The sequence below is a fragment of the Thrips palmi genome, unplaced genomic scaffold (assembly GCF_012932325.1).
Source record: "Thrips palmi isolate BJ-2018 unplaced genomic scaffold, TpBJ-2018v1 HiC_scaffold_2, whole genome shotgun sequence".
Lineage (NCBI taxonomy): Eukaryota > Metazoa > Arthropoda > Insecta > Thysanoptera > Thripidae > Thrips > Thrips palmi.
This window is the reverse complement of record NW_023144629.1, coordinates 6,286,892-6,561,488: the sequence shown is the minus strand read 5'-3', so window position 1 is coordinate 6,561,488 and position 274,597 is coordinate 6,286,892. Positions and strand designations below refer to the sequence as shown.

Below are 274,597 nucleotides of genomic sequence, written 5' to 3'. Positions count from 1 at the left end.
AGGATGGAGGGCTTGCCCGGTGACACGGCCGCGAACACACCCGAAGCAACTGCCAACGAACACACACCCGAATGATCATCGAGGACGCGGGCTGGCAGGGCTGCCCGGCCACTCCCCCACCCCCTCCGATTTCGAACAGTGATTTCGTCGCTCTGTCTCCCTCGCACTCGTGCGGCACTCCGCAGGGGTGCGAGAGAGACAGAGCGAGGAAGCGCTGTTCGGGCAGACGACTGCCCCCGTCGGCTGCCTTCCAGGCTGCCTTGGCGCGGCAGGGCATGTCCGCGTGAAGTGAAACTTTATGCTGGCGGGGCCGGGGAGGGGCACTGGGGAGGGTGTCTTGTGGTGACCATCGGGCGTTGGCAATGCCAAGATAATGGTGGCAAGGCACTTTGGTGCTTCCTCTCCCCCTTCCCTTTCCAGTGCCCTGCCACTGCCTCGCCACTGCCTCGCCACTGCCGCCGTCCCTGTCGGCATGCGATCTGGTAGACTTCCAGGAACCCGGCGCGGCCGCAAGGGGGTGGCAGGGGGGGAGGAGGGGGTCACGTGGACGGCGGGGCGCCAAGCAAGCGGCAAGCGGGGCTCCCCGCGCCAGCGCGCCAAGTGCTGCGATTAATTCTGCGTCGTCGTGACACCGTAAAAGTGAGGTTAGTGGCTCTGTTTTCGCGCCCACTGCCGAGCCAGCAGCCGAGGGGGGCAGCAGCCCGCCCTCACGCAATGCCAAACATGGCGGGGCACGCCTCGGCTTGCAGACTGATTCCGAGAGTCGTTTTCGCCGCTCTATCTCCCTCGAACGCACGGGGCGTCCCGTAGGGGTGCGAGAGACACAGAGCGGCGAAAACGACTCTCGGAATCGGTCTGCTGGAGGAACACAGAGCCCTCCTTGCTCGCATCGCCGCTGCGCCTCACAGCGCGTACCGCGGTCGCGAAGCTGCGAAGTGGGGAAGCTCCCGAGGCTCTAGCGCTCTAGCGACGCATACTCTCCGACTGCCTGGTACTCGGCGCGCGCCATCTTCAGTGGAGTGCATGCTCCCATGCTAATCGCACACAACGGCCCGCGATGCACAAGAGAAATTTAAGGACCGGGAAACAGCTCACCGCGTCCTTTTGACGTTGTAACGGGAACCAGCAGGATGACCCTGAGGCATCACACTAATTTTGAGCGTTCCACAGCTCTTTCTCTCTCGCACTCACAGGGTGTGAGGAGGACATCGGCCAGAATGGGAGCAAAACCAACCAGCAGGTCGCGCGTGCGTGGAACGTTTGAAGAGCAGCGTGTCGATATTCGTGTATGTGTGTGTGGGGTTGGGGCAGGTGTCCCCCCCATCTCTCTCTCTCTCTCTCTCTCTCTCTCTCTCTCTCTCTCTCTCTCTCTCTCTCTCTCTCTCTCTCTCTCTCTCTCTCTCTCTCGTTGAGTGTGTGAGTAGGTGTGCGTGTGAGGGAGAGAGACTGTGTTGGTTGTTCGATGGAACAACAACAGCTCCTGCATATGCACGACACATGATTGTTCGACGTATTTGTGTCTGGCGCCTCGCCTCGCCATTCTCGGCGCGGCAAGCGGCACCTGCTGCTGTTGTCGCGATATTGTGACCCCAGCAGCCGTCCCAGCCGTGCCAGCCGTGGCACGCAGTGCCGGCACATGGCCTAGGCAGCTGCGCCGCCAGTGTGCCGCGCCGCCGCCGAACGACGGGGCGACGCGAGAAATAAGAAACGCCGTTCCTCCGTTGGATGCGGGTCTCTCCGCTCGGGGCCGCGACGACGCCGCGACGCCGCGACGAGCAGTCTTGGGTCGGAATTAACTCCGAGCTGCACGAGGCGGCCTCTCTGCCGTCGAAATGAAATGCTCGTTCGGCTCACTTTCGTGTGACCCTCTTTGTTGGGTTTGCCGTATATGTGAGAGAGCGAAAGCCCCGAGTAAGTTAATTGTGCTCCGCGGCTCCGTGGCTCCGCAGCCCCGCGCGGCCCCAGTCACTCCGCCACGCCACGCCGCGCCACGCCACGCCGCGCCACGCCACGCCACGCCACGCCGCGCCACGCCACGCCACGCGCGACACATGCTTTGTGTGTGGCGCGCCTTCGCCAAACTTCCGTCGGATTAAGCCGGGGCCGCTGCTGCGCTGCACGCTACTCCACAAAGTCTATCGGTGAGGCGCGCCAGCTGAGGTTTCCCGGGAAAAGAGCCACGGCGAAAGCCTCCGGTTCCGAGAACGAACGCCACACCGATTGGAGTCAGGCAGTGGCGTCGATTCTGTCGGGTGACCGGGTCATTGGAGTGTCTTCACTTCCAGGTACCCGCGCTCCCGCGTTCCCGGACTCTGCTACGCGACGCGGTGCGGGGCTGGGGGCACCGCCGGCATCGTCGCACGGACGGACGCAATGCGGCGTCCGCGCCGCGCTGCCTCGACTCGCTCAGCCGCTCCCTTGGAGCACAGCACCAGATTCCGCACTCCCCTGTATTCCCTAGTACACCCCCAAATCCTTCCCTTACCCCAGCCCCTCTCCGCCCCTCACTCCCCCTTCTCTCTCTCTCTCTCTCTCTCTCTCTCTCTCTCTCTCTCTCTCTCTCTCTCTCTCTCTCCCCTCCCTCTCTCTCTCTCTCTCGTTCCCGATCCTGTCCGGCCGGCGCCCCGTCTCCCCGCTTCCCACGTTGCAGGCGGCCTCACCGTGCCGCCGGCTCCCCCAATCGGATTCGAGACGAAAAATGCCGTCATCCACGCCGCGAGACACCCTTGCCGCCTTGCCGCGCCGCTTGCCGCCGCCAGCAGCGAGGCCGCGACCTCCCACCCCGCGCTGATGAGCATGGCGCTCGCTGTCTCTCTCGCACGCCGCGGGGAAGCAGGGGTGCGAGCGAGACGGGGAGAGCGGCGAATCAGCCTGCGGCTCGGAAATAAATCCAAGCAAGAGCAAAAGCGCAGAGCGCACTCACCGGATTAGTGATCGGCACAGCGGCGCGGCGGCCTTCCCTGCAGCGCCAAGGTTTCCAGGGTTTCGCGCCGCAAACTCCATCAGTGTCACTTTCCCGGCGACGGGGGGAGGGGCAGGGGAGGGAGAGCCGATACGAATTTCTCGGCAAAACAGAAATCGAAATTGGGTGCGGCGAGGGAGGCGGTGGCTGGAGGGCGGCAGACTTGTTTCGTCTCTTATTGGCGGTAATGGCCAAGGGGTCGCAGCGCAGCACGGCGCAGCACGGCGCAGCACGGCGCAGCCGAAAGGGAGAAGGGTAGCTCGGGGGCAGCGCACAGTGGGCCAGAAGACCGGTGGCGGCGGCTGGAGCTCCAGACGCGTTTCGAGCTCCAGAGTCGCTAAATGGGACTCGAATCGAACGTGTGACCCGACGGATAGCTCTCCGAACGAGGAATCCATTGGTGGGGTCACACGCTCGGTTCGAGGCCTGTTTAGCCACTCTGGAGCTCGAAACGCGTCGAGAGTTTCGGCCGCCTCCACCGGTCTTCTGACCCACTGCGCCGCAGGCCTCGGCACAGTCGGCACTCGACACCGGAATACCGGAGTAACCTTGTGAGGCGCGACGCTGTTCCTTCGCCCCGGGGCTGCCGCTGCTCTGGTCCGCGCAGGGAGGGACGGACTCCCGGACGGTGTCCTCGGAACGGTGTCCTCGGGACGGCGTTCTCGGGGCGGTGTCCTCGGGACGGCGTCCTCGGGACACCACACTGGCTCGGCCCTTCCCGCGCAATCTAATCCTAACCGAAGCGAGATGTGTCGTGCCCGAGCGAGCCGCGGGCTGCGCGCCACTGCGCCGCGGGCCGCGGGGCGTGGGGGTGTGGTGTGGGGCAGATGTAATTCCAAGTTGGGCTCCTGGCGAGCGCGGCGGCGCGGCGGCCAGAGAGACTGCGTCGTTTTCCGGGCACGTCGGTGGTGGACGCGGCGGGGCAGAGGGAGTGGAGGTTGGGGCGTCGGAGCGCGGCGCGTCCCCAAAGCGGTTTCGATACAAGTTCAAGTTCAAGTGAGCGGCGCCGCCATGCTCTCCCGGCCAAGTGCCTCCCGCTGGTCATCCCGGCCATCGCCGCTTGTGCTCTTCGAGAGGTGCACGGCTTACGAACTTCCGGCCAAAGATTTCATCCCCAACGGACGCCGCTCGCCGTTCCGCTGCCGGCGGGCTGGCCGCGCCCCCGGAAGGAAAAAAAAAACTGGCCTGGAATTGGCCGGCACGCGAGCGGGCGGGAGATTCTATTAAAAAAAGCGCCCCCCCCCCCTCCACTCGCGGAATGCCGTGTCCGTTCGGGGCGCTCATAGCGGCCCGTTGAATTCGTCCACCGCTGTTCTCAAATTCCCCCCGGCGAGTCGAGGGCCGGGCCCCGCGCCCCGCGCCGTCCGTCAGGCTGGCGGGTGGCGGGCCGTCGGGACGAAGCGGCCGGGCCATGCGGGTGCGTCGCCCGGCGCCCGGCGCCAGCGCAAAGCCTTCCTTGGCAAATTTCAAAGCCTTTAGTATTTGCCTAACCGCCGTGGCGGCCCCAGGGAGCGAGAGGAGAGGGGGAAGGGGTGGGGGAGGGGAGGGGGCCGTAGGTAAGCAGGCCCTATCCAGACGCCGCACGCCCCGAGTCCCGATTCAATCATTGCTGGGCCGCGTCCCCCCCCCCACGCCACTAGAAAAAAGAAACAGCAACCCGTCCGTCGGCCACGCGGCCGCGCGGCCCGTGGACGGTCGGCCGGACAGGGCAGGGCGGGGCAGGGCGGGGCTCTCGATGGCCTCGAGGGGGATCGCGAAATTGGAGGCCGCCCGCCTCGGCCGATAATGTCGCCATGCAAGGCGGAAGATGGACGTGAGATAAGGCGGGGGGGGGGGGGGGGGGGGTCGGCATCGGCGGCCCGAGTGATCGCCGGGGATGCCATGAAGAGACCAAGGCGCTGGACAAAGGCGGCGACGGAGGCCCGGCGGCCCACAGTGGTGTCCTGGACGGCTGGACGGTGTCCTGGACTGCGTCCTGGACCGTGTCCTGGACTGCGTACTGCGTTGTACCCTTACAAGGTGCAGTTTGTTGCTGTTTGCAATTTGGGATGTCCTTCTTTGTGGCACAGTATGCTCCCTTCCATCAGTTTCTTAGGAAGCCTTACGCGAGCGGCGGCAAGCGTTTCGTCACTAACGTATCCTTGTCGCAGAGGGTCGCTGCCCCGGCCCGCCCTGTCCCACCCCGCCAAAGGCCAAAGGGCATTACGAGCTGAATTACAATCGCTCATGTCCCCCTACCCTCAACTTAATTACGTCCACTCCGCAATGAGGTGGTGGTGGGGATGAAAGGCAGTGCCGGCCGGGGCGTGGCGGGGCGTGGCGGGGCGTGGCGGGGTGGGGCGGGGCGTGGCGGGGCGTGGCGGGGCGTGGCGGGGCGTGGCGGGGCGTGGCGGGGTGGGGCGGGGCGTGGCGGGGCGTGGCGGGGCGTGGCGGGGTGGGGCGGGGTGGGGCGGGGAGGCGGCGGCAGGGTGCTGCTCCCTCCCTCGTTCTCGGAGTCCGGACATGCATAGTCACCCCCGGGGCCCCGCCGGCCTGGACGGCCTCGCCGCTTGCAGGCCGTCGTCAACAAAACGGGCGCTACTTGGAAGCCTCACGGCGGAAGCGCACGACAACGACACGCGACCGGCACGCGCCCTGCACACTGAGAGTCGTTTTCGTCGCTCTGTCTCTCGCACTCATGGGGCGTCCCGTGTAGGCGCGAGGGAGACAGAGCGACGAAAAATATTCTCGGAATCAGTCTGCAGGGCCCAGACGTCGTGGAATGCGTCTCGCTCGCGCACGCGAGGGAACGCTGCCGCCGCGTGCGTGCACGACCGGCGCGCCCCGCGAGTTATTCAGCCACACACGTTCCACGCGCCTGCCTTCATTTAGGGGGAGCCCGTTTTGCATCGCCAAAAGAAGGACAAACAACAACGGCCACCACCACCGCCACCATCACCGCATGGCATTGTTTTTCGCAGCGAGGACGCTACCGCCTCGCACATGGCAATTAATAGACGGCGTCCTCAATTCATTAGCGATCAAAATAATGCCATGCCGCGTAGTATTCGCACCCCGACCCACCCTGCCCCGCCACCACACCACACCCCGCCCCGCCAATGTTGGCCGCGTGCCCGCGCTGTGTGGTTTGGTGCGACCGGCTCCAGGGATGGGTCGGGCGCGCAGTTAGAGGCGTTTGCTGGAAGGTCGAAAAGGCAACCGGGGGGGCCGGCCGTGGATGGCGCTAGCCACGCTGGGCGGGAGGGGGGTCATGGCGGGGCCCGGCGTGTCGGCCGGCGTGTCGGAGAGGTCCTCTGGCGCTCGTAGCGACCGGGACAGTGATTGGTCGGCGCTGGGTGGCGGTTGCCGACGATGCTTCATTGCCCGGTCCGGACGCGACCCTCCCCCTCCCCCTCCCCCCGGCAGACTGCTTGCGGCCGCCACTTCCCTTTTCCTTTTATTGATGCTCCCAAGGCCCATTTGTTTTCCCTAGGAATGGCGGGCCGGGCGGGCCGGGCGTGGCGTTGGCGGTTTAGTCCGCCAGAATGTTGTCAGCAGTCGGATTACGGGTGCTTAGCCGTGGCGAGCAGTGCGACGCAGTTGACGCAGTGCTACACCGGGAATTAGTCTATCGCCCCCGCCATCCGACTTGCCGGCCAGACAGCTGCTGACAGACTACAAACAGTCTTCGCCATGTTTTACGACGACGGCGTCGGAGAGATTGCCTCACGAAAGCGAAACCTCATTAATGAAAAAAGGTGCACACAGTAAAACTGGTACAAAATATTAACAGTTGCTTGATGCTTGCACCATGATTGCTCGATGTGGAAACATTCGAGGAAAACTCGCACTCCTCCACTGTTCAATTTTCCCCCGCCCTGACTCTACGTATTTCAAAAGCTACGGCAACTTGAAATGCATTTTAAAGTCTTATTGTGTGGGCAACGCTCACCGCCGCTCGCCGCACTTTTCACCTGCTGAAGAGCGGAGGGGCAGGGCAGGATCGAGACTCGTGAATACAAGAAATGGCAGGGGGAACAGAGGAAAAATAAATGAGGGCCAGTTCTCGGGGCTGGCGGGTTTAGAGGGCCACAAGAAAGGGATATTTAATTTCCCCGCACGCGTTTTTCTCCGTGAAAAGGTTCCGGAAGACGCGGCTCCGCTACCGGTGTGCCGGCCAAGAGAAAAGGCAGCCGAGAAAAGAAGTTCTGGCCTCTGGCCTTTGGTCGGGCGGCGGCGGTGTCGCCCGCAGTCATATGGAAATTTACAAATTCAAGAAAGGTCCAAAAGAGAAACGTGCCGCGCTGGCGGAGGGCCGCGGCTCAAAGGCACTCGCCTCTGCAGCGCGGCAGAGCCGGCCGGAGCCGGCAGGGGGTAGGGTCAGCGGCAGCGTCCAATTTCTTGGCCCTCCTCGCCTCCCTCCAAGGCGTTAAATCGCAACGCGGTGGAGGCTCGGTTAGAGTAGCACTCCTCTACCCGTGTTAATCATGTACAAATTTGTACATAAAGTAGGTACGATTTAAAAAATACTCAAGCGTATGAAAATACTGTCTCGTACATATGTATAAAATTGTCCATGGCCTACAAACGTTCTGTCAATATTTATACTGGAAACCTATATCTGTACTAAGTAAACACTTTTACCCAAAGTGTTTACTCGGCACACGTTGAAGTGCTCTGTGTGTGTATTCGGTACACACTCAAACTTTCAGTGCATAGTGTGCGACATTTTTTTTTCGGTGAGGCAATGACGACGGGCAACGTGTGGGGAGTCGCGGCGGTTTTCGGGCCGCGCGACCCAGTCCGCGAGGCCTTGCGAGGCCGCCTACGCCGTACTACAGCACATAACCCAATTTAAGTTGTAGGGACTGGACGCGACGCGGCGAATCGCAATCTGCCATTCCGCAGCGCACCGTGAAATGACGAGCCATGATGCCATCGGGCCATCGCCACTGGAAGGGGCGGCCGGGGCTTGGCTGGGCCGCGCTGGGCCGGGCTGGGCTCGGTTGGACTGGGGGACTCGTGTTGGTCCGGGGCCAAACCCCACACCCTACGGCTGCCGGGGACGCCGAGCAGGGCCACAGAGTCTAAGAAGCACGCACACACGGCACCGCCACCTCACCCTTGCCCTCGCGGCACGGTCACTGCCTGCGACCGGGGAGAGAGAGAGACAGCCGTATGCAGAGGGACGGTGGGCGACAGAGAGAAAGAGCGCCACAAACACAGATAGGTCCGGATTACAGTTCATCCCTTCCTCACTCATTCACCTCCGCAGCCCGCCCAATCCACTCGGACCCGGCGGCCGGAGGGGCCGGAGGGGAGAGGGTCTCCACGGGCCCCGTTTCTTCCCTTCGTAAAACTCGGAGTGGTTTATTTGACCGTCCACCCCGGCAACGCCAGCGGGGCGGCGCGGTGCGGCCGGGGGCGGCAGCCCCCTCCTCCAGGACCTCCAGGGGGATGATAGCACCGACAGATGATGGCGTTGATAAGGACGATGATGACCTTATCACCGTTCCACTGCATCCCTGGCCACGCGATGCCAGACGATTAGCTGCAGGGTACGAATTGAGAGGAGCAGCGCAGCCGGACTGCTGGGTGGGATAGAGCTGACGGGACGGGATAGAGATAGAACAGACGGGGTGGGATAGAAGAAGCAGGATGGAACTGATTGTATAACGGGCCTACGTCCCGGGATAGAAGTGGTGGGCTAGAAGCAGCGGTAGCGCGAACAGCGATAGAAGTGGCGGGGGATAGGGGGCCTGCGATAGGACCGCCGCCGTCGGTGGTATATAGGAGCGGAAAGAAAAAAAAAATTAAGTAAGTTGCCTGCTGAGACCTCATTTACGGACATTCGTCGTGAGGGGGTGGGGGGAAACGGCGAAGAGGGGATTAGCGGACGGAGCCCCGCAGCACAGCAGCACTGCCCCTCCCGCCTTGAAAATTACTTTGTTTAATTGGAAGTGATTTTTACGAGAACGCGCGCAACGCACCTTGTAGCGAGCCGAGCATTAGCCAGTGGGCCGGCCCTCCCTGGCCGCCTGCCGGCGTCCCCTCTGTTAAAAACCTTCGTTTAAGCCCATCGGGTGGCCGCTCCGCCCATCGCAATTCGTGCCCATAAACAAGCAAATGGATTTTTTTTGACAAACAGAATAATTCCACCCATGTCTACTCTGTTGTTTTTCTTTGAAAATAGAAAATAAATAGAAACAGGAGCAGCGCGGACGTCCTGGTAGGGTAGGGGGCATTTTCCAGGCAAGGTGTTCCTAATGTCGACATATTTAAAAAATTACAGAAGAATGAAGTTTATCGTAAGAAAACATTACAGTACTCAGTACTTTTGAAGGTAGTTTTCATAGAGTGAAATGCAGCTTGCTATAATATTTTCTGAATATGCTTGATATTTTGTAAAGAAAATTGAAAATCTAATTTCAGAGACCTGCCTTTAACATGGGCCACCAACGCAGTGAATTGATAAGACAATAAAGGAACCAATTTTTCAAAGAGCGTCAGCCACCATTCATCAATTTTAAGCTAGTCGACAGAGGCAGTAGTGCGTGGCCTTCTGAAACGCTTTGACAACGGCAGATAACTTGGTATTTTCCCGTGCGTGTCTCTGTTAAATGATCTCAGTCCCTCTGGGTGGCGTGGGTTCTGGGTCCATGGTAAGGCACACACCAATTTGGCAGCGAGGTCGGCCGACGCCACACCCAGGGCGACGAGGCCCGCTGGCGGGGGCTGGCGGGGGCTGGCGGGGGCTGGCGGGGCCGACACAGCGGATAAAGCGCTTTCATGATTGATTGGCGTCCTCATAGCTGACAAATGGCTGGCCTCCTCCTGGAGGAAGGACCGGGAAGGACGCAAGGGGGCGGAAGGGAAGGGGATCTGGGGGAATCGGGAAGGGTGGCGAATCAAGACAGTGCGGCGACCGCACCACTCACAAGTGGGGCACAGTGTGGTGAGGCACAGCGGCGGGGCACAGTGGTGGGACCAGCAAAGGAGAAAAGGACCCTGCGCACATTTGGAGCACTGCTCAAAGAACCAAAGTCAGACAAAGTGTGAGAAGGGCAAAAATGACCGTGGCCCGCCTAAACTATGGAGCCGTGCCTGCTGGGATGGCCTACCTGCCAGGTGCTTTGCAGCGTAGAGCAGACGACCAGTTCAGGCGGTAATAACGCCAGAGCCCGGAGCTGAGGTTCACAAATGGCACTCCAATGAAACACATGTTATTGCGAACGGACCTCCCATTAACAGCGGATTGGTTGAGGCGAGTCACGCGGTGTACTGCGCGGCCAACGACGGGCTGACGAGTGCTTTGCCGATACCGCCCGGCTGCGTGCCCAGCGATCCACCGATCCAGTGCCACGTCGGCAGTCAATCTAGATTAGCTCGGCAGCCCTGCCGTTGTGCAGGTCCAGCCAGCTGCAGCCTGCCCGGCCCAAACGCACCTGCCCCCCGTTTCCCTGTTTCGCTGGGCACTGCTCGCCGGCCTGCCTGCCACGGAGGGAAAGGAAAACTTTGGCCCCCGCAGCGGGCCCCAAGGAGCCCCAAGGAGCCCCAAAGAGCCACGCGGAGCGGCGGCGGCGCAGTCTGACGCAGTCCGAAAATTGGGTCGGCGGCAAACCACGCTGCCAACCCAACGCGCAGGAAAAAAGCAACAACAAAGCAAGAGTAGCGGTGGTGGCCCACGGCAGAGAAATAGTTGTTGTTGTTGTGAGAGGAAGGCGGCACTGCAGCCGAGAGTTCCCGTAGTTTTTATGTTTAGTTCGCACGCGGGGACGCTGGTATGTGAAAAGAAAGATTTTCAAGCGAAGCGCTTAGGACTCTGAGAGCGAGAGGGGTTTGCATTTGTCGGCAAAGCAGGGCAGTGGGACAAGTACCACCATTAAGTTATGTCGAAAAGTTGGAAAATCAGTGGGTAGCTGCAAAGCGACGTCAACACGAGGTCTTCTTTGAAATCCGAACAAACATATGAGAGTGTGGGATGCCACTGAACTGGCTTTCTATAACACAAAGGGTTCCTTTATGTAATCGTGTATTTGATTCGAGTACTGGAGATCAAAACGAGCTGTGACCGCGTAGACTGGTCTTGGCCCATGCGCGGCGGAACGACCCCCGGGCCAGTTCGCAAGAGGGTTGACGCATGCACGCCGCTTCGATCGACGCAGCAAGCACGGCCATGGCCCGAGCATGGCGCGAGCCAAACTCAAAGGCGTCGCGGGGGCGTCGCGCGTCGCCGCCGTCTCACTGACTTTTTCATTTACGACTTTGACTCGGAGAGAAATGGAGTGGCGCCGTCGGGAGCGGGTTGGAGGGCTAAGGCTGGAGAACTGGAGGGTTGAGGGCTGGAGGACTGGAGGGCAGTGGGCTTGAAAACTGGAGGGCTGGAGAGCTGGACGGCTGGAGAACTGGATGGCTGACGGCTGATGAACGAACGTCGAGGGCTGGAAAACTATCTAGTTAAGGGCTCAATAACTAGAATGTTGAGGGCAGAACTAGAGGGCTGAGGGCTGGAGAGAACTGAATGGTCTAGGGATGCAGCTGGAGGATTGAGGGCTGGAAAAGTAGGGGGCTGGTGGCTGCATGATGAAGGGCCGGGCGGCCAGCGGCACGAGACAAATACGTTAGGGCGGCAAGGCGTGAGGCGAGCTCGGAGCACACCGATGCAGCGCCGCGGCCCGGTGCAAATAGAGGACGAGAACGGTTCCGCGAAATAATCATCCCGGCTGCTTCTCTCTTCTCCCACTGAGGGCGCTGTGTTTCTCGCGGCCTTGGCAGAGCCAGAGGCAGAGCCAAAGGCAGAGCACAGCCGGCTGCAGAATGAAGCACGGCCGCCAAACGGCGCGCGGGAACCTCTTTCCCTTTCTCTGCAGGAAATAAAACTACTATGCTGACGCACCGCCCGTCGTGTCGCCTAGATACTCCTACGTTGCCCCACCCCTCTTCCTTCCCACCCCCACCCCCTCACTGCGCCACACACACTGTGTGAACAGGTGTCGGCGAGATCCGCGACCGGAAATGAATTTTTGCCCAATCGTGAAGGCAGCGACGAGGAGCGTCGGCAAGCGCTAACTTGTGGCGTGTGGGGGCCTGCTGTGACAGTCCTTGGAATTCTTTTAAAACGGCTCGTTCCGAGCGGGAATGTCACACACGATTAAGTTTTCCAGGGGAATGAGGTAGAAAGAAAGGTATTTGATCCAGGTTTATTAAAGGTCGACCTTGCTGCCGGTGCTCGCACTGCATGAGGAGCGAATCTCATCGATTCCTTTGTTCCTCACAAAACCTTAACACAACTTAAATCTGTATTTGACAGGCCATCTCGCATAGACAACTGTTACTTCCATCTGAGTCTGAGTCGATCTGATCACCTCTCGGCGTGTCTAGTTTTGTTTGCGTGCAACCGAAGGCCGAAGGGCCTCCCGAAGGCTTCAACGACCGGAGGGAGACCGCGACCAGGGCTTAGGGCCGTAGGGCCGCAGACAATGCTGCCCAAGTTGGCGGTGCCGTTCGCACTGGTGTAATGCTCTCACAATGGTGGAGGACCAGACGGCGGCCTGCCTTGCCGGCCCCTCGGGTACGCGCTTCTCCAGCTGGGCCTTGTCACTCCAGCCCAAACCTCAGCGGTACAGCCACCGCCCCCTCCTCCTCCCCACCCCGCCCCTGCGCAGCCTTTGGCGGCCGCCCCATTCGCAGACGTCACTTCCGCACTCTAAATGTTCTACAGTGAAGATTCTCCATATTATGGTGAAAATGTTCCATATTATGGTGGTGCAGCTGACTTCGTAACATACCATCGAGAATTCACTGTACCTTATGGAGATTTTCACGAATTTCGTTGGTATTATGGAGAAAATCTCCACCATATTATGTAGGTGCAGCCTTTCACCGTAAGACATTTACTGTGCGTAATGCAATATCGTGAGGCGCTCCAGCGAGGGACTGTTACCTGGTTCGGCCCGCGCCACCCACGCGGAAACCCCCTTCCCCCTCCACCCCCTCCCTTACTCCCCATCCCCTCCTCCTCCCCGCGTCCCCCGTCCCGGCCGCGGCGCCGCGCTCAATAAAAGCGACGAGTGTCTTTGTCCCCCGATTAGCGAAAATTAGCACGGCACGCTCGTTAGCTCGCCGGGGCAGCCTGGAGGCGGGCTAGAGGCGGGTGGGCTTGAGGTGGGCCGGGGGCGGGTGGGCTGGGGGCGGGCTGGAGGCGGGCGAGCCGGAGGCGGGCGGGCGCCCAGATTCCACCTCTTCCTTTCCAGCTGCAGGAAGACCCGGACTTGAAGACAATGCGTGCAGCTCGCTAGAATTAGCCGGGGCGGCTGGAGCGCGGAGGGGACTGATTCCGAGAGTCGCTTTCGTCGCTCTGTCTCTCTCGCACCTACGCGCGGAGTCCCTCGAGTGCGAGAGAGGCAGAGCGACGAAGGCGACCCTCGAAATCAGTCTGCTGCTGCGATTATGCAGGCGAGTGCAAGTCAGCCAGGCGTGCAGCACGAGTAGTACTTCTTGCTGGACGAGACGGAGGGCGGGGCGGACGGGGTGCGCGCGGGGGCAGAAAATGAGGCACACAACTCGCATCCTGGTCTGACCCGCAAGTGGCGGCCACGCCGAGGCGACGCGGTGCGCGGCGTGCGGGCGGGGACGAGCTTAGTGTTATGAGCGTCGTTGTCAAGTTGGAGGCTGCGGTGCCGACGGCGCCGTGGCGGGGTGGGGCGGGGCGGGGCAGGGCGGGGTTGGGCGCAGCCGCCAACCCGAGCACTGGATCATCCGGAAAACACCACCTGCAAAGTCAGACCGTTCCCCACACGTGTCGTGTCGGCGGGGCACTGAGGTGCGACCAAATCGGGATTCGAGTGGGCCGGCCCCGCGCCCCTCCGCGCCTCGCCTCGCTCCATTCCCTGCTCCCTTTGACGCGCAGGTGCGGAGGACGCGGCCGCGGGGGCGCCGGAAAGCATGCAGTGCCGCGCCACGGCCGTGGCCGTTGGGTTGCCTGCCCTCCCGGTGACAGGGGCTGTACGTGCCGCGCCAGCGAGCACGCCGCTAGGCCTGTCCTGCTGCCTGATTCCGTCGCTGTGTCTCTCTCGCACTCGCACGAGTGCGAGACAGACGGAGCGACTAAGCGAGGCTTCAGTCTGCCGGCGGCGACGCGTAGGCCGGGAGGCCGCGTACCGACGCAAGCGCGATCCCGTTCCGCGAAGTGGCGGTAAAGGGCCCGTTCGCGGAACGGAGCGCGCGCCGGCCTTGGTGGCCTTGGCGGCCTTGGTGGCCTTGGCGCAACTCGCCCCGCGCACCAACAAGTACATCGCTCAGGACACGTTCTGCAAATCCGGCCGCCCTTTCCACGAATATTTTCATTTTTCCCCCTGCAATACACGCGGCCCGTTCAATAAGTGTCGCGGCGGCGGCCTCGGTCCTGAATCATGTACCGCGCCAGCAGGAATACGCCCAGGAGACGGTGGCGCTGGTGGGGGTGGTAGTGGTGATGGTGGTGGTGGTGAACGTGGTGGTGATGGTAATACCAGCCCGGCCGGCCCTCGGCACCGGTGTCCGCTGGCACGCACACTGATAACGCGACGACGCGCCTGTCTGTTGATGTCACGGTGGCGTCGGGTGGCCGCCGTCGTCGCCGACGACGACTCCGTCGCAATCATCGGATGAGAAGGGGGTTCCCCTTTCTGAAGCGCCAATCCGCTTGAAATCATCCGAGCGTAGCTGGAACGTCTGGCAGTACAAAGCCTTCGTCTGAAAGTGCACTTGCAGCGTCAAGCCTGGCCTTCGGGCAGAGAGTCGTTTTCGTCGCTCTGTCTCTCTCGCACCTGGACGGGACGCCCCGTGAGTGCGAGCGAGTCAGAGCGACGGTAGCGGCTCTCGGAATCAGTCAGCCGCCGGGGCGCTAGCGCCGCCTGCATTCCCGGAACCGATCCGCCAATAACGCAAAGCCGACAGGCTTTGAGGAAAACAATCCAAGGCTTGACTTTGCCTCGGACCGCCGGTCTGCCCGGCCCGGCCTTGCTGCCGGACCAGGCAAGGGGGCGCCGCGCCCCGCGAGGCCGCGAGCAGCCGCCGGAGTGGAGTGCGTCCTTCAGCGGGCTCATTCACTCCGTCTCTCTCGCACCCCTGCGGACCGCGGGGGCCGCGCCACGAGTGCGAGAGAGACAGAGCACCGTTCTGAATCGGCCTTGCAGGTGCAGAGCGCCCTAGATTCGGCGCCCGGAAGTCCATTACGAAATTAATTAGTAACACGGATTTGGGGCCCTGCCGCGGGGCCCCGCCTGCCTGAGAGTCTTGCAGCGCGAGGCGCGGAGCGCGAGACGGTGTGACTGAGTGCCAAGACGGGTTCGGCGCGATTAAAACGAAACGTTGTTAAACACCGCCCCTTTTCCATAACCTCGCCTTATTTATGGCGATGCCCTGTGTCGCTGCTTGGCAAACTTCCATCGCAGATTCATCACAGCGCCGATTTTTATGGGTTACGAGGGAGGGGCAAAAAAAGAGAGGGGTCGGTTGGGAGTTCCCTGCGAAACGCCCGCGCCGCGTCGGTGTAGCTACGGTGTAGCAGCGAGGCCGCGACGAAGAGTGTCCGAGCTTTGCAGAGACGAGGGAATAAAATAAAAGTCACGAGCGACGAGCCTAAGGACGACGGAATGGACCAAATTGAAAATGAGGTGTGCTTTGCTTTGCCGTGCCAGTGGCGTGCCAGAGGCGTGCCAGTGGCGTGCCACCCAATGGCTCATGGCGCGGGCCGCGCGGCGCCCAGCGGACCGAACAGCGCTTTCGTCGCTCTGTCTCTGTCGCAGCCGTGGAGGTTCCCGTGCGGGGGCGAGAGAGACACGACGGCGAAACGGAGTTCGGAATCAGTCCAGCACTGCGGAGCGCGGAGCCCTGTGGCGCGCCATGGCGGCCGTGATGGGGAGAAATGACCCCCAGCAAGTTGGCTTGTTGCTGTGAGGAGGGTCTCGCACGCATATATATTCACCCCCGCCCTCACAACACACACGCGGGCAAACAGGCACACACGCCCAGAGCGACCGGGCCGGCCTGTCCGAGTCTCGGCACGAGGCCGCAAAGACATCCCCAGAGCGCCAACAAGGCTGTTCGCTAAATCAATTGTTGTTTCGGCGGCACGGTCCGGCCCAGTCCGGCCCAGCAGTCCGCCACCGCGGGGCGGGGCCCAGCCCAGCGCAGCAGCCCACCGTCCGCCCCGCCCGGCCATCGGGGGGTCATATTGTAGGGGCGCGGCCGGCGCGGCCCACACACACCTGCACACTGATTCCGCGAGTGGTTCCCGTCCGTTCCTGTCGCTCTGGTCTTTCTCGCACTCATGGGACATTACCACAGGTGCGAGAGAGACAGAGACGACTCTCAGGCTGCTTTGTGGAAACCGAGCGCGCGGCGGGGAGTCGAACCCACGCTCGACACCCTGACACGGCGCGCCGCGTCAGAACAAGGGAGAGCAGCGAATTTGTGAAGGAACGGTGCATGGTTCAGTTTGACGTAAATCTGTGTGTGTTTTGCGTTGTCAGTTTCGCTAGAACGACCGTCGTACACGCGGCCGGGTTCGCCCTGCACGTTTCACTGTTTTTCTTTGGAAAGAGCGGCGCGGTGCGCGGTGGATTCGCGTCCCCCCCCCCCCATCGGGGCCCCGCTGTTGCTGTGCTCCACAACACCACGCGTCTGCTCCTGTTGCCTCGCGGCCGACGCGGAGGAGGCCCCTGGCGTGCAGGTCGGTCTGCGGGGATCCGGGCGCCTCGCCTCCGCCGCCTCCGCCGCCTCCGCGCATCAGCCGCGAATAAAAGGAAAACACGGTCTGGCAGTGGAGGAGCAGGCCCGATACGGGGAAACAGACGACGAGGCCGAAAACAGCCGCGGAGCCGCGGTCTGGCGAGGAGCGTCACGCCGCGCCACTACGCCTCGCACCGAGGGGGTAACCACTCGCGTAATACCCTGTACACAAAAACCGTGTATTACGCGTAATACACGTGATCGTAATACCATTTTTGGGTCAAATGTGCCAAATTTGGGCATTTTAGGGCCGTAATACACGTGTAATACACCCGCAATACAGCGTAATACCGAGTAGTCTGTACACGATTTCTTGAAGTGTTTACCCCCTCGCCTCGCACGCTAAAACCTTTGAAACCACCAGAGGCCTTGACGGGGGGAACGCGCCTCTATCATAGAGCATTTTGAGCAAGTGCACGGTTCCAAAGAAAATACTTATACTTTCAAACATTGAACCTCACATTTCTGTCAGCCGAAAGTATTATGGTTTACGAACAACAAGGTCCGTAACTTCGTCCGTACTCAACCGCTGAAAGTCTTGTACGTACCCGGACCCGATCCGCTCTCGCGACCAGCTGGGGCAAAGTCTTTCGAGTGGCGCGCGAAGGCGGGGCGTCGCCGCCAGCAGGTTGCCCGCTACCCCAGAGGGGGCCCCTCGCGTGGGCGCTGGGTCAGTGCAGCGGGTGGCGTCGTAATTCTCGCTTCAGGGCGTAACTGAGATTTCTTTGCCGGAACGGGCAGCCCATCGACCTCGGCGTCCGTCTGTACAGTAGGCTGACTCCGAGAGTCGTTTTCGTCGCTCTGTCTCGCTCTCGCACTCACGGGGCGTCCCGTCTGGGTGCGAGAGCGACGGAAACGACTCTCGGAATCAGTCTGCCGCGCGGCTCCGGTCGCGGTGGGGTGGCGGGGCGGCACCTGTGGGGCGTGGCGGGCGTGGCGGGCGTGGCGCACCGGGCGTGGCGCACCGGGCGTGGCGCACCGCACCGGGCGTGGCGCGCGGGCCGCGGGGACAGCCTACCCCAAGGACCTCGCGCGGCCCAGGGCGGCCCAGGGCGGCCCAGGGCGGCCCGGAGCCCAGGGGCAGGAAAGGAAGCGAATGTTTCCGAGTGACTGACACGGCCCAAGGGAGCACACGCCAGTCACAAAGGTGGTTATACTTCGGCGGAGGCAGCCTAAAGGGCGCTGGGGCTGGCAGTGGAGGGGCGCTGGAAGGGGGCGTCACCTGTCAAGTCGTGGCGGCGGCGTGTTCGCCGTCAACGTGGGCGGCCCGGATTGGGTTTCCTCGCCAGGATTCGCAGTGCCCCGGCGGCCCTGGCGGCGTCCTATCCGACTCCTGGATGCCCGGCAATGCCCGGGGAATCGGCCAAGAACAACAAAGGCGTGATTGGACATGAATGGTGGAGTGGCCTTCCCTTCCCTGGGTGTTCCAGCCTTCCAGGGCCCCGGCAGGGCACCGTCAGGGCACCGTCAGGGCACCGCCAGGGCACCGGCCCCGGAGCTATTTGATCCCGCCCGGGGGTTCACGTGTGTGGGTCCTGGGGTCGGGCCTCGGCTGTGACGTCCTGTCTTGCGGAGCCGCGCCGGGCCGCGCGGAGGAGGACGCAGGGACACTTCTCTGGAAGACACACTCACAGCCCGGCGCTGGGCTTGGCCCGTCCGTCCGCAGACAGTGCCGCCACCGGCCGCCACGGAGCCACTGTTCCCGATGTTCCCGAAGTCATCGGCCAAGTTCGCTCGGCTGGCGGAAATGACGGCAGAGCCCGGCCAGGCCCGGCAGAGCCCAGTACCCGGACGGCCGGATGGCCGCGTTATCCGCGGGCCGCGTCCGAGACAGTCCGAGGGCGCCACTTACGGGCAGCACGCTGATTCCGAGAGTCGTTTTCGTCGCTCTGTCTCGCACGCGCCCCTACGGGACGCCCCGTGAGTGCGAGAGAGACGGCGCGACGAAAACGACTCCGCAGGCCGCAGCGATGTCGCAAAGTTTGGGTCGTGCCGCCGCGCCGCGGTCTGGCCTCCAGCTGCACGCCCAGGCCACCACCGCGGACGCCGACGCCGGCTAACTAGTCATATATTTCCGAGATCAGCACCCTCTGCACCCTCTGTCTCTGTCCGTCTAGAGGGGCTCCTTACAAAAGTCGCCCTTTTGCGCGAATTATGGAGTTATGCCGGGATGCAGATGGAGGGTTCAAATTAGCCCCCTAAATTAGTGACGCAATATTTGCACGACTGGGCAGGTTAGGTTAGGTCGGTCAACAAAATGAAAAACACCCAAATCGACTCACCGAACTCGGAGTCCGTCTCGTTGTGGCCGGCGACGGCCGCGCCGGGCAGCAGCAGCGCCGCGACGAGGTACACGATGGCGGCCGCCATGGCCGTGGGGGAGGCAGGGCGCGCGGCTTCACGCCCGCCGGACCATCAGGGCCCCGGCGCCAGCGTCGTCGACCTGCAACAAGGGAGGGCGTGTAGGAAGCAGAACCCAGGGAAGACGTCTCGCGAAATGGACGAGCGTGTTTCTGCGCGTCCGCAAAGGCGACCCTCGTCCTCGCCGAGCGAGTCAACTCCCTCGTTCAGATGGAGGGACGGTCGCGGACGTGCGGGCGCCACGGCCAGAGCGAGACCTCTCTCTCTCTCTCTCTCTCTCTCTGTCTGTCTGTCTCTCTCTCTCTCTCTCCCTCTCTCTCTCTCTCTCTCTCTCTCTCTCTCTCTCTCTCTCCCTCTCCTCTCTCTCTCTCCCTCTCTCTCTCTCTCTCTCTCTCTCTCTCTCTCTCTCTCTCTCTCTCTCTCTCTCTCTCTCTCTCTCTCTCTCCCCCTCTCGACTGATCGGGCATCGCAGCCAGATCCAGCCGACTGCACATCCCACTGAGGGGTGGTTAGCGATTTTAACGGCCCGCCGGCGCGACTTGCACGCACGCACACTCACTCAACTCCCACACAGACGCGGCCGTCGCGGGGAGAGAGTTCCGAAAGAGCCCGGATGAGAGGCGGCGCGTATTTCTGGGCTATAAAGTCTACGATTCGGGAGATGATGTCCCCGCGGTGCGGGGCCGCTGGAGGGGGAGGGGGTGCCGCCGGAGTGGGGGTGTATCACAGAGGAGTGGACGCACAATCACAACCCCAGCCATCAATCCCAAAGGGCGATAGCCCTGGCCCGCCCCTCCCTTCCCTGACGCGATGTGTGCCCTTTTTTTTTCTCTTTCCTCGCGAAGCCCCCAAGCGGGCCGGGCACCTCCCCGGCGCCTCGACAGCCAGGGCCCTCCCGACCCAGCCGCCAATCTTGGCAAATCAAATGCAAGCTGATTGGCACCGCTGGCATCGCATCAACCAAACAGGCGGAGACCACAGCCCACGCATTGTCCGGCCGCTTTGTCCAGCAGGCTGATGCCGAGCCGTGTTTTCGTCGCTCTGTCTCTCTCGCGCTCGCGGCCCAGCCCGTAGCGGTGCGAGAGAGACAGGAGCGCCGTTCGGAACGGACTGCAGAGCCTCTCAGTCTGGAGTGACAGGGAACAGATCTAGAGGGCTGCAGGGGCCATTCAGTGCGGCTCGGTGTTGTAGACTGAGCAGGGCTTTGAATCACTGCGATGACCTAATCCCTTTTCGGGCCAAAGCCATGCAAATACCAGCCGCCAGGTGGCGCGCAGCACAAGGCAGAAGGGTGGAGGCCGTGGAGGCCGTGGAGGGGCCGAAGCCCGCCAGGAAGCTCAAGTTTCGGTCGGGCCAACTGGGCGTGCCATGGGGCCGAAGGCCGAAACGGGGCAGAGGGGGGTCATGCCATGCCCCTTTGCCCGCCTGCAGATGCTCTCTATTTACACGGCGGCGGCGGCATCGCCAAAAAAAAAAAAATGCAGTGATAACGTTGTCAAACTTGTATGAATACAGTTCTTGTGCGTCAGTGTGTGTACGTCTACGCGCGTGTGGACACTACCATAATAGTGGACTAATGGCGATACGGAATTGCCATCATTTTTATGTGGGCCGTTCCCCAATGTCTCGCCTCGCCACTGCCCGCAACGGATGCGCACTGTGAAGATTTTGCTTGTCACTTCATGACAAACGCTAATTATTTTTCTCACAAGAATGTCATCAAACTATTCTTGATTTCATTGTTGTCACGACCATGATATATGTATAGGAGCTTCATTGAAAAGCGATAAAATGGTTAAAAGTGATATAAGACCTTACGGTTTAAAAAGAGCAAATTGTGACGGTGGACAGGCGGCCAAGCCTCGGCTCAGCCAACCACGCAGGTGTGACTGTGTAGCTGCTTGACTGGCGATTGATTCCCGAGGACCGAGCCTCTCCAACACCTGATCCAGTGGGCCCTGATTCCGATCCGCGCTTCGTCGCTCTGTCTCTCTCGCACCCCTGCGGGACGGACCACGAGTGCGAGAGAGACAGAGCGACGGGAGCTCCGGCCCGCAAGCCCACGGCCCACTTGCCCTCCACCACTCAATGAGTGCCCTGGGACCACGGAATCTATTCCGGTGCCGTGCCCGCTGCCGTGCCCGCCCGCACCGAGGCCTGCTGGCCTGGCCGGCCGGACCCCAGCCCCTGTCTGACTCGCCGCTTGACTCCACCAAGGCCGCCTCTCCTCTGGCCCACTTTCACTCGGTCCCAAAAAAAAAATTTGCGCCACGATTCTTTGACTTATTTGAAGAAATTTCGAGATTCGAGTTTTGGCCGCCTCCCCCGGTCTTCTGGCCCACTGTGCGTCGTGCCTCGCATGGGAAAGATTCACCGCCGAAAAGGGAGGGGGAGGGACCCGCGCTCCAGTGACTTATCAACACTGACATATTCCATCACCCACACAGGCGTCCTCAACCAGGGTCGGTCGGTATCACTGTGAGTGAGTGGCCGCTGGGCGGGCGTGTGGGTGCGTTTGTGTGTACTTGCGTGTGAGAGAGAGAGAGTTTTAGTTTTATAACAGGATTTATTGGGGGGTTTTTAAGTTCACAAAGCGGGCCAAAAAGGGGTGTGTGAAAATTTGTCACAAAAAAACATGCAGTTTTGATGTCTCTTGAGGTATTTATGGTGCATGATGCAGTGTTTTACAATTTGTTTTTTTTTTTTTTTTTATTTTTTATTTTTAAACAATTAACATTTTTTAAGTAAAGAAAATAAGATAATTTAATAAAGAAAAAAAAGATAAGTAAATAATATGCATTTTTAAGGATACTTCAAAAAGGTTGTCTTTATGGCGCCGTGCAGGTAGGCAACAGCGCACTGGCTCTCTTCGGTGTGACGATGGTGGCCTATGCTCAGGGTGGCAGGGGCCCGGTTTACAGCAAAATGATGACTGATTTAGACTTGCAAGAAATGGATTGTAGATATATGTTTACATTGAAATTGTTTTTCTGGAATTCTTCTTTCTTCTCCCTTCTTCATTTTCTACAAAGTGGTGATTTCCTCTTTGAAGAAAAGAGAGGAGAAATTGATTCGAGGGGTTGGTATTTCTCCTTGTTTACATTTTCTTCTTTTTCTTTTTCTTGAGTTTGAAGCTTGTTGATTTTGCTTGTGCTTTTCTAATCAGATAATTAAAAATTTCTGAGGGCATTGTTGATGTAGAAAGTCTCTTCAAACTTAATTCTGAAACCTGTTACTTCAGCGTGATGTTCTTCGAGTGCTAATCTGTACTTGAGTCTTCTTTTGAACAATTTGAGATAACAAGGGTTAGGTGGATTTTCTTCTTTGATTATATTCATGTAGCATCTATAAATGGTGCTTTTGGCAAGGACTAGAATGAAATTGGATAAATTTGCAGCTGGGTTCTTTGATGGGAAGCCAACTAGCAGCTGTTCGTAGTTTGGGAGCGCTGAGTGATTGATGGTTGCAATTTTTGATGAGATGAAATTCCAGAGAGGTTTAACATGTTGACATTGGAAAAACATATGCATTGTATTTCCTTCTTCTTCTTTGCACCATGGGCACTGTCCTGATGAGATGACTTTCCAGAGATTTAGTCTTCTAGGAGTAACAAGAGAGTTGTGAAGAAGTCTCCATGTAATATCGGAGTCTCTTCTGTCCGTTGGATATCTGTAGATAACATCCCACTTGATGGGCTTGTCAAGCCAGGTGATTTTTCCTGTAACTTCTGGATTCTTCAAATAGTGTTGCAGGGTGGTGAGGTAATGTTGTTTTCTTGTTCCAGGAAATTTTCTTTCTTCATTTGATGGTTGAGCTTTGAACTTGAATTGGATTGGCGATTCTTCTAGAGACATCTTCTTGGCAAGAAAATTTTTAATTTGAGTGAAATTATTTTTGATTCTCCTCTGGGTTGGTGCTGAGAGGTTTTGAATTTCCAAGTCCGCCCAATTTCCTTGAGAGGTTAGTAACTGTCCAAGTTTGGTAATTCCGATGGTGCGCCATTCAGGAATGATGCTGATTTCTTCTGTTTGGATTATTTTACTTCCATAAAGAGGCATTTCTTTCAGTATTGAGAAAGTAAATTGTGTTGTTATTAGGGTTGGTTGAATATCATACCATGCATTTAAGAGACTAAAATAAAAGTTGTCCAGATTTGCCATTTCAGTGATGTTCTTCTGCTGCATGAAAAAATGTTGAGGTGTTGACTTTCCATAGAGAGACATGTTGTAATGATGATATAGGAAAACTGGTTCTTGGCAATCAAAATTATTTTGAATGTCTTGCACTAATTTAAGTCTTAATGATTTGGTTTTTGCTTCCAGGTGCGTGAGTCCCACTCCACCTAATTCTGTGTTTGCAAAAACATAATTTTTATGGAGCCAGTGCTTGCCTTGCCATATGAAGTCAACCATGGATTTTTGGACTTCTTCAAAGAACTGTCTTGGTGGTTGAAGAATGTTGAGGGTGTGGATGAGTTGGGACCCTGCCAGCTGATTGCAGACAATTTTTCTCCCAATAAGAGAAGTGAGTTTCACATGTTGGGACCAGTTATTGAGAGTTCCTTTGATTTTTATGATGAGTGAAGTCCAATTTTCTTCTTCATATTGTGGAGTATTTCCTATGAATACTCCCAAAATCTTCAGTCCATCATTGTTCCAATGACAATCTAATGGTTTATCATTCCTTTTTTTCCAGGCACCACAAAAGAGGCCTTTTGACTTTGTTGTATTAAGTTGTGCTCCTGATTCTTGGCTATAATAGCTATAGGCCTGAGATATTTTTTCAAAGTCTTGATCATCAGTTATGAAAAAATGTACATCATCCGCAAAAGCTGTTGAGTGTACTTTCAAGTTGGAGCTGGGAATGGGGATCCCACTCTGGGTCATCATCTTGGCAGCGAGGCGGAGGAAGGGCTCAAATGAGATAACGTAGAGTGGCCCAGCAATGGGTCACCCTGTCGAAAGCCATTCTCAAACAGGAAAGGGGCTAGCAGTGAAGATCCAATCTTGACAAATCCTCTTGTTTCTTGAATTAGTGCAGATATTGATCTTCTTAATTTGGTCCAAAGTTATGGAGTTTGAGAAGATGTTCTAAATATTTGTGGGATATTTTGTTAAAAGCTCCAGACTGATCTAAAGCCAAGATTGCAAGGTTTGTTTGGTTCCTGTTGGAATAACGAATGACATTTCTTACTAAATGCAGATTGTTGTAAATTGTTCTGCTGGGAACACAATAGCTTTGATCAGAGCTGAGCAGTGATTGTAAGACTGAGGCTATTCTTTTACTGAAGATTCTTGATATTATTTTGTAATCACAGTTCATCAGGGCAATTGGTCTCCAACTTTTTAGAGTAGTTCTGTCCCCTGGTTTGGGGATTGGAGATATGACTATTTTCTTCATAGATTTGGGAAGTTGTCCGGTCTCTTGAAAATGTTGAACCATTTTGGTGAAAAGGTTTTTAAGATTTTCCCAGAAGAATTTATAAAATTCAATTGGCAAACCGTCCATGCCTGGAGCTCGGTTTAGTTGTGCACATTGTATGGATTCTTTTATCTCTTCTTCAGTTATTTTTTCTTCACACTTTTCTGAGTCATGCTGACTCAGAGAGGGAGTATCTTGGTAGAGAGTACTATTTGGATTAAAATTCTGGGACAAATTTTGTGAACTAAACTCACTCTGAAAATGCTTCTGGACTTCTGTAAAAATTGCAGTCTTGTCTGATGTTACTTGCCCATCAATTAAAAGTTCATTTATAACAGCTGAAGGCTTAGATTGCTTTGCAATTCTGAGGAAAAATTTTGATGAAGTATTGGCTTCTTGACGGACTTGTGACTCCAAAAAATTTAATTTGAGGGATGCGTCCTTGTTGTAAATTGATGATATTTCTTTGTGGATTTGAAGCAGAAGTTTTTGATCATTTCTTGACAGTTCTTCTTTTTTATCAATGTGACTTATTGTTGAAGTAAGTGTCTTGAGTTTTTCTTCTGAATCTTCTTTTAGTTTTTTGGAAAACCGTTGTGAAGCTAAAGATATTTCTTGTTTCAAACAGTCCCACAGTTGAACTATATTTGAATTTTCTTCTTGCTCCTTTTCTTCAAAATATTCTATGATGTTTTTTATGATTTGAATATATTCATTTGACTTGAGAAGAGTTACATCAAACTTCCAATAAGGTGTTTTATAATTCTTTTCAAAAATATTTAGAGTGATGGTTACTCCATCATGGTCAGAGAAGGATGGAATAATATTTGTGCTTTGTACTGCATGTAAGTTACGGGCTTGGATGTAAGCACGATCCAGTCTAGCCATGGGATGATTGTTTTGTAATCCTCTGTAGGTGAATTGTTGTTTGTTAGGGTTGAAGTTTCTCCAAACATCAGTCAGATTGTACTGTTGCAGAAGAACTTGGATTTGATTTACTAATTGAGTTCTTTTTTCAGAACAGTTTCTTCTATCTTCTTTGGCTAAAGTTGTATTCCAGTCTCCAGCCATTATGATGATGGCATCTTCACTTGTAATTGTTGACAAAAAATTATGAATTTTGTTTAATACCTGAGATGCAACCTGTGCATTATGAGGCATGTAAACATTTATGAAGTAAAATTTGTAGCTCTTGATTTCAAGATGCAGTGCTTGTAAGTATCCAGGGACTAGATTTGATTCTTGAATTATCTTGGTTTCTTGAAGAAGTTGATTCTTGATGGCAATGGCGACGCCTGAAGAAGGTTGTACAGGGGGGTTAAGGAAGAATGTAAAATCCATAGTTCTAGCCATCGGTGTTGATCTTGAAAGATTAGTCTCTTGCAAAAAGAGCACTGAATTGTGGTGATTATCGGCAAATTGTTGTAGGCAAAGTTGTTTTTCTTGTGTGACTAAACCTTTAACATTCAAAGTGAGAATGCTAAGCATGATTACCACCACAGATGTTAATGTGAATATCGACATTTTGGCTTTTTGTACAATTTTTTTTTGACTGATAGGCACAGTAAAAAATATAAAAAGCTGTTATCACTGTTTTTCATTGTTCACTCTGGTCTTCTGGATTTTCTTGACTTCTCAAAGCGTCTGCTGCACGCTGAAATCTCCTTTTAAGATTGAAGTCCATGCAGACGTTTTCGGCTTCTTGAAGTTGAACTATCAAGGCTCCAAAATTCTGAGTATATCTGGCTGCAATATTTTTGGAGTTGGACTTGCCTCGGGCGTCTTTCATGAAATCAATGAAGTCTTCTCTCTTCAGGAAGGATTCTTTGAAAGTCATTTGGTTGAGTACTGTCTGGAGGGCATCTTCTTTATTCTTCTTTACTTTTTGCTTCTTGTTGGGGGCAGATGATGAGATTGATGATGTTGTGCTTGAATCAGTGTTCATATCGAGATCAGTTTCTCTGTCTTTTTCAGGGGAACGCTCTTTTCTCTTGACACTTTCATTCTGAGATTGATAGTACCAACTTGACTCCAGTTGGCTGTCCATCAAATCATCAATTTGTGAAGTGTCAGTTACTTTCTCACTGAGTTTCTTGGGGTAAATAATGTGTCTCCATAAATAGTTTCCGTAATGGAAATTTCTTGAGGTTGCTCATTCCGCTGTTGGGGTACTTGACTTGTTTCGGGTGTTAGGATGGTAGGAGTGCTGAAAGTGAACTCTGAGTCTTGCAATGTGACTGTCTGAGATGACATGGAAGTAGAAGGTTGCAGCACTGTAGCAGCAACGAAATTTGGCATGGGAATGTGGGGTACTGAACTTGAACTTCCAGATGGTTGTTGTCCAGTTGTTGGGCGGGATGTTCTGTTGATCAACAAGCGTTGAGAAACTGGTGGTCTGATGGCTGGGAATTCTTGATCCTGGTTGAGTTTCTTCTTGCATTTTGCCTCGAGATGTCCTGGCACGAGACAGAAGTTGCACATAATGTCATCTCGGTCAATGTACAAGGTGACCTTGTTGTTTTCAACAGTAGTAACCAGTTTTTTTTGGGGATTTCTGGAGCTCCAGAGGGAATCATGATGAATATGGATCTCTTCCAGGACTTGACGTGTTTGAGATCATCATGAGTTGTTGATACTTTGAGTCTGGTTGGGGCAGAGACAACTCTTCCGTAGGGTGCTAGGAGGTCCTTGAGATCTTCGTCATGAATTTCAGGAGGACAATTTGAAACTATGAACTTGGTTGCTTCAGTAACATAGCGTCGACAAGGGTAGTAAAGTGGACCAATCTGTATCCCTCCTTCCTCGCAAATTTGGTTTACAAAGTTCTCATTCGTCAGGTACATACAAACTCGCCCTCCACTAAGGCGGGTACAGTAATGAATGTTTCGTCCTCCTATCACATCAGCGACAGCTCGGAGGCACTGGTCTTGACTGACTTGGTGAATGTTTTCAATGATTATGGCATTCTTCCTATTGGGAGAATAGGCAATGTTGTTGTTGTCTTGTTGGTTGGGGTTGGTTTGGGGGGATTTTGAGGTTAAGTTTTCACTAGCACTGGGTTCACTTTCAGAGTTTCTTGAGTAACGGGGTTTAAGTTGGACATGGGGGGCTCTTGAAGATGATGCTGCACTCGCGTAATCCATGTTTGCGAAAGGATGCTGGTTTCGTTGTTAAAGTTGACTTGTTGAAAAAGGCGGGAAAAGTCCACGAGTCCGGCTAGGACTGATTTCACTTTTCCGCCCGATCCGTCGGGGGAATCGTGGAAATTTTCTTCACATTATGATCACTGTCACTGACTGATTTTGTTCTCTAATGGGTTTTGGACTTCTTTCACCAGGAAACACTAGTAAAAGGGCTAAATCTGGGAGCCTCACTGGAGCACTCTGTCTACCTCAAGAGAGAGAGAGAGAGGGGAGAGGGGAGAGAGAGGAGAGAGAGAGAGAGAGAGAGGAGAGAGAGAGAGAGAGAGAGAGAGAGAGAGAGAGAGAGAGAGAGAGAGACAGCAATAAGGCAAACCACCAACACACACACAAACAAAGCCTGGACTACACAATTGCTTGAGCATGGAATTAGAGCCCCGGCTTGACACTGAGACAACAACAACAACAACAACAACAACAACAACAACAACAACAACAACAACAACAACAGGTCCTTTTGAACGGGTCGTTCCCACAGGACGTCCAGGCTGTCTAGGGCGCCAAGGACGTCCCCCGGGACTGCCCTCGCTTGCTTTCCCTGGCGTGTTATCTCCAGAGGTGCACTACCAGTGCAGGCAGGCAGGCAGGCCACTCTGCGGTGGCTCCACGATACTGGATGATACCGAGCGTGGTGAGTGAGCTTGCCCGTCTTATGTGTCCCAACTGCGTTTTATTTTTCAGTCCATCGCCGCTTTCGGGTGACGCGCGCCCGCCTCAGTGTGTGTGTGTGTGTGTGTGGAGAGAGAGAGAGAGAGAGAGAGAGAGAGAGAGAGAGAGAGAGAGAGAGAGAGAGAGAGAGAGAGAGAGAGAGAGAGAGAGAGCGTGTGCGTGCGCGCATGGCTCTCTCTGCGCATGCAGGAACGCACACACACGCGTTCGCTGTCGTCGCGCCACCAACGACGCACCGCTTCCTTCTGAATACTCATTAGCCGTACCGCCGCGTCCACGTGCACCACGCGCTTCGGACGAAAGCAATAATAATCAGGAAGAGTAGCAGTTTTTGCGTATTCAAAAAGAAATTCCGGAACAGGGCGCCGATGTGTTTTGCTGGCTAGTTTAGCTTGATTCCGGGGATAATATTTCCATATCGCTTTTCCACCGTTGATTCGTTTCAGTTTCGTTTTTTGGAATGCCTGATGAATCGAACTGTTACATCGTGCTGGGCGACTCAATAAGGTGATCTGGGCAAAAACTGTGGCTAGGCGTTTTGGAGTGTTCGAGCGGGGCAATACGGAAAAATTTAACTACTCCAGCGTTCCAGCAAGGGGGTTAAAACGGAAAAAATAACACTACACCAGCATTCCCTAAACACTCACTCACTCACTCACTCACTCACTCACTCACTCACTCACTCACTCACTCACTCACTCACTCACTCACTCACTCATTCACTCACTCACTCACTCACTCACTCACTCACTCACTCACTCACTCACTCACTCACTCACTCACTCACTCTCACACACATACACGCCGGAAGAGCCATCACACGGTATTGCGGCGCTACAGAGTTCAGTCAGAGTGGTGCAGTTTACGTGGATTGCACAGATGCATAAATGCAATAAATCCCCGCTCCGGGCCGATGGCAGGGCGCGGGGAGAGGGGGGAAGGGGGAAAGGGGAAGGGGGTAGGACCCGTTGCGCTGCATATGCACAATGCAATTCAAATTTGGAGGCGCGTTGCAACGCCGCCCACAGCGCGCGCTGCTCTGCGCCGTGAGGACTTGAACTAGTGTGGAGTGTGTTTGTGTGTGTGTGTGTGTGTGCTGGGGAGGGGGGGAGGCGAGCAACACCACCTTCACCGCCGACACGATAGAGACCGATAGAGCGATGAATAAAAACTGACGAAGGCATCGAAATCGACCGGGCGGGGAGTCGCTTGTAGACAAGAGCGGGCCGTGTCCGAGCCGTCCCAGCGAGCGAGCCCGACGTACAAAGTCATCAAAAACAGGCGCCGAAAGCGCGTCGGGGCGTCGGGGTCGACACGACGACGACGACTGTCTGTGGGCCGCATGGCGCGAGCGGCGCGCAGAGAGCGAGGCAGAGAGCAGGCCGCGTATATGGCAAGTTTACGACGTTCGAGTTTCCGGTCAGGACCCCGCTGTGCCTAGAGGGCCTGGAGGGGCACGGCACCGAGAGGCCCTCGCGGCCCTTGCGACGAGGGCGTCACGTTTTTCATACAGCGGCCCACCCCGCCCCGCCCCGCCCCGCCGCGACCACACCTCCGCAGCACGCGACTTCCGCCCGCAACAAAGTCCCCGATGCGCCGACAGGCCGCCGCCGACAGCGGCCCTGCAGCGCCGCGCACCGGCCAGCCCGCCGTCGTCACAGTGGCGTGGAATTTGGATGCAGCTGGCGCCAGCGCGTGCGCCGCGCATCCGGCCGGAGAGGGGACGGCTAGCCGGCTAGAGGATTTGGCGGCGCGGAAGAATGGACAAAGCCCGGCCGGTGGCGCGGCGGGCGCTAGAGCGTCCTGGTGCGCCTCACCGCTAGGTAGGGGCGGGGCGGGGCGGGGTGGGGTGTGGTGGGCGGGGTGGGGTGTGGCGGGGTGCCATTCATAGCGACTCTATTACCGCCACGCGCCGCGAACCCGCATTCACGGCTTGCTTATCCAACAGTGCTACACATTCGCCGCCCTGCCTCCCTCACACTTTCGGAGCCGTTCGGGGCGGTCCGTAGGGGTGCGAGAGAGACAGAGCGCTGTTTGGGGGGCGGCCCATGTGGGTGCGAGAGAGACAGAGCGCTGTTTGGATTCAGTCTGCCGTCGCCGCGAGTTGATAAATCACACGCGGTGCCTCAAGGTGCGCGGAGAGCACGGCGAGGACGATGACTGCGCGGTGCAACAACCTGATGCCGCCACAGTGGGAAACAAAACAACGCAATCAGTGTTCACGAAACTTGGGAGCCCCGGAGAAACAAACTCCGGCTGCTTGCGAAACAGCCAAAAGTTACCGGGCAGAAGATGATGTGAAAAACGAAGAGAAAATTTGCGGGTCGCGCGGAGCCACTGATGTTTTAGCGGTGCCGGGCGGGCTCTGCTGGCAGCCAGGGGCGCGGTTTTCGTCGGCAACCTCGAGAGGCAGATTTACCGCGCCACTGCTCAGGTACGTACTGTTGGCGGCAAAAGGATTCCCAGTGTACACGACGCGCGCAGGGGCGGCAGCCAAGGCGTAGCCAAGGCAAGGCGCAGTCGAGGCGCCGCGCTGCGACCGAAAAATGTAGCCGAAAGCCCCTTCGCGGGAAATGGATAACGTTCTGTCGAGCGCGCGACTTCTCCCCGTGTCCATGGCGGCCTCCATGGCGGCCTCCATGGCGGCGAGGAGGGCGAGGGAGGCGAGGCGGCGGCAGCGAGGCGCCTCGAGCTGTCTCGTCATGCTGATAGCTTCTTAGACGCGGCATCCGGCATTCGCGTTTATCACGTTGGCGACGTGCGCGGCGACGCCGCCTCAGCACGCCGCCGAGCCCTCCGTGAGGCTTTACGGGATCCCAGTGTATCGGTGACAATTCGGCTGCAGCGGCCCGATGCGAGGTAATGTAATTAGTTTGGCTCGGCGTGGTGCGGCGCGGTGCGGCGCGGTGCGGCCGCTTCGGCCAGGGAGGGAAGCTTAGTGGCAGCACTGGCCCTGGGCCCTGGGGCGGCTTGACAGGGTCAGGGTGTCTCGCCTCAATATGCGCGTCGACGAGGAGGTGCTGAGCCGCCACGAGGGCCATGGGGGCCACGCCGGGCAGGGACGGGCTGGGCCGGGCCACGAGGGTCGGCTCGGCGAGAGCCACCGGGGCCGCGGGGGTCACGTAGTGCATAAAGAGCGGGCTGCCCCCGCCCCACTCAGCGCCCGGGCGCCGCCGGGCCCCGGAGCCGGAGCAGGGAGCAGCGGCAGCGACCCCCCGGTCCCCGTCCTCGGCGTCCTCGCCCTGCCCGCTCTGCTGCGAATTACGACACGCAATTATCCCGCAAAACAGCGCGGCCGACTTTCTGAGAGGATGGGCGACCATCGCACAGTGGGTGCCGCTGTGGCACAGGCCGCCGCGCCGCGGGCCGCACAGCACCGCACCGCACGGCAACGAATATGCGCCGGTCAAAACCACGCGCACAATTTAAAAGTTTCGCAGTGCTCCCGCGGCGCGGCGGAGGGCGGCGGGGACGCAGCAGGGTCAAGGTGGCCGTCGCACAGTGGGCCAGAAGACCGGTGGAGGCGGTCAAAATCCCGGACGCATTTTGAGCTCCGTTAAATGGGACTCAATTCGAACTTGTGACCCCACCAATAGATTGCTCTCCGAATGAGTACTCCATTGGTGGGGTCACACGCTCGGTTCAAGTCCTGTAGTGACTCTGGAGCTCAAAACGCGTGTAGAGTTTTGGCTGCCTCCACCGGACTTCTGGCCCACTGTGCACCGTGGCCGCGGACGGGGCCTCGACGGCGTGGTGCTCGTCCAGGTCGCGCGGCTACGCGGCCACCCCCTCGGCCTCCCGGGCCGCTTGACGCGACCGGGGCGTGGCGCGGCGCTGCGGGCCGCGTGCGTGGAATAGCCCAACTTTGTCGCGACTTGGAAAGAATTATGGCGCGAGTGAGAGTGAGTGAGAGGGACAAAGATGATGCTGGCGGCCAGATAGCATCTCTGCGTCCAACCCTTGCTGGAACGGCCGCCCCCGACATCACGCAGCCCGCGATTAATGCCTTTGAGGCCGCGCGGCGTGGCGGCGTGGCGCGGCAGGCTCGTTCCGTCTCTCTCGCACTCGTGGGGCGTCCCGAAGGGGTGCGAGAGGGACAGCGTCGTTCGGAGTCGGCCTGCTGGCGGTGACGGCAGTGAGGCCTCGGATTGGCTGAGCCAGCGGCCAAGGCAGAGCAGCGCGGGCAGTGACGTCACTTGAGTTGTAATTGCGGACGGGTCCGGGGAGCGCGCGCCAAAAATGGCACAAAGCCGGCGAGCGCCAAAAGGCCGCCTCCCCCGGGAGACGCGATAGCACGATAGCGGCGTCCGGTCAGCGTCGTCCCCTTGTTGGGCCTGCACAGGAACATGTCCACTTGCAGCACCGAGTTGCCGGCCGCCATGGCGCGCCACCCTCTAGGGACAGCTGGCCCTATCTCCAGACTGCAGGCCTAGTGGACGTCCTGCCGGCCGGGCGGCGAGGCGGCGCGGTGCGGGGCCCGCCAGGCCGGGGTACTTATGCGGACAGTCCGGACATTGATGTCGACAACGTCATCTGCTGCAGCCGGCCCTTGTCGTCCGCTGTTCTGCAGCCGGAATTTCTGATGGGGTCGCTTAGCTGCCGCTTGGCTCGGCGGCCGCGCGGACCACCCGCAAGAAGTGACTGCATCACGGCAACGTAAACAATGCTTCCGCCCTAAACGTCCCGCCGTCGTAGAAAAACATTCTGGAGCACAAGACGGCCGCCGCGCTAGCCGCGCCCAGACCGCCACGCCCAAGGTCCTGTTTCCGGCGGGAGACTCGGGCTGCTTTTCACACCCCGTCCCGGCCAGGCGTTCCGTCCAGGCGTTCCGTCCATGCGGTCCTTCCCGGCGTCCACCTCGGCGTGCGTTGACATTCTCCCGGTGACACATCTCCCGGCCAGACACCCTGACGCGGGGCGTGTCTCGGCCACGTCCCGAGTGCAAATGTTGACGCCCAAGGGTTAAAAGGGGTGGGGCGCTGGCTGGACACTTGGGTACACTTAGTAGCAACTGGCCGCCGAGAGGGGGGGGGGGAGGTTCTCCCGGAAGGGGGAAGGGGTATAGCGCCTCCAGCAGGATCCGAAGTCCTGGGCCGCGCCGCCCCGCCCGGCCTGCCTGCCCGCCCAGCCCCGCCAGCCCGCCTCGCGGACTTCCGGGCTTAGAGTGGCAAGATGGCCGACGGGGCGGCCGAGCCGCGGCTGCCAGACGCAAAGTAATAGGCGGGAGGAGCGGGGCCGGACGGCCGGGACGGGCCGGTCTCGATGATGAATCAGATAGAGGCCGAAGGGCCGGAGGGGTGGGGCGCGGCCGCCCGCCGCACTGCGGGGACCGCGGGCCGAGCCGCGGGGACGACAAGGAGACGGCCTGCTTCGCCTGCTTCCAGAATAATTGTGGCCGCTCGGTGCAGGCGCCTTTGAACCGCCGCCACCGCGGCCGCCGCAGCGGACTGATTCCGAGAGTCGTTTTCGTCTCTCCGTCTCTCTCGCGCCATAAGAACGCTCCACGAGAGCGAGAGGGGCAGAGCGACGAAGAAGGCTTTCAGTCTGCAGGGCCATGCCGCAGCACTGCTCGAAAAGCTCCAAGTTGTGATCGGGGCGACACGCGAACGAACCAACGGGTGCGGTGCGTTTCGGCCCGCTGGACTCGATGCGACGACTAATGCCCCGCGAGGCTGGAGAGAGAGAGAGAGAGAAAGAGAAAGAGAGAAAGAGAGAGAGAGAGAGGGGGGGGGGAGAGGACACAGAGAGGAGCGCTGCAGTCGCGCTGGCCGGCCGCCACACATAAATCCCTATAAAATGCGTGTAAAGAGTCCGGTCGTTGTTTGCGCGTCGCTGTGCCTCCGGCTGCACTCACAGCAGCGCGCCACCAGCAGCGCTGTGCTCCGCCAGTGTGCCACCAGTGAGGGCGAGGGTGGCAACAGCCCGGCCCGGCCGCAGCGACCCGCGTAAGATATGGCCGCGAATTTTGTCGGCGACCGCGCGGAAACTGGCGGAAGGGAGGGAAGACCGGCCTCGTCTTGGCGGCCGCGGCCCGGCGCGCCAAGTCCTCCATCACCTGACCCCAATCCGAATAGGCAGCGCATCCATCACAGCGACGCGGCCGGCGCGACCGCGGCCGAAGACTCATTCCGAGCGTCGTCTTCGTCGCACCGCCTCCCTCGCACCGCCACAGGGCGCCCCGTGAGTGCGAGGGAGACGGAGCGACGGAAACGACTCTCGGAATCAGCCTGCTTGGCCTCGTCGCGGTCCTCGCGGTCCGGCCGGGGCGGATAGAATCCCCGGTCCGCGCGGCTCGGCGCGGCCACCTCCTCACTTCCGGTGTCAGCCTCATTCGCAGTGGGGCGCCACCTGCGCGCCGGATCAGCCAACTGTCGCTCTCGCACTGACGGCGCGTCGCGTCGCCGCGCGCGCGTGCGAGGGAGACAGAGTGACGTAATCTGCCTGCGTGACGCGCCGCACCGTCCGATGGACAGTGTCCATCGCGTAATCTGCAGCGGATGAATTATCGCCGCGCCAACGCACAGCCAACGCATACAGCCCCTTGCACTGCTTTGCAGCCCGCCGCTCTGTCTCTCTCGCACACCGACGGGACGCGCCGGCGCCCCGCGAGCGCAGCAAACGCTGAAAAGAACGGAAGGGGTAGACGGGCCCCAGGCCGGGCCCTAGGCCTGGCCGGCCGGCGCCACGCCACATCGGCTTATTCCGCCACACTCGTAAAATTTGATGACAAATCGAGCGTCCGGTAATGCCGCTGCGCTCCGCTGTGGGCCGCCGAGGCACGCCGTGCCACGCCGTGCCACGCCGTGCCGGACGGGACGACAACAGAGCGGCTCAACGCGTACATACATTGTCGGCCGATCGCTGAAAAGATTGTATCGCGAATACATAGACCACGGCCATGCAATACTGTGTGTGTGTGTGTGTGTGTGTGTGTGTGAGTGTGTGTCAGTGTGAGTGTATCGCAAAACGTGGTGCAAAGAAGGGAATGCCAGGGCAGGACTTCCGGGCCGCAATGGCGCAGTTTTCACCCCCTCCCTCGCTACTAATTTTTCACCCTCCTCCCCGCCGCGCCCTGCCACCACCACCCTCACAGTCCCCGCCGCCCCCACCCCCTTGCAAAATCATGCGGCTGCTGACGAAGCTCGTTTGGTCCGGTCCCTCCGTCTGGTGTGCGATACGTACTCGCGCCGCCACTGCAAAAGAAAGACGCGGGCGGGGCAAAGCGGCAAAGCGGCAAAGCGGGCATCAAGGCCACCGCCACACTGCGCACCACCAGTGGCGTTGCGCTTCGACGACGCTTTCGCTGCCCGGGGCCTGCAGACTGATTCCGAGAGTCGTTTTCGTCGCTCTGTCTCTCTCGCACCTCTAAGGGACGCCTCATGAGTGCGAGAGAGACAGAGCGACGAAGCGACTCTCGGGTCCAGGCGGCCGCATCCCAATGAGAAGGCAGGCGACTTGTTTCAGGGATGGACTAGACATGCATTAATCCCGGGCCATCAGGGAGGCCTCGTCGGCGAGGGTCTCATGGCCGTCGTCATCGGCCGCGTCGCTCGGGGCAGCTTGGAGGAGCGGCCCTGCGGCCGAACCCGCGCGGGGGCCGGGGGCCAGCTGAGTGATTCCGAACAGTGTTTTCGTCGCTCTGTCTCTCTCGCACCCCTACGGAGCGCCCTACGAAAGCGAGGGAGAGACCCCCCACTCGGAATCAGCGGGTGCTGGGCGGCTGGGGAGGAGCAGGGGGGTCGTGAGCTGCAGGCAACGCCACCAACCAACGCCGCAGCGTCGGCCGCGTTACACTCACACACGCACACATGGACATATTTGAGGGCGCGCACATGTACACACACAAACACACACACACACACACACACACACACACTCACACACACACACACACACACACACACACTTGCGCGCGCGCGCAAGGGTCGCACCAACCAAGCCAGGCTCAAGTGCCCCTTCTCTTTCCGAATGGCCCGTGTTCATTTATGGTGGGGTAATATGATTTGTGGTGTAGAGCTTTTCAATAATCTTTATGTGGGCCGCCACACGCGCCGTTTGCAGCGCCGTTATGATGCGGCCCTATCCGGAGCCCTTGGGGCGGGGCGGGGCGCTGGCCACCAAGCATGGCGTGACAGTGCCGACCACTGTGCTCGCGGATCGGTGACTGCAACTTGGCGATGTCAACACACACACGCACACACGCACACACACACACACACACGACGCCACTTGAAGTGCAAAGTTGAGAACTGATTGCCGCTCTCCGTAATCCTGGTCCGGTCCGACGCTGCAGGCACCCCTACCCCTTTTTTCTGGGTCGTGGGAAGCAGGAGCGGCGGCAGGGCGGCAGGGCGCAAGCAAGGGCCCCTTTAAATATTTGGGCAAACTCCAGGGCCGAGCACAGTGCCTCTCTTTACCGCTGGGACTGCGGGTAACTGGCTACCGGGGCGGCGGGGCGGGCGGAGCCAGGCGGCCTGGCTAGCGGCCTTTAGGGCGAGCTCTCTGGTGCTGGCGGCGGTGGCCGGCTGGTGTCGCACAGTGGGCCAGAAGGCCGGTGGAGGCGGCCAAAACTCTAGACGCGTTTAGAGCTACTGAGTCGCTAAATGGGAATAGAATAGAACGTGTGACCCAACCAATGGACCCTTCGTTCGGAGAGCGATCCATTGGTGGGGTCACACATTCGGCTCAAATCCGATTCAGCTGCTCTGGAGCTCAAAACGCGTCTGGAATTTCGGCCGTCTCCGTCTTCTGGCCCACTGTGTGCTGGCGGCGGTGCGGCCGGTGTAAGCGGGATATCCTACTCCCCGGATTGAGTTACTCCCCAGTACACCATCCCTAGGGACAATGTACTCCCCCCTCGCTGTTTGACGCTGGCACAGCCTCGCTGTTTGACGCTGGCACAGCCTCGCTGTGTGAGGCTGGCACAGCCTCGCTGTGTTAGGCTGGCACAGCCTCGCTGTTTGACGCTGGCACAGCCTCGCTGTGTGAGGCTGGCACAGCCTCGCTGTGTTAGGCTGGCACAGCCTAGCTGTTTGAGGCTGGCACAGCCTCGCTGTTTGACGCTGGCACAGCCTCGCTGTTTGACGCTGGCACAGCCTCGCTGTTTGACGCTGGCACAGCCTCGCTGTTTGACGCTGGCACAGCCTCGCTGTGTGAGGCTGGCACAGCCTCGCTGTGTGAGGCAGGCACAGCCTCGCTGTTTGACGCTGGCACAGCCTCGCTGTGTGACGCTGGCACAGCCTCGCTGTTTGACGCTGGCACAGCCTCGCTGTGTGAGGCTGGCACAGCCTCGCTGTTTGACGCTGGCACAGCCTCGCTGTTTGACGCTGGCACAGCCTCGCTGTTTGACGCTGGCACAGCCTCGCTGTTTGACGCTGGCACAGCCTCGCTGTTTGACGCTGGCACAGCCTCGCTGTTTTACGCTGGCACAAACCTCGCTGTTTGACGCTGGCACAGCCTCGCTGTGTTAGGCTGGCACAGCCTCGCTGTATGACCCTGGCACAGCCTCGCTGTTTGACGCTGGCGCAGCCTCGCTGTTTTACGTGGCACAGCCTCGCTGTTTGACGCTGGCGCAGCCTCGCTGTGTGAGGCTGGCACACCCCGCTGTGTTAGGCTGGCACAGCCTCGCGCGTTTGGCTGGCACAGCCTCGCTGTTTGACGCTGGCACAGCCTCGCTGTTTGACGCTGGCAAAACCCCCGCTGTTTGACGCTGGCACAGCCTCGCTGTGTTTAGGCTGGCACAGCCTCGCTGGTGAGGCTCGCACAGCCTCGCTGTTTGACGCTGGCACCGCCTCGCTGTTTGACGCTGGCACAGCCGCGCTGTTTGACGCAGGCACAGCCTCGCTGTCTGAGGCTGGCACAGCCTCGCTGTTTGACGCTGGCACAGCCTCGCTGTTTGACGCTGGCACAGCCTCGCTGTGTGAGGCTCGCACAGCCTCGCTGTTTGACGCTGGCACCGCCTCGCCCGTTTGACGCTGGCACCGCCTCGCTGTTTGACGCTGGCACAAACCGCGCTGTTTTACGCTGGCACAGCCTCGCGTGTGAGGCTGGCACAGCCTCGCTGTTTGACGCTGGCACAGCCTCGCTGTTTGACGCTGGCACAGCCGCGCTGTTTGACGCTGGCACAGCCTCGCTGTTTGACGCTGGCGCAGCCTCGCTGTGTGAGGCTGGCACAGCCTCGCTGTGTTAGGCTGGCACAGCCTCGCTGCGTTAGGCTGGCACAGCCTCGCTGTGACGCTGGCACAGCCTCGCTGTTTGACGCTGGCAAAGCCTCGCTGTTTGACGCTGGCACAGCCTCGCTGTGTGAGGCTGGCACAGCCTCGCTGTGTGAGGCTCGCACAGCCTCGCTGTTTGACGCTGGCACCGCCTCGCTGTTTGACGCTGGCACAGCCGCGCTGTTTGACGCTGGCACAGCCTCGCTTTTGTGAGGCTGGCACAGCCTCGCTGTTTGACGCTGGCACAGCCTCGCTGTTTTACGCTGGCACAGCCTCGCTGTGTGAGGGTCGCACAGCCTCGCTGTTTGACGCTGGCACCGCCCTTTCGTTTGGGCGCTGGCACCGCCCGTGTTTTACGCTGGCACAGCCCGCTGTTTGACGCTGGCACAGCCCCGCTGTGTGAGGCGGGACAGCCTCGCTTTTTGAGCTGGCACAGCCTCGCTGTGTGGGGCTGGCACACCCCGCTGTTTAAAGCTGGCACAGCCTCGCTGTGTGAGGCTGGCACAGCCTCGCTGTGTGAGGCGGGCACACCCCGGCTGTGTGAGGCTGGCACAGCCTCGCTGTTTGACGCGGGCACAGCCCGCTGTGTGGGGCGGCACAGCCCGCTGTTTGGCTGGCACAGCCGCGCTGTTTGAGGCTGGCACAGCCTCGCTGTTGAGGCTGGCACAGCCTCGCTGTGTGAGGCTGGCACAGCCTCGCTGTGGGGGTGACACAGCCAGGCTGTTTGACGCTGGCACAGCCTCGCTGTTTGGCGCTGGCACAGCCTCGCTGTGTGAGGCTGGCACAGCCTCGCTGTTTGACGCTGGCACAGCCTCGCTGTTTGACGCTGGCACAGCCTCGCTTTTTGACGCTGGCACAGCCTCGCTGTGTGAGGCTGGCACAGCCTCGCTGTGTAAAGCTGGCACAGCCTCGCTGTGTGAGGCTGGCACAGCCTCGCTGTGTGAGGCTGACACAGCCAGGCTGTGTGAGGCTGGCACAGCCTCGCTGTTTGACGCTGGCACAGCCTCGCTGTGTGAGGCTGGCACAGCCCCGCTGTGTGAGGCTGGCACAGCCTCGCTGTTTGACGCTGGCACAGCCTCGCTGTGTGAGGCTGGCACAGCCTCGCTGTTTGACGCTGGCACAGCCTCGCTGTTTGACGGTGGCACAGCCTCGCTGTGTGAGGCTGGCACAGCCTGGCTGTTTGACGCTGGCACAGCCTCGCTGTTTGACGCTGGCACAGCCTCGCTGTGGGACGCTGGCACAGCCTCGCTGTTTGACGCTGGCACAGCCTTGCTGTGTGAGGCTGGCATAGCCTCGCTGTTTGACGCTGGCGCAGCCTCGCTGTTTGACGCTGTTAGCAAGTCGAAAAAACTTTTGTGACGCCGGTATTCGAACGCCGGTCTGCGGCAACTCGATCCCACGTCTCTAACCTCTCGGCTATCACAGCATTTGTGAAACGCGATGGATCATCTGCTTTCATTAACGTTCGTTGAATGAGATTTTTTATGGATGATTGTGGTTAAAATAATCATAAACAAACATTTATGTTTTCAAACGGTTGGTTTTATTTTTGTAGATTACAATGTATTTATATGCACTATGGTAAAACAAAGGTTTAAAAATTATGCACTAGGAGAGGCTTCGAGGCAAAATTTAAATGCCCTTCCAATAGGGCGTCAAGTTATTTCACTCTAAAATGACCTGAAAATTTCTGTTGAAAAAAGGACGTAATTTTCATGCCTTTGTTTGACCAGCGCAAAACAGGAATAATTTGGCCGGCCGCGTTCTGGGAAACAACATTGTAAATGGTAAAACTTTGAAGGAACGCCACGACGTCACGGTGAGCGCGACGGCCTGACGGCCTACTGGTCCAGGTAGACGGCGGCGGCCTGGGCGCCCCACGCGAAGTCCTCCTCGCGGCCGCCGTAGGCCACCCAGTAGGCGAGGTTGAGGGCGGCGAAGGAGGCGGGGAAGAGGACGCGCGCGACGCGGTCGATCCTGGACACGCTGTTGACGTGGCGCCGCTCGCCCGCCTCCTCGCGGGCCGCGCGCTCGCGCTGCCGCCGGAAGGACTCGTTGCCCGTGAGGCAGAGCAGCGCCTGCCGCCACCGCGACCGCGGCGCCAGACGCAGCTGCGCGCGCGCGCACGCCCGCAGGTGCGGCAGGTCGGGCAGCTGCAGGTGCATGGGCCGCGCCGGGCCGGACGCGCGGGCGGAGGAGCGGCGGCGCGCAGGGGTGGAGCCTGGGCTGGACACGCCCGCCGCGCCGTCCTGGGGACAAACAGCCGTCGACGTCCTGGCCAGCTTGGCGGCGCTGCTGAACCGAACGTGTGACCCCACCAATGGATTGCTCTCCGAACGGGGAATCCATTGGTGGGGTCACACGTTCGGTTCGAGTCCTGTATAGCGACGCGTTTAGAGTTTCGACCGCCTGCGCCGCTCTTCTGGCCCACTGCGGGACGCAGCGGCCACCCAAAGCCATTCCAGCACCATGCTCACGTTGACGATGGGGCAGATGAGGGAGGACAGGCGTCGCTGCCGCGCCGTGGCCACCGCCCCCGCCGTCAGCATGGGCCCCAGGGCGGGCGCCATGCAGGGCGCCAGGGCCGAGGCCACCTTGGGCGGGCCGGCGCCGCGGGCCGCGTCCTCCAGCTCGTCCTCGTCCACGTAGATCTCGCCGCTGCCCACCTGTAGTAACAAGCACGACAGCACAGTGGAGGCGGCAAAAACTCAAGACGCGTTTTGAGCTCCAGAGTCGCCAAGCAGGACTCGAACCGAAGGTGTGACCCCACCAATGGATTCCTATCGTTGGAAGAGGAATCCATTGATGGGGTCACACGTTCGGTTCGATCCCCACCGGTCTTCTGGCCCACTGTGCTCTATTAGGCTAGTAGGATACACTGCAAGTCAGCTCACCAGCCTCGCCGTGACCCACCCTCTGCCTCACCTTGGTGAAGTAGTGCACGGCGGCGAACTGCAGCAGCGTTGCGATGCAGTACAGGAAGCTCATGAGCAGGAACCAGTCCAGGGCCGTGGCGTGCCGCACCTTGGGCAGGTCCTTGCGCGAGTCCAGGCTGATGGTGGACAGCGTGAGCACGGTGGTGATGCCTGGGGCAGGGATGGAGGACAGAGCACCAAGGTGCGCATTCAGTATACTAAAGTGCCCATTGGAGGCGGCCAAAACTCTGGATGCGTTTTGAGCCCCAGAGTCGCCAAACAGGACTCGAACCGAGCTTGTGACCCTACCAATGGATTCCTCGTTCGGAGAGCAATCCATTGGTGGGGTGACACGCTGGGTTCGAGTCCCATTGAGCGACTCTGGAGCTCAAAACGCGTCTGGGATTTTGACCGCCTCCACCAGTCTTCTGGCCCACCACTGTGCGTTGGTCTGCTCACCGAGTCCCACCCTGTCGCTGGTGGCCTCGCGGTGGATCCAGAAGGACACCCAGGAGAGCACCACGATGAGGATGCAGGGCACGTACACCTGGATCAGGAAGTAGCCCGTGTTGCGTCGCAGGTTGAAGTTGACCTGCAGCACGGAGAAGTTGCCTGCGCACAGGGACCTCGCAGTGGTAAACAATGACGGCAATTACTAAAGTCATCCAGATATTAGGGACGTTCCGTACAGGTTTTCTATATATCTGTTTAAATTAAATTCATATTGAGGTCAGGGAGACATTTTCATTTCCAGAAAGTACATTTTCCCTTCGCAAAAGTCGGTATCATTCCCGTACCACAGTACAGATTTTCTTTTTACAGTGCATGCAAGGGGCGTTCTCACCGTCGCGGCGGCTGATGGTGAAGTTGCGGTGCGGCGCCCCCATCAGGTCGAACTGGCTGAGCGCCATGCCGGGCACGAAGTCCACGCTCACGCCCGCCGGGCCGCCCAGCCACTCGTAGACCACACTGTGCAGCGGGTACGCGTCTGGGGGACAGCAACAGAGTGGGATACAAACCACCAAACCAACAACAACAACATTGCTAAAACTATAAAAATCTTACAGCTGCCGATGATGAGTGGGCAGGACTGCTTGTCCATGGGGAAGTTCCTCAGCTCCATGGGGCAGGTGGCTTTGATCGTCAGTCTGCAGGATTAACACACAAGTCTCAAACTCTGCTTTAAGATGCGAATTGTCTGTCAACTGTTGCAAAAAGAGTACATTCTTTAAAAAATTAAAGAGTGGAGAACTCCGCACTCCATGAAGTGTGGATTGCAATCTCCAGGACGTATGGAGGAGTTCTACCCTATTGGTGTTTCCCCCACCTCATGGAGTAGATGATGTCGCCGTTGCTGGACAGTCGCAGCAGCTTGTTGGGCACGGTGATGGTGTGCACGTAGGACTGCTTGCCGTTGTAGAAGTAGGTGTCGGGCCGCCAGATGCGCTCCAGCATCTTGATGGACAGCGACAGGCTGTTGATGGGGCCGGCGAAGCTGAGCCGCGCGTCGCGCCAGTACTGCCGGAAGTAGCAGTCCATGGAGTAGTCCTGCGCGCCACAGCAGTGTCGTGAGCGGGCAAACATCAGGCCTGCCAACCGCAACCTGCACTGACACCGGTGCGTTGCGGGCAGTTTCCGCAGCGATTCAGACTCACCATCCCGATCTCCGAGATGGGCCCCATGCTGCGGATCAGGATGTTGGTGCGGACCACGGCGGGCTGGCCTGCAACCGACACAGTGTTGCGATCCGAGACTTGCCCACCGTCGTTTGCCCCCACTTCAAATCTTACAGTCTACCAAACACACCTACAATCGCATACTTTGCCACACACGCACTTACAAATGCAAACGAGGCCAAGTGCAAACTTATAAGTGCATCATTGAGTCACGGGGCCAGGCATGCAGTCGCAAGCGTGTCCCTGGAGGACAGTTCCGTTACTAGTGCACACGCAACAACAACAACCACGGCCCTCTGGACATACCGGTGTCGCTGGTGGGCGGCCTGCTGTTCTCGTAGTCCTGCAGCAGGTTCTCCAGGACGAGGGTGATGTTGCGGCTGAGGCGCTGCCGCTCGCGCTTGCCGCCGCGGCCGCGTGACTTGCCGCGCCCCCGACCGCGGCCGCGGCCTCGGCCCGCCCTGGGGTAGCGCCTGCCCTGCCTGCCCAGCCTGCCGCGGACCGCTCGCCGGTGGAGCTGGTGGTCGAGCTGGCCCAGGGGAGGAAAGGTGTTAGCTTCGCCGTCTACACTGCAAAACCTAACTGTGAGTTCACTGTCCCCATTGGGTACTGGGGCTCCCTCCTCAGAATCCTGCATCCACGCCTGTCAGCGTTACCTGCCAGTCGGCGGCGCCGCGACCGGCGTGCTGCTCGGGGGCCTCGTCGGGGTCCTCGCGCGTGGCCGCCGCGGTCCCGGACGCCGCCTGGCCTCCGCCCTGGGGGGCAGCCTCCGCGCCGCCGGACACCCACGTCGTCCACGGCGTGTCCGCGGCGACGCCGGCCACCGCGCCGTCGTGCCGGGCGGCGCAGACACTGCTGTTCGCAAATCGGGAAATTTTGGCATTCCAAACAACGGTGCGCCACCGGAGGGCAAGCAAACTTGCCGGCGCAATTGCAGTTGCAGGCTGGGTCGTTCCAAATGCAGTACTCACCAGACGGCGACGAGGGCGGCTAGAGCCAGCAGCACAGCGCGCGCGCGCCCCGGCGGCCCCGGCCCCTTCATGATCGGCAACTTTGTTAGCGGTGCGTCCCGCCGCCCCGCCGCCTCGCCGCCCCGCGCAAATGCGATTTCCTCGCTCCTCCGCCACTCCGTCGCTCCGTCGCCGACGGCGGCTCGCCCCGCACTGCGCGGCGTGGCGCCCCGCGGCCGCGCAACCCTCCAGCCTCCGTCGGGCGCCCCGCCCCGCCCCGCGCCCCGCCACGCCCCGCCCCGCCCCGCCCCGCGCCGCCCCGCCCCGCCCCGCCCCGCCCCGCCCCGCCCCGCGCCCCGGCCTTCTTTCCGAGTCGCCGACGGTGTCTCCGCAAATCCCTCACTTATCCGAGCACTCACGTCCCGCCGGGGCCGCCGGGGCAGCGCGACATCCGCGACAACCCCATCGCGACCGCGAAGGTTCGCGAAGGGGCCCAAACGACAGGCCGCCCCAGACCACCAGGCCGCCGGGCCAGACCTCGCCGCGCGACGCTTCAGCGGAGAGTGGACTGGGGCGTGAAAAGGTGCGGGGAGGAGAGAGGAGGAGAGAGAGAGAGAGAGAGAGAGAGAGAGAGAAGAGAGAGAGAGAGAGAGAGAGAAAGAGAGAAAGAGAGAAAGAGAGAAGGGGGCACGAGAGGGGCTGTTCTCTACAAGGACCCTGGTCCGTGACAGACTTCACCCAGTCAGCCGTGCTCCAGGCGCTCCAGGCGCTCCAGGCGGGCGCTCCAGGGGGAAGATCGGGCGACCACTTTGGCAAAGCTGAACAAAAGGCGGCGAGGAAAACGTTGTAGTGTCGCTGCACGTCGCCCGTCGCCGGACCACTGTGGTAAGCCAATGGGCACGTTCGGCGAAGCCACGTTCATTTCTCCCGCGAAGGGGTTCGGCTGGTGGGGCAGTGGTGACAGGAGGGGGCACGCCGAGGGGGCACGCTGCCCTCGACGCGACCCTCTTCGTGGAGGGGAGGGGGGGGATGAATGGGCCATTCGTGAACTACTCGTGGAACGCCGAGCGCGACCGGAATTCGACCGCTAGACTTTTCAGCGCCACCGCCTTTGCCCTGATTGCGCCCCCGGACGCGATTTCGGAGCCGGCCAGGCCAGATCGCGGGAAGCCGACTGATTCCGAGAGTCGTTTTCGTCTCTCTGTCTCTCTCGCATCTGTACGGGGCGCCCGTGAACGAGAGAGAGAGAGGGAGGGGGCAGGGTCACTACACTAGTCACCACCACGACTAGGTCGTCGCCGTGCTCTGGGCATGCGGGGTGACGTCACACTCGCACTCCCAGGCGCCATCCAGGGCCGGGAGGAAGGACCGTCTGCAGACGGAGAAGGCCCTTGAAACGCGCGCCTGGTTCTGGAACCCAAAGTCGTGGCCATTCTAAAACGCTCCTAACGAACGGTTAAAGCGGACAGTCTTAGAGTTTCGGTCTTTTCTTGCTAAGTCTTTTCTCGTCGCGTATAGATCTAAAACCGCCAAGGTTTGCAGGTTTCGGCAGACGGTTGGCCTACCGCCCTGCGAGGCGACAGGCGCACGGTAGGCCACCGTCTCCACACCCGTGCGTCGCGTCACTGGGCGGCGGCCTGCCTCACAGGCGCTGGGGCTGAAGGCCAGCAAGCGAAGCCTTGGGCTTGGTGGAGGCCTTGGAATGCCTGATGCAGCTTCACGGATTGCGCCGCGGCGTGCCTTCCGCGGATGCGGGTGGGTGGCTGGGCGTCGCACCCGAGGGAGAGACGGAAGGCTGCTGCAGCAGCAGAGTGAAGTCGCTTTCGTCGCCTGTCTCTCTCGTCACGGGGCGTCCCGTGTGGATGCGAGAGAGACAGAGCGACAGGCCCGGTCGCTGCCCGGACGACGACGGACGCGCGGGCGACCTGCAGGTCGCAGTTCGCGGCCGGATGGATGGGTAGATGGAGGCGCGAGGACGCCTGCCGCTGCAGACTCATCCCGAGAGTCGCTTTCGTCGCCCTGTCTCTCTCGCACTCACGGGGCGCGCCGCACGGGTGGGAGAGAGACTCTCGGAATCAGTGTGCTGGCGCCGCCAAGCTGCTTCCGCCCCCCTTCCAGGAGGCTGGCGTGTGCCGCTCGCTCGGTGCTGACCTGCGAGGTCGCGCTTCGCGGCCGGATGGATGGGTAGAGGAGGGGAGGACGCGCGCGAGATCGCCCGGATCGCGTCGCCCTGTCTCTCGCGCCACGCACGGGGCGGCCGCACGGGTGGGAGAGAGACTCTCGGAATCATGTGCTGGCGCCGCCAAGCTGCCTTCCGCCCGCATCGCCAAAAGGAAGGCCTGGGCCCTGTGCCCCTCGCCTTCCCGCGGGTGCTCCGCGCTGCCCGCAGGTCTCGCTCTGTCTCTCTCGCACTCGTGGAGTGTGCCTTTGGCCTTTGGGGTGCGAGAGAGAGAGAGAGACGGAGCGAGGAGTGCGGGCGGCGGGATCGCTCGACCGGCTAACTCGCGCCGGCGGCAGGGGGCAGGCACGGGCAGGGTGTGCGGCACGGTGCGGTACGGTGCGGTACCGGCGGGCGCACGTTCAATTGTCGCAGTGTGGGCGCGCTGGCGGCATTGGGACCATCGCCATCCTGCACGATCAGCATGGGCGCCAAGAGGAACGGCTTCGTGGCCGCCGTGTGCGTCGCCTTCCTGGCCGGTAGGTGCTCCAAGCTCGACTATCCAAGCTCCAAGCTTGAGGCTCGAAGCTCCGAGCAGTGTCAGTTTCGTCTTTCGTCACGAGAATTTCTTAGAAAAATTTGTTCGCCGAAGATAGTTGCTTGGCACCCCACATCTACGATTGCCTCGCCTCCACTGACTTCCCTGTGTGGCACCACGTGACAGAGGGAGAAAAGATTTTTTTTGGTGTGTGTGTGTGTGTGTGTGTGTGTGTGTGTGTGTGTGTGTGTGTGTGGAGGGGGCTATTATCGAGTGTCGGGTCAGACACGCCCCCTACGCGAGCGGCGCTGACGCCGGCTGACGTGTTGGGACAGCAGCGCCGTCTCTCTGTCTCTCTCGCACTCATGGGCCGTCCCGTAGAGGTGCGAGAGAGGCGGGAGAGGACCGCCAGCACGGAGCTGCAGGGGAACAAGGATGTAGCCGGGCCGGGGGTCAGAGGTGCCGCCGGGAAACCCAAATAGTCGGGCGATTCGGAAGAGTCGCATCGCCGCGCCGTCTCTGTCGCACTCCTGGGGTTCTGCATGAGAGTGCGAGAGAGACTCAGCGACAGATCGCTCTGCTGAGCGCCGTTCCGTTCCGTTCCCCGCAAGGTCGAGACGGTCCTCGGTTTGAACTTGGACTCGGACTCGACCCGCGTGCGACGATGTGGTTGTCCTGCTGCAGGTGGCGTGCCTGGCGTGCGCTGCGAGGAGGAGCAGAAGGCCGAGGAGCAGCACGGCGTGCGGGGCTGCACCTTCAGGGGCAGGGCCTACGCGGTGGGGGAGCGCTGGGCCACGGGCCCGCCGGACAAGTGCGCCAAGTACCTCTGCGAGGACGACGACCAGATCGCCGCCCTCACGTGAGTAGCGTCTCTCTCTCTCCCCGCGCCACCTTCGCGCGCCCCGCGCCCCAGTCCTCCACGTGTTTCTGACTTGCGACCTCCGCGGCCGTCCTGCAGGTGCCCGTGGTTCATCCCCGCGCCCGGCTGCACCGTTAGCCCTGGGGACGAGGACGCCGTGTACCCGGGCTGCTGCCCCCTGAGGAAGTGCCACCACCCCGCCGAGGACGCCGTCAACGCCACCAAGGAGGACGCCGTCAAGGAGGACGCCGTCAAGGAGGGCGCGGGCAAGGAGGACGCCGTCAAGGGCCCCTCCAGGAACACCTTCCGCGTCAGGCTGGGCGGTGACGAGGCGCCCAGGATGGCGATGGCGACAACCGCTGCCACCACGACCGACGCCGTCACCGAGGCCACCACCATGGCGACCACCACCGAGGCCGTCACCGAGGAGGTTGAAGCCGTGACGGAGGGAGGGCCGCTGGAGGCCGCGACCGTCACGTCGACGATGGTGCCCCCGCCGTAGCGCCCGTGACACGGCCGTGACGACGGGATTCCGACTCTCGGAATCAGTCTGCAGGTGGCGATCTCCGTCCGCAGTCCGCACCGATGTGCTACTTCATTCCGCAGACCGTGGCAGGCCGAGCCTCCCAAGCCAAGCCACAGCCCCGAGCCAAAGCAGAGCAGAGACCAAAGGAATGCCCTATCGCCGACAGGCGGTGGGCTTCAACATGTTGATCGCGTTTATCTAGTTAAATAGTGTTAGTGTCTGTCGATCTTTTGTATTCCAACTTTGTTGGAGATTAAACACTTTATGTACATAGATCCTAAAAGCCACATCGTTTATCATTTCTGTGAGTTGAACCTTTTTTTCTGTGTCTGGGAGAGAAGTGATTTGGAGGGGAGACGCGAAGGAGAGGGGAAGGAGAGGGGGGCTTCCGGAGGGTGGGTCCTCGGTGGCTCCTCTCTCTGTCTCTGGGTTGACCTCCGTCTCTGTCTGTCTGTCCCTCTCTCCCTCTCTCTCCCTCTCCCGCTGCCTATTGACCGCCAGTGCCCCACCCCTATTGTCGAGCCGCCTCGGCCCTACACCAATATTCACTTTGCCCCGACTGGAAGATGAATCGCCTCCGATCGTCTCAGAGTCCACAGTGCTTCTTGTCTCCCTCGCACCGCGACCGGACGCAGACTGTCTGTCTCTCTCGCACTCATGGGCCGCCCAATAAGGGTGCGAGAGAGACAGACCGACGAGTCTGCTGGACCCGCGCTTGCCCGCAGACTGCAGTCCACGTATCGCCCGGGAGGTAGGCATCCCAGCCAGCGCGTCTCGGGCATCGCAGGCTGGTGGGATGCCTACCTCCCGGGCGGTGGGCTCGGCGTGGCGTGGCGCGGTGGGCGCGGCTGTTGTAGGGCTGTGCAGAGCCTTCGACGACTGAAGACGAATGCCGACAGGTAACAGGTGGATGGCGTCTGCAGCACTCTACCGGAGAACACGCCCCGGGAAACCCGACTGGGCTCTGCGGAGTCGCGCGGAGGCCTGCGGGGGAAGGGGGAGGGGGAGGGGGACTTCCCTGCGCGTAAAACTGCAACAAGTGGCAGCTGACGTGTCTGCGGTGGCGCTAGAGAAGCGCGACACACTGTACCACGCACAGGGGTGCGTTCGAAAAGTCAAGTCCCTGGGGGCTTATCTCTGTCCCACTGCCCCAGGGCTGCCATGATGCTGCTTCACTGTAGGAACAGAAGCCGGCTGTTTTCGGAGCCAGCCCAGGTCTCTCTCCGCCTCCGTCTTCTCACGCCGTCGGCCCGTCCTCCTCGCGCCGCCGCCTCTTTATCGGCCCGTTCCCACTGCTTCTGGGTGCGTTCGAAAAGGCCGCCTGTCTCTCTCGCACTGGCCGTGGCTGGCCCGATGGGGAGGACAGAGACAAAAGGTGCTCGAGTGGTGCTTCCGGACGCACTTTGCGGTCCAGAGCGGAGAGTGGGGCCCCTTCCCGGCCCCTTGCTTCCCCCAGCCCCGCGCCCCGCGGCTCGCTCGATTCTCGCGACAAGGATGGAAACACCGACCAAGTGATCGAGTCGGGCTTGCGCCAAGTGCGCGAGAGAGAAGGCTGCAGCTTCCGCGGCGCGCCACGAGGGGGCGCTGGCGCGCTGCCCGGCCGTCCACCGCACTGTCAGTCAGTCCCCGCCGTGGAGTGCCCCTGGAGAGCTGCAACCAACCAGCCATCTCGCCGTCGTCGTCCGCGTCCGCCCAGCTGAGCTGAAATTGAGAGCAAGTCACTGAAATCTCACTCCAGTCGCCATGTCCTTCAGCGGCCGTGTGGTCATCTACGGGGGCAAGGGCGCCCTGGGCTCGGCCTGCGTCAAGCACTTCAAGAAGATCAACTGGGTGAGCGAAAGAGAGGAGCAAGGCCTTCAACAGGTAGCCGAGCGGCCGTGCGAACGTGAACGCACCGAGCCGCCAGCCTCGGCTTTCGATCTTGTTGCCCCACTTAAATTGGGGATTGCAGACGGCCTTTTGGTAGTTGAGTCATTGTTGTGGATACTTTCATTGATAGCGGTAGGAGGTTATCTCAGAATTGTAACCCTGCTATGCAAGAAAACCTCTTGACTCGGTGGCATGGAAACTGGTTTCCCTTGCTCGAGCCGCAAGAATGTGACCTTGCTGCTGCGAGGCGTGATCAGGCACTTGCATTTTCATCACCTGCCGCAGAATGGCAAGATGACAAGTACGATGCTTGTCGTCAAGTTTTGTCACTCTGAGCCGTTACAATTACTTGTTGCATTTGTTTTAACTTATTGACTTTCTTGTTACAGTGGGTTGCTTCAATCGACATGAAGGAGATGGAAGAAGCTGACGCTAGCATTATAGTCGAGCCAAGTGAAAACTGGACTGCACAGGTAAGCGAACGCTCATCTATTTAAAATTACGATCCTGATATGTTCTTTTACCTCTGTCATTTAATTCATACTTATGACTCCCTTCTCTCTCTCCGTTTGTTTTGTAGGAAAAGCAGGTTCTCGCCAAAGTGGAAGAAGTACTAGGCAGCAACAAGGTTGAAGCTATCATCAATGTTGCTGGAGGGTGGGCTGGAGGCAATGCTGCAAGCAAAGGTACGGTAAAAAGTATAAAACCATCAATCATACTTGCCTCCTTTTTTTTGTTCCTTGTGAGTCTACAAAACTTTTCATTTGTTTACAGACTTTATTGCTAATGCTGACTTAATGTGGCGCCAGAGTGTTTGGAGTTCATGCATTACTGCTGCCATTGCTTCCAAGCATCTCAAGGAGGGAGGAATCGTCACCCTTCCTGGCGCTAAAGCAGCCACTAGTGGTACCCCAGGTAAGTAGTTAATGAATAATTTTGGTCTTTACTTTTCATGTTAGTATTCCAAATTTTTCATTTTGCCTAAATATGTTGTTGTAGGAATGATTGGATATGGCATGGCCAAGGCAGCAATTCACCAACTAACACAGTCATTGGCTGCGCCAAACAGTGGCCTTCCTGCCAATGCGTTTGTGGCATCCATTTTGCCAATCACTTTAGACACTCCCATGAACCGCAAGTGGATGCCAGATGCTGACACCACCACCTGGACGTCTCTGGAGTACATTGCTGAGTGAGTTGATCTTTCTTGTGACTGTACAACATTTCATAAATCAATTCTTGTATTTTATTCAATTAATAATACCTTTGTTGTAACTTCTCTCAATTACAGTTTGTTCGTGCGTTGGTCCAAAAATGAAGGGCGCCCGGCATCTGGTAGCCTGGTTAGCTTGGTGACAAAGGGGGGCCAAACTGAAGCTGTGGTTGTCTGATCTCAAACTCCTGGTCGTTCCATAAGTATACGGAGGAATCGACCTGCACCGTACATTGAATGATATATTGGCTATAGGCTCTTATGTACTTAAAAGACAGTTCTGAAATATCTTTCAGCAACGTTTTGATCAAGTATGGTGTTGTGATTTTTTTCTTGGGAGGTACTTGGTTACATTTCATTTGCTGATAAGCACCAGCTTTCCATGACTTATGAGAATCTCTATGTTGCATGCTGGATCATGCTGAAAGCTTTTTGTAGTTAAATTTGAAGGTGAACATTAAGAGAAGGAGGAAAGACACATAATGTTATCTACAATTTTTTTATTTTAAGTGTGAGTTTTATTCAGATGCTTCTAAATTTTTAGTATGCTTGTATTATTTTTAGTAAAAGATTAATGCAGTAGATAATTGTGTACCTGAGGGTTCAAAATGGGGAATCATATTTTCACCATCATTTGAATCCATGTTAATGTAACTTCAATTTATTTTTGTTGCATACAATTTTATGGGCTGTACTACAATACCTATGCTGTCTGTTGGTATGGTACTGTGTCAGTGTCTAGCAATACCATCCAACCCTCTCCAACAGGGTTGTGGCTGACCAATAAATGAGGTACTGGACCACTGCTTACTAAATTATTTCTGCAATACATTTACTTTTTTTCACCCACTTTATTAATTTCAAGATAACATTAATTGTAACACATACAGAACAATGAGATGATATTCAAAATGCACAAATCTGAATAGATAGTCTTTTAAAACGTTCCAAGCCAACAATTGTTGATGGAGGAAGATTACCCTACTGCATGGAACCATTGCAACCATGCTACACTGGCTGCAAATGTAGCAGAATGATGGCTTGGAGAACTGAACAGAACCACCAAGGTATAGCTGACAGACTTGAAACAATTGGGGACATCATAATCGTAACAACTACATATCACAACTGAATAGAATAAAAATAGTATCCATACGCCACCCTTGATGGTAGCCACTTTGAGACAATATTGAATAAACAGATTAACTAAAATCAAAATCACAATTATCTTTGCAACATACATAAAATTTATCAAACACTTAAATGAAAAGGCTCAGTACTTTCTTCACAATTTAATGCAGGTAACACTTATTTACATCAACAAGGGAATAATACCATATATCAGGTTACAGGTGATTAGAGACAATATATTTTGTGGCAAGTCAATTACTTAACTTGATAAAAGCCTCAAGATGGATTCATGCTCATTGGTGTGCTGATGTTTTCAAGATGCAGGCATCAACAAATAATCAGCAGAGCAATGAATGTGAATGCAGCTTAACAATTTTTCTTGCAACAAATGAGTCTCAGCCCTATGGGAGACAGGAACCAACTAAGAGATCACAAGACAAATTCTCTGACTGAATCTAACACACACATAATTTAATTCCAGACATTTGGAAATAGAATACAATCAAAATAAAAATGAAGAAGAATAAATAAGAAACAAATGGGTTATTCTGTTACAAGCACAATTATGAAATTTAAGTGCTTCTTGCAACATAAAAAATGAGAAAGAAAAAACAACAGCAACCATGACTCTGTTTTAATAAGAAATGCACATAGGTAATGAGAGGATCACAGCATTTAAAGGAAAAAAAGAGAAGGTTATAAATAAAGAAATGGAGAGCAAATATAGGAGCAATAGATTCTGTGAATCTTAAACCAATCCATAAACCACACCAAAACCATAAGAGATTTTAACATTGAAACATAATTTGCAAACTATTGGTTAAAATAAACCTCTCCTATGGCTCTCCAGAATAATCTGGTTAATTAAAAAATTGCAACAAAAAACAAGGTTAACTTCAGAAATGGCCAGGGGTACTTGTTTCCTCCTCTGGGTCACGGCATGTCATTTTAGCAACGCTTGGAATTAATTCTGCCATTATATAATCAGCCACTTTGCTCCCTCTAGGCTGCACCTGATGTTTCTTCAACTTCTCTAAAAGGTTCGGTGATCTCTGTTGTTTGTGATATCTGCGAATTCTATGTTGTTTCCATTCTTTACTAATATGGTAATGTCCCTCATCGAACCTGTGGATTCCACGATCGGGAAGAAAGAGAGAAGGCTTACATCGTGCAGCCCTTCGGTTAAGTTTGGTAATGCTTGTTTTGTGATCACATCCATTTGATGCTAGAGGGAAATCCCCACCAAATTCAGCATAATGAACTAAACTAGGAATGCTGTCTGCAGACCCGCTCTTCCGTCGAACTAGTGGTAGGGATTCTAGTGAATTACTTTTATGTAACTGAGAATTGTCCAATTCTTTACCAACTAAACTCGACTCCATGTCTAGCGATTTCCCAAGATGCCTGGGTAATTCACACTCCTCCCTCACTTCAGTGCGAAGATCCCATGCTGAAGCATCCTTATGGGGAATATTGTTCATACCAAGTATGCTATGCATGGCGCAGTTTTCAATTACAAACTTCTGATAACCTCAGACAATATAAGCAAAATTATGACCTGGGATTCCAGTTTGTACCATCATCCGGCACAAGTCCGTTGGTCACCAAGAGAATGATATCAACTATCCACCAAATACCTACACCACCAAGAGTTAAGAGTTTCCCAACGGCCGTTCCTGTCTGCCCTAGGCAGAAGCGATCCATACCTAGGAACCCCAACAATATACTATAGATTATAGTCGTGGTGAAATAGTGACCCCCATACCTGAAACAAAATCATTGCAGGCTATAGACAAATGTAACAAATCAACTGGTTAGAGAGCACCAGGTATTTGAGTAGAAAACTTACTTGATGCATGGGAAGCCATCCTTCACAAAGGACCTAGACCCGTAGCACTCTATTTCGGGGAGCACCTTGCAGTTGACCTTCGCCTTCTCTACATCTTCATAACGTGATCCACCAAACTGCAAAAAATACAACATTTGGAGAGTTCATACAGGCATCTAATGAAAAACTATCCCCTCCGACTTCAACTCACCTTAACACAACCGTGTCCAGCCTGGTCTCGAGCAGTCTTGTTTCCTCTGTGGTCAAAAGGCTCCTCGCAGTCCAAGAACTCCAGGGGCCTGGACACAAGCAGACAAAATGTTATTACTGGAACTGAAAATCCTGAAGGAGAGTGGCAGGGAAGATGATGAGGTAAACACTCAACAGCACATAACCAAACTCGAGCCACGGTACTCACAGAAAAGAGCACTTGACGTATGGCCCCTCGGGAAGGTACTGGCGTTCTTGCGATCCGTTCCCCGCCGCCCTGATTCTAGGCTCACTTGAACTGACCGAAACCAAAAGCGGGGCGATCAGCAGCAATGGGAACAAGCACTTGAGAATCACCAACATGACAGTGTAGCAGCACCATCGGACCAGCGCTCCTGGTCTCCAGGCGACCAAACGTTCCGAACAACACAGAAGCCACCACACAGTTGGGCGGACCGAAACCCCGTCACAGTCACCTGGAGAAAATTTAATTTTCCGTCCAGGCAGGAAAATTCTGGAACGAGATCAGGGAGGGCTGCAGCAGCAGGGGGTGGAGAAAGGGTGGGGGTAGTCTGGCCTGGCGTTTTGGTTGGGCTGTCAGTGGCCTACTGGCCAGCTTCTGTTCCTCCTCTTCTTCTTAAGTTTCTAGTTTGGTGTCCACTAGAAAGGTAGCAAGCCAAGAAAATAAAGGCCATGAATTCTTCGGCAAAGAAATTGATTTCGCGGTGTGCTGCGTGATGACAAATAAAATTGTTTGCGAACTTCGCACCGCACGCGACTGTGTTGTTCGATTCTCAGCTGTTTAAGGGGTCACGAGCTTCCCCCCTCCTCTCACTCACACCCCTCACCCTCCACACCCCGCCCCTTCCCCCTCCAAGGCTCCCAGGTTCGGCGCTCGCGTTATCATCGAAACGGCCGCTGGGTTGCCTACCCAGCGGGCGCTAGCCACAGTCCCGAGGCTGTTGGGTTGCCTGCCTTCCAGGCAAACCCCCGCTCTCAATTCTGCGCAACACGCGCATACATCCAGTCAATTTTTTGCAGTAGCAGACATGACACCTGAAATTATCCACAGAGGCTAGCGATCCGCAACGAGGAAATTGGCGGGAGAGTGCGTCCATCTCTCCATACATGTCACCGATACAATGAAACATTTACCAGGTTTGTTGATGCGATCGCCCACCCGTCCTCGTTTTTCTTAATGTTTTTGTCAATGTTTTTTTTTGTTATTTTTTGTCATTTTTTGTTGTTAATATTTGTCATTTTTTTCACGATTATGATTTGGCCGTCAGAGTGTACATAGACACGTTACAAGCCCGCCCGAGATAGACGATGGACGGATAGACTGGCGGTGCCGACAGTGGAGGGGACTGGGGGGACTAATATGCGACAGTTTCACTCCGAGATAAAAAGGAGTCCCCGCTCGTGCCCCCTGCTCCCTGCTCGCGGTCTCGCCGCCGCCCCGCCCCGCCCCGCCCCGCCCCGCCCCGCCCCGCCCCGCCCCCCCCCGCCCGTCGAACCGGGAGCCGCGGGAGTTCGCCGTGGATCTGAGTGAGCGTTTCGTGTCGTATCGGCGTGAGCGTTGCGGAGGCTCGGCGTTGCTTGGCGTTGGTGCTTACCTCAGGACCCAGTACAGCGTCATGGCTAGCACCAAGATGAGCGCCAGCCTGGACGGCCTGGACCCGCTGGAGCACATGTCCAAGTCCGACACCATCCGGCTGAGGAAGCGACTTGTGGGGTGAGTAGGTTGGCCAGCTGTGCGAGGAGTTCGGGGAAAGTCGTAAAATGTTTTGACTGGTGGTGTGATTGAGCTTGGCCAGCCACGCCGAAGGGGTAAACACCTCGGGAAATCCTGTACTGACTACTCGGTACGCTGTGGCTCTGTGGCATTGAACCTGTATTTGCCCCCTCGAGTCAAGCTGTTAGTCGAACAAAGTCAGCGTGTGAGCATAAGAGAGGTTTAAATTAGCAAAGATTGATTAGGCCAGTGCGATTTTGATTATCTTTCGATAAGGGTCGTGGGGGTGCAGCTGCACTCGTAACTGCAGCACCCCGCCCCACACTGACCTGCGCAAAAAAGGCCAGCGAGTGCTCTACGCTCCTGCGGTGGCCTTCCCTCCCTGTGGTGGCCCCAGCCTCCACCATTGCTTTAAATTTTAAAAAAATGGAAATTTGAAAAAAAAAAAAAAAGGTTGCAAAAAGGTAGATAAAGCAAGTATGCGCCTGCCAGTCATGGTCATTGGCTACACTCAGACATCACATCACACAAAAAAATCCCTCTGAAAATTAAGTTTAAGCGAGCTGGAAAGCATTTTGTTTTTTTAGCATTATCGATATTTGTGCGTCGGAGAGCTGGGCGGGGTACGAAAATAGACTGAGATTTAAACCAAAAAAACTCAGAGAAATAATCCTTGGAATGAATAGGTCGGTGCGGACGTCATCATCCCTTCTGTTTAATTCTATTTCTAATTTTTTACTTTTTTGTTTCGTCCGGTCCGTGACATTTGGTCACCCACCTGGTTCAGCGACCGACGGGCCTCGCGTTATCCTTGTTATGTCACGGCCTGATAACCTCGGAGTATCCCCGTCTCTGTCGCACCCAGGGGGGGGGGGGGTTCCGAAGGGGTGAGAGAGAGAGAGGGAGGGAGAGAGAGAGCTCGCCGCGATAGTGATGGGCAAGCCTCGTTAAAGTGATCCAAGTGGTAGTGATACGGCGGAATGAACACTTGGTCACACTTGACTTTCGCGCCCTGCTGAGCCCCAGAGCCCCGCTGCACTGCACAGCCTGCAGAGTGCACTGCGCGCTGTACAGAGAGTACACTCCACTGAGCGCCGCTGTGCCGCTGTGCGCGCCTCGGTAGCAGTGTCGCTAACCGGCGGCGCGCGGCGCAGAGTGTTTGGCGAAGACAGTTTGTTGCCAAGAAGGCTGGACGGCTCGGCTGTACCGCGGCGAGCAGACAGACAGACGGACGGACGGACGGACAGACAGACATACAGTGGCGCGAAAACTAAGCCAACGTGATAACGACTCTCACGGTCGAGACACTCGAGGAGGAGGCTGCCTGGACGCGCGCTCAAAGGATGGTGGAGCATTTTATTTCGCATTCATTTGCGCATTAATTAGTTCCGTCACGTAAAGGGGCTGGAGAAACCTCAAAACGCCCGCTATGGACACATCGGCAGGTCTATTTCCATCATAATGAGATGCAACTTTTTTTTCTCTAATCAAGTCGCGCGCGTTTCCGGAGGCGTTGCGTCGCCTGCACTGGGATTGACGTGTGCACTTGAGTGCAAGTGCAAGCAAGGTTGCACTAAATGGGGCAGTGGGACGGCGAAGGGCGTTCGTGTGTGTGTGTGTGTGTGTGTTAATTTGTGTCCGGATGTACAGACGAGCCGCATAGTGACTTCCTGCATCCCCCAGTCTGCTTCTCTGACTTTGAATAATTATTCATTAATGAACACCTCGACATCATCATCATCATCATCACGAAAGAATCCTGGATGCTTGGATGTGCTGACAGTGTAGGCAAGGCGCGGAAGGACGTCACTAGCAGTGCGGTGGCGCAGCGTCGCAGCTTTGGCTTGTCTCGCTGCCTCGCTGCCCCGCTGCAGGTGAGACGGGTCGTCCTAGATGGCGTCCTAGATGGCCCGGTCCGACCCGGTCGATCGCTGCCGCCGCGGGCCTCCACCTCCCCGACCGCGGCCACCGAGCGCCTGTTACACTACGAGGCGGGGCGCGGGGCGGACTGCACCGCCGCCAAACGGCGTGCCATCATTTGTGGCCCAGCCTCTCAAGTTCAAGTTCAAGAGGGCGCAGGCTGGCCTCACGTCCACCGAGCTAGCACCGGGCTTGTCGACAGGGCGCCTGGCCGGTAGGCTAGTCCCTGAGGACATGCTGCCTACTTACATTACCATTACCATTACGGGATTGCCGGGCGGTCCGGGTGGGCGGGGCTGCGTCAAGGACTGCATTGACCCCACAACCCTCACGACAGCGGGCAGTCTCGCACGCATCCCCTGCGACGTCTATCTCTTTGCACGCATGCAATGCAGTACACTGCACTCCACTGTAACAATGTGTGTGTACCAATGAATCGTGAGGGGGGTTTGGAGGGGGCAGATGATAAGCGAGCTGCGTTGCCCAACGTTGTGCAAAGCGCCAAGGCGGTGAGGGGTAGGTCGTGCGAGGCGCGAAAGCTTGTCGTTGCGAAACGAGTGTTTTTGTCGCAGTACTGTAACAGTCGCAAAAGTGATGCGCAGCAGTGGAGACGCACATGGGGCCAGCTACGCGTCTAGAACTTTGGCCGCCTCCACCGGTCTGCTGGCCCACTGTGAGCCGGGCCGGACAACTCGACTTGCAGGTCGTCGTTGGCAGTGTGGCCGCCAGCATCGCCGGCATCAGTGGCCCCGTCTTGGCCGCGTGGTGGGTCCCTAGGCTGACGGCTTGGTACGGCAGCCGCTTATCGTAGTGCACCCAAAAGTGCCGCGGCACCGCACGGCACCGCACGGCGCGCAATCTCGCGTCGGGAAGCGGCCGACTTATTTTGGCCGGCTGTTTTCACCACTGTTTTCCCGAGTACTTCGCACGGCAACCTAAATGGAAACGGGGTACCACCGATAATCCGAGCGATGACGCGATAGCGATCGCACGTTTGGCATTCTGCGCCTCGCAGACTGGGTTGCACCGGTTACACCCCGTCCAACGATTGGACAGTGTAGCGTGAAAGATGTTATTCGCGTGTTTCAAGAGAGGGCTCTGGGGAATGAAGAGTTGGTATCTTATTCGAGCCTCTTTCGTTTGGGGCACAAATGCCTAGTGTAGTCGGCGCGTCTCAAAGTCCCATGGCCCCTTATCCAGACTATTGGTGACCTAATTCGTAGCGAGACTTCCTCGCCCTCCCCTCCCGGGCCCCTCTCCCTTGTCCTGCTCTTCCTGAAAACTGGCTGTCTGTCCTAGTTACGTAACGTCTTCTGCCTCTCTCGCGCTCATTGGCAGTCCATAAGAGCAGCCAGGACAGAGCTGTGAAAAACGTTACGAAAATAAGTGAACGACTCCTATCGGGGATAGCAACGGATTTTATGAAAAGAGTGCTGGCTGATACACGAGATAATTAACCCACGCTCTGATGAACATCGTTTTCATTTTCCTGAAAAAAAAAATCATATTTGTGTTTCAGGGAGTCGTGCAAGCTCTTCTTCCGCTCCGACCCCCTCAAGATCGTGCGCGCCGAGGCCCAGTACATGTACGACGAGCAGGGGCGGGCCTACCTGGACTGCATCAACAACGTGTCACATGGTAGGGGGGACGAACGAACCCATAAATGAATGGGCAAGAAATGAGTGGCCAATAAATGAATGGATGGCCACTGCTCTGACCACCGGCTGACTGACAGGCCGACCGTGTATGAATGATGCACGTGCCCACGGTGCACGTGAGGGGCGCGCGGCAAGGCCCACCAAGTCCGGGCCGTCGCGTGGGTCGCCGCGTCGGCCGTCTTTGCGAGACGAGATGAATCAGTTCGATAGGCGTCTATTTGCGGTGCGGGTGGCGGTGCGGGACGACGGCACTGAGCCAGTCTGACGGTCTGACCCGGCAAGGTCACGGGTCACTGACAATATCGTCGCCTCACCACTTCGCAACCCGCAGCGCGGGCCTCGCCCCGCCCCGCCCCGCCCCGCCCGCCCGCGAGACGCCCGCAAACACTTTCATCGAGAGCGGAAGGAGCGTCAACAGGACCTCGCCGCTCCTTTCGCGGCGCGTGACAAGTCACTGACAACCCTTGCTGCAAACAGACAGAGCCCAAGTCGAGCGGTCTCATCTTTCCCTTTTCATCACAGTGGCGGCGCAGTGCAAGGCGCATGCACGGGGATGTAGGTCAGTGGGCGACCCGCCGGCCCAAGAGAAAGAGAGACCCCTCGTGCCGCCAGCCACCGTCCGTAGGGCCTGCACTGCAGGCGGTGGCTGGAGGGTGGGACTTGGGGCACAGGGAAACAAAGGGGAGGGGGGGCAACGGGTTGGCGGCGAGGGCGGGGGCGGGGCGGGGCTGGTCTCGTGACTGATAAAGGGGAAGTCAACGGCCACTTGACTGCGTGCACGGCGTGCACGGCGTGTGCGGCGTGGACTGCACCTAGCGGCCACTGTGCCGCGGCGACCGCGAGGCCGCCAGCCACAGGACGGCGGATGCACTTGCAGATCTGCCCAGGCTCGGACTGGCCAGGGCAGACAGGCAGAAAAATCTGCCGGGGCCTTCGGATTTGTGACCAGTAACGTCACAAAGTTGGTCAAAAAGTAATTGAATGTCCGAAAGTAGCCGTTTTTGCTGAATTTGAGCGGCCACTGTGTCCAATCTAGTTGCCGTAAAAGGCCTCCCTCGACGTCCTAGTATTCTTAAGACCCTACTCTTTCATGCCCTGTGTCGGGAAGACGTTGACCACAACGATTTGTGCCTTTGACCGCAACGATTTGGGACCAAAGTTGGTCAAAAAGTGGTCGAATCTCGGAAATTTGCTGATTTTGCTGACTTTGGGCGGCCACTGTGTCCAACTAGCTGCCGTAAAAGCCTCCCTCGACGTCTTAGTATTCTCAAGACCCTACTCTTTCATGCCCTGTGTCGGGAAGACGTTGACCACAACGATTTTGCCTTTGACCGCAACGATTTTGGGACCAAAGTTGGTCAAAAAGTGGTCGAATCTCGGAAATTTGCTGATTTTGCTGACTTTGGGCGGCCACTGTGTCCAATCTAGCTGCCGTAAAAGGCCTCCCTCGACGTCTTAGTATTCTCAAGACCCTACTCTTTCATGCCCTGTGTCGGGAAGACGTTGACCACAACGATTTTGCCTTTGACCGCAACGATTTTGGGACCAAAGTTGGTCGAAAAGTGGTCGAATCTCGGAAATTTGCTGATTTTGCTGACTTTGGGCGGCCACTGTGTCCAATCTAGTTGCCGTAAAAGGCCTCCCTCGACGCCCTAGAATTCTTAAGACCCTACTCTTTCATGTCCTGTACGGGAAGGCTATTGACCGCAACTAGTTTGGGAGCGGTAGCCTTACAAAGTTGGTCATGAAGGGTAAAAACAATGATGATCGGGGGCCTTTTGCGGTCTTATCTGCCGGGGCCTTTTGGGGGCCAGTCCGAGCCTGGATCTGCCGGCCGGGGACAGGAGGGGCCGCCACGCCGCGAGGCTGGGGGCAAGATCGATAGATAGATCGGCAATAATTGATGTCAGTGGGCATCGCCGCACCTCGCCGCTGTAGGTCCGAGTTGGAGAACACCCGGCCACGTTTCTATTATGACTGACAACACACTGAAAACCCGAAGTGTGTACTTAATAATCCTTTGGCACTGGAAGCTTTTCTGCCCGAATGAGTAAAACCGAAACGTGTTCCCCCAGTGGGCCACTGCCAGCCCGACGTGGTGGCTGCCGCCTCGCGCCAGCTGTCCGTGCTCAACACCAACAACCGCTTCCTGCACGACAACCTGGTGCTGTGCGCGCAGCGCCTCACGGACCTCATGCCGGAGCCGCTGTCCGTGTGCTTCTTCGTCAACTCGGGGTCCGAGGCCAACGACTTGGCGCTGCGCCTGGCGCGCGCGCACACCGGCCACCAGGACGTCATCACCCTGGACCAGTACGTCTCTCTCGCTCACGCGGCGTGTCTCTCTGTCCCGCACTAACCCGCCCCCGCTCTGTTCCGCAGTGCGTACCACGGCCACCTGTCCTCGCTCATCGAGATCTCGCCCTACAAGTTCAACATGATCCCCGGGCACCAGCAGGCCGACTGGGTGCACGTGGTACGTAGTGGCGAGGCCCTCGGCGAGGCCCGGCCTGCGCCGGTGGGTGCGAGAGAGACGACATGGGATCCCCCTCTCGCGGGCGCGTTGATTGCCCTCATCCGTGGCGGGGAGGAATCTTTAAATCAGCAAGGGTCCCTTTAAGTGTCGCTGCCTTCCCCGTTCGTTAAACTGGCAGATTAGAACTGAATAGTGACGCTGTGGCATTCGGCCTTGAATGACGTCTGCTGTGCCATTGTGCCTTGATTTCCTCTCTCTCCCTCGCAGGCGCCGTGCCCCGACGTGTACCGCGGCAAGTTCCGGGACTGCGACCACCCCGGCGAGGACATGGGCGCCCTGTACGCCGAGGAGGTGCGCGCGCTGTGCGACAAGGCGTCCGCGCGCCCGGGCGGCGGCGTGGCCTGCTACATCGCCGAGAGCCTGCAGAGCTGCGGCGGCCAGGTCATCCCGCCCGACAACTACCTGCGCGAGGTGTTCAGGTGAGTGCCGCGCGTGCGTGCACTGGGAAACCAAAGGACCACAGCGCTATCGGCCGAGCTGAAACTTTGACCAATGGATTGTGGTATTTCATCCCCTCCGGACGGTGTGGTATTTGAACCCGGGGCATTGACTTGGCCGTCTGGTTGCAGGCACGTCCGCGCCGCCGGGGGCGTCTGCATCGCCGACGAGGTGCAGGTGGGCTTCGGCCGGGTGGGCAGCCACTACTGGGCCTTCCAGCTGCAGGGCGAGGACGTGGTGCCCGACATCGTGACCATGGGTAAGTCCATCCCTCTCGCATGTACACTTTGTACATGTGTACACCATTTGTACACAGCATGCCTGTCTAGTCTAGTTGAAAATAATCAGCAGTAACCTTCCGGTTGACTCACACAAGAGTCAACAGTGTACACCCATCCGCCGTTTCCAGAGTACCGCATTGGCACAGTCTGTTGGCATTGAATTCTGTCCTGGCTGTGCAGGCAAGCCCATGGGCAACGGCTACCCCGTGGCCGCCGTCATCACCACCAGGGCCGTGGCTGACAGCTTCCGAGACACCGGGGTGGAGTACTTTAACACGGTGAGGAGACATTCACAACATGTAAACAGGGGCGGATCCAGAAGGGGGAGGGCATTCGGGACCGAAAGGCAGGCGGTAATGTGTGGTCCAGCCGTCGATAGCGATGGCTGGGAAGGTAGCCAACTAGCGCCGCTTTACCCCTCGATGCCTTATCCTGGATCCGCGCCTGCTGCGGTAACCCTGCGTTAACAGTGGTACTGTCCCGCAGTACGGCGGCAACCCCGTGTCGTGCGCGGTGGCCAACGCCGTGATGCAGGTGATCGAGGACCAGGGCCTGCGCGGCCACGCCAAGGAGGTGGGCGACCACCTGCTGGAGCGGTGCCGCGCGCTGCAGCAGCGCCACGCCCTCATCGGCGACGTCCGCGGCGTGGGGCTGTTCGTGGGCATCGAGCTGGTGACGGACCGCGCGGCGCGCACGCCCGCCACCGCCGAGGCGCAGCACGTGCTGTCCAGGATGAAGGACGAGAGCATCCTGCTCAGCTCGGACGGGCCCGACCGCAACGTCCTCAAGCTCAAGCCGCCCATGGTGTTCAGCATGCAGAACGTGGACACCTTCGTGGACGTGCTCGACGAGGTGCTGGCCGAGCTGGAGGACCTCGACGGCGACCTGGCCGAGCCCGTCAACGGCCACCACGTCAAGACCAACGGCACCAACGGCACCAACGGAGTCAACGTGAGTTTTGGCAGACGTGCACAGTGGGCCAGAAGACCGACGGAGGCGGCCAAAATTCTAGACGCGTTTTGAGCTCCAGAGTCGCTAAATGGGACTCGAACAGAACGTGTGACCCCGCCAATGGGTCACGCGCTCTGTATTTCGGAGAGGGGGCCAAGTCACACTTTTCGCCTACCTCTCGGCAGAAAAAAAGGGGGCATGCAAGCCCCCCTCTTCTTTTTCCCTGGAGCTGCCACTGCCTGCTTTATTTTGTACGATTGCAATTTGGAAACCGCGTTTAATTTGTTTGTTGCAGGGTCACAGGGGAAAGGCCACCGCTTGATTATGTCAACGGACACTCACCCAGGGGTCCCAACTTGCGTTGGCGAGCCCTACCACAACACACGCCCCATCATCTCTAAACTACGACATTACTACCAGCAACGACATCCTTATCATCCCAAATCACTAACAAATGTTTAAGTATAATAATAAAGTTATATTTTTTGTAGACTTGGTGCCCTTTCCATAGCGCCGATTTGTTTTTTTTTCATCGCTCTGTCTCTCTCGCACTCACGGGACGTGCCGTGTAGGTGCGAGAGAGACAGAGCGAAGACAGCACTCCCTCGCAACCAGGAGGCTGTGCCGTTCCACATTCTGTTTTGAACTTCGCGCTCCGCCCCTGGGGCGCCCAGAGCGGCTGCCGAGGTCCAGCCGAATGCTGCGCTCAGTGGCGCTGCGAGCGCTGCGCGGAGGCTGGCTGCAGCTTCCCTGCCAGGCCCGGCGGCGCTCGGCCGGGCGTCGTCGCCTCCCTCGCGGTGGCGACTCAGGTTGGCCGACGCAAGTACATATACGTTGCGTCCGGCCTCGTCTTCCAACGAGGGTCCGCCGCCTCCGCGGCTGGGCATCTTTCAGGCCGCAGCGACGACCGTGGGCTTCGGCCCCTTAGGAAGTCGTGCCCTGGAAGGGCGGCTGCCTGGAGCACTGCTGGAACCTAAAATTCCGGAAAATCCGGGGGATGTGCGGCCGGATAAGCCGGCGGAGACGCATAGCGCGCGGAGGCCCCTTGACCATGACCCTCTCTCTTTTGCACTATTTTGCTCCAAAGAGTGGAAATCAGATGCCATCCAAAGACTTCCTTCGTCGAAGTGACAGCATCGCTCCGTGGCCTTCCCTTCCGACCAAGGAACACGTAGTTCGCAAGACGGCCACTAGAGCGCCAGCGGTTTCAGTTTCCGTGCGGAAACGCGAGTGCTCTCTCTGCTCTCTCCTTGCTCCCTTTCATCTTTCGTTGCTGCTGGTTGTTGTCTGTTGTTAATCCGTACGGGACAACATTTATGCTTTGCTGCAAAGACATTCAAAGCTTCATTGAATTTGAATTTTATTCATTTCATAAATTTCTCATACTACGTGGGACTGCCGGGGCAGGTGGAGGGGAGACTAAACTGCAACTCCAAGTTGAAAGCTCTATCCGAGTTGCGTTGAAGACTTCATCTCAAAGGTATATATTATTGAAATGTTGTTTTTGGTGTCGTTACAGTCCATTGGACCGGATTCCGTCTATTGATTGGTGGTTGCGGGTTTCGGGTAGATTCCGTCTTTCGTTTGGGTTTCCGACGGGGTACTGTTTGCTGTTTGTTTAGGTTATGCCACCGGTCTCATTGTTGGCGGGCGTGCTTGTCGTCAAACCTAGAGCCAAACCTAAACCTTGCTTAAAGGTGGATCACTAATCTTTATATTTCAATTTTTGACGCAGCCATGGAGCCAGTTTTGAAAGCTGCACGAGCCACTCCGAGGATCGGAACACACGACGGTGTGTTCCACTGTGATGAAGTGTTGGCATGTTTTATGTTAAAACTCCTTCCACAGTACAAAACTGCTGAAATTGTGAGGTATTTAAAGCTTTCCTTCTTATTTCATGCCTCTTTTCAGTCACAGATTTTCATTTTGTCCATGGTTTTGACCTTGTAACCTGTTATTTTCAGAACAAGAGACGACGCTGTATTAGACAAGTGCGACGTCGTTGTTGATGTGGGAGGAAAATATGATCCCAGTAATCATCGATATGATCATCATCAAAGGTAGGGAATTTTTAAAAATGTGTGTGAAGCTGTTATATTTTGGGAACCACCCTTTTTATACATAGATTCAAAATTATGTTTGCAGAGAATTTCAAGAAACTGCATCGTCTCTCATGCCTGGGAAACCATGGAATATAAGGCTTAGCAGTGCTGGTCTTGTTTACTGCCACTTTGGACGTGAGGTTATAAAACAATTGGTTCCTGATCTGAAGACTGACAAGGATGTGGAACCTATCTTTAACTATGTTTATGAGAGGTTTGTCCAGGAGATTGATGCCATTGACAATGGAGTGCCAATGTTTGAAGGAGAACCAAGGTATGCTTCATTTAATTTATTTTTTCAACCATATTTGCGAGTTTTCCACGCACAATGTGCACTGAAAATACTCTGTTACAGGTATAGGATATCATCCAATTTGAGTTCTCGAGTTGGATACCTGAATCCTCCATGGAATGCACCACCAGAAGATCCCAAAAGTATGGACAGATTCGAAAAGGCTACAAAATTGGTAGGCAGTGAATTTGTAGACCGTGTTACTTATGCAAGTGGAGCGTGGTGGCCAGCTAGGAAGTATGTTCTTGATGCCATCAATTCTAGATTCCAGGTAAGGTAAAAAAGCAATTGCTGTGGAGTACCTATGAGGTGTCAAGCTTATTTTCATAGCTTCACATTCTCGCTTTTCTAGATTCATCCATCTGGTCAAATTATGGAACTAGAACAATTTTGTCCATGGAAAGAGCACTACTTTGATCTAATGAAGGAGCTGCAGTTGGACCCCAGCAGCATTAACTTCATGATTTTCAATGGAGGAGGAGACACTTGGCGTGTTCAAGGTGTTCCAGAGAGTGCCACAAGCTTTGTGGGAAAGTATGTTTCTCCAGGCTTCTAACATTTTTTTCTGTCTTCATCGTACTGTGTTGTTAAGTATATCATCTGCTTTTTTTTTCAGATTATTTTTACATCCAGAGTGGAGAGGGCTGAGGGATGCTGAGCTCAGCAAGTTGTCCGGCATTGATGGATGTGTGTTTGCCCATGCCTCTGGATTCATTGGTGGCAATAAGACAAGAGACGGCGCCCTGCAAATGGCTATTAAGAGTTTAGACCAACCTCTGCCAAGTAATGAATAGAAAAAGTCATGTTAAAATGAAAGACCACTCAGCACTTCTGTTTTTTAAATGCACCAAGTGAATAAGGATTACATTGTTAAATTGTTTTAAACACTAATAAGTTCATAAATTCAAAATTTTTAATAAATGATAAGATTAATTCTGGAATAATGTAAAATTATTGAGGTTTGAGAAAACTGTCCACATCGTAGTTTGAGAAGCATCCAAATTCATTCCCCAGATTATTTTTGTGGTGTGGCACAAAACAACACTTCTTCAGACTCAGTAGGCTCTCAGCTAACTGTTGCATGACAACACCTGGAAAGAATTTTGGGGTAAAAAAAGCAAATCTCAACACTGAGAAAAAAATATGTACACCATTATCCACACACCTGTGCATAGGATGATTTTGTCCTTGGATAGGTGTTTAATGGTGGTGGAAACTTTTGACAGGCATTCTTCTGACAAAAATGGGGGATCAGCAATAACTAAATCAAAGGATCCTTTAAGATTAACAGGTAGTTCCAAAGGCGAGTTGTAATCATAATATATGAAGTTGTCGCCATACACAGCAAATCGCCTGTCATACTCAAGGAGATTGACTGAAACACAAACAGTAGAGAAAAATATTACATGTCCCAAACAATGAGACATGACAATTATCTTTGTTTGAACAGACCTGTGCACCGAGGACCTTTAAGCTGTGCAAGTGGTCGGTAAAGAGTTGGGCAGGAAATTAAGGCGATTCTCCCTTCCTCTCCGACACATCGTAGAGCCTCTTTGGCTAACGCATTGGCAGTGTGGTCATCATACCAAAACTGACTTAATTGCTGGGGAAAAAATTGCCAGAGGGTTGTTAGCCGATTTCAAATGAAATTGATAACATCCTTCGAATAACTATTTTGTGACAAGTGCACTCGATCATGTAAAACTCCCCTCATGGCCTGAAACCCTGGGCGACATAACCAAGATGAACATAAACAAACATACCCAGTCTTCGTCAATTTCTATGTCATTCGCTTCGGTGTCCGGATTCGGTCCAGCATTTTCAAGCTTCTTCAGCCTTTCGATCTGTTCCTGTTGAAATTGTTGCAAGATTGCGAGAGTATCAGCCGGCAGCGTCGGCACATCATCTGTATCAGAATCAGCCATTTCTGCGTGCTGTCTGTGTGTGTTTGTGTGTGTGAGTGCTTAGCGCCTTGTCCACAGATGGCGTTGCTGTCGCTGTCGGCGCCTGGTCGGCGCTGAACTTATTTGAATGTGCTGCCTACAGTTCTAGCTTTTACAGAAATTGAAATGTCTCGTCCGTTGTCATTTTCGAAAGATCTGTTCATCGCTCAAGATGGGACTCCGATGACCTTCAACTTGACGCGATGCAAAAATGTTGAAGAGTTGCAAGATTTTATCGAGGTTCGTAGCTGAAAGGACATGAGACTGGGTGCTTGTGTGGGGTTGGTTTTGCTCTCCAGGGTTTTGCTTGTATGTTTGTTACTTCTCACCCTCTCACTTCTCTCACACTCTACATGACATGTTTATCTGAATTATAATAAGCTGCAGGCCTTGGTGCTCTGTTTGAGTTGACTGCGCTGGAACCGGCTCGAAACGCCCTCTTTATTTAGAAGTCATTACAATCGTAATGATTGAGGGCGAAACCTCCTTCTTGACTTTTTCTTTTCTTTTCCTGACAGCACGGTGGGGGATTGGTGCAGCAGAGTCTGGGTCCATATACTGTGATACTCGAAGATGATGCTCAAGACTCCTCAACATTAAAACAGGAATCGTTCCAATCTGATTTTATTATTCATTGCTGTAGTCAAAACAAAATTTTGCCTCTTGCACAGTTTAGGTATTCTGAAATCTCTGTTATATGGCCCATTTAAACATGAGAGGAGTAATTAACTTCACCTTATTTGATTCACATCTTTTTTCAGATGCAACTCTATTAGTTGTTTTTCAGCTGGTTTCAATCCGAATGATATTCTCCAACACAAAATTAGCTGGGAAAGTGCTGAACATCAATAGTAAGTGCGCAAACTGGGGTTAGAATTTATTCTTGTTTGTTCAGGTTCTAATTTGTTTTTGTCCCTTTTTAAAGCGAAAAGACATCAGAAGAATCTGAATCTGAACAAAGTGTAAGTGTGGAGGAAACAAAACATCGCCTCACACAGGCCAATGGTCCCAAGAAGAGGTGCAAGAAGAGGTGAGTTAGTTCTTTACAGTATTCCTTCTAATTACTTATTCAAACTGAGATGGAGCGGTGGCTGAGAATTGAGTCTTATTGTTCTTATTCGAAATTGTTCCTACATTAGGGTCGAGTACACACAGCATGACCGAAAGAAAATTGTTGACTTCATCGTTCAGACACAATCTTTTGATCAAGTATTGGGAAAAACTCTATGGAAAAGAATGGAACTGGTATTATCTGTATTACTTCTGTCTCATTCATTTACATATCTCATTATTCATTGTTGAATGTTATGTTTTCATTGAATTTGTGTTCACTGTGTAGAAAATAAAAAATCATTCCTGGCAAAGTCTCAAAGAACATTTCTTGAAGCGGGTAATGCCATTTATTGGTACATTCAATTTATCAAAGGACGAAATTAACAAATTTAGGTAAGATTGTGTTTGAGTAATGTATTTTTCTCACATGTAGCTGGTCCTCCATTATTTCGTGTTTGTTTTTTTTCAGAAGTGGAATGAAAGCTGGATCCCACTCACCAAATTCGAATAAAAGTAAATCAGCTTATTCGAGTCATGAGGATGATCTCATTCTGAATTATGTTTCTTGTCATGCAAATTCTAAGACTTCGCTTGGTGGCAACGTGTTTTGGATAAAAATGCAGCGTAAAAATTACATCAATGGTTTGTATTTATCACATCTCTGTTTCTAACTGCTCCTAATTAAGAGGAAAGAAGTTATTGACTGTGATTGTCATTCCTCTTGTCATAGACCGCACATGGCAATCTGTGAGGGAAAGGTACCTGAAGCATCTCAGATACCAGAATCCATCAGATGAAACAATTAGTGAGAGTAAGTGCACTTTCTCTTTGTAAAAGGTGGATCAAGCAAACAGGTCTTCAAAACTTCCAAAAGCAAATGATTTGACCCTTGGCTTTGAAACATTGTGAATAGTGGAAATGAAGTACTAATTTATTTACTGACTGCAAATAATCAGTTCATTTTCATTTTCACTCAACCTTTTTGCAGGTGGGGAAGAGACTGCTGCCAAATGTGCTACTGTGGAGACTGTGCCAGCTGCTTCTCAGGGCCCGTCTAAAAGTCTCTTGATGAAACCACCTTGCAGGCAGAAACGGAAATTATTTAGTGCTGTTTCTAAAAGTTCAGCTGAATTTTCTCCAATACCTGTTAAAAAAACAAAATCTCATCTGGTAGAGAAGAAATTCAATAATACTACACTTAAGAGATTTAGAGAAATTATTGTTCTTAGTGATGACGAAGATGATGAAGGGATGAATAATAATGTCAACCCAAGTGGTCCCAGCCTTCAAGACAGTGTGAGGCAACATGAGTCCAATGAAATATCTAGAGATGAGCACACCACTCCTCCACTGAATGTCGGCATGCTAGAAGATGAAGGTGTCAATGGAGGAGTTGATCTTTCTACTACCCCTGTTAGCCATCAGTTTGTACCATCAAACCTATCTGAAAAAGCGGATGAAGAAAATTGTTCTGCAAAATCTAGATTTTCTCATGAAGAATCAGACTTGGAGTGGCCAAGTAATTTTCCTCCAGAAGAAGTCGAAATGGTCGAAGTGCCTCTTTCTGACAATGATATTTCTGAAGACGAAGCACATGATCTCGAGGATTCTGATTGGAGTGGCCCTGGACTACTTTATGGAGGAGGTGACGCGTTTCCTGATGGAATGAGTGTTAAAATACAGCCAGAAGCTAATCTGTCTGTAGTGAAGTGCAATAATGGCCATGGCCACCGAGGGAGCGAGAGTGCGGCTCTGGAAGAGAGGCCTGAGCGGCAGTGTGAAACTAACAACAGGGACCAATGTGAAGCAACAGTGCAAGATTATCTTGAAGCAGAGAAGAGGGACTGTCCTGAGGTCACTTCCACTCATTATGAATCCCTACAAAGTGGGACAAACAGAGAAGCTTCTTTCAAGTTTGCCTCTCAATTTAGTAATTTATATGATCAGTCTGTACATACACAAGTCTCATTTACTGGTTGCAATGAAAATGGGCAGTTGTTTTCCCAGTCCAATTTCTCTGAGCCAGTTGACACAGAAGGTCAAGATGACAGTCAGCAAATCAGCCATCCAGGTTTGCAAGATACACACCTTGAGGAGCTACATGTGTTAAATACCCGTGAGGTAACAGTGAATGAGGACTTAAAGAGTGTAGGAGTGCAAGTTTCTCCAGATAACAAAAATCATGTTGCTGTACAAACCGATCCAATTTTAGTGTTACCTCTGGGATGGATGTCATTGATGTCCAGTGGAGGACTACCATCTTTGCCATCAAATGTACCAACGACGATGCATGATGGTTGTGTATCCCCTGTACCTGCTAATATCATGTAGTTATTTCATTGTGCTTGAGTTTTCTTGAAATTATACTACAGGCTCCAATCCATATAGCTTCAAATTCTTCAAACAATTTTTTTTTTAGTTCTCAGCTGTAATTTTGATTATTATTATTATTTTGTTTTCAACTCACAAGACTTTCAGTTCTCTCTCAATAGTAATAAATATTGTCTTTGTGAAACTTTGTAAGCTCTTTTTGTGCAGTCTTCACTAGAGCTGATGACTAAGGTACAGGCTCACGGCACGAGACGACAAAGTCCCTAAATTTGGTGCTTTGTCAACTCAGTGTGCGTATCTTTTCCTCATTTTCTCACTGAGCTCATTTTCTTACTGAGCTAAAATAAAGTAGTTTCAGTCTCTTGTTTCCAATACGTCTTTGATGCCCTTCAAAGCCTTGTGTGTTCTTCGAAGTTTTTGTGTGAAATTTGAATGGGTGCGTTATTCCGCGCCGTTTCGTAGCCCGCCTCTGATTGGTCTTCGCGCGGGACTTCTATCGGCGCTACTTTTAAGGGACGCCTGCATTTTCTATGACATAGAATCGATCAAGATCAGTTCTGAATTGCTGTAAATCATGATTGAAGTGTGCCCGTGCGACTTGGAGAAAGGAATATCTAACTTGGCTTTCCAGGGGAATTCCTTAGGCGGTGCTGCGGTCAGTGCCATCTAGCGGCGCATGCGGTAAGCTTGCATCGACATCGTGCGGGGCGATTTCTCATGGCGGACCGCGCCCGCGCCGCGCGAGGAGAGGGAGAGGGAGGCGGAGCAGGGGGAGCGGGAGCGGAGGCGGAGAATTTTTTTGTCAGTACTGCTCTAGCCGGAGCAACGGACGCACGGGAGGGAGGATTCGACGTCGTCGTCAGCAGCGTTCAGGACGGCAGGGGCGCAACCATGGTTTCCAAGGTCGAGAAGAAGTCGGAGAGTGCGTCGTCGGACAGCAAAACGCTGGACGGCGAGGACGGCGACTCTCTGGACGAGCAGCCGCTGGACATCGGGGAGCACTACTTGGTGCGGCGGGGCGACGACACATGGCGTGAGTACGGCGGGGCGGCTTGGCTGGCCTTGCCCGTCCCGTCCCGGCCCGCGGCGCTTGGCGTCGGCGTCGCCGCTCGTCTGTCGGCCCGGTTCGGCGTCGCGACGCCCCGTCCCGCGCCGCGGCGAGGCGAGCCACAACCTCGCCACACAAAGGGCCATATTGCGTCACTTCGGCGGCACTGGCCCTTGATCATGTTACCGGAGCCCCTATCCGCTGCCGCCGGCGCCGCGATTTTCCGCGGTCCGGCCCCTGCAGCCACTCTGGAGAAAACATGACTGGCGCGAACAATTTTTGGTGTGGGCCACGACAGGGGCGAGGGGCTGGCCTCCGGATTACGAACCAGTTTCGATAGGCATATCGAAATCACCGACGCGGTGCCCTGCAACTGTCAGGTCGCTAGTTCCCTATTTTCGTGCAGTCATGCTGGTGGCAGTTGTGTCTTCTGGCTGATTGTTTGTGTTTCCTTTGAGGTTAGGTTTTCGGGATGTCTTTGTTTACTCATTTCGAGTTATTGCGTCAGACAGTAAATTTTGACCTGATTTACCTATTTACCTGTACTAAACATTTAACTCATTCCTATTTTATTTTGTTGTGTTGTTTCATTGTGTAAATGCTTTGGTTTTGTGCCCATCAGACCCTGCTGAAATCATACAAGCTCGATTCAACGAACAAGAAAACCAGTATGACTACTACGTTCATTATGAAGGGTACAATCGGAGGCTCGACGAATGGATCCCTCGGGATAGGTGAGTTTCTTCAACTTTGGCTTGATAGGAGTTCATCTTAATGCCACAGTTTTATTTGTGCGATGTATGTTTCAGGATTATGCTGTCCAGATTTAATATGTCTGATCACCAATGGAAAAATGACCAACGAACAGGGGATCTATTGTCAGATCAGTCTGACAGAAAAATAACAAGAAACCAGAAAAGAAGACACGATGAAATCAATCATATCCAGAAGGTCTGACAGTCTAGATTGAGACTGACAATCTCTCTGTTTGTTTCTTGAGATTCAACTTCATCTTCAAAATTAAAATTTTTATTTGCAGACCTATGCTGAAATGGATCCTACTACTGCTGCATTAGAGAAGGAACATGAAGCAATCACCAAAGTAAAGTACATTGACCGTATCCAAATTGGTCGGTACGAAATTGACACATGGTACTTCAGCCCATACCCGGATGAGTATGGGAAACAGCCCAAACTGTGGATTTGTGAATACTGTCTGAAGTATATGAGGTTAGAGAAAACTTACAGATATCACATGGTAAGAAATCTTAACTTGTTTCAAATTGTGGTATTACAGTAGCACCTTCGATTTTTCAAAGTGTCCTAAACCTTCTCTTCCAAAGCAGAGTGAATGCACTGCAAGGCAACCTCCAGGAAAGGAGATTTATCGCAAGGGAACGTTGTCCATTTGGGAAACTGATGGAAGTCATCACAAAGTGTATTGCCAAAGCCTCTGTCTTTTAGCTAAACTCTTTTTGGATCACAAAACCCTATATTTTGATGTGGAGCCATTCCTCTTCTATGTGCTTTGTGACATTGATAAGCATGGTTCACATCTTGTAGGATACTTCTCTAAGGTTTGTGTGGATTTGACTGATGACTATGTTGCTGTTGTGACTGAAAATGATCTATCTGACACTTAAAATCTCTTTTCTAGGAGAAAGAGTCTCCGGATGGCAACAATGTTGCCTGTATTTTGACACTCCCTCCATACCAGCGTCAAGGTTATGGAAAACTGCTCATAGCTTTTAGTTATGAGTTAAGTAAACACGAAGGTGTTGTTGGTAGTCCTGAAAAGCCTCTTTCTGACTTAGGAAAGCTTAGTTACCGAAGTTATTGGTCTTGGGTTTTACTGGAAATCCTGCGTGATTTCAGGGGTACTTTATCTATAAAAGATCTCAGGTATGGTGTCTGGAATTATATTTTGGCTTTAAAATAGGAATGATTCTGGATTGATAAAAAATGCTTTTTTGTGCATTCCAGTGAAATGACAAGTATAGCCCAGACAGACATTATTTCTACATTGCAGTCCATGAACATGGTAAAATATTGGAAAGGTCAACATGTCATCTGTGTTACTCCAAAGTTAGTTGAAGAACACATCAAATCGTCGCACTTCAAGAGACCTCGGCTTACAGTGGACTCAACTTCTTTACAATGGTGTCCACCAAGAAGAACAAATAATGTGAGATATGGGAAGAAGTAATAGCCTGTAAAGGAAGTAATTTTTTTCTGACAGAGTGTATTATTATCCAACCATTTCTTATTAACTTCTGGTTGCTCTGTACAGTTTTCTTTTTCAAACAGTAGTGCCTTGCTTCATAGGTTTCTCAGAGTGTATCTTTATTAGAAAAATTCTTAGTTTTTCTGTGGTGTGTGCGTTTGGTAGAGAGTGAGAAAGTTAATGAGTCAGTGAGTGTAGAGTGTGGGCCCCTATCTTGTTTTTCCCCTAGCGAAGCTTCTGCACTTGTCTCAGTCTATTTGTGATGAAGTGATAATGTCATCTCTAAACTCTGTAATTATTTCCTTTTACTGGATTATTCTTGCGAGAATATTGTTAGTTGTGTTTTATGGTTCCCAAGCCACTCCCCTTTTGTATGAATGTGTGTGTGTGTTTGCTCTTATATGCATTTTGAATCTTTTTGTCTCATTTGGTGTAAAAGGGTGGGTTGCAATGATGTTTGAAGATGGTTTGCTCATATCCCATTTGTATTAAGTGCATCTACTCTAGCTTCAGGATAACTGACCATTGGCGCTTTTGAAGTGTTGGTCTTTGAGCATTACTGTTGTGTAGAAGCTAGTTAAAAGAAACTCGTTTTGCTTGTTATGAATTATTTATTGCTGCCAGCTAATGAATTTCTGATGAAAAGAAAACAGATTAAAAATGTCATCTGATGTTAGTTTTTAGTTGATGGCACATAGTGCAACCCAACTGAAAGACTAGTTAGTATCATGTCGGTTGGTACTTGTACATCTTCCATGCTGAATTTAATTCAAGGAAGCGGAACATTTTTGGTCAGTTCCATAAATTTTTCTTTGTATGAAGTACTTCTTTGAAGAGTTCACTTCTGACTCATTTTCATCCAATCAAGTCCTCAACAGAAATATTGGTTTTGTTTTGATTTGATTACAATTATGTGTACAATGTAATAAATCCTAGTGCTCAGTTACTCTCATTGATGCCCTAGGTATACCTTATTAAAGCATTTTCTTAGCATTGCAATTTAAATATTTCAGCACATCAAATCTGATAATGTACCTGAATTATAAAATTAAAATATCACTATGTGCAGCAGCACTGTGAGAATTTAGAATGGTAAGTTAGCGTAAGTTATTATGTGATTTGTTCCCTGTGTCCACTTGAGTAACTTTGTCAAATTTGGAAGCACTTTGACTTTTTGGTGTGTTTTCTGATCTAAAAGCACATAGTTAAAAAAGTTTTCTTTCTTTCTTTTTTTCCTCCTCGTATTGTTGTAGTTGGCGTCATGTAACAAATATGTAGTTTGCCCTATTTTGATAATTAATATTTGTAACTGTTCAGTGGATAGTGAGGCTGCGTTTGCAGCTGTAGTAGTCATAGTAGTGGGTGATTAGGTTTCGTGGTTACCTCATATTGGTGTAGTTAAACTTTGAGCCAGCCATAATTTTCTTTCAACAGCTTGTACGTATAATAAGCTGTTGCTCATGTCACATTAACTGGACTTTATAACATATATTTTTTGTTAGGTTTTAATGATGGTTTTAAGATTTTTGTAACTTCACTGTTCAATTTGTCACACAAACGCTTCTAAGAGACTGATTGTATTTCCATTTCATCATTATTGAGTATTTCACTGCTTATAGGCACTTTCTGTATCCAATTCACATTATCTCTTTTGTTTCTTCATCATTGTGAGAGTCTGTTAATTTACTCTATGTTGACTTCATCAAACCTATTTACATTATATGTACTATCCTTATGCTTTCATTTTTTTTCTTTCCTTAATTTTTATGTATGAAAGCAGATATCGTGCCTTACAGTCAAGTGACATCTAAATTCCGTAGGAGACACTTTTTCAGGAACATGCACCTGGTAGTTCTCCCTAGCTTTTTCATTTTGTGGGTTAGAGGAATGTGTTGTGGAGAACTGTAACATCATTTTAAAACATTGACAATAAATGCTCTGCATTTTCTCAGATATTCCTTTATTTTGTTGTTTCCTTTCCACATGCAATGTTTTCCACCTCACCCTGTATGGATGAGGTGCTACTTATTGGACAGCTATGTTTACTCATGTATGCAACATTTTACTTTGTTGAACAAAAAACTAGAACACGATCATCAGTGTTTCGGTTTTAATTTGAATGATTATGGCAAATGGGAGAGCTACAAATATAAATACAACCTAATTTCATAAACTGGAAAAATAGATGAGATCAGGGCCGATCACTTATTTTCTTACAAGTACAATCTAAATAAATATAGGATCATATCTAAGGAGCTACTTATCAGTAGGAACTTCACAAAGCTGGAGCCCAAATTTTTTTTTGCAAATTGCACCTTTAACTCAAATCTTTGCAATTAAAACAAAACATGATACAACACAAATTTTTCTGGAGTTGTGCTGCCTCAGTGTAAGAACCTGAGATCAGACCAAAATTGAAACGCTTCACAGAAGTTATTACAATGATATTAAAAAATGAAACTAGACAAATGTTCCAACATCTCCTGCTAAGACTTATTTAATTACCACTCTAAATTTGGCTCATTGCAAATACTCTTCCAAAAATTTCACTGAATTATGGGCATGTATATTGAGAACACAACACTACTCAAGGCAGCAGACCTGGTGTCAGCCTTACTGGCTCAGCCCACAGAAATGCTAGACACAGGCTGGGCTGGGCGCCTAGAGGGTAGGCATCCACCCCGACGGGCGCACCGAGCGGGACTGCATTCCCAGTGTGGCAGGCGTTCCAACACTTGATGCCGCTGTCTACGCTGTCTTGTCGCATCGACGTCGACGCCTCCATCGAGACGCCCGGCCCCCTTGTCTTTCGCGCTCTCCGTCTCACTCTGTCCTGTCGCACTCCCTCGCGGGGCTCCTCCCTCTCCCTCCCTCTAGCTGCGCTAGCTGCGCTAGCTGCTGGTCGTGTCGGCGTTGGGCTTCGTCGAGGTGGTCGCCCCCGTGCTCTCGGCCGCGTCCACCGGTGGCGTGGACTCCGCCTCGCTAGGGACGCCGTTGGTGGTGGTGGCCGCCGAGGTGCCGTCCTTGTCCTTGTTCCGGTCGTACAGGTACGACTTGGTGGTGCCCTGGGAACACGCAACACGCAACAAGCGCACCAGTGGCGTGGTCAGATCCAGAAAGCAAGCGGGCGGACTTTCGTTTGGCAGTGCACCTGCGTTGCGGGCCACCTCGCTGCCTCTCCGCCTCGTCGCCAGACCGCCAGCGCCAAAGGAAGTGCCAGTGTGGGCACTCTGCCTCACGCGCACGCCGCGGCTCGCCAGAGAGCACGGAGACAGAGACCATGCCGAGACCAAGCTATGCCTGATAGGTCCGGTTTATGCCCAAGAGTTTGAATATTTACATCGCTTGAAGTTTTGAGACATGCTTACCATAGAGTCCTAAGCTTAACAGTTCTAATTCCAAACAGTCAGTCTTAAGTGCTAGCTGCTCCTTGTCAAGCAGTGGCGTTGACAGAGGTGGACCCATCTACTATTGAGCTTCAATAATTCTAAGGCGCTACTTTACAGTACATCAGTTCTTAACAGCTAGTTTTGGTATTAGACAAAAAGGAAGTGCCCTGGGCGCCACCAAAGGAACCAATTGTTTTCAGTCACTCAAACACAAACAAATCAGGGCAGAAACGGCAGGGACCTTCAGTTTATCCGACCCAGTACACCGGCGCCGAGGGAGAAGGTCATGGGGGTCATGGATTTCCCTGTTCTGCCCTTAATAAAACGCCTTAAGGTAGGCAATGTTCAGGACTCACTGATGGCGTACACTAGTGGCGGACTGCGCCCCGACACTAACCTTGCCTCGCTCCTGCGGTCTCGCCAAGCCTCCCTTTGGGGGGCCTAGTCCTCTCCTAGACCGCCTAGACCACGGTGAGGCGGTCAGAACGCACCTGGAAGAAGTTGCTGCTGCTGGGCGGCGTGGAGCTGGAGGCCGAGGTGCTGCCGGTGCCGCCGCCACTGCTGCCACTGCCGCCACCTGCACCGTGGTGGTTCAGGAGAGTTTCGTAAGGAGCGGGGTAGATGCCTGTGGAGCCGAGGCCGGCCATATGATCCATCGTTTAGTTTGGCTCTCTCCATTCGACCGCGCAACGCGTAAATCCGATTCTTTTTTCCTTTTTGTACTAGGCTAGTTGAGGCTGTCTGGACGGGTGAAGAGCGCACCGTGGGTCATCTGATACTCAGCTGAGTCAAATGGGGCAGGGTGAAGAATGCACCGTGGGTCTCTGAGCGAAGTCAAATAGAGTGGGAGAGGGGGGGGTCGAAAATTTTAATTTCGTTCAGTATAGCACCGTATTCAGCTGCTCCAATTTTTCATAATTTTTATCAAGCAATAATACTGTTATGATCTATCCAAGGGGAGGGGGTTCGAAACTGGCTGCGAAATCGAAGAGACGTCGCCCTGCAATCACTCCCAATGGACTGTTCTTGGAACAGGAGCGCTTTTTTTGCCCACTGGCCACAGTTATCTGCACTCGTGCACAAAAAATAATAATATTGGCTGCGTGGAGGACGGGGTGGGGGAGTAATGAGGTAGTGAGCATGACGAGTCACGGGCCGTGTCCTGCGCGCGGCAGCCACGATGACATGCATGGTGTCTTCTCATGACTGTTATCTCGCGGAGTGAACGAGTGGATGGAGTGGAGGGCACCTAGCTGCCTTTCAGAGCCAGAGAGCCAGAGAGCCTCGGCTGTTTTTAGCAAAGGGTTTATTTTGTTCTTGGGGGGGACCCCAAAACGCAAACTCGGCAGGAACTACATTACCACATCGCGGCGGCGCTGGCTGCAGAGCAGCGCTCGCTCATTTTCCTCACAAAATGCTCATGCACCAGACATGCATGCATATGCGTATGCATAATGCACAAGCCTCATGCATCCGCAGCACGCACACACACACGCACGCACGCTCCGTGCCGCTCAGCCAAGTAAACGTGTAGATCAATGGCCCAGCGTTGTCAAGGCTCCGCAGTGCAACATCACAAAAGCAACAGACAAAGCCACTCATTACGTTAAAGCGAAACACACTCATCGGCGGAGGAGATCAGAGTACCTCACTGCGAGTAAAAGGATAACGTCTGTCCGACGAAGGGTTTTTCGGTCAGTCCAATTTTCAACACATGCTACAAAATGACAATGTTGTATGATTCGAGTTCAAAACATCGACCAATACACGGATGAAGTTTCCTTTGACTTGCATTGCCGGCCGGCCGTCGAGACAGTGTTGTGGCGACAGCCATGGACTCACATGCCGGCCAAAGCGGGGCTCTGAATTCTCCCCGCCACGGATTTAAACCACATAAAGCAAAAATTTAACGAAAAGTCATAATTTGTAGAACGTCATGGAACTGGCATAGGCAGCACGGGTCGCGCGGGGGCAGGTTGGGTTGCCTACCTCCCAGGCGCCCCGCCCCGCCGCTCAGTTCCCCGACGCTCTACTCGGTGAACGGCGTACCTGTGCCCCCGGTCTGCTGGTGGTAGTGGGGGTTGTCTCGGTCCAGGTAGTACACACCACTGCCGCCGCCGCCGCCGTAGCCGCCTCCACTACTGCTGCCGCCCCCGCTGCTGCCTCCGTAGCCGCCGCCGTTGCTGCCCCCGCTGCCGCCTCCGTAGCCGCCTCCGCTGCTGCTGCCGCTGCCGCCTCCGTAGCCGTTGCCGCCGCCAGCGTGGCTACCGTAGCCGTGGCCGTCGGCGGGAGGGTATCCCGTCTCCTGGTAGTTGCCCTGCACATGGAGACCGCCGCCGCCGCCGTACCTGTCGCCACTGCCTGGTGCTGGCGGGTAGCCTCCTCGGTCCGGGTAGCCGCCTCTATCGGGGTAGCCGCCCCTGTCCGGGTAGCCGCCCTGCGGGGGTGCGCCGCCCTGGTCGGGGTAGCGGCCTGCGTCGCCAGGGTACCAGTTGCCACCGGGAGGCGGGCCAACTGGAGGCCAGTTGCCACCAGGAGGTCCTGGCGGCATAGGGTGTCCTGGGGGAGGGCCTGGTTGCCCGGGGTAGCCGCCGTCCTGCCTGCCGCCCTGGTCGGGGTAGTAACCTCCGGAGCCGGCCACCAGGATCCAGGTACCCGCCGTGGCCTGGCCGCTGCCGGGGTAGCGGTTCGGAGGCCCGGGAGGACCAGGCGGTCCAGGCGGTCCAGGCGGCAGCGCGGGGCCCGCCCCGACAGGCCCCCTGGAGTACGCGTCTTCGTAGTGACGCCTGTCGGAGTAGCCGGACACGCCCCCCGGAGGGTTGTACGGGCTGCCGCCGGGCGGCGGGTAGCCGCCTTGCTGAGGGTAGCCGCCTCCTGATTGGTAGCCGCCGCCTGGGTGGTAGCCGCCGCTGGGTTGGTAGCCACCACTAGGCTGGTATCCGCCGCTTGGTTGGTAGCCGCCGCCGGGTTGGTAGCTTGGCGGTGGTGCTGCCCCTCCGGACGGGTAGCCCCCACCAGAGGAGGGGAAGCGAGGGATGACGGGGGGTTGGTACCCAGGAGGCGGCGGACGAGACGAACTACCGCCCGAAGACCACCCCGCCGAGCCACCCTTGGGCGGGTAGTAGCCGCCGCTCGCTCCGCCAGCCGGGTAACTGCTGCCGCTGCTGCCGCCCTGAGGGTAACTGGGTCCAGCAGGGTAAGAGCTACCTCCTGAAGGATAGCTGTTACCTCCAGCACCATAACTGTTGCCCCCTGGTGATGGCCAGCCCGGGCTTGCCGGGTAACTACTGCCTCCTCCTGAATGATGGCTGCCGCTTCCAGGGTAACCACTGCTTCCTCCAGATGGGTAACTACTGCTGCCACCGGCCGGGTAACTGCTGCCGCTCCCTCCAGCGGGGTAACTGCTGCCGCTTCCTCCACTTGGATAGCCGCTGCTTCCACCGGCGGGGTAACTGCTGCTTCCTCCTGAAGGGTAACCACTGCTTCCACCGGCAGGGTAGCTGCTGCTGCCCCCAGCGGGATAGCTGCTGCTGCCCCCAGACGGGTACTTGGTGCCACTGCTGGGGTAACTGCTTCCTCCAGACGGATAACTGCTCCCACCTGACGGATACTTGTTCCCGGTCGACGGGTAACTGCTGCTTCCTCCTGCCGGGTAACTGCTGCCTCCCGAGGGGTAGCTGGAGCCGCCGGAAGGGTAGCTGCTGGGAGGGGGGCTAGTTCCACTGTTGGGGTAGCTGCTGCTGGGCGGGCGGCTGGTCCCACTGGACGGGTAGCTGCTACCCCCAGACGGGTAGCTGGATCCACTCGAAGGGTAACTGCTTCCTCCAGAGGGGTAACCGCCTCCACCGGAAGGGTAGCTACTCCCTCCCGAAGGGTAACTGCTTCCACCAGGCCGGTACTGGCTGCCACCGGAGCTCCACGACCCACTGCCGCCACTGCCGCCACTGCCGCCCCCCACCGGGTAGGAAGGATGGCCGCCCGACGACGGGTACCCGCTGCTCCTGCAAACGAAAGGACTCGATTACATCATCGAACATCCTCGCGCCTTCCCGCCGTGCGCGACGGCGTCGACGGCGTCCACTCACCCAGATCCCGGCCTGGGCGGGTCGCGCCTGTCCCAGGCGGTGCCGTGGGTGCCGTAGTTGTTCCAGCCGGAGGCGTAGCTGCCGCCCCAGCCGCCGCCGCCGCCGCTGCCTCCACCGTTGTACCCGCCCCCAGAGGCCGGCTTGTTGTCCACGTAGTAGTAGTAGTAGCCCTGGTTGCCCGACTGCGGCGGCGGCGCCCAAGGCGTGTACCCGCCGGCCTGGGGCGCGCTGCCGCCCTGGTGCCCCAGCGGCGACCCGTGGCTGTTGTACCCCGACGGCGGCCTGTTCCAGTCCGTCGAGGACCCCATGGTCCAGTAGCTGCCGCCCTGGCCGCCCTGGCCACCCTGCCAGTGCTCGCCCTGGCCGGACACCAAGGGAGGGCCCTTCCAGACGTCGCCGACGAACTGGCCGCGCTCGGCGTCCCAGGTCCCGGTGCCCGACCACGCGCCCACGGGGGGCCCGCCGTTGCCGTAGTCCCAGACGCCGGTGCCGCGCCACGTGCCGAGGCGGGGCCCGCCTGGTGAAGGGAAGCAGACGGTGAAAAACCAACCGAAACGCTTAATGCTGGTTGAGAGATTTTTCCGGTGCGTACCTGGTGGCTGCTGGCCACCCTGCTCGGGCCAGCCCCCTCCCGGCGCCGCGCCGCCCAGGTTGTCATATCCGTTGCCGCGGTAGCCTGCGTCGCGCGCCTGCGGGCCGCCGACGGGGACCAGGGCGCCGGGGGCGGGTCCGACGGGGGCGGGTCCACCGGGGGCGGGTCCACCGGGGCGGTCCCAGGTCGGGGGCGGCGCGCCGCCGCCGATGCCCGCGTCCGGCCACCCGGACGCCGCGGTGTAGCCGCCGCCGTAGCGGTTGTAGTAGTAGTGGTCCGTGCGCGTGGCGCGGTACAGCGCGGCGTGCGCGGCCGGCAGCGCCGCCAGCAGCACCAGCAGCGCCTGCAGCACGCCAACAAGAACAAGGCCTCGCTCAACAAGTTATTCGCCTCCGGGGCCTCCGGGGCCGTCGCCCTGGCCTGGCCTGGCCTGCCCTGCCCTGCCCTGCCACCGGGTTGATATGGGCCTGCTGGGTCACGGTTCGATGCGCCCTGTTCTGCCGACATAAAATAAATACGCACTCACACACACACACGCACACGCACACACGGACAATGACGGTACACTGACCACTGACTCGAGAATAGAGAATAGAGATGGATGGGTGGTACTTTAACAGAGGAGGCCACTCCGCTCCGCGCACACAGTCATTTTTTAGCGGACGTGAGGAGGCAGGGGCGGCAGTGGGGAGGAGGGGGGGGGGGGCGGATACGGCGGCAGAAGAGGTCGCCGCGAGTAGACGAAGACGACGAAGAGGACGAAGACGCGGTCGAAGCGAGCCATGCGTTTCCCAACCCGCGCGGCCTGGCTGCCTTGCCTGTCCGCTGGGCTTTGGCTCGCCGCTCGGCTCGGCCTATCGGTCAGCATCAGGACGGCGTCGTTTTACGGTCGAGACACTTTTCAAGGACGCCCTTCGGGCCCTTTTCCGTTTTCCAACAATAAGACGCTCCGACCAAGGCCGCGCGCTGCGCCGCCGATAAGGCATCGCCAATTTTCGGCCCACTCCGGAAAAACTGGCCGCTGGGTTCCCCGCAGTGCCGCCGTGCCCTGCCGCTGCGTGGGCGGGATCCAACAATGGCGAAGCGGACTCCCACAGTGGGCCAGCAGAAGACCGGTGCAGGCAGCCAAAACTCTGGACGTGTTTTTAGCTTCAGAGTCGCTCAACAGGACTCGAATCGAACGTGTGACCCCACCAATGGCTTCCTCGTTCGGAGAGCAATCCATTAGTGGGGTCACACGTTCGGTTCGTTCGAGTCCCAGGCCGAGAAAATAGCAAACTAAATTTCCGTTCAGGTTCCGTCGTGAGCTCCACGCACAAGATTGTTTTCCTTGGGAAACTGGACACTGGACGGACCGGGCCGGGTTCTACTCCCGCTATCCCGACACTCGGCTTCTAAATCACACCCGCGCCTCGAAAGTCCGCAAAGAACGCCCACTAGGATTCTACCGATTCTACTCGGCATTTTCTCAAAATCGTTTGGCCGTCCGGAGCGCGTTCGCGTTATTCGGCGCCCACCGCAACGGGCCTCGCCACGCCACGCCACGCCACGCCGGAGGGAGTTCTCACATTACGGTGATTATACTTATGCCGGGCGGACTCCGCGAAAACATCTGCCGCTGCCGTGGCCAGCGCTGCGGAGTTACGGAGATTCGACTATGTTGCCGCCGCACGTCTCATCACTCGTCTCTCTCCCCCGCAAACTGGGTGGAACAGGGGCGGGGCGGCAGTAGTTGGTATTACCGTGGTCACATATTGACATAAGGACGAGGACAGGTGACCTGGGGGAACCAATACGGCGGTGGGTGAGTCGGGGTGATGCTTACTACTGACAGCTCGGCCGGTGGCTGCCCCTCGCCCTCTCCCCCTTCTCTCTCTCTCTCTCTCTCTCTCTCTCTCTCTCTCTCTCTCTCTCTCTCTCTCTCTCTCTCTCTCTCTCTCGCTCTCTCTCCCCCCAGGCGCCCGCAGTGCAGCGGGTAGGCAGCCCCGCGACACAGCCGAGCGTCCAACGCAGTGGGTTGCCTATGCCGACTTCCGCGGGCGCTAGCGCGCTGGCGCGGCCGGCCGGGCCTCCTCCTCCCAGCGACAGCGGACTCATTCCGAGAGTCGTTTCCATCGCTCTGTCTCCGTCGCGTACAAGGAACGACCCGCATGAGTGCGAGAGAGACGGAGCGACGAAAACGACTCTCAGTCTGCAGGCGGTTAACGCTACATCGCCCGGCACAAGCACTAGCCCCCTCCTCGCGACCCCGACATACTTAACAAAGTCGCACAGCGCCCAGCGACTTCCTCGTATAACTTAATGCCCTGGTCCAGGTGCTCCAGGTGCTCCAGGTGCTCCAGGCGCCCCTCCACTGTACACTCGTCCGCCGCTGTCGATTGCACCTCATTTTGGCAATTTGGGTCCCGCCGTGTAGCGGCCGACTGAGCCTCTCCTTCCCTCTCCCACTCGCGAAATAATTCGCGAAAGAAAGACTCGTCCGCGTTTCTGGTGCCGCGGTCCGTCATAGAGTGAGCGGAGAAAGTGCGATTTGAGTCATTAAGGCGGTGCCAGCCGCGCTGCCCTTGGTCCACTTGGAGAAGCAGTCGCATGAAAACGACTCCGCATCCCGCTTCCTCCTCCCGCCGGCACCGGCCGGCACTCATCACGAGAACGACCAGGCGCCGGGTATTCGGCACATCCGCCACCTCCACCCACTTATCCGGGCCTTAACCAGCTTGCGGTACCCCCTCCCCCTCCCCTCGTCCGCGACCACGGCAACCATGACCATGATTCGGCGGCCCCGTGGCCCTGACCTGCCAGTGGCAGACTGATCTCTCTCTCTCTCTCTCCCTCGCGAGCGGTCCGGCAGTTGGGCCGTGAGGTTGGCAGTAACGGATCCTTCGCGGATCCACACTTCGCACACAGCAGCGCAGACTGATTCCGAGAGAGACAGAGCGAGACTCTCGGACTACAAACAGCCCGGCAGTCCCGATCCGCGCCGCGCGCGTGGACGGATGGACATCCAAGTAGCAATCCCAAGTACGCGGTCCCAAGCAAATGGCCGGGGGGGGGGCACCGCTACTCATTGTAGTGTAGCGGCCAGCCGGCCGTTCCCACACCGCGACAGGGAGCAGCGAAGGCGCCGCGGGCCTTGGCGGAGGCAGTGTGTAAGTTACGATGTCCGCGACGATGTCCGAGCATCCTAGCGGCTTGCTTCGCTTGCTGCAGCAACAGCCGAACGGCGCCGCTGTCTCTCTCGCACTCACGGGGCGCCCCGTCGCGAGAGAGACGGCGCTGCAGTGTGCCCCCGTGACGGCCCTTCGGCCCCTGTCCCGAGAGTCCCTCGGAGAGTCCCGGCCGGATGAGTCGGGGATTCCAAAGGGCCGAACCGAAGGGAAGCGTTAGCACACTCTGGGCGGTCCAGTGGACACGCGCCTTTGCTTGCCGAGCCGGTCCGAAAGGGCATCGCTCTGTCTCTCTCGCACCGCTGCGGCGCATGCGGGACGCCCCGTGAGTGCGAGAGAGAGGTCGGGATCGCTCGGCTGCCGGTCAACACAATGCCCGTCCCACCCGTCTCCCCCTTTCGGCGGCCAGCACAGCCCTGTCTCTGTCACTCCTGTAAGAGCTCTACACGGCTCTGCGGGTTAAAGAGAGACAGAGCTATAGCCGATTCGGACGCCGCCAGCGTGTGTAACGTACTAAATGGACGTCCCCCAAGTGGCTCGTGTGCCCCACACTACTGTGTTGCCTGCTCGTCTGAAACTTTAAGCGCCAGAGCCGCCCATTCACCACTACACTGCTACACCGCTCGCGTGCCGACGCCGACAGGACCGAGAGTCCTCTTCGTCGCTCTGTCTCCCTCGCACTCATGGCGCGTCCCGTCCAGGTGCGAGAGAGACAGAGCGACGAAGAAGACTCTCGGGATGAGTCTGCTGGCCGCCTTCCGCCGACTCGGCCCGCTCTACACGGCCGCAAACTACAGTGGCGTGCCGCGCCGCGGTTCCTCGCCGGCGTCTCTGTCTCTCTCTGTCTCGCGCTCCGCTACGCCATGGCTACGCATCCTCGCGTCCGTTGGGTTCTAATCAGCGCGACAGCTGTCTCCTCCGGGATCCAGCCGAAAAACAACAGCAACAAAAACGTAACAAAAATCCCGGTGGTCAGAAAGAAACTTGAAGTAAATCCCTCGCACGAGATAAGGCGGAGTATGAAAAAAAGGAAGTAACGCTAATGGAAGTTTTTTAAGCCCAAGTGCTCCGGAACTTTGCCAGCCTCAAACTCGGATGGTCGCCGGATAGAATCCAACCCCTAGATCCTTGTGAGTCATACAAAAGTCAGAGATGCGCTCCTCCCTCGAGGAATTATTTGTATGAGTGCCTGCTTGGGAACCAGATTCGCAGTGCAGGAGCACCTTAAGACCCTTCATAAAAACATTAATTGAAGCCTGCGCACTTTACGCCCAGGGCGATAGACCTATAAAACTTGAAAGGAATGCCTCTCGGAATTCCTGCGTGTGCTAAGATACCCACCTACGCTGCCTCCTTTCTGTCAATTCAGACCTACAGACGTACACAGACCGACAGACAAAGACAGACAGACAGTACAGACAGAAACGCACGGGCGAACGCATGCCTAGTCGCCAAATTATACAGTGGTAGTTGCAAGCCTGCTTCGCCTGCCTCGCCTGCTCATCCCGACTCGTTTCCGGCGCCGTGCCGAGGCTTGACTGCCGAGGCGCCGAGGCTCGCGCGCTGAGGACATAAACGGGCACGGCCGCACAGTCCGCACTCCGGCGAGATTAACGCAAATAATTCCAGGCGCGCCATTCCCTTCGTTTTCCGCGTCAGGGGCCGTCCTGGAGTCCTGGAAGTCCTGGAGTACTGGAGTCCTCCATCCTGGAAGTCCTGAAGTTCGAGAGTCCTGGAGGGCCGCGGACGGCGTGGGGGTGTGTGGGGGTGTGTGGGAGTGTGTGGCCCCTGCTGCAGGTCCTGACTGGAGTCCTGGCTGCAGGACGGGCCCTCCAGTGACTTGGCCGCGCCGTCCAGGCCGTCGTCGCGCATGAGAAACCGACTCAACCATTCAAATAGAGCCGCACAGACAACCAGACAGGCAAACAGACAGACGGACGGACGGACAGGCAGGCAGGACTTCCAAGGCTTCGCCCCCTAGCTTCGCGATGCCGGCGCTACCGCCTTGATGACGGCGTGACGTCATCGCGCGATTGGGGGCCCTCATTATGGCCGCGGTGGTCGTCGTGGTGGTCGTCGTGGTGGTGGTCATAGTGGTCGTCGTGGTGGTCGTTGTCGTGCTTGTCGTCCTGGTGGTCGTGTGAGGCACGCGGCACGCGCCGCCACGCTCGCTCCTTGAAATCGCCAAATCGCTCACCGCCTAACCGCTCTCCTAAACGACGCGGTGGCCGCCGGAGGCATGCGCGCTCGTTGGCGACAGATTGCCCACCGAGCAAAGTGTTGCAGTGTGCTCGCTGTTCTCGCCTTTGCTTCCGCATTGTCCCGAACGGAGGCCTCAAAAACGCCACCGTAAAACAGAGTCACACCGGCTCAAGATTTTTGACTTGAGTTTTGGCCGCCTCCACCGGTCTTCTGGCCCACTGTGGGACGTATTTCCAGTCCGCGGTTGCTTTGTCACCGGCGCCTGTTCGGCCCTCGCGCCGCGTGCGCGTTGCGTAATGAAAGTGGCCAAATGTTTCTCACGGCGGAACCCTTCGGTAATGAGACATAGGGGGCGGGGGCGGCGGGGGGCGGCGGGGGCCCGGCACTTGCTGGCTAGAACAATAGGTGTCATCTCCGGGCGCAGGCAGGCAGGCAGCCAGCCAGGCGGTCCGAGTGAGGGTCGAGGGGGCGCTGCCTGGCTGCCTGCCTGCCCGGTCGGCGACAACCCCAGCGTCCTTGAGCGGGGCGGGCGTGTGCATTCCGGCGTGCACACCCATGCACAAGACCCCCTCCAGTTCGGCGCCCCGGCAGCACTGGCAGGACGCCCCGCGCCGGAAGCCCGTCCTTCGCCGCGTCACGACACCTTCCCGCCAAACAGTTTACACGGCAGGCGTTCGCTCGCCCAGGCTAGTCCAGGCTCGCCCGTTCCCGCGCCCCGGGAGGCCCGGCAGGCAGTGTCACTGCCGTCGTGGACGTCGCGGCGTCGCGGCGTCGCGGTGGGGTGGACGCGGCAGTGGCGAGTCCAGAGGCGTAAACACATACAGTCAATAATAATAAAAAATAATTTTGTACGCGGCCTCACAATTTTTCCTGTATGAATTTTTCCATACAAATGAGTGTCCAAAATTACATCCAAGAGTTAAGCATTGCGACACAACGAATTTCTGAGTTCCACTTTTAAATAAGCATTTTTTTAAACACGCGAAAAAATTTTACACGAGAATTTACTCCAATTTACACAAATCTGTTCAAATTCGAAATTTCGATATCGCGGGTACAATTCCACACAATTCCAGATTTTTGTACGCAAAAATCGTGCAGAGGCTCCACACACACCGACACACTCTAAAAAAGCACGCACTTTACACACACGCACACATAAGCACACACACACACACACAAGTGAACTCACGGTTGTGCAGAGCGAGGCGGTGCTTGGTGGCGGTCGCGGCCGCAGGGGTTGCTCCGGGTGGTGGGACCGCGCCCTGGCGGCCCCCGCTCCGTGCGAGGGCCCGCGCCCCTCGGCCGCTCTGGACGCCGTGGCCGTGGTCATCGCGAAGCGCCGCACCCTGGTCGGGGTGGCCGGGGTGCGCGGTGCCTCCCTGGAGGCCCTGGAGGCCCTGGAGGCCCTGTCCGTCAGCAGGTCTGCCACACGCGGTCGCGGCGTCCGGCCGGTCGTGGCGGAGGAGCGTGGCTTCGCGCTTCGCCTGCCGCGGTCCGCACTTGGCGGCGCCGAATGGAGAATGAAGGGATTCAGCGGGCCGGCCAGCGCGCCGCCACTTCTCCAGCCGCTCCAGCCAGCCGCTCGGGGCATCCGGAGTCTTCCAGCGTGCCAGCGCCGCGCCTCCAGGCCACTCCAGGCAAGCCTCCAGCCGCCCGTCCAGACGGCGGCGGCCCCGGCGCCTCCCCCACCGCCTCGCCGTCGTCGCCGTCGTCGACGTCGTCCTGGATCGCCGGCGTTATCCCCCCCCCCCCCTTCCAGGCGGGACTATAACACGCGTGGTATCGGTCGTCGGCAAGGGTCTAACAGCCAAGCACCTCGGCTGCAAAACTATCGCGGGGAGACCTTAACCCTGCCCCTGTTCCGCCCTGTGTCCCCCGCCCCGCCCGCCCGCCCGCCCGCACCGCCGCGCGTAGCCGCGGCGCGTCCGTCTTAATGAATGCCTGCCGCGCCCGAGCCGCACAACCAGACCATCAGACTCGAGACCGGGCAGACTATATGCACGGAGGTGAACGATGTGTCGTTGACCCGCCCCGCCCCGCCCCGCCCCGCCCCGCCCCCCCCGCCCCGCCCCGCCCGCCCCGCCTCGGAGCTCTGCGTTGCGGCGCTGGCGCAGAATGGACGGAATGCTCCTCCCCGAATCGCAGGCGAAAACGAGAAGTCACGGCGTTGCTATTGAGAAGAGGGTTGCATCTCTGCAGTTCAACAATGGACTGTACACCCAGAAAAAAAGAAACAAGAAACGTGAAACAAGAAAAGTTGACTGGGAACAAGTGAAATTTATTTCATGGTGAAGTAAATTATTCTCGGGGCAAGTAAATTTGCCTTTTTCCTCGCAAATTTTCGTGTTTCAAGAAATGTATTTTCTGGGCGTGGGTTTGCTCGCTTCTCGAACCCTCCGACTCTCTTTCAATGAGAGAGGGCTGATTAAACGACCCCCAAATTACTCTCTGACCGAAATCAACTCGGGGCTGCCGAGCTCTTGCATGGCAGGCCGTTGTTCCGACCGACCGCAGCAAACCGTTGCAGGTGGAAAACCGTGAAAAACAAAACAAAAGCCGACAAAAAAAAGAGGCTGCTTTTTTGTTTGTTTTCACGCGGAGTTGTCCACGCACCTGCCATCCGCTCACTCACACCTGAGTCCGGCGAGCTGACTCCGTCTGACTCCGACTCCCGGACGATGACCTTCGCGAAATGCCCCGCGGTTCCGCAATCCTGCACTGGCCATCTTGCATGTTAACAAAGGAAGGAAGGAAGGAACAGCAGAAGGGAGGGGGGGGGGCTCCTGTAGACGGTACGAGGTGCCGAGAGGCGCCGCGCCGCGTTCGCTCTTGCGTCGGGCGCGAAATATTTCCTCGAAACGGGAGCGGATCATAATGGTCATAATCGGAAGGGAGTCCGGCGGGAAAGGGGGAGGGGCACTTCCAAGCTCAATTTGTCTGTTGATGACGTTGCGCAGGTGCACTCTGTCCACCGAACGCATGACGCGCCAGCGCCTTGCTGCTTGTCCGGAAGGGACAGACAGGTGTGCCACACAGTTGTGGTCAGAAAGTTGTAGTCACAAAGTTGATCACGAAGTTGAATTGACATTGTGGTCGCCGTTTTGAGCGCACTTCAACGCCTGCGAGGTAGGCCACAGGCCCGGCCCGCAACACACGGATGTGGAGACGGCGGCCTACATCGCGCCTGTCGTCCTCACGGGGGCGAGGTGGGCCACCGTCTCCACAGGGCTGTGTTGCGGGCCGGGCCTGTGGCCTACCTCGCAGGCGCCAAGCCGCACGCCCTAGGACTCTGGCGCACGCAAACGGCGTTCGAGGAAATTGCCCCCACTGCGGCTAGCCGTCGAAAACACCCCCTGTACGGTCAGCCCCGGGTGGGGCGTGCCTCGCCCGGGCGGCCAGCCTGACGCGCTCCTTGACCTGCCCCGGCGGAGGCCGCCGGACCTCGTTGACCCCGTCGTCGTCCCGGACGACTACTCGTCCGTCGCCGGGGTCCTTGTGGCCACCACACCTGAAATGTTGTGGCGGGGCACACGGCTCCGCGCGGCACCGCGCAGCGCATGGAGGATGACAACGAGTACAATAGGCTGTGCGTCTCTAGAGCGGCCACGGAGGGCGGGCGCGCTGATAAGGATCGGCGGGGCGGGGTGGGGCGGGGTCGGCAAGAGAGGGGGCAGTTTGCACGAAGGCCTAGAGAGAGACAGAGAGCGACGGACTCCTCAGAGATCGCAGCCAGGAAAGGAACCCCTGCAGAGAATCCCCAGAAGCAGCTGGCATGCTTCAGGACCTCCAGGACCTGCCGCGGACACGCAGCGCTTGCTTTATGCAGAAGCACCAAAAAGAGTAGCGGCTAGCACTCAAATCTCGACGAGCTGCACACGAGTCGATCGAGTTTTAGCTTCGGTTTTAGCACACTGCAAGAGGGGTTTCGATACCGCCGCGGTAAAGTTACGGGAGGCTCTCCAAAGGACCTTCCTCTTATCGCTGCGATGTGGCCCCTCCCTTGCCCGCCTGATGCATGCCCCCCCCCCTCCCATTACCGTGGGAGCGCCCCTCCTTCGTTAGCCCGTGCCTTCTGCCTTCTGCGGGCCGAGAGTCGCTCTCGTCGCTCCGTCTCTCTCGCACTCGTGGGGCGTCCGGCGTGAGTGCGAGCGAGACGGAGCGACGAGAACGACTCTCGGAATCAGTGTGCTGCCGGCCATCCGACTGGTGCACAAAGGAAGGCCGAGATGTGCCTGAGCTGCGCCTTGACCGTGACGGCCGGGCCCAGGCAGCACCGGCGGCACCAGCCAGGCCAAGCCAGCCCAAGCCGGGCCGGCACGGGACGAGCAGGGACGAGACGCCACCGGAATCAGCGTGGCGTGGCGTGGCGTGGCGTGGCCAGTGAGTCACTCAGGTGGGGTGTGTGTGGTGTTCATACAGTACAGCCGCGCCGCGCTCGTGAACCGAAACCCCGCGCGCCACCTACCGGAGTCGCGCAGAAACACAAACCGCACAACAAAAACAAATCAAACAACAGCACGAAACACCTGCACAGTGTGGGCGGCACCGCCACATGACACGACGACGCCACGCCGCAATTAAAAAGGGCTTCAAAATAAAGCAGAAATAAAGCAAAAACGTGGCTTTTTACTTCTTTCCACTGTTTTCCTTTTTTTTTCTTTTTTACGGGGCGGCCCGGTGTGCAGCGCGATGCGGTGGCGTCGGTTTGGGCCGATATAAAACGCCACCAGGTTCATCCACTGCAAGCGACTGCAAGCAGGCAGCTGCCACTCACCCCGGGGCCGCGTGAGAACGCGCGCCGGTCTTCCGTCTCTGTCCCTCCGCCCGGCCCGCCCCGCCCGCGCCTGGGGTGCGACAGAGACAGACAGAGAGCGCTTCTTCCAGCCGCGGCAACGCCTGGCAACGCGGCGCGGATCGCACTCGATAATTAGCGTAATTGCGCGACACCTCCGAACGCGAGTGCGATGCAATGCGACGCCGGCCGCCGCAGGGACTAGCTCTGTCTCGCTCGCACTCACGCGGTGCACCACGCAGTCGGTGCGGGTGCGACAGAGACAGAGCGACGCGGCCCTGGAGTGTCCTGGAGGCCAAGGCTCCGTATTTGCATCTAGTTGCCGATCCCCCGATTCCCATTTCGGCTCGCAGTGCCGTGGCAGTGCCGCCACTGTAATTAGTATCGCTCTCGTGATGGCAATTCTCCTTCGGCCCGTCGGACACCACGGTCTGTCCGTCGTCGCGCTCTGACCAGTCCGCTGTCTCCCCACAGCCCTCTTCGCAGCCAGCACTACAGCCGGGAGGGACTTTGACAGTGGAGGAGAGGGGGCAGAGAAGCTTGATTCGATGCCAATTCGAAAATAAACGGACTTTCGCCCGGCCCGCATGGTGGTATAGTCCTCCTCCCTAGAGTTCAGGGCACCGAATGACAAGGAGGGATAGGATTTCCCGTGAATGCGAGAGAGAGGAATAGCCTATTCTCTCGGCAGTTCGGCCATATCACTCGACCTTGCCTGCAGTCCGCCCCGCCCGCCTCTGCCAGTGTGGCGACCGGTGCCGGTCCAGCGAGGTGCTCGGCGACGGCAGCGTCCGCCCGGAGGGTAGGCAGCCCAACGCGCACGCTCAGAGCGCGCCGCGACGCGACGCGCGACGCGAGCAGCGACTAACAAACGCTGAGGAACACGCGGACCGGACCAACGGACCCTCTGGTTCAGACCGTCGCCTGATTATCGCCGAATCCAAGTGGGACGTCTGCCGCGACTGTCGATCGACACTGATTGCCGATTAGGGACGATTCCAAGTTCGTCTCGAGTGACAGCGCGTGCGTCGAGCGCCTTCGACGAGGAGGGACGGGCGGACAGCCATGCTGCTTCTGGGCGTCTGCGTGCTGCTCGCGCGCGGCGCGCCCGGTCCGTGAGTACTGCGGAGCGGAGTGTTGTTTTCGTCGCTCTGTCTCTCTCGCAAGTGTACGAGATGGTGGAGGCGGACAAAACTTCGGACGTGTTTAGAGCTCCAGAGTCGCTAAATGGGATTCGAACCGAGCGTGTGACCCCACCAATGGATTGCTCTCCGAACGAGGAATCCATTGGTGGGGTCACACGTTCGGTTCGAGTCCTGTGTAGCGACTCTGGGGCTCAAAACGCGTCTAGGGTTTTGGCCGCCGGCGCCGGTCTTCTAGCACACTGTGTGACGTGCCCCTTCCACAGACGCCGCGCCCGCCGGCTCCGTCTTCGCCAAGGTGGAGCCGGCCAAGGTGACGGTGTACCTGAAGAACGTGGTGGAGCTGCGGCTGCAGGCCGCGGTGGCGGCGTCCACCGCCTCGACGCAGTGCCTGGTGCGCGGCCCCGACGGCCCCGGCCAGGACGCCCAGTTCGTGGAGCTGAAGAAGGACGGACAGGCCGTGCCGCAGGGCCGCCTCAGCCTGCTCGGCGACTGCGGCGTGCGGGTGCGGAACGTCAACTGGACGGACGACGGCACCTGGACGCTGAGCGCCAAGTACGACGACGTCGGCACCGCCACGGCCGAGGCCCGCGTCACCGTCAAGGGTGAGTTGCTCTGCGGACTGCCCTGGCAAGGCACGCTGAAAACCGCAGTGTACGTCGAGGACACACTCTGAGACTCGTCGGTTGCAGACTTCCAGGGCGGCGTCCTCCCCGAGCTCCCCTCCGTCGACGAGGGCGCCCCGCTGCGACTGCACCTCACCGGCGGCAGCGTCGAGCTGCAGCCGCTCAAGTCATGCGCCGTGGTGACGCCGAGGGGTGAGGCGGTGCCGCTCGCCCCCGACGCCAAGGAGGGCCGCGTGCAGTACGACGCCGAGGGCGGCAGCCTGGCCGACGGCTGGTGCGGCCTCAAGGTGGGCGAGGCGCAGGCCCGCGACGACGGCCCCTGGGTGCTGGAGGCCGTGGAGTCGGCCAACGGCACCGTGTACCGCGGCAAGACCAGCGTCACCGTCTTCCGTGAGTAGAGGTGTGCGAACCGGTAGGAACCGCATCGAATCGAATCGAATTGAATCTGGGCTGCTTCGATTATTTGATTAGAGAACAAATCAAACATGTCAAATTTGTGAATCAAAGTGGCTCATTGGTCCAAAGCAGCAGGAAAAAATTGCCAATATCACCCGTTTCGGGCTTGAAGTATGTCACATTCGATTCGCTTTAGAACAGAATCGAAACGAATTTACAGAGATTCGAATCTACTCGATTCGAGATTGGAAATGCCGCTTCGCACACCGCGATCCGAGAACAGGGCCATCGAAGGCACGAGGGGCCTCCTTCGGCGTGCTGCAAGTCCTTCCCTGTGTCCGCAGTGCCCAAGATGACGGTGCAGCCCAAGGGGCCCGTGTACGTGGAGGTGGGCGACGAGGCGACGCTCGCCCTGCAGTTCGCCCAGGCCCCCGCCAAGGACCCCGACTGGAAGGTGTGCTCGGTGAAGAGCCCCGCCGGCGTCGTGGTGCAGGTGGCGGGGGAGGGCGCCGCCGACCAGGCCCAGGACGCCGGCGTCGCGTTGGTGGGGCTGGCCGAGGGGAGGTGCGCCGTGAGGGTCACTCTGTCGGACGCCAAGGCCGACACGGGCTACTGGACCATCTCGGCAGGCCCCGACAAGGACTCCCTGCGCGCCGCCGACGTCCGCATATTTGTCAAAGGTGAGGGGCGCTGTTGGTAAACCTATGCCGCAGCCCTCACACAACGAAGCGTAGAACTACTGCTTGGTGTTTTGATTGTAACTTGCGGTCGTTCCGGGTTTTCCAGAGCCCTACGTCCCCGTGGGCGGCAAGGTGAAGGTGGCGGTGGGCGCCGTGCAGGCCCTGCTGACGTGCGGCGTGCAGACTGACGAGGTCCTGACCTGCGAGCTCAAGGACCCCGCGGGCCGCCTGGCCGCCACACTGGCGGGGCCCTGCTTCCACAAGCTGGACAGGGTGCGCGTCGACCACCGCGGCAAGTGGACCTGCACCCTGGTGCTCAACGGCTACACGCAGGCCGCCAGCGACTACGTGCAGGTGGACCTGGACGGTGAGAATGACCGCCAAGCTACACTGCAAATCCTCCTAGTGCACCGTCTAACCCAGTGGTTCTCAACCTTAGGGTCGCGACCCCAAGTGGGGTCGCGAAAAAATTTTAAGGGGTCGCGGCGAGGTAGCTGGGGTCGTGTTTTGGGCCGATTTTAAGCAGCCACTGCGTCTGATCCGAGGCGGGCATTTTGCTCCCTCAACGGGCAATTGGTCTTTGAACCTTCCTTTAGCATGCCTTTGTTACGGAGTGTGATTATCAGTCTTAGTTTGGGAGCAGTATTGTCTCAAAGTTTACCAAAACGGTCAGAAATGTCTTTGAAAAATCGTGTTTTGGGCCGATTTTAAGCAGCCACTGCGTCTGACCCGAGGCGGTATTTCGTCCTCCTTCAACGGGCAATTGGTCTTTGGACCTTCCTTTAGCATGCCTTTGTTACGGAGTGTGATTATCGGTCTTAGTTTGGGAGCAGTATTGTCTCAAAGTTGGCCGAAACGCTCAGAAATGTCTTTGAAAGACCGTTGTGACTGCGTTTTGGCCAACTTTGAGACAATACTGCTCCCAAACTAAGACTGATAATCGCATTCCGTAACAGAGGCGTGCTAAAGGAAGGTCCAAAGAACAATTGCCCGTTGAGGGAGCAAAATGCCCGGCTCGGATCAGACGCAGTGGCTGCTTAAAATCGACCCAAAACATGATTTTTCAAAGACATTTCTGAGCGTTTTGGCCAACTTTGAGACAATACTGCTCCCAAACTAAGACTGATAATTGCACTCCGTAACAAAGGCATGCTAAAGGAAGGTCCAAAGACCAACTGCCCGTTGAGGGAGCAAAATGCCCGCCTCGGATCAGACGCAGTGGCTGCTTAAAATCGGCCCAAAACACGATTTTTCAAAGACACTGCTGACCGTTTCGGCCAACTTTGAGACAATACTGCTCCCAAACTAAGACTGATAATCGCACTCCGTAACAGAGGCATGCTAAAGGAAGGTCCAAAGACCAACTGCCCGTTGAGGGAGCAAAATGCCCGCCTCGGATCAGACGCTGTGGCTGCTTAAAATCAGCCCAAAACACGATTTTTCATAGACATTTCTGAGCGTTTTGGCCAACTTTGAGACAATACTGCTCCCAAACTAAGACTGATAATTGCACTCCGTAACAAAGGCATGCTAAAGGAAGGTCCAAAGACCAGTTTCCCGTTGAGGGAGCAAAATGCCCGCCTCGGATCAGACGCCGTGGCATGTTAAAGGAGGGGTCCCGTGGAGTCACGAAATTTTTCCTGGGGGTCGCGGAAATTTTTGGCTTCAAATTTGGGGTCGCGAGACGAGAAAGGTTGAGAACCGCTGGTCAAACCCCTTGCTTGGCGCGCAGAGCCGGCGCGCGCCGACTTGGCCGTGGCCTGGGACGGCGGCGGCGCGGTGACGCTCAAGTGCGTGGTCTCGGGCTGCGCCCTCGGCGCCCGCTACTGCCGCATGGTGGCCCCGGACGGCGCGTCCGTCATGCTCAAGGAGGCCGTGTCGCGGCAGGGCAGCCAGGGCGAGTACGCGTACGCCGGCGCGGGCTTCGCCAAGTGCGACTGCTCCATGCGGATCGCGGCGCCGCGCGACCGCCACTTCGGCGTCTGGCGCTGCTACGTGGGCGGCAAGGACTCGCGCGTCCTCGGCGGCCTCATCCACCTCAACAAGCAGAACACGCAGGGTGGGTGGCGTCGAAAAGTACGATTTTCCGGAATTTCGACCTCCTCTTCTTCTGGCCCACTGTGCGCTTGCCCGGTCTGACCTCTCTTCGGCTTGCGTTCTACAGACACCCGGCCGGCGCGGTCGCACGTGTCCCACGACCTGGAAGTGGTGCCGTTCACCGTGCCGGCGACGGGCTTGGTGCGGCCCGGCACCGTCATGACGGTGGGCTGCCGGGCGCAGCGCGCGCTGTCCTACTGCTACCTGCGCACGCCGCTCGGCCAGCAGCTCCTGCTCAGCGAGAAGACCCCCGTGTACGGCCTGTACGGCGGCGACGGCCTCGCCTTCGGGGACTGCGCCGTCAGGATGGCCATGACCGCCAACCACTCCGGCACCTGGCGCTGCGGCGTCGGCATCGTGCACACCGACGACAGCCTCCCCGCCATGGACGAGGAGGTCGACGTGCAGGTGACGGTGTCTGGTGAGTGGCGGCAAATCAAAGGCGGTGGACTATTGCCCCCCTCGACCCCTAGATAGCCACCTGAAAGGCAAGCGTGCTGTACCAACCCCTGACGGCCTGCTGCAGAGTCCCTCGCCGTGCCGGTGGAGGCCAACGTGACGGCGTTCGCGGGCAGCACGGCGACGCTGGCCTGCCGCACCGTGCTGGGCGAGGCCATCCAGTACTGCCGCTTCCACATGCCCGACGGCTCCAGCATCCACCTCGCCGACGCGCAGTCTACAGGTAGGCGAAGGCGCAGCCATGGCGCTGCACAGTGGGTGAGAAGACCGGCGCCGGTGTTCGGGGTTCGAATACCGGCCTTTCTTATTTTTTTTTCTTCTTGTCACACACAGCGGAAGAGCTGGTGTTCCCCTACCAGTACGCGGGGGCTGGGGGCGCGGCCGCGGCGCTGAGGGGCGGCTACTGCGGCGTCAACATCAGCCTCGTCCGCGACATGGACTTCGGGCCGTGGACGTGCGTCGTGGCGCTGGTCGGCGACGCGTACGGCACTGAGTACACCGCCGACCTCACGCTGCAGCTCCGCGAATCAGGTAAAGGCGGCGTCAAAATATGACGTCACCCGGCCTCTGTGGGTCCCATCGTCGGTTTGACCTAAACTTCCCATGTATTTGAGGTAGGACCGCCATAAGAGGCAAGGCATGGTGTGTTTGCAGACGCGGTGGTGAGCGTGGACGCGGCGCTGACGGGCATGGCGGTGGCCTTGGCGACGGTGGTGCTGGGCGGGGCGGCTTTCCTGGTGTACCAGCGCTACTACCGGCGGCCCCGCCCCGCCTCGGCGGAGTCCATCCCCCTAGACGACGCGCAGTCCGTGTCCAGCAGCCCCGGCCTCGCCCGGACGAGCAGCAGGGCCAGGGCGACCCGGACGGCGGCCACCAGGACGATGACGACCAGGGCCTTGGGGGCCACGATGCAGACGTCGCACTTGCCCGCCAGGACCGCGAGGACCAGGACGCGCTCCGGCAGGAGGGGCAGTCAGGCCGAGACGGCGGCGGCCGACTTCAGCGACTCGTCGCAGGACGTGGAGTACGAACAGTCACCGCGCACGGCCAGGAAGTCTCAGTGAACCACCTGCGGAGTGGAGTGCACGAGTGGGACTTCCCCCTGCCGCGACCGGACTTGCAGCCAAGCAGTGTTACACTACACAAAGATCGGTGTTCTCAATAAAAGGAAACTCATTTGATGACCTAGACACCCCACTTCCTTTGGTCCTAAACCGCCTCCGACGCCGAATAAGAATAAATGGTTGCACTTGGTGGTCTCGTTACCCGCCGCCGCTCCGAACTGCAATGTGGTGCAATGTGCGCTCCGGGTGGGCTAACCGGCTAACCCCAACACAATATTCCCTCACGAATATTGCTTTGTCACTTTGAAATCACTATCCAGTGCAAGCATATGAGCCACAAGTATTGTGAAAATACCTTTCACCTCTCCCGCTTTTGCTCTTTTAGCGTTTTCTGACGCTTTCAACGCCGAGGGGTGCCGGTGACGTCACAGCCGAAGCGAAGTGAGCAGACAACAAACAGCAGCGACAACCTAAAAAAGAGAAAAACAACGGATTTTAAGGAAAAAGGGTCAGCCAAAGTTGTCATTAGTCGTTAAATATTTCTTAGTAGTATTCTAGCTGGCTTTTGTGAAGTAGTTGAGTATGGTTTAGGGGATTTATTGAAATCTGAATGTACAAAGTAAAGGTTTTGTGGTTTGTTGTGAGTGTTTTTGTTGTTTTTGTTTGACAGATCAGTTTGAGGTTGGAACTTTCTTGGGCGAATGGAGAACATCCAACGGGATCTCCATGGAGTTCTCTTTAAAGCACTGATCTAGCGCAGGCTTTGGCAGGCATTGTTCTGCTTCCCATTCGTTAAATTAAGCAACGAAAGGGTTGCACAGGGATGCCGGTAGTGTCACCAGTCATACTTCATCAGTAAACCAACTGATAATCATGGGAGTACATGGACTGTGGAAATTACTGGAGGCAGCCGGGAAGCCGGTCCCCTTGGAAACGTTAGAGAACAAAGTTTTAGCTGTCGGTATCCTTTTGTGCATGTGTGCAATGCAGAGTAAAGTTGCACAATATTGTCGTTTGGTTTCAGCTTTATTTTTGCATTTGATGTTGATCGTGTTCAGTTGTGTTTCCATGAATAAAGGTTTCACTTACCTTAACTGTGATCAGATGTTTCTATTTGGCTGCATCAAATGATGAAGGGGTATCAAGATTCCCGTGGCGCACCTCTGCCAAATGCACACCTTCTTGGCTTATTCCATCGTGTCTGCAAATTACTGTTTTACCGAATAAAGCCTGTCTTTGTTTTTGATGGTGGTGTGCCCCTTCTGAAAAAACAAACCATTGTCAGTGTCCTCTGATGTTCCTTATGCCTTATGCTTTTCTCATTCGAATGCTTCCTGATCTAACCAAAATGGTAAACTTGTTCATTTTCAGGCTGCCCGAAAGAAATTGAAGAGTCAAGCCACCAATAATGCAGCTGAAGCCAAAGAGAGATTGCTCAAAATCCTTGTGAAACGAAAAGCTATACGTCATATTCTTGGCGATCCAAGTGCCCCTACTGAAGCAACAGCTGATGATGGATCGAAAGATGATATGTTTCATCTCCCTCCTCTCCCGAGTGAAGAAATGGGCAGTTCAGATGATGAAACGAACAACAAACTACAGTCATTTATGGAGAGCAGCATGTCAGATGATGACAGCGAATCTGAAACGAAACCTACTTCACAGCAGATACATGGCATTAAATTTGATTTGCATTCTCTGGACGTTAACAGTGAGGAGTTCCTCTCACTTCCCCCAGATGTTCGACATGATATTCTCAGTGATCTGAAAGAAACTCGCAAACAGAACTCATGGGGGCGGCTCCATGAAATGCCAGAGGTACTTCGCTAAATCTCAAAATTATATTGCTGAATTAGTTTTAACAGAATTTCTTACAGCAAATAACTTTTTCAGGAATCTGGAGATTTTTCAAATTATCAGCTAGGCCGCCTCTTGAAACGACGTAATGTACAAGTGTCTTTGGAGCAAGCTGAAAAGGAAATGGGAGGAAAAGTCATGAGGATGAGTGAACTTCAAGAGTTGATGGCTGCCCAAGGTGTTGATATCATAGAAGATAATCCCATGCTAGATAATGCTTCTCACAGGATCGCATCAGATTCCACAACACGATTTGTTCTTTGTAAAGGTTTGTTGAAGACATTTAGTTTGGATTCCTATTCTTTCAAACCTGAATTTGATATACTTTGTTATTTTCAGAGCCTGGTCCTGCACCACAAAGCTCGCTGAGTGCTGAAAACTCTATTTCTGCAGATATTGTTTCTGCGGATATCGCAAATGCCAAAACAGAAGATAACCCATTGTACAATGAGCAAGTCGAATTCATTGCTCAGATGGCTGAAAATATGATTCAGAAACTGACCAAAAATAAAGAAAAGCCAAAGTTAGATCCTGAGGTTGCTGCAAAAGATATTGTAGGCAAGATGCTGACCAGTGATGAGTCAGCACCAGGTCCCAGCCAGAGCAAGGGCACTGCTGACATTAAAATTTTGGCAGATAGTTGGTCCTCTGATGATGAGTCTGTAGCTTCTGATAAACTGGGAAAGGGATCATCTATAATAAAAACTGAATTGCCTGAAGAGGATGTCAATGAAATTAAGGACTCTGCTTCCCCCTCCAGTACCATGGATGAGGCAATGGAGTCTGACTCCAATGATTCGGACGATAGAGAGTCAAAGTTTGAAGTAATTGATTTTGAGGCAGAAACAAAGGAAATGACAAATCCAAGTGTTGCAAGTGCAAAAGATGTACAAATCTTGAATGGAAACAAGGAGACGCTGGAAATAGTCATACGTCCTGATGAAAGTCCAGATGATGATGATATTTTTGCAGATGTATTTCAAAGTAATCTTGAAAAGAAGGACCAAAATCCGGTTATTTCTATGGCTGCAACAAAACCTGAAGAGAAGAAAAAGAAAATCGAAATAATTATAGACCCTACACACAAGCCTGACGAAAATGATTTATTTGCAGATGTTTTTCAAACACCTGTTAGTTCTGTGAAAGTAACAGAATTAGATGCTGTGGATAATACTAAACCACCATCCAGAGACATAGAAATTATTTCAGTTAATAAAGACAAGAGGGTTCCTGAACAAGATCTAATTGTTGATGCCCATATCAATAAAACTGTTAAAGTCAAAGAGGAACAAATGGATGATCCTATGGAACAGGATTTTGATCGAAATGAGTCATCGGATGTAGAATCTTCAGAATCAAATGTAGCAGATGATTCACCTGCAGTCAATTCAAGTACCGCGCCTTCATCATCATTTTTGAAACCACCAACATCTTTAGAATTAAATGAAATGGAGGTGGGCCTCAAGTTTTTGATTTTGTTCTTTGTAAAATTAAGGGTGGTTATTAATTGATTGAGTCTGTGTGGAACTTTTTCTATTGATAGGCATCACTTCAAGTGGAACAAACTGAGCTGCAAAAGGAGAGAGGGCGTCAGGAAAGACTTGCAGCCAGCATAACAGATCAAATGTGTGTGGAAGCACAGGTTAGCCAGACTTTTCCTGCAAACTATCCCATAGTATTCATTAAAATTATGATTTTAAAAAATGATTTATTATTTTTTTAACTGCAGGAGTTACTTCAATTGTTTGGGGTACCCTACCTTGTTGCCCCAATGGAAGCTGAAGCGCAGTGTGCGTTTCTTGATTCTATTTCTTTGACAGAGGGTAGTATAACTGATGATAGTGATATTTGGTTGTTTGGTGGTAAAAAAGTGTACAAGAACTTTTTCAATCAGAATAAGCACGTACTCCAGTTCACATCGTCTAACATTAACCACTACTTCAGTATGTATTGAACCCATCTTTGCCTCATTCACCACTTTCTTGTTATTGAAGTCAATATACTGTTTGTTCTTTTCCATTCAGAACTTTCTAGAGAGCAGCTAATCCAACTAGCACTGTTGGTAGGGAGTGACTACACCACAGGTATCCAAGGAATAGGTCCTGTTACTGCTCTAGAAATTGTGGCAGCATTTCAGAGCAAAATGGAGTCTGATCCAGTGCAGAATGCTATCAAGGGTCTGAGTCGCTTCAGAGACTGGTTGAATTCTGGTCGACCTCATAAAACACATAGTTTAGGACTTCTAGACAAAAAGCTTAAAAATGTGAAGTTTGCTGAGGGTGAGTGAAAAAAAATTTGTGAACTTCTAAATGTACCAACTTTTACACTTCATTTAAAAAATGTATTCTTTCTTTATCACATTTTTGATGTTATTGTTGTCTGCATGGCTTGTGGCAGGTTTCCCAAGTCAAGCAGTTGTTGAAGCATACATGCGGCCGTCTGTGGAAGACTCTCAAGAGACCTTCTCATGGGGAACACTAGATTTGCCTGCTCTGAGAGAGTATGCCAGGTCCAAGTTTGGGTGGCCTGTCTCCAAGACAGATGAAATTTTACTCCCTGTGTCAAAAAGGTGGAATGATAGAGCGGTGTGTATTGAAAATAATCTGAGCTGCAACAATTTGTCATTTGCTTTTCCTGATTTCATTTCTTAATGAATTGTTTGTTTATCCTTAGAGTCAACGCAAAATCGACTCCTATTTTAACTTTCAACCTCATCTGGTTGAAGGATTAAGTAAAATGAGCAAACGAGTGCAAAAGGCAGTTACGCAAATGGAGGCCGATGATAGTGATAGTGTTGATGATCCAGATCCTAAGCCATCTACTGCACCCAAGAAAAAGAATCCAAGACAAAAGCGTCAGGAAGAAACTCAAGGGAATAAACCAAAGAGAGTTAGAAGTCAAGTCAAAAAGGTTCCATCAAACAATGAATTTGAGAGTGAAATGGATTCTGTAAGCGAAAGTCTTAAGCAGAAAACCGTTACTAAAAGTAAAGCTAAGGAGTCTGAAGAACTGCCTGTTAGAGCTCCTACTGTACCTCGGGAGAGAAGCTCTACAGGAGTTAAGCGTGTTGGAGTCAAATCTGTCAAAGCTACAGAAAGAAATCCTCTTATTGACCAATCAAAACCTTCAGCACCAAATAAGCCATCAACTTCCATTAAATCTTCCACTGAAAAGCCTACCAGGAAGAATGTTAGAAGGGCCCCTGTAAAAAGAAAGAATGCTGCATCTGACAGTATTGAAGAGGAAACCCTTGTAGAAAACGATTCTGAACCAACCAGCTCTCTCCCCCAACCTAGCACCAGTCGTGCACAGAGTCAACTTAGTGAAGCAAGTACCTCTGAGCAGCAACCCTGCTCAAGCCAACACAGTGATGGTTTTGAAGGCCTGAATGTGTCCTCAGACCTAGCTGCTCTGTCAGAAATGAACTGGGAAGATGATCCCTGGCACAACCATGTATCTGAAGAGGAAACCCGACCAAAATTGTTTTTTGGTGGTATTCGGCCGAACAAACCAAGAAAGCCAGCAAGAAGCAGTAGGCAAGTTGTTCCTGCACAGAGCACTGATACCCGCGGTGTTCGTCCAGGGTGGGTAACTCAGGAGAGAATGGAAAGCAGAGCAGCTTGGGTTGATTCAAGTCTTAGGAAGAAAGAAGAATCAATACCCCAGCGTGAAAGAGATCAGAGAGCATTGGAGGAGGCCAAAATGAAAGCTATTGCTTTGGTCAAAGCCACAGAGGCTAAGCAAGCATCTCGTTTGTTGGGAAGAACTTCCAAGAGAGGCCGTGCAAAGGCCAGGCCAGCTCGTAAGGTTTTGCCTGAGCACAATTTATCTGAAAGTAGCAGCGATGAATGAAGTTATTTTCTTTTCTATATTACTTTTTTGTAAAAATTCGTAAATTTCTTCTGATTAGCACTATTGTAATAATTTGTGTACTGTAATGTGATAATAAAATATTTTTAAGTGTATTTTCCAAAATAAATTTGATGTTCCTTCTGATAGTTTGATCCCTTTGGTAAACAATGTCTTGATTATTTATTTCAATTTTTAATCAAATTCCATATATTTACTCTAAATCACTTCCTCCCTAGCAAGGTCAGAAGAGACAAAATATTATAAATACATTTGCAGAAGTTTTGTTAAATGATGATACACTATACAGATATTATGACTCACTAAAACAGTCATCAGAATTATCTTTTAAGTCTTAGTAAAACATGTTCAAGGGAAGCCGTCATCATCTTCTTCTGCCATCTCCTTGGCAAGTTCTAGATCCTGCTGCTCACGTTCACGCCGCTCCTCAGCTGATTCCAACTCCTTACCATATGATTTAGGCGGGTACCGCATTGCTTTAACACTTTGGTTGTGTAAATCAAGACAGAAAGAAATTCGCTGATGGAATGCAAGTTGGGGCTCCCTAGTACAATAGATGTCAGCACTCTCCTTGCTGCGCATATAACCCTTTTCTGGGTCCAGGGTAGCTTCAACTACACCATCACGAATGGCTTTAGCTACAATAAACTCAGCATCCTCAGGGGAATCTAGTCCAAGCTTCTTGGCAATGTCTGCTGGTGAGATGCGGGAGTACGAAAGGCCAATGGCTCGAATGGCAGTTTTGATGACGTTATGCCTCAGTCGCAGGATGAGAGTGTAGGTATGATCAGCTCGGAAGGTTGAGCCAAAGTTCTCTAGGACTTCACCAAATCTATGTAGATTGCCCATTCTTACTGCTTGAGTAAGTTGGAAGTATGGGCCCAAAGAGCGGCGGAGTGCTGCCTGTCTGAATATTTGCCGTTCAGGGATATCACCAAGAAGCAGCTCTACTGTGACAGCCAACTTCTGGGTAGTTTGACGGAAGCCAATAGCAGCATGTTGAGGAGCTTTACGAAGAGCTTGAACAAGATGCTTATGGGCTGCAGTATATTCCAGCCGAGCAGCTTTGATACGTCCCAGGTAATACAAGAAACGTGCCCATTCATTGTTACTAGCAGTTTCAGGATAGTTACATTTTGACACTAGTTTATCAGCTTGATCATACAGATTGTAGTGCAGATAGTTTCGGAGCAAACAGTTGATAAGGACAGCTTGACCTTCATAGTCATTGCGCAGAGTTGCTGTGCGCAGACGAGAATGGAAAAATCCTCTGATTTTGTCTAGCTGATTGGTCAGCTCGTAGCAACGCATGTGGTAGAAGTAGCATTTAGCTGCAATCAAATCACTAGTACGGCGATTTTGTCCCATTAACTTGGACATTAACTGCTCTGAGCATTGGACAGCTTCTTGATGTTTTCCAGTATCAATCAGCCTGACAAGTACCAACAGATGTACATAAGCATCGACTTCAGGGAGTAGCGGGGTGGTTGAAGCCTTGCCACTTCTCACTCGTTGGTTTGCAGCAGAGCTGTCTGTATCCATGGGTTCATCAACGAAGACCAGGAGGGATTCTCGGTCAGCTGATGAGAAGGTAAACAGTCCATTGATGATTCCTCTGAGAACTATTGAGTTCAATTTCCTCCTGGTGTTAGGCAGAGAGCGTAGCACTCTGAGGAGAAATCGTGGCTCCTTAGTCTGGATAGCTTTTTCAATTTGTCTTGCATGTTCCCGGATGTCTGCAATGCTTAGCAGATCAACGTCTTTCTTAGAATCTGTAGATTCTACATCAGCTGCTGGACTATCGGCACTCTTCATCTCCACATCTGTCGACACCTCCATGGCAGCAACCATTGTAGTGCTGAAACAATAATAAAATAGACACCACGTCTTACTATAAGTTTCAAGGAGTTACATTTCCGAAATGAGTCAATTATTATTTATTACACGAATACCATCAATTTATGAGGCAATCGCAAACATAACCTCATTCCATGAACATTTAGAACAGTGAATTAAAGGTATGAGTCGTAGTATGATTCACCACTCAGAATCTATCACAAGTGAAAATGACACTTGGAGTACAGAACAGGGGAGCTGTACTTCGAAAATAAGTAAAAATAAGAACACGAAATTGCTGACTCACAGGCATAACCTACATTTGGCCTATTAGTGAGTAAGCATATATTCCGATTCTCGGTCAGGATATATTGTTTGGATATCTCAGTGGATAAAAATTACAAACTTTTGAAAAATAAAAATAAATGACTCACTTATGAATGAATGTAAATGAAAGAATAGTAAGTAAGAACTGTCAATGAACTCAGCTGAAAACTTAACACACGGAAAGAACGGCTTCGAGCAAGAGAAATTGAAAGAAATAACTTACCTTCAATGGCCCAGCAAACAACTAGACGCGGAAAGAATAGAATACTGAATAAAAAGGTATATTTTGAGCTTGTTCCTCTGAGAAAATGCCGAGCCGAAACCGACACGGCAGGCACACGGGACAATAACAATGAACAGTTGACGGACGATTTCCTTGTCTCATCTGTCTGCTGGGAGCGCTGTGATTGGTCGGTGAGCGCCGCTCCTAGCGCCCTCTCTCCTCACTGGCGCGTACTACCACGACACGCGACTTTTGAGGTGTATCAAACAATTTAACATCCAACATTGCCCAATTTCTTTTGAAATTTCTGACTGACGACGAAAGTGATTCGCACTGTCTGAATCACCATGTTTCAAGCTATCATTAGCTTGTTGGTGCGCATGAGTTTTTCTCCTACCTCTTCCTCTATTCTTTGCTGAAGTGAGGTAGATCCAGAGTGGATCTCACAGGCTCAAGTGTAACCACAGAAACAAAGAATAAGAAAATATGGAAACGTTTATGGATAAATTGTTAACTTGCATACCAAAAAAAGAAGATGATGATGCTAAGACTTATCTCCACAGGATCATTAGTTACTTTCAGAGTGGACTGTCAATTGAAGACAGACGTAAGGCTGTTCTTTGTTCAATTGGTTTCGATTACTTCTCTGTTCCTTGCCTCTGCATCTAAAAGTCTATCATCCTTTGCAGGCGTTGCTCTGCACACGTTGTTTCGAGAGGAGGAAGGCATACAGGCCGTCCTCTCAGCTTGTGTCAAGTATAATATGAAAAAGTTGCCCTCGGACATTCTTTCATTTTTCTCATTTCTTCTGGAAACTTATCCAACCAGTCTCGAATACCACATTGTCGTTATCAAGGTATAATTTGTCCGCCCCACCTCTTGAGATGTCTTTTGCCTACTGACCTCTACCTAAGAAATTTTTTCGTTTCACAGGATGAATGTTTGTCATTCATAAGAAGGGACAGTTCGTCTGCCGATGAGAAGGCTAAGGCACTGGAAGTGCTGACTACTATTGTTAGACTTGGCCCATGGAATGCCAACATTGGTGCCCCAGCCATCCTATCTCAATTAGCAACAATGGCCTCCCACAGAGTGTCCAAGCCAACTGGTTAGACAGAATATTTTCCCTTCCTGACAATAAATTGCCAATATGCTAAAATTGAACTTGTTTCAATGTCTCGATGTTTGTGTTGTTCTACAGTTTTGTGCAAGGTTTATGGTCTCATTGGGTCTATGGCTGAGCACATGCCTCAAGATGTGCAAAGAATGTCAGAAAGATTACTTAAAAGTATGATGATGGATCTTGATTATCAGGTATGTAGTGGATATTGACAAGGGAAGTGGAGCGAAACGTATGTGATGATACAATTGTTACAATTCTGTTTAATTTATATTTCAGCTCAATCTTTCAGCCAACATTCAGAATCTAATTATTGAAGGCTGCTGTGATGGCCTTTCCGGTTTCTTGGTGTCATTCCCACTCAATGAAGAGTCATCTCCAGTTGACAGAGGTTTATGTAGTAAAATCTCAGATTACATCAAAAGAGCAATAAAAGCATATAAAGATAGAACCCAGCGAACTGCCGGAAGAGGTTTATTTATTTTTTAATTTTTATTTTTTTAAGTTTTTTTTATTTCCTTTATTTTTTTTTTGTTTATGCTGACAAATTTTTCTTTGTTGAAGCTGCCCTTAATCTGCTTGCTAGACATGGAGATCAACTGCAAGCCAGTCTAATCTCTGACTCTGGCTATAGAGATTGGCACAAAGTTTTACGGGACTGGCTTCCTCTCGGCAAGGAGGAGAGAGCAGTGGCAAAGCAAGCCCTTTTGACTTTTTATTATGTATTATCAACATACTTGTCTAGAATGAAAAGAATGGTAATTCTTGTCTTGTGTTACACTATGCCAAATATTTGTAATACTGTACAGTATTTTGTTATTGATTTTGGTACTTTTGTTTTGTTTGAAGGATTCCTCTTTGATGGATAAGTTGAAATTTTTTTCTGATCATTTCAAGAGTCAGTTTGAAAAATCGGAAGATGTTGATATTGCCGTTAAAGGGTTTGGTCTCTTTGCCAAGCCTATGAAAATGTATTTACCTGAAGAACTGCCTGGAATATTCAATATTCTTTCACAAAGATCTCAAGAAGAATGTGGAAAGTAAGCCCATGTTGATGCAATAGGTGTCCAATCAAATAAAATAAAAGTTCTATTGTTTCATAAAAAATTTAAAAACTTAACTTGCAGGGGTAACCACCACAGAATAGCTGATTATTTGGACTCCCTTTCTGTGCTCTGTGTTGAATCTGGTATAATACACGGCTTGCAGCTTGCTATTTTAGAAAAATTGTCAGTTGAACTTCTATCTCAGTTTGCTCGAGAAGAGCATCCAACCTGGCAAACAGTGATGATTGATGCTGTCATATGTACACTGTTACGTCTGAACCAGTCTAGTGGACATGTATTCAACATGTATTTAAAAACTTTTGGTGAGAAATCAGGTTTTGGCATTATTGCAATTATGTCGGTCATTTGCTTTTATGTTTTCATTTAACTTCCAGTCTATCAGGGAATCATTCGATCAGTATCACATCCCCTTGTAGAAGATGCTGAAATTCTGCAGGAAACTGAGAAGCAAAAACTAACCACGTATAGAAATTATGTTCCCTTTTGGCAGAGCGTAATTACCCTTAACAGATCATGCAAAGGGAAGTCTGGCATTGGTAAATATTTATGATAAATTATTATTAAGTGTGTGTCTTTACTGACTAAAAACTTAATGTAAACTGATACAATGATTCAAATTTTCTTCTAGATGCGTCCCTAAGTGAAAGAAGAGATTTATCAAGGAAAATTATTGATAGAGTTTTGGAGTCTGTCATAGAAATTGTCAGCCGTCTTGATCTTAGCTTAAAAGAAAATGTTTCTTCAGAGCTGGTGAGTTTGAATCGTTTTGTAAGTGATGTAAATTGATTTCGTGTCTAATCTGGTTGATGCTAAAGAAAATTCTTTTACTTTAGATTTATCACTGTGACGTGAAAAAATGTATTGAAGCCAACAATCCTCTGGACTTTACCGTTCTGGTTAATCTCGTCAACTTTACTTTTGATCTTTTAAGCAACTTACCAGACCTATCACATATTGAAAAGTGGATCAGTCCTCTGATTAAACTGAACATAATGATGTCAACAAAGCATCCCTTAGTGAGCAGTTTTTACAAATTTCTTACATGTGTCATTCTAATTGCTGAAAAGCTGGATTATTTTGGAGTTAAAACAGAAGAAATGGAAGATGTTGAATGGAAACCAACTGTCAATCTCTTAAGTGGTTTTCTGCATGATGTCATCACTCGCCAAACACAGTACAGGGATGAATTACAAGTGGCTTGTCTACGCCTCATGCTGTCAACCCCGTCATGGATCGCAAAACCTTTGCTCAGGGTCTGTGTTACTGCTTTCCAGTCGGTGTTTCGTATTGGGTGCAGTATGTTATCATTAGCTCAAGAGGGCTTGCGAACATTGGCTCGGTGGAACCATGACATACCTGGTGATAAAATGAAAATTTTGCTGAAGGCAGTTTTGCCATCTTTTGACATCCTACTCCAAACTAAAGATAATGTTGCTGATGAAGATGTAGAAGAAGACACTCTTGGAGGTATGGCTATGGTAAAAAAAGTTCTACAGGACAAGAAGAAAAAGAGGCTGTGGAAACAAAAAGTCATTACTCAGTGTGACACAGAATTGGTCCAGTTGCAAAAAGAGGTAATCCTTTTCCTGAGCACTTTGGACAGTTCCACGTATTTATCCTTGTTAGATGGCAGTGAGGACAGAGTTGGCGTGACAGCTTGGCAGAAAGAGAAGCTGCTGATCTTCCCCTTACCTTTCCCAGACATGAAGGTTGACATAAGTTTGGATGATATTTTGCCCCGACTCGTAGATCTGGCCTCCAATTGTAGTGATCGGCAAACGCGAAGTGTGGCTTGTGAACTTCTGCATGCAGTCATTATGTTCATGCTGGGCAAAGAGAAGCAGCTGGAGTCCAACCAGCAAGGTCATCTTACAGCGCTTTGGACTCATGTGTTCCCTTCAATATTAACCCTTGCCTGTGATATGGATTCAATGGTCAAACAATTATTTGCACCACTAGGAGAAGAAATGGCTCATTGGTATTCGAGTAAAAGCCAAGAACGAAGCAAGCAGGCAAGTGCTTTTCTTGAAGCTTTACTTGAAGGAATTACTCACCAGACAGATGCGGCTTTAAGAGACTACTCTGCTGGCTGTCTCCATGAATATACCCTGTGGTCAAAAAAGCAAGGGCGCATGGTGGCAAAAGTGGAGCCCGTTATTAAGTTCATATCAAGCCTCTGCCATCATCCTTGCCCTCAAAAGCGAATGGGTGCTGCTCTGGCATTCAATAGCCTTTACACAGTGCTCCGTGAAGATGAGAGAATTCTTGATGAATTTTGGATAGAATTACTCCACAGTTTAGTGACAAGTTTCTCCATGTGTTCTATGACAGGTGACAATAAGAACACAGAAGTTCAAACAGAGAAATCTCTGGAGCATATTTATCGAGTTCTGAAAGAACGCTCTCACATATTTAACATGGATAGCAAAAACCGCAGAATTCCTAAAGAAATTGGCGAGGGAAATTTGTTAAGTGTGATGCGCTGGATGTTGAGGTTTTGCACAGCCTTGAACTCTTCATGTCGACGCAGCTGCATGTCACTAGTCGATCGTTTGTCAGGTTGTGTTACTGGCTGTTGTTCAGCAAACGACCTCATTCTGAAGCTTGTGGATGCAAATGGTGAAAATTGTTTGCTGGAAATAGCAGAGGGAGACAAGGGGCTGGCCACATCATCAGAGTTTACGGCATGGGACCAAGCCTCATCTTGGGTGTATTCCTTATTAGCTAGTATGGAGTCATATTCGTGGTTAATAGGAATAGGCATTCCAACAGAAAGATTATTAACTATGGCGGGCTCTAACTTGATTCAGGTAGGAATTAACAGTGAGATGAGCTTATTGTTTTTCTCCCATAATACATCAATTTTTCTTTTTCTCTCAGGCATTGATGAACTTTTCAGAGAAAGTTGTGGAATCCCCTGTTAATCAGAATTTGTTATGGAGACCCAAAGAAATAGAAAACTTTAATGTAGCAAAGTGCTGCACTGTTGTTCGCATGATAGAGTACTTAACATGTGTTCTTGAAAAAGGACAGATAGGAGTCCTTGATCCATTATGGTCATCAAACTTTTGGCAAATCTTAACTTAGTAAGATTGTGTTTGTGCATTGTTTTGTTGTTTACTATCAGTCATTGAGTAAAAATAATGAGAAAGGCTATTTTTTTCCCAGCTGCTGCATATGGCCATCTTTTGTTGGTTTTGATTCTACATCCAAAGCTGTTGAAGAAAATCTTCCAAGTATTATTGAGAAATTTTTGAAAACAATATCTAGCTATGCGTCACAGTCAACCTTGATGAGCTTAAAAGAGCACTTGAAAGATCATGTTTCCAGTATGGCAACAGCATTGACTGAAAGATTCCCTGATGCTGTCAGAAATGATAATGTCTCCCTTAAAGACAAAGATTTTGTGAGAGGCTTAAGAGTCCTTCACTCCGTGTTCCAGGTTAAATTTAGGAAAAATTAATTTCCTTTTCTGATAATTCTTCAGTATGTGTCACTGAAACACTTGTTCTTTCATGCTTATGTGGCTATTCTCTTTTTCTAGGAAGCTCAAAATTGGAGTGGTCTCTCTGAGAAAGTAAGCCTAAAGCTTGTTTTCGACTCAATTGTAGAACCTGTTCCAAACAATGAGCTTGTTCCAATCAAAGAGCTATGTGCACCAGTTAGTCTAAGCCCATTGGCTCTGGAATATACAACATCAATGCTGCAACTGTACTTCACCACAAGTTCTGATGTAAGAGCTGACCCTTTATTTGTGTTCTCCATTCAATACTTTTGGTTTTGTCTCAAAATGCAGCCGTTTTTATTCTACAGGTGAAGCCACTGATTTTGTTGGCGGGAGATACATCTCATTTGTACCGTCGTAGCATAGATGGAAACCTCACCCATGGTGAGCATTTTGTTGTGTCGTTCAATGAGACTCTAGTTGAAAAGTTGTTAAAGATGCCCTCAACTTCAATTGAAATTATGGTGGAGCTCCTATCTCCAGATATTCATCCACAAAATTTGATGCTTTTACCATCAGTGTTGAAGTTCCATTGCCGGCCAAAGTCTGCAACTTGGTGAGTACTTTTAAAAACATTGAAACATTCATCATCAAATTAAAATGCAGCCAAATGTCTGTGTATTGATGTTCTATTTTACTTCTAGGAACCGCTTGCAAGAATTCATCGAAAGCCTGTTTTCCTCTTGGAGGAAATTTGTTGAATGGGCCTCAGGAGATAGCAACAAGGAGAACTGGCTAATTTCTCTTTTGGTTCAGATAGTCCAACTGGATTATGGTTTTCATATGCTTAAGCATTGTGAAGTTATTTGCTCATGGATTGAAGAGGTTTTAACCCATCCATCAAAATCATTGGCACAGAAAACAGATCTTCTGCATTGCCTGCCAATCATTTGTTCTCATTATAAAAATGCTGAAGTGAAGGCACTCCTACAATCATTTAAAGAACATCATTTTCCACTTCAAAGTTCAGAGTTCAAAGCTGGTACCGAAGAACACTCCAATTTTAAGAGAGCCTTCGAAGTGCTGTTAAAATCAATGATTGTCACTGGAAGCTGTGTCATTTTACAAATGGTCATCAAGATGATGACTGTTGATGAGGAACACACTTGTCGAGATCTCTTACCAGCCACCCTTGAAAGCTTCCAGAGTCGTTTGGCAGAAAAACCACATTGTCAATTTGAGTGCCTCCAGCTTGTGTTTTCCATGTTTGACGAAGAAATGCTTTTATTTCAAACAAGATTCCACATATTACAAGAGTTTCTCCTTAAACTCTTCATGTTTTCTTCTCTTCAAAGTCAAAAAATGTTTGCAAAGTTTGTCATCAAAAAGTTACTTTCTTCAATCAAATCTCGTGTGAAAATAGAAGATACAACTCGTGTTCGCCAGAGACTAGTCTCTCAGGTCGGCAGTTGGACTTTACTTCAGCACATTTATGGAATACCTGAAAGAAGCCTGTTTGAAACTCCAGGAAGTGAATTGGTGCTTGCTGCTTTTGAGGGTTGTGAGGATACAAAAGTTACTACAGGAAAAGAACTGACTACTTATCTGACCAGAAGAGCTATGGAGGCATTTCAAAATCCCCCCAATTGTGAGAAAGTACCCTCTGACATCAAGGAATTGTCCCGCAAATATTTATGTGCAGTATATAACACTTGTGTTACTTTTATCTGCAATTTAAAAACAGAGCCCACTGATGCCAAATTTTATGACAAATTTTTGTTTGATGAAACTTCTAAAAAGATTTGGTGTTTGCTTGTTGATGAGCATGAGCGCTACCTGTTGCCTTATTGCGAAACAGAGCATCTGAAAAACGTGGAGAAAGTAACATCAATCAGACAGAAACTAACTGAAGACAAGTCCGCAGAAAAGGGAGACATCCGCAAAACTCTTCAGTTCATTGAGTCTCAGTCGTTTGCTGGCTCACTTGAGACCGATATCACCCGGTTTGACTTTTCTCACTCGAGACTACTAAAAGCAGCTAGCAATCAAGAATATAATAACGAAAAGACCATTATCAATTTGGAAGGTGATTCTTTGAACAATCATGAATGTATGGCTACAGTGTGTGGTGTGATTCGCCACTTAGTGAACAGTGCCATCACTCCAGTTCCTTCTATTGACACTGATGCTGTGCCCGTTCTCCCTGGATGGATGAATTCATTGAAGAATTCCCTGCTTGATCAAACCTGCCCCAAAAACAGTCTTGTGTTCCTTTTGAGAGTGATTATCAATTGTGAATCATACTTTGCCCCCTACGCTATGCACTGGATTCCACCAGTTCTGGATTGCATTGTAAGGACCTGTTTGACTGATCGCATTAGCTATCTCTTTGGTGACTTAATTTGCTTGATTGCCAAATGGAATGGAAATAATCCATCTGTGAAGATTGCAGCAGGAAAAGTAAATAAGTTATTTCACTACTTAGTGTCCGAGTGCCCCAGCACTCAACAAAGTGTCTTTAAATACCACTTAGAGCTGATCAGAAATTGCTTGATAGTGTGGAAGGATTATATCACCCCTCCATATGACACTCTAGAAAAACTGCTGAACTACCCGGATAAGAAAGTTGGTATCAACTTAACAGCTATAATGCTTTTCTATGGTCTAATCCCCTGGAGGCCCGAGTCGAAGAAAAGGTTCCTGTCATTCCTCATGAACAATTTACGGGACTCAAAGAAAACTGTCTTTAAAGCTTCATCTGAATTGATTGGTCTGTGTCTGAAACAAGTGGCTGATGAAGCAGGTGATGACCAATCTGTCAAAGACCTAGTAGATTATTTGACGACTGTGCACTCGAAGGAACGAGACTGTGATCGGTTTTTGACTGTGTTGTATGGTGTTCATGAAAACTTTCCACAAATAGCAGATTCATTTATACCTGTCATCCGCTTTTATTTGGATCAAACTTATGATGACCGGAAAGCTTTGTGCCTCTGTCTCCTTTCCAAACATCTTGACAGTTTTGGTGAAAACCCTTTCAAACAATTGAAGGAACATAATTTACTGGCTATGCTCAGTAGTCGAAACTCCAAAGTTCAAATGAAGGCTTTGGGAATAATCTGCAATTTAGTGTCAGACTTAGCAGACGATGAACTTTATGAGGTAATTCAAGAAATCTCAAATATCAACAGCTATGTTCAGGGAGAAGCTCGTCAGCTTTTGTATGAAATAGCATTAGCCTCCTTTGACCGATGCACCTCCAGACAAGAAACTGGTAAACTATCTGAAAAAGAAGAACAAATTTACAGTGAAAGTAAGGCTTTACTTCTATTAGGATTAGTAGACTCAAATATGGAGCTGCAGAAAAAGTGCTTCTTGAAGTGGACACAAGAGGAGCGGCTGCCATCTGGTGCTCCTGAACGTCTTACTACCATGTTCTCTCTTATGTATTCTCCAATGACTGAAGAGCATTTCCTCAGTTACTGTGTTCCTTTGATGTTGCAAGGCACAGCTGTCACTCCAGATTTTCAGTCTCCAGTTTTTGCTCATGGACTAGATGAATGTACTTTCCAAGTAAGTTGAACAATTTTCACATGTCTTAAATTTCGTTTTTGATCTTATTGTTCATTTAAAGGAAATATGTATTGCATTGCTTAAATTGAATTGATTCCTTATGGATGCCTCTTCTTTTCAGAATCAGGATATTATTGCTCATTGGAGAGCCAAGAATGGGCCCATGGCTCCTATGTTTGCACAATCAATGGCAAGTCATTTAAGCTTTTCTGACTCGTACAATTCTTCTTTTAATGAATCTACAGATTCTATTTTGGCCACTCAAGATAGCCTTATGTTTGAGCCAACAGCAGATTTTGTTGGTAAGAAAAAATGATTGTGTTCTTTAGTTAATTTATATATTGTGATATTACTGAAAATTTAAAATGAAAAGTGATCAATTTTTCTTTTACTAGTTTAATTGATTTAGTTATTTTCTTTGCCCATAGATGGAAGTTTCACTTCGAATCAGTTGAAATTCGATGGGAGTATGTTGCAATCTAGCTTTTTATTTTCCTCAGGAGAAGGGACCTTCAGCAGCCAAAAAGGTTCCCTCTCCAGAAAGCAAAATTTCAAACAAGGCCTTGGATTTGGTACAGAAAGGCTTCGTTTTGTTAATCAGAGTGAACTTGGTAAGATCAAGATCTAATGATCGACTGGTATAACAAGCTGGACTTCGGTCTTTACCTGTTTACCCACTGTTAACAGAGGCTGGACCAAGACAGGGGGGATCAAGTCGTAGAGCTAATCGATACATAGGAAAGGATTCAGCATCCAAAGTTTTTGGGATGGCAAATGTCAGAAAAGCAAAACAAAGAGAGGAAATGTGGAAAAATCGTGCTCGAAAACGAGAATCCCAAGTTAAAGTTTATCGAAAATATAGGAAAGGAGATTTTCCGGACATCCAAATTAAGTTTGCTGACTTTGTTAATCCTCTAATGGAATTAGCTAAGGTATGGTACTGCATTTATCATCTGAGTAGCTTCCAGTCTACAATGGAAGACAGCTCATGTCTGAACTAATTTTGTATCCTAATATTATACGTTGTCTGGCTGCCTTTGTTTCATCTTAAATTTTAATTCAGCGTGACACTATCATTGCCAAGAAAGTCATCGTTAATTTGTTCACCGGAGTCAAATCAAGGCTGCAAGCTTTAGGCATACTTGACCCTTTTCAACAGCAAGCTTTAAGTTTGCTGAAAAATATTCTTGAAATGAGTACAGTATATTCTCCCTCAGCAATTGGTGCCTGTTTGGAAATTGCTTACCATTGTCAATTCAACATTGATTCACAACTTGTATCTGAAGGTAAATATGTCGCTTCTTTATTTTTTTGAAACAAAAATGCCTTTTTATATTTCTAACACTTTAATTCTTATCGGTTTTAGCTGCTATAGGTAGTGACTTGCGTGCCTTAGGGGTGCTGTTGCTTGAATCAAATACGTCTAATAATGAAGAAATCTGGCTTCAACTGGCTGAGTTTGTTCATTTGCCCCATATTTTACCTTAATTTTATCATGAATTATTAAACTCTGTATCAATCAATAATATAATTTTGCAGATTGTATGATGGTCTGGGTGAAAGGGATGTGGCACATGCAATAATGCTGCATAATGTTGATCTCAATTCAAATGCCAAACTTGCCCTTGAAGCACACGCTGAGGAACAGTGGCCAAGAGCGAAACAAAGCTACTTTGATGCTATTGATGAAAGAGGTTGTGACAATTTCTATGAAAGCTGTTTTGAGGTACAGTTATAATTTGTTCAATTACCCAATTATCCAACCTCCTGATTAACTGTAATGTTTACTTTTATTTCCTCTTTTGATTGCGAATATGTTTAGTGCATGGCCATCATGTCAGAATGGGGCTCTATCAATAAAGTAATTAGGGAAGAGGTAAAAGATGATGAACGTGGTTTAGATAAATTGTGGGATGATCGCTGGTAAGTGATTTGCTTTTCATACAATGTGATAAAGAAAAATGCACTGTTCTGTTGCATCCTCATCATTGTGAAAATTTTCTCCTCAGGTCAATACAAAATCTTTTACCTCGTCTTCTTCACAGTGAAGTGTTAAATCTTATCCATAAGAACAAGGATGAACATCAGTTTTTGAAAGTTATAAGTATGTGGTTAGGTGACAAAGTGAAAGGGGAAGCTCTGCAAGTAAGTTTATTGAAACATGAAATGTCTGATGGTTGTCTGTTAAAATTTAACTGAATCAATTCTAATTTTTTAGATATGTTGATCTTGTATGTTTTTTATTCAATTTCCTTTTTGTTACAGGAAAATTTTTGTGAAACACTGTCAATTTTGTTTTTGTTGAAGAAACAATATGTCAAGTCACAATTCTTTGGGAGCAAAGCTCTCTCAAAGTTTATTGATGACTGGAATGATCTAAACCCACTCTTCCGAAAACGGCGTGAAACACTTTTAATGAGTTTACAAAATATAGCTGAAGTGATGGTATGTCAATGAATGATGTACTGTGTATGTTCAGCAGAGAACTAATTGTCTTATAATAACTGCATTTACTTGTCATTCTGAAGGTATTTTTTTCTGAGGGTGAATGTGAAGAGATCAAACCAGTGGTTGACTGGAATGCTTTCCTAACTAAGCTTCAGAATATCATGCCTGTTGCTGAGGATTCATTAATGCAGTGGGAGACACGAATAAGTTTTAGGTATTTCCTTTCTCAAAAAAAAAAAATGCTTTAAAGTTTAATTTTGTTGTTGGCTTTTAAAAATTTACCACTGTGTTCTATTTATGCTTTAGAATTGCTTGTATGAGGCAAATGCCTGAAGACATTCAATCAGAAGTACATGAAAGTTCATTGAAGATGCTGTTAAGCCTGGCAGAGGTAGCTCTGCTTCAAGGGAACCAAGTCTTTGCAAAGAAGTATCTGAATAACATAAAAACAGTATGTTAATTTCAATTGTTCTGTAAAATGTGCAATCCGTTGTTAAATGATAAATCTGTTTTCTAAATCCTACATTTATACCTCATTTTACAGATGCTAAACAATCAGCCAACAGACAACTGTCTTATCAATACAAGATTGTCTTTGGCAAAGTGCAGGGAAAGGCATTTATGGTCTGAAACTGTGACAGACAGTGTGAAGCGCTTAGATCAACTTATTCATATCTGGCAGAGCCTTGGTAAGATTTTAAACATTTTATTTGTAATTAATAATGCAAGCCTCGTGCAGCAGTATATTAGTTTTAAATGTTTGTGTAAATGTTTCTCTTCAACAGACACTATTTTAGCTGACACAGACAAGGACAAGAACACTGAGCTGATTTTTTCAGCTCATAGTGCAGATAGTAATTTAAGTTACAGTATTCTGCAATTAATTGACCAAGAATCTTTGGATGTTTTGGAAATGAATAGTACAGAACATTATGTTTGGTTGTGTAGCAAGCTCATGCTGACTGAATCTAGGACAAGGTATTAATAATTCAAAAATCAAACACACATATTAATCATGGTAAAATGTTACTGCAAAAATTGGTTGTTGTTCTCTTAGCTCTGATTTTGCCACATCTTTGGAAAACATTGGGCTTGTAAGTTTGGTTCATTCCCTTGGTGAAATCAAGCATCAAATGTCTCAGGAAATGCTTAGTGGAGCCTATTTGCAAATAGCACAGTATTGTCGCAAGATACTAGAAGGCAGGACAGGTGGTGTTTCCACTGATGGTATGTATGGCTTCATTTTTCAACTGATCTGTATTATTTTGATTTCTTTGTTTTGCACCAAGGTAATATTTGTTGTATCATGCAGTTACTTTCACTCGTCCTATGGTGAAGAACACACTCTCTGCCATGAAATGTGGTTCAAGCAGAGCAAGGCAGCTCTTTCCCATGCTCCTTCAGCTTCCAAATCTTTCTACAGATCTTGCCAACGACTTTAAAGATAAGGTAGACTATTCGACACATTTTTTTTATGATCTCAGAAACACTGTAAATCGTAACAAATTAGTCCTCCTATCTAACTTGATATTTGCCAAACTGCATTTTGTGTCACAGAGTGCTTCGGTCCCAGCCTGGATGTTCCTAGGCTGGATACCTCAGATGTTAGCTCTGTTGGATACAGATGCTGTAAATGTGGTTGGACCTCTACTAGTGAGGATAGCAGAACAATATCCTAATGCAGTGACCTACCCTTACAACATCAGCAGGGGGAATAATTTATCCAATGATGCATCCAAGCTGAGAATCATAAAGAAGCAAGTGTCCATCTTCCTCCCCCATATTTACTAAAAAAAAATTTTTTTTTTGAAAATTTGTTTTTTTATTTACTTTAATCTAATGCAACCGACTTTTTTCCCTTTAAATTTAGGCTGGATTGTTTGTTAGGAACGAATTCTGTTCAGACACAGCTTGTGAGAGCTCTGTCATGTTTGACCCACCCATCCATCATTTTAAAAGACCACGTTGTGAAGCTATCACAAGCTGTCTCAGTACCAACTGCCATTGACTGGAATGCCATTGAGAAGGTAAGGTTCAGATTTATTTCAAATAGTTTACGTACAAAGAAATCAAACATTCTTGAAGTAATTTTTTTTTTTTTCAGATTATTGGTACAGTTTTTGAAGAGGTTCTAAATGACTGCTGTGGACGTCATCCAACTTACAAGTTTACTGGCAAGTTCTTCAGCAGTCTTGAAGATGAAAAACTGCATCAATTATTTATGGAGCTTTGTGGTCAGTGTTATTTTCATGACATTGTGTACTTTAAATCATTGTTTAGATTCTCATAGTTAAATTTTGTTTGATTTTAGATGCTGTGAAAACAAAATCCAAACCATCTTTTGATAATGTTCTCAAAAAAATTTCTGAAGCCTGTAAGAAGGCCGAAAAATCTGACATTAAAAATATTAAACCTCATTCCAAGCTAAAAGATTTCTCTCGTTGGCTCGCCGAATTTTCCTCTTCTAAGATGAACGTCAGCATTGAGATTCCGGGACAGTACACAGGAGACCAAAAGCCCACTCCTGAACGACATGTTATGATATCTCGGTTTGAAGAAAATGTGCGTCACTTTCAGTTTCTTCATTCAAACTAATACGTATTGAACCTGTAAATTAGAATACTCTAGTTCCAATCTTTTGATCATGAAATTAATATTTTTGGTTGTTTTTTAGGTGCAAGTGATGCAATCTCTGAGGAAACCTGTGAAACTGACCATTATTGGATCAAACAGCACCAGCAATACCTTCTTGGTGAAGTATGGTGAGGATTTAAGACAAGACGAGCGTGTGCAGCAGCTTCTGTGCCTCATGAATGGAGTTTTTGCTCACAATCAAGTCTGTAGAGAGCGCCACCTTTCAGTTCTCACATATAAGGTGAGCTCTGTTACTTTTTGTAGTGGTATTGTTTTGCCTTTTTTCAATTTTTCTTTGCATCTAATAATTTTTTTTTCTCACAAGGTTGTTCCATTGTCAAGCAGTCTGGGCATTATTGGATGGGTTGATAACACATCAACTCTTAAAGAGTTAATGCTAACATCTCTTTCCAAAGAAGGAAGAAAAATGTAAGAGTATTTCAATGTTTTTTTAATTGATTGAAGAGAACAAATGTCTACTTATCGTTTTTTTTTTTTGTCAAGGGCGGAAATAGCTGGACACAAACATCGTTCATGGATAAATGAAATGGAAGGAAGTAACCCCAAAATAAAATTTGGCAATGCTCACAAAAGTTATTCCAGAAATGAAAGTGTTTCTCAGTTTGCAAAGCTGGTTGCCTTGACACCATACGATGTTATAAGGTAAGGTCTTAACCAACTCCATAACTTGAATCTAATTTAATTTTTCTTTCAATTCTTCCTCTTTTTTTTTTTTTTTTATTTGTCTTTAGGAAGGGTTTGGCATTGTGGAGCTCTAGTGCAGAGGCGTTTTACTGGCTCCGTCACTCATTCACCACAAGCTTCAGTGCCATGTGCATTGCTCACTGGCTGCTGGGTGTCGGAGATCGTCATCTGAGCAATTGCTTGATCTCTGAAAGCAATGGCCAGTGCATTGGCATAGACTTTGGTCACTGCTTTGGATCAGCCACTCAATTTCTTGCTGTCCCAGAACTTGTGCCTTTCAGGCTGACTCCTCATATTGTGAATGTTGCCCACCCACATGGCACTACAGGTATGGGGTTTTGATGTGTTCAAATTGAATTAAAAGTACAATGTGTTGCAAATAGCAGTTGATCCCAGCAACACTCCATACATGTAGCTGACAAAATGTCACTTGAGCACGGAGTATGGCTGGGTCAATTTCTTCTGCAACTGAGTATGGTGCCTTTTCTACTTGTGGGGGAACTGATGCTAACTATTTGTTTTGTCTGACTAGGATTGATTGAGGAAACGATGGTTAGAGCACTAAGAGCTCTTCAAGCTGACCCGGAAGTCTTGATTGCCACAATGCAGGTCTTTATTCAAGAACCCTCCCTAGATTGGCTAGTCAGGGCCAGGGAAAATTTTGCTTACAATGAAGGCAAGTATTTGTTTTGATGTGTTTCTAAATGCATGCAAAATGTTCTATTAAAAAATGACATTGTCAAATGTTTCATTCATTTCAGATAACCCATCCTGGTTACCTGCATCAAAAATTCAGCAAGTGAAACAAAAGCTTAAAGGTGTTAACCCAGTGGTTGCAATGAGGGAAGATCTTGAAAGCAATCTGCATCGTGAATTCAGAACAGCTTACCTGGGCACCGTGAAGGGAGATGCTAGTGTCAACATTAGAGCCACTCTGGGAAATGAAGGCCTGACTGCTAGACAACAAGTTCAATGCCTCATTGACCTGGCAACAGATGAAAATCTCTTGGTGAAGATGTGGCATGGTTGGGAACCATGGATGTGAGCCTTGTATGCTCTGAATAAATGTAAACTGTCTTCTGGCACTGTAACCAAATTTGTATTCCACTTATTTTTTTTATTATTATTAAAAATTGGATCAATATTTTTTTACTTTGCCCTAAACCAGTGTTGTTACAAGATTTTAACATAAAATTGTCATTGTAAACCTGTAATATTTTATTAAATGTCAAGTATTTTCTAGCATGTTACCCAACATAGGGTTATATTTTTTATCAATATTTTTCAATTCCACTCATGTTAATGTAAGAATTTTTATATCATTATGTTTCTACTACTCTTTTTGCTCTCTCATGTCCTAATTGCACTGTCAATAAAACTTGCATGTTGTTTACCAGAATTTTTAAAAGACCCTTGGTACTTCCCTTCAAGGAATTTACGAGCCGAGCACTGGCGGGAACAACTTTGCGGCAATGCTGCTCCCAAACGAAGGCAAATAATAGCACTCCGTAACAGAGGCATGCTAAACGAAGGTCCAAAGACCAATTGCCCGTTGAGGGAGGACGAAATACCGCCTCGGATCAGACGCAGTGGCTGCTTAAAGTTGGCCCAAAACACGATTTTTCAAAGACATTTGTGACCGTTTTGATCCACTTTGAGCCAATACGGCTCCCAAACTAAGGCAGATAATCGCACTCCGTAACAAATGCATGCTAAAGGAAGGTCCAAAGACCAATTGCCCGTTGAGGGAGGACGAAATACCACCTCGGATCAGACGCAGTGGCTGCTTAAAGTCGGCCCAAAACACGATTTTTCAGACATTTGTGACCGTTTTGATCCACTATGAGCCAATACTGCTCCCAAACTAAGGCGGGGACTGCACGACTAGAATTCCCTCCTCCTCCTGAGAATCACTCTCCGCGAGAAAATCACTCTCCGCGTGGCTCCTCCGAGGGCTGCCACGCGACCAGTCAGTGCAATCGGCTGTCAGCATCGGCACTAAAGACTCCATAAATGCGGGGCGAATATGGTGGTTGGTGGTTGTCGTTGGCGTCCCGGGGCCATAAGCCGCCGCCTTATCTCCGCCCAATCCAACCCCGCAGGCCCCGGTGTCCCGCCTTGTTTTTGTTGTTTCCTCCTCGGTGATAAGGCCGCCCAACCACCAGCAGGGTCATTCCGAGAGTCGCTCTGTCTCTCTCGCACTCATGTAGGCACACCCGTGTGGGCGCGAGAGAGACAGAACGACTCTCGGAATCGGTCGGCAGAGAGGGCGAGCCTTGTTGTCGTTGTTTCCTCGGTGATAACGCCGGCCAACCAACCACAGCACAGGGAGGGAGCGTCGCGGCCAATCAAATTAGCGCCACCTTCCGGTCCCTCCAGTACAAGCTGGTGGTGCCGAAGGGCTGCGGGGGCGGAACAGAGAGTGTGGCTCATTTTGTCACCTTTCTGCGGGATTAGTGTTACAATCTGCCTGCAGGACAGCAGAGCGCGGCCATGAGGCCCCGTCCTTTGACGCATCCAGTCCTAACATTTTTCTCTACTAGAGAGAGACCGCTGGGCATGGTCCATGGACATAATTCGCTGTCTATGGTCGCGCCAGACCACATCCACGCGTCGGCAAGTCTCGCTTGTTCACCAAGTGCGTGGCCTTTGCCTGCGGCCTTGCGGCAAACCACTGGCTGCGTCGGCACTGAAAATTGAGTTCCGTGCGTTTCCTGATCAACTCGATGTCTCATGAAGGACGGTTTCTCGCGGGGACTTTCTTTGCCCTGCGGGCCGCTCTACAGCTGACAAGTGATTTTTCGGCGTGCTTATCGGAGCGACTCCGAACATCGCCTGTCTCTCTCGCACCCGTTCGGCGCTCCGATTGGGTGCGAGAAAGACAGAGCGGCGTAGCTGCGCTGCCACTCCCAACGGGGACGATTCCCTGTGGCGATTCCCTGTGGAGGTTCCTTCCCTCCGCTGCCCCGCGGGATCCTCTGTCTGTCGCTGGGCTTCCCCCCTCGTCCTCCGTCTGACTCATCCAACTGCACCCTCAGCACGGACCGCGAGGACTGCGAGGGGCGAAGGCGAAGTGCAAGCGCGGAGAGAAATGCAGCCGCCAGGGGAGGACCAGGACCGCAGGGCTCTCTCTCTCTCTCTCTCTTGAGTCGAGTAAAAATCGATTGCCTCCCGATCGGGCCGGCCAGCCAAGCAGACCGATTCCGAGAGTCGTTGTCTCTCTCGCACGCAAGGGGGACGCGATGTGAGAGCGAGAGAGACAGCGACTCGCAGTGTGCAGACCACGGATTGTTCTCCCCGGCAGACCGATCCCGAACGGCGTTCCTCGTCGTTCCGCCCCTCTCTCACAAATACACCTCCATCCATGAGTGGGAGAGAGACAGAGCGACGAAAGCATTGTCCGACCGGCGGACGAATCGGCGCATCGCGGTTCGCGGCGCCGTGCGTCATCGTCGTTTTGAAATAATGCGCACGCAAAGCGGGAGGCGCGAAGCGAAGCACGCACTCGCTTGTTTCGTTAATTGACATCATGTTTGCGATAAATCACCGCCTTGTTTACGGACGGGAGGGACGATTCGGGGCCTTGCTGCGCTCCACGCTAAGCAACACACCAAACCGGACCCATGAGAGGCGGCCAGAGTTGAGCCGTTTGGTGGTGAATTAGTGAAACGAGAGGAACGCCATTCGCTGCAGACTGATTCCGAGAGTCGCCTTCGTCGCTCTGTCTCTCTCGCACTCATGGGGCGTGCCGTGTAGGTGCGAGAGAGACGGAGCGACTCTCGGAGTCAGTCCACTGGACCCGGCCTCGTCGAATAATCCCCTGTAATCCCACGGGCCGGGGACATGGAACGACTGATGCGGGTTTTGGCGCAAACTGCGCGTGCTTTGCATTCATCCTGTTGCGCGGTTGCGCCGGTCATGAGGCTTTGGTCTTGATTCCCGGGTCAAGTAGCACCACCGCTAAATCCAAAAGCCTACAAACAGCGCGGCAAGCATGCCATTTGGACGTGCAAATGACATCCTTCCCCCTTCGGCGTCAGTTTGACTTCGTATTTGGACTTCGTCTTGAGTTGCTGCTGCCCCCCTGGGATTTCGTTTCTGATGTTTTTGTTTTTCTTGAGTTTTTGTTGCGTTTGCGTTGTGATTTTCGAGCAGTTGTCCCGGGGCGCAATGCGCAATGCACGCAGCCGTGCGGTACTTACAGTGCAACAGTGGCGGTGCGCGCGTTGCCGGTAAACTCCGCGCCGGTAGAGGATTCTCTTCTCTACTCCTTCCCCGCGCTCCGGCCCCGCGGCTCCGCGCTACTCCCTGCTCCACACCGCGCGCGGCGCACGGCGCGCTCAGGGCAGCGCTCCGCAGCGTAGCGAGCGTGGCGCGTCGGGAGGGAGCGGGAGAGGGGAGGGCGTCCTGCGCGTCCTGCGGCGCGGGGTGGCGGGGCGGGGGGTGGGGGCGGCCGCGGTGCGGCGCGGCGCGGCGGGGCGGGGCACGGCTGCGCGGCAGGAGCGCGCAGTGGCCCGGCGAACTTCAGTTGTTCTTCTGTTGGGCCGGCTCAGTGGAGGCTGCTCGCCCGGCCCGTTCACGTCGCCGCGCGCAGGGTGCCGTGGAGCCGTCCCGCTCGGCCCTGCCGCCTCTCGCGACGACTGCGGCGACAGCGCCTCCGCCGCCCCGCGCCGCCCCCACCCCTCCCGCACGGGGCGTGGGCTCGCGAACCGCGAGTGCTCCTGTGACTTGAGAGTGTGTGATTGTGCCCTCGACTGTGCTTTTGGATTACTTGGATTACCTCCTGGATTACCAGCAGCCCCGACTGAGTGGAAAAGGTGGGGCCCTGCCTGGCGGCCTGGCGGTGCCTGCTCCACCCCCTCGGCCGAGGCGGAGCGCGGAGCGTGGCCGAGCCCAGCAAGCCGAACCACCCCCTCAAGGGGTTGCAGCGTCGGGCCGGCCGCCATGGCGCCGCGAAGCACCGCGATGCCAGCCCGGTGTAGCGCTTAACCGCACTTTGCCAAACACACAGTGAATCTCTGTCGATTGACGCATCGATTCATTGATTCGCGGACGTCGGCGGGGCGTGCCGTTGCCGGCGGGACCGCGCCCTGCCCGCCCTGCCCCACGACGACGACCTGACACGACACTGACACCGACATGACACCGACATGACAGGGAATGCCGTGTGACGGCGACGTGCTGCTGGCTCGGACAGGCCGGCGCCTCGACACGGCACCTTGTCCTTCCCTAACCTAGCCGTCGCGGTGCCCGCGGTGGGCCTGGACGGCCTGGACACCTTGACAGTGGCCGCGGCCAGCACCACGCTGGACGAGGCGAACCACACTGCGAACACGGTGTGGCGGCGCCGGGGCGGCACGCCGTGCAGACTTTGAGGCAGCGGCGCTCTCCCGTTGCTTTCCTGGGAACGATCGTCGTGAGCCTCGCCAGCCACGCCAGCCGGCTCCCCCTGCTATTAACCATGTCGAACCGTTTGAACTGCGGCATTAGATTAATTAGTTTCGGGATCGTGCGTGTGTTGGTGCGAGTGTGTGGAGCATGTACGTACCCGCGCCAGGGGGGCGTGTGTGAGTGCGAATGTGTGCGAGAAGCGCATGCGGTGCGCGCACGTGGTGTGTGTGTGTGTGCGTGTGTGTTTATGTGAGCGTTAGTGTTCTAAGCTCTCGATCCCCGTGATTACCCGTCCATGGCAGCCACGGCACGGCAGGCACGGCAGCCCCCACTTTGGCAACAGTGCCTCCCGCTTCCTTTTGCCGGCTCCTCTTTGATGATAGGTTGACTTGACTTGACTTGACTGAAGTGAAGGCAAGTAGTTTCCTTCGAGAGTTCCCTTCCCTTCCCTTCGACTCCCTCGGGTTCCCTCGGGTTATCGCCGCTCCCCCCGCTGGGGGTCCTAATGAGAAAGAGTTGCGAGGCAGGTCGCGGGACGCGGGTCGCGGGACGCGGGTCGCGGGACGCCCCGAAGTGCCGAACGGAGCGCCGGCCGCCGACATGTTCGACAGCACACTGATCCCGAACGCCGAACCCTATCCGGTATTCGATTATTGACAAGTCGATAATTAAATAGAAAACCCCCACGAGGAAAACACGCCAACGCCAATTGAAAGTTGGTGCACGGCGCTGCACCCGGCGGTCCACCCCACCGTAGGGGCCGTGTGATCGAATTAGGCTTCGTCATCGGCGTCATGATGCCCATCTTGATGGCCGGCGACCAGCCAGGACGACCAGCCAGGGCATCTGCCGGGGAGTCCCGGGGAGCGGCCGTAAAGCACGAGGCCGAGCGGTTCAGAAGAGTCGTGTCGGCGCTCTGTCTCTCTCGCACTCCCACGGGACGCCCCATGAGTGCGAGAGAGACAGAGCGACGATCCTTCGGAAGCAAGCGGCTTACGGCCGCTCCCCCGGCCGGCCCGGCCGGTGAGATACTTGCCCCACGCTTGGCCGCTCGGCCCTTGCCTCGGCCCCCAACGGCCCAGCATGCCCAGCACCCTCGGAGAGGTTCAATGGATGTCCAGACATCAGTCGAGGACGGGTCTAGCGCGCCCAGAACGACCCTGCAGGGCCCTGCACCCTCGTTCCGAGAGGCGTTTCGTCGCTCCGTCTCTCTCGCCCTCGTGGGCTCCCCGTGCAGGTGCGAGAGAGACAGAGCGACGAAAACGACTCTCGGAATCGGTCTGCCGTCCGACGGGACGAGCCGGGCCGGGCCGGCCGGAGGAGGCTTTGAATTGGGAGGCGCTTGGACGGGAAGTGATTAGCGTATAGAGAAAGGGGGAGGGGGGGGGGGAGCAGATGCATCCCACGGGCCGGGGAGTAGTATCTGTGTCTGGGTGCCTCGCATCTCATTAGGTTCGGAGGTTGAACTCGTTTTAGGTGCAGGGATTTTTTCCTCCTCCTCCTCCTCGTTTCTTCTGGATCATTTAGTATGTGCTTTGCCCCGTGTGATCGATTTACGGGCTTTCTCTCTCGTTGATTTTTCATGTAGGAAGTAGACAAGAGGGGCCCTTTTCGTATGGGAAGCTGGCCGGAGGCTGACCGTTCCTCTCTAACGCTGCTCTTGTTGTCGTTGCAGGCCGCCATGCACTAGCCATGGGCGCCATGGGTGCCATGGGCTGCTCCAGGATGCGTCCGCCGCCGCTGCCGCGCCTGCTGCTGGGGCTGGCGGCGCTGGCCGTGTGCGGCGTGGGGGCCGTGCAGGCCGTGTCCGTGGTGCCGCACGACGCCCAGCCCGGCTACACGGTCCGCCAGTTCCTGCCGCCCGTCGCCGCGCACCCCGACCATGGCGGCGACCACGACGCCCACCCGCTGCAGCACGCGCACGGCCTGCCGCACGGCCTGCACCACCCCAACGCCATCGTGGCGGACAGCGCGCCGCGCCAGCGCCACTTCCGCCTGCTGGACACCGGCTTCTCGCAGTACTTCGCCGTGCTGGACAGCGGCGAGCTCATGACCACGTCGGACCTGTCGCCGCTGCTCAACCGGCCCGTCAACCTGGTGGTGCTGGAGGAGACGGCCAACGCCACGGCCACGCACACGCTGCACCTGTACGTCATGGACCGGCGGCAGGTGCCGCGCTTCCAGCACGAGGTGTACGAGGGCGGCTCCGTGGCCGAGAACGCCCCCGCCGGCACCATGGTCGACGGCCTGCCCGCGCTCGCCGCGCACGGCGACGGCGCCGGCGGCGCGCCGCTGCAGTACTCCATCGTGGAGGGCAACGTCGGCGACGCCTTCGCGCTGGAGCAGGTGTTCGTCGAGGAGGAGGAGAACCCCGGCATCCTGGAGGGCGTGGTCTCGGGCGTGCTCGGCGCGTGGCGGCGCGCCTCCAGCACCCCCGTGGGCGTGCGCCTCGTCACGACGCGCCCGCTGGACCGCGAGCAGGTGCCGGCCTACACGCTGACGGTGCAGGCGCAGGACGGCCTGGGCGTGTCGCGCGCGCGGGCCCAGGTGCGCGTCGCCGTGCTCGACCAGAACGACAACCGGCCCGTGTTCGTCAGCAAGGACTACCACTTCTCCGTGTTCGCCGACAACGCCACGTCGCCGCGCGGCCGCTTCCTCACCATCGGCAAGGTGGCCGCCACGGACGCGGACGGCGACCACGTGGCGTACGCGCTCACGGCGCCGTCCAGGCTGGTGGTGGTGGTGCCGCAGACCGGCGAGCTGCTGCTGGTGGCCGACCCGCCGCGCGACGTGGAGGTGGAGGTGCTGGTGGAGGCGCACGATGTCCGCCACCCCGACAGCCTGCAGGCCGAGAGCCCCGCGCGCGTGCGCATCGACTTCCACTCGGACCGCGCCGTGGACCTCAACGCCGTGGACCTGCCCGTCGCCACGCCGCCGCCGCACCGCGCCGCCCGCCCGCAGCAGCGGCCGCGCCACCGCATCACCAAGCGCCGCACCACGCGCGCCGTGCGCCCCACCAAGAAGATCGAGTTCGGGGAGGCCGACGGCGAGACCGAAGGCCGCATCGTGTTCGCCCTGGACCGCGACTCGGACAAGGAGGCCTTCAAGATCCGCGACCCCAACCCCTGGGTCACCGTCGACGCCGACGGCTCGGTCCGCGTCAAGAAGAAGTGGGATTACGAGGAGCTGGCGCCCGAGAAGGTCATTGACTTTTGGGTCATCATCACCAACCAGGGCGACACGGAGGAGCGACCGCGACCGCACCCGCAGCAGCACCCCCAGCACCACAACCAGCACCACGGCCACCACCAGCAGGCCGGCGCCGGCGCCAGGGAGAAGAACAGTAAGTGTCGCATGCTTTAAGTTCTTTCCGTTTCGCTGCCAGCTTAGCTTGGCTTGGGCAGAAGACCGGCGCTGGCGGCCGAAACTCTAGACGCGTTTTGAGCTTGAGGTCACACGTTCAATCCGAGTCCCATTGAGCGACTCTGGAGCTCAAAATGCGTCTGGGATTTTGACCGCCTCCCACTGTAGAACGGTGGGTAGCTGGGAATGTGCCCCGAAGATGGAAGACCGTTTGTAGCGTAGTGTCAGCACGCTGGAACCAAGATCGAGGCCCGCGCGAATGGTCTCACATACATCACCTGAGCCGAGAGGCAAATTCCCCTCCCGAATAACGATTGCTGCATAATGCCTTGGCAATGAGGAATGTGGCACCGATGAGGAATGGCGCGATCTTATCGCCGGTTTGTTTGCGTTGACCGCACTGTTAGGCCGAGGGGTTTTGGCACTGAAAGTGATGAGTGTACCTGGGGGGTTTGCGTACCAATGAGTTGATCTATCCAGATCTATTAGCCAGTGACGGTGACTCGGCACCACCTGCGCGCTGGCGACGTCTGGCGACCGCCACGGTGTGAAATGGGGTGTGAAATACCTGTTCCATGTGTCGTTCCGGGAAAAGCGGCGTACTCTGAACGCGACCCACCCTCCCCTGTGGCGGGCAGTGTGGTGGCAGTGCTGGCACACTGGCTGGCAGTGCGCCTGCCGGGCTGTCAGCGCGGGCTGCGGCGTTTCACTGGCGTCTCCGAATTATTCCTAGAAAGGCGAGCCATAAACGGGCAAATTTGGGCCGCGCCGCCGAGCATCGACCAGGTGGGGCAGGCGCAAGGCAGGCGGGTGCTGCCTCGCTTTCCTGGTAGCTTCCCTGAACTCCGAGGACCGTTTTCGTCACTCCGTCTCTCTCGCACCGCCACGGGACGCCCGTTCGGGTCCGTTTGGTTCGTGCGGTGGAAACATGCAAATGGCCCTGTGGCTGAAATCAGAATCCCCCCGGCCGGCTCGGGCGCTGCGCGCTAGAGGGCGCGGGCTCTGCTCAAAAAGCACCGCACGTAGCGGGCCGAGGTTCAAACCCCGCCGGCCCCCAAATGAGAGGCTTTTTCTTTGGGTTCCCTTTTTTGGCGCACGCGCTTCCCCGGCCTCGCGCTGCGCTGGGAACGGCCGCACTTTTCCCCGGACGCACCTGTGTGTTTTGCATACGTACACGGGCAGCCCTTAACCCCTGCAGGGCCTGGCGTGTGTCTGGGGCGGCCCTCTGAAGGGCCGAAGGGACGTAGGGACGTAGGGCTGCTCGTCTGGCCGTGCCGAGCCGAGCGGAGTCGCGGCCGAGTCAAGCCGAGCCCTTCGCTAGGCCCTTGGAGCCCATTGCCCCCGACAGTGGGCCGACACGCGCTGGGCAGGGCACGGCGGGCAGGGCACGGCGCCTCACCGCGCATGCCTGCACCGCCATGGCCCTCCGCCCTCCGGCCCGGCCCCGCGCCGCCCCGCGCCCTAGGGGTGGGGCACTGGCACCGCCACGCACCGCCACGCCGGGACCCCAGTTGGCGGTGTTATGAAAGAAGCAGGATGGAGTTGGACGCCCGGTTCGACTTTTCCGTCTCGTCGATTCCTTCCCCGGCCCCGTTTTTCTTTTGCGTCCACTTTCCCACTTTCCCCTGTGTTTCCCTCTGTCCGCCCCGCCCCGCCCCCTCCGCTTGGAACCGTTGCCAGAAATTGCGTTCGGTTCCGTGTCCCTCGCCCCCTCGCCGTCCTCCTGTGTCATTCCCACCCGCGTCTGCCCGCTTCGCCGTTCGCTCTCCCCCGCGAGCCGCCTTCGAACCGCGGGGCCCTTTTCCTCCCATAGTCTCCATTTTTCCGGCGTTCTGCTGCGCCGTGTCGTGGCCGCGGGGCGGGGCGGGGCGGGGCGGGGCGGGGAGCCACGTGGACTGGGGCTTGGCGGGGCGAACGCCGGCAGAATCTTGATAGCGAACCGAGCCTCTGCTTGCTGGGCTTGCCAGGCTGCAGGGCGAGGCGAAGGCGAAGGGCTCGCGGCTCGCGAGGAGTAGAGGGCACGGCCTGCAGCCAGCGGCCGGCGGCGGCGTGGTCTAGGCGCTGCGGCCCGCCCCGCCCCGCCCCGCCCCGCCCCGCCCCGCCCGGCAGAGGCGTGGGACCGTAGTACACTCAGCGGCGGCGTGGCGCGGCGCGGCGGCTCAGCTGCGGCTCAGGCTGAAGCTGAGCGCGGGGCGTGGCGGGGCGGGGCGGGGCGCTGCGCCGCGGGGTGGGGCTATCGACCGCGCCCCGCCCCGCCCCTCCCCGCCCCGCCCCGCCCCGCCCCGCCACGCCGCCCCCACCGGGCCCAACGAACTCGGCCTCGGCCGGGGTAGGGGCGGCTAGGCGGCCTGGGCCGGGCGTACCGCGTAGCCTAGCGTAGCCGGGCGGCGAGGCGGAGAGCCGCAGGGGCGCAACGCCGTGGTCTCGTGACGGTGTGCCTGCCTTCGGGGTTGCCTTCGGGGTTGCCTTCGGGGTTGCCTTCGGTAACCTCGGCAGTAAGCCGCACCTGGACGCACGCACAGCACAGCGCGCTGACGGCCACCCCCAAAACGGGCCGGCCTTTTAACCCTTCCGCTTCCCCCTTACGCTAAGCCCCCTTCTCTCTCCCTCTCTCTCTCCTTTCCCTCCCCTTCCCCCGCCCCCCGCAGCTACATAGCGGAGTACGCCGGCAGGGCTCGCTTGGCTTTGCGCGGGGCCAACCGGTTCCCTGCATTGTATTACAGGGCTGATCACGGGTTGCAGCGTGGCGCGGCGTGGCGCGGCGGTGGGAGCAAGATCCCCCGGAGTTCCAAGTGCTCTTTTTACACGCGAAATGCTGCGTCTGTTCGGCATCTATCTATCCGTCCATCTTGCCTGGCCTCGGCCTGGCCGTCCCTAGATCTCCCGGCCTGTCTGTCTGTCCGTCCGTCCGTCCGTCCGTCCGTTTCCCGGTCTGCGTGTCCGTCCCTGCAGCGCGGCGCTGCGCGTCCTGCCGGTGTCTTGCCTGCAGGTCTTATCGGTTCGCTGTCAGTCAGGCGCCGTCTGCCCCATTGTCGGGGTGGCCGGACCCGAGTCGCACCGCGAGGCACCGCGAGGCGGCCCTCTCTCTCTCTCTCTCTCGCACGCGCACGCAAACGCCCCGCGGGTGCGAGAGAGACACGAAGCGGCGGCGTATGCATACATGATCACGTAATGTGACATGACCTTTGTCATGGGCTTGAGCGTCTCCATTAGAAGGCGCTGCGTTAGTGCACTGCGAGAGGCACTGGCACGGCACTGCCAAGGCATGCCGCAAGGCGGCGCAGGCATAGGCAGAGCGGCCCGCGGAGGGGGAAGGGGGCGTTTGGTGCTTCGCTCTCTCTCTCTCTCTCTCTCGCTCACGAAATCGCTCGCGTCGCTTTTGACGAGCCCATGACGGCGGGCGGTCCCGGCGGTCCTCCCTCCCCAGTGCTGGACATGGACGAAACGGCCCCAAATTAGTGTGTGTTTTATTCCGCGGAATCAATCTACCATGGCATTATGTGCGTTGCGTTTCGCCGCCATCGTCGTCGTCGTCCTCGTTCGCGTGGAAGCTCACCCTTTACGTCGACAACGGGGTGGTGTTTTGGTGCATTCGCCGCGGATCAGCCGTTGCTGCATTGCTGGCGTGCCCGTCGCTGCCGGCTCCAGTCCCCACTGGTACACTGCACTGGCCCCGCGGCCCTGCGGCTGCGTCGGGCTGCGTGGAGAGCCGCGAGCCCTCCTGGCGGTGCTACGCGGTGCTGGTATGCGCGCATAGCGCTGCAGCGGCTGCAGGGCCGGTGCCGTTCCGTGTCGATGGCGTGGGTGTAAATACCCCCCCCCCCTCGGATATTAATGCAGCTGCGTGTTGGTGTGTGTTGGTGTCTGTTTCGTGTCCACCCTTCGGGCCTCTCCCCCCCCCCCCCCCCCCGGTCGCCCGTCGCCCGCTCCGCGTCGCCCTTGGCTTTACAGTTTACGTCCTATGCGGTTCGGGTCATGCCCTTCGGCTTTCCTTCGGAAATTTTTTCGGCTTTCCTTCCTTTTTGATTTTTGTTCGATTTTCCGTTTCGCTTTTTGTGGGCTTTCCTTCGGCTTTCCCTCGGCTTTCCCTCGGCTTCCCCCGCGCTTCCCTTCGGCTTGGCGGTGCGGCGTCGTGCGGCTCGCTTCGGTTTGGTTGTTCGATTGGCCGACCAGCCATTCATTCTGCCGGCAAGTTTATTTATACAGTTCCCCGCGCGACCGCCGAGGCGCCCCCCTGCCTCGCCCCGCCCCGCCCCGCCCCGCCCCGCCCCGCCCGCCCCGCCCCGCCCCGCCCGCCCCGCCCCGCCGGCCGAGACCCCCGTTCTCATGGAGCGAGACGCGCTGGCCCGATGCAGCGGTGCAGCGGCGGCGCGCGGCCGAGCGCATGTCGATGAGAGCATGAGAGCAGCGGCCGGGGAATGCACCGAATGCACCGCCTTGCAGTGCGGGAATGCCGGACCCATTCCGAACGAGTGCCTGGCGAATCCGCGTCGAATCCGTGAAATCGTGAAATCGGAGTTGTAAAGCCTCCAGATTTTATTTTTAGTGTCGAGGGGGAAAAAGGGGGGCGTATTCCACCGTCGCGGCGCGTCTGCCTGATTTCGTTGATTTCCGGGGCAAGGTGGGTTGTTTGGCAGGGCCTCGTCACAACAGCACCGCCAAGCCCGTCAAGTCCCAGGCAGCGGGGTGGTTCCGAACCGGGCGCTCGTCGGCTTTGTCCCTCTCTCTTTCTCTCTCTCTCTCGCTCGTGGGGCGTCCCGGAGGGGCGCGAGGGAGACAGAGCGACGACAAGGACCCTCGGAATGAGCCTGCAGCCAAAAGGGGGGCCGCCTTGCAGTGCTGTGCCGTGCTGTGCCGGAGGGCGACAGGGGCACTATAGTCTGCGACCGGGGAGGGGGGGGGGAGTCCACCACAAAGAGTCCAAACTGGGGAAGAATGGGGACTCGTTGTGCCGGCGGAACTGTCGATTAGATCGCTTGGCTCTGGACGACGCGGTTGTGTGGAAGAGTGTGCGTGCGTGTGTTGTGGGGAGGGGGGGGGGTGTCCCTACACACCCCGTCCCGCATGCCACCCTTGACCCGCGAGGTCTGGAGCGAAGCCTGCTCTTGTGTGTTGGGATGTGTGTGTGTGTGCGTCGAGTGAATGAGTGAGTGAGTGCGTTGGGCTCTGTTGAATGTTGGGTGCTGGCAGATCCGGAACAGAGTGTTCCAAGGGCTGGCTGGCTGGCTGGCTGGCTGGAGAGATGAATGTTGCACAAGTGTGCATGACGGTGATGAAAAATGCGTACCAGCGTATGTAATCGAATAGTCGGAGCGGCGAGCTCTGAGTGAGTGAGTGGGAAAAAAGAAAATAAGGTATATACGGGTGTTCGAACCCACGAACTCGGCAGTCACGGGCCGCTGGCCGTTGACAGGAGGTGTGGCTCTGTGGGCAGGGCCGGCGGGGCCCTTTGCAGAGCGCCGGGCCCTCTGCAGCACACCGATTCCGAGAGTCGTTTTCGTCGCTCTGTCTCTCTCGCACTCACGGGGCGTTCCTTGTGGGAGCGAGAGAGACAGCGACGAAAACGACTCACAGTGTGCAGGGCGCCGTGTATCATGATCGGCTCGCTTTTCATGCCGTCAACTACGCGGTGCGGAGGTCTGTCTCTCTCGCACCGCCACGAGGCGCGCCGTGAGTGCGAGAGAGACGGGGCGCGTGCAGGGCGTGCATCGAGGGACGCGCCGACGCGTCCGAAACTGGTTTGCCGTGTAATTTTTGGCCCTGGCCGTGCCGCCGGAGTGCCGGCCCCGCAGGTTGATTCCGAGAGTCGTTCTCGTCGCTCTGTCTCTCTCGCTCCCGTGGCGCGTCCCGCTCAGGTGCGGGAGAGACAGAGAAGGACTCTGGGAGCCAGTTCGCTGCCCCTGGCGGCCCTCGCTGCGTGCCTGGCGCGCCGTGGCGCGGCTACCGCGGCCCGCCGCCCCCCGCCGTCACCCGCTAGACCGAAATGCGACTGCACTGTCGGACTAGGCCTCGGACTAGGCGGACTGCCGACGCCCCAGAGGCCGGCGAGGAAGCGTGTGGACGGAACTACTACACACACTACGAAGCGGGAAAACACGAAAACTTTTCTCGCAGTGCGGCGCTGGGGTGAGCGGGAGCGAGGGAAAAAGGAGCAAGTGGATGATGAGGTAAAGAAAGAGGGAAAGAAAGAGAGGGAGGGAGGAACGGCGGAGGGAGGGGGCGCCGCGCGGCCATAGGGCACAAGCAAGCGTTTGCTCTCCACAGAAAGGTGATTCATCGCGCATGTAAGGGCCCTGCAAGGGCACTGTAAGGGCGGCCCGGGCCCTTCCAGGCCTTCCAGCGCCCCGGGGCGGCCTCTAGGGCCTCTAGGCGCGGCGCCGCGGCGATCAACTTGTTTATAAATTCGGAATGTGGCCGCGCGGCTCCGCGCGCCGCGCCTTTTATCGCCCTGTAGTCCAGTGTAGGAACAAGGCACCAACTATTGTTTGAATTTTAACGGCCAGCGCGGTTTCCCTCTGGCCCCTCTGGCTCTTTACGAGGGAATGCGGGCCGGCCGGCTCCAAAGCGATGATGGTTTTCGTCCTTCCCTTTTCCCGCGTCCCTGCACCGCCGAGGCACGCTCGCGCCTTCCCTTTTCCCGCGTCCCTGCACCGCCGAGGCACGCTCGCGCCAGCACGGCGCGACGTTTTATGCGTTTTACGGAGGTGTTTAAGGAAGGGCCCGTGGGTATTTCGGAGTTAATTTAATTGGTTCCGCCGCGTGGGAGGTGCACTCTGAAAGTCTCATGCGTGGTGAAGAGTTTCGAGGTCTATGCTGAAAATTGTCTATAATAGTACGGTGAAAAATTCTCGAGCAATGCCATTTGGGTGGGTAAGTCTCGCTTCCACCTTCCACCGAAGGTACAGATAGGGCCTACAGGGCTCTCCGGCGTGCGCGCCGTGCGCGCTGCGCGGTCTATTGATCTGACATGGCCGCGCCGCCGGGCCGCCGCGCCACGGGGCGGATGAAGCCCCACGCAGCCCCACGCAGCCCCACGCAGCCCCACGCGGCCCCACGCAGCCCCACGGCCCATGCCGTGGCAAGAAGAAAATGAAATTGCGGACAGTTAAGAGATAATTGACAAAATGTACTGGTATTGCTCGCCTCTCTGCTGCGCACACGTCTTTATAAGAGGCCAAATTTTTATTCCCCCAAACTAATCTCCGTCTACGCGCGCACCGCCGAGGTGCTTTGTAATGAGGCGGGCATCGAACGCCCTTTGGGTTGGCCCTTCGGGTTGGCCCTTCGGGTTGGCCCTTCGGGTTGGCCCTTCGGGTTGGCCCTTCGGGTTGGCCCTTCGGGTTGGCCCTTCGGGTTGGCCCTTCGGGTTGGCCCTTCGGGTTGGCCCTTCGGGTTGGCCCTTCGGGTTGGCCCTTCGGGTTGGCCCTTCGGGTTGGCCCTTCGGGTTGGCCCTTCGGGTTGGCCCTTCGGGTTGGCCCTTCGGCCTTTAGCTTCCCCGCTGTTCATAGTTAATGCCGTTTGAAGGTTTTTGAAGGGGCAAGTGCTTTAGGGCCGCTTGAGATTTTTTTTTTACTTTCTCGTTTTTTATTGGGTTCCCCGCGAGGATTATGACGCAGGGCGCGCGGCACGCCGGGGGGGGGGGGGTACCGGAGGGCCGCCGAGTTAGAGCCCAGCTAACATTATAAGCGAGCTTACTTGTGACCTCTCACGCACCTCCCAGCAATGCATACAGTCACGACGGCGGCGCCCCCTCCGGTCTGTCTGTCTGTCTGTCTGTCTGTCTGTCTGTCTGTCTGTCTGTCTGTCTGTCTGTCTGTCTGTCTGTCTGTCTGTCTGTCCGTCCGTCCGAGCAGCGCTTAGCACGCGTGTAATTACACGCTAATCCCCCTCCCCCACCCCCGCCGAGGCGCGGCGGGGCGACTGTCGTGAGATATGCGATGTATCTCTCTGGCGGATCAAGACGTCACACTGATAGAAAAGTGAGACTGGATCAACAAGTAAGTTGAACGTTGAAGGGCTGCCGCCCGTCCTCGGCCCTTATCGCGAGTGAGACGGAGCGGCGGTTCTCCGCGGACGATTCGCGGCACGGCCTGTCGTTTGTTTTGGCCTTTGGGCGTCGCAGCGTCGCGCTATCCAAATCCGGGCGGAATCCGCCTCGCCTCCCCGCCTTGCAGTGGCGTGGCCCTGGGCCTGGGACCTGCCGCGAGCCGCGACTCGAATTGAGTCCGCAGCAGACCGATTCCGAGAGTCGCTCTCGTCGCTCCGCGTCTCCCTCGCACCTACACGGGACGCTCCACGAGTGCGAGAAGGGGAGAGAGAGAGGCAGAGCGATTCTCGGAGCCAGTCTCGCAGCAGTGTGCGAGCAGACTCAACATCTGGCCGACCCTCCCCTCCGGCCGTCGGCCTAGTCGGCAGGGGTGGCACGCTACCCTCGCCCCTCGCACCCTCGGCTCCCCTCCCCTCCCCTCCCCTCCCCTCGCACCCCCTGGCACCGCGCCACCCCTCGCCCCGGCCTGGGTGGCGGCGGCGTCTTACGCCCGTCGACGTCGCCGTGCTCGGTGCTTTTTTAGGGGGAGTCTGCAGACCGATTCCGAGGATCGTCGCTCTGTCTCTCTCGCACCTGTACGGCGCGCCCCGTGAGTGCGAGAGAGACGGAGCGACGAACAAGACTCTCGGAATCGGCGTACTAGAGGGAAGGCGAGCGGGTCTAGTTTCGGGCTTGGGGTGGCCACACTGGAAAGAGGAACGGGCCGTGTTGATGGGGCTGCGCTGGGCTGCGAGGCTGTGGGGTAATTATTCGGCCGAAACGAACCGCGCGCTCGAGAAGTAAAGGTCTCAAGTCCCGAGGAGGAGAAGAGGACTCACTCTGCGCTTATAAACTGCTCGGCACCGAGTCGACAAAAACCCGACGCAGTTCGTAAACGTTGTCCTGGTTTAGTACCGTTTCGGGGGTCTCTGTCCCGACTCGCCTGCCTCAAAAATGTGACTCGCACGAAAACAGAATTCTAGAAATAGTATTTTCTATCGAATGTGCCATCGATGTGACCACCACCATGGTTGTCCGCTTCGAGGCCGAGATTTGTCTCAGAGTGTAAATGAGTTCTCGACTGTACGTACTCATTCATTGCAGCTGTCTTTCGGTGCGAGAGAGAGCGCAGTGCCGGCCGTGCCCGTGCGCTCGTGCGCGCCATCACTGCGAGACGGAGAGGGCAGACTCGCGATGAAAATGGGCAGCGCTAGTTGTTTATGGGCCGCCCCCGGGCAGCGGTTCGATTCCGGGCAGCGCCCTCGCTCTGTCTCTCTCGCACTCGGGGGCGCGTCGCACGTGGGTGCGAGAGAGACAGACAGAGCGATGCTGCGGGGCGCTCATTCCGGCCGATTGTTTGTGTGCAAGTGGAGGCGGCCAGCGGACCGACTCCGAGGGTCGTCGCTCTGTCTCTCTCGCACCCGCACGGGACGCCCCATGAGCGCGAGAGAGACAGAGCGACGAAAGCGACGCTCGGAATCAGGGCGGCAGGGCCAGGCAGGCCAGGGCCCCGCCGGGGAGGGTGGGTGCGGGTACTTGTATAATATAAACTGTGCATCCTGTTTGCTTTCCGTGAAGGGATAATGCCCCCCCCCTTCCCTCCGCCAAGCGCGCCAAGCGTCTCATTCCGTCTCCTTCCTTTTGTTCGCGGGCCGCGTCCGAAGCGACGCCTTGCCGCCACGCCGCGGACGCGGCCCGAGTAAGGCTGCAGTCTGCATCCGTCAAAGGATGATGGGGCGCACCCGCCACGCCACGCCACGCCACGCCGCGCCACGCCGGGCGTTTTTGTTTGTGTTTCTGGACCCCGGATGCGCAACACTTGCCGATGTGACGCCTGCTGCTCGCCTTCTGGCCGCAGTCGCTCTGTCTCTCCCGCACCCATGGGGCGTCCCGTAGCGGTGCGAGAGAGACAGAGCGACGCGTCCGGGATTTTGACCGCCTGCACACTGGTAAAACTAAAGCGTAGTATAACCACTGTTTTCAAGCGTGATCAGTTTACGCTTGAAATCAAGCGTAACAGGCTCATCCGCCAAGATTTCCCCTATCTAAATGCATGGGGGAATTTCTAGCCTGTGCTTGATTTCAAGCGTAACGTCTTCAAGCATAACTTTATGCTTGACTCAAGCATAGAGTTACGCTTTAGTTTTACCAGTGCAAGTGCACTGTGCGCTGCACCTCTGCCTGATGGCGGGCACCGCGTGGGGCGCCATTGGCAGCTTGTTGTTGTTTCCGTTGCTGTTTGTTGGTTCTTGTTTTTGTTGCTGCGCGTTGCTGCGGGAGCGGCAGGCAAATGAGATCCGAAGATGTGCCGTGGCCTCTCGCCCTCTCGGTGGTGGTGAAGGCAGGCAGGCAGGCCGACATGCATCCACCTCGCGCCCATACTGGGAGTGCGGCGGGCCGGGCCGACGGGGGCCGTGGGCTCCAGGCCGCTCCAGGCCGCTCCAGGCCATCCGGCCGGCGTCATGTGAAGCACCTCGTACAGGCTGCCCCAAAAGTGTCGTCGTCGCCCTCAACGTCTCGCCGGGAGGGGCTCCCCGACACTGATAAAGAAAGAGTCTTGATCGATACCCAAATTTGGGCGAGGTGCACTCTTTCTGATTACTATGGCTCTTTTATTCTCAGAGAGGCGTGCGTGATATTTTAAGAGAGTAGCGCGGCGCTTACTGGTGTGGTGGTCGAGTGTCGTTTTCTTGGGTGTCAGCCGGTGCCGTCAGCCATGAGCGAGGGCGTCCTGTCCTGCGCTGTCCGTCTGAGATTGGTATCCGACATGACGTATTTTCCGTTTGGCGTAGCAGCGGCAGAGACTCATTTCTCAGGAAGACTGCGACCAGCTTTTCGTCTTTCGTCGCTCCGTCTATCTCTCGGTGTCATGAGAGAAGCCAGCCCACTGTGCAGTCTGCTGGGGGGGCCAGGGCGACCCAAGGCGGGCGGGACGTCGCGGTGCGTCGCGTCGCGCGGCCCAGTCCGCCCAGTCCGCCAGGTCGGATGGCAAAACGGGACCGCGCACAGCAGGGCAGGCAGCGCACTCTGCGTTGCGCTCGGCGGGCCGGGCACCCACACTGCACGCCGTACCGCGCCGTACGCCGTGCACGGTACAGTACCCGCGGCCCGCCGGCCCGCTGGACGCGCTGGAGGCATGGGGCGAGTGGGGGCCCTCTGCCCCCCCCCCCCCCCCCCCCTCCGTGTGTCCGAGGGGTCCATTGAAGAGGGCCCCACGGCGCGGCCAGCGGCTCCAGCGGCCAGCGCGAGACGCAAGCCGACGACCGGCCCAGGAAGCTCAGGACAGTGAAGTGGCCGGGACCCAGCAGACTGATTCCGAGAGTCGTTTTCGTCGCTCCGTCTCTCTCGCACATGCACGGCACGCCCCGTGAGCGCGAGAGAGACGGAGCGACGACTCTCGGAATCAGTGTGGTGGCCGAGCCGGGGGTGCCCGTTCGACACTCGTTGTTCGTCGACGGGGTGCTGGCGAGCCACCACACCGTGAGAAGGAGGCCGAGGGTAAAGCACCGCGACTTCCGCCCGTCCTGCACGCCGTGGAGGCCGTGGAGGCTGCCCGCCTGCTTCCCGCGTCAAACTGCCGGGCCGTTGTGCCGCCGCGCCGCCGGGTCGTTGACGGCGTGCAGGCCGTTGTTATAATGAGGCCGCGTTCGACGCGCAGCGCGAGGTGCGCGAGCCGCGAGCCCGGACCGCTGCAGACTCACTCCGAGAGTCCCTCTCGCACTCGCGGGGCGTCGCGGGGCGTCGAGAGAGACAGAGCGACGCAGTCCTCACTGTGCATTGTGATGCGCGCCCAACGTGTTATCATGCGTTGGGGGTCCTGGCTAGCCTCGCGCAGGAGCCCCGCGAGAGCATCATCCTGGCGAGCAAATTGAGACAATGCTGCTCCCGGGCCGTCGGTGCCCTGCCCGTCGGCCGCCGGGCGCTCTCGGCAGCAACGAGGGCGTTGGCATGGCCACGGCCGCGGTGACCCCGACCCCCAGCGTGCGGCGCGTCTTGGAGTTTTCGGCGCGGCCGGGGCTCGAACCCGCGGACTCACTCACTGTTGTTGCGGATTCGGATTGCGGCTGCAGACTGATTCCGAGAGTCGTCGCTCTGTCTCCCTCGCGCTCACGGGGCGTCCCGCGTGGGTGCGAGAGAGACGGAGCGACGAAAGGGATTCGGAATCAGCCTGGCGGTGCATTAATTTCATCACGTCGCCGGCGCGGTCGGCGAGGTCACGGAGTGCGGCATCCAGCCCCAAGCGGCCCCGACCACGACCGCACCGCGCCGCCGGGACTCGAACCGCGGACCGCGCACCGCGCACCGCAAACGCGGACTGCCGGCAGTGTGGTGGGATGCGATGCACTGCTTGGTCACCTGGGCCACTCATCATCAGTCACCGCGCACACACACACGCGTGCGCGCATGCATGTACAGTCTTCATCGGCAAAGAGTCGACCGGCAAAGAGTCGACTTCGTGCGACGGTCCCCGCTTATGCGGCGGGGGCGAGCTCGAGCCACAATGGTTTTATGGCCCTCCCGAGCTCGGAGCACTACCGGATCTTTTGTCTACCAACATGTGCTGTTCGGTTTTCGTGTCGGCAAAGAGTCGAAATCCGGTCCCGATCCGTCGACTCTTTGCCGATGAAGACTGTATGCATGTGTGCGTTTGCTCGTACACGTGCGCGTGATCGCCCCCCAGTGTGTGTGTGTGTGTGTGTGTGTGTGTGAGTGAGTGCACTCGCGTGTTGGTGAGTCACGATCGTGGCCTGCACCGAGGAGCCGAGCGCCGAACGCGGAGCCGAGTGCATTCCCACTCCACTCGAGGCATGGGAAGGCAGGGCAGGGCAGGGCAGGGCAGGGCAGGGCAGGGCAGGGCGGCTCGGACGGACGCTGCTGCTTCGCTCGGCGTGCTCCGCGCTCTGCGTGGTGGCGAAGCGGCAACGCCGCCCCTCCCCCTCTTCCCCCTCCCCCCCCTCCCCCACTCCCCGCGCCGCCCGCGCCCCGCCGGCGTCGCCACTCCCCCGCGCTCGCGCGGAAGGAAGGGGGAGGCGGAGGAGCCGGAGGAGGAAGAAGACGGGCCCGCCCCGCCCCGCCCCGCCCCGCCCCGCCCCGCCCCGCCCCGCCCCGCCCCTGCTGTTGCTGCAGTTGCTGCCGTCGCCGGTTTTATTGACTTAGCCCCCCTTCTCCGCGCCCCGCCAAGTAATGCGTGTGTCCATGCCGGGCCGGTACGGAACGGGCAGGGCACGGCACGGCACGGCGCGGCGCGGCACGGCGTTTGAAAAGGCGAGGTGGCGGCGCCTCTTGGCGCGGCCAAAACTCCAGACGCGTTTCGAGCTCCAGAGTCGCTGAATGGGGCTCGAACCGAACGTGTGACCCCACCAGTGGATGGCTCTGCGAACGAGGAATCCGTCGGTGGGGTCACACGCTCGGTTCGAGCCCTGTTTAGCGACCCTGGGGCTCGAAACGCGTCTGGAGTTTTGGCCGCCTCCACCGGTCTTCTGGCCCACTGTGCGCGGCACGGCGCGGCGCGTTGCTCTCCGCGAGCCGCGAGTCGAGAGCCTTGCCGCTCCGCGCCGCTCCGCGCTGCCCCGCTTCGGCCGGCGCCACAGCGTTCCACAATGGTCTCGCCGTCTCACTCTCGCAGTGACACTGCACGCGGAGCTCGCGGAGCGGCGTGTCCGACGCGCGCGTGACTCGGCGGCGTGGCGCACACTGCGGGACGATCCCGCCGCGTTTCGTCGCTCTGTCTCTCTCGCACGCCTTGCGGGACGGCGACGGCCCGTGAGTGGGAGAGAGAGAGATGGACAAGCGCCGTTGGGTCCTACTCGTCCTCGGCGTGGCGTGGCGGCGTGGCCGGCGGTGTGGCTTTTTGCCTGCCGTTCAGGCGGCTATCTAGTGCCCAAGGGGGGGACTGCCCCCGTCCCTCCCCCCGCTGGGTCCGCACCCGCGCGCCGTGGCCAGGACGGCGAGGACGGCGAGGACGCGTGGACCCCCGGGGACGCCATGTAGGCCGGAATTGAGGCCGGTGGCGCAGTGGCGCCCCGCCCACCCACACCTGTCCCCCCTCCCCTCCCCCCTCGAGTGTATACACGCCGTGAAGCGCCAGGCCCCCTGCTGGCCCCAAATCCCCCCGGCCTGGCGCGACTTTTGAATGTTTCATGTTTTCAGTCATCGCGTACACACAGTGTATACACACGGACCCCCTTCCCCGCTCCGCCACACACGCCGCGCGCCCCACCCCCGCCCCCTCCTCCTCAACTCCGTAATTTGCTACAGACTCCGCGTTTTTGTATCAAATCTCGCGCGCCCGGCTGAGTCGCACTCTGATTGTGTTTTGTTTGCTTTTGGGTTGACTTTTTATTATTATTTCGTTACCTTCGTGTTCCCGCCGTTAATCAAGTCGCGCTGCCGGCGCTCTTTGGCGAGGGAGAGAGAGACAGACAGACAGGCAGACAGACAGACAGAGGACATAGACTGGGCGACGACGCGCTATGCGGAATCAGTCTGCGGGGATGCTTTGGTGCGTCGCTGTGCTACGTATATCTTATGAACGTATCCGTTTAGATTTTGTGCGTGTGTGAACAAAGGCGATCCATAAGCATCCAAAGGGCGACCAGAGCGAGCGAGTGTGGCAGGGGCGGAGGTTGTCAGGGGGAGGGCGTGCCATTGGCGTGGTGGAGGCTTAGGTTACCTCCCGGCCCGGTCGTGCCTTGTGCCGGGCTTGTCGGCCGGGCGGGGCGAGGCGAGGCAAGGCGAGGGCGCCGTGACGGGGACGCCGACGACGGGGACCTCTGGTGACACTTCCTTCTTACCAGCAGACCGACTCCGAGAGTCGTTTTCGTCGCGCTGTCCCCCTCGCACCTACAGGGGACGCCCCGCCAGTGCGAGGGGGACGGAGCGGCGAAAACGACTCTCGGAATCGGTCTTCACGGGCACAGGCGGCAGGCGGCGGGCAATAATAAAGAAAGAGGATCGGGACCTTGTTCGAGTCGAGGCGGCGCGGCGGCAGCAAGGGCCCTGCACTGCAAGGGCGCGCGCATCGTGTGTTGCTCAAACTCGGGGGGAAATTGGACCGGCTATGCACGTGGCACACGCACACACACGCACACACACACACACACACAAATATGCACGCACAGACTGCAACCCGACCTCTTCCGCGTCGAGACGCCTGGCCGCCACCTGCTGGATCGGGATCGGGCACACACACACACACACACACAGACACTCACAGAGACAGACAGAGGGATCATGCTTTCGGCCGGCTCTAGGGTTACCACCCGGCAACCACCGTTTCGCCACGCGGATTGGTCTCCGTGCCTGCAGCGCCTGCCGTGAGTGCGGGTGGTTTTCACCGCGTGCGCGACTGGCTGTGGCCGCTGTGGCGGGAATGGTGTCTATGTCTGCGTGTGAGTCTGTCTGTCTGTCTGGTTGTGGGTGTGTCAGTGTGAATGTCACGACGTGAATGCGAGCGCACGGAAAATGTCGAGTGTTAAAATTTTGTCCTGTGGAATGGAAGTCGGACTTGGAGTCTCCTGTTGACGCACTGGGGGCGTGTGGGGCGTGAAGTGGACCGGCTTGATGGGGTTGAGTGCGACTCGGAATGAAGCCGTCCGATGCTTGATCTTTGATCTTTGGCTATGGAGCCCTCCAATCACGGCGAGGGCGACCGGCCCGCTTCCGCCCGCATGCCGCCCGTCGCTCCGACTCCCTCGCTCCGTCTCTCTCGCTCCCCTGCGGGCACACCAGGACGCCCCCATGAGTGCGAGAGAGGCAGCGCCGTTTCGGAGCGCTGTCACTCGTGTTGTGTGCTCGCTGCACAGCCAGGTTCGGCATTACCGAGGGACTGCGGGTTGCCGGGTTGCCGGGTGCGCGTGGAGGACCCGAAGGACGTCGGGACAGGACGGAGTGAAGTGAAGCCCGATACAGTACCGGATCAGACTTTTTCGAGTGCACAGACTGGTGGGCGGTGACGTCACTGGAGTGCGGAAAAGTGCAGCGGCTGATACTAGTCGCCTCGAGATTTGGTTTATCCTCCCGTCACGCGCGGCCGCGGCCCGTAGGACCCCCGAAAAAATTGGGAATGCACCACTAATTATAGGGCTTATCTTGGCGGGAAGGCTGTGGCGCCGCCTGGCTGAGCCGGTTTCCGTGACTCTGCTGTCGTCTGCTCCGTCCGTCCGTCCGTCCAGTGTAGTGGACTAGCTGGCCTCTCGTTCCTCGTCCTCGTTCGAGCTGTAATTTTTGAGTCCTCCAGTTGCGTGCGGCTAGCGCCGCGCTAACGATGAGGGCATAAGCCTCCAGAAGCGTCATGAAAGGCAGAAGCGGCAGCAGCCATGGTGTGCCATGGACTGCCATGGCGACCCATAAGGAAAGCCGGGTGAAGCAGCAGGACCGTCTAAAACGGGGTTTTTTCGTCGCTCTGTCTCTTTCGCACTCGTGGGGGCGTTGTGTACGGGTGCGAGAGAGACAGCCCGCAAGCGAAGCAGACGAAGCGGCCCATGAGCGTGAGGTCACCCAATTAACAAGGAGCAGCTCAACTTTGCCATCCCGGCCCCCTTCCCCTCCCCTCCCCCTTTCCCGCCACAACGGCGAGGCACAGGCGGCGTGCTCTCATACCCCGCGACCCGTCGGGGCTGTCCCCAGCTGCCCCGTACCGCACCGTAGCGAGTGGGGGCGGGGCGGGGCGGGGCGGGGCGGGGCCAGGGGCCGTGGCAGCAGCGTGTCGGTATTCTGCGCGCCGAAGCTTCGCAGATGGTTCGCAGATGGCGTGGGGCGCTAAAACGCCAACGACAAATATGCACGCCCGTCTCGGCCTCTCGGCCGTCGCCCCGAACGGGACCAGGACGACGGCGTTGAGCGAGCGTCACTCGGGGCGAGGTCGTAGAGGAGCAGTATTGTCTCAAAGTTGATCAAAACGGTCAAAAATGCCTTTGAAAAATCGAGTTTTGGGCCAACTTTAAGCAGCCACTGCGTCCGATCCGAGGCGGGCCCTCGTACTTTCTCAACGGGCATTTGGTCTTTGGACCTTCCTTTAGCATGCCTTTGTTACGGAGTGCGACTATCCGCCTTAGTTTGGGAGCAGTATTGTCTCAAAGTTGATCAAAACCGACTTTAAAGGCATTTTTGACTGTTTTGATCAACTTTGAGCCATCACTGCTCCCAAACTAAGGCGGATAGTCGCACTCCGTAACAAAGGCATGCTAAAGGAAGGTCCAAAGACCAAATGCCCGTTGAGGGAGGACGAAATACCGCCTCGAATCAGACGCAGTGGCTGCTTAAAGTCAGACCAAAACACGATTTTTCAAAGACATTTGTGACCGTTTTGATCAACTTTGCGGCAATACTGCTCCCAAACTAAGGCAGATAATCGCACTCCGTAACAAAGCCATGCTAAAGGAGGGTCCAAAGACCAAATGCCCGTTGAGGGAGGACGGCATACCACCTTGGATCAGACGCAGTGGCTGCTTAAAGTCGGCCCAAAACACGATTTTTCAAAGACATTTTTTTGGCCTTTACCCGGCAGGCGTCTTTGTAGAGTGTCGTCGTTTTGCGAAACGCCGAGTTCTGTTCTTCGATTTCCCCCCTCGTGCGTTCGAAATCCGAGATTGTGGACTTTGCGAATCCGCGACGCGGCGCGTTATTACGGTGTGGCGGAGCGCGGCCGAAGCGAATTGGCAGTGGCGCGGCGCCGGCCCGCCACTAGACCCGTTCCGAGAGTCGCTCTCGTCGCTCTGTCTCCCTCGGACTCTCGGTGCGTCCCGCACAGGTGCGAGAGAGACGCAGCGACGGCTCGGAATCAGTCTGCTGCAGTCTGCAGCTGCATTCGCCGCTGCTGCATTCTTGCATACCAAGGCATACGCCTCGAGAGGGCCTAACCGCGCCGGGGAGGGGGAGGGGAGGGCATTATCAGAGCCAAGATTGCGAAAGATGAGGGTCGTGGCGAGGCGGCGGCAGCGGCGGCGCCACTGTACAAACGTCTTCCTCGGCGTCGTCCAAGAAGAGGCCTGGCTTGTGGGCGACGGGCTGCCTCTTTGCCTCCGTTTGACGCCGCTTCGGCGCCGCCGCGCGTCGAGATCCCCGCCTCGCCTTCGCCTCGCCGAGCGCTTGGCGTGCTTCGCCCCTGGCGGGCGGGCAGCCCGGCCGCGCGCGTGTCGGCCGGGACTGCGTGTCTCCCGGGCGCTCCACAGTGGGCCAGAAGACCGGCGGAGGCGGCCAAAACTCTGGACGCGTTTTGAGCTCCAGAGTCGCGAAGCAGGACTCGAACCGAACGTGTGACCCCACCAATGGACCGCTCTCCGGACGAGGAGAAATGGCTGAAAGGGGTGAAGGACTGACGCTCCACTCCACTGCAAATGCCCCCGGGACGCCTCCAGTCCAGGCACGCCACTGGTCTGCAGTGGCGGAGATGCAAAATGAAACCCTTCTCATCCTTCCCTGCTCCCTACCCCCCTGGCTCTGGTTAGCTCGACCGACCGCGCCTCGAATCCCTGGTGAGCCCCGCCCCCCCCGGCCCCGCCCGGCCCTGTCCGAGTTGGGAAACCAACCGGGGGTGAGTGAGAGGCGTGGGGGGAGTTCATCTCACGGGGCCGTGCGCCGGCACACGCTGGGGCTTAAATGCGCCGCCGTGTCGTCCGCAGCCCCGCGGGGCCCCGCCGGGGTCGGTGGTCTGGACGGGGCCCGGGCCAGAGGCATGCGAACGACGGTACGTTTTCGTTTTGGCGTCGTTAGGCCTTGATGAGTGGGCGCGCTAACTTTGACAACGAATCGAATTGTTATGAGTTAGGGAAAGAAAACATGGCGCCGTCGACCTGTCGATCGGATTTTTATTTTTTTCGCGGAACAGCACGCTAAAGCAATTTCCACCGGAACTTTGGGGTCCTGCGAATGACGCCGCGCCCACCAGGTTGTTTCTTCTCGGCGTCTAAAAACAGCATTTCGAGTTTCTCCGCGGCCTCGGACTCCCCTTCGTCCTTCCCTCTCCGTCGCGGCGAAACGACAACAATCGAGCCGCCCGACGCTCTGTCTCTCTCGCACTCTTGCGGCGTTCCGCTGGGGTGCGAGAGAGACAGAGCGTCGCAGCGCGCGGCCCTCTGCGGCGGTGGCGTAGTTTGCGGTGCGTGCGGGCATCCTTCCCTGTCCTCGGTGCGGAGCGGTGCGGAGCGGTGCGGAGCGCGACGACGTTCCAGCGATTCCTGCGTCGCGACGTGCCTCTCTGTCTCTCTCTCGCACCTCCACGGAACGTCCCTCGAGTGCGAGAGAGACAGAGCGCCCTGCAGACGTCGCGGCCTGGCCATCAGAAGGCCATAAGCATGGAAAAGCGATGCGCGGCGTAATGTTGTTAGAGCGACTCACCTGCGTCCTGCGGCCGGTGGACCGGCAGACCGGCGGCCCGGCGATCGGAAACCGGTGCACGGCTGCGCGGCCGCGGGGCAACACACTGCAACGCAGTGGGAATGCGTTCGCTGCGGCTCCCTGCAAAATAAAGGGGCCCGGGGAAAAACCTCGCCCCCAGCAGGGGAAAATTTGGAGTCGTCACTTATGCCCAATTTTAAAGGCAAAATTTTTCCGAAAGTGTCGAAAATATCATCCACGTTTTTGCCGTAAAGTGACAACAAATTTTCACAGTGCAAGAGCTCAGCATCGCGGCACGCCACCAAAATTGTGCTGACTTTGTAACTTGCCTTTGAAAATTAACCTTTTCCGTCCTTTTCCCACCAGTGTGGTGGAGCGTGGATGGTCATTGGGCGGCCGTGCAGTGCCGTGTCCTGGCAGTGTCCAGGCTGATTCCGTACAGAAACCCCCCCCCCCTTCTTTTCTCTGTCTCTCTCGCGCCCTTCGCGAGACGCGCGTCTAGTGCGAGAGAGACAGAGCGACGAAAGCGCTGTTCGGAATCGGTCTGCTATGGCCGTGTCCTGCAGCGCAGAACAGAGCCATATGCCCCGCCCCGCCCCGCCCCGCCCCGTCTCGGTCAGTTGGCCTCGCCGGAAAGCTCGCTGTCACGTCGTGCGGGGCGGAAGGACGGACACGCGACGGACAGACAGACAGACAGGCAGACAGACGGACAGACAGACGGACAGGCAGACAGACAGACAGACAGACAGACAGACAGACAGACGGAGAGACAGACAGGCGTGTAGTGAACGGTGTCCCCCTGTTTTAGCGTTATCTGTGCTTGCCCCCCTATGCCCATTCACCGTGGAGACTTCCGGTTTCTTTCCGGCATGCGAAGAAAAAGGGGGTGATATATTTTGTTTCATACACAATTTTAATTACTATCTTTGAAATGAGCCCGCATACTACCCCGTATAAGGAAACCGAACGAGTATTAACTGAGAAATTTGAAAGGGAAAAGAAAAAAATTTGAACTCTACACCCCCTCCCCAGTCTTAATGGGGAGGCCTCCTGCTTTACTTCGGTGTTCGGGATGGGAACCGGTGCTATCAGGTACCTGGGGTTAATCCCGTCAGCGACCCTAAGCGTTCGCCGGGGGACCCAGTAGGACCCCAAAGCTCAGGCAGCTGGGTGAGAGCACCCAGTACGAAGCTCTTTGAGGGGCGGGACGTAGAGTGAGACGACAGAGAGACAGAGAGAGACTCAGACAGAGAAGAGGTTTGGTGGGAGCTTTTTGTTTTCGTAGGGTTGGTTGTGTACCCCATGGTACCCCCACTGTCCGGCGCTCCCGTACCGAACATACAGCGTTTTAGGCCAGCTTCAAAGGACTTATCATCGCCTCCCCGACAAGTCAAGGAGGCACCACCCGCAACCACACACCGGGTGGTCTGGATTGATGGATCAAATACGCCATCGCTCCAGTGCCGAGGCCAACCCGCCGAAGCGGATTGCTTTTTAGACACCCACAGCGGAGTGGCCAGGTGAATGTGACTCTGACCACTACGCTATCACGCTTGTACGTCTGGCAGCGTGTTGGACGACGGGTTTGAGTTGCAGTGGGAGGAAGGCAGTCGAAAAATGTAACGAAATGATGAGATTCGATCCCCGGACCCCGCCACCGGGATCACACGACTTTACGCTCTCGGCCACCACGGCCCATGATGAGGGTATCGGCGTGAGGTGGGTTCTTGACGCAACAGGACTCGACCGACCCGGTCAAAATTTCGCAAGAAGTTGGGGGAGTCGAACCGCCGACCCTAGCATTGGGAACCGACGCCTCTACTCCCTGGACCACCATGTCCCATGCACGGAGTGGGCTCACGTTCACGGGTTTCAACCGCACTGGGTGAGGCAGTAAAATTGAATGGAAATATTTGTTAGGAGTCGAACCTCCGGCATGTGGGTCTGTTGCACACGGCTCCGCTCGGATGGCCTCGAACCACCACCCTTAGGATAGTAAGTCGAAAAAACGAATATGACGCTGGTATTCGAACGCCCGCCTGCGGTAACTCGATCCCACGTCTCTAACCTCTCGGCTATCACAGCAGTTGTGAAACGCGACGGATCATCTGCTTTCATTAACGTTCGTTGAATGAGATTTTTTTTTACTTTTGCCTCGACTCAGCGACCGGGACAGCTCAAGCGTGAAATTTGATGTTTGGTCGTGCCGTGTTTATGCGCCATATCGAGTACCCGTACCCGTTCGTTTCCCCGCGTCAACACGTCTACCAAATTTAAATTTCAATATTTTCATTTTTTTAAAATGAAACTAAAAATAAAAAAATGAAAAAAATTTAATTTGTGGAATAGTTTTTTTTTAAATTTGCCGTTTTAACACGACAGATGAGGGTGCTACGGTTTCGGTTTCCAGGCCTCCCAGGTGCTTTCACTCACACCCCACTACAAAATCACTTGGCCGGGCCGAAACACGAACGTCTCGCCAAATCGATATTACCGGGGCAAACAGAGCAGACGGTCTGTGCGAGGCCCCCTGCGAGGCTAGGCCCGCCCGTGGAAGTTGTACGAGGCGCGCTATGGAAATTTCGGCCCCGGCCAAACGAAAACTAACGTTGGCCGCGCTCGAGAGGACCGTCGTCGGAGAGAGAGTCACCTGAGGCTTTGTTTTTCGGAGGCAGCCGCGCGCAAAATGCCGCGAGTTTCGGTCGCGCCTATCCGCCGCGGTGAGTTAAGTTTCAACTCGCGAAAGCTAAACGCGTTTAGCGCCGTCATGCGGGCCGCGGGCCGCAGCGTCGAACAACAGGACCGCTGTCCCCCGGTGCATAGGGTTGCCGACAGCGCCGCCCCTAGTGTAGGGTTGCCGACTGGCGCTTCGCCCCGCGACTCGGTCACGTACGGCCCAAGGCCCTCGGCCCGGGGGCCGGCCACCCTTTGTTAGCCCTACATATAAATATATCCCTCAAATGTTTTATTCACGTGACAACCGGGGAGAGGCGCGGCACGCTGCATTTCTCTCTCTGCCCAGAAAAGCTATTCGGGGGGAGATGGGGCGGGGCGGGGCGGGGCGGGGCGGGGCGAGCTGCAGCCCTATCCGGTTGTCTTTTGTCCGCTCTCCGTAGTGCAGCCCCCTCCCTTTCTTTTTCATCCACCTTTCCCGCACCTTTCCCCTCGCCCTCTCCCTCTTCCTTCTCTCTCGTACACTGTGAATCTTTTTCATGCCATGTGAGACCTCAAATTCGGATCGACATCTCGTCAAATCTATCCATTTGATTGTGTCTCGTTTTGTTTCAAGAGTCATTCTCTTACGTTGGAACAAATTGCTGCCTCTTCGTGAGTTGTGACTGCAACCCTTTTTTTTCGTGAAATATGCAGCCTTCTTTTCTTGCAGTCCCCCCCCTCCCCCTTGCACTCACCTAGCGCATGTCCAATCCATCTCGGTCTATGACAGCATCTAATACTGTGTGTTCTCTGTCTGATTGCAGGCTCCAAGTCATGTGAGTACACGCGGAGTACGGGCGCAGTGTATGAGTGAGCGAGAGAGTGAGTGAGTAGCCAGCATGGAGCAGTGCCTGCCCCGCCTGCCCCGCCTGCGTGCGTATATACCCGGCGGAAAATAATGGCATGCCCGCCGAAAAGGGGGAGGGGGGGGGGGTAATGCACGAGCGTTGCATCAGCACTGCTCTTGCACGGACTCAGACTTTTACAGCAAATAAAAAAGTTTTTTTTGTAAGATAAAATACGCACGTGTGTACTTGCGTTGTGCCAGCATGCGGCGGAGCGGGGTGGTGGATGTCACCCCTGCACTCCCTGCAAACCTAGAATACGGCGCAGTTACTCGCGGGAAGCTTTTGTTTGGGTTCGCGATTGTTGGCAAGACAAACGAATTCGCGGATGCAGCGGGGCACATGGCCCTTTGAACCGTGAGAGAGTGTCGTCTGGAGTGGGAATTGAATCAACCTTTTTTTTTGGTTCTGGGTGTATGCAGGGTAAACGTTAAACTCATTTTCCTGTTAGTTTTTCCAGTTAGTTTTTCCTCGTTTGTCGTTAAACGACCTCTTTCTAAAGTTTATTTGCCGGCCAAATTGGACGCTCTCTCCTCCTGGACCGCCACATCCAAGCGGGCCGGCCTCAAAGGGAGGCTGCTGGGGGCGCTGGGGGGGGGGGGGGGGGGGGTTGATGTGGTCGCAGGGGATCAGGGTAGCCGTTTAAACGGAAGGCAGCACCTGTGCGCGCGCGGCAGCGCGGCAGGGTTTAGAGGGGGAGGGGGGAGGGGGTGTCGCAATAAAGGTCCACACGGTGGCCGACGGTCGCCCGTTGTCCGGCACGTCGCAGCGCGGTGCGGGGGTGCGTCCCCGCCCCGCCCCGCCACGCCACGCCACGCCACCCAAACCCGCGATGCAGGGGGCTTTGAGGACGGCCTGCCTTTGTAGGGGCACCGGCAGCGACGCGCCCCCGCCGCGGTACAGGCCGCTGGTCCAGGCTGTCCGGGCCGCTGGCGGGGTAGCGGAGCGGGCCCGAGGGCGGACCTAACCTCGTACCGCTCTGACGCTGAAAAACCGATCGCTGGAGCCGGCCACCCGGAAGGACAAAGAGCGACTCGTGTGTGTGTGTGTGTTTGTTTCTATGTGTGTGTGCGCGTGTGTGTTTTCGTTGTGTAGGCTGTGGCTTATAGTGCCATGACGAGGCGCTCATGTCTGTGGATTGCCTTCTTTTCGGCGCCACCCTCGTCGCCTCGTCGGCAGACGCGTCCCGCACCCCAGGCTGCCCCTAACCAGGGCGGCGCCGCGGCCGGGGTGTGGGGGTGGAGGGGGAGGGGGAGGGGGAGGGCGATGGTCGAGGAACGTGAGGAGGGTTAGGGTGGTGCTGTGCTGCGCTGGCTCGGGGTGGCCGCGGCGTGGTTGCCAAATTGCGGACTGATGCACTTTGTAATCACCATGACGGCAAACGACGCCGTCTGTGTTGGTTATGACGTCATCAGCGGCAGGGCGGCAAGGCGTGAAAGACACTTCCAAGGGATTTGGCGGGTGGTGGCGCGTGGGGCGCGCGGGCACGGCGAATCAGTCTGCTGCACCGCCTAGACGTGTTTGGCCGGCGGAAATTGGGGAAACCAGAGGGTTGTGGATAGGGGAGGGGGGCGGTGGCGTCCGGCCGGACGCCGGCGGCGGACGCACGGTGGGCGCGTGGAGCGGAGGCTGGGGGGGGGGGGGGAGGGGGGTCGGACACTCCGCCGGACGCCCCGCCGCCCCAATCGAAGCCGCCACCTCGGCCAGCCCTGCCTGCCCGGCCCTGCCCGGCACGGCACACTGGGCGCTGCCACGCTGCCACCAACGGCCAACGGGCGGAGCAATAACTTTCCTGATTACTCGCAATATCACATCACCCCCCCCCATGCTCGGCCGTGTGTGCGGGCCGGGCGGCGATGCGTCAGTGTGTGTGTGTGTGTGTGCGTGTGTGGGTGTGAGTGAGTGAGTGAGTGTGTGCGTGCGTGTTGTCCGAGTCTGACTAAAGGCCCGTCCGCTCCGATCAGGGCGGGCTGCACCTTGCGTCTTGCGATCCCCTCTGGACACAGTGGCCGCCCAAAGTCAGCAAAATCAGCAAATTTCCGAGATTCGACCACTTTTTGACCAACTTGGTCGGAAAATCGTTGCGGTCAAAGCCAAAATCGTTGTGTTCAACGTCTTCCCGATACAGGGCATGAAAGAGTGGGGTCTTAAGAATACTAGGACGTCGAGGGAGGCCTTTTACGGCGACTAGATTGGACACAGTGGCCGCCCAAAGTCAGCAAAATCAGCGAATTTCCGAGATTCGACCACTTTTTGACCAACTTGGTCGGAAAATCGTTGCGGTCAAAGCCAAAATCGTTGTGTTCAACGTCTTCCCGATACAGGGCATGAAAGAGTGGGGTCTTAAGAATACTAGGACGTCGAGGGAGGCCTTTTACGGCGACTAGATTGGACACAGTGGCCGCCCAAAGTCAGCAAAATCGGCAAATTTCCGAGATTCGACCACTTTTTGACCAACTTGGTCGGAAAATCGTTGCGGTCAAAGCCAAAATCGTTGTGGTCAACGTCTTCCCGATACAGGGCATGAAAGAGTGGGGTCTTAAGAATACTAGGACGTCGAGGGAGGCCTTTTACGGCGACTAGATTGGACACAGTGGCCGCCCAAAGTCAGCAAAATCGGCAAATTTCCGAGATTCGACCACTTTTTGACCAACTTGGTCGGAAAATCGTTGCGGTCAAAGCCAAAATCGTTGTGGTCAACGTCTTCCCGATACAGGGCATGAAAGAGTGGGGTCTTAAGAATACTAGGACGTCGAGGGAGGCCTTTTACGGCGACTAGATTGGACACAGTGGCCGCCCAAAGTCAGCAAAATCGGCAAATTTCCGAGATTCGACCACTTTTTGACCAACTTGGTCTGAAAATCGTTGCGGTCAAAGCCAAAATCGTTGTGGTCAACGTCTTCCCGATACAGGGCATGAAAGAGTGGGTTCTTAAGAATACTAGGACGTCGAGGGAGGCCTTTTACGGCGACTAGATTGGACACAGTGGCCGCCCAAAGTCAGCAAAATCGGCAAATTTCCGAGATTCGACCACTTTTTGACCAACTTGGTCGGAAAATCGTTGCGGTCAAAGCCAAAATCGTTGTGGTCAACGTCTTCCCGATACAGGGCATGAAAGAGTGGGGTCTTAAGAATACTAGGACGTCGAGGGAGGCCTTTTACGGCGACTAGATTGGACACAGTGGCCGCCCAAAGTCAGCAAAATCGGCAAATTTCCGAGATTCGACCACTTTTTGACCAACTTGGTCGGAAAATCGTTGCGGTCAAAGCCAAAATCGTTGTGGTCAACGTCTTCCCGATACAGGGCATGAAAGAGTGGGGTCTTAAGAATACTAGGACGTCGAGGGAGGCCTTTTACGGCGACTAGATTGGACACAGTGGCCGCCCAAAGTCAGCAAAATCGGCAAATTTCCGAGATTCGACCACTTTTTGACCAACTTGGTCGGAAAATCGTTGCGGTCAAAGCCAAAATCGTTGTGGTCAACGTCTTCCCGATACAGGGCATGAAAGAGTGGGGTCTTAAGAATACTAGGACGTCGAGGGAGGCCTTTTACGGCGACTAGATTGGACACAGTGGCCGCCCAAAGTCAGCAAAATCGGCAAATTTCCGAGATTCGACCACTTTTTGACCAACTTGGTCGGAAAATCGTTGCGGTCAAAGCCAAAATCGTTGTGGTCAACGTCTTCCCGATACAGGGCATGAAAGAGTGGGGTCTTAAGAATACTAGGACGTCGAGGGAGGCCTTTTACGGCGACTAGATTGGACACAGTGGCCGCCCAAAGTCAGCAAAATCGGCAAATTTCCGAGATTCGACCACTTTTTGACCAACTTTGGTCCCAAAATCGTTGCGGTCAGCGGGCACCGCTTGACGGCGCGACACGGCGAACCCGCCCCCTCCCCCTTCCAGTGCCGCGACCGCGACCGCCCTGCCCCGCGCAGCCTCGCCGTTCGCACGCGTGGAAAAGTCTGCGCTTTCGGGGAGAAAGAGAAAGAGAGGGAGGGGGGAGAGAGGCAAGGGCGTAAGGGGGTGACAGTCGTGCTGAGTCTGGTCCACTGCTTGGGGTGCCCGCCTCACCCCGCCCCGCCCCGCCAGGGTCGATGTGCGATCCACTGCTGGGGTGTGCCCGCCCCGCCCCGCCGCGCCCCGCCCCACTCCCCCCTATCGAACGGGCCGGCCGGCTCCGAGGGCTCCACCACGCCAAGGGCCCGGCCCCGCCCCGTCCCTTGGGTCCCTTGGTGCGTCTTTGCTCCTTCTTCCGCGACTTGTGCTCCTCGGAGCACGGCACAGTGTGGCGGGGCGGGGCGGGGCGGGGTGCCGCCATTAAAGCAGGATAGGCGCGCATCGCACGCAAACCGAATCTGCGTGTGAAAGGGGCGCACACTAACGTGTGTGCGCGCGCGCGCGTGTGTGTGTGTGTTGCCTTCCCCACCCTCGCGTCCTTTGAGGCACCCCGAGGTCGTGCTTTCATTGGCTTTCTAGTCGATTTGTGTCGAGTCGAGGTAAAAAAAATTGGGGATTTGTAGTTTCCGACATAGTCGATATTTTGAACAGATTTGATCAAACTAACTTTTTTGGGCACGTCTTGTCTTCTAGTTTTCTTTGCGGTGCAGTGCCATGCCGTCCCAACGCGAGAGCCGAGGGTGGCCGCTAAGGGTCCCGTAAAGGTGCTGGCGTCGACATGTAACGCGGGGACGGCCGGGCCACTGGTGGTCCCGCCGCGCCGCGCCGCGAAGTGAACGTTTGGGCGTTGAATTGATTGGCGTCGTTGGGCTGATTGGCCTACAGTGTGGGCCCCCTCCCCTCCCCCTTCAGTCCGCCGCCACCGGGTCGGCTTTGATGTCGTCGGACCGAGCTTGGCTTTCGGACCCCGCTGCCGGCGGTGCTGCCGGCGGGTGAGGCTTGAGGCGACCCAGGGCCCCACTCGCCGCCGGACAGCGGCGAACGTTTAAAAAGCCGGAGATTGAAAAAAAAAGAAAAAAGAAGAAATGTAGCAGTGCATGTTTTGGTTGCGGTTCAGGTGAAGGGGGGCAGGGATTGTGAGCCTCGACGATGTCCCTCTGGGGCCTCGCCGCGCTGTCCCGCGGTGTGCCCCTGGCAATGGAGACATAGGCAACCCAACCGACTCCGGTCTTGCCGGCCCTGCCTCACGGCGTGCTGTCTACCTCGTTCTTTTTCTCTTTCACCTCCTTCCTCTTTCACCACCTACCCCTTCCACCTCCTTCCTCTTTCACCACCTACCCCTTCCACCTCCTTCCTCTTTCACCACCTACCCCTTCCACCTCCTTCCTCTTTCACCACCTACCCCTTCCACCTCCTTCCTCTTTCACCACCTACCCCTTCCACCTCCTTCCTCTTTCACCACCTACCCCTTCCACCACCTTCCTCTTTCACCACCTACCCCTTCCACCTCCTTCCTCTTTCACCACCTACCCCTTCCACCTCCTTCCTCTTTCACCACCTACCCCTTTCACCTCCTTCCTCTTTCACCACCTACCCCTTTCACCTCCTTCCTCTTTCACCACCTACCCCTTCCACCACCTTCCTCTTTCACCACCTACCCCTTTCACCTCCTTCCTCTTTCACCACCTACCCCTTTCACCACCTTCCTCTTTCACCACCTTCCCCTTTCACCGCCTTCCTCTTTCACCGCCTCCCTCCGCCGCCACCAGCGCGCTCCGCTGCTTCGCTATTCCCCGCCGCCTGCACTGCTGCGCGGCACGTCTCGCACCTGTCAATACCCGCCTGGAATATTCCAGGACGCGTCTGGCACTCGGTGACGCGTTCGTTATGGACACAATGACGATGAGACAGGGGGAAGGGGGGGAGTTCCCCCCGCGAGGTCAGCGAACTGTTAACGAACGGAGGCTGGCTGCTGCTGCATGGGAAGCGGATTAGTTTGTTTAAGTAATAGGTTTCGCCTGGGAAAGGGGGTGGGGGCGGGGCCAGCCGGCTGAGGAGATTTTGTTTGGGGACGTGGGGAGTGGGGGCGCTCTGGGGGAGCCCGGCGGAAGCGTGCTGCGGCGAATCCGCACCGCCGTGCGCGTGCTTTTTACAGCCGTTTTCGTGGCCGGGCTTTCGCGGTCAATTTGCATTTCCGTGCCGAGGGAGACGCGGGCAAGAGAGAGAGAGAGGGAGAGAGGGACCCGACGTCGCAGCAAAGCGCGGCGTATTTTTAACGACCCAGCGGTAAAGATTTGCCCGGAATACGCTGAACAGAAACTTTCTTGTATGTGTGCTTTTTTATTGAGATAAATATATAAAATCCCTTCGAGGCAAATCCGGCCACTTGTCCTTGAATTATTGGAATGCACGCGGTTCGCCCGGCCGGATGGGGCGCGCGCGGTATTGTGCGAAGTCGCGACCGAAGGGGACCCCCACGGATGACTGTATATACAGTGCCGCAGCCCCTAGCGCGGCCCTGGCTTGCGGCCCTGGCTTGCGGCACTGTACTTATCATTCGCTGAGTTTGACCCGACCGCGCAGCCCTGGCATGGCGGGGGGAAGACGGTGACGGGGAGGGGGTGGCATAGGGCCGGAGCAGGGGGGGGGGCGGCAAGGGCTAGAGCCGGCTGCAGCTGAACGGGGAAAGGGGTCGGACGCTGGAAAAGTAGGTGAATTGCCTGTTCGAACCACGCGACGGCAAGGACGGGTTGAGGGGAGGGGCGAGGGGGGGGGGGCAGGGGGCGCACAAGCAGCGTGTAATGGGATTGGCTGCGGGGAGACGACGGGCTGCTCTCGTGGTCGCAGCGCGAAATTTTCGTTTTTCTTTCTTTTTTTTTAGTTCTGGTCGGACAACGGGAAGGGTCTCTAAAGTGTTGAAACGTCTCTCCGCCCGCTTGGCGTCCGCCCCCGTTTGTCCTCTGTGCGCGTCTTTCTGTCTCACCGCGTCCCGGAATTCATCAGCGCTGTGTGCGCGGGGCGCGCGCCGCGGAGGCTGGGGCCGATCGGCGGGGCGGGGCGGGGCGGGGCGGGGCGGGGCGGGGTGGGGCGGGGCGGTAGCCATCCCGGCGTTATGCCGCGCGGGACATTTTGCATTGCAGATGCGGGCCGGCGTCGCAGCGGGGGTGGCAAATGGAGGGGGGGGGAAGGTTTCGGGGTGGGGGTGCTGACCGCGCGACTAGGGATGTAAAAATACCGGTAAGATTCAAAGTTACTTAAATAACGGTAAAATAAGGTATCTTACCGTAATATACGGTATAATTGGGTAAAGTTAATTTTTATCGTTTTGATCCACTTTGCTGCAATAACGCTCCCAAACTAAGGCGGCCAATCGCACTCCGTAACAAAGGTGTTCTAAAGGAAGGCCCAAAGACCACCCACACGTTGGGGGAGAACGATTACGAGCCTTAGATTAGACGCAATCGCTCCGACTCCCTCGCACTCGTGGGGCGTGCCGCACGGGTGCGAGAGAGACAGAGCGACGAGCAGTCAGCCGGGCCGTTGGGGCCGCTAGGGCCACTTGGGCTGCGGGTGGAGGCCTGGAGGGAGGCACGGGGCTACTCATCCATTTTCATTCTGATTCCCCTGTCCAGTTTCCCTGCCGCTTCCTGCTCTGCTCCCCATTGTCCGTGCATCCCGCTATTCATCAGTCCGGGGTTCAAGTACCGCCGCCACCGAGATGCCCCCTCAGCCTTTTTTTCCCCCGAGGCCTGCCACGGCGCCCTGTCTCTCTCGCACCCCCTCGAGGCGCCCCACGAGCGCGAGCGAGAGAGACCGCACGCCCGGAATAAGCCTGCCGCTCCGTCCGCTCGCTCTCCGAACTCTCTGCCTGCAGACTCATTCCTCTCTCGCACCCATACGGGACGCCCCGTGAGTGCGAGCGAGACAGAGCGAGCCCGGCTCGAGGAGCGGCGAGGAGCGCCCGGCGGTCTGGCGATGCCTGCCCGTTGGCCGGGATGCCCGGCGGGTTGCCTGCCTCCAGGCTGAATGGCCAGTAGCCGTAAGCAGCCGTCGCTCTGTCTCGCTCGCACTCACGAGGCGTCCCGGAGGAGGGGGAGGAGTGCGGGAGGGAAGAGAGGAAGGGGGTGAACTCGAGGACGCGATGCCATCCCTGTGTGTGTTAGCGTGTGTGAGCTGCAAAGGTCTGAGGAGTGAGTGCGCGCGCTGTGTGGAGCTGCCCGTTTGTGTCTGTGCGGCCGGGGGCAGGGATGCTCGTGTGTTTGTGTGTGGGGTAGGGGGCGGGGGCGTAAGTGCGGAATCCATTTTTCAAACGCGAATGCAGTCTGGCGCTAAAAGGGTCCAGGCGAGACTGACGGCTGACGGCCGGCCTGACGGACGCCAGGATGGCAGTGCTGCGCGCTGCGCGTCTGGCGTCCTGGAAATTATTAAATTGGCCCACCGGAATGTCACTACCGGGCTGCGCCTTCTCCATTCTTGTTTTTTCTGCCTTTTTTTTTTTTTTTTTTTTTTTTGCATTTGCGCCGAAATGGGTTTTTCAGCGCCGTGTGGCGGGGCGTGGCGCTGGTTGAACGACACCGCGTCACCAGCAGACTGACTCCGAGGGTCGCTTTCGTGGCGCTGTCTCTGTCGCACTCGTGGGGCGTCCCGTGTAGGTGCGAGAGAGACGGAGCGACTCGAACGACTGCAGGGGCGTGGCCGCGTGGCCCCAGCCAATCGGATAGAAATGAGGCTGAAATGTTGTTGTTGTTGTTGCAGACACGGACAGCCAGCGGGTCATCATCCACGTCAAGGACGTGAACGACGAGCCGCCCTACTTCATCAACCGGCCGCTGCCCATGCAGGCCGTGGTGCAGCTCAACGCGCCGCCCAACACGCCCGTCTTCACGCTGCAGGCGCGCGACCCGGACACGGACCACAACATCCACTACTTCATCGTCAGGGACAGGAGTGAGTATGGGTTGCGTGGGCGGTGACTAGGGTGACCAGGGTGCTGTCCAAGGTGGTGACTAGGGTGACCGTCTGCGCTTCCTGTTTGCAGCCGGCGGTCGCTTCGAGGTGGACGAGCGGTCCGGCGTGGTGCGGACCCGCGGCACCGACCTCTTCCAGCTGGACATGGAGTACGTGCTGTACGTGCGCGCCGAGGACCAGAACGGCCGCATCGACGGACACAAGTACCAGTCCACCCCGGAGGAGCGGCTGTCCATCGTGGGCGGCAAGCGCGCCCCGCAGTTCTACATGCCGTCCTACGAGGCCGAGATCCCCGAGAACCAGAAGAAGGACTCCGAGTAAGTTCGGGGGGACGGTGCTACCCTTTTAGGAAATGAGTTGAAATTTGTGAAAGAATTTCAAAATTTGGGAAATAAAGTGGTACTTACTCAGGAAATAAGTTTGAATAATTTTTCTAAAAAAATTGATCTTGCTACACTTGTTGGTCAGTTTTCCGTATGTGTTAAAATTAAATGATGTTTTTTTTGTTTTTTTTAAATTTTTATCAGTGCCTTGGCTAATTTGGAAACCTTTTTGCAGCATTATTTCAGTGAAGGCCAAGTCGTTTGCTGACCGCGATATCCGCTACACTCTGAAGGCCCAGGGGCAAGGCGCTGGCACATTCAACATTGGAGCTTCCAATGGAATCGTAAAGCTGGCTAAGGAACTCGACTTCGAAGATCTGCGTCAGCCTCATGTGTATTCCTTGATCGTCACTGCCACGGAGGACTCTGGAGGCTTTTCTACCACCGTTGGGGTATGTTATAAGTTCGGATTTGTGTATTTCATGTGATGTAGGAGCGCCTAAATGTTTTAATGGGAGAAATTAATTTTTATTTTATACTTTCAGCTCACTATTCGAGTTACTGACGTCAATGACAATGCTCCTAAATTTGAGCTGCCGGATTACCAAGCGCACAGTGTGGATGAAGACATTCCCCTTGGAACCTCCATCCTGAAAGTAAAAGCTACTGATGCTGATTCGGGGCACAATGCCGAACTTGACTATGAAGTCTCTGATGACCACTTTAGCATCGATGCAGCTGGAGTTGTGAGCAACAACAAGCAGCTGGATGCGGACAATAACAATGCTTATTATGAATTTACTGTCACTGCCAAAGACAAAGGTACGTTACAAACGCTTTGAAGTTTTGTTTTCGGTTCCAAATTAAATTATTGTGAGCCTAACATGATTTTTATGCACTGATTATAGGAGAGCCGTCTAAGACTGGAACCGCCACTGTCCGTGTTTACACCAAAAACAAGAACGATGAAGAACCCAAATTCTCACAGCAGGTGTACACACCGAATGTTGATGAGAATGCTGGCCCTAATACTCTCGTCACTACTGTAGTGGCATCTGACAAAGACGGTGATAATGTTCGATTTGGTTTTGTTGGAGGCGGTACCACATCTGGTCAATTCGTCATTGAGGAAATTACTGGTGTCATCCGTCTTCAAGGCCAAGTATGTAGTCTATTTTTCTTTACAATGCAATTTGTTTTTTTAGTTTCGTTTACAGCTGGCCAACTTAATATTTGTGATATTTACAGAGTATTAGCTTAGAGCGTGACAAATACGAGCTCAATGTAACTGCAATGGACGATGGCTCATGTTGTGTTGATGGGGACCAAACTAAACACACATCGACTGCTGTTGTTGTCGTGTTTATTACTGATGTCAATGACAATAAACCCGTATTCAAAGACTGTGGTACTTACTATCCAAAGGTTGAGGAAGGTGCACCCAACAGCACACCTGTCATCAAGGTAAGAATTACAGTTATTTATTTTATTTTTATAGGTACAGTATTTCAAAACAATTAGTGTACAATCAATGTGCAACTCAAAATTTTCTTTTTAAGGTACATGCCACTGATGATGACAAGGGAGTAAATGGCCAAGTGAAATATTCCATTGTACAACAACCCAATCAGAAAGGAACCAAGTTTATGGTCAATGAGGAGACGGGTGAAGTTCTGACAAACAAAGTAAGCGACTTTGTCTATTGATGAGTCCCACTGTAATTAACCCCCTACCTCTAATGTTAATGTGTGTGTTGCAGGTGTTTGATCGTGAAGGAGATGATGGCAAATTTGTATCTGTGACAGTAAAGGCTACTGATCAGGGTGATCCATCTTTGGAAGGAGTTTGCTCCTTTACTGTTGAAATTTCTGATGTCAATGACAACCCACCCCTATTTGACCGACAGGTTTGTAGTGAAGAAAATTAATCAATCTTCTTTGTGTTGAGAATTCAATTTCAATGATTTTATCATATATTTTGCAGAAATATGTTGAGAATGTAAAACAAGATGCAAGCATTGGAACTAATATACTCCGTGTATCAGCTTCTGACGAAGATGCTGACAACAATGGAGCTATCATTTACACACTTAGTGCGCCTGTAATGCAGTCAGATATTGAGTATTTTGAAATTCAACCAGAATCTGGTTGGATTGTATTGAAGAAGCCTCTGGACGTAAGTTATCCTCCTTCATTTTCCTGACTTGATTTAATATAACTGCAGTACTATGTCTTACACTTGATCTGTCATCCCTTGCAAATGAGTACACATCATATGTCAGTCACTCTCTTAATTAATGTCTTTCACTTATATCACATTTTGAGGTGTTTAAAAAAATAATTGTCATATCTCATTCTGAAACAAACACAGACACTTTATACTGGATAAGAATTACTCCCCTTTCCTTTCTATTATGTTGCTCTCCTGAGCTGTTTATAGCCTCTATAAAATAATTTAAAGAGTCAAGTAGCCACATCCATCTCTGCTTACAATTGTACAGCAAATCAAAACACTCATTATGTGCCAATACTTGATTTATTGGTTTTTATAGTGACATTGTCCTTTTGTGTGATTTCCACCTCTTATTATTTCAATGCATGCCTATTCAAATCAAATGATGTGATAAATTCTCTTTTCATCTTTAAGTAAGGGAAGTTTGAACTTGTTTTATCTTGATTAATCTTCATGACAATCCTGTATGCATGAGAAAAATATTCATATGGAGACTTTATCACAGAAATCCCAAATGATACACATGCTGTAATTCCTTAGGTATACTTAAAGCTGTTCTTTTGTTTCTCAAGCTTCTTCATCTATTGAAAACTTGTTGCACATTTCTTTGGTTTGCAAGTCATCTTATTTATCTTTTGACTTCAAGCTTTCTCAGAAGCACATTCCTATCAAATGAGATTTGTGTTGCATTTTCAGCAACACTTTTGATTTTAGATACTTTGTGTAGCTAATTTCTTTGAGACACCACACTCTCCATTTATGAATAATCAAGAATTTTAAACCTTTCCAATTGAACTTTTTCTCTTTTTGTTTTGGACCTTTTTTTCTCTTGATTTTTAGTCCCAAATGAAAATTTTTTAGTTTTATCCCACTACTTTGTGCAATTTAGATTGTAAGTAGTTTTGATCAATGATTTCCTATTTTGAAGTTGATTTTCCTTTGAAATGGTTTTGGTTTGGATTGTCTCATGTATTTTTCAACAGCTGTCTGGCGGTGCCCGATCCTGCAGGTGTATTTTTCTTGTTTTTCATGTTTTACCTTTTTATAGCCAATTCATAAATATTTCTGACTTGGCTCACTGCAAGTTTTTCATTATTTTCATGGTTGCTCTTTTTTATATGCCGGTTACATTTCATTTGTTTTCCACTTTGGAGATGGTCTGAATCATAAGTACACTCCTATCGCCAGTGTTTTATTTTTATATGGCTCTGAGGAGGAATTTTGGTTTCCTAAGCTGAATGATTTGTGACATTTTTATCTCTGTGGATGGGGCAATGCACATATTCGACTGCTGTAGATGCAATCCTTGGTTTTACGGATGCATCCAAAGCTTTGTCAGACAGCCTTTTTTGCTGTCCAATAACAATGGATTCTTTCGTGTTTCTCTCATCGTAAAGGTTGCACACCTCTGCATGAGTATATCTGCTTCACTCAATATGGTTTCAAAATGTGTTAATTTGTTACTGCACCATTTCTGTTCCGTGGATTGAACCACTTCAAGGGATGTTTTTCAGTAAGTAGGTAAATTCGGATGCACTGTTAATTGTGGAAAGTCCTGTACTGTTTGTATGCAACGTTTTGGCTATGGACAACAAGATGCACCTCCTGGCTTGCAAGCACTATCACTTCGCTACTGTTTCTCTTTGTGTCTCGGGACTGTGAAACCGGATACAATTGAAATGCAATTCACTGTTTGCAATTTATTGCTTGAGACACTTATTGTGAAAGTGTTATTTTGCTCACAATAGAAAGCTTTAGAGGCCCTCTTACCTTCACCTCCCCATTTCATTCCTTTTGAGAAAGCTTTTAATATGCTAGAGTCCAATAGGAACTCACTGTGCTCACACCAACTCCTTGTTGGTTTGCATTGTTGTCTCCTAATCAGTGACTGTGAAGATCTCTCTAATTCCTCACCACCACACTGCAGACACCACACAAACTCCTTGCTCCTTGTTTTTCTTTTCTGTCTCCTCTATTTTTATTTTTTCCTTTATCTTTTGTTTGGTAACCATTTCGTTTCCTTCATTCCTTCTCTTCATTTTATTTCATGCATTTCTTCTGTTACTTACTTACATTATTTTATGTTATGTTTCTACTTATATTTATTTTTTCATCTTATCTTAAATATTTTTTTAAAATTTGTTATGTTTATTTTGTTTTATTGAATTTTTTTTTGTCTGGTTTATTCTTCATGGAGATCTCATGGCACTATTGTTATTTATTCGTTACCAATTATAGAGAGAAAGGTACCGTCTGCGTGTGCGAGCGTCAGACAAGGGAATCCCCCCATCGTTCGCGGATGTGGACGTTGAGCTAGACGTCGTAGACAGGAACAATAAGCCCCCCATTTGGGAGGAGGGTGTGTACGGCCCCATTCGCATCAAAGAAAATGTCACAGTTGGTACAATAGTGACAGCAGTACGAGCCAGGTTTGTACATCGTTCTGGTGTGATTCTCTAGAATTAACAAACTGATTTGTGGTGCTTTCCCCAGCACTCCAACCTTATTGTAGCACAAAACTGCCAAGTCGTTCCTCAGTTAATGCAAACCAATGTAGTTAAGATATCCTGTAGTGATACATTGTAAAATATTTGAAGTTACTGCGACACGTGAACAAGTGTCCTTTCTGCCAGACTTGACAATATGTTGTTGCTCCTTGTAAGGTTTGAGTACTGTTTGAAATGCTACATGTTGTGGTGTACCATTTGCTCCTAGCAGGTTTTTGGCGCAGCGTTTTCGGAGTAGGTCCTCAGCCCCAACCCAGCGCTCCATAACCAGATTTTTTGACTAACATAACTAACTGCGTGATTTTTTCTTGTTTTTTGTCCATTTAACTTTTTCTTAATAGAAAGAGACTTACAAGTTGGAGGCCACTGCTACCGACAAAGGTTACCCACCTTTGACTCGAACTGTGGAGGTCCAGATAGAAGTGGTGGATCGTGCGAACAACCCACCAATTTGGGATCATGTTCAGTATGGTCCTGTCTTCATAAAAGAGAACACAGCGGTTGGGGCTAAAGTTATTTCGGTTAAAGCCAGGTCTGTTGTCAGATTTCTGTGGAATGCTCCTTGCACGACACTGTGGGCGAGATGTTTGGGTTATATTTTTGCACGCTCACTCACCCACACTGTCATAATGCACGTGGCGCATTCTTTGGTGTGGCTATCAGTATCCATGTTCGGATCTTTGTTTTCATTTTATGTGTTCTTTGTGTGCCAAGCAGAGACTTAGGGTAGAAGCATTAGTGTATCCCGTTAAAAATGTGCTCCTGTTTGAAGAATCAATCCACCTGTTCCCTACCATCTGCTCTTAGAATTACTGCTGAGTTTTCCAAAGAATTCTCTTATTAGAAGAGCTTGCTTTCTTCCTTGCTTTACTTCCCAGGAATCTTAACTTGGAGTGGGAGTGCACCAAAGATTTCCTTGGAACGGTGATTTAAGTGCAATGGGGATGTGTATTTTTCAAACAGAGCAATTCTTACTTCTGGATGTTGTCACTTTTTAAGACATAAAAAAATTTGTTGATTCATACAGTAAATGGTTTTGATTTATATTTTTCTCTTAGTTGGACACTCTTCCAACTTAACACACCTACAGCATTTTTAAGGTTTAAGGTTTAAAGGCTTGCCTTTGGCATAGAAATTGACAACATCCATCAAGTAACCCCTAGCAAATAGAAGAAATTGAACTCCTTTTTGATGCTCTCTAAATATTCAGTTATGTCTCGTAGATGATAATGGCAACAGTGGTATGAAATGGTTAGCTCATAATAGAAATAAATAACTAATTGAAATAGTTACAAAACTAATGTCAAATTTAGCCTAACTATAGATAGTACAAATGAAATGTGTGCAATATTAACAAAGTAGGTGGTTTAGGAGGTACTGTATCAATCAACAAACAATTTGATATCATGGTTCTATTGTAATGTACTTTTAGCTACTCAAAGCACTACAGTTTACTAATGGTGCAGGTATTTTCAACATTTTTCAAATCAGATTTAAAAACAATTTTTAATATGCCTCTGAAAAAAAATATTTTTCCTTTTTTAAAGACCTTCAGTCTTTTGCCTGTTTTGATCTTATTTGACCCTATCAATTTGTGGGGCAAATCAACTAGTACAAATTTTCAATTGGCTTTTTAGAACCAATGTTTTCGGTGTTCAGAGAGGAGTTTGTTGTTTTAAACATACTGTGTGCCCAGCTTTTGGATTGGTGACATTTTTACTGCTTTTGAATAAGCTTTGTGAGAATGTGATTTGGCACCAAATTCTTGAGCCATTTCACAGCTTTACAGCATCCACGTCATTGAGAGACCTTTTTGTGTTTTCCTCAACGTCATTAAAAATATCTCAATTTTTTTTTCTATTGAAGGAGAAAAGAGTTTACACCTTTCCAGATCCCTAATCTTTTGTGGATGCTGTAGAGTTCCTTTTTTATGCGTGCTGCCAAGCGCATTGTTTTATTTTTTATGCTGCATGAATGCATTCGAGAGTCAACATTCTGCTCTCTTTTTACTGCATACTGATTAGATTTTCTGAATCTATTTATTTTTACGATTAAATTTTTATTTTGATCTCTCTCTTTCTAAGATGGAGTACATTTGAAGTAGTTAGAAATGCTTAGTGAAGCATCATGTTTTTCAATGATGGAAACAGCATTTATAGAATTAGTAGATTTTGCAGTGCTATAGTCATTTTTCATGCTCTAGCAATTTTTCTTTTAAGTTGAGAATGTTTTTGTAGGATGATATTTTTGTTCAACTTTTTTCTGTAACCTTTTTTTTAAACAAAGGAAGTTTCAGAGGCATTGCATTTGTGCAATATCTCTTTTTTAAAAATGCAAACATTTTATTGCATTTTTTTGGGGTTGTAAATTTTGGAATATTTTAGAGGCTATTAAATGGGGAAATCAGAATAACTCGTGGGTTCTTTTGGATATCAGCCAAAGTTTATTTTGCCGTTCTGTCTCTATGAGTTATGAAGATTAATCTGACATAAGTTATTTGACTGTAGCTCGGGCATCGAAGGCAACCCCACCGTCTACTACCGACTGATGCCTGGCTCCACGGCACAAACCAACAAGTTCCACACCTTCTACCTGCAACAACGCGCGGACAACGGGAACACGTGGGCCGACATAAAAGTGAATCACCCGCTGGACTACGAGAGCATAAAGGAGTACAACTTGACTATACGTGTGGAGGTGAGTACCACATTTGCGCTCAATCTCACTCCATCCACTTCACCCAGAAAACCGCTGGTAGCCCCAACTATGTGTTATCATCCCTGTGGTCACATTCACCATTGTATCGTTGAAACTTGAAACTCTTTGTGACTCACGTTTTATTGTGCTTGCTTGCAGAACAACGGTGCCCAGCAGCTGGCCTCGGAGGCCACGGTGCACATCCAGCTGGAGGACGTGAACGACGAGATCCCCTTGTTCACGGAGCGCGAGCAGGAGCTGGTGCTGGAGGGGGAGCCCATCGGCACCAGGGTCACGCAGATCAACGCCATCGACAAAGACGGCACCTACCCCAACAACCAGGTGCGTTCGGGGTCCCCCACGTCACTGAGACCCTTCTGAACCTCGAGGAGCGGCAACAGTTGCCCACTGTGTCCCTGGTTCAGAACGGTCCCAGGCAACGGATCCCGGCGCATCCGGCTTTTCGGGTGGACTAAATTCAGCTTTGCATAATGTCGCTTTGTCGTGCCTTTCTCGCACCTGTGCGAGACGCTCACTCTCGATGAGTGCGAGAGAGACACTCGTAGAAAAAATAGTAGGCTAGTTGACGCAGACTGACACTGAAAAATTAAGTCAGTACTCAGTGCGCACTTCGAAGGAGCACAAGTACACACCTTGAGCATTAGTTTCGAAGTGTGCACTGAGTACAAACTTGAGTTTTCAGTGCAGCTAAAATTGCGACAGGGAAGACTTTGAGTTGGGGCATCTGAAAATCGACTGGTGTAGGCAATAATTGGTAGCACTATAATCAAGGGTCAGCTGATAAAGTGGAACCAACCCAGAGCTCTCCAGCTGACCCTTGACTAGACTCGTGCTACCAAGGCTTTGACTGATGAAGTTATCGATCAGCCCAAATTCAAACTCTCCATTGGCACTGTTTTAGCTTCTTGTCTGCTAACTCTTGTCAGCATCAGCTAATGTTTAGTGGAGGCCCAGCTACAGGCCTCTGACGCTTAGCCAATGCTCAGCTAGTAATTGTACTTAACTGAATCAGCTACCCGGCCAGAATTAGGTGTTCGAAAGGACATCGGTTCGACGTAGAATCAATGGAGTTTTCATTGATTCTACATCGAATTGACGTCGTTTCGAACACCTAAATTCTGGCCGGGTAATGCTCAGCCGCCAATTGTTATCATCTTCATCAACTCATTGTCATCCGCATCAAATGGTGGTTGCCTGCTGCAGCGCTTATTCGCCTTGCGTCCGCTAACCCATTTTTTTTTTTTTTCGCAGTGCCGCAGCTGCAGTGCTCACTGTCCTTGTGTGTTCCCGCAGGTGTACTACTACGTGGTGGACTCTCCGCGCAACCTCGGCAAGGACTTCTTCGAGATCAACATGCAGACCGGGGAGGTGTTCACGCGCATCGTGTTCGATCGCGAGAAGCAGGGCGCGTACGCCCTGGAGGTGGAGGCGAGGGACGGCTCACCGTCGGCGCGGCCCAACTCGCACGGACAGCCCAACTCAGGTGAGTGCTGCCTCCTTTCCACCCCACTGCCACCGTCCATTCTGTCCCTTGACGCGGCCGTGTCTCTTGACACTGCTCGACTCGAGCACGCAAGATGTTTGCACTGAATTTTTTCCATCTTTCCCTCCTCCTCCCCCCTTCCTTGCCCGGGCCGTGTGGGGCCGCGGGGCCGCGGGGCCGAAGGTGCGCTGATTGGACGTTCTGGTGAGGGCGGGGCGGGGCGGCAAGCGCGCTCGGCCCGCCCCGCCGTCTTTTAATTAATGCACACCTCTTCGTTTCCGGGCCGCCTCACCGACAGAGTTTTCATGCCACGTAGGGTGCTCGGGCCTTTGAAGACTCCCCGGGGGCCGTTACTTAGAACCACACACACACTCTCCAAAGCTGCTCTCTCTCACTCACACGTTCACACAGACACCTACACACACCCTCGCTTCCTTCCCCCCTCCCCGCTCTCTCACTCACACCGAGGTCCTCGTGGCCGTCCTGCACATACCGCCGCTGGCGACGCCGTGTAACGCAGTAACGTGTAACGCTGCGACGGGACGGGACGGGCATTCCAGTCGGTCGGCAAGTTTTCGGCAGTAACGGAGCGCCGCACGACCCACGTATGACAGGCGGGGCGGGGCGGCGAGGCGAGGCGAGGCATTTCGCTGTTTGTCCAAAGTTTGAAGAGCGGCACGCCGGCGCGGCGAGGCATTTCGTTGCGCCCTCCTCCGCGTCGGCAAGTCGGCAGCCATTCCCGCGGCCTCGGGCTTTGTCTCTGGTTTCCGAGTGACGACGTCGCCCTCACCATTTTATTGGCCGGGCGGGGCGGGGCGGGGCGGGGCGTGGCCGTAAAGCACCCGAGAGCGGGCCGTGGAGCGGAGTGCGCCGGGTGCCCCAGCCAAGACGCTGCAGTGGTGCACCACGCGGGTTTGCCTATCCGCGGCTGGACCCCACACTCACAGAACGGAATGGACCGAGTTTCTTCGAACCGCCTCGACCAAAAGTGTTTTCACAGAGTGTGAGAAAGTCCAGATTTGCTTCGAGGAACGTGAATATTGAGGGGTTCAGCTCGGGCTCTGAACGCGCGAGCTCCGTCTCGGCCGAGAGGCACGCCGCGCCGCTGCGCCGCGTAAACGATGCCGATGATACAGAGAGACGGCACCCGGTGGCGTTCCCGAGATTGTCTCTCCGGCCGTTCATGAGAGAAAGGATGGAAAAAGCTGGGGGAGGGGGGCGTCGTTGGAGTTCGAAGGGCAACAGACTCACTAACCCCCCACCCTGCTGCCGCTGCCTTTGAGATTCCGTTATCATTTTTATTATTACGAAGACTCCATAATCTTGTTGTGTGTGCGGTCTCGGTGCCTCCTCTGCCCTGCTCGCCTCCCCCTCCCCCTCCCCCTTCGAGTCCAGCACTCACTGTTTCCTATCTCGGTACCCATAAATACGCCCCCTCCTCTTCTGCATGGACCTGCCCGGCCAACTTACGCTGAACGTCCGCCAAGGTTTGGCCGGGGAGACTCTGCGGGCCGAACGGCGCTGCTCCGTCTCTCTCGCACTCGCGGGGCGTGGCGTAGGGTGCGAGAGAGACGGAGCGACGGCAGGGACCCTCGGAATGATCGAGCTGCCGTCCGCGGGGAGGACGGAGAACTCGCCCCGCCTCGCCGCGGCGGGTATTTGAACCCGGGGCGGACGCGGAGCGATGGCCCTGCCCTGCCCTGCCCTGCCCGGCCCTGCCCGGTGTCTGCGGTCTGGGTTGGGCGACACGCCGGATCGGACAGACCCCCCCCCTGCCCCCTTCGCCTCTTTTTCTGCCCCCCCCCCTCCTCGTTTCTCCTGAGTGACACTCGGGCGGGCCGGTCGTCTTGTCGCGAGATCACACACTAGTTGGCACCGGCCTAAGGGCCGCTGTGTGTGTGCGTGGGGGGGGGGGGGTGTCTTTCCTGTTATGCGGACGACGCGAAGGGTGCAAAATAAAGCCTTTGCAGGATGGGATCAAAAGACGGGAAAAAAGAAGAAAAAAGGGGGAGGACGAAGGTGAGGGTTCGATTCCGGGATCTATCTTTCGTTCCTCCGTGGCCCTTTTTTCTTTTTTCTCTTTTCTTTATTTCCGCGCCGCTCGGTCTGGTCGTCCGCTCGGCGCTCCAGACTCGGTGCGGTGCTCGCGGCGCTCGCCGGCCTCGCCGCTCGCACCCCGAGCAGCACGAGGAGGAGGTGGTGGTGGCGGCAATGCTGACTCCCGACCGGAAGCCAATTGAGAACACTCGGTTTACTCACGATGGAGGGGGAAGGGGAGGGGGGTGCGCAGAAGGTCTCGAAGGCACTGCATTGTGTGGGGCGAGCACGCGGGTTTATTTACCAACGGCAGCACGCACGCTGGCGGGCGTCGCTCTGTCTCTCTCGCGCCCCTGCGGGACGCGCCGTGGGTGCGAGAGAGACAGACGGAGGGAGCGCGCGCGCAGCACGACTGACCGCTGCGGCCCGCGGCACGGCGAGTCCTTTGAGGAGCGACCTCGCCCCGGGTAGTACCGAACCCGAGATCGGCCATCTCGCAACAAACAACAACAAGACGGACACGTCCGGCAGTCCTCTTCGCCGCCCTGTCCCTCTCGCACCCATGCGGGGCGCCCCGTGAGTGCGAGAGGGACAGAGCGACTGGCTGCAGCTCGGTGCCCGTCGGGCTGGGGCTGGGCGGAGCGCCCGGCACGCAGGCCCGCCCGTCGCGCGGCGGTGCGTGGCGGGCTGGCCTATGCTTCGGTTCGCAGGCGCCCTGGCGGCGCTGCCGGGCCGCCGGCGAGGTCGTTGCCTCTGCGTTGACGCGCCTCGTCAGCCTGCAGCAGACTCATTCCGAGAGTCGCTCTGTCTCTCTCGCACTCGCGGGGCGTCTCGTGTAGGTGCGAGAGAGACAGCGCGACGACTCTCGGAATCAGTCTGCCGGTTCGCAAAGTTCGCCGCCGCACATGACGTCATCATGACGTGGACATAAAAACGAACCGCTCCGGAAAAAAGAGAGGAACCCCCCCCCCAAAAAAAAAGGCGCTGCGAGGCAGTTTAGCCGGAGCGGCAACAAATGGCTGCGCGGGCCTCGCCGCTTTTGACCGCTGAACCGGAGCAGAGCAAACGTGGAGCCGTCACCGAGCCGCGGGGGAAGGGGGGGGGGGGGCGGTGAGGGGAGGGTTTTAGCAACTCGGCCAAACTCCCATTAAAACTATAAACTCCGCCATGTCTGTTCGTTTCCATCGCCTGTTTCCCGCTCGGTAATCCAAGCTAGCCGAACCAGCCGAAGCCAGCCGAGCCAAGCCTCCGCGAGGCCCCATCCGCCTCATCCCCCCCTCTCCTTGCTCCCTCCATGTACTCCGTCCCGCTACCAATGGTCTCCGCTCCGCCTGGCTCGAATGGACCGTGAACCAAAACGGCATACTGTTGCACCCGATTCCCCCCCCCTCCCCCCCCCCGGGTGATGCGGGTCCTCACAGGTCACCAGGCTCGCCCACTTTTGGTTGGTTGATGCGCCTTTCCGTTGCATTGGCTCCCCTTTTCGTCTGCTTTGCTATTCGTGTCTCTTTCTTCCCCCTCTCTCCATATCTATCCGTCTCCCATCTTTCTTTCCCTATTCGTCCCCCTCGTCCTATAACACCCCCCTCCCGTTTTGCGCTCACGCTTTAGTCTAATCGGATTGGTTTTCTGTTTTCTGTTCACAGGTGAGTCAGCTCGCGCGCGTTCGCTGTGGACTGTGGACGCTTTCGACTGATCGGTTCCGGCCTCCATCGGGGAATGCACTTGCGTGAGTCGACCTGGTTTGACCGCCCCACTGTTCGCCGTTTTTATATTTAGAATGTAGAATGGAGGGCGACCATTGCGAAACTCGTCGTCGACGTTCCGAGAAACGCGCGGAGAAAAAACAAAAGGTCCGCGAGAAGAAATTATCGGAGATGTTTGTCCGCGTGTGTTTGTGGAGAGGGGAGCCCCGACGGAAAATGTTCCGTAAATTCCGCCAGCCAATATCGCCAACGCAACTCGAGACGTGAGCGTCGAATATGATGTGCTGGCGCGTCGGCTGCCCTCGGGGCCCTAAGACCCCACAGGGGGCGAGAGAGAGAGAGAGAGAGAGAGAGAGAGAGAGAGAGAGAGACAAAGCCATGTTCGAAACCAGCCTGCAGCTTGCCGGCGCGCTGATATTGAGGACCGCGCCGGTCCGCGCACCGTTTAAGCTCTCTGCGCCGTCCTATCAGTGCCCCCCTCCGATACCCCCCCCCCCTCCCCCAGGACGACACTCGGCACATGGTTTACGACGAGATGCGCGCGTTGACTTTCAAAATTGGCGCCGCTCGTTGCAAGTCAATTTGTGAAGGCCGGCGGTGCCGCCGGCGCGTCGTTCGGCCTCGTTCCACTCGTTCGGCGCGGCGCGGCGCGGCACACTGATTCCGAGAGTCCTTCCCGTCGCCCTGTCCCCCTCGCGCCCATGAAGGCGGAAGTCAGCAGAGGGCGAGAAATAGTGGATCCTTCCGCGGCGCCGAAAACTACTTCGTTTGGGTATTTTTTCCTCCCGGGTTCTAAAATGGAGTTTGCCGGTGGTGTCTGTCGGGAAGGCAGTAGGGGCAAAGGGCGCCGCCGTGCGCAACTTTTGTTGCCGGGCGTCCCGCCGCGCTGTGGCCGCGCGCCCCGAACCGCGAGTTTCAAGTGCCCACGGCGACGCCCCGTCCTCCCTGGCGGAGTCCCTCCCTCCCCCGCGGCTCGAACCGCGAAGGCTGTTGCCGCGCAAAGTTCTCATTGGGCCGCCGCGCCACGTTCGTTCGTTCCTTCGCTCGCTCGCGCTGTTTCCCGCCTCAATTCATTTTTCCCCTCGGCGGCTAGTTGCCCCGCCCCGCCCCGCCCCGTCTCTGTGCGCCTTGATTGCGGTTGCGCGGTGCTTCGCGTTGCTCCAAACATTCGCCTGCTCGGTCCTTGACTTTTCTCATTAAGGTGATTTCCCTGCCTGGGAGAGAGAGAGAGGGGGGGGGAGGCCGCTGTTGTCGTGGCCGTGAAGCCGTGGTGCGCCTCCCTGCTCGCGACGGGCCTCGTCACCCTGGAGGTTTTCTCCAGAGGAAAAGGGGGGGGGGGGCACCCCGTGACACCAGGGCACGCGGCCCTCCTACACAGGACTGGGTAATTACGAGTCTGAATCATAATCGATTCATCGCATTCGTTCGACTAACGGCACAACGGCGATTGTTTTCGATCAAATCGAATCGTTTAATTGTCAAAACAATCGTGGTTATTTTCGATTAGTCGATGTATTGACGATTGCGATTCATCGATTGATCAATCAGTTGCGATTGTTTTGTTACTCGAGTAATCGATTAATCGCGGTTAATCGATTAACGGCCGAGCGCGCCGCGCCGTGGTCGCCAATCTCGGCCAGCTTGGCGCGTTGTTTTCAAGGTCCGCCTCCTTTTTCTGAGGGACGCATGCAAATGCGGCGGAGGGGTTTTAGCGGCGGGAGGGGGGGGGGTGCAGCAGCCGAATCGGGTCGGCCGCTTGAAAAGAGATTCCAGCGGCTTTAGCCCGGGCACGGCGGCACGCCGACTTACCCCAGCGCAGCGGGAGCTGTGCTCTGTCTCTCTCGCACTCGCGGGCCGCGCCGTAGGGGTGCGAGAGAGACAGAGCCGACCTTCCTCCGACTCTCCGACGACCCCATTGCTCACCCTCGCCACCGGAGGGGCTGAGGAGTGGCGTCCTTTCCACCTGGCCGCCGCGAGCCTGGCTGGCTGGCTGGCTGCCTGCCTGCCTGCCTGCCTGCCTGCCTGGCTGCCTGGCTGCCTGGCTGCCTGCCTGCCTGCCTGCCTGCCTCGCCGCGAGTCGCATTCTCCGGGCCCTGGTCAAAGAACCCCGACCGCCCGACCACCTGCCCCCTTGTCGCTGGCCTGCTGCCGGTCAAGACCCCGCCCCAGGCAAGGCCCCCGGCAAGGCCCCAGGCAAGGCCCCCGGCAAGGCCCCCGGCAAGCGCGGCCCGGACTCGGCCTGCTGGCCCCGGGGCAATTCGTTTTTGTTTCTGATCCGCACGCGGGGCGGGGCGGGGCGGGGCGGGGTGGGTCCGCGTTGGCCGCGACGCCGGCTCTGGCTTTGGCACGGCGTCCCCTCGGGCGTCCCCTCGGGCGTCCCTGCCTTGGCCGACGAGCGCTGCGGACCGCGGCCGTTTGTCGTGGCGTCGCGCGTCGAAATGATTTGCAGGAAGGGTGCGTTACAGTGGGGCTGCCTCTCTCTCTCTCTCGCTCTCTCTCCTGAGTGCAACAGAGAGAGGAAAGCGACCTCCAGTGTGGTGCTGTAGTGTACCGCCCCCCCCCCCCCCCCGCGCTCACTTCGAATTAATTCGGGTGCCCCGACCCGCGCTGCCCCCGCCCCCCCCTCTCTCTCTCTCGCTCGTTGTGCTTCTCTGTTTGGCTCGCATCGGCATTGAATTTCGCAATTTTCCGAAACGGCCATAAATTGAGAGATTAGGGCGTGGTGGTGTAGGGCTGCCTCCGCCCTCCGGCTGGCCGACTCGCCGCCCGGCTTGGGGGCGGGGGCGGGGGCGGGGGCGGGGGCGGGGTTGGGGGCGGGGCCCACTCAGTGCTGGAACAGCCTCAAGCTGCGTGGCGCTATGCGTATTCCCTAGTCCGCCTGTCGATACTGTACTGGTGTGCATTCCCCGGCAGTGCAGCGGAGCAGCAGTGCGGGGCGCTATGCTAGTCTTGAATGGCTGAGAGGCGCGGGCATATTGGGGCCGCCACGCCACGCCACGCTAGGCCACGCCACCCCTGCCCTTGCACTGTAAAAATTTCTTGTCACCTGTCACTGCGGCTGAAATTTATTGCACATGAATTCAAAATGATGTGGCAATGCCTACACTGTATAAAAAAAATTTGCTGTCCCTTGACGACACATTACAGTGGAAGGGTGTGACAATATATCGTCATCAACTGGATGGAATGAATTCTTTGCTGGGGGGACCTTTGCCTTTTTGTCATCATGTGACTTCCAAAATCGACCAAAATATTTTACGCAGCGTATTCGCGCCCGACCGAAGGTTTCCCATTTGTGTATTGCGTTGCGGGCGCGGCAACGCGGCAACGCGAAAAAAAAAGTGGGTCGGCACACTGTAAGGAAGGGCACGGCGGCGTCGCAGAGTGATTGGTCACGAAGCGGCGACGCGGCGACGCGCAGCCTTTTTTGCTCTCTGCGATCGGGGCACCCGAAGGCGGTCGCGCGGTCTGCCCTACCTGTCTGTCTGTCCGTCCGTCTGTCTGTCTGTCCGTCTGTCTGTCGGGTCCCTCCGCGTCAGGCAGGCAGACCGCAGGCAGCGCGACGCCTGTTGAAGCCAACGCGTGTCCGAAACTTTGCTTGTCCCGCGCCACTTATCCGCAGGCCAATTCGGCCCCGGTTGTCTCTCTCGCACTCATGCGGCACGCCCCGAGTGCGAGAGAGAGAGAGAGGGAGGGACCACCCCAGCGCCGCTCGCAACGAGCCGGCCGACGGCCGACACAATAACAGTGGCACCCCCTGGCCCCTGGCCGGCCGACACAATATCAGTGGCACTCCCTGACCGCCGCCAGTCCCGCCAGTTTCGGCCGGGGAGAGGGTGGAAGGGGGTTGGTCGCCGGTCGGTGGCCGATGCACCGCATCAGGGGGAAACTCTAATGAACAGAGCGACTTGCAGTTCCTGTGTCACTGTCGTGCCTGTCGTGACAGTGTGTCAGTGTGGTGTGTCGGTGCGTGGGAAGGACCGGCGGTTTCGACGTCGCCTTCCGTCGGACGGCCGACAATGGCCGCGGCGTCTGCCGGCTGGGGGGCGTGGCGGTGGTGGGGCGGGGCGGGGCGGGGCGGGGCGGGGCGGGGCGGGGCGGGGGGGGCGCGGTGGGGGCCGGAGCCGGCCAGCCGCGCCACACCCTGCCCCGACGCCGCGCGGAGCGCAGGCAGCGCAGCCAGGCGCGCCCCGAGCCAAGCAGCCCCGAGAGCTCGCTGAGCCGCGGCGAGCCTCGCCACGCGGCCCTGCGACGCCCTGCACGCGGCCCGACCTCCGGTCACGTGACCTCCGGCGTGTCCAACTCGTCGTGACGAACCGACCGCGTCGCGTGCGTATACCGAGTGACGCCTTGCAGTGCAGTGCCAATGAGTGACGCCAAGAAGTGACGCGCAGAGTGACGCGATGTGACGTGAATGTGACGGTGTGACGTCCACGGCTCCGTGATGTGCGCCCCGCTGGGAGGCCCCGGCGTCCCCTGGCGTTCCGGCTGACTGCCTCCAGGCCGCTCGGCCATGCAGGGAAGACGGGGCGCGCCGTGCTCGACCTGCCACCCCGCCGACCCCAACGCCGACCCCAACGCCGACCCTAACCCCGACCCCAACGTCGACCCCTACCGGATCCCGCCCCCGGCGTTGCCGGCGTTGCCGGCCAAGGAGGCCGTGGTGGTGCTGCAGCAGCTGCGCCGGCGCCCGGCGTGGCTTCGACGCCGGCCTCGGCTCGGCCGGCGGCACGCTCCGCCCAGCCCGCCCAAGGCGGTGTGGATCATCCTGTACTTTCTGGGTGAGTGGTCGCCGTGACGCGGGGGGTTGCGAGACCCTGAGGGGCCGGTCGCCGTCGAGGTGACAGTCGTCCTGGACCCACGCCTGGCCTACGCGCAGGCTGTACACTGCTGGTTGCCGTGGCTGTGCCGAGGCCCCCGTCGGCCGCATCGTCACCGAGTCCAGGTCGTGGTTTCAACTTGGTTTCAGCAGTGTAGGCACGAGAGTATATAAGAAGATTCGGCGTCCAGCCCAAGTAATTATGCAAGCGTTTATACTTTCTTTTGATCCTAACTAGTTAAATAATTGTGCAACTTGAGAGAAGGAAATTTTCTGGGGGCCTGACTCTATTAGCCGGCTCGGCCCCACGTCTGGCGCGCCGCGTCTCGCCGGCAGCGCCCGCCTCGCCTCGCCCCGCCCCGCCCCGCCCGAGAAATTTAGAAGGGAAAAGAAAAAATTTGAACTCTACACCCCCTCCCCAGTCTTAATGGGGAGGCCTCCTGCTTTACTTCGGTGTTCGGGATGGGAACCGGTGCTATCAGGTACCTGGGGTTAATCCCGTCAGCGACCCTAAGCGTTCGCCGGGGGACCCAGTAGGACCCCAAAGCTCAGGCAGCTGGGTGAGAGCACCCAGTACGAAGCTCTTTGAGGGGCGGGACGTAGAGTGAGACGACAGAGAGACAGAGAGAGACTCAGACAGAGAAGAGGTTTGGTGGGAGCTTCTTGTTTTCGTAGGGTTGGTTGTGTACCCCATGGTACCCCCACTGTCCGGCGCTCCCGTACCGAACATACAGCGTTTTAGGCCAGCTTCAAAGGACTTATCATCGCCTCCCCGACAAGTCAAGGAGGCACCACCCGCAACCACACACCGGGTGGTCTGGATTGATGGATCAAATACGCCATCGCTCCAGTGCCGAGGCCAACCCGCCGAAGCGGATTGCTTTTTAGACACCCACAGCGGAGTGGCCAGGTGAATGTGACTCTGACCACTACGCTATCACGCTTGTACGTCTGGCAGCGTGTTGGACGACGGGTTTGAGTTGCACTGGGAGGAAGGCGGTCGAAAAATGTAATGAAATGATGGGATTCGATCCCCGGACCCCGCCATCGGGATCACACGACTTTACGCTCTCGGCCACCACGGCCCATGATGAGGGCATCGGCGTGAGGTGGGTTCTTGACGCAACAGGACTCGACCGACCCGGTCAAAATTTCGCAAGAAGTTGGGGGAGTCGAACCGCCGACCCTCGCACTGAGAACCGACGCCTCTACTCCCTGGACCACCACGTCCCATGCTCGGAGTGGGCTCACGTTTACGGGTTTGAAACGCACTGGGTGAGGCAGTAAAATTAAATTGAAATATTTGTTAGGAGTCGAACCTCCGGCATGTGGGCCTGTTGCACACGGCTCCGCTCTCATGGCCTCGAACCACCACCCTTAGGATAGCAAGTCGAAAAAACTTTTGTGACGCTGGTATTCGAACGCCGGCCTGCGGTAACTCGATCCCACGTCTCTAACCTCTCGGCTATCACAGCAGTTGTGAAACGCGATGGATCATCTGCTTTCATTAACGTTCGTTGAATGAGATTTTTTTTTTACGGTGCCGCAGCCGATGGAGGCGTGCCGTGGCGGTGCCCGTGGAATCTGCGAGCGTCTGAGACGCACTGCGCTGCTAATGGCGACGATCATGAGGGAATTAGGCTAACGAGGGCGGTGCCCTGCCGGCCGATGCCGAGGGTCGTCGCGTCGCTCTGTCTCTCTCGCACTCGTGGGGCGCGCCGTGTCGGTGCGAGAGAGACAGAGCGACCGCGGCGGCCGAAATTAATTAAAGGAATCGGCCGCGTGACGCCGCAACGCACCGCAGCGCACCGCAGCGCACGCCTCGGGAAAGGGGGCGCTTTCCCGAGGTGATTTTCCAAAGGGTTTCCCGCCAAAATTGGAAAACGATGCCGACGCTGGGCGAGAGTTTTCCCGGCTCGGCTGTCGGCTCGGCTCGGCTCGGCCCGGCCCGGCCCGATTCGGGACAAATGACGCACCCTTACGTCGGCCCTCGCGCCATTTTCTTCTCTCTCTCCTCCCTCGCGCCCCTACACTGTGGCTGCCAGCCCGCCCGCCTGGCCGCCTGGCCGTGGCACACTGTAGGGCTGCGCGCTGCGCGCTGCGCTCGCACACTGCTGTGTCGCGGCGTGTCGCGGAAGGGATGCCGGCATGGCGCGCCGGCATGGCGGCACCACAAGGGAGACTGATTGGGCGGCATTAATCCCCTGGAGAGAGAGAGAGAGAGAGAGAGAGAGAGAGAGAGAGAGAGAGAGAGAGAGAGAGAGAGAGAGAGAGAGAGAGAGAGAGAGAGAGAGAGAGAGTGCGTGTGTGTGTGTGAATGCCTGTCTGTGTGAGTGTGGACTCATGTCGGCAATGGATCGGACTGATGGCCCCTCTGCCCGCGGCTCCTTCCATGACGAGGGAAGCTTATTGCGGTGTGGTGGTGTCTGAGGCACTTGGCACTCGGTCCGGGCCTTGAGAGGGGGGGAGAGAGAGCGTCGCAGTCGTCTTTGGAAGCGTTTTAGTGGCATGACGAAATCACCGAAAAGGGGTCCATTAATATAGACTTTTGTGTGGTATCGATAAGGCAAGAGAGCCTGTGTGTGAGAGAGACTGCGTGTGTGTGGCTGCCGGCCGGCCTGCCGCCTAATGCGAGGTCCCTTCCCCCGCCCCCCGGAACCCCGAACGGTCGCAGTCACAAACTATATGCAAATGCGAGTCGGAAAATCATGCGGTACTTCAAACTTGCGGCCGGGCCATGTCGGTCGCGGCCGAACCTTACCGCTCGGCGAATCTCACCTGTGAGGGGCCATCCATAAATAATGGCGCCCTTTTCTCCCCGTATGAAGGGCGACGCGGGGCGAAGGGCGGCGGGGCACTTTTGATCTTGAATAGAATGGAAGGTTATGTTGTGCGGGCCTGCGAAGGCAAAGGCATGGCGGGGGTGGCGCCGCCCCCGCCGCCCCCGCCGTCTGCTGGTTTGGGGTTCGACCTCTTATTACGCAAACCCCGCGTCTCTCTCTGTCTCTCCCGCTCTCATTGTCAGCCCGTAAGGAGTGACAAGGTCAGAGAGCTTCAGAAATGGCGTTACGTGTTTTTGGGGACGACCCTTTTGTGGACGGCGGCGGCTACCTCTGTCTGTCGCGCTCTCGGGGCCATGCTGTGTTTGCGGGGCACAACGACTACACGACTACAAAAGAAAACGGGAGGTCGAGTGGGGGGGGGGGGGGTCCCGAGACACGGCGCCGCGGATTTCTTCGTTTACCTTTTAGACTCTCGCCGCGGGCGCAGCGGGACGACGTCGTGGACGTCGTCGTCGTCTTGGTGGAGCCGCGGCGGCCCTCACGAGGCGCCCCGCGAGTGCGAGAGAGACGGACGGAGCGCCGCGAAAGCACCGCGCGGCAGTGAAGAAGATCGGACGGCGGAAATTTTGAGCAACGAGGTCGCGGTGGCGGTGACGATGGAGGGAACGGGATAAAAAGACGTTCCGGGAATGGAGGGCGCCCTGGCTCGCGCCCTGGCTCGCGCCCTGGGTGACACACGGTCTGACGGCGAAAGGGCGGGGCAGTCTTTATTTCACGGCCTCCTGGCCGCAGCGCCGCACCCGGCTCATTCCGGCGCTCTGTCTCTCTCGCTCTCACGGGGCGTCCCGGGCGGGTGCGAGAGAGACAGAGCGACGGCGCGGCGCGGAATCTGTCTGCGGGCGGAGCGGGGCGCGGAGTAGAGGTGTCGCTCCAATGAGGCCCCAGGGCCTTGCTCGCCTGGCTTGCCGTTGGGGGGGGGGGGGGGGGGGGTGACGGAAGTCAGCGACACCGCGGCCGCTGGGCTGTGGTGCGGCCCTCCCCGGGCGGACCGCGGGTGGTGCCAAGTAGTACACGGGACGACGGCAAGGATGCACCTCCTTGAACCGAACCGGAGGCAGGTCATGAATCAGCGCGCTGCGGGTTCGAGTACCGGTCGCGGCGGCCGCGTTTTGGCCGGGGCCGGCGGGGCGTGTTTTCGCTTCGCCCGGCGCTGTGGGGCGAGGGAGGGAAATGTAGGAGTGGATTTGAAGGGCACTTGCGAACCTCTTTGCCATCCAATCTCTCGCCGTCGCCGTCTTCGCGCGGCTCAAGCGGGCCCGGCCGGGCATGGCGGAGGGGCCGCGGGGCTCGGCGGACTTCGGCCGCAGTGCCCCGCGCCTGTCCGCGCGTTACCTAGCCCCAAGCCCGGCCCTCCCCAACCCCTTCGCCGCCCCGGCCCTGCCCCGGCCCGGATGGCCCAGCGTCGGTGCTTCCCCGGGCGGGTCGACCGCGTAAAAAGTAAGCACTTGAGCGCTTCTTTCGGTCCTCCCCCCTCCCCGCGGCCCGCCCGCTCCCCTTCCGTGAGCATCACCTGATGTCCTCATCTCTCCCCAAACATTGCCATCGCGAGCGAGCCCCCCTCCCCCAGCCCTGCAGTCTGATTCCGAGAGTCGTCGCTCTGTCTCTCTCGCACTCTTGGGGGTCCCCGTGAAGGTGCGGGAGGGACAGCGCCACGAAAACGACTCCCGGAATCAGTCCGCTGGTTGCCCTCCGGTCGGGGCGCTGCGGCGTTTACATACCCAGGCCCGAACTGCCCATCTGGGAAGCCCTTCTTCATCTTGACGAGCGATTCATGAGGCCCTGGCCCTTCCCCTTTCTTCCCCCGGCCGCGTTTTGTCGGCGAGTGTCGACGGCCAGGCGGGGCCAGCCGATGCACTCGTGTTTCCATTGACAGCCCCGCCGCGCTTGAATTGGAAATCATCCCCCCCCCCACCCCTCGCCATCTCGGCCAATGAGAAGGGCGAGACGGCCCGCCTGATTTAATTCTACATATACTGCGAGGGGACAAAGAGAGAGAGAGAGAGAGAGAGAGAGAGGAAGAGGGACGAGCGGGCTCTGAAAGAGCGACTCCGGAGAGGCCACTTGGCACGCGGCCAGCAGACCGATTCCGAGAGCCGTCGCTCTGTCTCTGTCGCACTCGCGGGGCGTCCCGCGTCGGTGCGAGAGAGACAGAGCGACGACAACGACTCTCGGAATCAGTCCGCTGTGGCTGCCTGAACCCTCAACCCCTCTAAGCAAGCCCCACTCGGCCACACGGCCACACGGAACGGGGAAGCGGAATCTTTAAGTTTCCTCCCCTCTCCTCCCCCTTCGATCCCTAATTCATTTCGCGCCGTGTCGCCGCTGGTTTGTCCTCCTCCGGTCTACTTCCGGTCGGGAAGTGTGTTCGGAAAGAAGACTGTTCGTTTCCGGACTCCGCTCTCTCTCTCTCCGTCTCTCCCCCGCCCCCATCCCCGCTGCAGCGAGAAAGGCCGGCCAAAACTGTAATTACAATAATTAGAATCCCCACGCGGAAAAATGGTGTATCTTTATTATTATCATTTTTTTTAAGTTTCCCGCTTTTCCTTCCTTCCTTAGCCTTGCTTCCGCGTCCGCCGCGTCGATGGTCTTTCCTTCCTATGCTTTTATTTTTGCTAATGGCGACTGCTGGGGACGCTAATTGTTCCCCTCCTTCCCCCTTCCCCACCTCTCCCGGAGGCGCTGGGTCGTCGCGACGCCACGCCACGCCACGCCCGGCCACGCCACCGCAAAAGCGGCAAAGCGGCGAAGCGCCGAGCCACGTCTGCTTCCCTAATGAAAACGTCACTCTGCGCTCCGGAGTAACGGTCCGGCTCGCCTGCTCACCGATGCACTCGTGTGCACCGACTCACTTGTTGTTGTTGGCGTCTTCGTAGTGTGGTGGTTTTTGCTGTTGTTTCCTCTTCGTTGTTGTTGTTGCGCTCTCGGAGAGACGACCCAAGTCTCCAGAGCTAAGTGAGCTCAAACCGGTCAGGCCAGCAAAGCCTCCCGCCTCCGTTTCCATGGGTGCCGCGTCCCCCGCAAGCCTCTGCAAGCCACGGCAAGCCACGCCGCGCCACGGATTCAACGAAGCAGAAATATTAGGCGCGAATCGGGGGAAGGCATACACCGTGAGTGGGAGAGAGACAGAGAGTGTGTCATTGCGGGGGGGGGGAGGGGTCTAACATTGGCGGCAGCAGGCGGCGCCGGAAGGAAAGGGGGGGGGGTAAGATTCCCAATGGGAGGGGAGGGGGGTAATTGCGTGAGCAACTCTCGCTCCAATACGTGTACGGGACCCACGATTCACTGGCCTAAAGGCCGATCCGTGTCAAGGCGGGGCGGGGCGGGGCGGGGCGGGGCGGTCTGGGGACGGCACGTTTAACGCGGCGGGGAATTTGCTTGGAATTAGTCCGCCGAGTTGGATGCAACCCAGCGCGGCGGACAGACAGACATACGGACGCCAAGAAGGGACGGGCGGACAGACAGACAGACAGACGCCAAGAAGGGACGGACGGAGCGCCGAACACGCCAATTGGCACACGGGGACGACGAAGATGAACACGCCCGTTTTCCGTGAAGCGACACAACGGTCGGGGTAGTGCCGGCCGGGTACCCGAGCAGGGTGTAGATGATGAATGGGCCAAGTTTCATTCTGTTCAGAACGCAATCACTCGCCGAACTCGCCCATCTAATTAACTATTTAGAGAGAGAGAAAGAGAGAGAGAGGTATTTATACCCCCCCCCCCCCAAAAAAAAAAAAATGTGTTTTTGAAACAAGAAATGCTCTTTGCTTTCATTGCAAAGTGCGGGACAGGCATGCACTACATAGAAAACGAGCCCACAAATTTGAAACGATGCATTTCGCTTTGTTTCAAATAACTTTTGGGAGTTGCGGCAAGAACATTTCTTGTTTCAAGAACACAATTTTTTTGGGGGAGGTGTATATTTACACACCGACGAAAATAAGTGCTTGGTTTAAACTGCCTGGAGCTCTTAAAGTCGGCCGCCCGACTCGGCAGGCAGTTAGTGGCACTTGTGTGTGATCGCGGCGACTTATTGGCCTTAACGAAGGCGAAGTCGGGCCGGCATACCAAACAGATCCGGGCTCGGCTCGGCCCGGCCCGCCCAGTGCGTGACACAAACAAGCCCCTCTTTCTGTCGGCCCGACCGTCCTCCAAATGAGGGTTGCCAACTTGCAAAGGAGCGAGGCTCACCCGTTCCGACACAGAGTCCCGGCCCAGCCCGGCCCCGCCGGCAGGCTCCATTCCGAGGGGCGGATCCCGTCTCTCTCGCACCCGCAGGAACGGGACGCGAAAGGGAGAGAGAGACAGAGTCGCTCCGGGATTTCTCGCCGGGAATCTCATCTTGACTGGCGACTTGGAATCCGACGGCAGGCCTCTGCTCAAGTAAAGCAATAGAATGGTTGCGAAAGCTTTTTTCCGAGAGCAATGTTTCAAATAGCGAATATCGCTCGCCCAAACCTGAAAAAAAAAAAAAAAAAAAAAAAACGCTTGTTGTCTTGTCCGTCTAAAGGGCCCAAGGTGGAAAACCTCCCTTCGGAATTTAAAGCGAAGCAGGCCGAGTCGGCGTGCGCGGGCTGAATGAACCTAGATTTAATGCGATTCCTAAATGTAACGGAAATGACTTCGAAATAATGATGTTTCTCAAGTTTATCGAAAGTTTGCGAGTTGTTCCCCTTGGCCATGGAGAATCGCACCGCAAGTAGCGTTGCCGCCCGACTTAACGACGTTCTGTTCGCCGCTATTTCCCTCTGCACCCGCACAGCGTTGGGCTGCGACCTTCGACCTGTTTCTTTAGTCCCTTCCGTTGCCACCAGAGCACCAGGGCTACAAATCTCGGTGCTTAGGCGGCGCGGCGCGACGCGGCCGTGGGTCGTGGGTCAACGTGGCGCGGAGCACAATGGGACCTGGCGGCCGGGGGCTGGGGAGGGGAGGAGGAGGGGTTTGCTCGCAAAAAAAGCGACTTCTTGGATCAGGAAAAGTTAACTTTTCTCGTTTTTATAGAAAAAATTTTCTTGGTCCAAATTTATTTTTTCTTGTCCGAAAAAAATATTATGTCAAAATGTTTTTTTTTTTTTTTAAAAAAAAAAAAAGAAACACGATAATTAAAAATGAAGAAACTATTTTTCCGGGTGTGGGTGCTCGGTTTTTAAGGTACCGAAGTCTGGTTTAACGGCATCCAATCGCGCGTTGGATATCCCCATCGGTACATATCGAGCTGTCAGCAGCAGGCCGGGTTTCCTCCAGTCACGAGTTTGCGGTGCAGTGGCGTTGCTGTGCAGCAGGACTTTTCCAAGAAAACTCTCTTCATCGAGACACGCCAGCTCTTCGAGGGAAATGAAGGCATCGTCGAGTTGCTTCGCATTATGAAGAAATGCCATTCGCCAAGGACCTTACAATGCGCCCGTTCTCCTCGCCGACTTTTAGCCGTACCGATCCGATTCATTTGGGCTGCAACTTGGAGCGGCGGAGAGAGCGCGACACAATGTTGATGGGGTTGGAAGCGGTCTGCGACCGGTTTCTGTCTGGGACGCGTCTCAGAGAGAGAGAGACAGAGAGAGAGAGAGAGGGGGGGGGGGCGGCGCTCTCACCGAGGCGTCCCACCGGGAGACGCGCAGCCACGCCGAATAAAGCGACACAAAAACAAAAACAACAAAAAGGTGGAAGGTAGAACAGAAGACGCGCGAGACAGATAAGAAAGAAAGGGAAACAAAAAGGCGCAGCAGAACGAAAAGGCGAATAAAAAAAAAGAAATTACAAAAGGAGACTGGCGGCGGCCAGACGATGAGGTTGATTTTCTCGAGCCGGCCTTATGAATACCAATTACAGAAGTTAAATCTGATTAAGCCGTTGGCCGTCCTTTTTTTCCTTCTCTGCGTTTCCCGGGATACGCATGGGCGCCGCTCGAGATGCGTCCGCAGTCCGCGTCATCGTCCCTCAAGGATGATTCGCCTCGCCGCCTGGCCTTGCCGAGCCGCGGCCTCCAACTGGTTCACCAGCCGGGGAAGTTGTCTAGCGAGAAACACACACGCTCTCTCTCTCTCTGACACACACTCCAGCAGGCTCCACCCTGGCGGTCTATCTCGGCGTGTGTCTGCATGTGTGTGTGTGTGTGTGTGTGTGTTTGTGTGTGTGTGTGTACGCGTCCGTCCGTCCGCCCAGCGCGGCCCGCCGACGGCGGCCTCTGTTGGTCCGCGGACGTGACGAGAATGCATTGCACGGCTCTGTTGCCCCGCCGTGCCGTGCCGTGCCACGCCGTGCCACGCCGTGCCACGCCCCGCGTTTCTCTTGGCCGCCCCGCCCCGTTGACACGTGCCCCATTGGCGTTCAAGTACGACTCCCGGCGTGGAACGGCATACGTACGCGGTACACTGTGGAAGCGGGCCGTCGGCGGTCGAGCCCCTGCGAACGGCGGGCTGGGCCTGCCCGTGGCGCGGCGCTGCTCGGCGGGACGGCCTACCCTGCTCGTGGCAGGCGCCGTGCCGTGGCCGCCGTGTCGGCCCGGACTCGCCGCGCTGGCACGGCCTCCAGTGTGCCGCCAGCAGCGCGCCCTCGCTCTGTCTCCCTCGCACGCAACGGGAGGCGCGTAGCGGTGCGAGAGAGACAGAGCGACCGTCGGGAATCAGTCTGCTGCAGCGGACTGGCTTTGAAGGGAGCTGCGGAACACCCTGCGAGTGCGAGAGAGACGGAGCGACTGCGCCGCCAGCATGGTGTCTCACCGCGCCGCTGTATTTAGAAGGCGGTGGGAATTTAGCTTGGCGTTTACGGCGCCGACGTGGCCGGGTGGAGGGGAGGGGGCGCCATAGAGAACCGGACCGCGCCCGGACCGCCGCACCTCAGAGACCCTCTGGAGATTATTTGTGCCCGCTGGAGCGCTGGAGCTGGAAGAGGAGGAGCGGGAGGCGCCGGGGTGTGTGGCCTGGAGGAGGGGGGGGGGGTCGACATCTGGCGGGGAGCTAACTGTTGTTGATGGACTGGTGACGCCGCGCCTTATTCTCGCGCTCTCTCGCCCAGTGTGTGCGCCCCGCCATCCGTCATCGTGTGCTCTTCCTCCCCCCTCCCCCTCCCCCTCCGGCGCACAGCGGCGGCAGCAAATTGAAACGGAAGCGGAGCAAGTGAGCGCGGCGAGTCCCACACACTCCTCCTTGCACTCTGTGTGTGTGTGTGTGTGTGTGTGGCTTTGGCTTGGGCCGTTAAAGCAGCGAATAAATAAGGGCTTGGCGGTGAATGGCGGCAAAATAATTGAGGCCGACCGGCGTCTCGATCTATTTGGCGTTCCGGCGAGGCTAAGGCCTGCGGCCCGCAGAGACCGATATTCCGAGAGTGTCGCTTTCGTCGCGCTGTCTCGCTCGCACCAACGCGGGGCGCCCGTGGAGTGCGAGAGAGACAGAGAGCGACGAAAGCGACCCTCTGAATGAGTCCGGCCCTTTCAGTGGGTCGCCACGGAATAGGCTGGGCCGCCATGCGGGGCACGGCCGGCACGGCCACCGCCGCGGGCACCACAAGCACCGCGAGCAAGCACACTCAATCCGGGAGCCGCGCTCGGCTCGCTTGCCTCTCTCGCGCTTGCGGGAGAGAGAGAGAGGGGGGGGGACGAAAGCGATGCCCGGAATGATTAGGGCCGCCTAGAGGGACGGCCGACCCGAGGGCCGCCCCCGGCAGCCCCCTGGAAGTGGATGTCTCCAGTGACACTCCATACCTCGCCACTCTGCCGTGCTGTGCTGCCGTGACGCCGCGTTTACACTTTGGCCCACTCTGCCGCGAGCTCCTCGCACTAGCTCCGCTCTTGTTGACACCCTCGTGCTGCACTCTGCACCCGTCTCTCTATCTTCCCCCTTGCACCTAGGCCGTGTTGCACCTCCCCCCCCCCTCCCCCCTTTCGGGCTCCCGGCAACCCGGTCCCGTCCGTTCCGGGGCCGGGCCTCACCGACACACACAACAGCCAGTAAAACTTTGCTGGCATGGCCGGGCATGGCGCAAGACGGCGAAACGTATTTATTTTTGCGAAAAAGCGCTGCAGCAGCGGCGGCAGCCAGCGCCGCGCGCACTGCAGACCGACTCCGAGAGTAGTCGCTCTGTCTCTCTCGCACTCGCGGGGCGTGTCGGACGGGTGCGAGAGAGACAGGGCGACGAGAACGACTCCCGGAATCCAGTCTGGGGAAAGGGGGGCATCACCCTGCTGGCACTTTGGCAAGGGAAAGGGCATGGCAGCGTGGCGGGCCGTGGCGGGCTCGCCTTTCGTTTTCGTAATAACTCGCCAAGATGGATCTCCGTAATGCGGGCCGAAAGGAAACGGGGCGTCGTTGTGCGGACGAATAATAATGTGTGTGTGTGTGTGTGTGTGTGCGTGCGTGTGAGCGCATTGAAAATAGAGCGGCGTTCCTGTTTTTGCCAGTGTGTTGTGCCCGCGTGTCGTGCTAACCGGCGTGTTGTGTTGTTTGTTCCAGGTAAGCGACGACGACGTCTGCTGCGAAGTGCGATCGCGCTGCTGGCGGACGAGGCCGACCGCGAGGTAGGGCGCTCCGTCCCTGGGCAGCCCCTTCCCCCCGTCGAGATGGTTGTCGCGCGCGGCCCGCCCGTTGAGTTTATCATCTTTTATCGGGCTGGCCGGCCAGGGAAATGCCTCCGACGAGGGAGTGCGGCCCTTTAGGCCCCGTAGGCACCGCTGGCGTCCCTTCGGGATTAAAATCAGATTGCCGTCTTGTCTGTGTTTGCTGTTTGCTCCGGACCATGCAGCGGCAGCCGGAGGAAACGTTTGGCGAAAGATTGCCCAATTTCCGGATCCGCGGTGGTTCCGCGCGCAGCCTACTTCCCCCCCCTTTCTTCTTCTTCTTCTTCTTCTTCTTGCGTTCCCCACCCCCTTCTCCGCATTCTCATCCCTTTCTTTTCGGGGGGGATGGCCGAGAGCCCGGAACCTATACCACACCACCTTTTGACGTATGTGCGGGATTATGAGCCCTGCCAGCATTCCAACCCGGCGGGATGGCCATGGTCGCGTCTTGTGTGTGTGTGTGTGTGTGTGTGTGTGTGTGTGTGTGTGTGTGTGTGTGTGTGTGTGTGTGTGTGTGTGTGTGTGTGTGTGTGTGTGTGTGTGTGTGTGTGTTGGCGCGCGGGCTCGCTCGCTGGAAAGAGTGTTTGTGTGGTTGTCGCTCCGCCTCGACAGACGCTCCCCTTCGTTTAGTCCTTTTCCTGCCACTCAATGCCGCCCCCCCCCCTCCCCCCTTTCGGGCTGCACTCTGCTCTGACCGTGGAATCCAATTTCATTTGCATGCAGTTATCGCGGCGACAGTCGGGCTGCATGGCGGACACCCCCACGCCCCCCTTTTCCATCGTGGACCCTCTCGAACCTCCCCCCACCCCCTCTCTTTTTCCTTTTCCCTTTTCGCCAAGGCAGCCGGCCTGCCCCCTCCGTCCACACGGCGGCGGCCCCCCCAAACAAAGGGAATGGCCAGAAATTCCCAGCCCCCCTCCCCCCCCTCCCGGTGCGCGTGTGCTGCAAGTTATGGGCCGTGCCTCTTTCCCTTTAAATGGGTGGGACGACGCCTTCTCTCTCCCCCACCCCTTCTACTTTTTTATTGTTTTATTTATTCAAATTGTTTGTCTTGTTTAAAAACAATAATTTTCGCGCGCCGCCTCGTGTATATTTTCTATATGTCCGCGCGGACTGCGCCCCCCCCCCCCACAGGGGGGCAAAGAAAAGGAATTTAATGCGTTTAGCCGCGCGGTCCGCGTAATGGCATAGTAATAAGGTAAAGGTGGGGGCGTCGAGATTCCCCCGGGTGGCTCCCCCCTCCCGGCGTAACCTTGCGGTTCCATTCACCGAGTGTTCTGAATTAAGTTCGCTCCAGGGGAGACGATACAGCTGGGGAGTGCGAGAAGTTGCCGGCGCTCAGCCCCCCCCCCTCCCTGGAGCCGTGCCGTGCCGTGCCGTGCCTCGCCCACGCTCCCCATTGACAGGCCGCTGCTGCCCGATCCCGAGAGGTCTCTCTCGCACCTACACGGGACGCTGCATGGGTGCGAGAGAGACAGAGCGACGAATGGAGCCGCTCGCTGGCCACCTGGCTCGGCACGGTGAGGTGCTGCGGTGGGGTGGATTGAAACTAACCCCCCCCCCCCCCCCTTCCGGGTCGTCGTTCGGGGATTGGAGCGCGTGTGCTCTGCGAGATGACGACCTTGTCGAAGAGAGGTTTCTCCAATCCGCCCCCGCCCGCACGGACGGGACTTCTCTCCGAAAACAAGCGGAAAATACGGTAAAAATACGAAGAGTAGGCGGTGCTGCCCGCCTGGCACTGCTTGAGCCTGGGCGGTGGGAGTCCTGGGGCCGAGTCCTCGTTGTTTCGCACGTCCAAAGTCGCCGTGTCCAAAATCTGTGCCGCCCTTCGGCCCGCCCCCACCCCACGGCCTGCCCAGCTGCAGATGGTCCCATCTTGTAGGCGAAGACTCCAAGACACCGGGGGGCGCGCGGACGCCAGCTGCTATGGCCGCCCCTAGTTGTTGTTGTTGTTTGTTCGCGGGCCGCGTTGTCACGTTGCCCAGTGCCCTTCCAGGCAAGGCGGAGCAAGGCGAAGCAAGGCGAAGCAAGGCGAAGCAAGGCGAAGCAAGGCGAAGCGCAAGGTCAGCCTGGCGAGCGGCGCCCCGCCCGGCGCGCAGCCCCGTGGAATTATTCAAGTCGTTCGCAACTCGTGCCTTGCTCGGCCCTCGGATGCCCCCCCTCCCCTTCGCCCTAGCCTCTTCGGTTCTGACCCTTCCGATCAGAGTTGCTGACCCCGAAGCCCCCCCCCCCCTCTTCCGCCGCGGCGCCGCCGGGACGGTAGGATGCGGTTTTAATGCAGTTTGGCCGACGAATCGAGGAAGGCGCGCCGTTTGTGGAAGTTTTGACCACGTTTAAGTGAGTCGAAGTGAGTGTACCCTGTTGGGAATGAGCGTGGCGTCGAGGCCCCTCCTGCCTGCACTTCTTGGGGGCGGCGGGGGTGTCGGCCTAGGGGCGATTGGGCGTCTGTAGGATGCAGCCCTGCAGACCGATTCCGAGAGTCGTTTTCGTCGCTCTGTCTCTCTCGCGCCTGTGCGGGACGCCCCGTGAGAGCGAGAGAAAGACAGAGCGACGCAAACTCTTCTCTGCAGGGCCCGGCCCGAGGCGAGCCCCGAGGCCTGGCCCCTCTCATTAGCATAGAGCAAAATCAACTAAGACGGACCACTTCTTCCGGTGACCCTCTCCGATTTGCCTGATTTTTTGTAGGCTTAATAACTCACTAAAGGAGAGTCTAAAGCCAAAATATTAGGTCTCGCAAAAATTTATTGCGCGAGATATGGCCAACTTTAGTTTAACTTTTGGAGAAAAAACACGAATTTGGGTATTTTGGACTAATTTTACACTTTTCATAGTAGAGGGCTAAAATTTGGTCACTTTATGTAAAATTGGCCAAGGAACAAGAATATGACCTCAGATTTGACCTCCGACGAATACCTGAAGAGTGAACCCCCCAAAACATCCTAAAAACACTTAAAAAACAGTTTTTTCTTGGGGTTTCTGGGAAAAATATGTGGACAAAAATTTCTGATGATCTTATCTTGTAGAAAATGACGCGATGAATCGAATGAGACCACGCGCAGATTTTTATGCCAAACCGTTTAGGAGATATAGCGGTTCAAATTATGAAAATTTTGCCATTTATTTGTTAAAAAATGCAGGTTTGGAGCATTGTTTGACGTTTTTGACTCCTTGGTGCGTGTAGGCGTTCTTATCTTGTGGAAAAAGACGCGCTGAATCGAATGCGACCACGCATAGAGTTGTATCTCAAACCGTTTAGGAGATATAGTGGTTTAAAGTATGGGCTCGGAAGAGCTCCTGCAAACACCCGACAAGGCAGAGCCGCCAAACACGCCTTTTGGGGCGGGCGGACTACAGTGCCCATACTTTGAATCGCTATATCTCCTAAACGGTTTGAGATACAGGTCTGTGCGTGGTTTCATTCGATTCAGCGCGTCTTTTTCCACAAGATAAGAACACCCACACGCACCAAGGAGGCAAAAAACGTCAAACTATGCTCCAAACCTGCATTTTTTAAAAAAATAAATGGCAAAATTTTCATACTTTGAACCGCTATATCTCCTAAACGGTTTGGCATAAAAATCTGCGCGTGGTCTCATTCGATTCATCGCGTCATTTTCTACAAGATAAGATCATCAGAAATTTTTGTCCACAATTTTTCTCAGAAACCCCAAGAAAAAACTGTTTTTTTATATGTTTTTAGGATGTTTTGGGGGGTTTACTCTTCAGGTATTCGTCGGAGGGTCAAATCGGGGGAGGGCCCCCCCCATAATTTCTTTGTTCCTTGGGCCCTATTTTACCTTAAATTTTGCCCCCAAATTTGAGCCCCCCCCTCTTGCCGCGGAGTGTAAAATGCATTTTCCGACAATCCAAATTCGGGGTTTTTTTCCACGTTAAACAAAAGTTGGGCATATCTCGGGTCCTGCCTATTTTGGGGGGCGGGGGCCCTAATTTTTGGGCCCTTTAGACTCTCCTTTCTTTTGCGCTTTTGCAGCCTACAAAAAACAGGCAAATCTTGAGGGGGCCCGAAGGAAGGGGGTGGTCCGTCTTATTACCCATATCGGAATGGGCTGCGGCGACGCGGTCTCCGGTCTCTTCAGCATTCGGCCGGGATTTCCGGGGTCCGCGAGTCTCCCACTGGCCGGGCCTGCACTGCAAGCCGATTCCGAACCGTTCGCGCGTTGTCGTCGCGCTGTCTCGCGCGTGCGGCAAATCGAAAAGTGAGCCGCACAATGCGTCTTCGTTAAAAAGCACGGAACGAGGTGTGTGTGTGTGTGTGTGGGGGGGGGGGGGGATGGACAAGCCGAAAGCGCGCGACGCGGCGGATTGAAATGATGATCACATAACGATGATAGCGAGTGAAAGAGCAAAAGAGGCAGATAGCGAGCGTGTACAGAATACCGATTGTGTGTGTGTGTGTGTGTGTGGCGTTCGTTTATTTCGTTTGTCACTGTGGTGCAGCAGTGTGCAGCAGTGTGCCTGGCCGGCGGGCATCGCTCAGCACGCCTGGATGCCTCGCCACAACGCCCCCCCCCCTCCCCGTTATGGAGTCGCCCCTGCAGCCTGCAGGCACGAGGGGGCTCATCAGTGCTGGCAGCCCGACGCGATAACCCGCTGCTTTTTCAGGGCGCGCTCCTGAAGCTCCGGGCGAGCTCACGCAGTGTCCGGCAGGCCGCCCTCGTAAAGTCAGCAAAATCAGCAAATTTCCGAGATTCGACCACTTTTTGACCAACTTTGGTCCCAAAATCGTTGCGGTCAAAGGCAAAATCGTTGTGGTCAACGTCTTCCCGATACAGGGCATGAAAGAGTAGGGTCTTAAGAATGCAAGGGCGTCGAGGGAGGCCTTTTACGGCAACTAGATTGGACACAGTGGCCGCCCAAAGTCAGCAAAATCAGCAAATTTCCGAGATTCGACCACTTTTTGACCAACTTTGGTCCCAAAATCGTTGCGGTCAAAGGCAAAATCGTTGTGGTCAACGTCTTCCCGACACAGGGCATGAAAGAGTGGGGTCTTAAGAATACTAGGACGTCGAGGGAGGCCTTTTACGGCAACTAGATTGGACACAGTGGCCGCCCAAAGTCAGCAAAATCAGCAAATTTCCGAGATTCGACCACTTTTTGACCAACTCTGGTCCCAAAATCGTTGCGGTCAAAGGCAAAATCGTTGTGGTCAACGTCTTCCCGATACAGGGCATGAAAGAGTAGGGTCTTAAGAATGCAAGGGCGTCGAGGGAGGCCTTTTACGGCAACTAGATTGGACACAGTGGCCGCCCAAAGTCAGCAAAATCGGCAAATTTCCGAGATTCGACCACTTTTTGACCAACTCTGGTCCCAAAATCGTTGCGGTCAAAGGCAAAATCGTTGTGGTCAACGTCTTCCCGATACAGGGCATGAAAGAGTAGGGTCTTAAGAATGCTAGGGCGTCGAGGGAGGCCTTTTACGGCAACTAGATTAGACACAGTGGCCGCCCAAAGTCAGCAAAATCGGCAAATTTCCGAGATTCGACCACTTTTTGACCAACTTTGGTCCGAAAATCGTTGCGGTCAAAGGCAGCACTGAGTGCCTTCGAGTTCGCCGTGGCAGAGGAGAGAGGGTGCGGCTCGCCACGGCCCGGCGCGGTGTGCGAGTCCGGCACTACACGGCGCGGCAGCGGGCAGCGCATAATGAAGCGGGACAGGTGATGAAGCACGCCCTGTATTGCCACCGAGCAGTACACGCGCTTAGTGGGGCACCCTTTGGAGTGGAGAGAGAGAGAGAGAGAGAGAGAGAGAGAGAGAGAGAGAGAGAGAGAGAGAGAGAGAGAGAGAGAGAGAGAGAGGCCCCAGGTAATGAAATGCGTCGGGCTTTGGGTGCAGCCTAGGACGGCGTCCCCCGTTCCCCGCTCCGGTTCTCCAGCAAAGCGGGCGATCCTTCACTAGTTTGTTTTAATTGTTTGGTCTACATTCATGGAGTCAGTCCTCTGTGGCGATGGTTTCGGGCTGAGTGCCCGGACGGGTGCACTCGGAAAAATGACACGTCTTGACACAAGAATATTAATTTTGGACGAGGATAATTCACTTTGTGTAAATATTCTTTATCGAAGTGCGAATTTCCCTTACTCCAAGGAAAATATCACACGGAGCACTTTTTTTATGAGTGTGGTGGAATTCCAGAACGTGCGAAACGCATGAATACGCTTCCTCTCTTTTTCCCTCCGCTGCATTTCTGGTCGTTACACATTCGCGCTGTCCTGTTTGCGCCATTTTTTTTATTTTTGTTGTCTCTTTTTTTTTTTGGCGTGTACCGCGGGCTGCGTCGGCACGGCGCGGGCTCGCGAGCGAGTGGCAGGCAAGGCAGGCAAGCCAGAGAGAGTCCCTGTCTGGCGGCGTTTTGGTCCGAACGAAATGCAAATGGAAGCAAATGGCGTTGAAGTTTGGATATGATGCCGGCGCGGCCCATTACGCCGGCACTCCCTCCTCCCCCCTCCTCCTCCTCACTCTGCGCCACTTCTCCTGCAACTGAAATCCCTTGTCTTTCTTTTTAAAAATTCAGAAAAAAAATGTACTCATCGACTGTTTACACTGCTAATCTTTCGTAGTTTTCGAGTCTCTGTCAGTGCTCGCCGTCCGAGCAGTGCATAACAATGGTGCAGTGGCTGTGGCTGGGTGTGTGAGTGAATCCAAGAGCCACCTCCCCCCCCCTCTCTCTGCATGACGTGTGGACGGACGTGGTGGACTTCCAGGGCCATCGCTGCTACCTGGCTGATGGAAGGCCTGCCGTTGCGGGAATCACGCCGCGGTGCTGCGCCCTGCCTTGCCGCCCCACTGTCTGTTGCACGAGGCGGGCCAGCGCGGCGCGGCCGCGGAGGGGAGCGCCCTCCATTAGCAGTGCAGGCCGGGCCCGTCAATTTGGAGCGCCTGGAGTGAAGGGAGGGCTTGAAGTGGCGATGCAAGTCCTGCAGCAAGCCTGGACGCGGCCTGGAAAGAGTCCTGGAGGCGGCCTGGAAAGAGTCCTGGAGGCGGCCTAGAAAGAGTCCTGGAGGCGTCCTGGAAAAGTCCTGGAAACTGCCGGGACAGAGTCCTGGAGGCAGCGTAGAGGCGGCCTGAGGGGGGGGGGCCACAGCGGCGGCAGGGCGAAGGCAGGACGAGGGCAGGATGGGAATGCGAAATTGCCAGCCGTGCATCTGCAAGTCCGGAGCAAGTCATTTGTTAATGGAGTCCGCTGGCCCAATGACGGTTCTGGCCGTGGCGTGCCGTGGCGCGCCCTGCGCCTGCACCCCGTGTGCGACGAGCGAGGCCTAGAAGGCGCGCCCCGCCCCGCCCCGCCCCGCCCGGCCTAACTTGAGTCATTAAAACTTGCGAGGGGGCCGACCGCCGCCGCGCTCGAGCCGAAGGGTGGTTTTGCAGCATTTTGCACGTATCGCCCGGGCAAGTCGTCCGGGAAAATGCGCGCCCGTTTATTTCTGCGTGTGTGTGCGTGTGTGTGTGTGTGGCGGTCGGAATCGTGCAGACGTCGCGCCAGTCGCTCGCTATCGCTGCGGAGCTTGTCTGCCTCGGTCTGGCCATGCTCACCCACAGACTCTCTCTCTGTCCGCAGTCTCTTTCCATCTTTCTTCTCTCTCCCTCACACACACACACACACATACACGCGCACACACACTGAAGCGCTCGAACGTGGAATGGTGCTACTTGCACCTCGGGGCAGCTACTTACCGCTTGGCCGTGCAGCAAGCCCTGCCAGCCCAGCGAGGCATGTGATCGAAGCCAGGCCGGCGTGCCCAGTGCCCGTAGTGCCCGTAGTGCGCGGGCCGGACCCCGGTTCACGGCCCGGCGAGGGCAGAGGGCGGCTCGCTGTGTGTGCCCCAGTGTGTTTGTTTGTGTGCGGGCCGGCCGTCTTGGAGCGCCAGTGGCCTACAGTGGCCTGGCGGTGGGGTGGGTGGAGGTGGAAGGGGTGCATTGGTGCGTGGTGCGTTGGTCCGCGGAGCGTGGCCGCGGGACCACTGCCGGTCGGGGGTGGGGGGCGACGTGATAAAGTGTCGCGGACCGCCGCCACGCCGCGCCGCCCATTGTCGCCCATAAAAATTGCGCTCTTTCTTGTAGTCCCACACCTTTGGCGCCTCCGGCCGAGAGTCGCTCTGTCTCCCTCGCACCGACACGGCACGCCCCGTGAGTGCGAGAGAGACGGAGCGACGACTCTCGGAATGGGTCTGCAGGCAGCCCCCTCGCTGGACGGTCCGGCCCGGTGCGTGGGGCGCGTGGCGGGGGGGGGGGGGGGGGGGGGGGGGGGGGGGGTCGACCCAAATAAAGTCACGCCCCGGCAGTCACCGCGACGACGACAAGCCCAGATGAAATTCGCTCGACCTTTGCCCCCCTCCCCCCCCCCCCCGCCCTTTTCCCCCATTCACGCAGCAGCACCGTCCGCTCTCTGGTCAATGGGACGACATGTTGACTTCCGGGCCGCTCTGTCTCTCTCGCACCTATACGGGACGCCCCAGTGCGAGAGAGACAGAGCGACGAAAACGGCTCTCGGAATCAGCCTGCTGGGGACGTCGAAGTCGCCCACGCTGCCCCACGCCACGCAGTGTATCGGCCCAAGCGAGCGACGGCAAGCAACGCCAAGCGACGCCAAGCTACACCATTAATTTGCTAATGCCTTCCGTGGCTTGTTTATGAGCAAACTTGGATGGCCGCTCGGAGCGCTGCCCGGCCGGCCCGGTTACGTTGCGGCGCGTGGCAAAGCCCGGCAAAGCGCGCCCGCCACACTGAGAGTCGCTCTGCCTCTCTCGCACTCATGGCGCGTCCCGTGTGGGTGCGAGAGAGACAGAGCGACGGAACCCGCCCGCAGCACGGGGCACTGGCCGCACCTCCACTGTGCCGGCCAACCTGGGCCGCGGACGCGGACACTCTCAGCACCAGACTCTCGTTTTGTGCTTCAATTTGTCAGTAGTCGTCCTGTTAATAAGCGGGTAGTTCGTTACTCAAAGAACTTCTCATGAATGGTTGAAAGTGCACTGACAATTTATTTTCGAGTCGAGTCCTCGAAACGAACGTGTGACCCCACCAATGGATTCCTCGTTCGGAGAGCAATCCATTGGTGGGGTCACACGGTCGGTTCGAGTCTCATTTAGCGACTCTGGAGCTCAAAACGCGTGCGGAGTTTTGTCCGCCTCCACCGGTGTTCTGGCTCACTGTGTGACGAGCGCGCGGCGCGTGGAGGGTCGACCGTCGCGTTGCCTGCCGCGCAGTAAATGCTATTCATGAACAAGCTGTAGCCGAGGGCGAGGCGGCTCGGTGCGGATGCGAATCGATCTCTCGAGGTGCCCCACGCTGCGCCACGCGCCGCGTGTGTGCGATTCGCGGCTTTTCTTCTCCTCTCTGTCTCTCTCGCACCCGCCTGGGGCACGCGCCACGGGAGCGAGAGAGACAGAGCACGCTTTTTCTCCCATCAGCGCTTGGATTTATGCGCGCGACCTGGTTCCTGCCGGGCGCGCCGTGCGGTGCCGAACCCCTGACGCGCTCGGACCGCGGCGGCGGAGCCCAAGGAGCCCCTGCGGAGAGCGAGATAGGCAGGCCCGCCGCTCTCGGCTGTCCGCCGGGTTGCCTATCTCGACTTGCCAGGCGCTCCCCTCCCAACGCCGCGCCCGGCCAACAACAACAACGCCCAGCCGGGCCAACAAAAACAAAAGCGCTCGCACTCTGAGAAAGTCAACGAACCACCTGCTTCATAACTTCAAAGAAAACGAAGGGCGTTGTAGAGCTGGTTCTTTGTTTTGAAGAAATGCGAAGAATTCTGCTACGCGTTGATTTCACAATTTCTCCGTTTTCTTTCGTATCACGAACTGGTCCAACAAACAACAACAACAAGGCCGTGCCGCCGGTCGCTGTGTTGCCGGGGTTGCCGGTGGGGCTCCGCGTGGCTTGGCGGGGGGTAGCGCGGCGGGCCGCGAGGTGGCGCCACTGTGAGTCGCGGAGGGCGGCGCCAGCCAGCCGCGGGGTAGCGCCGGCGGCGATACCCCTGTCGTCTCGGAGATACTCCGGGAGGCACTCCGGATCACGGCGACTCGGGGCTTCACGAGCAAAGCTGCCTTCGCACAGTGGGCCAGTTTGCGGAGCATGCGGGCCACCCTCGCGCGGGTAAACTAGTTGAAAAAGCAATCTTAACACTTTTTAACAACGCTCGTTCCTTTTTCATGAGGGGTACTTCAGTGGAAGCAGTCGAGATCCCTAGAGAAATTCTAGATCCCTCGTTAAAACCGTGGAGGAGGTTCGCCCGCGCGGACACTGTGTCACTGTAAGGAAATTTATTAATCTGAAATCCGACTGATTAATCCAACAGGTTCGTCATTTTATGGACGATATTCGCTTGTTTTTCTTGGTTCTGGACGATCGCAGAAAAGATCCGAGGTGGAAGACAGCACCGCCTAATCGGGCCCACGCCCACGGCCCCGCCACCGAGATCAGCTCTCCTTCTCCCGGTCGCTCTGCCTCCCTCGCACCCCTCCGGAGAACCCCACAAGTGCGACAGGGACAGAGCTCTCCTGGGTCGCTCGGCCGGCCCGCCTCATTACCATGCCCCGCGTTCTCAGTGGCCCACTCCAGCAGACCGATTCCGAGAGAGTCCTTTTCGTCGCTCTGTCTCTCTCGCACTCACGGGGCGTCCCGCACAGGTGCGAGAGAGACAGAAGTAGTGATCTTGCGGCATTGAGGCGGCTGTCAATACTCAGCGGCCCGGACCGTGCGATAACGCCCACCCCTGCCTCAAATCTGAATTCATACATTCACTCCGAATCTAAATATTGCTGCCGTTGTACAGTGCCGATCCGCCTGGGGGGGGGGGGAGGGACGCCGCTCGGGGGGGATGGCGGAGACGGCGGGGATGGCACGAGAGCGGTGGCGCGGAAAACTTCTTGAAGGGGTTTGTCTGGCTCGACGAGCCGCTTGTTTTGAGAGCGTGGGAAGGGCGGCGGAGGGGGGAGGGGGAGCAGCTTCCGCGGCACGGCAATGCCACGCCGTGGCATGCGCGCTAATTTAGTTTTGACGTCCAGTAAACTTGACTTTTATTAGCAGCTGGTCCTCTCTCTCTCTCTCTCTCTCTCTCTCTCTCTCTCCTCTCTCTCTCTCTCTCTCTCTCTCTCTCTCTCTCTCTCTCTCTCTCTCTCGCTGCGGTCTCGTTCTTGCCGCGCCCGAATATAAGGCGCAGAGCGGCAGCGCGGCGGCGTGCCGGAACCAGCCGTGCCGGGGATTTTAAAGCCTTGCGCGCCGCCACGGGCCCCGCGGGGGCCGCGGGGGGAGAAGCGGGGCGCGGAGTGTTAAAGTGTTTTGTACAAACAAAAAGTACTTTCGGCGGAAGGCTTTGGCGGCAAGCGAGGAATAACAGGCTTGGCCGCCACCTGCCTTTCGGGTTCGCGCGCGTCGGCGCCGGCAGGAGGTAGGCGACCCATTTCGCATGCCGCTTTTTCCGCGCCTTTGGTGTGTGTGTGTGCGTGCGTGCGACTCTCTGTGAGGGATTACGGCCGCCGGGAAAACGCGCCGCCTCTTCGCCGGATCAAATTTAACCGCGGGAGAGCACTGCCAAACTAAGTGTGGGTGTAAAACTCTCGAAAACGCCTCGCCTCACTTCGTACGTAAGTACCGCACAGTGATTGTCCATACTTGGTACCGTGTGTTGTTTGCTTTCTTCACTCTCCCAGAGGCCCTATCTCTTGGCCATGTTGCAACTCCCCCACCGAAGTGCGCTCTTGCAAGCGCAGACTGCAAATTCCACACCGCCGCATTCTAGGCGCGGAGTTCTCCAGCGAGCGGGACGGAAGACTAAACGTGTTTTGTGACGCGCCGCGCCGCGAGTTGCGCGTTGCCTCGGCGTTGCCGCTGCGGCGCGCTGCGGGTTGTTTCCGAGCGGCGAGGCGCCGAGGCGCCGCCGGAGCTGGGACGGAAATTGAATGGGCTAATCTGGCGAGCGGTGGGCCACGCTATGCCCCTGGCCGTGCCCACGGCCGTGCCCGGCAATCCGACTTCCGCCCTCCTGGAGGCCCTGGAGGACCTGGAGCGTCCCTGGAGGAAGCAAGGTGGCGAGACAGTGGGCCAGAAGACCGGTGGAGGCGGCCAAAATTCTAGACGCGTTTTGAGCTCCAGAGTCGCTAAGCAGGACTCAAACAGAACGTGTGAGTCTTAAGAAGAATTTACACACCCGGACTCGTCGTTTCCGTTTGCAAGGGCTTCATCGCCCGTGTTTTGTCCGGCCCAAAGTCTCAGAAGAGGAAAACCGGCGGGAAGTCGGGCAGTCGATCATCAGTCACTGCCCGTTTCCGGCTCCGGAGCCAAGGGTCAGAGGAAAGAAGTCTTCCCGCGCTGACGGAGGGAAGTCAGGGGGAAAGTGAACCTTGTCTTGCAGCCGTGCACGCCTCTCTGCCGTCTACTTCTTGTCCGAACTGTCGTCCAAGTTGTTCGCCATACTGGAGAAAAGCTGAGTCCCTCTCGGGCGGTAAACACTCGGTATAGAAATACCGAAAAACACCCACTGCGCCGCGCCGCGCCGCGCCCGAGCCGTGCCGTGCCGCGGACAGACGTCGCCCGAGTCTTCCTGCCGCATGGCTCCGTGCTCAAACGATTCGTCCCCCGGAGAGAACCCTCGGAAAGCAGCTTGCATCAATGCAGCATGGCCGTCACAGGCGTCTCAGCGCGGCCCGGCTCCGGGCTCCGGGTCCGGGCTCCGGGACGAGGAGCTGTCTGTGACTGTGGGGGGACGACGGTCTCGAGGGACCGGCTGTCTGCAGACCCCGCTTTCCCCGGCGGCGTCTGACTTAAGGAGTTGCGGACGGAAAATGACCGACCGGACGGCAACTCTTCTTACTCCGATATCGGGAAAGCTGCTGCCGCTCCACTCGTGCCGGACTGGGTCTGCAGGTCTGGAGTTGCCGCTGGAGGGCACTGGAAGGACGGCCGAGCTGTCACCGTCTGGGGGAGGGGGAGGGGACGACTAAACTACTCACTTTGGAGTTGGACCGGGCGACTTCCGCACTTGGGATGATGGATCCGCACTCAAGCAGCCGACGCATGGCGGGGCGGTGCGCCACTTTTTGCCCTCTTTTCGGGGCGGGGCGGGGCGGGGCGGCCTAGGGGAGGGGCGGACTTGTTGTGGTAGGGCTCCTCCAAGGGCAGCTGCTGCGAGGGCGCCGCCCAGAAGGTCGCTGAGGTCGTCTACTCGTCCCCCGCGGACACGTGATCGCCCTCCACGGCAAAGTGATTGCACTTCGTCCTGCCACGCCACGAGTGTCCACCACTTTTTCATCGACACGTCATATTCACCAAGTGGAGTCTGTTCTGGCAGTGCCCCGGCACGCGGAGCCAGCAGGCGTTTGCTCACTCCCGTCTTTCCTCACAGCCATATGAGCGATTGCCGTGTGCGTCTGTCTGTGTGCGACGCCTCGCGAGCGAAGCGGCAGCCCATCAGATGAATTGTCTCAAACACACACGGAAACCGCAACCGCAGCAGCGCACAGTGTGTTGTCGCCTTGTGCCGCGGGCGTCAGTCTTTGACACGCCGCCAGTCTATCGCGCCGAGTGTTGCATTGTGCATGCAGCCGTCTAGGCGGCCGTCTAGGCGGCAGTGTGTGTGCTTCTCGCTCAATTGGCTGCAGCGCACTTTGTCCCGGCAAGTTTTAATGAAGCATTGTGTCTCGCCTGGCTGGCTGGCTGGCTGGCTGGCTGGCTGGCTGGCTGGCTGGCTGGCCGCCGCGCCCTCCTTACTTGCTTGCTTGCAGGGCGAAACCCTCTTGGCTCTGCGAAGCGCGAAATGCTCGGCGAGTGGAAGGGTTGAGAGAGAGAGAGAGAGAGAGAGAGAGAGAGAGAGAGAGAGAGAGAGAGAGAGAGAGAGAGAGAGAGAGTATGGAGTTCAAATACTACTCCGACGGGACATAAAACGATTGAGCGGATGGCGGTGGCGGAAAAAGGCGAGAAAAGGGAGGGAAAAGTCCCCCCGGCTGCGCACCGCGTTTTGGGCGGCGCCGCTCCACAGAGAGTGATTCAGCACTCATTGCGTCGCTGGGGGCCTCATCGGGGGCCTCATCGGGGGCCTCATCGGGGGGCCTCATTGCCGCGGACGCCAGCGGACGCCGCCAGTGGAGTCTGCGGGGTTGTTTTCCAGCCACTATCGTTCAGCGGCTTTGCGCGCTTTTTCCTCCGCCCGGAGTGATGGCGGATGTCGACCCCCTCCCACTGCGCAGTCGGTACGTCTCTGTCAACAGGTCTGCGATCTTCTCCCCTCCTCCCCTCCCCTCGCGGAGGGAGGCGGGGAGGCCGCCGCCGGAGTTCGGACCTCGCGCTGGCCTCGCTGGCCCCGGCCGCGCCTTGGCCGGGGCCCGGCCCCATTTTACAATTCAAACTGTTATAGCCTGCACTGGCCGAGATGGTGGGCTCGGGCTCGGCTCTCCCAAAAGCGGCCGAAGAGGAGTGCTTTCTTGTGTCCGCCGCCTCGGACGGCACAGTTTGGAGGGGGGGGGGGGTTCTCAGCAGCCAAGCCGCGGCCGCCGGGCGTGCCGGGCCGGGGCAGAGCCGCGCTGAAGTTCAAACAAATTGATGCGAGAGAATCGCCCCATTTCCCTCGCGCTCCTCGCCCCGTTTCTGGAGACGCGCGCGGGTGGCGATGGGGCCATGATGCGAGGCTAGGCGCGGCGAGGCCAACACATTCCGAGGCAGTCGTCTCGTCATCACACTTAGCAGTGTCCGCGCCGCTCTGCCCTCGTTGTTGGTTTTGATCTAGTTCTTGTCGCCCCGCGCCCGCGCCACCCCCTCCCGGTTCTTGCCTGGCTCGCCCGGCTTGCCTTGCGTCTGACGGCGGGCATCCGGACCTGGACCTGCTCCGCTCCGCCGACGCCTTCCTGGAAAACCTCTTAGTCCGCATCCGTCTGCCTGTGTTTGTAGGGCGATGAAAACCCCCGCTCCGTTTTCACCTTTCTCCCAACCTCTCCAGAAAGTCTCCTAATTGTGCATCGATAGCGAGCATGCCGTCGGAGTCCCGGTGGAGGGAACGTGAGGGCTGCAGACTGACTCCCGGAATGAGTCTGCTGTCCGAATGCCGCATTATAAATGTGGGGAGATGACGCGCGTGGAGTGGGAGGGAGGAGGGGGAATTGAAACCGACGAGCAGTCCACTTTTCGGCGCGTGGTGGCGCTGGGCCGAGCTCGCTGGCTCCTCTAAGTCTTTGAGCCCTTTTGAAGGACGTTGGGCACTCTCTGGCGCCGCGCCGTGCCGCCCCGCGCGGTGACGGTCTGTCTGCGCGATGAAGTGCTGCACCGCCCACTGCCGCGTCGCACCGCGTCGCCACGGCGACGTGTCGCCATGTTTTATGCATCGCCTTGCCACACGCCTCGCGAAGATTGCCCGGCGAGGCCAAGCAAGGCCAAGCAAGGCCAGGCAAGGCGCGCGGCACTGCCGTTGTGTTTACACTTCTTGTTCCTGTGTGACTGCGTGCCGCGGCGAAGGCAACACCTGCGCGAAGTCGGCCGCCAGTCGCTTCCGTCGCTGCGTCTCCCTCACACACTCAGTGCGTTGCGTGTGGGTGCGGGAGGGACGGCGCGACTCTCGGAATCGGCCGACAGGGGCGGGCCGAGGGGGGGGATGCGTCGTGGCCCCCGAGCTAATATTTGAGTGCTCAGCCGTCCCTGCAGGCTGGCGGCGACGGCGTTGCAGGAGCAGCCTGGAGCACCGTGCACCGCCGGCACCGCCATGCCTGCGGGACCTGCGGCTTTTAGTGGCTCGGCAGTTGGTTTGGCTCCCAGTGCCTCGGGGCGGGGAGGGGCGGGGCGGCTCGGCAATAAACGGTTATCTCGCCGCCGACGCCGCGCGGCCTGCAACCCGATGTCACGTCGCTATTGTCGCCTGGAGTTATGTGCCGCGCAGGGAACGCCCTCTGGCGGTACGCCCCCGCCCCGCCCCGCCCCGCCCTGACCTCGCTCTCCCCGTTTCCTGCGGACACGCTTTTTGTTTTTTCGCCCCTTTCCCGCGCGGATCGGAAGGAAGCGGGGAAATGCGGCGCGAAGCGCGAAGCGGATGAGCGGATGACGTTGTGAGACGAAGGAAGATTCTTGTTTTGTGCGAACGTGAGGGATTTCTGCCAAATTAGTTGGCCTGATGGGGCGGCTGTCTGGCAGCCCCCGCTGCGAGTTGCCGACACTGAATCGCCGGGCCTCCTCGCCAGAGTCCTAATATGAAGACAAACGCTGGTGGCCAGTTGGCTTTGAAGCCGCCCGGCCTAGCCCGGCCCGGCTAGCCTCGGATGCCAAGAGCCAGTGGCCAAGAACGCAGCCCCGGCCCGGAGGCCTGGAGACACCCCACGACGCCAGTAGATCACGAGCTACACTGGGGAAATTCCCGGCCTACATTAGCCGGCGGGAGGACTGGACCAGGTCGCTACACTCGGAGAAAACAAGTTTTGAATCAAGACAAATTACCCTTAATCAAGTCTAAACAGCCTTTTTTTGGAGGCACGACAACGAGGCTCTTAATTTTGGGTTTAAGTCTTGGACGCTTTGGGTGGGTCGTCTTCCAATTATGTTAAGAATAACACGTCCCCCATGGAGAGATAAAAGAAAGTCTGATGGGCGCCATGTGCGCACCACCGTCTGAAGCGCGTCCTCCGACGGAAGGAGTGTTTTCGTGTCACCGTCTCGAGAAGATGGATCGGGGCGGACGGGTCGCGCGGTCTCAGTGTTTGACTGCGATTTCGGAGGCAAACGGCATTCTGTTTTCGTCTCCGCGCGTGGCCGCGGGCAGGGTGCGCTGCAGAATGGAATGTCAACAGGGCGGGGGGAGGGGGGAGGGGGGGTAGCAAGCAGCGCCTCATCAGGGCAAGGCGTACCTCCCCCCCCTTTCTCGGCCTGCACAGGGAATCGGAAAACCAAGTTCCTGACAAACTATTTTCGATTGTCTACTTGAGAACTATCCTCCATGTTCTTCATGAAGCGTTCTCTTCAACTATTCCTATCCACCGTTCGTGTTATTAAAAACTGCTGCTTCGTTTTCGTTGAAAAAATTCAAAGCGCTGTGGTGCGAAACTTTCGCACGGGTATGGCTGTTGAGCCGGTTCCTTGTCAATGTCAATTTTCTTCGAAGCTTTCGCACATTTTAACTTGTTTTGTGAGAATGTATTGGAATGAAACATGTCCAATCGCCTGCTTTGATCAGCACCCATCTTTAATGTGTGTTTTCAACAAAGTCGGGTCGATTCGTCTCATTGACTCCCAGTGTGAGCGATCGCCGTGTTTTTCGGCGCGCCATGCCCTTTATCGCCGAGGTCGAGACTGTCGATTGGGTCGGCTTTTCCTCCTTCCGCTCGGTAAACTTCAAATTGGACACCTGTTCCCACCTGAAATCTGGTTTGGGGCGCCCACGTCCCAGGTGGTGCTGGCATCGTAGGGCTGCGCAGGGCGGGGCCAGGCCCTAGTTGGGGCGAACCGTGCCAACAAAGTATATAGAACCTCGGCGTCACCTCGCCTTCCCCATCCATCCAATTGAATGTTCAATACAGCACGGCCTCATGTCGGATGGCCCTGGCCGGGGCGGCCCCGGAAAGCTGCCAAATAAAACACGTTTAATGGCGCGTGAAGACAAGGCCATGGGCCGCCATGGGGCTGCACCGCCATGTTGCTTGCAGTTTATTTGGATCCCCTCCTCCTCCAGCTTCTCGCTCTCAATCTCCTTCTTCTTGTTATTTTTCTTTTGATTGGGTGTCATTTCCAGCGAGTTCGGCGGTAGTTGGAGGGAAGGGCGCTCCGATTGTTTACCTCCCCGTACGGGGGGCGGAGCCGGTCGGAGCTGCCAAGTCGCCAAAGTCCGCGCACGCGTGTCGGGTCCTTGTTCAAACAGACTGCGGGGCGACTTTAGTAGTCGACTTTACTTGGGAGACGGATTACTATCTTGTGACGGAAATCTCCGCGCCTCACATACTGCCTAAGCGTTTCATCAAATCGGATAAACCTACCTCAGTGATTCGTCAAATCGAAGAAAATAATCTGGATGTTTCGTCAAGTTGAAGAAAACAATATTTCATCAAATAGAAGAAAATTTAGTAAAGTACAGATTGGTCAGTATACTGAACAAAATCCAGATAATCAATTAGTCTTTTGAGTGAACCCCGATTGTCTGTAACAGTACATTCATGCCTCTCTGCTGGGCAATTCATGGCGCACAACTCCCCAGCAAGACAGCAAGACACGAAAATCGGTTGTTCGCTTTAAAGGCCTGGAGGCCCTTATTGTGATGTGTGGGCGTGCCGCGGCGTGCCGGCCAAGCCGCGGCGCGCGAGTAATGGTTCCATGTTCTGCTAACGCGGCGGAAATGGTGCGATTTACTCGGGTGCGTGTCTCCGCATGCGTTATTGGCAGAACGACCGCCAACTCCAGAACCCCCCCCCCCCCCCGCTCAAGCTTCCAGTTCCAGGGACCCCCTGCTCCAGGTTTGCTCTAGGACCGTCAAATGCCCGCCGACTTTTTCTCTCCCCCCACTGTGGGTTAGGCTTAGCCCGGTGGTGCCTGATTGGGGTGGCATTAGCGCTACGCGGCCGGGCCCGCTGCAGCTGCACGGCTGCCGTGATGAAGGCGGCTTGTTTTGTTCTAATCGCGTTCCGGTCCCGGCACGGCGGACTTTTTGGCGGGTTTTGTCGTCCGCGCTTTGTTTTTTCGCTTTGCCTTTTAGCAGCTTACTTCTACCGACCGCCGTTTAAAGCCGAACCGAAACAATGGAACGTGGCTCCCGCTTTTCGTTTCTCTCTGACAGCGATGAAGAAGTCCTCCGGCATTTGGAGCTCGATGATTTATTTTGTTGAATTGATCCTTGAATGGAACACGTTTTGCTTCGAAAGCCCCGAGGATAAAAGTCATTTATCCCGGGGTCTGCTCTTAACAAGGAGGACAGCTATCGATTAATGGATACGGTGCCCGAGTATCACGGTGTAGCCGATACCGCCCACCGCTCGGGTGACTTTTCAGTACGAGGAGAACCGCACTTTAATCATTGAGAGTCGTTTGCCCCCGGTGGGGTTGTCGAGGCCGGTGATGGGTTGGGTGAGCAGAGGGGGTGGGGGAGGCTCGCTACGACCAGGAGCGGCACTTCCCTCGTGGAATGCACGCATTCGGACGCAGTGGACCGACACCCGTGGTGGGCCCGAATATCCCTCGTTGTGCTTCCCCTCCCGCACCCCCTCCCCCGAGCCCCACACACTCTCGGGCCCGCACACTCGGCATCATCAAAGTGAATGCGTTGGGAGCCTCGAGAAACAATACCCATGAGACACAAGTTGGTGTAGCGGCTCCACGCCGCGCCACGCCGGGCCGCCCTGCTCTACTCACCTGACCTTGTGGAACTACCCCTCTGTCAGGACGCGCCCCGGGGGGATGCATATCGGGCGAAGTAGGGTAAAAGGCGGAGGGGCCCGCGCATGTTTGGACTTGTGGCGCAGGCCGCGTGGGCTGCGCGGGGAGCGTCCCTCAGCGGACTCCTGGCTGAACATACAAACGTAAGAGAAATTGAAAAAGATATTGTTGTGTAAAGTTTGTCATCGGAAATCTTGTTACCCCCAAAACTTGACACAAGTCGCAGCCTTGAACCTCCCACTGCCCTGGCGCCTTCCTTCCCACTTGACAGCGAGCCCGAAGTACCGGTCCCAGAGTCCGCCCGACTCTGCTCGCCTTTTCGCCCGTCCTCGCTTTTCGCCTCGCGGCCCCTTCTTATCTGCATTGAGGTTTCGGCGAGTCGCGGAGACACCGCCTGAAGAAGCGACGCGCCCCGTCCGCGTCCACGCCGGCCACGCAAACGCGCATCCATCTTTTTGAAAGCGCTGCGCAGCTTTACGGACTGCCTCGGTATTTTTTGCTCCTCGTCGTCGTGGTGGTCGTCGCCGTCCCGGCCGGAGTCTCGAGTTGACGCCCGGCCGTCCGCCGGGAGTCGCCGCCGTGCTGATACATTAACGGGGACGCGGCAAGAAACTGCTCGCACCAGCAGCGCCAGCATGCCGATTCAGAGAGTCTGTCTCCCTCGCACTCGTGCGGCGTCCCTGGAGGAGCGAGAGAGACAGGCGACTCTCGGAATGCCTGCAGCAGCACCAGCTGCCGTGGAGGCGGCCGCACCGTCTTCGCCGCCTAGCTGCCTCGCGGCCCCCGAGGCGTGTTTTGCCAAGGGCTTTGCGTTGGGCGGGGCAGGGGCGGCCGGGGCAGCCAGGGCAGCCAGGGCAGCGGGACAAGGTGGCTCGTTTGGATTGCCGCCCGGGCCGCCGTCAGCCAGAGCCAGCCAGAGTCGTCGCCTGCGTAGACTGCGAACCCCGAACTCGGAGGTCCGCCAATTTGCCGGCTGATTTCGGTGATTATTCCGACTCGAGGAACAAAGGTGGCTTGATTTCACTTGGCCTACCCGCGTCCACATGCCCGGCCCGGTTATACCTCAATACCCAACCACCTTACCCCTACTGTACTTACCCCACATATCGGCGTGTGAACTTGACATAACATGCATTAACTGGAGCGTATCTGCTTTTCAGTGCTTCACCCTAAAATGCCCTTTCTTTCAGTTAGCGCATATAATGTTCAAACTTTGATTTGTGGAGGCGCTGATACCCACCCGATTCACAGCAACTCCCCTCCGGGGGCTAGGACAGCGGTTCTCAACCTTTCTCGGCTCCCGACCCCAAATTTGAAGCCAAAAATTTCCGCGACCCCCAGGAAAAATTTCGCGACCCCACGGGACCCCTCCTTTGACATGCCACGGCGTCTGATCCGAGGCGGGCATTTTGCTCCCTCAACGGGCAACTGGTCTTTGGACCTTCCTTTAGCATGCCTTTGTTACGGAGTGCAATTATCAGTCTTAGTTTGGGAGCAGTATTTTCTCAAAGTAGGCCAAAACGCTCAGAAATGTCTATGAAAAATCGTGTTTTGGGCTGATTTTAAGCAGCCACTGCGTCTGATCCGAGGCGGGCATTTTGCTCCCTCAACGGGCAGTTGGTCTTTGGACCTTCCTTTAGCATGCCTCTGTTACGGAGTGCGATTATCAGTCTTAGTTTGGGAGCAGTATTGTCTCAAAGTTGGCCGAAACGGTCAGCAGTGTCTTTGAAAAATCGTGTTTTGGGCCGATTTTAAGCAGCCACTGCGTCTGAGCTGAGGCGGGCATTTTGCTCCCTCAACGGGCAATCGGTCTTTGGACCTTCCTTTAGCATGCCTTTGTTACGGAGTGCAATTATCAGTCTTAGTTTGGGAGCAGTATTGTCTCCAAGTTGGCCGAAACGGTCAGCAGTGTCTTTGAAAAATCGTGTTTTGGGCTGATTTTAAGCAGCCACTGCGTCTGATCCGAGGCGGGCATTTTGCTCCCTCAACGGGCAGTTGGTCTTTGGACCTTCCTTTAGCATGCTTTTGTTACGGAGTGCAATTATCAGTCTTAGTTTGGGAGCAGTATTGTCTCAAAGTTGGCCGAAACGCTCAGAAATGTCTATGAAAAATCGTGTTTTGGGCCGATTTTAAGCAGCCACTGCGTCTGATCCGAGGCGGGCATTTTGCTCCCTCAACGGGCAATTGGTCTTTGGACCTTCCTTTAGCATGCCTTTGTTACGGAGTGCGATTATCAGTCTTAGTTTAGGAGCAGTATTGTCTCAAAGTTGACCAAAATAGTCACAACGATTTTTCAAAGACACTTGCGACTGTTTTGATCGATAATTGCACTCCGTAACAAAGGCATGCTAAAGGAAGGTCCAAAGACCGATTGCCCGTTGAGGGAGCAAAATGCCCGCCTCGGATCAGACGCAGTGGCTGCTTAAAATCGGCCCAAAACACGATTTTTCATAGACATTTCTGAGCGTTTCGGCCAACTTTGAGACAATACTGCTCCCAAACTAAGACTGATAATTGCACTCCGTAACAAAGGCATGCTAAAGGAAGGTCCAAAGACCGATTGCCCGTTGAGGGAGCAAAATGCCCGCCTCGGATCAGACGCAGTGGCTGCTTAAAATCGGCCCAAAACACGATTTTTCATAGACATTTCTGAGCGTTTCGGCCAACTTTGAGACAATACTGCTCCCAAACTAAGACTGATAATTGCACTCCGTAACAAAGGCATGCTAAAGGAAGGTCCAAAGACCGATTGCCCGTTGAGGGAGCAAAATGCCCGCCTCGGATCAGACGCAGTGGCTGCTTAAAATCGGCCTAAAACACGACCCCAGCATCGCCGCGACCCCTTAAAAAATTTCGCGACCCCGCTTGGGGTCGCGACCCTAAGGTTGAGAACCACTGGGCTAGGACAGGCCTCTGAAAATTGGGACTCGTCTTAATGGCCCTCTGCCGACACTGCGTCCCCGAGGCCCTGCGGCGCGAGGGCCCGCTTCAGCGCGCTGGGGGCGTGGCGTGGGCTGGCGTGGGCGGGCGAGGGCAGGCGCCAGCAGGCGTAAGCCGACTGGGCGATGGCCTCCGGGATTGCGGCAGCAGCGCCCTCTGCGCGCCCAGAGAGGGAAGCTGGGACAACTCGGACATCGCCACATCGGATCGTGCCCCGCTGCCGTCCGCTGCGCAGGCAACACGGCAGTGCTCGTGTTAGCCGCGGAAAGTTTCGCAAGGCCACAGGGTTTGTTGCGCCCGGGTGTGCCTTGCGCGTCGGTCCAGGGGCGGGCCAGGGGCAGGCCCGGGGCGCAAGGAACAACACATGCTGGGCCGTGCACTATCAGCGGCCGTACACGAGCTGCCTCGCTCCAGCGGACCCCGCGCGCTCGCGCCCCGCCGAGCAGCGCTCAAATAACTTCCAGAAGTAGGGCAAGCGGCTGCCGAGCGGACGGACCCAACGCACCAACGCGGATACGCCTTGGCTTCCCGGTATGGAGCGGGTTGACAAGGACCATCCACGTGCTCCCATTGCACCAGCACAGTGGGCCAGAAGACCGGCGCCGGTGGTCAATACTTTCGACGCGTTTTGAGACCCACAGTCGAATCAAACGAGGTTGGCACCAGGTTGGCACCAGGTTGGCACCAGGAGGACGGCACCCGGTGCGGGCGGGGCGGCTTACGTGGCCCGTCGGCCAACTCTGCCGCCAGACAGCTCTGTAAGACGGTGCAGGACGGGCGGAAAAAGGATTGACAGTGGCGTGGAAAGCAGGCCGTGGGGACACCGGGACGCGGCCGACGGCGCCTCCGCGCCCACGTCGCGGAGGGTGTTTGCTCGGTCGGAGGTGTCGCCCCGCCCACCCCCTCACCGCGCCTCGCGGCCGCCTCCTTAGGACGAATGGTTATTCTGATGGCAGGGGTTGTAAATGGTTTTATTGCGGCAGACACTTGTCAGCGGGCCCCGCCGTGGAGCGGAGTGGAGGGGAGGGGGTAGCGCCACCCCCTGCCCGGCCAGCGGCTCCAGCGCTCCAGCGCCCCCTCCAGCGGGCTAGTTGGCAGGCTGCGGCGGCTGGGTGCGGATCGCCAGGCTGCAGCGCGCAGGGAAGTCCACGAAGTGCACGAAGTCCACGGACCGGTGCGCACCGGCTACCTGTAGGCGCGGCCCTCGCGAGTGCACTGTGAATCCCCGCTGCTACCCGTGCCTGGTGACTTTGGGCGACTGTACAACGTGAACTCGGGCGTGCGGCGGATGGTGGCGACCGCCTGGTGCCCCTGGTGACGCGTGGCCGCGGTGGCGGCGTGCCCGGCGGCGTGCGGCAGGCCCGGCCCGCGCGGGTCCGGCGTCTGGGCAGCGCTCTGCTGGCTGCTGGTCCTCTTCTCCTGGTACTATGCTCCGCCCGCCGCGCCTCTAGGAGTCATGGTCGACCCGCTCAAGGTGTTCTGGGTCCTCACCAACAGCACTTATTTCGGTGAGCGTCGTGCAATGCCCTCTGCTGGGATCATGGATTCAATTTGTGAGTCGTTTTCGTCGCTCTGTCTCTCTCGCACCTATACGGTACGCCCCACGAGTGCGAGAGAGGCAGAGCGACGATAAAGTCTGCATTGTGCAGGACGAGAGGCAGCTGCAGAGTGCACGCTCCTTAAAACAAGTTCTTCCGCGACGACGTCGGAACGCGGAGCGCAGCGCCGAGAAGTTCCCCGCGAGCGATGCCGTGGCGTGGCCGTGGCGTGGCAGTGGCGTGGCAGAGGGCGCGGCGCTGCGGCCGGCGGCGGCGCGAGGCGGGAGAGGCCGCTCGCTCGCAAAGTTTGCCAGCTGCGCGGGAGCCGCGCGGACTCCGGCCATTCCTATATCCTTCTTGTTGTTGACTATGTCGGCCATAACCGGACGGGCTGGCCTCGGCTGGGCGAGGCTGGCCGCGGCTGGCCGGGGGGATTTGGTTGGAGAGGGCCGCCTCGCATGGTCGGGCATAAAGCCTGCAGTAAAAGTGTATACGTGCGTTGCAAATGAGGCGGAAGCGGGCGCGAGCGGCCCACGCTTCGGTCCATGCCTCGGTCCATGCTGTGCCACTTGAGCCCCGGTCCGCGCCAGCACCCCCCCCCCCTGTGGTCTTCGCTCCGTTATTTTTCCGGGCGCTGTCCACTGGCCTAATCTCTGTGTGGCCCCGGGCGGGCTGCCGGGACTGTCGAAGCGAACGTGGCGGTCCCCACACCCCCAGGGCCCCCTGCTTCCCCCCCTCTCTCGGATGAAAAAGGGCCCCTCGCAGCCATTAGCCCGGTATTGACGGTATTGGTGGCCGGAAGCTGGCGGCTTAAATCCGGCGCGGAATTGTCTCCTGGAGGCGAGGCGCGCGAAGCGTCCCTGCACCCATTTATTACATGTATTCCGCATTTTCCCCTTTTTTTCTTTTTTCACCCTCCGCCATTAGAGAAGAAGCGTGATGTAATTTCGTTTGTTTTGGGTGCGTGCGAGCGCGTGCTTTAGTGCCTTCCTTCCCTCGCCTAGACCGTTTCGGGAGAAGCACGCCAGCAGACTGATTCCGAGAGCCGTTTTCGTCGCCCCGGCTCTCTCACACCCTTTTTTAACGGTGCGCAGAGGCCTTCGGGTACCAGCGGATGGCCGCCCTAGGCACCGTGCTGCCCCCCCCCCCCGAAAGTCCGCGCAGTGGCTTTGCAGTGTGGCAGTGTGCTGCTGGCGACCGACAAGTTTCGCCAGTTTTGTTGTACCCGTGATTAGCGGCCGGGCCCAGCGAGGCCGGGGGGGGGGGGGGGGGTGCAATGAGGCCGGTCCCTTTGACGCCGTGCGTGCGTCGGTGAGTCTCGCGGCCCGACGCTTCGAGCCGGCTTGATGAGAGAGCCGCGCCGCGGCCCGCCTGTCCCGGGTTGCGTTGCGTGGGTTGTCGGCGCATTAGCGGGGACATCAATGAACCTCGGGGAACTAGGAAACCGAATCCCCGCGGTCACGCCGTGCCGCCGTGCCGTGCCGAGCTACATTACACCCGATCCCCTGCGGCCGCGCCGTGCCGTGCCGTGCCGCGGCCGATCCGCGCTACGCCGCTTTGCGTTCGGTTCGACAAGGCCTCAAGCCGGCGTTCTTGTTCTGGATTGGGCCCGCCCCGCCCCGCCCTACCGTCTACCGTACCTCGGGGCGCCTCGCCTCGGCTTCGCCTTGGCTTCGCCTTGGCTTCGCTTTGGCCTCGCCGGCCCTTTGAACATTACGCCGATGTAGGCCACTGGATGAGCCGGGCCCGGACGAGCCCGCCGGTGGCAGCGGCAAGAAAGGCATCGAGGGGACGGCCAGGCCAGAGGCACGGACAAGCCACCTCGATGTATCGAAGAGTGAGGCAGCGTCGATGTATCGATGAACGAGGCAGCGTCGATGTATCGATGAATGAGGCAGCCTCGATGTATCGATGAATGAGGCAGCGTCGATGTATCGACGAATGAGGCAGCCTCGATGTATCGATGAATAGAATCGGTGTCTGGATAGAGCCGGGTGCGTCTCTGCCCGGAATCGATGGGAGTCCATTGGAAGCGGCCATTCGAGAGAATCCCTTTTCTCGCCACGACTGCCGGGGCTGCGGGGCCCGCCAGGACCACCAGGACGCAATGAAGCAGCGCGGCGAAACAACAGGCGGGGCGAGGCGAGGCCCGTAGATCCCGACAAACGAAATGCGCGCTGTTGCGTTGCCGGTGTGGCCAATTGAACCGAGGAGGACGGCCTACTCTAGCGGCCCGCCAGGCCTACCAGGCCCACTTAGCGGCGCCCACACTAGAAGGGTGGCGAATCCAAAAAAGAGAGAAAATAGACGAAGCAAAACACTGGTGCTTGTTAGGCTAAGATGTGACGTTTACTTACATTTCAAGTCTTTTCGACCTGTCGTTAGTTGGAACCCCCGACCGAAACTCGAACTTGTTGTTTCAAGTTCCTGGATAGTCTGTTGGCTTGTCGGGCGTCCGGTTCGCCTCCACTCGGAACTCATTATCGGCGCACTCTATCCAAACGCCCCCCTGCCCGATTTAATCCCTTTTGAGTTTCTTTGACGAGCAGGCCCGGGCCGGTCTAGAGACCGGCCGAGGTGCGGCCAGCGTGGGGCGTGTCTGGCAGAAGGCTTGATTAAGTTGGAGGTGAGGCCGGGACTCAGCGTGATACCTTGGCGAGCTGCTAATTGGGTTACCCCCTTCCCCCCTGTCTCTCCGGTGAACCCTCTCCACCCCCTCCGGCATTTCGGCAGACGCAGCACCCCGCCCCGCCGATATTGCCCCGTCAGGAGAGAAAAAGTGCACCGCCCGGCCGAGGCCCGGGGCCACAAAAGCTCCAAGCCCCGGGCCTGTCCTGCCGGTCCCCCCCCCCCCCCCCCCGGTGAGCGGCCTGCGCGACCGCGCCCCTCCCCTTGCTGAGTGCCTCTCGCGCGCCGCCCTTGAGACCGCCGAGGTCATGATCGTCGTGTACACAAGCATTTACAAGGTCGTGGTTCTCGAGAGGCAAATCCGTGGGCACCGCACCCCACGCCCACCTGGTGGCCTTATTCACGCCGCTTGTTCCTCTTGGCTCTAAAGGGGGGGGGGGCACCGCCCCGGCAGGACCACCAGGGGGGTCTTGATGCGCCTCTGCGCCGCTCCGCATGCCGGGCCGAAGACCGCCGGCAACTTCCCGTCCCCCCTTTTTGCAGCGACCCCTTGCCCCAGTCCCCAAGTACCGCACCCCGGTGTGGCCGTCGCGGTGGAGCCCCGAGGACACGGAGAAGTGCCAGGAGTTGAGGGCGAGGCGTGCGACCTGCCCGCCCTGCCCGGTGGCCGCGGGGCAAGGGCGGCACCGCGGCCAGGCGGGGCAGGGACGCGATGCCCACCTACTTGAACCGGGCGATAAAAGAAAAGAAATGAGGGGAGGGGAGATTAAGGGGGACCTTGTGGGCGGGCCTGCTCGTTGCCTACCGCCTGCTTCCGGACGGAAGTTTCGTCGCTCTGTCTCTCTCGCGCCAATGGGGAGAGACAGCACGGCGACACACTGCCAGGCGGTCGGGTAGGCAAGGTACTCGTTGCAGTGTCGGCGGAGTGTGCAAAAAGAGCAAGGCGGTGATGAAACCCGCCGAAGAAAAGCTCCCCGGATGACTCGAGGACCGCCCCCCCCCCCCCCGCCGCGCCACCGTGACACAATATCGCGCAATTTTAACGTGGCGAGCGACCGAGGCACCGAGGGGACCGAGGCAGAGCGACAAAAACACTTGGCGGGGCCGCCGGGCCGGGCTGTCCTCGTTAGACGGACCCTTGTGTGGGCTGTCTGTCGCTCTCCTCCTAGCGCGCTCTCTCTCTCTCTCCCTCTCTCTCTCTCTCTCTCTCTCTCTCTCTCGCCCACTGCTCTTCCTGCTCGCCTCCGGGGCACCCCGGGGCCGCGTAAGGACGTAAGGACGGCGGAGAGTCCGCCCGGAATTAAAACTGTTTCGGACGGGGCGGGGCAGCGGGCCGAGTCCGAAGGGGAGAGAGAGAGAGAGAGAGGGGGGAGGGGGAGAATGAGGCACGCCGCCCAATTGTTTCGCCCCACGACGGTGACCGTCGCGCCGCCACCGCTCCTAGGCGCCACGCGGAAGTAGCCCGTCCCCTGTGTTTATGGCCCGCGCGTGTGTGTGTGTGTGTGTGAGTGTGAGAGTGAGCCCGGGTTAGGTGTGGAGCGCCGGTCCGTGGTGCTGTTTGGGCCAGGGCGGCCAGGGCGGCCAGGGAAGCATCCCCTCGAGCTCAAGTTCGTCCGCTTGGTCGGTTTGCGGTCCGCCGTTCCCCCCCCCTTCCCCTCCCCCTCTGCTCCCTCCCCCTCCCCCCTTTCCCCCCGACGCGCTTCCTGTCGCCCCGGACCGCAGGCAGAATCTCCCTTTTTCTCGGCCACTTTAAATCATGCACCCCCAAGAGCTCCGCCGCTGGACGGTGTGCCAACTGCTGCCGCTGTACCGTACACTGTGAGAAGAATGATATGGCGGTGCAGCGCGGTGCAGGCCTCTGCGAGACAGGTAGCGCCCAATCCTGGAACTGGAGACGCCGTGCCTGGACCGGAGTGGGACTGGCTCCTCTTCTGTCTCTCTCGCACGGACACGGGGCGCCGTGCCTGCTCGCGAGTGCTTGCTTCTTTTCTCTGTCTCCCTCTACTTTTTTTGTTCTGTCGGACCTCTTTTTTTCTTCTTCCCCCGAGCGAGCTCATGTGGCCGTCCCGTCGTGGCTTTCCACGCGTCGGCCATTGCCGGAAACTTGCGTCGGTGTGCCGTGCCGTGCCGTGGCGTGCGCCGGAGTGCTGCGGCATGGCGGCGCGGCGGCCCGACCCGGCAGCCCACTGGTGGAGGCGGTCTTTACGCCCGGACACCGGGCGGGGCGGGGAGGGCGGGGCGAATTGGCCGCCGCTGGACGCTCTGCTCCGCTCCTACGCCGCCGACTGCCACTGCAACGCGCCGTGCGGAGAATGCGGTCGGCAATCTAAATCTGACCAGGGAAAAGGAGGAGGGGGGGGGGACTCTCCGCCCTCCTCGGCCCGGCTCGCCTCGGCGGGGCTCTTCGCGTGCAATTAAGTGCGGACAGTTGGCAGAGTGGCACGGGAAGGGTTCGGGAGGGAGGGAGAGAGGAAGCAGCCATCGCCGGGAGGAAGAGGAAGGGAGGGGGAGGGGGTCGTTCTCACCTCCCCCTCAAGAGTGCGGTGGCGGGGACGACGCTGCCGACTGTCCGGCTGCTGCGGGGGTCCCGGGTTCGAATCCCGGTACTTTCTCCGCAGAGTTTTGCCTCGACCACCGTGCTGGTTTGTTTTTGGTTTTCTTGTTGTTGTTTTTCTTCAGCCGCAGTGACCGTTACCGGGCTGGGCCGCTGGGCTCGATATAGCAAGTTCGAGACGGCGCGGGGCTGTCTTTTCTTTCCTTCTTTCTCTCTCTCTCTTTCTTTCTTTTCGCGCTCCGGCGGCCCGGAAAATCCGCATGCAAATACCGTGACACGGGGAAAGTAGTTTTCTCTTCCGGTGGCGTGCCGAGCCGAGCGACGCAATGAGGTCCACGGGGCCGAACGGGCGTGCCGCGCCCCGCCGTGGCCGGGACGCCGGAGTCGACTCGGCCGCCCGGCCGGACGATATCTCGAAATTGAATTATGTCACAAACAGAGCGAGAGAGGGGGGGGGGGGGCAAGCGATACACAAGAGAGGGTTAATTTCAAAATTCGATTCCCGGCGTTTGGTTGCCAATGCCTGCAACACCACTTGCACGAGTTTACGGCACCCTAAACTCGGGAATATCGCTTCGCAGCTGCTTTCCCCCCCTTCCCCCCTCCCCCAGCCACACACACACACATCGCCGTCGTTTTCCTGCTATTTTCCTTTGGTTTTGTTTCGAATTTCATTACGTCCCGGGCATATGACGACCAGCTTCGCGCCGCCGCTGCCCGCGAAGGGGTTTGGCCGTGCCGTGCCGTGCCGCGCCGTGCCGCGCCTCGCCGCGCCGACTGGAGCGATCTGTTACCGGCCGTTTGTTTATGAGGCCGTAAGGCTGCCGCTGTCTAGCGCGGCCGGAATGTCCGTTTGTTAGCGCCGAGGAGGAGTTGGAAGACTGGGAGGGGGGTTTACAGTGGAGGGGCGATGGTTTTCTCGCCTTCCGCCACTTGCACCCCGAGACCCAGAAGTCCTAATTTCATAGGGGGGACCAGGAGCATCCCCAGACTCCATCGACCTCCTCGGGGGGCGGCGAACAGAGGTCCGACCGTGTCGCGCCGTCTCTCTCGCACTCGTGGGAGAGAGAAAGAGAGAGAGAGGCGGGGTCTTTGGCTGCTCCTTCCTCCCTGCTGCCCCTCCGCTTTTAAATGTGACCCGAATGGGCCAACTTTGGCGACGCCTTCGCGCAAAGCCTCGCAGAGAGGGCTGCCGGCCGGGCGACGTGTGTCAGAGGGAGAGAGAGAGAGAGAGAGAGAGAGAGAGAGAGAGAGAGAGAGGAAAAAAAAGTGTATTGAAAAAAGTTGGAAAGGCGTGAGAGTGTTGATGCACACGAGAAGGGCCGAAGTTAGGCGGCAAGGCCGGGCGGGCGAGGCCGGGCAAGGCAAGGCAGCACTGTGTGGGGCAGGCAAATGTAATTCGGGCAGGTCTGGTACTGCAACAGTGTGGCGGCCGGTGGCGGTGGAACGTCGCCAAGGGATGCATTCGGAGCATGCGGTGTCGTGCGGCATTGCGGGAACACGTGTGAAGAATGTGGGGAAAATTCGGAAATTTTTAGTCTCTTTTTGTTTCTCTTCCTCCTACTTTGCGTTCCCTTAAACAGCCGCCTGGGCGTTTAATGGCGTCCCTGACGCTTCCAGGCAGCTCCGGAGGAGGCTCCGGCCGCCGCGCTGCCTCGTCTCGCGGTGGCAACTCTCTCGGCAAACTTTGTCTATCGCTGTCTGCCTGGCGGAAATGCGCCGCGCGCCGCACTTTAAAAAATCTAATTGTTGACTATCTCAACTCCCCCCACCCCTTCCCTCACTTTGAGCGAGTACCGCTTGTACACTATACCACCTGCAACGCGAGACAGTCGCACTAACACACTTGTCGAAGGGGCCGCTAGCGCCCCTCACTCGTTTGCATTGGTTTTCCGAGTGGCGTGGCGGGCCGTCCCGGAGGAGTGCAAAGGGGGGGGGGGGAGGATGTGGGTTGAAGGTCCCTGCGGGGCCTATTAGGGTACAACAACCCCGATCAGACGCCCGGCGCGGTGGAGCGCGGGCTAATAACTACAGTGAGCCGCTGTGTGCGTGCGTGTGCGTGTGTGTGTGTTTGTGCGTGTGCTTGTGTGTGTGACGACCACTCGACTGACTGATTCGGATTGTGGTGTGGATTAGGGTAGGGCTTTACATACACGGCGCGCTCCGTGTGCATTGCTAGCACTGCTATGGGAAGTCACTCACAGTGTGGTGGTCCGTCGGCATTGTCATACCGGTCGGCCTGCCGTCGCGAGATGGAGTCGCTCTCGAACTCGAAGACGGAGTTTCGTTCGAGTAATCGACTTCCCTGTCTGCGAGTCATGGCGCAAAGGACGAGGGAATGGGCTGACAATGCGTTTACGCGGAGCGCGGCGCGGGGCGGCGCGGGGCGGCCCGGGGCAGCGACCCCGCTCGGGGTTCCGGCCGGCAGAATGCACCCCACTGTATGGCCGCGCCCCGTTCTAGAACGGAAAGAAGACCACGTGCCATTCAAATTCTTGGCGCCGTCACGGGGGAATTGTTTTGTCCGCGCTGGGCAAGACAAATCGTTCGGCGTGGCAGGGCGGGCTGATTCCGAGGCCGAGGTCTCTCCCTCTCGCTCTCATGGGGCGTCTCACGGCGCGGTGGAGGTGCGGGCTCCATTCTGACCCACTTGTCGAGCCGGGGGAGCCGCTCGGGGAAGCGCCCGAGAGGCTGCCGGAATGCCACATCACACTTTCGTGCCCTAATAATGCTATCATACAGTTGCGTTTTAACACTGCTAGATCAGGTGCACTTAGACTTTATAAATGATATGCCAGTCCCTGACAGTGCGCCACGGCACCCTCTTGGCAGGCGCCCGGTCCGCCGCAGTGCAGCTCGACCTGCCCCGCCCGGCGCGAGGCTAGCGAGGCCTGCCGCTGCATTTCTCTCGCCCGGACCGGAATATGTATTTCGGCTCTTCTTCCCTTTTTGCGCACCGAATTTAATTTGGCCGCTGCGACGATGGCGCGCGCGGCGGCTGGAAAACGGTGATAAAAAGGAAAACGCTTTTTCTTTTTTTTTTCCTCTTTTTTTTTCCCGGAGGCTTTGGGGATCCGTGAGCGAACGGCGATGGCGCTCTGCAAACGCTGCGACGGGACGGACGGGCCGGGCCGCGGGGTTCTCTCTTTGTTTTCGCAGGGCCATCCATCGAGAGAGTGAGAGAGAGAGGGGAGAGGGGGAAGGGGGAGGTCAACCTGTTACTCTGATTGGCCGTGTGCCTTTTCGAATATGAAAGTCTGATTCGCGCCCTGTTTCTGAACCTCGCCAAGAGAGAGAGAGAGAGAGAGAGAGGGGGAGGGGGAGGGGCCGCGCGGCGAAGATGAATTATTTAGGGGCGGAACAAGGATGATGCGTTTGTCTGGGGGGGAGGGGGAGTCTTCGGAAAAAATATGCGCGTCGGCGACGATTCGCAAAATATGCCACGCCCGTTCCCGCGGTCGGCGGAGAGAGAGAGAGAGAGAGAGAGAGAGAGAGAGAGAGAGAGAGAGAGAGAGAGAGAGAGAGAGAGAGAGCGGAGTGCGCGCGGCAGGGAGCGCCGACCCCTTCCGAAACAATCCCCATCTCTGTCTCGCGAAGTTTTGATGGAGCTCTCTAAGCAATGCGTCTGCATAAACTTGTACCAGGCGACGCTGCGCTACAACACGCCCACGCCGCAAGCCCCCTCCCACCCCCCTTTTCTCCCGTTGCCCCGTTCGGCGTGCTGCGGTTTGCTCGCGATTAACACATTTATTAAAGGCGAGCAGCCGTGGCGCGGTCGGAATCGACGCCAACGTGTTAGCGCGTCGGACGGGCGGAGAGCACTTTGGGGTGAGGGCTGGATTATGAGGGGGGTGGGGGGTTGAGGTTGAGGCCGGGCTGTTGGAAGGTGCGGCGGCTGAGTTAGTGCTCCACGAACCTATACATCACCACAGCTCACTGCTTTGCCTCCTGAAACATTTTCTTCCCCCTGGCTCCCCCCCCTTTCCTACCCGCGGCGGCGCCCGCACAGAGGCAAATATTGCTCCAAGCTTAAAATTCCCTTTGGCCCGGCCGTACATATCCCCACGCTGTTATGCTCTACACTGCGAGCTCGCGGGTCACGGCGTGGTGCGGGAGGGGGAATCGCCTGGCTCGGCCAGGTGTTTCCAGGACGGCTAGGGTGACCAGAACGACTTAGGGTGACCAGACGGCCAGGGTGACAAGGACAACGAGGGCCTCGCGACTAATGATTCATTTTTAGCCAGGGATGAGCCGCGCCGGGCGGCGCAAAAACAACAACAAAAGCAACAACAACGCGACTTAATGCCGAAATAATGGCCGCGTCGCGCGTCAAGCGGCCGCCTTTTTTTGTTGTTTTTTTATTTTTTTTTCTCGCTGTCCTTGAAGCAGCTGCCGTCCCCTTGGCGCGAATTAGCCCCGCGATCAAACCCCGGTTGATCCTCGCCCCCACCCCCGGGGTCCTTCACTCCGCGTGGAAAAGAGACACGCGTCGCCTCGAGGAGCTTGTCCCACTTTCGGTGTCTCGAGGGGCTGTAAAGCTGGCGGTGTCTTGTGGTGTGGTGGTGTTTGAGTAAGTAGGGAAGGGGGGGGGGGCGCCTAGCCGCGCGCCGTGCCGCCGCTGTAAAGCCTGCGCACTGTAACACACTAACGCACTGTCAACAGTGGGACAAGGGAGTGAGGGCGTTGCGCTCCGCCAACAGTGGGGCAGCAGTGCGGGCCACGGAGGTCGGTCCCCGGGGCCAAGGTAGTGTCGAGGCGGTCTCCGTGATGGGCCGCGGGGGGGGGGGGCTGTACTTGTGTCAAGAAAAATAAAATTTCAAGAAACCAATATTCTGGGTGTGGTTTTCTCTAGAACTCTTCTATGCCTTTACTCAACTGGATAAACCAGGAACCGTTTTTACCGCGAATACCCGTTTTTTTTTCTCGCTCGTTTCCTACAGTGTGTAGCAAAACGCGCAGCATGTCGGGTGGAACGGGTGGAACCGGTGGAACCGCATGGCGCGGCTCGGCGCACTGCTGCTGCTCCACTGCCTTGCTGTGCTGCGCCGCCCCGCCGCCCCGCCATCCCTGTGTCTTGTTCCGAACTTGCCTCCGGGTCGCGGGGCTTCCAGTGTACCCGGTGTTCCGCCTCCGACGACGGAAACCCACAGCCCCCTCTTTTTCCTTTTCTTCTTTTTTTTTTGGCCTGCTGTACACGCATTACGTGCAGTCGGTTACGCCCGTGGCCTGTGTGTCGGTGCGGCTCCGCTGTCATTCATTCTCTCTCTCTCTCTCTCTCTCTTCTCTCTCGCCGAACGGCGCCGGGTAACTGAACGCTGTCAGAGCAGTGAGAGCGCGCTCCACTGGAGACAGCCTTTCTTCGCACGGTACACTGCGAGGATGGCGGCCACAACCAGGGGCTCCAGGGCCAGCTTGCACCACTCCCCAACCCTTCCTGGAACCAGCCTCGTTCCCTCCCCCAAACGTGGACATTCTCCACACACTGCACTTGCAGTGTGGGCGGGCAAACTCCACACTTCCTGGTGCAGTGGTGATTGGAGAGTCACTCCACACCAGGAAGTGTGGCGTCCTCCACACACTCGGTTTGACTCGGTGCTCTCGAATACTTCTCATCGCGTTAATTGAACGCGGTTCGGCCGCTCCCCCCCCCCCCCCCCCCCCCGGCCCTTCGGCGTTGCAGCGCGTTGTTTGCGACGCGCACCGACCACCACTCTCTCGCGTCCAATCTCACCCAATCCTCGGCGTGGTATTCACACACACACACACGCCCGCAAACATTCACACATACGTGCTCGCAGACAGTCGCACACGTGCAAAACGCACACGCCCGAATCCTTCGTCCTTCTCCCCCTCCCCTCCACCCCGTTTATATTCCATTACTGCTCCTCACCGCTTGGCTTGGGTCAGCGCGGCGGGTCTTGTACCAACACCAAGTTTGGGATAGCGGCGCACCGGCGGCACAGCGGCACCAGGCCGATCCGCTCTGTCTCTCTCGCTCCCCCTGCGCTTTGCGGGGCGTGGCGGGACGCCCCGTGAGTGCGAGGGAGACAGAGCGACGGAAGCACTCTGAATCAGGCTGCTGGGCCGGCCGGGCCTGTGCCACTGTGGGGATAAGGTACAATGCTGTGTCCATGTCCCTTCGGTGCAAGTCCGATGCTGTCCCTTCTCGCCCAGCGGACCGATTCCGAGATTTCGTCGCTCTGACTCTCTCGCACTCATGGGGAGTCCCGCATGGCGAGAGAGAGAGAGACGGAGCGACGAAAGCGACCCTCGGAATCAGTCCGCTGCTGCTGGCGGCATTTGCATCTGCATCTTGGGATCACAGCCAAACGCTGCAAAGTAAACTGCCTGCAGGGGGAGGGGAGCACAGCACTCTCTGTTATCCAGCGGGTCAGACAGACGGACGGACAGACGGACAGACAGACGGACGGACGGACGGACACACAGGGCGTCGCTATTAAGCTAATGCCCACGAAAAGGTTCCAGCGAGGGTGCTTCTGGTGCAGTGGAATGGAACGGGTGCCATGCTGCAGCGGACTGAGACCGAGAGTCGTCGCTCTGTCTCTCTCGCACCTGCAGGGGGCGCCCCATGTGTGCGAGGGAGACAGAGCGACGAGGACGACGCTCTGTCTGCAGCCCCACTGGCCGGCCCCACTCGACGGCGGCGGCGGGCCGAGCGGTGACTTGCAAAGGACGCGGCTGAATCTCATAATTGCGTTTCATTCTCTCGGAATGTATAAAAGGCGCGGGAAACGTGGCAAATGCCTTTCTGCGCGGGAACAACGCGAAGGCGTTTTGATATTCAGAGAGAGAGAGAGAGAGAGAGAGAGAGAGAGAGAGAGAGAGAGAGAGAGAGAGAGAGAGAGAGAGAGGTGACACCACGCCGGTGGCCCGCGTTTTCAAGTTTATTAACTCTGACGCTCCGTTGTTTTGTTAATAAAGGCGGTCACGGGGGATTCGTTCTGGAAAGAGTCGCTTGTGCCCGAAGGCGCAGCAGGCGAGCACAGCCGAATACGGTGCAGCGGCCGTCGGAACAGGTTGATTCAGATACTGATTTGCATACATTAAAATGGATTCATTTTGCGCGGCAGCTCTGGCTGATTTGAATTAACTGCCGAAATTGCCACTTATGCGGGGATAAAAGTTGAAGTCGGTGCACGATGAGGGAGACTGTTCTTCGACGACGTTGCGGCTCGACTCTCTCTCTCTCTCCAATGAAACGTCGGTCGAGACAGCGCACTGCCTGGCACTGCCATCGACCGAGTCAGACGGAGTATTGACGTGACGTCGATCTTCATATTCCTCGCCGCCGTGGCCCTCTGTGGGTGCCTAAATTGAAACCGCACACAATTGAATTACAGCGTAGACGGTACTTGCGCTTCCTCTGGGGAGCGCGCTCGTTGCGGTGGGGCGGGGTGGGGTGCCTTCACCCCGCGAAGCGCACCCGGGGAGTTCAGGTGGAAAGCTGCGGCGGAGGTGTATTTCCTTCGATGTGGAACCAAATTCCAAGACGTTTGACGCGAAAAAAAAATTGGAAGAAGAAGCTCGAGTGCTCGCAAAATAAAATCAAAGGCGCAATCGTGAATGCCGGAGTCTGGGGCGAGAGGGACGAGTGAAGGAAGCCTCCATTCAAGTGTCCATTAGGACCCAGACGCCGCCGTGGCCCCGCCGTCGCGCCGCCCCCGCAGCCTGGGGGCCAGGGACTTCCAGGAAAGGCCTGGTTCACCCGGGGAAGGGAAACGAGCTCCAGGGGAGTCTTTTCGACCTGCACGAGTGTTGATTGGCGTGTTTGCTGCCGGGCTGGCGAGTGCAGCCAGTGTAAGGCCGCCAGTTCTGAAGCACAACCCTGCGGACTGATTCCGAGAGTCTCCCTCTCTCTCGCACCTGTACACGCGACGCCCCATGAGTGCGACGGAAACGATTCCCCGGAATCAGCCTGCTGGCCTTGTTGTTCGGCCCTGCCTTTCTCAAGTGCGACTCACCTCGCGGAAACCCGTGCCGGTTGAACGGTTCGCCGTTGGAGGGCCTTTGGTACCGCCATGCGTTGCCTTCGGTCCGTCCGAGAAGTCGAAGGGCCTCGGCACACAACGCGTTGCGCCCCGAGCGATTTCCGCCTAAACCGTTCGTTCTCCTGGCCCAGTCCTGTCTCTCGTCTCTGTCGCTCCCACGTCACGTCCCGTCCGAGTGCGACGGAGACGGAGCGACGCGAGACGAGTCTGACAGGCCGGACAGGGCGACAAGCAAGCGACAAGCAAGCGACAAGCAAGCGACAAGCCGACAGCCCCTTGTCCGGGACAGTAATGCACTTCAAAGGAGCCTTCAAAGTCACCCCACCTCTCTCCCTCTGTCTCTCTCTTAGTCACTCCGCTCTTTTGGCCTTGTTGGCCGTCTTTGTTCGAGAAAGGAATGCAGTTCTTCTGGGGATTGGGAGAGGGGGTGGGGGACACTGAGCTCTCCCTGCGCGACGTCGGGGTGGTGCAGGGGCGGCCCGGGAGTGCCGACTTGGCAGTGCACTGTCGGCAGTGGGTGGCTGCAGGATGGCCCAGGATGGCCCAGGAGGTGGACTAGGGCAACGACGGCATAAGGCCAGCGGATTCCGAGACGGGTCTCTCTCTCCCTCTCTCTCTCTCTCTCTCTCTCTCGCTCTCTCTCCTCTCTCTCTCTCTCTCTCTCTCTCCTCTCTCTCTCCCTCCCTCCTCTCTCTCTCTCTCTCTCTCTCTCTCTCGCTCGCTCGCACTCATGCGGGCCGCTCCACGAGTGCGAGCGAGAGCAGAGAGAGAGAGAGAGAGAGAGACCCCTGAATCAGTCTGCCGGGTCGTGCGGGGGCGGAACTTGGCTGCCGAGGTTTGCGCCAAGCATAATGAGCCGAGTTTGTTTTCGAGTGAATTCGTTACCAGGCGTTGCGCGCCCTGCCCCGCCCCGCACCGTGCACGCCCCGAGCCCGCCCTCCCTCCAGCCCTGGAGTGCTCTGCCGGGCACGTTTAGAGAACCTGTTACCCTGGACGCGCGCGCGCGTGTTTGTGTCGCGTGTGTCGTGACAGTGTGTGTCTGTGTGTGTGTGTGTGTGTGTGTGTGTGTGTGTGTGTGTGTGTGTGTGTGTGTGTGTGTGTGTGTGTGTGTGTGTGTGTGTGTCGCCCCAAGACGAAGAGGCCGTCCGTCGCGCCCCAGCTGACACGGGCAGGGGGACGCACGGCCCGGCACACCTGGGACTGCGGGTCCGGGGCTCGCCGGGGCCATGGCCGGGGCCCACTGCTCCCGGCGCTCGCGTGCATGTACTAACGTTTTACTGGTGTGCTTGTTGCAGGTGAGACTGACGGTGCGAGCCCGGTGCGAGGCTAGCCCTCGGCGGCGCGGGCCCGGTCAGGCAAGTACGGCGTGGAGCGCGCGGAGCAGAGCAGTGCCGTGCCGAACGAAGGTCTCGACGGCGTCCCCCCCGAGGCCCCCGGGACCGCCATCACGTTAACGCTGTCACGGAACGCTGGGGGCCTTGAGGGGCCTTGAGGGGACCTTGAAAGGGGAGTGGGCTATTATCTCTGACGACGATTTTCGATGGCATCGTTTATGTATACGCACTCGAGTGGCCGCGTACAGCACGCACACAAAAGGAAAGCAAACAAGACCGGGGAAAGGAGAAGATGATGATTCGCGACGAAAGTTCAGCCGGTCCTTGGGAAGGTAGCGTGGACGGCGTTCGCTGCGAAGAAATGGGCTGGAATCACTTTATTGCTCACTCGCGACTTAGTGCGAACAGTCGCATCACTGCCATGCCGCCGGCGATGGCTTGAGATTCGCCGGGTTGCGTGCGCGTGCGATGAAAGCGGACTCTCGGAACCGGTCTGCAGCGAGTGGTGCCGCCAGGTGAGGAGCAAGAGGAGAACGCGTCGTCCCGATCGCGGGGACGAGATGGAATTCGCGGTGTATCAAAGCGAAGCTTTATTTATCTTTGGCGGGAAGAAGTCGAAAGGACGCCGCCTTGCCTCGCGCGCGAGAGAGACAGAGCTTGTTGATGAATTATTCGCGATCCGTCCGGGGAATCCTGAATCCGGGGACGGCCCAGCGCGGCAGCGCGGCTCGGGGGCTGGCACTCGTGCGGGGCGGGGCGGGGCGGGGCGGGGCGGGGCGCCGCCGTGACTATTCCCTCGTCACGACCCTGACTCACGGCGTCGATTGGGGCGGGCGTTTTGCCGCGCGCGCGCGTGTGTGTGTGTGTGTGTGTGTGTGTGTGTGTGTGTGTGTGTGTGTGTGTGTGTGGTGTGTGTGTGGTAGTGTGAGTGAGAGGGCGATTCCTTTTGACTGCCGGGCCCTGACCGTGCAGTCCCGGTGCCGGAGTGGTGGAGTGGTGTGGGTGTCACGTCGACTTTGTTGCGCGTCCGCGGCGGGGTATAAATTTCCCATACTTGTTCGGCCGGTGCGCGTGGGGCGTGGGGCGCCAGGTGCGGCGGTCTAGGTCGGGCCGGCGGACAGGCACGGCGAGGGCAGCCGAGGGATGGCGCGGCAGAGAGGTTGTGTCGGCCGGGGCTCGGCCCCCGTTTGAATTTCCCGCGGCCAGAGCCCAGGGGCTGGAGGAGGGGTGACAGGAAATGCGCACCGCCTTCGCCGCCACTCGCCCCCACGCCCCCCGGGCGCCCCACATCCAGTGCAGGCTCCACAGCCCGTGGCACGTCACGGTCGGTCCCGGCCGACGTTTTGACGCTAAAGCGATTGCCCCCACGCCGTCGGAGGAAATTCGACCCGCCCCGCCACGCCACCGGTGTGCAGCCCGCAGTGGGTCGCCCGGAATGCAGGGGGGCCGCGACGATACGCGCACCTGGGGACGCCGTCGACGCAGTGGCCGGCAGTGCCGGCCTAGGGTTGCCCCTCGCCCCGGCCCGCCAGCGCCGCGCCAGTGGCACCCCTATCTTGGCCCAGGCCGTTTGGCCCCGCCGCGCCGTGATACTAGGCCGCACACCTGACCGCCGCCTATCTCGAGTGCACAGCGGGGACGGCGCTGTAGGCCGAGAGTCGTTTCCGTCGCTCTGTCTCTCTCGCACCCGTACGGGGCGTCCCATGAGTGCGAGAGAGACGGAGTGACGAGAACCTCCGTGGAATGAGGCTGCTGGTAGGCGCGAGCCAACATGACGGCCTTCAGAACGAGCGCGCCGTCCCCGGGGAAGCACAAGCCCGCCTCCGTCTCGCTCGCACCGACACGGCACGCCCCACGAGTGCGAGAGGGACAGGGCGACGAGAACGACTCTCGGAATCAGTCTGCTGGGGACGCGGCGTCCGGGGCCAGTGCGAGCACCGCGAGCACAGCAGAGCACAGCGCCCTGCATCCGCTTAGCCTGGAAATGGCTTCGCTTGGCAACATTTTGAATACGGCTGGCGTTCGGGTCGAAGAGGGGCGGGGCGGGGCGTGCCAAAGTTCTCGCAGGCCGCCGATGAGGTTCGCGCCACGGCCGCACCGCGCGCTGCGGTCTCGGCTCGGGCCGGCTCAGCGCGGTTTAGTGCCGCGCCGTGCCCCCCCCTCTGAACTACCGGCGCTACCTCCGCCAGCCAGACCTATTCCGGCGAATAGACACATCCGCTCGGCATACCCTTGTTACAGTTCGGCCCGACTGCGGACCGATTCCGAGAGTCGCTTTCGTCGCTCCGGTCTCTCTCGCACCCATACGGGACGCCCCACGAGTGCGAGAGAGACAGAGTGACGGCTCTCGGAATCAGTGTGCTGGCAGCGCAGGCAGCACAGCCAGCAGTGGCGCAGCGACTAGCGAGGCAGCAGTTCCTCGCACAATTATAAGTTCCCCATGGCGTCCTAGGCCGGCGCCCTGGCGTGCCCTGGCACACTGCCGTCCTGGAAGCCTGGAAGCCTGGAAGCCTGGAAGTCTGCAGGGAGGGGCGCGGAACGACATCTGTCCAAAGTTACGAACGGTAATGGTGACTGCTGACTCGTGCTGCAACCTGGCGGCAGCGGGGCTTGCTGCGCGTCGGCCCGTCCGCGACTCGCCTGCCAGCACACTGATTCCGAGAGTCGTTCTCGTCGCTCTGTCTCTCTCGCACCCATACGGGACGCCCCGTGAGTGCGAGAGAGGCACGGACTCTCTAAAACCCGTGAGCAGGGTACTTTTTACACCCTTGTTGGGTATTTTTTTGGTCCCGTTGCGGTTAGCCCCTCCCCCTTCCTCTTTCCGTTACTCTTCCCGTTGTTGGGCCCTTTTCGATAATTGTGCGGTGCGATGAAATTAATTCCTGACGCGAAAAAGGGGAACGCTGGGGAAGGCCGGCTGCGCGCGCGCGGTAAAAGAATTTATTCGAGGAAGAGAAAAATAATGGACTGCTGTGGGCTTCTCGTACATGCGTGGGCCGGCCCGCTATGAGTACTGGGAGTGTCAGTTTCGCGGAATGGAAATGGACTGAACAGGCGACCAAACTTTCCTGACGCTTTTCCGTTGAAATGATATAGCAAACTCCGTTAATCCGCGAGACCTTTTCCGAATGATTTTCTATCGACTGATTGATGGACACTGCACCCACACCGTCTCATTGTCGGCAGCAACAAAAAAGCCCCAGCCCATAATGCTGTCGCAACAATACCCCCGTTTCCCACAACCTTCTTCCGTCACATATTTCCTGCCCTCCATTACTACACAATTTTTCATTTATTTTTTTATTTTTTTTTCGCTCGGGCATCGCATGGCCTCGGCAGCCCCGTGACGGATTTGACGCAACGAATGTAACAACACACGAGGCGCGCCGGGGCCACCACCGTATAAACACACCGCCATTCATCAAAGCCCTGTTTGCGTAGTACGTCAACTTCTCTGTCGCGTTTTGCCGCGTTTTGCCGTCCGTGCGCGGCGCGCGGTACATCCCTCCGATTCCTGGAACCCTCCCCCCCTCCCCCTCCTCCGCCCGCCCCTGCCAGCCCAGCCGGCGATGATAAATGGACCCAGCTGCCCCCCCCCCCCCTTTTACCCGCGTGACTCGCATTGTTGTAGGGCCGGGCCACATTATGGCCAATCCGAGCAATTATCAGTGTCCCCCCTGGTGGCCCTGGGGAGACCTAGAGGGTCCGGGGAGGGTCCCGAGGGACGTCCCGAGGGACGTCGGCGACCGCCTTGCGGTCCACTGTAGGACCGAGTCGTTTCCGTCGCTCTGTCTCTCTCGCACTCATGGGGCGTCTCTTATGAATGCGGGGGAGACAGAGCGGCGGAAACGACTCTCGGAATCAGTCTGCTGGAGCGGGTCGCAGCGCGCGCGTCCCGTCCTGGAATGGGCGGGCCGCCGAGCCCCGGGGCTCAACTCGGCAGTGAGGTGAGCAGGGTTAGGTGTTGAGGCCTGCGAGGCCGCCCCGCCCCGCCCCGCCCCGCGCGGCACACCGCGGTCGTCCGCTCAAGGGGGACCTGTTGGCTGCGGCCTTTGGCTTCGGCGGACATTGAAACAAACGGCTCAGGAATGCGACGAGAGAGAGAGACGCGTCGACGTCTTGGTTTTGAACAATGCCGAAAGAGTAAGGTGAAGCGGGTCAAGGCGCATTAAAGCAAAATTTAAAAGCATGTAGACTGTTGTTTCTTGGAAGAGTGGTTTCCAGTCCTCTGCGGACCACGACGTGGAGGTCTTATCTGTTTCCTTGCTTGTGTGCTTGGCGAGTTTTTTCGTTCCGCTCCGAATGGCTCTGGCTGCTTGGTGGGCCGTGTGTAGGCCGAACATCATCTCACGAATGTTCGGTTGCCTTCCCCATCACTTTGAGCGGGATCCGTCGCAGTAGTGTCTCTCCTTTTCATATGGCAGGCCGAGCCGAGCCGAGCCCCGCCATGTCTGTGTGCCAACTCAATATAGCAGGCAGGCCTGTAGCCCGCGTCTCGCGTACCGCGCCGCGCAAGTAGACTTGGCAAACTGTCGCAGCGGGGGCACGAAAACTCGAAGGGGTGATATCCAAGTGCCCCGCAGTCTCTCTCTCTCTGTCTCTCTCTCTCTCGCCTTGGCGGGGTGCCCCGTGAGTGCGACGGAGACAGAGCGACGCAGCACTCCTCTGCGGCGGGCTGGCGGCGAAGCGCCCGTCGAGTCGAGGGTAGGCCGTACCGGCGAGCTCGTGTGCCCGGCGCGTGGCCTACCCTCGCCATCGCAGGCGCTCCGCCTCGCCCGGCCTCGCTGGTCGGACGGACAAAAACTTTGCGGATTTTCTTTCCGAACGGTTTCCTGGCAGAGGGTCGGCGGAGGCGGGCGGCGCTTTGAGCGCCTTGTGCGTCAATGTGTCTGAGACGGTGACAGCGACTACAAGGGTCGGAACCAGGGGGAGGGTCTCCCTGTTTGGACCGCGTGCCATGCCGTCAGCCCGGTGCTCGTGTCGCGTATATCTCACGGCCCGCATCTGAGTCGATTCCCGCCGTGTTCAATCAAGCATTGTGGCGGCTCCTGCCGCCCCCTGCGGTCCCTGCGGCCCCCGCGACCCGAGGACGACACCTCTGTGCAGGGCCAAAGGGGCCGAGCAGGTGACGAAGCCAAGGGACCCTTCTCTGTCTCTCTCTCTGTCATGTCTCCCGTGTTTATTAGGGGAAAGGTCTGGCGGCCTACTTCCCCAATCATTCGTACACACACACACGCCGCGAGGTGGGCTTATCGTGTTTGTCCTACTGCTGCTGACAGCAGAGAGGGACCCTCCGACCCCTGTCTCATCCGACAGAAGCACACGGACGGACAGACAGACAGACAGACGGACAGACGGACAGACAGACAGACAGACAGACAGACAGACAGACGGACGGGCGAAGGGACATTATGAACCGCAGCAGCAGAACCCCCGGGGCAGGCCGGACGGCCCCGGGGGCTGGGGAAGGGAAATCCCCTGTCGTGCGAGGTGTGGTGCCCCGTCGCCAGAGATTTGCACTTCCTATTACGAGCTAAACCGTTCCCTGTCGGCAAATTGGGGACGAAGTCGACTCCAATTAGCTATATCGTTTAGTCGTCGCGTCGAGGTGACACTACGAGCCACGTGGTGGTCGTCAAAACGACTTGGGTTTTCGTGCACTAATTGCATTAAGCCCAACCTGCGTTTCCAAAATAGGATGGTGCAGCCTTGAGACGTTTCGAGGGCCGTGCAAACGGACTTGTTTGTGAGTGCAAGATGCTCCAAGGACGAGGGACTGGCCCCGCCCCGCTCGGTCGCAGCGCGGTCTTCCAGCACACTGAGAGCCGTTTTCGTCGCTCTGTCTCTCTCGCACTCACGGGGCGTTCCTCAGAGCTGCGAGAGAGACAGAGCGACGAAAACGGCTCTCGGAATCAGTCCGCAGGCAACCGCGCGTAAGCCGCGGCCGCGGGGATCATTCATCATTTCATCATTTCCTTTCGTCTATAAAATATCAATCAAATCGGGGCAAAGAGGGCGAGGCACAGCGGAGCACAGCGAAGCGAGGACGGAGCCGAGCGCTCCGCTCTCCTCGGCCGGCACACTGAGAGTCGTTTGCGTCGCGCTGTCTCTGTCGCACTCGTGGGGCGTCCCGTGTGGGTGCGAGAGAGACAGCGCGAAGGAAGCGGTCCTCGGACGGCTGGCCGGCCGTCGCGAGCACGTTTTTCGGCCGAAATGGCGAAATCCCTTCCGAGTGGCGATCTGTCTGTAAAAGCACACTCCCCTTTGTTGGTTTATTCGTGCGCGCTACCACATTCCCTTTTAGCGACCCGGCCCTGGCCCCGGCCTGGCACCCGGCCCTGGTTTGACCTGCTGGTGCCGCGTGAATTAGCAATGCCGTGTGCGGTCCCCGGGCGCGGCGGGGCGGGGCGGGGCGGGGCGCGCCGCACCGGGCGACCAGTTTCGCAGCGTGGGACCACTCTATTCACCTGTCTTCTTATACCCCCCTCTTCCCTGATCCCCTTCCACTGACCCCCTCCCCCCCCCCCTCTCTCTCTCCCCTGCGGTCGGGAACTGAAGCTATTGGGAGACTCTCGTTAAAGTGTAGGCCGACTCGGGTGCATTCACACGCTCCTTCACCCGTACACGCTGCCACCTACGCACCCACACCCTCTCTCACCACACACACACACACGCACGAGAGCTTGGTGGCGAACAAAGGGGGCAGCCGGGTGCCATTCAACGTGCTTCCCGCGAGGCGAGGACACGCCCGAAACCTTGCCAAAGTATTTTGAGCTGGTCCGGTTCAAACCACCAAGTTTGTTTGATCCGAAAGAATGTTAGCTGAAAATACTTTGACCACCCCATTCGAAAGTTAACGGACGTGCCGCTGTCTGTAGACCAACCCCGAGTCGAAGTTATCCTCCGGGTCACACTCTGCGCATGCTGTGCGGTCGGACGGACGGACGGACGGACGGACGGACGGGCAGGCGGACAGACCGGCGAGTGGTGCGGTGCGCGCAGCCTTGGCGCAGCCAGCCCGATTTCATTCGGCTCCTTTAGCATCTTTTGCAATCAAGAACAAGCCCGTCTAACGAGGCCGCGGGACCACCTCTTTGTACCTCCGGCCGTCTGGGCGCCCTGTCGCGCTGTCGCGCCGCCGCGCCGGAGTCTCTAAAACGCAAACGAGGCACCTAAATATAGCACCAAATGACCAAGTAAAAAGCAAGCAATAAACATAAAACACGCTTGGAGGCGGATAAGATTATTTTTGCCCCCGGCTGTACATTTTTTTTTCCTTTTCCTTGTTTTTTTCTGGTATTGTAAAATGATGCGATGTGAAATGGATCCCTAATTCGGGCGTTCGGCGTATCGCTTGCAGAATGCTTCATCAAGTTGTGTGGCACTGCAAGGAGGAGGGCAAGATGGAGGGGGGGGGGGAGGAAAAAAAGGAAACATGGCCTGGGGGGCGAGCCAGAGCCAGAGGGAAGAAATTGCCCGAGGCAACACCGGTGGCTAGAAGAGGTTGCAAGGCTGCTCGCTGCCGGGGGAAGGGAAAGGGGATCCTCAGCAGTTTTTTTTGTGCATGGCTTTGAGCATACGCGTGAAACGCTCAGTTTCGCGCAAAGCTCTGCAAAAGAAAACGACAAAGTAATTAGTGTGTGCACTGCAGTGTGGACGGGCTGGAAAGTGTTTGACGGCGGCCTCCTCTTTGTGTTCCAGTGACCAAGTTCATCCGCATCGGCATCGCCGACAAGAACGACAACCCTCCCTACTTCGACAAGGCGCTCTACGAGGCGGAGGTCGACGAGAATGAGGACATCCAGCACACCGTGCTCACCGTCACGGCCAAAGATCACGACGAGTGTGAGTACACTGCTACATTTTACTTTGCCCCGTTTGATCGTCCATCGGTGTGCCGCACTCCCTTGCGTCGATCCGCGCGGTCTAGACCCCCCCCCCCCCCGCTGCGCGTTGCCACACTGTAGTTCGGCGCAAGGCAGCGCGCTAGGCCCACCTGGGGATCGGCGGACCCGCTCATCGCAGCATCAATTTCTCATCACGTCAGTCCCCCCCCCCCCCCCCCATCCTCCTTAATTCTCACCGCGATAGAGAAACCTGTCCAAATCCCCCCCCCCCCCTCTTTTCCTCCCTGTCCGATCCGGTGTGTGCGACGCGGAATGAATAAATGCACACATAAGTAAACAAGCGGCACTGCGGCTGCGCGTTCTGTTTGCAGTGCGGGTGCGACCCGGGCGATATGCCGCGCTCGTATGGCCAGCCGGGCTGGACTTGAAAAGAAAAAAAAACACACACTTCAGTTCTTTTTTTCGGACACAAACAGCGTGTTTGAACCCAGGGCAGGTTTCCCCGAACGATCGGAACTGCCCTCGTGTGAAATTTGCAGCATTGGAAAAAAGAAAGTTCACGTTCTTTGATATTTCTTCTTCTTCTAGTGCGCCTCGTAGGCACTCGTGTCGAGAATGATGCGTGTTTTCCGCCCCCCCCCCAAAAGGACGGACCACTTCTAATAAAAATATCGAAATGAAAAAAAAGAGAATGAGAAGAAAAAAGCACGGTGAATAGTGTCAAGTCACGGTGGCGGATTCACACAGCCGTGGCTCCGCGCGTAGTAGCGCACCACTGCTCAGGCGTGTTTGTTTATGCACGCCCCCCCCCCTCCCCCTCGAGGTGGGGCGGAGGGCCAATACATCACCGGCCGGCTGCATGATTGATGTGGGGATTGGCGCCTCGCTCTATCTCGCTCTATCTTGCGGACGCTCTCAGTTATTAACGGATAGGCGTGGCCGAACCGAGTTCGGTTTGTTTAAACCGCCACGGAAAGGGGGGCAGGGGGGGGGGCGGTCCGGCGGTTTGGCAGCGCTGCTGCCGGCCCGTCGTCACCTGCTATTAATGATTTTCCCGAGCGATCTTGGGGAGCGGTGTCGTATCGCGTTAGGGGCGGACCCGCCGTGTCGTCCGCACGCCTTCTGTCTCTCTCTTCATTGCCGCTCTCCTACTCGCGCGCGCACTGTGAAAACCCTCACACGGAACCCGGCTGATGGCGCTCCATACAAAGCTTTGTGCCGACCGGGCCGTCCGCGCGAGCAGCGCGGGTCGATTTGGGGCGGACCATGCACATAACAATAAGCGATGGGCCATCAGTTCGAACCTAACCGGCCTTTCGGATTTGTCGTTGTTGTTGCTGTCGTTGTTGTTGTTTTTTGTTAACCATTGCGGGATGTGGATTGGCTGCCCGGTGCGGTCCGGCGATACAGCACGAGCGATCCATTGGGGATCAGCGAGGGGGGGGGAGGATATTTGCTAAATGTGAGTAGCGACCGCACGATAAACTTGGAGCTCTTGCCTCCTCCCCCTCCCCCCTCCCCCTCAAACCTCACACTGTAACTTTCATCCCCTGCAAATCCCCCTCCCGCTTCTGGCTTATCACTGATGTTGTTCAGGCGGACGACGTTTTCGGGCGCCGGTTGTTATTTTCCCGCTTAAAGGTGATCGAGGGGGGGGAGGGGGACCGACTAGGGGGAGGGGTATAAGTCAAACCAATGTGTTCTTATCTTGTTTGGAGACGTTATAGGTGACTTTGGTGTTTACAGTTTGCGCGTTTCCGAACTCTTGACTGAAACTTCCACCGCTGTGTGTGTGTGAGTGTTCGCGCGTGCGTGCGGTGACGCATAGGGCCAGTTGGCTGCCATCCGCACCTTCTCGGGGTGTGTGGTGGTACACTGTACTGCACAGTGTGCAGGCAGGCTGCGGTGCGGCGTTGGTCGCCGCACTCCTAACCTCCCGTCTCTCCCTGCGTCCCCACTGGGCCGCTGTTGACAGGGGTCGAGGCGAGCGGCAAGTCCGGGCTAGTCCACGCGGAAGGGCAGGTAGTGGTTCCACTCTCCTGCCCGGGGGCCGTGTCGCTGTCATGCAGGCCCTTTGTGTGTGTGGGTGGGGGGTGCTGTCCCACTCGACTCGATACGAGGCTTGTGTACGGTGACGAGAGATTTTGCAAAGGGCAACAACCAGCACCTTTTTTTTACTGTGCTGCCTGGAACCTTCCGCATGGATGCTCCTCCACCCGTGGACCGTAGTCTTTCGTCGTGCATCCATTCGCCTGCCTTCTGTCTAGCATCCCCCTGTCCCCCCCTCCTTCCCCCTGCTCGCTCTCTCCCTGCCTCTCGAACCCGGCACCAGCTGAGTGATTCCGTCGGTGTGTCTCTCTCGCACCCCACACGGGGCGTCCAAAGAGTGCGTGAGAGGGAGAGAGAGACTTTTTTTTTGCGGAATGAGTCTACAGGGGGGCGGGCCGCTGCACGTTGGCGTCACCCTTGATTTTCCTCGCGCTCTGCACCCCGCCGCGCTGGTTCATCAGCTGCCGTGTTTTTTACGCTCGGCTCTTGAGCGTGGCGTGGCAAGGCGAGGCGTGGCGTGGCGAGGCGTGGCGCGGCGTTTCGCGGCGTGGGCGAGCGATTGGAGCCGTAACGACGGGAGGCGGCGCGGCTCACCACCACAGGCTGATTCCGAGAGTCGTTTTCGTCGCCCCGTCTCTCTCGCACTCGTGCGGCGTGGCGTCTGGGTGCGAGAGAGACGGAGCGACGACTTGGCTGTTATTTCCGGCGCTGCCTGTTCCCCTTCCGGTCGCTCATTTTCGCGTCCTTGGCTTTCAGGAGCCCTTTCTCCTTTATTCACCCCGCCGCCCCGCGGAGCCGCCCCTTTAAATGTGGAAACTTGTCTCGCAGTCAGTGGAGTGGAGTGGGGCGTTTTGCTTTTATGGCGGTATTGAGGAAAGATCGTAGGCAATGTGTCGCCCGGGAATGGCCCCTCCCCCCTCCACTTTGATGGGTCGGATGAGGCGCTCCAAAACGATCAATATTTACGCCGATGGTGTCGCGGTCCGGTCCACTCCGGCCCCGCCAAACGAGCGCACGGAAAAAAAAAATTCTGCGCCGTTGTAATCGACTTTGTTTGATGGACTGCCATCGAAAACTCGCAGTACTCATAAAACCAAAAGCCGGACCGAGCATTTGTACGAGGGTGTCCTCTTGCGAGTGTCCGATCGTGGCAACCAGCATTTGCCTGCTGGTATCGGATTTCCGATCGCAGCTTTCGAACGAAGTTGATCACCGCAACAAAGTATTTTCGTGTTTGGTGCGAGCGGAGTGACAAGACGAAAACCACTTCGGCCAGCCTCGGCCTGCCGGACAGACTCGGTGCACGCATTTAACTTTTCATGGCCGTTTCCGCTGTGTGTCGCGCGTTCTCCTTTCTTGTTTTATTACTCCTGCTATTTTTTTTTTTCGCTGTGTTATTCCCCAGCTTTTTTCCTGTGCTTTTGTATGTTTCCGCGCGACGTTTTTATTCGCCGCACTGGCCGAATTGCTGAATTGCTGAATTATTAAAACTTAATCTCGCTCTAATCAAGACGCTAAGCGCGCGACCGCATTCTCTTTGTTTCGCCACTTTTGCCCGCGTGTGTGTGTCCCAGTGTGTGCTAGTGTGTGTGTGTGTGTGTGTGTGTGTGTGTGTATGTGTTGTATGTTTGCACAAATTACCTACCTCCTTGCCTAGTCCTTGACGGATGGAGCAAAAAGTCAGACACGTGCTGAGAGAGTATGTAAAAGATCGCGACACGCGCCGTGAGGATGTGGTATACGTGGCGTACCTGGGGACGGTGCCCTTCCGTGGTCAACGGACGCGAAGGAGAGGGGGGGGGGGGGGGGGCTCGCGGAGAGGTCGGGGACTGGGGACGTCCCCGCACGCGTGCAGCTTGCGCGTCGGCGACACGGAATACCAATGCGGAGTCTTGGCACGGACCACCCGCTGTTGCCTTTGCAGCCTGCGCGCCGCGTGCGTGTGGGGCTGTGTGTGCGTCAGAGAGAGAGAGAGAGAGAGAGAGAGAGAGAGAGAGAGAGAGAGAGAGAGAGAGAGAGAGAGAGGAGAGAGAGAAGAGAGAGAGAGCGCGAGAGAGAGAGAGAGAGAGAGAGCGAGAGAGAGAGAGAGAGAGAGAGAGAGAGAGACAGCAGTGTGGTGGCGCGGACCGCGGTCAGGTGCGCGGCCTTATCTGCGCGTCCGGCAGTGAGGCAGGTCGCGGACCGCGTGGCACAGTGGGGCGGAGCGAGGGACGCACGCAGCCAAACGAAAGAACGTAAAAACGGAAACAAATGTATAAGGACACGGCGCGTGTTTGACCGCACGTAAAGGTACACTTACACTTCATGTGGTCGGGTAAAACGAGGAATTTAGTTCGCGTCAAGTGCTAAGTATTTTTTTGTGAGCTTATATTTGCTCGGAATACTTCTCTCATGACTGGCTACGTTTCTTTGTAAGGCCTGAACGGGTTGGTGTGGTTTCGAGAGTGCACGGCGACGCTGCGAGGACAGGAGACAGTGCACTGTTCCGCCTGCGGCCGCCTCGAGGTGTGGGCATAACGGCCGTGTGTGTGTGAGTGCGGGCCGTACGCGTATATTTCATAGTTTACTCTGCCTGTCCTCGCCCTCCGGAGCCCCCAGAGGGGCACCGCCGCCGCCAAGCTCTGCCGTCCCGCACGTCTCGCCGCGCGCACCGCGCACACCAGACTGATTCCGAGAGTCGTCTTCGTCGCCCTGTCTCTCTCGCACCTATATGCGGGACGCCCCATGAGTGCGAGAGAGACAGGGCGACGAAGACGGCTCTCGGAATCAGTCTGCAGGGCGCACAGCACGGTCGGCACACGGCGCAAGCCGGCAGCGGCAGCAGCGGCCCCGGGGAGCGCCCGCGAACACGAGGGTAGGCCACCCGCCGCACTCGGGCATGTGGCGCGCGGCCTAGGCCGGCCCGACAGATTGGGGCGTGGCGGATGCGACGCGGAAGGAGCGGGGCTCCGCCGGCACCGGGGAGCGGCCCGACAAAGTTGGCGGTCCTGGGCGGGGCGCGGCGGGGCGCGGCTGTTCGCCAAAATTTGCGAATGTGGAATGTGGGTTGAGGGGAACGCAGTGGCACGGCGGTCGACTGGCTGCCGGAAGCAAGGCGAGAGAAGTGAGTCTCCATCGTGGTGACGGCGTCTCACGGAGTTTTTCAAGTTGGGTGATTATGAGGAACGGGATGGTGCCAAAAGTGTGTCAGGCGGTCAAACTCGGCTGCAGCGCGGTGCCGTGCGTGGGGCGAGGCCTTGGGCGAGGCCATGGCGCGAGGCTATGGCGCGAGGCTATGGCGCGAGGCTATGGCGCGAGCCAGCAGCCTTAATTGGAAAGTGCCCCAGGAGTGACCCACTTGAGACGGCCCCGCGGAAACGCGGAGTGCGGTTCGCCGAGGTTGACTTACGGAAACAGGGAAGAGGAGGTAATTTCGAATAATTACGCCAACAGTTTGCATCAAGACCCACTTGCTGGCCTCACAGTGCACCCTCAGACCCCGTTCGGCCAAGCCGCCGTCAGAAGTTAAAAGCGTTAAATTAAATCGAGGCAGTTTTACGTCTTTGACCTTATGAAAAACGAATGGACTCGAGTTCTTAGTTTGGTCGGGTCGTTTATTTAGTCAATCACCTCACCCAGCTGAGAACGTGCTGCATGTCGAGAAATGGCGGTACGGTTTGGTGGAACTCCCTCTAGCAGTGTGCTGCGCTGCGGGGGCGTTCTGAGCGCGACATGTGGAGCGGTCACTTCCACCGCAAGCGGCCCGGCCTGCTTGCTGCCTGCTTGCTGCCTGCTTGCTGCCGACCGTGTGGCGTCGCGGCGCCCCGGGGGCGGCTCGGGGGTACGGCGTCTGTCTCTCTCACTCCCACGCGCAGAGAGAGAAGCGCTCTGTCTCTCTCGCACTCGCGGCGCTCCTCCGGGCTGAGGGCCACGGTGTCCCGCACACAGAGGGCTCTCGTCGCTCTGGCCGACCCGACCTGCCGGCGGCGGCTGCCTCCGCGCGGCAGCGCCGCCCTCGTCGCGCTCTCTCTGTCTCTCTCGCGCCCGCGGTGCTCCCCGCGCGCCGCGGCCGTGCGAGAGAGACGGCGGGAATAATTAGCCGCGCTTTTCGTCAAGGAGATTGTGGAATGTGTAGGAAAAGTGGGCGGCGGCCTCGACGCGCTCGGAGCCGCGCCGTCGTCGCGCCGTCTCTCTCGCATTCGCACGGGGCGCCCGGGGGAGCGAGGGGGACGGAGCGACGAGAACGACTCTCGGAATCAGTGTGCTGGAAGCCGCCGTGCCGCCGCGCGCACGAAGCACGCCCTTTGCCAGTTTGTCCCTTGTCATGCCGGGCGGCCCGGGCGGCGCGGCGACTGGCTGCCAGCCGCGTCTGCCCGCCCGGCCCCGCCCGCCCGGCCCACGCATAATGCTTTGGACGGGAAGAAAAGAAGCGGCCCCTGCTTCTCTCTGCAGCACGCCCCGCCCTGAACCGCCGACGCCAACGCCGCCCGGCCCGCTGTCTCCGCGATGCATGAAACATGTCAAGCCACACACACGCACACACACACACGTGCACACGAAACGTACGGACATAAATGCACGCGCACACATATGCACATATGCACCTCTGTTTCCCTCATTTCTCTGTCTCCCTCTTTTCTCTCTCTCTCTCTCTCTCTCTCTCTCTCTCTCTCTCTCTCTCTCTCTCTCTCTCTCTCTCTCTCTCTCTCTCTCTCTCTCTCTCTCTCTCTCTCACGTCGCCGCCGCCGTTTATCTGCGTGAGAGTAAAGCAGTTCCGCGCAAACGGGCTTCCCCATATTCCGTCGTGGTGCAAAGAGGGGGCGGGGGGAAGCTGTACTACACGGGGAGCGCGCAGCGCGTGCGGCGGGCGATGGGCAAACACCGAAACCGCGGCACAAGGCCGAGGGCGGGGCGGGGCGTGGATGACGGCGTGTCACTAATTACCCCGCCGGTGCGAGGATACGCAGTTTCGGCGGCAAAGCTAACTGGATCGCCTCCTGCCCCCCCCCCCCCCCGGTCCCGCTCCGCGTCACGCACCTTGCTTTATCTGCGACCTGCTGTGTGTCCTTGGCAGGGCGGGGCTGGGCGGGGCTAGGCGGGCGGGCGCAATGTATTCAGACAAAACCCCGCCTCCCCTTTCGCCCGCGCGCCAGGTTATCTTTATGAATCCAGGGGGCCGTTGCCGTGCCGCTGCCGTGCCGTGCCGTGCCGTGCCCTGCCGTGCCGCGCCGTGCCGTGCCGTGCCGTGCCGTGCCGTGCCGTGCCGTGCCGCGCCGCTCGGGATGCGTTTGGCTCCCGGAAGCCGTTTTGGCGCACTCCATGTCGCCGTGAACCGCCGCGCGCTGTTTCCGGGAAGGCCACGCCCCGCTCCGCTCGGCGGGCAATTTCAATACGCCGCGCGGATGAAATGTTGCGGCGGCGGCGCCCTCCAGTGCGTGTGCGTGCTGCGTGTGTGTGGGAGAGAGAGAGAGAGAGGCTGCGAGCTCGCCACGGGCGTGTGCACGGCGGCGTCGTGATCCCGCGGAGATTTGTGTGCAGGGCATTTCGTTGAAGCGGCGCGGCCCTGCGCCATAAAGGCGTGCAGGTACGCGGGGCGGTTTTGCGCCGCTCTCTCTCTCTCTCCCTCCCCGCCCGCGGGGGCTGGTTGTGGTGGCGGCGGCGGATGGCAGTGGAGGGGGAGGGTTCAGCCGGTGGCCCTGCAGACGCCACGGGCCGCAAGGGAAAGCCTCAAAATATGACGTACTCGTGCCGAATTCGTGCACCGGAAATTGTGTGGAATTTTCCGCCGGACTTGGCGCGGCCGCGGCCGGGAGCGTGCGAGAGAGAGAGACGGGGCGAAGGCGAAGCGAGGCGACACGGCGCCCGGGACCGCTTTGGCCGCGCCGCGCAGACGAATTGCGAGGCGTTATGCCGTGTTGCCGGGCGTGTTCCTTCCCGGGGATATTGCCGCGTCCTGTTTTCGCAGTGGGGCGGCGCACTGGTCGTCGCTCCGTCTCTCTCGCACCCACACGGTCCCGCACGGGGTGGCCCGCGAGTGCGAGAGAGACAGCGCGACGAGAAACGACTCTCGGAATCGGTCTGCGCGGCGCGCCTCGCTACCCGCGCACCTTTACGGAGCGCGGGAACGCGCGCTAGTTTTCTGTTTGTTTGCGTTTGTGAGGCGCGGCGCGGCGCGGCGGCCCGATGTGGCCGCTGTTCCACATTATTTATCCAGTCCCAACACGGGACGGGACGGGACGGGGGCACTTTGCGCGCGCCGTTCTTATTAAACCGTAAATCGGCCGTGTGTTTTGCGTGGCGCGTATTTGCCCCGTCGCTCGGCATTCATTCCATATCACGACGACGCTTTTGTTGTTGTTGTTGTTGTTGACATCGTCGTGCCGCCGTTGTTGGCCGTGATAGGCGTCCCCGTTTGGCCGGCCGGAGGCAAAGGGCTTTCGCTTTATTTTATTCGCCGTTTTGGCCGTGTCGGTCGGAACGGCGGCGGCCCGGGGGAGGGAAAGTGGAGAGAGAGAGAGAGAGAGAGAGAGAGAGAGAGAGAGAGAGAGAGAGAGAGAGAGAGAGAGAGAGAGAGAGAGAGAGAGAGAGAGGGCGTTTGGTTTGCGACCAATTGACACGCCCATAACGTTGGCCCGGTGCTGGTGCGGTTCGCTTCTGCTTCGCTCTGCTCCCGCCCCCCGACCGGCAATTTATTAAAGCCCTATTATCGCCCCGATTGTTTTCGCCGCTCCGGAACGGCATATTCGCGTCGTCGTTCGATTAGTGTGTGTGTGTGTGTGTGTGTGTGTGTGTGTGTGTCAGACAGAGCGAGGTTGTGTCTCGTGTCTGATGGAATGAGAGGTGTACAGCTTTTTGTTTGTGTGTGAGAGAAAGAGACTCTTTGTGTGTAGGTGAGGGGAGAGGGAGAGAGAGGCTCCCTGTGTGACTAAGTGCTGTGTAAGGCCCGTACCTCGGACACCCATTCCCCGAGTCCCCCACCCCCCGAAACGGGTCCGAAATATCTGCGTTCTCCCACACCGCTGGCCGTGGCTGGCCGTTGCCGTCGCATCGAAGCACGCCGTGAATCCTTGTCGCGTATAGATTCCGGTTCGTCGGACAGAAAAGATACGCGCAATGTTTAGTCTCCTTTTTTTTTGGCCGCGTCCCCACGCGCGGTGCGAGATGGATGCGTATATCATTGACGGAGTCCGCATCGGTGCCAGGCCTGCACACACACACACACACACAGCCTGCCACGCATCCCAGTGCCCCGGGCGCAGGGCCGAAAAAAAAGAAAGAGAAAGCAAAGGAAGAAGGGGGAAAGGGGTGCACTTTCGTTGGCGGTGTAGGTGGCTGGTGCTCCATCTTAATCCATTGCCCGCGTCAACGCCTCCGCGTCTCCGCGTCTGCGCGGACTATAAAGCAGAAATAATGAAAGGGGCCTCCACGCGCGGCGAGAGGGGGGAGGGCAGGAAGGAGAGAGGGAGGGAGAGGGAGAATCCATCGGCGGTATCGCTCTAACGAGGGCTACCGACGCGCCATCTGCTGTCTCGCGCGCCCATTGGCCTAACCGCCACGTGCCCACAGTGGGCCAGAAGACTGGCCCACTGTGGAGCCGCGCCGTGCCGAGTGGAGGCAGCGAGCAGATTGTGCCCCACTGGCCTGGCAGCGTTTGAATATTTATCGGGCCGTCCGTTTGACGCCGAGCCCCGCCACGCTCGCGACATCATGATGGTGACCCTGCCCATCCAGCGGACTGATTCCGAGAGTCGTCGCTCTGTCTCCCTCGCACCTACACGGGGCGCCTCATGAGTGCGAGGGAAACGACTCTCGGAGTCAGTGTGGCGGTTGGGCTTTATTAAACGCCTGTGGCGCCAGTCACTCCGGGGGCGCGCTGGTCGGCCTCCAGTTCGGCAACCCGGCCGCGTCCAAAGTTTTCACACATTGCGGGGGCGAGCCACGCCCGGCCCGCACATAAATCTGTGGCCGATTCGTTGCAAAGTGGGGGCAGGGCGGGCAGGGCCGGCAGGGCCAGGGGGCGCCGCGCACAAACATGGGCTCCGAACCCCCGCGCGGTTCCCCCCCCCCCCCCCCCTCATACTCCAAACGCCAAAACATCGTCTTTCGCCCCGCCTCGCCCGCTCACTTTAACGCACCTCGCCCCGTTCCCTTACCCATCCAAAAAACATTCGCCCCGAAGCGTCTCTGCTCCCCCCCCCCACTCCCCCAACGACCGTGTTTGTTTTCGAGCGGGTAATTGTTTTTCTTTTCGTGGGCGATATTTTGGTTCGACAGAGTTTTGTTATTGCGTGAAAGATAAACATGGACTTATTTATTGTGGCTACGGTCACCTGTCATCATGAAGAGAGACTCCATAGTCGAGTCGTGTTTCATACACAATTTTAATTACTATCTTTGGAATGAGCCCGCATACTACCCCGTATAAGGATACCAAACGAGTATTAACCGAGAAATTTGAAAGGGAAAAGAAAAAATTTGAACTCTACACCCCCTCCCCAGTCTTAATGGGGAGGCCTCCTGCTTTACTTCGGTGTTCGGGATGGGAACCGGTGCTATCAGGTACCTGGGGTTAATCCCGTCAGCGACCCAAGCGTTCGCCGGGGGACCCAGTAGGACCCCAAAGCTCAGGCAGCTGGGTGAGAGCACCCAGTACGAAGCTCTTTGAGGGGCGGGACGTAGAGTGAGACGACAGAGAGACAGAGAGAGACTCAGACAGAGAAGAGGTTTGGTGGGAGCTTCTTGTTTTCGTAGGGTTGGTTGTGTACCCCATGGTACCCCCACTGTCCGGCGCTCCCGTACCGAACATACAGCGTTTTAGGCCAGCTTCAAAGGACTTATCATCGCCTCCCCGACAAGTCAAGGAGGCACCACCCGCAACCACACACCGGGTGGTCTGGATTGATGGATCAAATACGCCATCGCTCCAGTGCCGAGGCCAACCCGCCGAAGCGGATTGCTTTTTAGACACCCACAGCGGAGTGGCCAGGTGAATGTGACTCTGACCACTACGCTATCACGCTTGTACGTCTGGCAGCGTGTTGGACGACGGGTTTGAGTTGCACTGGGAGGAAGGCGGTTGAAAAATGTAATGAAATGATAGGATTCGATCCCCGGACCCCGCCATCGGGATCACACGACTTTACGCTCTCGGCCACCACGGCCCATGATGAGGGGAACGGCGTGAGGTGGGTTCTTGACGCAACAGGACTCGACCGACCCGGTCAAAATTTCACAAGAAGTTGGGGGAGTCGAACCGCCGACCCTAGCACTGAGAACCGACGTCGTTACTCCCTGGACCACCACGTCCCATGCTCAGTGTGGGCTCACGTTTGCGGGTTTGAACCGCACTGGGTGAGGCAGTAAAATTAAATGGAAATATTTGTTAGGAGTCGAACCTCCGGCATGTGGGCCTGTTGCACACGGCTCCGCTCTCATGGCCTCGAACCACCACCCTTAGGATAGCAAGTCGAAAAAACTTTTGTGACGCTGGTATTCGAACGCCGGCCTGCGGTAACTCGATCCCACGTCTCTAACCTCTCGGCTATCACAGCAGTTGTAAAACGCGATGGATCATCTGCTTTCATTAACGTTCGTTGAATGAGATTTTTTTTTCGTGTGCACATGCCGGATTGGTCGCGGCCCGTCCATCTGCCCCCCCCCCCCCCCCCCCTGGCGGTCCCAGGACCTCGGCCGCGGCCAGACGGTCCGCAAGGCGTCCATATTTCTATTTGTCGCGTTGCGCCTCGCGGCCGAGGCCGAGGCCCCCGCCACTTCGGCCACTTTGTCTCTCGCCGTTGATTTATTCATCGAAGGGCCTTTTCCCTATCAGACTGTCGTTAGGCCCCCGCGACCCCGCGGGGCGTGGCCCAGTGGCCCTGGGAGAGAGAGAGACAGAGAGAGAGAGAGAGAGAGAGAGAGAGAGAGAGAGAGAGAGAGAGAGAGAGAGGAGAGGAGAGAGAGAGAGGGAGAGAGAGAGAGAGAGAGAGAGAGAGAGAGAGAGGAAGAGGAGAGGAGAGAGAGAGAGAGAGAGAGAGAGAAGAGAGGGAGAGAGAGCTGGCTGAAGACGTGTCGGCCCGTCGGCCTGCTGGTCCGGGAAAATAACTCGCGGCATTTTATTGCACTTTACCAAGTTTGCGCTGTAAAGTCGCTGGGCCCGCATCCTCTTTGCTAAATGCGGCATGCGGCCTGCCTGCCTGCCAGCCCTGCCTGGCCGCCAGCCCTGCCGGCCTGGCCGAGCTGCCAGCCGCCATGCCGGCACGGGGACGGCGTTATTGTTGTTACCGAAATACTTCTCATTCTGCCCTGGCTTGCTTGCCGTGGCGCTCCGTGGCGCTCCGTGGCGCGCGCCGCCCCTTGGGCCGTGTCCAGCAGAAAATTGGGGCTCACAGTCTTGCGTCCGTGCGCCCTGTTTCAACTCCCCCCCTCCCCTCCCCTGTTGAATCTGGTCCGTGTACTAAACTGCGAGCGTAAGGGCGCCCTGGAAGTTCCAGGTCGCTGCAGGGAACGGCCGTCGTGCACCCGCGCCACTGTGTACAAGGCCTCCGTTGCAGCGCTGCAGAGCCACTCACACACACACACCCCTACTCACGCGCTCCGTCACTGGAAGCAGCCGGGTTGCGCTGCTGGCCCGGCCTGGACCATTACTTCTTCGGAAATTGTCAAGTTTCGCTGAAGTCTGAGCGTCCTCAAGTTTACGCTGCTGGCTGTAGGATGGCCTCCCGCGTGTCTCTGCGGCGGACTGATGCCGAGCAATTAAAGTTTTTCGCGGCGCTGCGTTCGCGGATCGGCCGACGAACTGAACGGCAGAGGGTGGCCTAGCCGTCTCGCTGGTGCACGACGACGGCCTTCTGCTGTGTGCCGCTGGACCCATTAGAGTGCTTTCGCGGGTCTGCTCCCGCATCGCGGGGACGCCCTGGACGGCAGAGGGAGGGCGGCAAAACGTCTCGGGTGGTGCTGCGCAGGCCTTCGCGGGCCGCGGGCCATTCCGGGCGAATTCGCGTCGCTCTATCCCCCTCCACCCCTTGCCCCCGGGGGCGCTTTGAAAAGGCGAAAAACTCTTTGGGGGCTGGGGGGGAACTGCTTCTTCGCCACGTTCCTGGGGGCCGGCGTGCCCAATTTGCCGTGCCGTGGCGTGGCGTGGCCGGCCGGGCAGAGCCGCCTAGGAGCCTCGCCGGTTAGTGGCAGTTGGGGCGCGCTTCGCGGCCTTCCCGCTTCCCCGGTGCATTCTCCGCACGGACGGACGCGTGCGCTGCGCTGCCGCGGCCGGCTAACTATTTATTATTTTCGCGTCTTGCTCGCCTCGCGCTGGGGATGGGCGGTGTAGAAGTTTCGGTATCGCCATCGCAATAAATCGCAATACCCCATCGCTGAAATAGCACGCGAAAATCCGTCAAAATCAGGGTCGCAAGATCGGCAAAAATCGAAAAAAAAAAGTATAATGTAGAACATTGTAAAAGCCACATAATTAAGAAATGAAAAAAATAATTCGTGAAGAGACTGGAAAGAAAACTAAACACACCTTGTTCAAACATTTCGCATACATCACTGATTATTCACACTCAGTCGCACCTGTGATGGATCGCAAAATGGTCTCTCCGTGCTTGTTGGTCTCGCTCGCCGGGGTTACGGGGAGTTACCCGCGATGGAGTGTCGGCGCCGCTCGGCTGCGGTTGGCTGTCGGAACGACGATCAAGTTTTCAGCCGATATCCGGCAGCGCAGCCAGCGGAGCCAGCGGCGTGCTTCGGTCCGCGGTGCGGGCGCTGCGTCGCTCCGTCTCCCTCGCACCCATACGGGACTACCCACGAGTGCGAGAGAGACGGAGCGACGACTCTCGGAATGAGCGGGGCTGCTTGCTTGAGGGCTCGACGTGATGCTAATGGGGCTCATGGCGTGCCGCTGCACCGTGCCACTGCACTGCGAGGCGTCTGAGGCCGCATTGTTTGGCCGGGACAATGGGCCGGTGCAGCCCAGCCAGGTGCAGTCGCCTGGCAGGCAGGCAGCCCCGCACGCAGCCGTGTCGCCGGGACGGCATTCAGCAGGCTGACGCTCTCGGAGACAGTGTGCTGCTACGGCCCGTAAAGGCGCCGTAACCGACCAGGCGCAAGGGGTACGCCACGACACCCTTGGAAGGCCTGGACCCGCCACTGGAACAGCCCCACTCGGCCGCGCAATCGGGCCGAATTGGGGCGAGTTGGTCCCGGATGATCCGCCGCCTATCGGCCTCTCGGACGCGATAAGCATAACAGCAGTGGGCCGATCGGGGGGCCAATTCAGCGCGCGAGACGTAAAGGCGGTCTTTACTGCCCGGGGGTCTCGGGGGCCTCGGAGGACGAGCTGGAGGACGGCCGTGGAGGAGGTCCTGGAGGCCGTGCTGGAGGAGGTCTTGCAGGCCCCTGGAGGCTCGCCGTCGGCCGGCCGGCAGCGATTGCGCTGTACTCGGCCTGTCCATCGCCTTTTGTCGTGTTTGGATACGGGCCGCCCGTGTGGATGGTCATCCATCACTCGGATCACGACGGCCCGGTTCTGCTCGGCCCGGCTCGGCCCGGCTCGGCACCAAGGAGGTAAAGGGCTGGATGTCGCTTTACCCGATTCCACGCTCCGGTTTGATTTAGCGGCCGCGCTCCCCGCGCGCTAAAGCAGCGGCAGATTATCTTCGGTCGGCCCGCCCTCGGCCCGCCCCAGCGCGCCCCTTCCGCGGCGCGTGACTTACAGGGAAAGTTAGGCCGGATTAGCGGTGGCGGCGCGACGGCGCGGCGGTCTGCATCACGCCGCCCGATACCGCGAAGAGGCCCGCGACGAGGTCCGCGACCACCACCGCAGTGTCGACGCTCTTCTAGGCGCCACGGCGACCTGTTCGACGAGCCGTTGTATCCCTGCCGCCAAGACGTTTCGCTCGGTCCATTCCGCGCTGCTGCCTCCCTGGGGCGGGGCGGGGCACCCTGCAAGCGGGCCCCGCCCCGCCCCGCCCCGCCCCGCCCCGCCCGGCCGTGACGCGCCTCGCTGCGCGCTTGGACCCTGGCCAGCTCGGCGTCTCTGCCGGCGCGCCTGGCTTGGACGTCCGCCGGGCCAGTGGTGCTGCTAGCGCCTGCTAGCGCCGCGCCTCGGATGAATCGCCTTGCTGCCTCGCCTCTGTCATTACCCTGCCCTCACCCTACAGGCCCTGCCGGCCCGCAGGCCCGCAGCCCCGCACCTCCACCCGGAGTTATGCCCCCAACGCATTCCAAGCTATTTATGTCGGTGGCGGGGCGTGGCGGAGCTGGGCGGGGTGGGGCGCGGCGTGGAGTGGCGTTGTGTCGGGTTTATGCGCGCGGCGCTGTAACGCCAAGGGCCCTGTGATGGCGACGAGCCGAGCCGAGCCGAGCGCAGCCGAGCCCTGCGCGCGGGGCGCCCCCCGGAGCCGAGCCGAGGCCGCGCCATGGCCGGGCCACCTCTCAATGACCCATCCGCCCCCTGACGGCGACGACCCACCCGGCCTGGCCCAGCCCGGCCTGCATGCTGAGGATTGAATCCCCGTCGTGCTGTTGGGCTGCTGTCCTCTAGCCATCCCTCTCGCGCCCCGTCCGGACGCGCCGTGAGTGCGAGAGAGACGCCGCGTCGTCACCCCGCAGGTCGCGGAGGGATCAACAGCAGGCGGCGGCGGGGCGCGCCCTGGATTTACTTGTCGTCCTGCAGGCCTCGCTCTTGCTGGCCTCGCTGGCCGTGGCAGCGCTCCAACTGCCCTGGTCCTGACTATGCACTTCGGCCCGAGCTTCGGCCAGCCTGCAGTCCCTCATTTCCTCTCCCTCTCTCTCTCTCTCTCTCTCTCTCTCTCTCTCTCTCTCTCTCTCTCTCTCTCTCTCCCTTGTGAAGGTGGCAAGCACCCTCCAGACGGCCCTCCCCGACGCCCCCGCCGCAGAGGGTGCTGAAGGCGGAGGGCGAAGGCGCCACCGAATGGTTCGAGTGGCGCGATAGTTTCGGGACTTATGTAAATGCCCGCCATTTGAGCCTGTAATGGATGGTCCTGGATGGTTGTCCCGGCGTCGTGACCCTCGCGTCCTCGCCACTCGCCCCCACAACAACAACAAACACAACAACAACATCGAGCTGCAATTGATATCGGGCCCGACAACATTGTGAACAAAACGCTGCATATTCATACCGGCGCGGAAGCCATTGTGCGTGTCCCCGAACTGTATTAGCGGGTCGTTAAGTGCAGCAGGGGGGGGGGAGGGGGGGCTGCCTCCGCCGAGCTTGTCGCGAACGAACCGCGGGAAAATGATCGGACCGCTGATGGGGTTGACAGTCGGCCGCCCAGGCTCGGCTTGCGCGCAAAACCGCCGCCAACCGCATACCGTTGGCCTGGGCTCCGTCTCGCTCGCACCGTTAAGGTATGAGTGCGAGAGGGACAGAGATGTGGATGTTCGGAAACAACCTGCCGGTGTCCAGTGGCGGTCTGGTTCAGTGGCGGTGGCGACCAGGACCAGGCCGCACATCACATGCAAGCCGTGCTGCAGGTGCTTCCCGGAAGGAGCGAAAGTCCAACCCCCAGCACTCAACCGCCCAGTGGAGTGCACGGGGCGGAGGAATCCGCCCGTTTGACTGGCTCGGCCGCTAGCCATTCCGAAGCGCGCTCTCGCGCTCGTAGGCCGTGCCGAGTGGGTGCGAGAGAGACAGAGTAACAAAGCCTCGTTCGGAATGAGGCCACTGCCTTCGGCCTTCGGGTCCGCGGAGGCGTAGTGGCGAAGTGGGTCGTGGCGGGGCGTGGAATGCCATCAGCCCTCGCGAGCTCTGTCGGTCAAGCGCTGCTGCAGGCCGCGGTGATGCTGTCTCTCTCGCACTCGCGGCGCGGCCCGTCGCTCCGTGTCGAAGCGCATCCCTGTTTGGAATCGGTCCGGCGGTCCGTCCGACTGGGCCACGCCGGCCACGCCGGCCACGCCCATTACGGACTGGGCCGGGATTAGGCTGAGGCCATCCTGCTGGTGAACCACCCTGAGTGGAGGGGGGGGGACGTCAAAGCTGCACGGCACACAGCCAGTGATTAATGTGGCGAGTGGCCGCCGCGCTGTGCTGCGCTGCTTGGCTGCAGAGTCGCTTTCGACGCTCTGTCTCCCTCGCCCCTGCACGGCACGCCCCACGAGTGCGAGAGAGACAGCGACGGCTCTCGGAATCGGTCCGCCGCTCGGCGATGTGGGCCGCGGCCGAGTCCGGGTCGGCGGGTCTGGCTGGCAGGCTGGCAGGCTAGACGGCTGCCGCTCGATCCGTCTTGCACGTCTGGCCGGCTGCCGGTGTTCGGCGCGGGGTGCGACGCGTGACGCCCCGGGGCGTCGAAAGGGCGCGGCGGAGGCGGCGCTCGAACCCGCGGCGCGTAAACCCTCCAACCCGCGGCGCTTGAACCCTCGGCGGATGCGGTGCTTTGAACCCGTGTTGAAGGCGGCGCCATTGAACCCGCGGCCTTGGGCAAGAGGGGCGGTATGCTGCCCTCTGCGGTTCATAACCGACGTCGCTAGAGCACTGCAGGGCGCTGGGGCCAAGTGCTCTATGGCGCGTTTACGGTTGTGTACTCTGCGGGGCGGGGCGGGGCGCCTGGCGGTGGTGGGTTCATCCACGCCCCCGATAACGCCCCGGCACTTCACCCCAGCATCGCCTTACCAGGGCCCGGGGACCACTAATTTGGAATCCATTAGAAGGCTGGGGCGTCGACTCGTTCCTGGCCACCGAGGGGGGGGGGGGGGGGTCTAGGTCGTTGCGTCGCGCAACCTGAGTTGAGAGATAGTAATGGCAGCGTTACCGGGCTAACTTGAATTTGGAGTCGTGAAATCCCCCCCTTTTCCCCTCGCTGCGCCGGAACCGCCCCTGCGCCGCTCCCCAAGGCCGGTAGCGATGTGGAGGGGAAGGGGGGGGGGCAGAAATGGAAAAGGAGTGGCGGGGAAGTCGCAGCAGGAAGTGCCACTGCCGCCGCTAGTTGCTACAAGAAAAAAAGGCGAAAGGAATGAGGGAGAGGCTGAGATAAAACGAAGAAAAAGTGGCGGGAAAAAAGGAAACGGGGTGCCGGCGGGGAGGAGAAGAAAATAGAGCGAATGAGCCGCGCGCCCCGCCCCGCTCGCGGGTTGCCAGAAACGGCGGGAACGGCCGGCCGGGCCGGAGCCGGGCCGAGCCGAGCGGAGGATAGTTAGAGGGAGGGCGAGCGGCGAAACTCTTTTCGCAAGTTTTAGTTGGCGGCGTGCAGGGCGGAGTCTGGCGGGCTGCGCGAGTTCCAAAGATTCTCTCCCCCCCCCTTTCCCCTTTGGCCGTGCATGAAATTAGCCGGCGATCCGAGAAGCCGAAGCAGCCGAAGGCAGTCCAAGTTGGACACGTGTCTGACGAGTGTGGCGGCCGCGGTCCGAATCGGATCATCTTCGGTGGGATTCGCAGACAGGCGGCAACAGATTCACGCCACCGGTCCAGCCGTGCACTTCGCATAAACTCCGATCCGAGCTGTCGAGGTGCAAACGTGAACTGGTACTGGCGCGGAGAAACGCATTCCGTCGAGAGAACCGTCCAAACTTCAGCCCTAAAGTTTTCAATCTCTTCTGGCGCGGTGGTGTCTGGTGTTGGGGCCTTTTCCCGTTAATCCGAGCAAAACTTCTCAAGCTGTGCGGTTCTCGCGCGCAACGCAACACGCGTCAGCCGGATAGGGTGGCGGCCACAGCGTTAAAACCGTCACAGACCTGAAACCGAAGATTTCTTCACAATTTCACAATTTTTTCAAGGCATTCAATGTTTGAAGAAAGCTTCTTCGTGTTTTTAGAATCATTTGTACAGTGTGTACTTTTCCAGTGAGCTCGAAATTCGTGCACCGTGCAAGGTCTTTGCAGTGGCGGGAGCATGACGCGCGTGTGTCCGTGCTCTAATTGGTCGGCAGTGACTCGGGCAACAATGACTGCGTCGTCGCGCCCCATCGGGCTGGGCCCACAGCCTGGGCCGCAACAGGTACACTGGCGAAGGAAGGCGCGGGACGTTAGTTTGGCGCCACTCAGCGGCTCTGCTTACCAAACTATGCAAACTGCCGTGCCTCATGACAAGCGATATCTGCAAGTTGCTCCGGCGGTGTTCGCTCCACGTACTACCCTCGACTGCCTCCCCCTCCCCCTCCTCATTTCCACGGGGCCGGCTGCGGCGCTGCGGCGGCGAGGGCTGCTTGTTCCACAAACACCGGAGTCGCTCTGGCGCTGCTACGCCTATATAACTTCGGATTCTCGCTCGGCGAGCGTGGAGCGGGGCGCGCCGGCCGGACCACAGTGCACTTCGGCCAGGTCTCGTGTTTCGCCCTGCGAGGACGACTTTTTGTGGGTTCACAATGACTGCGGCATGCCGGCCCCTCCTCCCGTTCTCATTGACGGCCTCCATGACGGCCTCCGTGACGACCTCCAGCGGGGCGCCGCCCAACCGTGGAGCAGCCCCGCCACGAGGAGAAAAGGGCGGCGTTATGTGGGCGTTGGAATTTGGGGCGTCAACGTCACACCACCGAGCCGTGTCCGTCCGTCTGTCTGCGGACACAAGCGCCCTTCACTGTAAACCTCAAACGGGAAGGAAGGCTATGTGCACACCTCGCCGAGTCGAGTCCCAGCATGTTGGCGACGCACAAACACGGTGCTTTGATTAGACACCCCTTGTTGGAGGGCGTGTTTGATCTTTGTGCCCCTCCCCCGCCCCATTCTCTTTTTCCCTTGTAACTCCCCCGCCCCCCTCCGCACCTTCCCCTGGTCAGGGACGCGCCCCGCGGATGTAAATTCGATTGAATTTGGAGTCACAGGCCTAGTTTATGTGACTGCCCGAATGTTCCGTTGTTTTTTGTTGTCGTCTCTCCGGAAAGAGGGAGTGGAGGCCTTTTCACAAAAATTAGCGCGAATGTCTGTTCTGGGATGCGCTTAGCTGTATCCCGCTTTAGGTGGCTTCCTGTGAAAAGGGCACGGTGGGGGCGTGATGTGACATTGACTCCCGGCTACGCAACGCTCCGCACCACGCACACACTGAAACTGCCCTTTGTGCTGCTGACGCTCACTTTGAAATGCAGGGTGCTGCGAGTAAAAAGTACTCCTGCCTGAGTGCCAAAGCGGCCTAGCAGGCTCCGCAAAAGAGAATTATACTATGGACCAAGAGCTCTACGAACTTGTTATCGGTAGAGCTTGTTCAAATACCCAGAAATACCGTGTTGCTTGGCACTCCCTGCGAAAATATATTGAAAGCTGGTGGCTTTTGGGCGTTGCTCGGCGGTGCCCCCAGCGGAGCTAACATCGCTAGTTGGGGCTGCGCGAGCAGTGTCTGCCCACTCCAGGGGCTGCCCGCTGTGCCTGCCAGCCCTGCCGGCCTCGGTACGGGACGGCCCTCTTTTCAGAGCCACGGCACCGCGACGCCGTAATGCAGTGTCCGGTCTCGACGGCCTCGACACGACGGCAAAGACCCTCTTCTGCCCGCCCCCACACCACCTTACCTTCCCGCAGGTTGATTCCGTACAGTGCCCTCTCTGTTGCACCCCAGCAAGGCGCCTCGCGAGAGAGGTGGAGCACTCTCTGCCCTTTGAGCCCGGCGACCCTGCCCTGCCCGCGAGGCCATTACTCATGCGAGCCGCGTTTTAATGCTGTCCAGCAGCGGACGGAGTGGCGGAAACACTGGGGAACACCGCGGGCTAGGCCTCCGACTGTTGGAATCTCAAGGACTTCGAGTGGCGGAAACGCGTGGTCCGATCCGCGGGCAAGACATCCGACTCCCTTTGAAAAATAGAATTTAATCTGCACCTTGGGACGTGTTTAATCAAAACAGCCAAGACAACCGCCTTAATGCTCAGAGACTTTGCAAACAGTGTTTGCCTCAACAATGCACCAATTCCCCGGGTGTTGCCAACACCCCGGCTTCGGGAAGCCTTTCACGGCTCTGAATTGCTCTGGAACCCTCGCGGGACCCAGATCTGGCAACCTGGGGGACCGCGCCGGCCTTTGCCAAACGGAATGAGAAGTTTGCGTCTTTGTTGTGTTCGACCGCGAGCTGCTGGTTCGGTGGAGGCAAGGCGATAAGGCAGTGTCTTTGCCAGGCGGGGCGAAGCGTTAATTTGATTGTGAAATGGAGACCGAGCCGGGGCAGCCTTCCGTGTCGCGAAATAAGTCTGCTCTTATTGGACTGTTTGTTTGGCCCAGCATAGGCCTGTACTTAAAAACGACATCGAGCTCAATCCCTTGTAGGTCTGTAATTAAAGGACCAGCCTGCACGCCCACTTCTTCCACATCCTCGAAATTTTAAAGCTGTAAATGTTAAGCCGCGCAAGGACTCGGCAGAATTTCGCGCCAAGTCAAGAGCTGCGTTTCCACACGCACGCTCTGGTACAATCCGTTCTCTCGCCTGAGGTGGCCGCGCTGGGCGTGCTGCTTGCGGCTGGAGTTTGGAGCAGGGGCTGAAAAGAGGTTGCGCAAAGACCAGGTTCGTGGAGGCAAGAGGAGGGGTCAGGGAGGCAAGCCGAGAGGGTCGTTTGTTTACGGCGCGTCGTCCGTGCCGCGCCATGGCGCGCCACGCCGTGGCTTGCCATCCCCAAATGGATTGCTGTTGCTCGGTGGCTGGGGCTGTACCCCTTTATGGCAGGTGTGTATATTAGAGCAGCCAAACATGGACGAAGCGGGGCAGGGACTTGATGGAATGGATGTTGATGGGTCGGTGCGTGTGTCAACTCCCCTTTTCGCAGTCATGTGGGCGCAGGCCGCTGGCAGCCAACCCTCTGACTTTTTCTTATTTCTGCTTTTCCTCTTCCTCATGGCTTTATTCTCAGCTTGCTCTTCCCTCGAGTAAATACCGGCAGCAGCCCCTCGTCCAAACGGGTAGCAAGTCTGTCTGTTGCCTTCCCTGGCGTCTCCTTCCTGGCCTGCGGCTCCGCAACGAATGATGATTACTGGTGGAGGAGGGGCGAGGAGGAGCGAGGAGGAAAGGGGGATAAACGAATCCCTCGAGTCAGCCCAGTTACCTCCACCACCCTCATCACCTACCCCTACCCGCGCCTTGCCCAAGATCATCACTACTGAACAAGGAAAAACAACCTTGAGCAAGCTTAGCAGAGGACCCGTAGGGCATACACTGCCTGTCGTCCTTAATTGATGTTTTTCACCATCACTGTTCTACACATTTCTGGGGCGTGGCAATAGTGTCATCAACTGGTTCAATGGCATTGTTGGCAGAAAAGTTGGCATTAAAAATAGCATTAGGGTTAAAATCGATTTTTTTTTCTTACCTAAAGTGAATGACTCACAGCAGAGATGCAGGCCAGTAAGACAGAGGTTTCGATGTCGACAAGCTTTTCCGGTGACGTTGGCGGCCAGCCCTTGCTTCCGTCCACGGCACTGCGCTGCGCCGCGTCGTCGAACTGGAAACACGAAACCCCGGGGCCGCAGCGCCGCAGCAAGGGGCGACGGATCCGCGGCCGACCGCGGTGAACCAAAGCGGCGGTGCGCGCGCTGCCACGCTGCGGCATTGGGGAAGGGCCCGAGTCCCGGGAAGCAACTGTCGCCGCTGGGCCCCGCTGGGGTAAGGAGAAGGGGAAGGGTCCTGCAGCCGGAAATTGGGCCCAGCACGCTGGATGGGGCAAGGGCAGGCAGGGCCGGGCAAGGCCGGGCAAGACGCAGTCGGGGAGAAGCACTTACCCAATCAGGACCGCCAAGTACCGCCGCCCTGCACGTCGCACGGCCGTCGGCCCACGCGCTGCTTCGCGCTGTTCCGCGCTCCAAGGCCCTCATGAGGGTCTCTTGCTGCCAGATTTACTCCGGCATTCGGAATCGAGCGTGGGAAAACTTGCCCCTCTGGGACGGCGTCGTCCGTGTCGTGTCGAACCAACTTTCCCTGCGTCGCCTCGCGCCTCCGCGCGTCTCCCGGACTTAAAGAAGAAAAATGTGCGCACGGCGGCAAGGCAAGGCGCACAGCGACGCAGAGCGACGCAGAGCCCTCTCCCGGCGAGTTCCTCGGCTGCCAGGCATTTGTGCTCGTTTGGGCGCTGCCTTTTTCGGTGCCTCTTGTGCCGCCGGAGGAGCGCGCTTTGCCTCGCGTGCCTCGCAGCGTCCTGCAAAGTCAGCCCGGATTACATCTAGCCGGCCACTAATGAGTGGTGAAAGGACGCGCCGCGCTACGACGCGCCACGCCGGCCACGCCACGCCCACACGCGGCCACGCCCGCTTTTGTGGACAGGAAAAGGGTGGACGCGAAGTCCGGTGTCAGCCCTGGCGCTGACAGGGCCTGCCGCCGCAGCGGCGGAAACCGAGGCTGGAATTCACGTGTTGGAACCCGCCGCTTTTTCTTGCAAGACTTTGCCCCGGGATGCCCAGAAAACGGTCTTTTCTCTGGAAAGTTAAATCCACGTTGAACGCGAATTTTACTTATGATGGTCTCTAGCAGAATGATTATTAGTTCACATCCGAGCGCACTCCCCCTACATTCTGCAAAGTTGCCTTGCTTATGCGTTATTGTTAGTGTGCAATTTAAGGCGAACGTTTCTAAAAGCACAGGGGTACATCTGCAAGTATGATCACCTCATTCACATGGATACGGTTTATTGTTTCACTCTCCTTCGCGTTCTCCTGCCCCGGCCCGTGTTCACCTCGTTCGGAATCACTGTTTCCTCGCTGCCGTTCCAAGCCCAATCTAACTTTGAAAGCCACCAGATTCGGCGCAGAGCCTCCGCCAACTATCTTCTTGACGGCCTGACGATTCGAATAAGAAGAATCCAATAAGCCTCGGCAAGATTGCAGTATGAGCTGGCAAGAAGGCCCGCTTCAACTTGTTCGCCCTGAGATTCCTCTTTTGGGCTGCCCTAAAACAGGAACCGGGCCGGTCGAAAAAATAGCAGACAAGAAATAAAAGAAAAGGGAGCTCGAGGAGGAAGCGACGGCGCAGCGACGGCGCAGCGAAGGAGGGAGGGTGTTTTCCGTTCGGATCTCGCACCGGTTCACTGCGTCGTTGACTCGTTTCAAATCGCGCGCCCCGCGGTGGATGCACGGGCTTGTCGCATGAATAAATCAAGGCCGTGCAAAGCGGAGCAGGCCGGCTCTTTATTCTTTCTTTTTTTCTCTTTTTGTTATGTGCTATCACGCACCGGAGCATATTTTACGTTGGACTTATCGGTTTATGGGATGCCTTACGCAGCGCCGTCCATTCTTTTTTTCTTTCTTCTTCTTCTTCTTCTTCTTCTTCTTCTTCTTCTTCTTCTTCTTCTTCTTCTTCGTCAGCTGCCCGACTCACAGATACTCCCCTACTTTTGCAAATAAATTCATCTGCCTGGATTGTGTTCCTCATAATCCCCATTTATCCTCTTTCCAGCTACATTTTTCCCTCTCCCTCTCTCCTTGTGTAAAGAAAGCCGTTTCACTAACGCGTCCTGAAAGTCCCCTTGAGAGGGAGCCTGCCAATCACTACAGTTCGTCCTTTCTTCGATAATCTGTTTTAAGGGCACCTCCCGGCTCCGGCGCTCCGCTCTGTCCGGAGCGAGACACTGTCCAAACTTTGGTCGCCAACAATCTCTGTGTTGGAGAGGTTCTGTCTCGTGCTTCCCTCGGCCTCCCTTGTCTGCTGCTGGGGCCTCGGCTCGGGCCGAGCCCTGAGCCCTGCGTGTGGCAATGTACTCAGCGGCTCCTTTCTTGTTGATCAGGGCGCGGGTTTTTGACATTCTGTCCAACACAGCGGGAACTTCGCCGTACCCTGCCCTTACGATTTCGGCGAGCACACTGTAGGCCTAAGTGTGTATTCAGCAGCTATAGACCACTTCCATGTTTACACAAGAAACTGTGTTCAGCCTAGGAGGAAAACGTCTTTTCAATTCATTAGCCTCCAACTGCCTTCATCATCGTTGTGCGTAGCGAGTTCTCGGAACAAACACACGTGTGATTGTTTTCGCGCCATATTTACGTTTGTAAAACAGGCCTCCAGTCGCTGTGCTGTATTAATAGAGACCGGAGATTGCCTTGCGAGAGATACCGCAGGGTGTTGCCGCCGCCCGATTTGAGAAATGCCGCCATTTCTTATGGCCATTTTCTCGGTGGGCGGATTACCGGCCCCTAATCTAATGTCTCGGGGTACCTTGGCCAAGTACACGGGTGCGGCTGCGTCCACGCGGGCGTCTGGGGCAGCCCGGAGCAGCCTGGAACAGCCTGGAGACGGTGGGGGACGTATTGGCCCGGCGCGGCAAAAAGCAGCCCTCGGACCCTAATTCACGTGGCCCTCTTTCTTTTCGTCGCCCTTGGCCGGCGGCAAAGGACACTCCTTCTGGAGGCTGCGTCGCCACGCCATCGCGCCGTCTCTCTCACAGCCCTGCGGCACGCCCCGCGAGTGCGAGAGAGAGTTCGGACGCGGCCGCCCTGTCCCTTTCGATGACGGCGGACTTTGCGACCGCGGCGCGCGAGCGGGACGGCGACATGAAACGCGCCCCTTGGTCGTTCAGGAAATGAAAAGAGGGGCAAAATGAAATGGATACAGACTTTTGCGGTGGCGTGGCACGGCGTGGCGCGGCGGGCCACCGAGTTGTGCAAGTTATCCCCGCGAGCGGATGCGGCGGCCGAGTTACGAGGACCGGTAGAGGTGGCGCCGCTTCCCGCCCCCCTCCATCTCGGCCTTCCGCCCCCGGCCAAGGACGCGCGGAATATTCGAAAATGTGTGGGATTTGGCTGCGCTGCCGCCGCTGCCGCCCTGATTCACTAGCATCCCGGTAATAGAAGACGCGGTTTCCTCCGGAACGCTTCGGCTGGTTGCCGCCAGGGTGCGCTGCTGCTGTGGTGGTGGCCGCCCAGGCCTTGTTCGCCCCTCCACTGCCCTCGGGTAAGACAGGCTGACTTCGGTCGCGACACGTCTACTTCCGCGGAGAGCGATGCAGTGAAGGCGAAACCCAGTTACATAACGGCTGGTTTAATCAGTGGGCAAGCGGAGACAGAAATTGGGCGCGCCCCAGACATGCCGACTGTGTGCGTTTCAGGGAGAGGGAGGGGCAAAGAGCGCTGGGTCTGCCACGCGACCGGCCTTACCTCACAGGCCCGGAATATAGAGCTCTCCCGCGGGGACATTTACATGGCGGGACGGATATGAAAGTCAGGGCAGCGTAGTGGGGCTTCGCTTCGGCTGCTTCGGCGTGCCGGTGGGCTTTTCATTTCTGGGCTGCGCGTTCGTTCCGAACAGCGTGGCTTCTCTGTCTCTCCCGCTGGGGTGCGTGAGGAAGACGGCAGGTTCGAAGATGCCAGCTGCTTCGCACATTGTTGTTACCTGGCAACCGAGCGTGTACTCCTCTCTGTGTTGTCTAATCTCAAGGCGGAAGCAGGCTGGCGGGTGTACGGGTGGAAAATCTAAATTGAAATTCAGAGTCGCGCTTGCTGTGTCGAGGCTGGCAAACAGTGCCTCTGTTGTCTGGTCCCAAGGCGGCGGGCTGGCGGCCCTGGCGGGGCGGGGGCGGGCGGGCCCGGCTGGTTGGCTGTCTTTGATGTCTAATGCCCTGGCCGTGCGCTCCATCGTCCTGGGACGATTTGGCCTCCGCCGTGGCTCCGCCGGCTCGCGTCGCTGAGCTGGCGGTAGGTCGGCCTGCCTGGGCGGCCCGGGCGGCCCGGTCGGCCCCAGGAAGCACGAGGACGACCTCCGCCACCGCCGCCTATAACCGCCCGTGTTTTATTGCCCTCCAATAACCCATTTATCGGGGCGCCATATCTCCCTCGGAGCGTCGTGACCCCCACGCCGCGGCGGCCACGTGGCGGTGTAGGTCGCTGCCGAGGTGGAAACGGACCCGCGCATGGCCTCGCACAGTGGGCCAGAAGACCGACGCCGGTGAAAACTCTGGACGCGTTTTCAGCTTTTGAGTCGATAAGCGGGACTTCAAACGAACAGTGACCCCACTTATGGATTCCTCGTTCGGAGAGCAATTGGCGGGATCAAACGTTCGGTTCGAGTCTCATTCAGCTACTCTGGAGCTCTAAACTCGTCCAGAGTTTTGGCGTCCTCCACCAGTCTTCTGGCCCACCGTGCCTCGGCCGCCGTGCCACTGCCTGCCACGCCCCCCGGCGCCGGACCGAGGCGAGGCGGGGCCCAGGCCACTCTCCAACTTTCTCTCCCCCTGCGGCCTCGTCCTGCCTCGGCCTGCCTCGGCGCGGCCCACTAGTACTATTATTTTCCCCCTACGATGACGTCATAAATTGGGCAAAGGTGCAGAGGCAGTGGTGCATGCCCGCGGAATTGGACTGGCGGCACGCACGGCCTCGGCCCGGGCCTCGTCTCGTGGTTCCGTGCCCGGGAATAATTTGCCTAGGGTTGCCGACCACGTGACCGGACTAGCAGACGACGCGGCGCACACGTCGTGCAGCCTGGCCTTGTTCCCGAGATGAATGATAGCCGAGTGCAGGTCTCGTCCGGGAGGCAAAAGGGTTTTGCCCCAGGCCCCCTCCCCCTCCTTGCGCCCCTCGTCCAGAACCCTAATCCGCTACTATATCACCCTCTGTGGATTTTCCACTATTTTTCCCGCCTCTGGGGTGTCCCTCCCCGTTGCCCCGCGTCTCGGGCCGTGCCCGCCGCGCATGCCTGCACCGCCCCGGCCAGGTTGCCTCAGGTCAGCGACGTACATGCTCTGCTCGCTCCGCTCCATGCGCGCCCGAGAGGGGTTTAGGGAGGGGGCCGCCTGTTGTGCCGCGAGGGCGGCGGGGTGGCAGGCGGCGGAAGCCTGTTGGGAGTCCTCAGCCCTTTGTGGCGTCTTCTTCTTCGGGACTGGATCGCTTCGAGCAGAAAATGGGGAGAATAAGCGGAGCGGAGTGCCATGCTGTGGGGGGAGGGGGAGGGGGAAAGTTGAGGGCGGCCGGAGCGACAGGGCAGCAGCACGTCGCCGCGTCACGCGTCGCCCTTGTTGGACTTTGACCCCCTCCCGCTGGTTTCCCTCCCTCCTTGATCCTCATCCGGCCCTCGTCCCCCTTTTTTTCACCCCCACCCCTTCTCCTGGCCGCCGCCACGCCACCCGAGACTGCCAATATTAATCCCGTAAAGAAATTGGAGTGCAGTGCAGCAGGAGGGGGTCCCCGAGAGCGACCGCGTGTGCCAGCAGAGCCTGGAGGGGGGGGGGGCATCTCGCGGATAGCTCTTAATTTCCTGGCGGCGGAAAGGGAGGGGCTGTCGTCGCCCCGTGCTTTATTAGACATAACAGGGCCGTCCGTTGCAGTGGGGCGACGCGCCGCCCACACTGCCACGGCCTTTCTGGCCTTTCATGCCTCCTTGGCCGTGTGTGCCCACACTGTGGGCGCGGAGCGTGCGGGGCCCGATATCGGCTGCTGCGGCGCGTTTTGATGGCGAGGTGCGCGGCAGGGGTCTCATTTCGAAGCGTGCTGCGAGCCCCCTTCAATGGGCTCTATGGAATCAATGACACGGGGCGTTTTGACCCAGAAGAACGAGGCTTGGACTCGACCACGTCTTTCATGATGCTGGTGTTTGTGTGCTGTTAGGGAGAAGGGGTAGGTGTGTGACTCTGCCGTCCCCCCAACTTGAACTGGAGACCCGGACTCGGGGCTACAGGGTACGCAGCGCTCGCATGCGCTGTGCTCGCCTACACTACTCGAGCCGTGTGTGCGGCGGCGACGGCGGCCTGGCACCAAATTACCACCTCTGGGCCGCGGCGCTGCGCCGCTGCGCCGGGTTCTTTGATGTGCCCCATGCGCCCCGTGCGCCTCATTCACACGCGCGGGGCGCACCGCTCCGCACCGCTCCGCCTAGCCTCGCGCGGGGCCTTTGCGGGAACCTTCTTTCAGCCCTGCCTCCCACTAGCGGGGCGAATGAATCGGGCGCCGCCAGGGCTTCGCTTTGTAAGGCCCGGCGACGTGCGCGTTTATTGAACTCGGCCGCGCGCCGCTCGCGGCATGCTGATTCCGAAGTGCTTCGCCTCGTCCCCGCGCCCCCCGCCGCCGCGCCCGGAACTGTGCGAGAGAGACTGACCGGGTTGCTGACGGTTGTTGTCCCAGTGCAGGGCCGTGCAGGCCGGCGCCCCCAGAGGCACTGCGGGGGGAACAAGCGGGTCGTAACCAAGGCGAGTGCCGCACCCCAACGGTCCCCCCGTTTAGGTGTCTGTACGCCGTAAACCGTGAACGTTATGAGGGCTGGGATTATTTAGGAATGGGGCTGTGCTGTGCGTTTGTGCTGTTCCTCCGTTGGGTAACAGCGTAATTCAGGTGTCGAATTCAATACCAAGGCCTTTGTGCTCAAACTGATACCAGCAAATGTCGGCCTGTTCAAAGCTGCTCATCCGTAAAGTAGCCAGACAGTCTCACCTGCTACACATCGAAACACTTGGGCTTTGCGCATTCTGCTTCGTGCGCAGCGCTTGAACAGCCCTCGCCGCTTCTTGGAGGTGCTTCGGCGCGCTGCACCGGCAGAGGGCCTCGACGAGAGAGAATTAGAAGGACCCCTAATGCCCTTAGGGGTGGCGGGCGGGGCGCCGGACGGGAGAGGGCGCACCTTTTGTGAATAATAAAAATGATAAATTAGTTTTCTCTTTGCACGGCAACTAACTCCGCACAGACTGCCTTTGTCGCGCGACCTGCGGCACGTCCGGGGCGTCCATCTCGAAAGCGATCTCGAAAGCGATCTCGAAACGGACCTCGATCTGAGAGTCCGAGTGGAGGGGGAAGGCCGCCACTCGCAGCCTCGCTCCGGCGGTGCGGGCGTGAACCTGTTGTATGTCTTTGCCGAGGTACAGGTGCACGGGGGCGCACGGTTACGGGCAAACTTGCTGGGCTCACGCGCCCCCGCCGCCCCGCCGCGCTGACGGCGTGCTCGACGCCCGCACGGCTCCTGTACACACGCACCCTTCCCCCTGCCCAACCCTTCTCATCCGATCTCCGCCCTGCCCGATCCTTCAAATTTGATCCCGCCTCCTGCGAGCCAGGCCTTAACCAAATCCTTCCCCCATGCTTACATAGCTCACCGACCTGCCTCGCGCCAGAACGTCACCAGCTTCACCTCCCTGCAAAAAGCTAATTGGTTTCCACCAGGTTGTCTGCCTTTTTGTCTTCACTCTCCAACCCCTTCGCTGAAACATAGTTTGTCCCGAGTAGGGGCCGTGAACTTACCCGGGTACCTCCGTTCGGGCTTGTCCAGCCGCAGCCCGTGTTCAACTCGCCCCTTCTCCCGGAACCTACCTCTTTCTTATTGTTACCTCGGTCCCGAAACTTGCTCCGCTCGACGCCTTGCATACCCACCCCGCGGGGGCGGCAGGGGACCCGGCAGCGACGTCGAGGTAACTCTGTTACGGACTTGTTTTGAGTTCGTCAGGCGGCGGAGACGTCGCTCGGAGACGCACTGCCGTACGTGCTCACTGCATGCACGCCGTGCAGCGCGGTGGCTGCGCGGCCCTGCAGCGAGCCTCCACCGCCCCCGCCCTCTCGCGGGGGCAATTACAACTTGGCGGCTGGGGTTCGCGGCAAGGCGGAGCGCGGAGCAGGCGAAGCAAGGCGAGGCGCTGCCAGTTTGCCGCCGTGGCAATCCGTCCCGCCGAGCCGCGGAATGAAAGCGCCGCGCGCTGTGTGCGTGGATTGTGTGCGCGCGCACTTCGCACCGCCACTTCCACCGTGCAATCCGCGGTGCACGCCAAGAAGACAGTTCGTTATGCACATTCAGAGGAGGTGACATTCGTCACTTTTCTCTAGAATTTTGACTTGTTTTGAAGTCACATTCATTGCGAAGAATCTCTCGAAGATATTTTACTAAATTAAAAAGTTCAAGGGATATAGTGTAAGCATGAAATTCCGAACTTTGTTTATTTCTAGTATCAAAGTGTTCCTTTTCGCCAACGAAATTCATGAAAAATGCACTTTTCAGAACTTTGCCTAGCCTGATCTCGCACGTGAACGAGGTGGCGGCTCCACGAATCTTTCCCATATCCTTGAACATTTTCGCCCCATTCGCACGGCAACACCCCGTTCCGTGAACTCCCCGCGGACGACGCGCATGTCTCTTCACTTCCTGCTCCTCTTACTCACGCGCGCGCGCACACACACATACGCACACTCACATTCTTTCCGGAAGGTGGATGGGTGCTGTGGTCTCGTATTTCTGGCATCTTGTCACTCCTTGGAGACTCGGCGTCCCCGCAGTCCTTTGCAGTCCGTATGTCTTCCGCGAGAATGGGTGAGGGGGAGGGCGGCTCCCTGGACCGCGACACTCTAGTTTCATCGTGCACCTCACTCGTACTGTACCGCTAATTGGGTGCCGTATTAACATCTCCGACCTTTGCCGGGCCACAGCTCACGCTGCGCAGAACAGGGGTGGGTTCAAAGTGGTACAGCAGGCCTTTCCTCTTCTCTTTGAACTCTAGAAATCCGCTTTAAAAATATGCAATCACCCTAGCTCTGTAACGGCCCAGCAGGTAGGCCATAAGCACCATTATTCCCCTCCTTCTGGCCCATTCGCCCTTGGCTAAGGACCGCAATGTCCGGCGTGCCCGGCATGGCGTTACATGTGGGCGGTCACTGAGGGGGGACCTTGGTCCGCGTGGTACTTGTCAATGGGTCGCCGCGTATTGCCCCTCAGAGTGGCCGCTCCTGTCCTCCTTGCCGTAATTCCACTTATTTTTCTCTGCCATGCCGCTCTGTCATCCCGAGTGCCGCGAATATTTCATTGCCGCTCGGCGTCCGGCCGGCCCCCCTCTCATGTCGCCTCTTGTACGCCGGGGCACCGAGTATTTCATTATCCCATGGCCATGGCTGAAAGTCCAGCCTTGAACCCTGAACCTCCCGCATACTTGTCAGTGACGTGGCCCACGGCGTCGCGCCAGGCTTTGGCACACTGTCCCGCTGTCTCGTCCGGCGTCTCGTTGAAAGCCCCTGAGTCGTGGCAGAGCGACGGTTTTCCGCAGTTCCACAATAATTTCCGCCTTGTCCTCGCTGCTCTTTATTTGTCCGTTTGCTCGCCATCCCTCTCTAAAGACAAAATCCAATTAGCCTTTGCCGTGTCGCGCCTTGTCACGGCCAGCAGGCTTGCCGGGGGATTCCGGATACGTCGCTCTGTCTCTCTCGCTCCTCCGCGACAACCCTCATAAGGGCGACGGAGACACAGCGACGAGACGACTTTTCGGAATTGCTCGGCTGCCGTGCCTGGCCGTGCCTGGCCTCAAGCAATATCGCGAGCAGAAAGAGTGGAGTGCGCCACGGCCCGCCATGTCAGCCTGTCTTATTTAATTGCAAACCTCTTTGGGGACCGGAAGACATCAGGGCTCCCAATCTGCTTCTGCCCAGGCCAAGAGTCGCTCTGTCTCTCTCGCCCCCCACCGGACACCCCATGAGCGCAACAGAGACGAGGGTGACGTAACGACTTCGGAGAGTTTGCAGTGGCATCTGGAGACGCTTGCCTAGCGGGTGGACACGCGGCAGTGGCCGTGGCAGGCGCCTGTCATGAGGAATGCACTCTGTGCGTCCTGGAAACTGGGTCGCCGTCGCAAGTATTCTGCATCGCAACGAGGGAAATGCTCCTAACTTTTTCAAAGCATCCCAATTGCACGGTTGAATGGCGGAATGCACGCCGTGCATCGGGCATCCTTTTTATTTGCCGTGTGGGGCGTCGCCCCTTCCCGGGGAGGCCAACGGGTAGATCGTCTTATTCGGCAGGACAGGGCGTTCGTTTTCGCCAGAGGGCGTCCCACTCTGGCCGGGATCATCTTGTCTGACTCGTGACCAGGAAAGGGAATAATGCATAAAGCCGCTGGAATTAGGCCGGCCGCAGGGAAAACTCCAGGGCGGCTGGGCTCGGATTTAAGGGGGCAACGTGCCGAAAAAGGAACCCACCTTTAACTAAAGCCTGCCAAGAGAGCTCGAGTAATCATTCCGTGCATAAACTACAGGGATACACTCGCGAATTAATGTCGGGCACACTAACACCTCGCGATGGACTTAAGCGGAGTCTTGTTGTCCTAAGGTCAGAAGGCCACAGAGAGTTTTGTTTCCCGAGAATAAATTTTCTGCTTTTCCGATGCGATGCGGCGCTCAGTGCACTAGATGACCAGGCGGACGCAACTCTCGCCTCGTGAAAATTGGCATCGAGTTAAACTTTTGACAGTGCAAGGGCTCAAAATGTGTCTAGAGCCCCAACAGCCCTCTCCAGGCCCCCTCCACCTATTTTGGTGTTGCTGGCCCGGGGCGACTCGTGGCTAATTCGGATGGCGGCCTTGTTTGCATTGTGCGCTTAGTTGTGCCGTCGGGGCCGGGCCTGGGCCAGCCTGGGCAAGCCTGGGTCTGACAGCAATGACGTGCATGTCGGTCAATGGGAGTGGGCTAGCTGGCCAGCACCCTCGGGCCAGCACCCTCGGGGCTGGACCCTCGGGTCTCCCCGGCGGACACAGCACTGCACTCGGCGGCGCTGTCGCGTATTTTAGCGGCGGGACAGTCAAAGTTTTGACAACCTCAAAATTTCCTCGATTTTATCACCTATGCATTGCAGTCCCCAGTGCTGCCGAGGCCCTCTCCTGGCGTCACTCTGTCTCTCTCGCACTCGTGCAGTCGCCACCAGCCCCTCACATGACGTCGCGCAATCTGGCCCTGGCGTCTGAACAAAGACCGGGCGTCCGTCAAGCGTGACACACTCGACTGCCGAGTGATTCCGTCGCTCCGTCTCTCTCACGCCCCCACCCCGCGCCCCTGGAGAGCGAGTGAGACAGAGCGAGGCACCACTGTTCTGAGGCGGCCGTCCGGCCGGGATGATGGACAGCTCGTGTGTAATGGCGCGTGTGTCTGACCGGGTCCGTTTCGTCTGTTGCAGCGTCGCGTATTCGATACGAGATCACAAGCGGTAACATAGGCGGCGCCTTCGCGGTCAAGAACATGACCGGCGCAATCTACGTGGCCGGCGCCCTGGACTACGAGACGCGCAAGCGGGTGAGTCACTTGTTTACTTTTTGTTGTTGTTGTTGTTGTTGTTGCGTGTTTTTTGCTCTCGTTAGTTGTACTTCCAACCAGGTCAGCAGCCGCAGCCGATCCTTTGACGCCTCTCCGTTGTAGCATGACTCACACAATTTTCGTTCCTTCTCTTTTTCAGTGATTTTTCCCCAGAGTGTGTGTTTATTTCCACCCTTGCAGGCGGTTGTGTTTTTGTTTTGTTTTTTTGGCAGTGTGATGAATCTCCCCCGCGTACTGCAGGCCCCGTGATTGATTCGTTCTGGCGCTGCAGTTCCCGCCTTCGGTTTATTGGACACCGACTGGCTCGACAGAGTGTGTCTCTCCCTTATGCAGCCGGAGAGGGGGGCAGCCACGCCGGCGGAACGTTGAATATGTGATGCCAGACCGTCTTCGTGCCGCGCTGCGCCGTGTAGGCGCCGGCTTGCGGCGGGCTCAGCAACCCCCCCCCCCCCCACAATTTCATTTTCCATTTTCCCCTGCGCTCCTCCTATGCTCTTCCCCCTTTTTAGTGGAAGAAAAAGTGCACCGATCATTTATATAGGAAGCCTGTAAATCGCCGAGGAGCCAGCCAGGGAGGGCCCCAGCTGGAAAGGAGTGGGGGGAGGGGGGCACTAGAGGGGTGGGGGGAACCCGGTTGTATACAGAGTTATGCGCATCGGAATGAGAGGGCAACCCTTCTCCGTAGCCCCCCCCCCCCCCCCGCACGGCACGGCCGGCGAGGAAGCGGAGTCAGTCAGTCTTATCCGGCCGAACGGACTAATTTGATTTATGGTTCATGTTTTCTCCGGAGGAACGGGACGGCGGCGCTGCTGGGGGCTTTCAGGTCGCTACGCCCGTGGGCCCGCGGCGAGAGCAGCGGTGTGCTGCAGATGGCTTCAGTGAAACCGAAAGAGCACTGTAAAAAAAAATAGGAAAAGAAACCCCCCTGGTGCTCTTTATTTAAACTTTTTGGCGTTGTTTGCGTTACTTTTTTGATTTGTGCGTGCGTACGTGGCTACACACTGCAGGTGCGCGGTGCCCCACGGTGCCCCACGGTGTCGGCCATCTACCGGTGCAGCGGCGCACCGCAGCTCAGCGTGGCTGCGGTATGAAAAATAATTGGCGACGAGTGGCGATGGCGTCGGCAGTGCACGGCAGTGCGCGGCAGTGTCGGGGCGGCAGGGTGGCGCGGCTAATTTGAATACCACCTTTTTACTCCCTGGCCTCTTGCTTTTCCCGCGCGCGCGCGCGCTCTTTGGGCGTTGCGCGTGTCAGCCCTTCCCTTTTTGTTTTTGTTGCTTTTTAGTTGTTTTTCTGTTTCGGCGCCCGCACCTTTTCGCTTGTTTTTTTGTGTGCCGCGGCCGTGTTGAGTTGAGGGGGAGGGGGGGGGGCTTGTTGCAGTCAGGCTAGAGGGGCTTTCTCGAGCGGGAAATGATTGCCGCGTGAATCGGGTTCACGTTTACACTGTGCCGTGTTTTGCCTTTGTCTTTTAACGAGGAAACCTCTCCGGGGCAAGGGAGAGAGAGAGAGAGAGAGATATGCTACAACAGTTTTTGGTCGAGCCTCCAAAGCGAAATGGATGCGTTGGTCGGGGGCGGCTTGATTCCGCGAACAGAACCCTCGTCGCTCTGTCTCTCTCCCACCCGCACGGGACGCCCCTGGAGTTGCGAGAGAGAGAGACAAGCGACGAGCACGCGTGCAACGACGCATGGAGTGGCAAGAAAAGTGGAAATCAGGGAGTGTGGATTTAATTCGGCGAGGTGAGCCTCGACGCGAGGGTGGCACGGCAACCCAGCTGCTCCTAGTCGCCAGTGTGCTGGTTTCTTTGCTGCTGAGCGGCCCGCGCGCGGCCCAGGGGCGGCCCCAGGAAGGAAGCCGAGGGGGGACAGGGAAAGGGGGACGGCAGGCTGTTCGGGGCCCTTTGCTCTCGGCAGTCACACCGCACGCCATGGGCCGCCGCGGTCCCTCTTTGGTAGTAACGCCTTCTCAGAGGTCATAAA

At 56.8% G+C, this 274,597-nt stretch overlaps 16 protein-coding genes across 23 annotated transcripts in view; 11 read left to right on the top strand and 5 right to left on the bottom strand.

Annotated features, from left to right (window-relative positions):
* Window positions 1–41,185: 41,185 nt before the first annotated feature.
* On the bottom strand, window positions 41,186–43,586 carry LOC117646973 (gamma-aminobutyric acid receptor subunit alpha-6; the record flags this gene model as incomplete). Its single annotated transcript, XM_034388396.1, has 8 exons — window positions 43,477–43,586; window positions 43,150–43,217; window positions 42,822–43,042; window positions 42,560–42,642; window positions 42,339–42,482; window positions 41,954–42,106; window positions 41,505–41,665; window positions 41,186–41,245 (listed from the first exon to the last, which is right to left on the bottom strand). Coding segments are annotated over exons 2-8 (849 nt in total), but the record flags the coding sequence as incomplete, so codon positions are not given.
* Window positions 43,587–46,684: 3,098 nt separating this feature from the next.
* Window positions 46,685–48,488, top strand: LOC117646975. Its single transcript, XM_034388400.1, has 3 exons — window positions 46,685–46,817; window positions 47,501–47,675; window positions 47,775–48,488. Exons 1-3 carry the CDS (start codon window positions 46,763–46,765, stop codon window positions 48,175–48,177), a joined length of 633 nt encoding a protein of 210 aa, XP_034244291.1. The 5' UTR covers window positions 46,685–46,762; the 3' UTR covers window positions 48,178–48,488.
* Window positions 48,489–49,814: 1,326 nt separating this feature from the next.
* Window positions 49,815–52,086, top strand: LOC117646974 (dihydropteridine reductase). 2 transcript variants are annotated; one of them, XM_034388398.1, is made up of 6 exons: window positions 49,815–50,031; window positions 50,460–50,543; window positions 50,651–50,756; window positions 50,845–50,985; window positions 51,070–51,262; window positions 51,362–52,086. In XM_034388398.1, exons 1-6 carry the CDS (start codon window positions 49,945–49,947, stop codon window positions 51,459–51,461), a joined length of 711 nt encoding a protein of 236 aa, XP_034244289.1. In that variant the 5' UTR covers window positions 49,815–49,944; the 3' UTR covers window positions 51,462–52,086. The 2 variants fall into 2 exon arrangements, with proteins under 2 accessions (XP_034244289.1, XP_034244290.1); XM_034388399.1 differs by lacking the exon at window positions 49,815–50,031 and adding an exon at window positions 50,240–50,371.
* Window positions 52,087–52,560: 474 nt separating this feature from the next.
* LOC117646976 (TM2 domain-containing protein CG11103-like) lies at window positions 52,561–55,260 on the bottom strand. The gene is made up of 4 exons (XM_034388401.1): window positions 54,661–55,260; window positions 54,454–54,541; window positions 54,264–54,379; window positions 52,561–54,179 (listed from the first exon to the last, which is right to left on the bottom strand). The coding sequence occupies exons 1-4, from the start codon at window positions 54,813–54,815 to the stop codon at window positions 53,966–53,968; spliced, it is 573 nt and encodes a 190-aa protein (XP_034244292.1). The 5' UTR covers window positions 54,816–55,260; the 3' UTR covers window positions 52,561–53,965.
* Window positions 55,261–55,964: 704 nt separating this feature from the next.
* On the top strand, window positions 55,965–64,460 carry LOC117647668 (5-phosphohydroxy-L-lysine phospho-lyase). Of its 2 annotated transcripts, XM_034389548.1 has the most exons (10): window positions 58,524–58,722; window positions 58,761–58,872; window positions 59,627–59,745; window positions 61,841–62,075; window positions 62,145–62,238; window positions 62,506–62,717; window positions 62,868–62,995; window positions 63,198–63,295; window positions 63,504–63,968; window positions 64,264–64,460. In XM_034389548.1, exons 1-10 carry the CDS (start codon window positions 58,539–58,541, stop codon window positions 64,288–64,290), a joined length of 1,674 nt encoding a protein of 557 aa, XP_034245439.1. In that variant the 5' UTR covers window positions 58,524–58,538; the 3' UTR covers window positions 64,291–64,460. The 2 variants fall into 2 exon arrangements, with proteins under 2 accessions (XP_034245440.1, XP_034245439.1); XM_034389549.1 differs by lacking the exons at window positions 58,524–58,722; window positions 58,761–58,872 and adding an exon at window positions 55,965–56,187.
* A 366-nt stretch (window positions 64,461–64,826) lies between these two features.
* LOC117647670 (UPF0160 protein MYG1, mitochondrial) lies at window positions 64,827–67,303 on the top strand. Of its 3 annotated transcripts, none has more exons than XM_034389555.1 (7): window positions 64,827–65,448; window positions 65,704–65,839; window positions 65,933–66,028; window positions 66,114–66,344; window positions 66,426–66,633; window positions 66,715–66,896; window positions 66,979–67,303. In XM_034389555.1, exons 2-7 carry the CDS (start codon window positions 65,706–65,708, stop codon window positions 67,154–67,156), a joined length of 1,029 nt encoding a protein of 342 aa, XP_034245446.1. In that variant the 5' UTR covers window positions 64,827–65,448; window positions 65,704–65,705; the 3' UTR covers window positions 67,157–67,303. The 3 variants fall into 3 exon arrangements, with proteins under 3 accessions (XP_034245446.1, XP_034245447.1, XP_034245448.1); XM_034389556.1 differs by lacking the exon at window positions 64,827–65,448 and adding an exon at window positions 65,453–65,568; XM_034389557.1 differs by lacking the exon at window positions 64,827–65,448 and adding an exon at window positions 65,459–65,534.
* On the bottom strand, window positions 67,185–68,334 carry LOC117647671 (EEF1A lysine methyltransferase 1). Its single transcript, XM_034389558.1, has 4 exons — window positions 68,126–68,334; window positions 67,815–67,965; window positions 67,528–67,737; window positions 67,185–67,453 (listed from the first exon to the last, which is right to left on the bottom strand). The coding sequence occupies exons 1-4, from the start codon at window positions 68,285–68,287 to the stop codon at window positions 67,314–67,316; spliced, it is 663 nt and encodes a 220-aa protein (XP_034245449.1). The 5' UTR covers window positions 68,288–68,334; the 3' UTR covers window positions 67,185–67,313.
* On the top strand, window positions 68,282–72,063 carry LOC117647667. Its single transcript, XM_034389547.1, has 9 exons — window positions 68,282–68,545; window positions 68,824–68,981; window positions 69,067–69,156; window positions 69,231–69,335; window positions 69,445–69,550; window positions 69,645–69,751; window positions 69,828–70,000; window positions 70,089–70,169; window positions 70,347–72,063. The coding sequence occupies exons 1-9, from the start codon at window positions 68,432–68,434 to the stop codon at window positions 71,687–71,689; spliced, it is 2,277 nt and encodes a 758-aa protein (XP_034245438.1). The 5' UTR covers window positions 68,282–68,431; the 3' UTR covers window positions 71,690–72,063.
* Window positions 72,064–72,477: 414 nt separating this feature from the next.
* LOC117647669 (histone acetyltransferase KAT8) lies at window positions 72,478–76,912 on the top strand. Of its 4 annotated transcripts, none has more exons than XM_034389552.1 (7): window positions 72,478–72,722; window positions 73,360–73,471; window positions 73,547–73,688; window positions 73,777–73,995; window positions 74,084–74,314; window positions 74,395–74,639; window positions 74,721–76,912. In XM_034389552.1, exons 1-7 carry the CDS (start codon window positions 72,581–72,583, stop codon window positions 74,941–74,943), a joined length of 1,314 nt encoding a protein of 437 aa, XP_034245443.1. In that variant the 5' UTR covers window positions 72,478–72,580; the 3' UTR covers window positions 74,944–76,912. The 4 variants fall into 4 exon arrangements, with proteins under 4 accessions (XP_034245443.1, XP_034245442.1, XP_034245444.1 ...); XM_034389551.1 differs by having other exon boundaries at window positions 72,479–72,722; window positions 74,081–74,314; XM_034389553.1 differs by lacking the exon at window positions 72,478–72,722 and adding an exon at window positions 72,841–73,117 and having other exon boundaries at window positions 74,081–74,314.
* Window positions 76,913–77,053: 141 nt separating this feature from the next.
* Window positions 77,054–91,487, bottom strand: LOC117647442 (uncharacterized transmembrane protein DDB_G0289901-like). The gene is made up of 5 exons (XM_034389187.1): window positions 91,421–91,487; window positions 82,436–82,952; window positions 80,400–82,351; window positions 78,842–78,927; window positions 77,054–78,026 (listed from the first exon to the last, which is right to left on the bottom strand). Exons 1-5 carry the CDS (start codon window positions 91,485–91,487, stop codon window positions 77,853–77,855), a joined length of 2,796 nt encoding a protein of 931 aa, XP_034245078.1. The 3' UTR covers window positions 77,054–77,852.
* A 3,099-nt stretch (window positions 91,488–94,586) lies between these two features.
* LOC117647441 lies at window positions 94,587–99,781 on the top strand (the record flags this gene model as incomplete). Its single annotated transcript, XM_034389186.1, has 9 exons — window positions 94,587–94,938; window positions 95,026–95,349; window positions 95,700–96,035; window positions 96,142–96,402; window positions 97,768–98,094; window positions 98,200–98,553; window positions 98,659–98,814; window positions 98,925–99,122; window positions 99,246–99,781. Coding segments are annotated over 9 exons (2,718 nt in total), but the record flags the coding sequence as incomplete, so codon positions are not given.
* Window positions 99,782–99,900: 119 nt separating this feature from the next.
* On the top strand, window positions 99,901–105,477 carry LOC117647603 (DNA repair protein complementing XP-G cells). The gene is made up of 11 exons (XM_034389440.1): window positions 99,901–100,163; window positions 100,326–100,616; window positions 100,760–100,935; window positions 101,027–101,473; window positions 101,549–101,780; window positions 101,852–102,966; window positions 103,056–103,154; window positions 103,242–103,455; window positions 103,537–103,791; window positions 103,910–104,097; window positions 104,186–105,477. Exons 2-11 carry the CDS (start codon window positions 100,529–100,531, stop codon window positions 105,362–105,364), a joined length of 3,993 nt encoding a protein of 1,330 aa, XP_034245331.1. The 5' UTR covers window positions 99,901–100,163; window positions 100,326–100,528; the 3' UTR covers window positions 105,365–105,477.
* A 43-nt stretch (window positions 105,478–105,520) lies between these two features.
* Window positions 105,521–107,920, bottom strand: LOC117647604 (probable 26S proteasome non-ATPase regulatory subunit 3). The gene is made up of 2 exons (XM_034389441.1): window positions 107,769–107,920; window positions 105,521–107,240 (listed from the first exon to the last, which is right to left on the bottom strand). The coding sequence occupies exon 2, from the start codon at window positions 107,231–107,233 to the stop codon at window positions 105,731–105,733; it is 1,503 nt and encodes a 500-aa protein (XP_034245332.1). The 5' UTR covers window positions 107,234–107,240; window positions 107,769–107,920; the 3' UTR covers window positions 105,521–105,730.
* Window positions 107,921–107,990: 70 nt separating this feature from the next.
* LOC117647601 (DNA-dependent protein kinase catalytic subunit-like) lies at window positions 107,991–123,907 on the top strand. Its single transcript, XM_034389439.1, has 41 exons — window positions 107,991–108,375; window positions 108,458–108,624; window positions 108,702–108,876; window positions 108,970–109,082; window positions 109,168–109,360; window positions 109,453–109,646; window positions 109,738–109,928; window positions 110,016–110,257; window positions 110,330–110,491; window positions 110,584–110,705; window positions 110,789–112,765; window positions 112,836–113,041; window positions 113,124–113,397; window positions 113,500–113,688; window positions 113,769–114,016; window positions 114,105–116,973; window positions 117,095–117,275; window positions 117,402–117,584; window positions 117,661–117,905; window positions 118,037–118,259; window positions 118,340–118,430; window positions 118,513–118,699; window positions 118,796–118,896; window positions 118,983–119,118; window positions 119,239–119,418; window positions 119,502–119,635; window positions 119,728–119,872; window positions 119,966–120,110; window positions 120,207–120,399; window positions 120,479–120,648; window positions 120,734–120,870; window positions 120,979–121,178; window positions 121,292–121,448; window positions 121,526–121,655; window positions 121,733–121,983; window positions 122,096–122,296; window positions 122,381–122,484; window positions 122,560–122,718; window positions 122,808–123,088; window positions 123,293–123,436; window positions 123,522–123,907. The coding sequence occupies exons 1-41, from the start codon at window positions 108,255–108,257 to the stop codon at window positions 123,803–123,805; spliced, it is 11,805 nt and encodes a 3,934-aa protein (XP_034245330.1). The 5' UTR covers window positions 107,991–108,254; the 3' UTR covers window positions 123,806–123,907.
* Window positions 123,908–130,200: 6,293 nt separating this feature from the next.
* Window positions 130,201–176,303, top strand: LOC117647439 (neural-cadherin-like). Its single transcript, XM_034389182.1, has 20 exons — window positions 130,201–130,389; window positions 130,498–130,920; window positions 131,176–131,494; window positions 163,095–163,286; window positions 163,378–163,624; window positions 163,866–164,082; window positions 164,176–164,452; window positions 164,539–164,792; window positions 164,879–165,094; window positions 165,190–165,315; window positions 165,390–165,536; window positions 165,614–165,805; window positions 167,611–167,718; window positions 168,101–168,259; window positions 168,356–168,415; window positions 168,711–168,901; window positions 170,877–171,066; window positions 171,226–171,408; window positions 172,339–172,570; window positions 176,254–176,303. Exons 1-20 carry the CDS (start codon window positions 130,201–130,203, stop codon window positions 176,301–176,303), a joined length of 3,972 nt encoding a protein of 1,323 aa, XP_034245073.1.
* A 39,888-nt stretch (window positions 176,304–216,191) lies between these two features.
* The window catches only part of LOC117646713 (neural-cadherin-like), an 85,392-nt gene continuing 26,986 nt past the window's right edge, over window positions 216,192–274,597 (top strand). The window contains exons 1-3 of the mRNA XM_034387844.1: window positions 216,192–216,313; window positions 238,570–238,713; window positions 272,482–272,597. Of these exons, the coding sequence (XP_034243735.1) occupies window positions 216,262–216,313; window positions 238,570–238,713; window positions 272,482–272,597 (312 nt within the window). The 5' untranslated portion in view covers window positions 216,192–216,261. The remainder of the gene's footprint in view (window positions 216,314–238,569; window positions 238,714–272,481; window positions 272,598–274,597) is intronic.

Bases quoted from the DNA above. Each gene is read 5' to 3' on its own strand.
- LOC117647671 (XM_034389558.1), bottom strand. From the start codon at position 68,287: ATGGCTGATTCTGATACAGATGATGTGCCGACGCTGCCGGCTGATACT. The intron at 67,966-68,125 runs GTATGTTTGTTT...TTTTTTCCCCAG, and splicing joins TAGAAATTGACGAAGACTGG to CAATTAAGTCAGTTTTGGTA. The intron at 67,454-67,527 runs GTGTGTGGATAA...AATTCTTTCCAG, and splicing joins CAAAATCATCCTATGCACAG to GTGTTGTCATGCAACAGTTA.
- LOC117647442 (XM_034389187.1), bottom strand. From the start codon at position 91,487: ATGTCAATTCAACTTCGTGATCAACTTTGTGACTACAACTTTCTGACC. The intron at 78,928-80,399 runs GTACGCCGTTCA...ACCACGGTGCAG, and splicing joins CCAGCAGACCGGGGGCACAG to GTGGCGGCAGTGGCAGCAGT. The intron at 78,027-78,841 runs GTGCGTTCTGAC...GCGTGTTCCCAG, and splicing joins GCAGCAGCAACTTCTTCCAG to GGCACCACCAAGTCGTACCT.
- LOC117647669 (XM_034389551.1), top strand. From the start codon at position 72,581: ATGGTTTCCAAGGTCGAGAAGAAGTCGGAGAGTGCGTCGTCGGACAGC. The intron at 72,723-73,359 runs GTGAGTACGGCG...TGTGCCCATCAG, and splicing joins GCGGGGCGACGACACATGGC to ACCCTGCTGAAATCATACAA. The intron at 73,996-74,080 runs GTAAGAAATCTT...TCTCTTCCAAAG, and splicing joins AAACTTACAGATATCACATG to CAGAGTGAATGCACTGCAAG.
- LOC117647604 (XM_034389441.1), bottom strand. From the start codon at position 107,233: ATGGTTGCTGCCATGGAGGTGTCGACAGATGTGGAGATGAAGAGTGCC.
- LOC117647603 (XM_034389440.1), top strand. From the start codon at position 100,529: ATGGGAGTACATGGACTGTGGAAATTACTGGAGGCAGCCGGGAAGCCG. The intron at 102,967-103,055 runs GTGGGCCTCAAG...TTCTATTGATAG, and splicing joins TAGAATTAAATGAAATGGAG to GCATCACTTCAAGTGGAACA. The intron at 103,792-103,909 runs GTGAGTGAAAAA...GGCTTGTGGCAG, and splicing joins AAATGTGAAGTTTGCTGAGG to GTTTCCCAAGTCAAGCAGTT.
- LOC117647601 (XM_034389439.1), top strand. From the start codon at position 108,255: ATGGAAACGTTTATGGATAAATTGTTAACTTGCATACCAAAAAAAGAA. The intron at 108,376-108,457 runs GTAAGGCTGTTC...CATCCTTTGCAG, and splicing joins ACTGTCAATTGAAGACAGAC to GCGTTGCTCTGCACACGTTG. The intron at 119,873-119,965 runs GTATGTTAATTT...CTCATTTTACAG, and splicing joins ATCTGAATAACATAAAAACA to ATGCTAAACAATCAGCCAAC.
- LOC117646976 (XM_034388401.1), bottom strand. From the start codon at position 54,815: ATGTTGGTGATTCTCAAGTGCTTGTTCCCATTGCTGCTGATCGCCCCG. The intron at 54,542-54,660 runs GTGAGTACCGTG...GCTTGTGTCCAG, and splicing joins TACGTCAAGTGCTCTTTTCT to GCCCCTGGAGTTCTTGGACT. The intron at 54,380-54,453 runs GTGAGTTGAAGT...TATTTTTTGCAG, and splicing joins CTGGACACGGTTGTGTTAAG to TTTGGTGGATCACGTTATGA.
- LOC117646975 (XM_034388400.1), top strand. From the start codon at position 46,763: ATGGGCGCCAAGAGGAACGGCTTCGTGGCCGCCGTGTGCGTCGCCTTC. The intron at 46,818-47,500 runs GTAGGTGCTCCA...GTCCTGCTGCAG, and splicing joins GTGCGTCGCCTTCCTGGCCG to GTGGCGTGCCTGGCGTGCGC. The intron at 47,676-47,774 runs GTGAGTAGCGTC...GCCGTCCTGCAG, and splicing joins GACCAGATCGCCGCCCTCAC to GTGCCCGTGGTTCATCCCCG.
- LOC117647667 (XM_034389547.1), top strand. From the start codon at position 68,432: ATGTCTCGTCCGTTGTCATTTTCGAAAGATCTGTTCATCGCTCAAGAT. The intron at 69,752-69,827 runs GTAAGATTGTGT...GTTTTTTTTCAG, and splicing joins GACGAAATTAACAAATTTAG to AAGTGGAATGAAAGCTGGAT. The intron at 70,170-70,346 runs GTAAGTGCACTT...ACCTTTTTGCAG, and splicing joins AGATGAAACAATTAGTGAGA to GTGGGGAAGAGACTGCTGCC.
- LOC117646974 (XM_034388398.1), top strand. From the start codon at position 49,945: ATGTCCTTCAGCGGCCGTGTGGTCATCTACGGGGGCAAGGGCGCCCTG. The intron at 50,757-50,844 runs GTACGGTAAAAA...ATTTGTTTACAG, and splicing joins AGGCAATGCTGCAAGCAAAG to ACTTTATTGCTAATGCTGAC. The intron at 50,986-51,069 runs GTAAGTAGTTAA...ATGTTGTTGTAG, and splicing joins AGCCACTAGTGGTACCCCAG to GAATGATTGGATATGGCATG.
- LOC117647668 (XM_034389548.1), top strand. From the start codon at position 58,539: ATGAATCGTGAGGGGGGTTTGGAGGGGGCAGATGATAAGCGAGCTGCG. The intron at 59,746-61,840 runs GTAGGGGGGACG...GTGTTCCCCCAG, and splicing joins CATCAACAACGTGTCACATG to TGGGCCACTGCCAGCCCGAC. The intron at 62,076-62,144 runs GTACGTCTCTCT...TCTGTTCCGCAG, and splicing joins GACGTCATCACCCTGGACCA to TGCGTACCACGGCCACCTGT.
- LOC117647670 (XM_034389555.1), top strand. From the start codon at position 65,706: ATGGAGCCAGTTTTGAAAGCTGCACGAGCCACTCCGAGGATCGGAACA. The intron at 66,029-66,113 runs GTAGGGAATTTT...TTATGTTTGCAG, and splicing joins CGATATGATCATCATCAAAG to AGAATTTCAAGAAACTGCAT. The intron at 66,897-66,978 runs GTATGTTTCTCC...TTTTTTTTTCAG, and splicing joins GCCACAAGCTTTGTGGGAAA to ATTATTTTTACATCCAGAGT.
- LOC117647439 (XM_034389182.1), top strand. From the start codon at position 130,201: ATGACCACGTCGGACCTGTCGCCGCTGCTCAACCGGCCCGTCAACCTG. The intron at 165,095-165,189 runs GTAAGAATTACA...TTTCTTTTTAAG, and splicing joins ACAGCACACCTGTCATCAAG to GTACATGCCACTGATGATGA. The intron at 171,067-171,225 runs GTGAGTACCACA...GCTTGCTTGCAG, and splicing joins ACTTGACTATACGTGTGGAG to AACAACGGTGCCCAGCAGCT.